The sequence below is a fragment of the Lonchura striata genome, chromosome 5, assembly GCF_050655825.1.
Source record: "Lonchura striata isolate lonStrDom1 chromosome 5, ASM5065582v1, whole genome shotgun sequence".
NCBI classification, from domain to species: domain Eukaryota; kingdom Metazoa; phylum Chordata; class Aves; order Passeriformes; family Estrildidae; genus Lonchura; species Lonchura striata.
This window is the reverse complement of record NC_140707.1, coordinates 71,277,203-71,518,884: the sequence shown is the minus strand read 5'-3', so window position 1 is coordinate 71,518,884 and position 241,682 is coordinate 71,277,203. Positions and strand designations below refer to the sequence as shown.

At 47.2% G+C, this 241,682-nt stretch overlaps 6 protein-coding genes and 1 long non-coding RNA gene across 14 annotated transcripts; 2 read left to right on the top strand and 5 right to left on the bottom strand.

Moving 5' to 3' along the window:
• Positions 1-1,877: 1,877 nt before the first annotated feature.
• ERO1A (endoplasmic reticulum oxidoreductase 1 alpha) lies at positions 1,878-22,403 on the bottom strand. Its single transcript, XM_021538445.4, has 16 exons — positions 22,287-22,403; positions 14,712-14,831; positions 13,400-13,483; positions 11,905-11,943; positions 10,524-10,600; positions 10,359-10,432; positions 9,569-9,689; positions 9,146-9,183; positions 8,299-8,310; positions 7,176-7,202; positions 6,922-7,014; positions 4,610-4,856; positions 3,622-3,691; positions 3,405-3,491; positions 2,997-3,130; positions 1,878-2,262 (listed from the first exon to the last, which is right to left on the bottom strand). The coding sequence occupies exons 1-16, from the start codon at positions 22,368-22,370 to the stop codon at positions 2,202-2,204; spliced, it is 1,368 nt and encodes a 455-aa protein (XP_021394120.3). The 5' UTR covers positions 22,371-22,403; the 3' UTR covers positions 1,878-2,201.
• Positions 22,404-24,175: 1,772 nt separating this feature from the next.
• Positions 24,176-26,659, bottom strand: LOC146767438 (uncharacterized). 2 transcript variants are annotated; one of them, XR_014955858.1, is made up of 3 exons: positions 26,483-26,578; positions 25,685-25,742; positions 24,176-24,285 (listed from the first exon to the last, which is right to left on the bottom strand). It is a non-coding gene; the product is annotated as an uncharacterized LOC146767438 (long non-coding RNA). The 2 variants fall into 2 exon arrangements; XR_014955857.1 differs by lacking the exon at positions 24,176-24,285 and adding an exon at positions 25,210-25,319 and having other exon boundaries at positions 26,483-26,659.
• Positions 26,641-37,019, top strand: PSMC6 (proteasome 26S subunit, ATPase 6). The gene is made up of 14 exons (XM_021538443.4): positions 26,641-26,742; positions 27,621-27,700; positions 27,919-27,958; positions 28,297-28,349; positions 30,199-30,266; positions 30,672-30,786; positions 31,317-31,404; positions 32,003-32,064; positions 32,145-32,268; positions 32,403-32,464; positions 33,442-33,562; positions 33,653-33,733; positions 35,917-35,988; positions 36,523-37,019. The coding sequence occupies exons 1-14, from the start codon at positions 26,658-26,660 to the stop codon at positions 36,639-36,641; spliced, it is 1,170 nt and encodes a 389-aa protein (XP_021394118.1). The 5' UTR covers positions 26,641-26,657; the 3' UTR covers positions 36,642-37,019.
• Positions 37,020-39,385: 2,366 nt separating this feature from the next.
• STYX (serine/threonine/tyrosine interacting protein) lies at positions 39,386-54,604 on the top strand. Its single transcript, XM_021538441.3, has 11 exons — positions 39,386-39,625; positions 49,073-49,105; positions 49,901-49,954; positions 50,759-50,856; positions 51,284-51,344; positions 52,052-52,088; positions 52,605-52,644; positions 52,729-52,779; positions 53,254-53,326; positions 53,801-53,894; positions 54,070-54,604. The coding sequence occupies exons 1-11, from the start codon at positions 39,569-39,571 to the stop codon at positions 54,141-54,143; spliced, it is 672 nt and encodes a 223-aa protein (XP_021394116.1). The 5' UTR covers positions 39,386-39,568; the 3' UTR covers positions 54,144-54,604.
• A 2,809-nt stretch (positions 54,605-57,413) lies between these two features.
• On the bottom strand, positions 57,414-64,771 carry GNPNAT1 (glucosamine-phosphate N-acetyltransferase 1). Of its 2 annotated transcripts, none has more exons than XM_085581030.1 (6): positions 64,545-64,771; positions 62,083-62,270; positions 61,311-61,373; positions 60,103-60,230; positions 59,432-59,493; positions 57,414-59,207 (listed from the first exon to the last, which is right to left on the bottom strand). In XM_085581030.1, exons 2-6 carry the CDS (start codon positions 62,252-62,254, stop codon positions 59,060-59,062), a joined length of 573 nt encoding a protein of 190 aa, XP_085437156.1. In that variant the 5' UTR covers positions 62,255-62,270; positions 64,545-64,771; the 3' UTR covers positions 57,414-59,059. The 2 variants fall into 2 exon arrangements, with proteins under 2 accessions (XP_085437156.1, XP_077640009.1); XM_077783883.2 differs by having other exon boundaries at positions 64,723-64,771.
• A 12,549-nt stretch (positions 64,772-77,320) lies between these two features.
• FERMT2 (FERM domain containing kindlin 2) lies at positions 77,321-127,439 on the bottom strand. 4 transcript variants are annotated; one of them, XM_021538434.4, is made up of 17 exons: positions 127,369-127,439; positions 126,034-126,202; positions 107,725-107,958; positions 95,716-95,850; positions 92,098-92,130; positions 91,422-91,647; positions 91,209-91,311; positions 90,687-90,794; positions 88,992-89,126; positions 87,354-87,403; positions 85,064-85,188; positions 83,615-83,721; positions 83,077-83,298; positions 80,745-80,765; positions 80,153-80,277; positions 79,333-79,474; positions 77,321-78,727 (listed from the first exon to the last, which is right to left on the bottom strand). In XM_021538434.4, exons 1-17 carry the CDS (start codon positions 127,429-127,431, stop codon positions 78,554-78,556), a joined length of 2,172 nt encoding a protein of 723 aa, XP_021394109.1. In that variant the 5' UTR covers positions 127,432-127,439; the 3' UTR covers positions 77,321-78,553. The 4 variants fall into 4 exon arrangements, with proteins under 4 accessions (XP_021394109.1, XP_021394111.1, XP_021394112.1 ...); XM_021538436.4 differs by lacking the exon at positions 80,745-80,765; XM_021538437.4 differs by lacking the exon at positions 92,098-92,130.
• An 18,950-nt stretch (positions 127,440-146,389) lies between these two features.
• On the bottom strand, positions 146,390-211,254 carry DDHD1 (DDHD domain containing 1). Of its 3 annotated transcripts, XM_085581029.1 has the most exons (13): positions 210,549-211,254; positions 197,648-197,821; positions 193,115-193,216; positions 185,469-185,597; positions 183,581-183,728; positions 171,463-171,569; positions 170,587-170,693; positions 159,904-160,166; positions 158,393-158,468; positions 154,334-154,483; positions 152,832-153,084; positions 150,239-150,418; positions 146,390-147,471 (listed from the first exon to the last, which is right to left on the bottom strand). In XM_085581029.1, the coding sequence occupies exons 1-13, from the start codon at positions 211,210-211,212 to the stop codon at positions 147,290-147,292; spliced, it is 2,535 nt and encodes an 844-aa protein (XP_085437155.1). In that variant the 5' UTR covers positions 211,213-211,254; the 3' UTR covers positions 146,390-147,289. The 3 variants fall into 3 exon arrangements, with proteins under 3 accessions (XP_085437155.1, XP_077640010.2, XP_077640011.2); XM_077783884.2 differs by lacking the exon at positions 193,115-193,216 and having other exon boundaries at positions 210,549-211,253; XM_077783885.2 differs by lacking the exons at positions 193,115-193,216; positions 197,648-197,821.
• Between the last annotated feature and the right edge of the window lie 30,428 nt (positions 211,255-241,682).

The window sequence follows — 241,682 nt, the reverse complement described above, 5'->3', positions numbered from 1 at the left end:
AGGGACCCCGGGGCAGCCTCAGTGCTGAGAGCTGTGAGAGCAGCCCCAGCCCCGGGGCATCCTCTGCCCACCAGCCTGGCCCCCCTCGCCCCCGGGGCTGTGCTGAGCTCGGTGTCACTTGTCCCTGTCCCTGTGCTCCCCCTGCTCACCTCTTGCTGGCCCAAACAAGCAGCGAGTCCTCCCTTTTTGGAGAAGGCAAAGATGGGAACTCTCAGCACAGCCCTTGCTGAGTCCCGGACCCAGAGCTCCACCCTGGCTGCTCCCCTGTCTCCTGGCAGGAACAGGCTGCTCCATCTCGATCCCTGCTTGGCTTATGGCAAAGCTGGTGAAGGGCCAGGCACTGTCACCCTTCCTTCTGCTCCCATAAGCCTCCAAAGACAGCAAGTGACACTCGTGGCCCCTGTTCTTGCTTAAATTCCAAAGCACTAGGAGCACTTTAAGTTTTACTTTGGAGGGAAAGGAGTGTAGTGCAAAAAAAAAAAAAAAAAAAAAGAAAGAAATTTAAAAAAATCTACAAAATCCAAGGGCTACATGCTCATTGTTCCTCTTGCACTGAAGCACACACCCACACTACGATCTTCCTGGATTTTTTGGGATGGCAGGTCAGGGCAGTGAGCCTCGTTGCTGATGGACCCCTGAGCGTCTGGCCAAGCGTTTGGGTTTTACTCCTTTGTCCGAACCGACCGCTCCTCCCGGGGCCGGTCCCGTGTTTTACTGAAGTAATTTATAGCTGAGAAGTTACAAGGACTTTTTTAATGCATAGTTGCCTTTCATTAAACTTTCTTTTGTTTTTGTTTTTTTTTTTTTGTGGGTGTTTTTTGGTTTGGGGTTTTTTTTTGGTATGGTTTAACAGTGTTCTGGCTTTGCAGGTGGGCAGCAGCTGCTGCCCCGGGAGCTGTGGCCAATGAATGTACCTATTTGTTCTTCACTAAACTGTAACCAAGCACTACTCTGTTGAAATAAATTTAAAAAAAAAAAAAAAAAAAAAGGACTTTCTATGCTGGGATGGCTGACCTAGCCAGCTCCAGGAGTGGCCCCCTGTGCCCTGCCAGGACCTGGCACATCCGATTGCTCTGCTGCCACAGGGCTGGGAGCTCTGGGATGGGCTCTGAGGGCTGAGCTGGGGGTGGCACAGGGGGCTTATCCTCTGGTGTTTCTCTGGTTGCAGCCCCGAGGCAACAGCTGGAGCTGAGCCAGGGGAGGTTTGGGTGGAAATCAGGGGAAGGTTCTTCCTCCAGAGGGTGCTGGGCACTGCCCAGGCTCCTGAGGCTGCCAGAGCTGCAGGAGTGTTTGGACAACACTCCCAGGGTGGGATTGCTGGGGGGTCTGTGCAGGGCCAGGAGCTGTGCTGGTCCCTTGTGGACCCCTCCCAGCTCAGAGAGGCTCTGCCATGACTCTGTGTCTCCATCTTGTGAGGTGCAATGTGCTCAAACCACGAGACACACTTGTGGCCAGGGGCTGGGACTGGCTCCCCCAGCCCCGGCAGCACCTCCAGACCTGGAGATTCCTTTATTCCTTTCCCAGCTTCATCCACATCCACACAGCCTTGAGCCAAAGAGCAGCAGCTCTGCTGGAGCACACGCTGCCTCTCCTGCTCTTCCCACATTTTAGGGTGGAAAGCAGAGGGGTTCCACACAGATCCAGGCTTGGATCTGCCCACACCCAAGCCTGTCCTTTGTCCCTGTTGGATGCTGCAGTCAGGGCTGGCTCCATCCCTGTGGGTGCAAGGAGCACCAGGAACTGCCTGTTCCCACAAGAAGAGGAATTCATTCACTTTGGGACAGCAGCAGCTCCTACAATCCCTTGAAGTTGTTTTTTTATCCAGCAAAAAGTTGGTGTAGCACACTGAGTGAGGTTGCAATGATGGAGCAGATAAGGAATTTCCCCCAAATTTATTCAATGGCACAGTTCTTGCCCTGCCTCCAGCTTCCAAAGGCAAGGCCATGGGTCTGATCCATCCAAATAGCACAGCAATAGTTCAAAGAGTTATTCCAAATGATCTTCCAATATATAAAATAAAATTTACATATAACCCCCACTTCTATACAAAAAAATAGCTTTTTTTCCCCTTGTACAAAATATCTCCTCAGCAGGTTACAGACAATCATGGGACAGGAGGCCCAGCAAGTGGTTTCCATGTTTTTAAGTCAGAGTGGTGGAATGATGGTGCTTGTCCTCAAATCTCTCTTTCTCCACTGAATTCATCTCATGTTTTGTAAGATATTCCTAAAGTTTTCCAGTTCTTTCACGCTGGTTGAAACCCTGTGTGCAAGGAAAGCAAAAGGGGAATGTTACAGCAACATTCATGTAGTGAATTATTTAACATCTGGGAGAAAGGGGCTGTATCCAGCAAAGCTTCAAGCAGCTCTTGGGAAGAGAAGATTTGGAATTCCAGCTAAATTAGGTTGAGTTTACAACCAGGCCCTTCACTATTCCCCTGCCTATTTTTAAAGCAAACACTGGGAACCACAGTGGAATAGGATGTTCAGGAACTCATCCTTGGAAAAACCTGTTTGCAGAAACTCCTGGTCTCCCAACATCACAAAGAGCTCATGTATAATCAGTGTCCTGAAATCCCCTCCTAAAGGCCTCCTTATCCTCCTTTTCTGACAAAAACTCCTCATCCAGAGAGGCTGGACTGATGGATTCCTGTTAAATGCCATCATGACCTGGGAATGAACTGGGGGAGAGGCCCAAGGACAGCAGCCCTCGCCTGGGACAATGTGCTCCAAGGGCAGACTCACACAGTCCCTTAAAAATGATGAAATTCTTTGTATCTTAGCATAAATGCTTCCTTGAATTCCTTACAGAAATGCAGAGTACAAAGAATATTTCAATTCATTCCAACTGTTGTACTCCATACCAACACCTGCTGTCAGACTGTGACCAGAGCAAGAGTCCCCACCAAAACTGCTGAGAACTGACTGAAATTAGAGCTCAGACTGGATGGAACACAGCACCTTATGCAGAAGTAGAGGGGAAAGTCTCAAACTCACCTTCCAAAGGCATTAAATAAGGCCACAATTTCTTGTCTGGTCAGCTGGAATCCATAGGAAGGGCCACTCTCAGGAATCTTCTCGATGAGGTTCTCTGAGAAGAGGATCTTCAGCGCTGTGCCCAAGCCCTGTGTCTGTGCAGGGATCAAAGAGGATCCTTGAACAGCAGCATTCCAACCTCCCTCCACCTGGGCAACATCCTCTGAACAGGGCAAGAGGATTTCACCCAAGGCAGGCTCTGCACCCCCTCCCCTCTCCTGGCTTATCCCAGTTTCCCAGGCTGAGCAGCTGCTTCCTGCTGCCTGCACAGGTGAGGAATCAGCAGCCCTGAGCTGTATCCAGGAGCTCTTTGGTATCCAAGGACAAGTCCCAGCCCCAGAGCTCCCAGATGTTGCTGACAAACCTCACCTGCAACTTCCCCCACAGCCGACACTTGAAGCAGCCAACACAGTCCATGATCTTGGAAATATTCTTAAAGTGCAGCCTAAATTCCTCCTGGGGGGAAAAACATTCATGTCAGTCATGGTTGTGCACTAATTAGGGCTCCTTACAGGAATTAATCCTGGAATTCAGTGGGACGGAGGTAGGAAAAGCCTCCTGCAGAGGGGCCTTTGGCAGAAATTACCTTCAGTTTAGCAGCTTCCTCTTTATTCCCTGCAAAGAAGGAGTTTTCATCAAAATGCAGCGGGAAGGACCTGCAAGGGAATGGTAAGAGTTTGATTTCTGCCCCCCTTGGTTGTATGGCTGCAGTCAGGAGTGGGCATAAACAGAGGTGGGGGCCACTGGACATCTCCAGAGGTGTTTTAATCTGACATCCAATCCCAAGGAATGGAATGAGATTATTTAAGGTCCCTTCCAACCCAAACCACCCTTCTATTTTCTCTTTAAATTTGTATTGATTGTACTCCAATTTGTATTTGATTGTATTTTCTCTTCCAATCTGAGCTGGCATCTCACTTTGGAGACATTTTCAGCAATTGCTTGATGGCTTTTAAGCAATTTCAGTGCTGACAGACAGAAGCACAGGAGGGTGACGAGATAAATCAAACATTGATCACTTTAGGAGACACCCATTTCTGTCTGGCTCCAGTATCTTCCATTCCTTTTACTCCAAACTCCATCCAACAGCCCAAACCTCTGTTACCAAGACATTTAGGATGTTTTTCTAGTTGCAAACACGAAGCCAGGCCTGGTATCCCACAGATGAGTCACACAGGTAGCCAATTTTAGGGCTGACACGTAGGCAGTTATTAAATTCAATTCTACTAAATCCAAAAGGCAGCAGAGACTATTAAACTGTGAGACTAATTAAACTGTGGGACTAATTACCTAAATTCTGCAATTTGCAAAAAGATATTATTAATGTGCTCCCAGAAAAACTACACTACTGGTTTCATGTCGCTGGTCATGGCAAGGGGGCTGGACAAGGTGACCTTTGAAAAGGTCTTTTCCATCCCAAACCAACCCAAACCCAAACATTCCATGTTTCTATGATCCTACTGCACAAATGCAGGAAGAACCCAGAACCTGCCTTTCTGGGAGCTTTACATGTCAGTTAAGCACACTCAGAGGTGGTGGCAGAGCCACTGTCCCCAGGCACTGAGTGCAATTACTTGGCCAGATGGAGAATTTCCAGCAGCAGGTGTTTCATCTCTGCATCCTGGCTCTGATTCCCGGTGTACAGCTGGAAAGCCGGGCGCTCAAAGAAGGGCAGCACTTTGGACAGGGCCCTCAGCTCAATCAGGTACAGAAAATAAAGGTTTTTGAGTCTTCTGGGCCCTTCCCCACTGGTGAGGACTTCATCAAACCTCTGCTGGAACTCCGTGACGTTGGGGCCCCATTTCTTCTCCGACCACGAATCTGAGACAGAAACAAATGCCAAAGGCATGAGGTGAGGGGTTTGGTTCTGGTTCACCTCCTCCCTCCAGGGTGTCGGAACTCAAAATGTCCCTCAGACATTTTTAGAGGTTTCAGGCCCAGGTCAGAAGCATTTGAGACCCTGTCAGGCAGCTGGAAACAGCTGGGATTTTGGGTTTGAACATGGAATGATTTACCAACCTTGCAGGAAGAACAAGAAGTCACAAAAGTTTAGATATTAGAGTAGAAGTAGTCACAAAGTAGAGGGAAGAATTTCTGAGTGCTGTACAGGGAGGTTTTTACTTTGTACATGGGGGTCAGAGGTTTTAAGATGGAGGGATCTGGGCCTGTCCTGTCCCTCCTCTTTCTCCTTCCTCACCTCCATGTTCTTGGTGATGTTGGCACTCACAGATTGGTTTAGAGTAGAAAATCACCATTTAATATAGGTAATAGGCATTGGGGAAAAACTGTGAACATGGAACACATAATGTGCCATATAAAAGATAGAAAAGCACCATTTAATATAGGTAATAGGCATTGGGGAAAACTGTAAACATGTAACACGTAATGTACCATATAAAAGATAGAAAAGCACCATTTAATATAGGTAATAGGCATTGGGGAAAACTGTAGCCATGTAACATGTAATGTCCCATATAAAAGAGAGCAGCAGCCCTGGGCGGGAGAGAAGAAGAAGAGGAAAAGAAGTCAGAGAGGATGTCAGGGTGTGTGTGTGCCTCTGCCTGAGCTCTGAGCAAACCACAGCAGCTCGAGGAGAAAATATTTTAGATAACTTGCAATAAACTGCCTTGAGACCAAACAACAGGAGGCTGCTGAGCCTTTCTTTGGAAGCTCAGGCTGGAGGAGAGACTTTTCCACCACACGGAGCCCCTGACCCAGGGTGAGCTCTGGCACCAGGGAAATGGTGAATTCCAGGCAGGCAGATCCCAGCTTTTCCAAGTCACTGACTCAAACCCACAGAATCATTGAGGTGGAAAAGACCTCTCCAAGATCAGCCTTTAACTGAGTCCAACCTCTGAGTGCCACATCCAGTCGTTCCTTGAACCTCCAGGGATGCTGATCCCAGCACTAACCTGGGAAGCCCCTTCCAATGCCTGACAACCCTTCCAGTGAAGAAATTTTGCCTGAAAAATGTTCAAGGGAGGCATGATTGTAACTCAATTCCAGCCCCAGCAAACACAAAACTCCTGCAGACTTTTTTCAGGTAATTTCTGAAACTTCCCGACAAGCAGGGACACCTTAGGAGAATTCCTGATGATATGGAAAAACAAGAATGGAGGAAACTGGCCTCTGTTTTCCATTTTCAAGCCCACAAAGAATATTCCTGTTGCTCATTTTACCTTATATCTAAGATTATTCTATAAAATACATAGTGGAAGATAATAAAAGTCATACCAAGCTGATGCTACAGCCCCAGCTCATCTCTTGCCTGTGATGTTTCCCACATTATCCCATCTCCCAACTCCAACCTGGCCTGACTCACATCCAGCTGAGGCCCAAGTGGGCTGCAGACACTTAAATGCAATTATTTAGTTAAATCTAGATGGCTTGCTCAAATTCCAACAGCAATCACCTTGGTTTTTCATCCCAGGGTTGAAATTGGGATTCCTCAGACAGGTATTTATGGATGAAAGCATGGATAGTGGAAATGGAAGTGGAAATGGGCATGGAAATGGATCAATGGCCTTGGGAAAGCCCAGCCAAGCATTTCCCAGTCCAGGTGAGGTTATTGCTGGACTGACCATCACAAAACCAGGCTGGGAAGGGACAGCCTCGACCCACAGCTTGAAACCCACTTCAGAATAACCTTGGAGGGAGAACAGAGGGAATTTTTGCTGGAAGTGCTGGTACAGCACCTGGCCCAGCCCCTGTCAGACCTGGAGGCATGTGGCACCTGCATCCCTGACCCTGTTACACCAGCTGGGTGCTGAAGAGCACAAACAGGCCTGAGTCCTGCTGGAACAGGCTCCAAGCAGCATTTAGCAGAGCCATGGAAGTGTCAGCTTTGGAGTGAGGCAGGAAAGCTGGGGCAGGAAGGAGGATTTACCTTGCAGGAGGTACCTGGCACTCAGGTGGATGTTGATGCTGGCGTGGAGGCCAGAGATGAGCCTGTAGAAAGCTCTTTTCTCCACACACACCCCTGCAAAGAAAAGGGCAGATTGAGACACTGAAAGCATCCACTGGATTTTCAATCCTCCTGGCTGTGGGGCAGGAATCTAATCCCACTGAGAGTGGCAACTAATCCCAGCATTTCCCATTTCCTGTCCATCCCAGGAGGAGCACGTTCAGAGCAAGGATTACCTTTGAGCCACTTGTAAAACGTGTGCCCTGGAAAGAAAGGAAAACACATCAGTGAGGGTACAGCCCAAGCCTGATGCACTGAATCCACCTCCAGGCTGCCCCAGAGGACCCTCTGCCCACTCCAGGTTGCAGAAATTGGGAAAGGAGCATTAAAAGAGCATGAAAAGAGTTCTCCTGCCCAGCCTTGTGACTGATGCTTCTCTAACACGGCATGGCAGCAGCTCAAAACAGCACGTGGGCTTTTCCCCAGGGGGCTGGGAAAAACAAGGATCAGGGATTGCTTTCCTCTCCTGGGCAGAGTGGGGAGAGGGATATTTTTATAAAACAAACAAACCAACCATCCAAAAAACCACAGGGTGCAACCGAGTGTGTAGAATGCCACAGGTCAGGGTTTCACTGTCCCTGCTCTGTGCATGGAAGTGATGTGGAAATCAGGATTTGGGGATGGTTTGGAGACAAGAAGATGCTGTGGGGAATGGAGAACTCCAGGCAACAGCCCTTCCCAGGGCTGAGGGAGTTGGGCACCCAGCTCCTGCAGCTCCTTATGAGTCTGTTCAGAGCTTTCTCAGTAATAGGCACTGAAAAAAATCCCAGGACAATTCCTGCTCCCAAAGGCTTCTCACACTTGAGTGACCACCTTCAGACTGGACTTGTGCTGTTAAAAAAATGCTGATGGACTTTTTAAGCCCTTCACATGAGGATGGGCTGGGACAGGGAGCTCACAGAGATCTCCTCTTCACTCTGCTGAGCAAGGACAGGACCCAGGGAAGGGCTGGAGCTGTGCCAGGGGAGGTTTAGGTTGGATATCAGGGAAAGATTCCTCCCCCAGAGGGTGCTGGGCACTGCCCAGGCTCCCCAGGGAATGGGCACAGCCCCAGGGCTGCCAGGAGTGTTTGGACACCACTTCCAGGGATCCCAGGGTGGGGTTGTTGGGGTGTCTGTCCAGGGACTCTGATCTTTGTGATCCCACTCAGGATTTCCTATGATGCCATGACTAATTCCTGGTTTGTCTGATGGATAATTTTGCTAACCAGGTGCATTGTCTAATGGCAGAGCCTGTGGCAGCAGGATAAGGACACCCCGCTTGTTTCTGTTATCAGTAAAAACAAACAGTGCCACTCACCTCCATCATCTCCTGGGGGGGAAAAAAAGCACAAGTGGTGGAGGGAGAGAGAGAAAAAGAGGATAAAAACATTACACACAACCAAAATTAAGCTCCAAAGCACAAGCACCACTCTGCTCATCTGCTCTGACACAAGAAGAATCCAATCCAGGGAGGTTTGGAAATGTTCTGAACACAGAAACCCCAAGTGCAGCACTGAGGACACCGGATGAGCAACAGTGCTGAGTAACCTGACCAGTGCAGGAGGGATCAATATTTGCAAAGGAAGTAACACCTGATATTTGCAGGGACATGGTACATCTCCTTCAGCAGGAGAAGAGCCACTCCTTCACACCAGGGTCACAGGAGGGGGATAAACACCTCCATAACTGAGGGGGAAATGAGGAGATGGTGGCAGAGGGTGCTGCAGGAGGTTGATGACGTTCTCATGATTCCAAACCCCTTCCCTGCTCTCCCTGACACTGCCTGGCCTGGGCTCTAGGGCAGAGCTGCTCCTCCTGGGTGGGTCCCACGGAGGATCCCAGCCAGGTTCTCATTTCCATCCACCACAGGAGCTTTGGAACTGCCAAGTTCAGACACCAGGGACCCAGGGAGAGCTCAGGGGTCAGCCCTGCTCCCAGTCCCTCCAAACCTCACCTTTTTCCCAGGACTTGAAGATCAGCTACTCTTTTTCCACAATGGATGCTAGAAAAAACCCACTTCTAGGTGCCACAAAATTCTACACTTGGTCAAGAGCTACAAGATTTTTCTGATCCAGCAGGAGAAGGAGCCCAGAGAACATTTACTGCTCCTGGAGCTGGGATCAGTTCACTACTAACCCACTTAGTGAGATAAATAAATGACTCACCTCTGCCAGATGCCAAAGGTCTTTTTACATTCTGAGGCCTAGGAGGGGAGAAAAAAATCATTTAAGTAAGAGATGTAAATAAGTTGCTGTCTCTTGTGTGCACAAACAGCAGAGCAGAAGTAGCTGCTTCTGCAGTCAAACAGCCTGGGGGGATCTAAAAACCACTTCCATGCTTTAGCTGTGCTCAGGAAGGGAAAGGATAGAGCAAAATGTGGCTTTTGGTGGTGCTTTCTTCTTTTTTTTAATAAAAAACAGGCAGGAAAGCTCAAGTGTCTTCTTCTGGGATAGCCACATGATTTGTCCCTGGTGTATCCCACCCTGCACAGGCACTGGAGCAAAGGCAGGAGGATGAGGATTCTTTTCTGCCCCTCTGCACAAATCAGCACTCTCAGGCTTGTGGAACTGGCCCCCCAAAGCACCTACTTGAAGCAGTTTTCTTCATAAATACTGTTCCAAATTTTCCAGGCATCCGGGCCCTTGTAGCCAGTGTAACGTTCTGGATTCAGGAGCAAATCCACGTACTCAGCATCAGGAGAATGGATGTCTGTGGAGCACAGTGCTGCCTCAGGGACAACGGTTCTCTCAGGGAAAATGACATTTTCCAAGGCTGATCCAGCCATCTCTGCCCCACCTTGCTAAACACAGCAAGGCCCAGAGCAGCAAGAAAGCTTTATCAGAAATATTTGTGTATTATTTTCAAAATACTGAGTGAGGTCAGGGGGGTGGCAAGGAGCGGAAATGTTGTTTTGATGAAATATTACACTTTGGCCTGGAATTGGGGCTGTCCAGCCTGGAGAAGAGGAGGTTTTGTGGAGCCCTCACAGCAACATTCCAGGATCTGAAGAGGCTACATGAAGTGGGAGAGGAGCTCTCACTTGGGAATTGTAGGGATAGGACACAGGGAATGGCTTCCCAGTGTCAGAGGGCAGGGTTAGATGGGATATTGGGAAGGAATTCCTGGCTGGGAGGGTGGGCAGGCCCTGGCACAGGGTGCCCAGAGCAGCTGTGGCTGCCCCTGGATCTCTGGAAGTGTCCAATGCCAGGCTCGACCGGGCTAGGAGCAACCTGGAATAGTGGGAGGTGTCCCTGCCATGGCAGGGGGTGGAATAAGATGGGCTTTAAGCTTCCAACCCAAACTATTCCATGATTGAAAGTTCTGCAGAAGTGCTTAAATCCCACTGCAAGGCTTGGCAGCCCTCCCAGGTGTCCATACCATCAGCCTCACAGAAGCTGTCCGAGGAGTCGTCGTGCTGTGCCCACTGCAGCACTGCCTGCCGTGTTTCCTTGCTGCAAAAAACGTGGGGGAAAACTCTCAGAGAGGGCTCTGATCCCAGCTTTCCTTCAAGGCAAGGAGGGATTATGGCAAAAAAAGGCAAACCTCAAAGAGTCATCAACAGCTCCGAGCCTCTTGGCTTCTTCACATTGCTCAGCCAGGTTATTGGCCTCTTCTGAGTACTGGGTTGGGAAGCAAAGGGGTGGGGAGGGATGAGGATTAAAAAGGAAATTTTTTGGTGTTTTAATTTAGCCTTCAATGCACTATTAACCCACTGTCCCAGATTGCAAGACGTGTTCCATTTGCCATCAGTATGGCAGCTGTTTTCTGTTAAGTGGGCAGTTTTCCTTATCTCTTCCACAACCAATTCTCCCTTTGGGGGGACATCTGCTGATAATGGGCTCCTGAATGTCACTGTGTGACTGATAAAAGTTACAGCATCCCATTGTGAGATGCTCCACCCAGAGGGAGGAGCTAAGCATTCCTAACTGAATATAATCTGGCTTTTTGGGACACCAGACCCAGCCTTTTCTGCTGGATTTCCAGGAGGACTGCAGCCATTCTAATTTGGACTGCTACCAACACCCTGACCAAAAAGGGTGTCAGGTTGTATTCTGACTCTGTCAGTGGTTTTGCTTTTGTATTATTGCATGTATTTTGTTTCCTTTTTCACTTTTCCTAATAAATTGTATTTCTGACTTGAGAGTCTCTCACTGGTTTTGTTTTCAAACCAGAACACACAGGTTAAGCCCCAGAAATGATCCAGCCCACCCTGTGTTTGCAACAGGATGTCTGCAGATACCCAAATATTTGTGCAAGGCTGACAAGCCTTGCAGGGACTCGGGGCAGCCTCTGGCACTGCCCTGGGAGCTTTGTGTGCCTGCTGGCACCTGCTCTTGGAGGGCTGGCAGGAGTACCTGGCTCCAGCACAGCCACCTCAGAGGCTCTGTGCTCTCCAAGCACTTGAAGAGAGGAAAAAATTCAAGCCTAAAGAACATCCTAACAATTATTGAGCCATGGTCAAAGACTGGGGGAAATTTTGGAGCCCTCATGACAAGAAAGGCTTTGAGGGGCTGGAGTGTGTCCAGGGAAGGGAACAGAGCTGGGAAGGGTTTGGAGCAACAGGAGGACACAGCTGGGGGGTGGGTCGGGCTCTGCCCCAGAGAACAGGGACAGGAGGAGAAGGAACAGCCTCAGGCTGGGCCAGGACAGGCTCAGGTTGAATATTAGGGAAAATTTCTCCATGGAAAGGGTAGCCAGGCATTAGAAGGAGCTGCTCAGGGTGATGGTGGAGTTCCCATTCCTGGAAGTGATCAAAACCCACGTGGATGTGGTACTTGAGGACACAGGTTAGTGACGAACATGGAGCTGGTGGGGTGACAGCTGGACTCGGTGGTCTTAGAGGTTTTTTCCAACCTTGTCACTTCTATGGCACAAAACTGGACCACAAAATAAACCTCATCCTTCTGTGCTCATCCACACCCACCTTGTAACTTCCAGCTCTGATTCCATCAGGGATTTCATCCTGAAAGACAAAACAAAGCATGTGCCACACGTGGGGCTGATGAGACCTCTCAGCCCCATTTTTGGGAAAGGTTTGGGGTGTCACCACAGCTGCCAGAGGTGAGAAGGTGACCACAACACTCAGCCCAGCCTGCAACACATCCAACTCCTCATTCCTCCCCAGAACAAGGGGAAGCAACATTCCTAGTGGTTTATTTTTGATTTTTTTGTTGCAAGATTCCTCCTCTCCAAAGGTCTGCAGCTTTCCACAGCTGCTACATCAGGTTCTGCTTTGCTTATCCAAGCAGGAATTTGGGGGGAAACCAAACAAACTCCAGAGGAGCTGGAGCTGCTTCTGGTCACTCCAGGTCTGGCATCACCTTCCTGGCAGGAGCCCAGCTGCCTCCTCAGATGTTGCATCTACCAGCCCCTGACACACGACATTCCAAATTTCCCTCTGACCATTCCATCGTGGAATATCAGCCCCACACAACCAGCCCCAAAATTCTCCTCAACTTCCATTTTCTCCAGGAGTAGGAAGGCAATAGAACTACTGCTACAGGAGAAAATACTGCGATGGCAAAAAGAAAAATTAAGCAGTAAGAGTTATTTTTATTGATTTCAGGATAAAATGGACCCAAATCAAAATAATTAAGAACAGCAGGGACAGTCAGTTATTAAAATAAGAACAACTTTCAGCTAAAACTTAGGTAATTGTAACATAACTCCATCACATTACGCATAATCACTACCAAAAATAGATTTTTTTTTTTAAGGAAGAAAAAGTATTTAAACAACATTTAGGGTTATTTTGAGGTGAAAAAAAAAAAATCATCATTCCATTTTAGAACCCAAGAGTGAGGGAGTAAGACAGTCTGTGCTGGCTGTCAACACCAAAACATGAAATGTCCCCAAAGGGGCCACCAGGTTGTGATTCCCTCACCTTCTCACCCCCTTCTTTTGAGCAGACATCTGCAGTCAGGGTGTTTTCTTACAGCTGGGGGAACAAAACCCTTTTGTCCAGGATACAGTGACAAGAGTGCCCTTGGAAATAGGATGCTGAAAGAGCCATATCTCCTATAAGAAGAGGGCTGCAAAGCTCTGAGTCAAATTCATCAGCCAAAACTAAATCACGGCACAGCTCATAGGCAACAGGGTCAAATTCTGTCAATTAACACAAAAACAATAATGGATTTGCCCTAAAAACTACTTACTAATGGAAAAAAAATAAACAAAGGACCAGGAGAAGGTTTTGACTGTTTGCAGAAGTCAGCTGTTAAAACCTCAGTCTTTAAACTTTCAGAATTCAGTATTTTGGCTTTTCTTATGGCCACCAGTGTTGCTGCACCTGTGAAAGATCCATCAGATTTGCTTTAACTAAAATAATAAGATTCAGTCACTTGTCAGCTGTTTCCTCTTAGTCTACCGAAGTTAAATAAAAACAAATATATGTAAAAAAAAAAGGATTTGGTACTTACAGAGGAGCAGGGCTGTACAGCACAGTCTCTCATTCCACAGTGGCTGTTGTCCTCCCAAAAGGGACAAGGTTTCTGTAGGTTTACCTGCAAATAACACATCACCCTGTTCAGTAGCACATCTCCCCCATGCAGCCAAGGCAAACTTCCACTCCCCAGTTTTCCAAGAGAAATCCATGTTCTGCACTTGTTTGTTCCCACACCAGCAGCTCCTTGGTGACCCAGACTGATAACATCACTCATAACCTTGTTATCAGCACAGGTTATCCTTTTAATCCTTGCTTGGATCTTTCTGCTGGTGCTTTCCCACCCAGACATTTCCATAATTCTAAATGTTCTGAGGGCCAGAGCTCCCTCTGCTCTGGAGCCAGGCTGGGAGAGTTGGGAATGTTCCCCTGGACAGGAGAAGCTCCAGGCAGAGCTCAGAGCCCCTGGCAGGGCCTGGAGGGGCTCCAGAAGAGCTGGAGAGGGACTGGGGACAAGGGATGGAGGGACAGGACACAGGGAATGGCTCCCAGTGCCAGAGGGCAGGGATGGATGGGAGATTGGGAATTGGGAATTCCTGGCTGGGCTGGAATTGCCAGAGCAGCTGTGGCTGCCCCTGGATCCTTGGAAGTGTCCAAGGCCAGGTTGGACAGGGCTTGGAGCAGCCTGGGATAGAGGAAGATGTCTCTGCCCATGGCAGGGTTGGGACTGTATGAAACCATTCTGGAATTCCAGGCTTCATTCAGACCAATCTCAGTATTTCTGTTACAAATCCCAACCCTGGAAGGGGAAAGGACATGAGCTTCTTTAACAAATTCCAGTTTTTCTCTTCTGTGAGTTGGTATCAAGTATCATTCTTCCAAAACAATTAAACATTTAACAAGATGTGGTGGGTTTGGAAGAGAGGGGCATAAAGGGAATCTGAATGAATGGGAGCAGAATCCACCTCATGGAATCCAATTCATGGAATGTCTGGCAGCAACAGCCATCAATGAACCTGGAACTAATGCAGGTTTTCCATTTGAAATCCTCTCATTATGGATCACTGTTCATCAGCATCTTTAAATCACAGCTCACCAAAGGAAGTCCTCTCATTAATATGTTGCTTAAGATGGAAAAATAGATAAGAAAATATCTTTGAAATCTTCTTGAAAGTACACTGCATCTTATTAAGATTCTCCTCATAACAGAAGGATCCAACTGACTGCACGTGTAAAGGATCAGGGTCAAAATGCAGGTGTGTGATTTTAAAAAGATCATCAATAAGTTCAGGAGATTAAAAAAACACAACAGCACAGAAATAAATACAATTCTTGTAAGAGAAAATGACCTTGTAGTATCTAAAATAGTCACTTTGCAGAAGTTCATTCAGTCTAGGAAAAAGTTTGTAGTTGTTGAAGGCATCGATGGTTTCTACATCACAGGTGCAGTCATCTAAATAACCAGTAACCTGGGGGAGAAGAAAACAATAAAATCACAATCAACAAAATCAAAAACAAGAAATCAAATATAAACAACTCAGCCAGGACTTTGGTAACATTGCAGAAAATAATTCATCATTTTCTTTCCTTTTCCCTAAGTTTAAGCAGAATGGATATGGCTGCAGTGAGGCATGAGCTGCCAGCTCAGGCTCCCTCCTGGATGAGCCTCAGGAAGCCATTCTGTGGGATAACAGGATAACAGGGAGCTGAGAGCTGCACTTTGCACATGGGACCAGTGAGGCAACCATTCCACAATGCCAGCCCCAGAGAAAGTCCTTGTGGTTAATCAGCATTGCTTTGATTTGATCAGAGGGATGGAGCAGCTCTGCTCTCAGGAAAGGCTGGAAAAGCTGGGATTGTCCAGCCTGGAGAAGAGAAAGCTCCCAGTGCCTGAAGGAGCTGACAGGAAAGATGGGGAGAGAGGATTGACAAGGGATAGAGGGACAGGACACAGGGAACAGCTTCCCACTGCCAGAGGACAGGGATGGATGGGAGATTGGGAAGGAATTCCTGGCTGGGAGGGTGGTGAGGCACAGGGTGCCCAGAGAACGTGGGCACCTGCTCCTGGATCTCTGGAAGTGCCCAAGGCCAGGTGGATGGGACTTGGACACCCTGGGACAGTGTCCAAGGTGTCTCTGCCCATGGCAGGGGGTGGAATGGGATGGGATTTAAGGTCCTTTCCAACCCAAACCATTCCATGATTCTGTGATTAACTGCAGCAGTCCCTCTGCTGGCCTCAGAGAGCCATTTGGCATGAAAACATCTGTTCTACATCTGATGGATCCTTCTTGCATCATCCAGAACAACTCGACAGGCTTTGTGCAAGCCCTGAAGAAAAAAAAAAAAAAAAACACCCAACAAAACCCAAAGAAAGAAGTAGTACAAATTCAGCTGTGGTTTCCTGACACATCCATTACTGGCAGATGACAAAGTTGCTCAACACAGAAGTAGTTTTGCTTCCCCCACACCCACAGTGAGTCCTTGGGGAAATCAGAGAATCCTGGAATCATTCAGGTCAGAAAAGATCACTGAGTTCAAACATTCCCCCAGCACTGACCATGTCCCCAGGTGCCACATCCACAGAGCTTTTAAATCCCTCCAGGAATGGGGACTCCAGCACTGTCCTGGGCAGCTGTGCCAGGGCTGGACAACCTTTTCCATGAAGGAATTTTCCCTAATATCCAATTTAAACTTCCTCTGCTACAACTTGAGGCCATTTCCACTTGTCCTGTCCCTGTTCCCTGGAGCAGATCCCAAATCCCCCTGGCTGTCCCCTCCTGGCAGGAGCTGTGAGAGCCACAAGGTCCCCCTGAGCCTCCTTTGCTCCAGGCTCAGCTCCTTCCAGCTCCTCAGGAACTCTCCAGCCCCTTCCCAGCTCCCTCAGGAACTCTCCAGCCCCTTCCCAGCTCCTCAGGAACTCTCCAGCCCCTTCCCAGCTCCCTCAGGAACTCTCCAGCCCCTTTCCAGCTCCTCAGGAACTCTCCAGCCCCTTCCCAGCTCCTCAGGAACTCTCCATTCCCTTCCCAGCTCCTCAGGAACTCTCCAGCCCCTTCCCAGCTCCCTCAGGAACTCTCCAGCCCCTTCTCAGCTCCCTCAGCTGCTCCTCACAATTCATCAAGAGCTACACAACAACTTAAATAAAATTATATTTACCACCATGGAAATGGAGCTGAGAGGAGGATGGCAGAAATGGAGCACAGAGTCACATGAAATGGGGAGGTGGGGGAAAAAATAGCCAGAATTCCCTACCTCACTGGAATAACTCTGTTTTGTTGAGGCAGCATGATTTGGAGGCTCACTCATATTTTAAATATTTACACTGAAACTGAGTGTGTCACCCTCACACAATTACTGAATTCTGTCCTGCATTTTGCACAGTAATGAAGATTAACAGTGATTTAAGATTTCCACTAACCTGAATCACCCTTGTAAAAACAAACTGTAGCAATTTGCTAATGCAGTTACCCAATTTAAAGCTGTTGCAAATTTACAGAGACATTAAAAAAAAAAAAAAAACAAAAAAAAACCAAAACCACATCAAAACAACAAAACACAGCAAGCCACCAACCAACCACATTTTTATTTCCTGAAATCTTGGCACCCTTAAAGGCAGGAAGTTTAAAGGTTGGGTCTAAAAGTGACCTAAAAAATGATCTGGGGACAATCTTCAGCTGCTCCCTCTCCATGCTTGACAAAGATGTCACTCCAAAGGATTGACATCCCTGCAAAACTGGGAATATTGGAGCCCCCACCAGCCCCACCACTGGAAGCACCTTTTGGGCCAGGTCTGGTTTTGTTATGTCTGGTGACCAGTTCAAGCCAGAACCAACCTCATCCTGAATATAATCCAGAAATGCAAAACTAACATCATTTTTTTCCTCGTGAAGCCAAAAGAGATGACAGTAGCTCATGTGGACTTAATTTTATTTGGTTTGCATACCCTGCAATTAAATCATTCCGTTTGCAATTAAATCATTCAGTTTGCAGGCTGAACACTGGATGAAACTATACACAAGACATGAAAGTTATACACTGAAAGATCTGAGCTTGGGGCTTCAGCTGCAATCTTGTAACCTAACTTTGTCTTCTTCTAGTAGTAGGAAAAGATGTCAGAAAACAGGACAACAGTGCAGGAGGAGCTGGAAATAAATATATTAAGGTGGATAATATCACTGTACTACTTCTTCCACCAGGAGCTGTTGTCTGTGCTTTACCCCACCAGGGAAGCACTGCAGATGATCCCAAAATCCTTAGGACTGGATGGGGGTTGTGCTTTGGAGCTCTCCAAATACCACTTTATTGGTGGGATCAGCCTCAGGGTCACCCTGAACACACCTGTGGGGGCAAGGGGCAAAGGGAAAGGTGCTGGGAAAACTCCACATCTGCTCAGTCTTTCTTCCTCCAAGGATTTCAGTCAGACTAGGCAGAAATGGGCAATTTCCCCAGCCTGTGTATGCCCAGCCTAGCAAAGCTCCCAGCCAAAGGAGCACAGAAGAGAAGCAGCACCAAGAACATCCAGAGCTGAGGCCCCTCAGAGCCCTGGTGAAAGCTCCAGTGATGCCCCCAGCAAACAGCTTGAAGCTGAACCACTTCAAGGCTCAGGGAAGTGGCAGTGTCAGATCATTTGGCAGGATTTGTCTTCATTTCAGAGGTTCCCTCTTGCTCCATGAGCCCCAGAACCCATTTTTCAGCCCTCACTTGGTTTGGGACTTCACCTCCTGCTGCCAAAGCAGCTGAGCTCTGATTCAAACGTGCCCTCCAGTGGGTGGTACCTCAAAACACTTCCATCCTACAAACAAAATATTTACCTACATCCTCAGCCTGTGCCAAGGAGAGCAGCTGTCTGAGACAAACCAGGGATGGATCCAGTCCCCAACACGTGCCATGAGCTCGCTGGCACCGTGAATCACCCAGCTGAGGGGCTTTGCTCCACCTGCCCTGGGTGTGAGAAGCTGGCAGGAGGCTGAGGGGCAGGGCTGGGCTGTCCCACTGGGAAGAGAGGCAAGGGAGCAGCAGGAGCGGCTCCGGGTGCTGAGTAACCTCCCAGGGTGAAATGCTGCAATCCCAAAATCCAACCTCCACCTCGTGTGCTGGGAACAGCAGGGACTCTGCAATCCCTGGGCTTGGCCTCTGCTTCAGCCTCCTTCCCCCTCCATGCCAGCCTCCTCTTCCCACCTCTTTCTGCTGTCCTGAGTGTCACAGTGGATTTTGGGATTTCTTCTCGCTGTGTCCCACACCACAGCCAGGCAGGAAAGAAGGAGAACTTTTTCCTGCATCTCTTCTCATGGCCACAACAAGGCACAGGGAAGGGAATGCTACGGAGGCTGAGGGGTTTGGTTTAGCCTGTACCAACTTCCCTGGCACTGCCTGCTCTCCTGGACAAGTCCCAGGCTGATGGTGAGCAGATGCCTTCCCTGTTCCCCCAGCAGAAGTTTACTGGCACAAAGGATTTGGACTTCCATGATCCTTGTGGGTCCCTTCCAACTCAGGATATTCTATGGTTCTATGAGATTATTTCCCTTTCATCCTTGCCAGTGCACTTGGAGCAAATTGCTGGCAGCCAGCTGAGGACAGTCATTCCTGCACCTGCCCTGGAAGCATTATCTGCCATCCCAGGTACTTTATCCCCATCTTCTGCCCAGAAAACAAGGACTAGGTTTTCCAGAACTCACACAGAAGCAAATCTCACATGGGACCCTCAGGATGGGGTCAAACCACAGGGCCTGAAGGGCTGTCACAGCATCCCAGAATGGTTTGGGTTGGAAGGGAGCCTAAAGACCATTTAGTTCCACCCCCTGCCATGGGCAGGGACACCTTCCACCATCCCAGGTTGCTCCAAGCCTCATCCAACCTGGCTTGGGACACTTCCAGGGATCCAGGGGCAGCCACAGCTTCTCTGGGCACCCTGTGCCAGGGCCTCAGCATCCTCACAGATAAGAATTCCTACCCAATATCCCACCTAACGCTGCCCTCTGGCAATGGGAGCCATTCCGTGTTCTGTCCCTCCAGCCCTTGTGAATCCTCTCTCTCCATCTTTCCTGTCATCTCCCTTCAGGTACAGGAAGGTCACAATTAGGCCACCCTGAAGTCTTCTTTTCTCCAGGCTGAACAATCCCAACTCTCCCAGCCTTTTCTCACAGGAGAGCTGCTCTGATCATCTTGGTGGCCTCCTCTGGTCTTGCTCCAACAGCTCCATGTCCCTCCTTTCTGCAAGGACACAGAATTCCAGGAGGGATCTCACCAGAGCAGAGCAGAGGGGCAGAATGTACCTCCAAAGATCTGCTTCTCTCCACCTGGAAGCTCCTCCTGAAGAGAGGAGAGTTCCTCTTTCTCAGAAAAATAGAAACTGTGCTAGGAATGAATTCCTGCCCCGGAGGCTGCCGAGCGAACACCAAGCCACAGGAACACAAGAACAGCCTGAAAACCTGCCCAGGTCCCAAGGAGGAAACTCTCCATGGCCAGCCTCACAACTAATGACAGCATCCTGCCCACAGAAACATTCCCAAAGGGAGCCAGCCCTCTGCCAGACCGGAAACTTTCACAAAATCCCCGTCTGCTAAACACCTGCAGCACATCCTTAATGCAGCTGCATCAGCCTGTAAACAGCAAATGAACAATAATTACCAGGAATATACAGAAGACATCCACGGCTGACTAAAGCTGTGATGCAAACAGGAATATCTCGAGGGGTGGATGAGCTGCCTGTAAAATTTGAGGGGATTTTGATATTGGAATGTTAATCAGAGGCTGGGAAGCAGAAAACAGTATTTGAAACATGAGTGTATGTAGCAACAGATGGATGTTTCTAATAAAAGTTTCAGGGCTGCTTGGTTTCTAAGGAAGGGAGGTAAAATAACAGTGACAAAAAGCAGGTGAGGCATTGCCCTGGGTGCAGGCAGACAGGAGAGCAACACCCATTCCAGAATCACAGCCTGCTGAAGTCAGCACTTGGAATATTGCTGGAGCAGCACTCCCAAAAGTGGCCCTTGTCACCTGTCCCAGCAGAGGCTGGCAGACAAGTCAGAGCTCTTCCAGTCACTCACTTCTTCATCTCATGAAACCAAGAGCTGTACCAGGCCTTCAAAGAGCTAAACAAAGGAGGGCAAACCAAATCATTTAAGGCTGGCCCTGTATTTTCCTTGGTGGCAAATAAAAACCACCAGGCCAGCTCTGCACAAGAAGATCAGCAGATTATTTTTAACCAAAAGATGAGGCAGCCCTCGGGTGTGATTTAAAAGGTTTGGTGGTTAGAGAGAGTGAGAAATGCTGCCCTACATGGCATCTTTTCCTAAAGGTAATAAAAAATCCTGCCCTAAATATTTGTAGGGAAAACCAGGCTGCTCCACAGAATGAAAGTGTGTTGCAACAACCCAGGAGTACACAGAGCACCAGGGCAGCTCCTGCAGCCCAAGGAAAAGAGCCTGCCAGTCACTGCCATGCCAGAATGCCAGTTCAGTTAGTGGCTACAGCTCCTTATCCCATTCCACACTCCTGACTCAACTTTCAAACCTCTTTGCTTACAGGAAGCTGCAAGGAAAAACCCTGCAGAGATCCAGAATCTAAATGCATGTTTTTCAATATTTTATCAGCAGAGCTTTTATTTACCATTTCCACAGGATGCTGAAAGTGTCAAGAGCCACCCCAGAAGACAAAGCCAAAGTCAAGAGTGTAATTCCATTTGTTTTCTTTCTCCACTCACAATTCCTGAGCCACATTTAAGGACTAGAAATTAAATACAGCAAGAGTAGCCTTTATAAAAGCTTCCTGTTTTTAAAGGCAACAAAATAAAGGACTAAAGACATTGTGACATCTTCACTCCTTGATCTTACAAATGTGTTTATCACAGGAATTATTCAGGTTGCAAGGGACCTCAAGAACTATCTTATGTCATCCCCTGCCATGGCAGGGACACCTTCCACTGTCCCAGGCTGCTCCAAGCCCTGTCCAACCTGGCATTGGACACTTCCAGGAAACCAGGGGCAGCCACTTGGCTTGTGCAAAGTGGTGTCAGAAGGAACTGCAGGGTGATCTCTTCCTTAAATCCAGATGCTTGGTCTACTGTACTCAGTTCTCTCATTTCTGTACCTCAACAGAAGCTGCACTGAGTGCACAGTGGCACACAACAAGAGGAATTAACCCTGGAAGAGTTTTAGGGAGCAGAGCAGCACAGCTCCCAACTGGGCATGGCAGGGCAGGGTGGCAGGAGCCCGATGCAGCCACGCTCTCTCCTGGACAGCAGAGCTGGGAGAACAGCAAGGCAGGAGAGGGGATGAAGCAGCTGCCAGGGATAGCAATGATACCCCTGAAACATCCCAGGACAGGCAGCTGGGTAGCTGGGGAAGAAATGCTCAAAAAGTTGGAGCACTCCCCTCTACTGATGGGAGCAGGGAGAGAGTACAGTTAAGATGGCATGGAAGAGAATCCCAGAATCCCAGAATGGTTTGGGTGAGAAAGGACTTCAAAGCTCATCCAGTCCCACCCCCTGCCATGGCAGGGACACCTTCCATCATCCCAAGTTGCTCCAAGCCCTGTCCAGCCTCACCTCGGACACTTCCAGGGATTCAGGGGCAGCCACAGCTGCTCTGGGCACCTGTGCCAGGGCCTCCCCATCCTCACATGAGGAATTCCTTCCCAATATCCCGTCCAGCCCTACCCTCTGGCAGTGGGAGCCATTCCCTGTGTCCTGTCCCTCCATCCTTATCTCCACTCCCTCTCCAGCTCTCCTGGAGCCCCTCCAGGCCTACAAGGGGCTCTGAGCTCTCCCTGGAGCCTTCTCCAGGTGAGCACCCCCAGCTCTCCCAGCTTTTCCACACAGGAGCATCTCCGAGCCCTCCTTCTCACCCTCCCCCAGCAGCTCCACGCCGAGCACCGCAGACCTGCCCGGGGAAACCACCCAAACCTCCCGCGCAACCCGAAGCTCCCACCTGGCAGAAGCAGCGGCGCTCGGCGCCGCGGGGCAGCGCGGCGGGCAGCGCCAGCAGCGCCAGTAGGACGATCCGCGCCTCCATGGCCCAGCTCGCGTTCTGCGCTCCGCCGGGGCCGCCCCGCCCGGAGCCGCGCCCCGCCGGGGCGGTGCGAGCGGAGCGGCCCCGGCGGCGACGCGCGGAGCCGCACGGAGCGGGGACAACGCGCGGCGGCTGAGTCACTGCTCAAACTTGAACAATTGTCGCACCTGTAATAAATAATACAGCTTGTCGGATTGAGCTTTGTAGTTTTTGGGGTTTTTTTGACTCACAGGCGTTTTAAGAACTCTCGTTCTGTTTTTGGTTCCGTTTGGAGGGTGAGATAACGCAGGTGTGACAGTTGGCGCTGCTGCAGTCAGAAGCTCGTTATTTCTTAGTTACGCTATGATATATACACGTTATGTTGTGTTATGTTACATTGTGTTATGTTACGTTGTGTTGGTATATTATGTTACGTTGTGTTGCGTTATATTGTTGTGTTACGTTATGTTACGTTATATTTCGTTATATCACTATATTATATTACATTACATTACATTATATTACATTACATTATATTACATTACATTATATTACATTACATTACATTACATGACGTTACATTATATTACATTATATTACATTACATTATATTACATTACATTATATTACATTACATTATATTATATTACATTATATTATATGTAGCAACAAGAATATAATATATATATTATATATGTACATATAATATGCATACATATCTATATATAATATATACAGGTATTAATATGTATATATTAATATGTAATATATAATGTAATGTAATAAATCATCCCAATATGTATATATTTGTATACATACTACATACGTATATATATTACATATATAATATTATATATGATAATATATAGATTATATAATATAGATAATATATAATATTATATGTCTATATGTATATATATGTAATATATAAGACATATATTACATTGCATTATATTGCATTATATTGCATTATATTGCATTATATTATATTATATTATATTATATTATATTATATTATATTATATTATATTATATTATATTATATTATATTATATTATATTATATTATTATAACATTCTTACATTATATTATGTTATAACTATATGTAATAATAACAATATATGTATACTATATTATTATATATGTATATATAATATGCATATACATGTATATATCACATATACATGTATTAATATGTAGATATTAATGTGTAATATATAATGTAATGTAATACATCATCCCAGTATGTATATATATGTATATATAAACGACATAGATATATATATTACATATAAAATATATATGCAATATGTATGTAATTTATAATATATAATATCATATGTATATGTAATATATAATAGATGTATATTATATTATATTATATTATATTATATTATATTATATTATATTATATTATATTATATTATATTATATTATATTATATTATATTATATTATATCATATTATTATATTATATTATATTATATTATATTATATTATATTATATTATATATTTCTTAATTACACTATATAATGTGCTATAAGTGTTTCTTGGCCTATCAATTTTTGCCACACCATATTGTAAATGTTTTAAAGCTAATAATTTAAAATTAATTTTTGTGGGTCTTATCAATGTATATTTCATAGTTCTATTTTTCTAAAGTACTTAATTTTTTTTGTAAGGCCGTCCTTTAAAAGGTATTCCTACTTCTGTCTCAGCTGTAGCTATCCTATTCCATATCATTTGTGAATCAATATTTCTTACCTTAAAATTTATATACAAACACATACTTTATGATCCTTCTCTCAGGTTTAAAAAATTTTCTACAAACCTATTTCTTCCCTGCTAAAAGTAGAATATTTCCAGCGCTGGGGTGCTCCTGGCCAAGAGCTGCCGAACACGGGTACATACACACAGTGTTACCTTCATCCAGTTACGCTGCCGAGACACATGCATATTCATGAGTTTCATGCATTATTCAAACATTCTTGCGAACTTTCTGATGTTTTGGGAACTCCTTTGTTTGACTGCTTCGCACTCTGGCTTATCTGCATGACATCCTGGGGTGTCAGGTCAATGTATTTTATTTCTTCTTGTGTCTCCATCCTGCTGTTTCACATCCTCCGATAAGGATTCGGTAGGTATTAAATTAAATTTAATTTAACATGGTATTCTCTAATTGCTCTGGTTTGTGTCACAGTTATCACCTCGACAGGTTGGTCAGTTGATGGCCTTACACTGTTTTTAGTTACACAAAAGCCTTCTCACATATAAAACAATACATTAATCACATTCTTTCCACAAGTGATACACAGATATTATATTTATTACACTACTAATTCTATGAGCAACACAGTGCATACTTAAGCTGATAGATTATATTAACAAGCAGCTAAAAAGAGTTATAATTGGTACTTTTTACCAATTAGAATAATTAATTAATTAAAATTAACAATAAACAAATTTAATAATAATAATTTACTTATAGTCTCCAACAATATGCAAAATCTAATACATAAATGCAAAAAACCAGTATTATCTGCTCATTTTTCGCAGTCACACAGTGGAGGGACACGGGGCTGGCAGTGCTCCCTGCCCCACTCTGAACCAGGGGGGCTCGGGGTGCAGCCCCCCAGCCCCAAGGGGCTGACAGATCAAGATCAGATCCAAATTTTTATTATTAAAAATAGTAAAACACATGCAAGGTCCCCAGTATGTCATGGGCTGTTTTGTCTCCCCCAGGAAGTTACAGCACTACCACCTATGAAGGGAGAGAGGAGCAGGTGCCAATATAAAAGTGACGTGCACCTTACAGAAGAAAAAACACTTCACCCCACTAAGGATGAAAAGCAATGCTAATAATTCAGACCAAAGCCAACTTTAATGAATATTCACACATATTAATTACCTGACAGTGACAGCCAAACATTAGGTACATTTGTATCACAGTTCATTTTTTGCCTTCACGAAGACTGGAGAGAGAAAATCAGAGAAAAAAGAAATTTACTTCATTCACCCTCTGAGGTGTGTTTCGGAACTATCCACTGTGGTTTTCTGCCAATAATCTGATCACCAATACTTTAATTCTTTGCTCCTCAAAATCATTAAGCAGATTTAAATTACAAAAGTTTATTATTTTGTGGAGGTTTTCAAGGCCAAGTTGGACAGGGCTTGGAGCAGCCTGGGATAGTGGAAGGTGTCCCTGCTTATGGCAAGCACATTTCTCTCCCTCTCAGGATTTTTTCATAGAGGTGCACAGAGCGAAATGAAAGAGAAAACAATTTCTATTTCTGCTCCTTGTTTTTCCCATGTGGAATGTGTTTGGAGAATTGTTTACCTGGAGTGTTTGATTGGATTCTGGTGAGGATTGTTTGGCAAATCCAACCCACCTGCGGCTGGGCTCAATAGAGAGAGGGTCACGAGTTGGGTTAGAGTTAGAGAAAGTAGTATGTAGTTTTAGTATTTTCCTTTTTATATAGTATACTAATGTATTATAGCATAGTTATAATAAAGAAATCATTCAGCCTTCTGAACTGAGTCAGACATCATCATTTCTTCACATTGGGTTCACCTGCATTTACAATACCTGCTGTGGCAGGGGTGGGATGAGATGGGATCTAAAATCCCTTAAAGCCCAAATCAGTCTGGGATTCCAGGACACCAAAATCCCAGGTTTCACCCAGACTAGCTTTGCTCTGAGGCAGAGCATGAGGAGAAGGTGTTTGATCCCTCCCTGGCTGCGGCAGCCACCAAAAGCTCTTCCATGCCACCAGCCTGCCCTGGCACGCGTTTTGGGATGAGGTGATGCAGGATTTGGGGATTTGCGGAGCAACAGGGAAGGGAACAAAACCCCTAAGTTTTTTTTTTTGGCTTCCCCACTGCTGGAGCGCAGGGATGGATGGGGGAGATTGGGAATGGGAGAATTAGGAATTCTCTGTGAGGGAGCTGAGGCCCTGGGCGGGGTGAGCCGCAGCTGCTCCGGGCACTGCCCCTGAAGTGCCCAAGGCCAGGCTGGGATGGGGCTCGGAGCAGGCACGGTGGGAGCCACGGCAGGGGGTGGCTTTAGGCGTTTTCTAGTCTCCCTTCCCACCCAACCATCCCATGACCCCTTGACCACCACGAGCTCTCCCCTCACCTCCTCGCCCCTCCGCTTCCACCCACGCTCCGAGCGCCGCGGCAGCCGCGGCCCCTCAGCGCAGCGGCCGCCGGGCGCCACAGGCGCGGTCCTCCGCGGCGGCAGGGGGCGCTGCGCGGCGGCCGGCCGGCATTCCGCGGCGCCTCCCGGCGTTCCCCGGGAGCGGCGGCTCGGCATGGCGGACCCCAGGGACAAGGCGCTGCAGGACTACCGCAAGAAGCTGCTGGAGCACAAGGAGATCGACGGCCGCCTCAAGGAGTGTGAGCGCGGGCACGGCGGGCCGTGAGGGGATGGGGTGGGGGGGTGTCTCTGAGCGGCCCGCGGAGCCCCGAGAGGGAGCGCGGCGCTGCCAGCGCTTCGTCATGGGCCTGGCCGGGCCTGGGCGCTGCCGGCGCTGCCGGTGGGTCCCGGTTCCCTTGGGAGGGCTCCGGAGGGTCACGGGATCACGGAGTCATTCAGGTGCGAAAAGGTATCTGGGATCGGCGAGACCAATTTGTGACTGTCACCGCCAGAGCATCCTGTCGTTCCTTGGACACTTCCAGGGATGGAGACTTTCTTGGCAGCCTTTCCCCAGGGACTGACCACCCTTTCCGTGAAGAAATTTTCCTTAATATCCAATCTAAACTTACGCTGGCACAATTTGTGGCTATTTTTCCTTGTCTATGCCTGTTCCCTGGAGCAGAGCCCCACCCCCCCGCCCCCGGCTGTCCCCTCCTAGGGCTCCCCCTGAGCCTCCTTTTCTCCAGGCTCAGCCCCTTCCCAGCTCCTCAGGAACTCTCCAGCCCCTTCCCAGCTCCTCAGGAACTCTCCAGCCCCTTCCCAGCTCCCTCAGGAACTCTCCATTCCCTTCCCAGCTCCCTCAGGAACTCTCCAGCCCCTTCCCAGCTCCTCAGGAACTCTCCAGCCCCTTCCCAGCTCCCTCAGGAACTCTCCAGCCCCTTTCCCAGCTCCCTCAGCCTCTCCTGGTGCTTCAGCCCTTTCCCCAGCTCCATTCCCTTTTCCACATCAGCTCAAGGGTCCTCGCTGGTCTCCCATGGGGTCTCACTCTACCTGCAGCTTTGCTGCTGGAAAAGGGTCTGGTGCAATGCTCTTGTGGGGTTGAAGGTTACCAAAATCCTGTGTTTCTTTCCTCTTCTAGTAAGGGAGCAGCTGAAAGAGCTCACCAAGCAGTATGAGAAGTCAGAAAATGATCTCAAGGCCTTGCAGAGCGTTGGGCAGGTACGTGAGGGGAGCAAGGTGTTGGCATCCTCCGCTGCCTCTTGCAGTAAACTTTCCATCCATTTTTGGCATCAAGGAAGAGGAAGTGGGAACAGTCCAGGTAAAACAAACAGGAGTTTCGACAGCAGGAACTGATGGGTTAGGGATGGGTTACAGGGTGTCTGAGCCCTGCAATGTTCATTTCCCTTGAGGCTGACACTGTATTTACTCTTTTACAGATCGTTGGTGAGGTTCTTAAACAGCTTACAGAGGAGAAGTGTGAGTACACTCAACTGTTATATTCTCTGAGATTCTGAAAATCATGGAACCATGGGATGGTTTGGATTGGAAGAGACCTTAAAGAGCATCTCATTCCAACCTTCCACTATCCCAGGCTGCTCCAAGCCCCTTCCCACCTGGCATGGAACACTTCCAGGCATGGGGCAGCCATAAAACAATAAGCTTTTGAAGTTTAAATCTTGTTTAAGTTATGGAGAATTAAAGAATTAGTGTTGGTGATGAGATTATTGGCAAAAAACATTCTGGTTAATTCAGAATCACAGCTCAGAGGGTGAATTGAGTAAATTTGGGTTGTTTCTTTAATTTTTTTTCTCCAGTCATTGTGAAGGCTACAAATGGACCAAGATACGTCGTTGGCTGTCGCCGTCAGGTAATTGATCTGTGTTAATATGCATTAAAAATTTGTTTTCCTGTGGAATATTACCATTGCTTTTCATCCACTGGGTCCTTAGTGGAGTGTTTTTTTTCTTCTTTAATGTGCACACCACTATTTTACACTGGTACCTGCTCCCCTGTCCCTTTGTAGTAGCAGTAGTGTAACTTCTGCTGGAGACAGAATAATCCACAGCATACCTAGGCCCTTTGCATGTGTTTTATAATTTTTCTTGAGTCAAAACTCTGTCCTTCTGCCTGATTTTGGACTCTGAAAATTAATTATGATGATAGTAGATTGTGTAATTTCACAGTTGCTGTGCTGCGACTGTTGCTGTCATGCTGCTGAGTTGTAGATTTAATGTTATTTTACTGTATATCATAATCATGGAATCATTTTGGTTGGGAAAGACCTTAAAGTCCATTCGATTTCACCTTTTGTCATGGCAGGGACACCTTCCATCATCCCAGATTGCTCCAAGCCCTGTCCAGCCTGGCCTTGGGCACTGCCAGGGATCCAGGGGCAGCCACAGCTCCTCTGGGCACCCTGTGCCAGGGCCTCCCCTCCCTCACAGGCAGGAATTCCTTCCCAAAATCCCATCTAAACCTACTCCTTGTCTGTTTAAAGCCATTATCTTTATCCATATATTTTTCTTTTTTTTTCTTTTTTTTTTTTTCTGGAGAGAAAGTGATGTTCATTGCAGAATTTTGGGACATAAGTAAAATTAATTCCACTGTGGGGGCATGTGAGGTAATCTTGATGTTCTGTGTTGAAACAGAGCTGAATCCTAAGGGATGGATTGTCCTTGGATGAACCAGCACTTTGGAGTTTATTCTTCACTAAAAACACTCTTTTGTCTTAAAAAAAATCCTTGATTTGCTACTAGAGGCTCAAAAAAAAAAAACCAGCCTGATTGTTTTCAAAATGTCAAAATATCAAAGACAAACAATTTCTTCTGGACTAGAAGGACGAGTTTTTGATCAAAGCCCTCCTGGCTGAGCTGCTGCTGCTCAGGAGGGAGGAGAGCAAGGCTACTTAAGTGGGAGCAAAATCACTTCCCTGTCTCAAGTGCATCAGCTAAGAAGGTCAAGTGGTTTCTCTTCGTTTTCTTCTCAGTGCAAAATAACTTGTCTTTTGGGCAGAGTTGAATCTGAGAGAATTCCAAGCTGTTATAAAGTTCTTTGGATAAGGAAGCTGGAAAGAGGCTGTAGTAGTGACTCTAGTAAGGGAGGGGGGACAGCTTGATCCTAAACCCTTCCAGATCCTAAACTCTTCCAAGGATCCACATGGCAAGGGACCTTATAATCCCCCAGCAGGGACAATGGGAAACTTCCAGTAGTCCTGGAAAAGGATTGTCAAAATCCTTTTTTAATTCCATCAAAATTTAGTAGGGTGTACTGGAATGTGTTTAAAAATCCCATAAAAATGGAATAAGCAGACAAAAACTGTTGAGGCAGGAGAGGAGGCATCCAAGGTGAAAGAGTAATAATTGAACAGCTGACTTCAAAGAGGGGAAGTAATGACAGAGGAAAATGTTGAACTTTTTTTGTGAGGGTTGTTTAGTTTTTCTGAAACAGCTGTTCCTGTGTGGAGCAGAGGGGAGGATTAGATCCTACTGATGCAGTCAGATTGACAGCAGTAAAATGAAAAATTAACGATGGACTAGAAAACAGTCTTTGTTTAAAAGAGGTGGAGGTAAGTTAATGCCTGCTTGGTGTGTCAATCTGTAGCCTTGTTTTTCTTGTGTGTGATGGAGCAAGGAGTGTAAACTCCAGTGAACATTTTGGCTAAAATTAGGGTTTGTGTTGGAGTGGGGTTCTAACAGAATTCCTTTTTTTGGGACTAGCTTGACAAGAGTAAGCTGAAGCCAGGGACGAGAGTTGCTCTGGACATGACCACTCTGACTATTATGAGGTAGGATTCTGCTCTTCTCACCATAAAAAGGGGGAAAAACATTACACGAAGACTTGAATAATCACTTCTGCAATATTTTGTAAACATTTTGTGCAAAGCGATGCTGAAGTAAGGACTTAGGTTATTTTGGGGGAAGACTTGTGTGTCTGTTTTATGTGATGTAAAACGTAATTGGTTTTTCTTTAGAAAAATAATTACAATATTTTCAGCCATGTTTTAAGCTGTGTTTTAAAACTTTAAAAAGTTTGCTATGTTTGGGTTTGGTTTTTTTCTGTTTTATCAGCATGTGATGTGGGAAGAGAAGAAATAATGTTCATATTGCTGTACAATTTTTGGGAATAAGTTTATGAATTTATAAATGTGTCTACACCATAAAAATATCTCCTCTTGACTCTTGTTTTCCAGATACTTGCCCAGGGAAGTGGATCCACTGGTTTATAACATGTCCCATGAAGACCCAGGAGATGTTTCCTACTCTGAGATCGGAGGCTTGTCGGAACAAATCCGAGAGTTACGGGAGGTACCCAGTGCCTCAAACCCCCCTCAGATCCTGATCCATGCTCTCAGTGAGGCTTATCAGGGCAAAACCACCTTTTGGATGTTTGTCCTGTTCAAGGATCCTCTCAGATCAATGCTTTTAATGTTTCATTCAAAGTGCTTGGACTGGGATTAAAATAAAGATGATCCTTTAGAGAAGAGGGTTTAAAGGATCCAGGACCCTTTAGGCTGTGGGAGTGCCTTGAAGGCAAGTGGGAGGGCCAGCAAAGCAGACTGGAATTTTGCTCCAAAACTGCCAGGATTGCTCTGGGGAATGGAATTAGGACAGTAGGGATGTGATTTGAGCAAAGACCATTGAGAGGAAGCAGCAATTGCAGAGCCAAAGCAAGGGAGTGGATTGATCCATGGGATCGTTCACATTTTCTTGCTGAACTGTTTCTCACACAAAAATCCTGCCAATAAATAATGCAGATAGGTGAAAAACAGGCTGGCATGTGCATCACTAACTGTTTTAAAACTCAGAGGCTCAGTTTGCTGTCTGCCCCTTCACAGGTCATTGAACTGCCACTTACAAACCCAGAATTATTCCAGCGTGTGGGAATTATCCCTCCAAAAGGCTGCCTGCTGTACGGCCCCCCTGGTGAGTCTCAGCAAAGGGCAACAAGTGTTTGGTTGTTGCTTTCAGACTGTGGCAAGAGCCTTCTTTGTTTTTCTTTCTTTCCCTTTTTATTTTTATTTTTCCTTTTTTATTTTTCATTTCTCTATTCTCTTTTTCCTCTCTTTTTTCTTTTTTCCTTTCCTCTCCCTTTCCTCTCCCTTTCCTCTCCCTTTCCTCTCCCTTTCCTCTCCCTTTCCTCTCCCTTTCCTCTCCCTTTCCTCTCCCTTTCCTCTCCCTTTCCTCTCCCTTTCCTCTCCCTTTCCTCTCCCTTTCCTCTCCCTTTCCTCTCCCTTTCCTCTCCCTTTCCTCTCCCTTTCCTCTCCCTTTCCTCTCCCTTTCCTCTCCCTTTCCTCTCCCTTTCCTCTCCCTTTCCTCTCCCTTTCCTCTCCATCTCATCTTTGGTTTTTCCTTTCCCTTTTTTCTTTTCCCTTCTTTTTTTTTTCCTTTTCCTTCCCTTTTTTCTTTTGCTTCTTTTTTTTCCTTTTCCTTTCCCTTTCCTTTTTTTTTTCTGTCCTTCTTAACTCACTGGCAGGCAGTGTTGAGTGAGTCATTAAACAGCTTCAATCTCTTGTCTATCCAGGCACAGGAAAAACCCTTTTGGCCAGAGCAGTTGCCAGCCAGCTGGATTGCAACTTCCTCAAGGTATGTAAAGGCACTGCCCCCACACACATGGGGTCTGTTTGCTCTCAGTCCCCTCATCCAGGCCCTCTGTCCTTCCCAAGGTGGTGTCCAGTTCCATTGTGGACAAATACATCGGCGAGAGTGCCCGGCTGATCCGAGAGATGTTCAATTATGCCCGAGATCATCAGCCCTGCATCATTTTCATGGATGAGATCGATGCTATTGGTAAGGCTTTGTGGCCTGGGGGGTGGCTGGGCTCTCCTTTTAAGGCTGGAGTCAGCTATAAAACCAATTTCCCCCCCGCCCCATTTAAAAGGCAAAAATCAAGTGGCAGAATTGATGGGTTTGGTGTGCTGCAGGTGGTCGCCGCTTTTCCGAAGGCACGTCAGCGGATAGAGAAATTCAGAGGACTCTGATGGAGGTGAGTGTCCAATTCCTGACTGTGGCTTGAACAGCCATGTTAAATAATTGTACAGGTGTGAATTGTTATTTGGGATCTGGCTTTGCACTACCTTTTCTGGGTTACTAATCTTAAACTAGAAGTGAACTAATTGCTGCTTTTACAAAAGGCACATTCTGCACATCCTGGTAACTCAGCCATGAGTTCAATGTGGAGACTAATGGAATCTTTTAAATTGCTGAAATGATTTGGGATATTTTCTTTTGCTTACTGCTGTTCCCTGCATCTTTGAAATTTTGCAGAGCCCCCCCTTTCTGTCTCTTTTAGTCCCAAAGACACCCAGTCTATAACATTTTTAGACTCTTGCAGTTGGATTTTCAAAGCTAGGAGGAGCACTTGTATTCCTTTGTTTCTGCATTCATTGCTTTGATAAACTGGGTTGTGTGAAGAGAATATTAAAACCACTGGTGACAATTAGGAATTCCGAAGCTAATGGGAACCTTCCTTGGCCTGTGTTTGCAAACACTTTGCCTGGTTCAAAAGAATGTATCTGCCTTCCATAGAGAATTAAATCACTGTGATCAGAGAGCAAGTGCTTTGAGTGTTCACAATGAAATGCCTTCCTGTGTGTGGATTAGTATTCCAGAGGCTGTTCTTCAAGTCTAATTGGAATGTCCTGGCCTTGGTGCACTACAATCCAAATGTGTCAGGCAGCCATTGGCTGCTTCAGTCCTTGCAGTATTTTCTTTGCATCATTGTTTCAGTCAAGTGTTTCACGTTTGAGCTCAGCTTTGCTCAATGTCCTTTTCTGTGGGCAAAGCATTTTCAGTGTCTCTTCAGCTCTTCACTGCTTGGGATTGAATATTCAGGGAGCTTGAGGCCTTGTAGGATTCTTTTTTACTTCAGAGCTTTTCATCCTGAAGAATACTTAGGCAGGAAAACAAATCAGAGTGGGAAGATTAGGGGTTGTTTCAAACCAAAGTTCTGTTCCCTGTTAGTTGTTGAATCAGATGGATGGATTTGACACTCTGCACAGAGTTAAAATGATCATGGCTACCAACAGACCTGACACCCTGGACCCTGCCCTGCTGCGGCCCGGAAGGCTGGACAGAAAAATCCGTGAGTTTCTGCTTCCCAGTGGCTGGAAGGAGGATGTAATCCATGGGAGTTGTGGGTTTCTGCTTTGATTGAAGCTGTAATTCTTTCTAGATATCGATCTACCAAATGAACAAGCCAGATTAGATATTTTGAAGATTCATGCAGGTCCTATCACTAAACATGGTGAGATAGGTAAGTAGAAGTTCCCTGGATGTCATTCCTGCTGCTGTTTGTAAGGATGGGAAGAGGGTGAGTTGTTACAGTGATTCTGACTGTGTTGCCACCTTTACACTGCCCACACAACTTCTCCTCTTGGAATTCTACTTGTTTTATTTTTAAATGCATCCTGATGGGACTGTTGTTAAGTCTTTGAAAAGGAAAACTGAACATAAACCCTTGGAGCCCAGCTGGAAACTGGAAAATCAACAAGGTTCTCATCAGGCAGTTTCCTGTTTCTGATGGAATGGCTTAGTGCAAGTAAAGAGTGTTTTCATTCACCCCTCAATTAAATAAATATTGCTAACGAAGAAGTCTGAAAGCAACAATCTTTAAAAATCAGGGAGAAACCTTGGAGTTTGGAGATGCCATAAGCACAATTGTTGTCTGGCAGTGGTGTGGATCATTCTCTCAGGAGTGTAAGGGGAGAATAATAGGATAAAATGGAGAGGGTTTATTTAAGGTCTGTGTTACTCTGAGCTTCCCAGAGTCCTGCTTTCACAGTGACTCCTCCCAGCTTTCCTGGAGGAAGCTGGGGCTGGGATTTGCCTTTAAAGCAGCGCTGGCTGCCTGGGAGTGCAGCAGTGCCCCCGGGCCCTGTGCCACCCCCACCCCCTCTGTGCTGACAGCAGCGATTCCTGCAGCCCCTGGAGCTGATCCCAGTCACCATCTGGCTGCATCAACAGCTGCAGCTCAGCTCAGGGACAGCAGGAGGGAGCTGGGGGAGGGCCAGGGCTGGGCACTGCTTTTCTTAGCAGCGCTGTTGGCTTAAACCTGCACGTGGCTGCAGGCTAAGGAGAGAAGGAGCTCCAAAAAACAAATCATGAGCCTGAGGTAAAGTTCTTGGAGAGAAACTTCTTACAAGGCATGGAGTGACAGCACAAGGGGGAATGGCTTCCCACTGCCAGAAGGCAGGGAGAGATGGCATGGTGGGAAGAAACTCTTCCCTGTGAGGACAATGAGGCCCTGACTCAGTTTTCCCAGAGAAGCTGTGGCTGCCTCTGGATCCTTGGAAGTGTTCCAGGCCGGGTTGGATGAGGCTTGGAGAAAGTGAGAGGTGCCCCTGGCCATCGCAGGGGTTGGAACGAGATGGTCTTGGAAGGTTTTTTCCAACCCAAACCATTGTGGGATTCTGGAATTCTGCTTCATCCTGTTCTCGTGTCTTTGACACTGCAGTGGAGCAGGGTGGGATCATTCCTTCTGCTGTTCAGCAAGGTGAGGTGTCAGGTCCTTGCTAAATTCCTGCATGTGATGTGGAAAGACTGTGATGTTCAGCTTTGATACCCCAAAAGGAAGGCCTGAACTTAGCAGCAGGGTGAGGCGGAAATTGGATTAAAATCCAAAGATAAGGATTTGTTCAGGATCAAGCATGAAATTCTCCTGCTTCAGTCCTGGTGTCTGCTGAAAATCCTAAACTCACGAACTTCACACTGTTCAACCTTGTTCATTCCTCTCACTTACGTTTTTTAACTTTGCAATTACGAAAATATTTTTTTTATATGACATTGTAGTACATGGAATTAAAATACAGCTGAATAACTACTCATCTTTAGGAGCTTTTGTATCCTTGAGATAAAAACATCCAATTCAAATGTTTTGAATTTTATACAGAAGGGAAACTGAAAAGTTTTCCAGGGAGTTGATAATTTCAATAAGCAGCCTTGCAAAAATCGGGACTTGCTGGAGGCTCAGCAGTGGTTTAGAAATTGATTTCCACTGAATTATAACCATTGCCACTCTTTTAGTAAAAATGTACGTGCATAAAACATCAGGCTTAGTATATTAAGACAGTAAGTGCCTTTAGTAGATGGAGTGGAAAGGGACTGAATTATGACCACTTTGAGATAAGTTTTCTGTGTTTTTACAGCATTTAAATGATAAGAACATTGCCTTGATAGAGCTTTTGCACTTCATGTTGATTCTTCTAAGCACAAATTGGTAACTTTGGGATTTAATTATATAACATGAGCTTTTGGCTGCCACACATTTCTGTTTTAATGGAAGGGCTGATACAGCTGCTGATTCCAGTTAATTTATCAGCCCAATGGGCAGCTCTGTTTGCACTGAAATCCAAGTTTGGTAGCTGGATCTGTGTTTTATTGGCATCCCTAAGGGGAAGGGTGATTTATTCCTAATGGGCCCTGGTATTTTGTGAACAGATTATGAAGCAATCGTGAAGCTTTCAGATGGCTTTAACGGAGCAGACTTGAGAAACGTCTGTACTGAAGCAGGTAATTCCTTAACTCTTCATTTGGATGTGCTAAATCTTGGCTAATGCTGAATCTTGGAGGTGTTCCTCTGTGGATTAAACCCAGGAGCTCAAAAACATTCTACTGGAACATTTCACTTGAGCTGATGTGAGCCAGTCGCTTGTTGGCTGATCATGATGTGTCCCACTGTCTCATTAGAACCAGATACATTCCAGAAACAGGGATTGTACCCATTTTTCTCCTTTTTGGAGAGAATTCAGTGCTCTTGGTACCCATGTACCTGCAGAGTTGATGCTATTTTATGCTTTTTTCATATGAAAAATTTGTGCACATTGTCTGCATGGGCAGGCTGAGTAACAGAATAAATGCACACTCCGAGTTTAAACAAGTTTTATTTTTTGTACTCCCTTGGTTCAGAAAGGTGAATTCCCTTCTCTTCCCAACATCCAAGACATGGGAAGGTCATGTAGATAATGTAACCTGGATCAGTTTTCATTTCAATTTGAGTGAAACTTCATGTTGTGTCTCTTCACACTGTTAAATCCTCCCTCCCAGGGATGTTTGCGATCCGTGCTGATCATGACTTCGTAGTTCAGGAAGATTTCATGAAAGCTGTCAGGAAAGTGGCTGATTCCAAGAAGCTGGAGTCCAAGCTTGACTACAAACCTGTGTAAATTAACCATAGAATTTGTGATTGATTGTACACATCTACCGGGTTAATGCATAAAAAAAAAAGGAGAGAAATAATGTACCTCTTGATTATCATTGTAAGGTGTTTGTGTAGCATGTAGCTAGTAATTTTGGGAATGCTAGTTGCAAGTTGGCTACAGGAGTGTGTTTTCTGTACAATTCTGAAATGCAATGTTCATTACAGCCCAGGCTCAGTAAAAATGTGTGGAGATGTGTTGTTCTCTTAGCAATTATGGTGGGAATTTATAAATGTGCCTGAAGGGATTCACAAACAGAAGAAAGTCAGTTCATTTCTTGACTTTTTGTATATCAGTAAATCTCCTTTCCCCAAACAGTTTATGAATAAAACCTGTTTAAATCTGTTTGTTCTGGTGGATTTTGTGTGTAGCTCTCACAGAGAGGTGAATTTTGTGTCTTCTGAGTTTGAGGAACAACTTTTCTCTGGTGTAACCATTGGAGTTCTCCTATACCAAAAAGAGGCAGCCTAACCCTCAGAGAGAGAAGGGACTGGTGGGGTCTGGATGATCTTTTCCATGAAGGAATTTTCCCTAATATCCAATCTAAACCTCCCCTGGTGCAATTTGGGATCATTTCTCCTTGTCCTGTCCCTGTTCCTGGAGCAGAGCCCGACCCCCCGGCTGTCCCCTCCTGGCAGGAGCTGTGAGAGCCACAAGGTCCCCTGAGCCTCCTTTGCTCCAGGCTCAGCCCCTTCCCAGCTCCCTCAGGAATTCTCCAGCCCCTTCCCAGCTCCCTCAGGAATTCTCCAGCCCCTTCCCAGCTCCCTCAGCCTCTCCTGGCCTTCCCAGCTCTGTTCCCTTCCCTGAACACGCTCCAGCCCCTCCGTGTCCTTTCCATGAGGGGCCCAGAGCTCTCCCCAGGTGCCTTTGGCCTCTTTGCCCACATGGGCACACTCATTTGCTGCTGAATTCTGGAAATAGGATTTACCTCAGCTGGCGTTTATTTACTGCAAGAAGTAAACAAGGTGGTGGTGGTGGTTTTAAGGGTGTCTGCTTTACTTTTATTGTTATTTTCCAAGCACCCAAAGGGTACACACAGACCCACTGCACTGTGCAGCTCACCTGAATGTTGGACTGGAGCAGCAATGCACTAAATTGCACTTCTGGCTACTTCTAATTATCCCGATTGAATTACTCTGGGCCTCCTCAGTGACAGACAAGTACATTAGATTAGCTCTTGACTTCCCAGGAAACACACAGCATCTCCCTGGCAATTTTAACAGCTGTAGTTTTATTTCCTTTCCCATCACAGATCAAACAGATGGTGTAAGATGTAGAACAGTTGAAACAGGACAGGCAACAATATTTCCCTGCTTATATGGCTGTTACAGACCTTTCTCCGTGTTGTGGCTGTGTCAGGAGTGTAAAGATGCAAATCTCAGGTTTAGTTTTTAACACCTTTTGAGTGCAGCTTGTACAGCCCATGTGCCTGGAACAATGAGAACATGAAATCAAAGTTCATTTCTGAGCAGAACATCAAGCCGAGCCTCTGACTGAGGAGATGGTTGCTGAAATGTGATTGTTGAAGGTTTCTCAAAGTTTTATTTAGTAAAGACAGCAGAAAGGCGCACTAGAAATAAAAATTGAGACTTAAATTCCAGGGCTAGTATTTCCAAAAGGACACTTCCAGTCTTATTTAAGCAACCAACCCGTTGACTTCGCCTGCTTTGACTAAGTTTCCCTCAGAAATTCCTGTGACACTAGTGCACAGTTTTGGTTCACCAAAAAGCAAAGGAATGAAAAAGTGCAGCTTTAAGTGAAATCTCATAGAATCATAAAATGGTGTGGGTTGGAAGGGAGCTTAAGGACCATCCCATTCCACTCCTTGCCATGGGCAAGGACAACTTCCACTATCCCAGGCTGCTCCAAGCCCTGTCCAACCTGGCCTTGGACACTTCCAGGGATCATGGGGCAGCCACAGCTGCTCTGGCAATTCCAGCCCAGCCAGGAATTCCCAATTTCCAGTCTCCCACCCATCCCTGCCCTCTGGCAGTGGGAGCCATTCCCTGTGTCCTGTCCCTCATCCCTTGTCCCCAGTCCCTCTCCAGCTCTCCTGGAGTTCTCAGAGTATGGGACATCAAAAAACAGAAAAACAGATTCTTGCCCCAAGACTGAGGTGTCTGACGACATCGTTTACACAAAGAGGAGCCGACTGGAGATCCCAGAGTCATTTAGACAGGAAAAGACCTCTGGGATCACCGAGTCCGACCTGTGACTGATCCCCAGCCCGGAGCACTGAGGCGTTCCTCGGACACCTCCAGGGATGGGGACTCCGAACCTCGCTGGGCCGTGCAGACACGACCCTCTTGGCGCTGCCAGCTAAAACGTGAAGCAGCAGCAGCAGCATCATTCCCTGGGGCCACGGAGCCAAGATGGAAGCGGGCGTGTGAGGGGAAGGAGCGCTCGGGAATGTCCGGCCACGGCCGCAGGGAGCGTTAATGGCCGCTCGTGAGGCGCCAACAGCCCTGGCCACCGCCAACAGCCCATAAGCGCCCGTTAGTGAAACTTTGGGGTGAATTACCCCGAATTTGGGGCCGGCGAGCGGGCTCATTAAACGAACCGCAGCAGCAGCTGCCACTGAGGGGAGGGCAGAGCGCTGAGGGCGGAGCGGGGCGGGAGCCGGGGGAGGAGGAGGAGGAGGAGGAGGAGGAGGAGGAAGAGGAGGGGGCGGAGGAAGAGGTGGGAAGAGGAGGAGGAGGAGGAGGAGGGAAGAAGAAGAGGCGGCAGCGGCAGCAGCAGCAGCATGGCGGCCGGGCGCGAGCGGCTGAGCGCGCCGCCGCCGCCTCCTCCTCCGCCGCCTCCATCTCCTGCCGCTCCCGAGCCGGAGCCCGCGGCCCCGCTGCCCAAATAGCCGCCCTGCCCCGGGTCCTGCCCCGCCCGGACAGCGCCCGGCCATGGAGCTCGCCAAGCCGGCCTTCCCCGCGCTGCCGCAGGCCAAAGAGGACTCTGAGGTGAGCGGGAGCTCCGCTCCCGGAGCGCACGCCCGGCCCGCGGCCCCCGCCGGGGCTTTCCCCTCACAGCCCTGCCCGCCCCGCGCCCCTTCCCGCGGCATTCCCGCGGGGATCCATCGCAGGCCGCGGCTCCGTGTCCCGCCCTGCGACCGCCGAGCGCATCTTCCCTTCCCCGGGCGCTGCCGGGCTCTGCTCCCTCCATCGCCCTCGCAGACCCCTTCGGCATCTCCCTCCGCGGTGCCCCCGGCCTGAAGCCTCCCCCTATCCCGGGCCGCTCCAAGCCCTGTCCAGCACGGCCTGGAGCGCTTCCAGGAACGGGGCAGCCACCGCTTCCCTGGGCAGCCTCGCCACCCTCACATTCAGGGAACTCATCCTCCTCGCTTCGTCTCCTTTGGCTTTTGCCCGCCCGCAGCGGCCCCCACTCTTTTGCACAGCCCCTTTCCTGGCTCGGCGTGGCACCGCCTGGCTGCTCGCCCTGCCTTGGTAAGGCCCGGCCGTGGCCCCTCCAGCTCCCCGCTCCTCCCGGAGCCGTCGGGAAGGTGTTCGGGTGCTTTCACTGTGTTTTCAGGGTGTTTTCACGCTGTGCAGAGCCAGGGTTTCTCTGCGGCCCGGGACAGGTGGCAGCGTGTGTCACAGAGCCGGTGTCTGATTTCTGAACTTGGCTGAACTCCCCGGCCGCTGACCCTGGGCGCTGGTGATTTGTTTTTTTGTGTGTCACAAACGTCCCCGAGTGTTCCTTCCCACCCCTCCGTCCCCTTTGGTGGCCTCAGATATTTAATGCGAAATGTCACAGCCTGCATGAGGGAAGCTGAGAGTGTCTGAGCTCTTTAGATTGTCTGTAGATTGTCATGTATTTCTAAACATCAGCTTTTATTTCTGTTTGAACAGCATTGCTCAATGCTGTTATGGCGGTAAATTACCTGAAATATGGGAGTGACTCTTTTTGTTCTGTTTTTGTTGTCAGGATTTAATACTCTTCATCACTTCAGAGCTCTGGAGGTGTTACAAGCTATTTAGTTGTTCTCACAAAGTTATAATCACTTTGTATCTCAACACAAATCATCTTCCATGCTGTGAGGTTTATAATTTGTTTGTTTTTAAATATCTTTTCTTTCTGGAGAAACCAATCCTTGTTATCCACAGTTTTGTTAACTAAATTAGCCTGGCTGGCTTTTCATCTAAAATGGCTAAAGAGGAATGTAGGGTTAAAATAAAAACGAAACCAGAGCTGATTGCCAGTCTAACAACTTTTAACTGATGAAAACTGAGATTGCAATACAGTGTCTTTTAGACTAGCTTTTACTTTTGTCTTTTTTAGTGGGCTGTCTGTAAATAATATAATTTGTAGTGTGTTAGAACTTCACATAGTGGGGATTTTCGAGAACTGGTTCTAAAAACTGTAAGAATTTATTTTCAATATGCTGCATTTCTGACTTGATATAAATACAAGATCATGTCAACAAATTCTGAGCTCCGAATGCAAGATAATAAATAGTTGGAATATGTGAGGGGAAACAAGAAATTGAAAGCCAGTGGTGAGTGTCAAAGTTCTTGTGGAAGTAACTTGTTAAAAGGAAGGTGTAGGAGACTTGAGGCAGTGCTTTGGAAAAGCAAACTGAGGAAACTAAAACCATTCTGCCCACAAAATGTAGATTTTCCTGGAAAGCAGAAGATGCTCTCTTGTGCATTGCAGCGAGGAGGCTCTTTAATGAGCACTAATCCCTAATATTTTGGGAAGTTGGTGATGGCTGGTTTAATGCTGGCTTGGCAGATTTGATTTCAAGATCCTGGGAAGGGGAGGAGGGAGAACTTGGGGAATCCCTGGCTGACATCCTGCTGCTCAAAAGTGCAGCTTTGTCACTTCTTTAACTCCATGCAAGTGCCACCCCCAGCTCCCTTCTCCGAGCTGACACTTGTAACCAAGTCACAGCTTTAATAATAATAATAATTAAAAATAAAGCCAAATCACTGGCTGGCTGCACAGCATCCATTCCTTCCTGGTACACAGAGAAGTGCTGAGGGGAGAGAGCAGCCTGGATTGACTGGGGCAGGCTGCAGGGATGTGCTCTGATAAATAGGTCACTTTTCCAGCCTGGATGTTGTTTACCCTGTCCCTAATCCATAGTGTGGTGTTTGGGATTGCTGGATTTTTAAATCTCTTGGCTGTTGATGTTTTTGGGAGCTTGGGAAATGCCAGAAAACCTGGAACTCATCATTCTGGCAAAGCTTTTCTGAGAATGTCTGTGAACTGAGTGTTCTTTTACAGTCTGGTGATGGTGAATATCTCAGTTTTATGAGTAATAGTGATTATATGTGATGTGGAAGCATTTCTAAGCTTAATTTTTTTTTTTTCCTAGAATCAGCGCATTTTCCAAGATCAGGTCTCAAACTTTCTTTAATTTGAAAAGTTCTGTGTTACATGTTTATACTGGGAGGAAAAAATATGGCTAAAAACCCATTAAAAAGTGTCAGGTTAATAACAATTAGTACATGTTGGCTTATTAGTACTGACACATCTTAGTACTTCTGGAAAGAAGGTCAGTAAGGACTGCAATAATTGAAGGAATGTAATAGAAATTATTTTCCCATTAAATTTTAAACAAAACAAAAAAGACTAGGATGAATATAATGAGAACACAGCAACAATTACCAGTTTATTTCTTTGTTAAAACATATTTGCTTGCAATCAGCCTGAGCAAACCAAGTATTCATGATGTACTTAGAATTTTTGTAGGACTCTCCATGGGTTTTGTAATTAAATAGCAGTCTATTGACTAAGCAGACATATTTGCCTTTTTATTATGCGTAAAAGCTGAGTTCTTTTTAGCACATGGAATTTTTGTAAAAAAGAAATTTACATTTTTGACAGCTATATTTAGTCTGAAATGCTAATGTATTTCTGACTGCTTTTTTTAACTGTGAAGTGATGCAGCCCATCTAAAGGTGGAACAAATCTATTAAACTTTTTTTACTCTCACTTTTGATAGGCAACACAAATAAACCCCTTAAAACACAGCTTTTCCCCTCCTCTGCAGACTCTTTAAAATATGTAGGAAGCTTGTATCATTAGAATTATTTTACCTGCCCACATAATAGAGCCCAAAAAATGGAGAACAAAAGCTGTGTTGTGCTGGGAGATGTAAATCAGGTGACAGATTTTGATCACAACTCTGTGGGATACTATCAGACTGCTTTGCATAAATGAGAAAAGTGCTCCGTGGCAGCTGACATGGAGCAGTCTCCCAGTCCTGATTAATCTGTGCCTCTCATCCAGGGGAGGCCTGGTGGGATCCACACAGGCACAGTGGAGCAGTTTGCAGAATTTGGGGAATTAAGGCATGTTTGGGTTGTTTTAGGTAAATGAGGATTGTCTCAGTATAGCCCAACTCATTAATTAAAAAAAGGAGGGCCATGAAAAAGGCCATTCCTGCAGCATTAGAAAAATTTTGATCACTTGGCTTTGTGCTTCCTGTAAGGAGAATCCTGAAGGATTTTCATCCACTGCTTTATTTCCAGTTTCATTGAAAAAAAATTATATGATGAAAGTTTTTATCAGTGCTGCTGGTATTTAATGAGGTGCCTTTAGGAGCAATGCTAGAAAATGGGACAAAAAGGAATTTTTTGTTTCCCCTTTCCATTTCTACTTTCCCTTTAGTTTTACCTTTTATCCTTTTCTGTGGCTTGTGTTTCTCTCTGCTAAAATAACTTTTCTTTCCCTGTTGTCCTTCATTCCTTCCTTCCTTCCTTCCTCCATGTGCTCTGTCATTCCCACCTGCTATTATTCTTCTTCTCCACCTTCCTGCTTTTGTATTCCTTTGAATTTTCAATAGCAAAAATGTCTCTGGTGGGGCCTTCCCATTGTCTGAGTGCTCTGGACAAACACACAGAATTCCCTGTAAATCTGCTTCCATCCCTGCATTGTTTCCTGAGTGTGGTGGCCATGGGATGGGACAGCTGTGCAAGGGTGGCAGTGTCACCTCACCCTTTCTCCTGCCCCTTTCTCCAGCCCTCAGCCACTTTTGGGATAGCAGCACTGTCCAAACATTCCTTGAGTTCTGCTCGTGGCAGTGCCACCCTCACACCTTCAGGGAATTAAAGGATTTGGTTTAATTTTGTGTATTTTACAGACTTGCACTGGGATTTCTACCTGGAGAAAAAAAAAAAAAAAAAAAATATATATATATATATATATATATATATATATATATATATATAATTGAGCCTGCAGTGGTCAGGTAGTTGCACTAAATGATTGTTGTAGGTGCCTTCCAACTGAAATAATCGTATTTGTATAATAACCCAAATATTATTAATAGAACTGTCCAAGAGCACGGAGCTTGACTGAAACTGAAGACACAACCTTTCACTTCATTCCTGTTTGTAGCTAATTCTGAGGCTCTTAAGTACCGTGTTTCACAGTGATAGATGTGACAGGTTTCAGTGATACTCAACTATTTTCCTTGACTATTCTTTTAGTACCTCATTTAATTTACCTCATGGCAAGTGCTCTGCTACTTCTTTATTATTTCAAGATTTCTTCTGCAGTTGTTCCATTTTGCAAGTACTGATTTAGATTTTTGTTCTTTGATGATAACATCCCTCTCCTCCACTTTGCTGGGCTAGGTAAAATAACGTGTAAAGTGCTTTCAAACCCAAGGTGTGATCTCATTTCACCGTGTGAATGACACTTCGAGCTGCCTGGGAATTAAAGCCTTTGTGTCGAGGTGGTTGTTGTGGGATCAGGAGCCAGCCCCAGTCCAAGCTGTGCAAGGGTGATGATGCTGCTGCTGGCAGTTGTTGCTGCCCTCTGATAGAACACAGGCTGTAATCTGAATTTCCTGAGCAGTTAAAAGCAGAGGCAGGAGCTGCAGCAGGTCAGAGCCCCTGGCTGTGCTGCTTTAACAGTTTCTGCTGCTCCAACTTCACAACTCGGGGGAGAACCTTGTAGCAGGTTTGGAGGAGAGGCTTGGAGTGTTACAGGGAAACAGCTTCAGGCAAGGGGATTCTCACAGACCTGGGTTTTTGAGGTGCACAATCCATCATGCAGGAGTCCTGCTGGGATGGATTGTGATGGGAAGAGAAATCTGTGTGGAGAGGGAAGTGATGCTATAAATCAACAACAAAAAAGATTTCTGGGAGTTGGAAAAAGTTGGACGCCTGGTCAGGGAGGTTTTACTGGGAGCTGTGCACCTTTTCCAAAGGCTTTGAGGTCTGGGAAGCAAGAGGAGTCATTGCAGGAGGTGGGTGATGCTGAGCAGGTGAAAAGCAGCAGTGAAAATCCAGAGGAGACCTCCTGAGGTCTAACTGCTGATGGGATTTCTCTTCCTGGTGGTTTTTGCAGCATCTCTGAGAGCTTCTCCCTGGGCCAGCCTGTGGTTCGCAGGCTCTACTAATTACAAGGCAGCAGGAGTTGAACCATCCTAACTGGGCTTGCTTTTCAGCCAGAGCTGAGCTTTGACAAAGACTGGGGCTGTAGCTTTTATGTGTGAAAATCAGATGGGTCTGCAGCCTTCAGCTGGAGGTGAGGGACCAGTTGAGCTGTGTCACAGGCACCCATTTCACTGCATCCCTTCTGGAGAGGCAAATGCAGGTTAGCTGTGGTGTTTAAAAACCACACTCTGCTTTGGTACAGAGTTTTGATGGCAGGGCTGGTAAACTCGTTTTAAAAATCATAATAGAATTTTTTTAGATTAAATCCTAGCCGAGGTCACTCTTATAAAAAAAACTTCACATCACTTTTTGCCATTAAACTGCTCTAAGGAAGAGCACGTGTAGCTGTGGCAAAATACGGACTAAATAACCCAAACTTTTGGCAGAGCTGCTCATGATGTAGTTTGGATATTGGATACCAAGAAGGTCTTTGTAGTGTGGACAAGTCTTATCTATTAATCCATAGCTTCCATTTATTTCAGCTGGAGATTGGCTGTGGATGGGGAAGGGAGGGCTTTGGAATGTGCTTTATTCCACCTTCTGTGTGTTTGAGGGGAGTGGCTCATCTTTAAAACTTTGGAGTTCTAAGGATTATTTTTTTTCCATCTCTTTTTTCCATCTCTGTGGTGTTTTGCAAGTATTGATGAGTGAGACTTCCAGTGAGTTGTCACTTGTTCTGGAGAACCTCCCAAATCCTTGGCAGCAAGGAATGCTGTTCTTCCCTCCACCTCTGGCATCACCCTTTGTTTTCTTAGCAAAATTCTTGCATTTGATCCGATCAAAAGAGAAGCTTTCAGTTGTTTTTTGTCTGCTTGGTGCTGCAGGCAGTATGGAAAACCTGGCTGATGAATGAATTCCTTAAAATGGAACCTGTGCTTGGCTTCAGTCTCCATTAATAGATTGAGTTTTTTACATAACTTTGCATAACATTTGAATAATCTGGCATTGTTGGTTTTGAAACCTTGAAGGGCTGTCAGCAATCGCCAAAAATCATTCTTTCAGTAGTTTGTGTATTTGTCTCAGATTGAAAGTTTTCCTTAAACACTGTCTTTCAGAGTTATTTTGCAGACTAAATCCCATTGGAAACTGTTTTTTTTTCTTCTTGGAGGGCATTGGAGACCAATGTCTGGGGACTGTAGTGATCTTTTTTTTTCGTTGTTCAGAACATCTGTGCTGTCTGTTGGGATTTGGTTCTGTTATAAATGAGAATTTATTCAGCCAGATTAAAAATAAAAATAATTTTATTAGCAGTCAAATTCTATCTCGCCAGCCACACAGAAAGAACAGAGCTGAGCCCGGGGTCGGCCCTGGGTGTGCAACAAGGAGTCAGCTCAGCAGAGGTTTTCCCCCATGCCCACACACCTCCAGCCTGGCACAAGTGAATTTTATAGGGAAAATTCCACCTGAGGTCAAGATTTCAGCAATCAGTCCTTTCTTCTATTCAGAGTCCATAGGTTAATAAGAATTTCTTTTTTTGGTGATGAGGAGAAATAATTCAGTGCCCAGAGTAGGTGAATTCTTGTTGGGAGTTTACGGGGAAGGCTGCATTCACATGGATCTGTCTGAGGATTTCCATGAGATCCATCTTGGGTCGTTTATGGGATGATCAGCACCGATGGTCAACACCTGGAGTTCCAATGATCAACACCTGGAGTTCTGATGGTCAACACCTGGAGTCCCCATGGTGAACACCTGGAGTCCCCATGGTGAACACCTGGAGTCCCCATGGTGAACACCTGGAGTCCCCATGGTCAGCACCTGGAGTTCTGATGGTCAACACCTGGAGTCCCCATGGTCAGCACCTGGAGTCCCCATGTTCTTTCCTTGTGGCTGGCGAGATAGAATTTGACCGCTAATAAAATTATTTTTTATTTTTAATCTGGCTGAATAAATTCTCATTTATAACAATCTGGAGTCCCCATGGTCAGCACCTGGATTCCAGCCATGGCCCATCTCCCGGCCGAGCCAATCCTTTTACTTGTGACTCAGTTTCCAATATACACCCAGTCTCGCCTGCAAAGGGGGGAACTAATACAACGGGCATGATTTAACAAGTATCCAATATTCCATATTTCACACAAGGAATGGAGTGAATTATATTTATTACACATAACAGTTCCCTTTGGACTTGCATTGCTCAACTCTTGCCTATTTATTTTGCACAGTTTACAGCTTTTGAGGCTAAAAATTTCCTGCCTCTGATACTTTTGAAAGGAATATTTGTAATGTGTTGTTAAGCCAAAATGGTGATATATTTGTGTTTTCATTGTACTCCAGATTAAGATTTCTAAATTCTACAAACAGAGTAAATAAACCTACTGAAGTGCTTGTATATTCCTGGAGCACAGCTTAGACTTTTCAGAGTTTATTGCTCTTAGGCTTGGTTTTGAACTTGGACAAACCTGGGTTTTTCTGGCCTTTTGAGGGGTGAATGATGCTTTTGTGTACAGAGCAAGCCAGCAGGGGTGTGCTGAGCCCTCTCAGGTCACCCTTCAAAGGATACAGTTCTTTGTATCCTTTACAAAGAACTTTGTATCCTTTATCTTTTATTCTGTAAATACCATCCTTTTGTCACAACATTTCTCCTTTCTACTTCCAGGAGTTTATTATTCCAGCTGGAACATGCAGAAGTAATTTAGCTACTTGTGTGTCTTCAGCAAAGCCCATTTCAGTGCATTTTATTTCCCTGTTTGTGCTGCCACTTTAGGTGCTATCCAAAGGATTGTCTGGAGTGGCTTAATGTTTATTTGCTTTCTTTTCCAGAATAACTTTACTGATACTAAAATCCTTCTTAATTCCACTTCGGAGAGCTGGAAAATCCTCCCTGTGCACTGTGGGGGTGTCTGAGGGAAGCACAGGATTTTCATTGTGTTGGTAAAAAGAGGTTTCATGTGAAATTAATACCACTGGGACAAGTGTAGGTGCTCAGGTGAACAGTGCTGCAATTTAAGGGATCCTCCCTGCTGTAATCCAGACCTCCCTTCCCAGCTGCAATATTTGGTGTTTAACTTCCCCATACTTCTGAGGCCATCAGAACATAGGGGAAGTTTTTTTCTTAGCTGCTGGTGTGTGTGTGAATCAAACAACAGAGTTATGTAAATAAATGTATGCAGTCTATTGGATATATTTGACTATTCCCTTTTTTTTTTTTTTTTTTTTTTTATAACCTCCAGATGGTAACTGGGATCTCATCTCCAACTCCTTCATGCGTGAGGGTCAAGGAATGAGTAAGAGCCTGTTAATAGAGGCCAGTGGGAGTTGTAGGGAAGGAAAGACAGGAATAGTCTCTGCCTGAGCATTTTCTGTTCGGTTTGGCAGAGCTGCAGAGTGGAGCAGGGGATGGAAATGGTGATCCTGGTGTTTGCTCTGGTCAGCTGGGAATGGCAGCTGAGCCCTCCCCGTGCTGGGGCTCTGGGGAAGGGGGTGTTGGGCTGTAAATGAGCAGCAGGATCACGGGCAGGAATGTTTTATTTACTGGGTGAGGAGCCTCACTAAGGGTGGAGACTCACTGATGCCTTGCTGTGGTCACGGAGAGCACAAATGTCTGGAATTGTTCGAGCTGAATCCTGAATATTCAGTCAGAATGGATTAGGTGAGGCAGTGTGGATTTTGAGGGTGTTGCCTGCTCTGCTTGTTATCTTCTGTTATTTCAGTGGCTGCAGGAATTCCTTTGCTTCTCTGACCAGTACAGAACGTTCTAAATCTTTTTTCCTTTCTCTTTTTTCCCTTCCTCCCTTCACAGGGAAGTTTCTCAGCAGAAAGCTGAGGTGTGGATGTACAGCTGATAAAGATCTCTTCCAGGATTTTTTGTAGAATACTTGAGGTTTTTTCACATTAACTTCCCAAATAGTGTTCCTTGCACTTGGGAGGTGCTGGCATCCCTGTGGAAAGGTAGCCTGAGCTTGTACAAAACTTGTGATTATTTTCTATAAAATGCATGTCCACATCTCTGCCTGGATGTTTTTCTCTATTGTATATATAATTTTTTTTTTTTTTTTTTTTTTATTTTTTTTTAAGGATTGGACCTATCCCATGAGGAGAGAGATGCAGGTAGGACACTTTTATTTACTGTTTGAGGCAAAACCCATGGAGCATTTAATGAGGAGAAAAAAGAGCTGGTATCAAAATCAGTCTTTACCTGTAAAGTGTCAGGCAGCACCATGGGAGACAGAACTAATTAGTTAATTAAGGTGAGGATTTGCCAGCTTGGAATACAGGTGTGTTTGCATCTCTGTTGTGCAGGTACTAAAACAGAAATCCCCCAAAAATTACATTTCTGTCTTTCTGAATGTTTTTAGATGATAACAAAAAATGTATCAGAGGTTTGCACTGTGTATTAGACTTAGAAGTGTTGTCGAGTGGGATGGACAATTAAAATTTTCCTACCATGGTGTCAGGCAAAATTTTGCACAAGATAAAATCTACACACCTGCATATCTTCATTGGTGGGGAGATAAATGGATTAAAACTGATGTTTTCCCACTGCTAGGCCAAAGCTCGAGGAATTTCCATGAGAGCAATTTGGAATTAATTACAAGACAGGATAATAAACCAAGTTAAGGGTTCCCTTCCCTTGATCTGGGGCAGGGTGAGATGCAGGAATCAACCTGGAGCTTAGTCCAAATCAAGGGCTTTGTTCCTGCTCCAAAACAAGATCTCCAGCACCAAGATCATGTTTCTTTTATCCTGCCAAACCAATTTTTTTTTCCTTGTCCTGCTATAAATGACATTGATTACACATTTCAGGAATATGTAAATTATTTGTGTCCATGTTCTGAGGTGAAATGTGTTATTTGAAATCATCTGGAGCTGGTATTAAGTGTCTGTTCTTCTCCTGCCTCCTAGGAAATCTTACCTGGGTTATTTTTAGGCCCATATTCTTCAGCTATGAAAAGCAAGGTATGATTTTCAGAATATTCTCTCTTTGCTGTGGTGATTTGATTTGTTACTGTGGAGATCTGCTCAAGTGTATCTATAGAGGTGTAAATTTGGTTGCAGTTCTGAACTGGAACATGAAAAATGCCAAAGTGGAAGGAATATGTGGTGCATTTGTAGGATGGTCTGAGCTATTTGTATTAAAATTGAGTCTTGAATAGATTTTTTTTTAAGATAATTTAAACTACATTTGAGACACTTCACCAATTCCTCTTTGCTGAAGTGTTGCAAGACCAGTCAAAGTGGGAACTCACACATAGACATTAAAACAAGGAAAATTAAATTACAATAAAGTCAAGCACTGCTCAGGCACAGCTTGGCTCTGCAAATATGCCTCATGATTTAAATGATCTTATTTTCATGGTCTGATTCCAGCAAAAATCCAATGCTGGCTGCAAATTCCTCCCTCATGTAGAGACTTGAAATTTCAGGCAAAGTGAAAGGTGGGGAGAGACAAACAAGTTCATTGAATGCCTTCCTATTTTGTCATTTTTTTCTTTTGGAAAAACAACATTTTTACACTGTAAATTTTAGAAAACCAGCTCAGATTTTCCTTGATATAGCCCTATTTGGTATCTAAGTACAGCTTTTCTTTTTATTACTATTTCTATATATCTAATATAGTATAATAATATAGTAATATATATAGGTAGTCTTTTTATTACATATTTTATATTATTATTAATAATTATTATTATTTCTGTATCTATTACTGTCTAATAGATTAATCTGTAATTTTTAAAATACCTTTTTTTTCTTTCTGCACAGCTACCTATACTTCAGAAACATGGAATAACCCATGTAATATGCATACGGCAAAACATTGAAGCAAATTTTATTAAACCAAACTTCCAGCAGTTATTTAGGTGAGAAATGATCAAGATTCCTTTGTGTGTGTGTGTGTTTTCTTTCCAAATATTTTCTTTCCAAATATTTCTTTTTAAATCTTTCAATATTGTCAGAATTATTTGAAAAATGTGCTGAGGTGCAGAAAGACTTTAAATCCAAAGCATGAATTTTATTCATCTTGAACATGTCTACAAATTAGAATTATCCATAGTTTGCAGCAAGTGTTTTCAGTTTTCAGTGATTTCTGAGAGGGGAAATCTGTCAGGGGGTGTTGGAGATTCCCCATTCCTTTCCTCACAAGGTTCTTGATAAATTTCTGGAATTTTGAGCAGAAATTCAAGGCAGGGGGTTGTGCTGGCTTCCTCCTGCAGTGGAGGGGTTGTAGCAGCTCCCAGGAGCAGCAACTCCATGGTGCTGTGTACTCACAGGAAATTTTCATTGCAGGTATTTAGTCTTGGATATTGCAGATAATCCAGTGGAGAATATAATCCGATTTTTCCCTATGGTGAGTAGATGGATTGGGAAGGGAAATCCCCAGGAGTTTTCGGAGCTAAGAAATAGCAGTTTCACATTTGGGATACTCAGCCTGAGGCACCTGGAAGTGCTGCCAGCTCCTGACTTTATAATTGACACTTTAATAAGTGTAATTAATTATTTTTTTGCAAGTATGGAAACAGGTGGAGTTGTAAGAGCTGCTTCTTGTTATAGTATAAAAAAATAATTTAAAAGAGTGGCCTCCAAACAGAGATTTGGTCATGGGGGAATTCTGAGGGGAAACATTTCTTTGAGCCAAAGAATATTTACATTTCTTGTTTCAAATTCAAAACAATAACTAAGTTTTACAGTGTCTTAAAACATGTTTGCTGCAGAGGAATTAAAAAGTAACTTGTAAATTAAACAATGTCCATTATTGGAACATACACCCTGGTTTGGAACTGTGGGTTTGTATCTTTATTTGAGTTCAGTTTGCAGCTGAACAAAAGGATTTTGTTCCCTCTTCCACCAAAAAACCCGAAAGTGCCTTCACTGGTCTTGCAGTGACAATTTTAGGAATAGCTTAAAGTACAAAAGAAATACAAATGTCCAGTTGAAGTGGGGTTTAAGTCTGCACTATTGTCACTGATACAAAAATTATACCAAATTTAGGTGTTAATACTACGTGCACTTAAAATAATCTGAAAGTTTGAGTCTTGTATTTTTTTTTCTTTTCAGACTAAAGAATTTATTGATGGAAGTTTAAAAAGTGGAGGTAAAACTATATTAACTTTCTCCTCATTTATTAAGGTGTTGTTAAAGCTTTAAAACTAACTTAGGGGTATGGATTAGAGGCTCTTAAATGAGGGGTTTTCTAAATTTTGGGGGGTTTATTATGCTTGATTTGAGCTCTGTTAGACACATTCAGAGCCAAGTGTTCTTTCCTTTTGCCTCTAACTGGAAAATCAACTTCTGGGGTTTGGGGTTTTTTTCACTTGGAACTCAGCTGAGTTCTGTGCATGAAGTTTTCTTGTCCCCACTTAAATGTATGGCCTGAAATCTGCATTGTGGCCGTTCTGTCACTCAGAATCCTCCCAGGAGCAGGAATCCCAGTTCTGTATCAAAGGACAGAGTGCAGTTAGAAATTCAGGGTGAAGGAAGACAACATCTGGTTTTTTGGGTGTGCCTTGCTGCTGCTTGGTTCTCCATAACAGGAGAAAATCACATTTCAAAGAATTTTATTCAGTTTATACAAATACGGTGAATTTTGGTTTTTTTTTCTTCTTCTCAGGAAAAGTTCTTGTCCATGGGAATGCAGGGATTTCTAGAAGGTAGGAAATGAACCATCCTGATATTAATATTTAAACAATGGAAAGGTATTTTACTAATTTTTATTTGTTTTGGTTTTTTTTCAGTGCTGCCTTAGTTATTGCATACATAATGGAAACATTTGGGGTGAAGTACAGGTAAGAACTATTCAGGTTTTAATTCAGGTGGTGTGAGTGGATGATGATTTTGGAGGGAACAGAAACTGTTGTGTTTTCACTCAGTCTCATGCCTTACCTAAGGCTTTACCAGGAGCTGATTATTCCATTTTCCTTCACTGCAGTTGTGTTTACACCCTTTTTTTATAAGAATCAGGCACCTGCTGCTCAGGGAATGAGGGCACCAGCCTCCATCCATGGATAAAACCTTGGGAGAGCCCCAGGGGCTGTTCTGAGCCCGTGTTGGACAGGAAAGTGAGCTGAGCGCTGGGGTGGGCAAACAGAATTGTGCAGCTGCTGCTTCCTGCTTTGGCCAAGCAATTTCAGTTGTAAAAACCAGTTCTGGGGAGAGTTTAGAGATTCTGTAGTGCTGAAAAACTGATAATCTGAAGGAAGACTCAAACCACAGAGACTTCTATATATTTTTCATTGAAGTGTTTTTTTCTCTTTTTTAAGGGATGCATTTACTTACGTCCAAGAAAGAAGATTCTGTATTAATCCTAATGCTGGATTTGTCCATCAACTTCAGGTGACTTTTAATTCTTGATCATAACTGAAAAGCCATTTAATGAATCATCTTCCTGCCAAACACCTATTTATACAAATATGCTTCAAGGAAATGTCAGGAGCTGGAGGAAAGCTTGGGAGGAAGATGAGTGGGCACTTTCAGTTCCTTAAAGTTAAGCTTTGGACAAAGCAAATCCAGGAAAATAAATAAAAATCCTGTTTTGTGCAGTGATTAAGAGGCTTTGAAATGTCTTGGTTGGTGCTGAAGGAACTGCAAAGGAACTGTTATTTGATCATTAAAGCCATTTCTTTAGTCATTCTGGAATTTTTCTTTCCCTGACTTCCTGATGGTTTTTGCATTCGTGTCAAAGCAACAAAGAATTCTCCTTCTCCCAAATCTGTGCCTGAATATGAGATGCTCCCTGAATTGGTCCTGCTCATCCTTAAAAAGCTTTATGCCAAAGTAATTCCAATCAACATTTTTGGACCTTTCCAGGAATATGAAGCCATCTATCTAGCAAAATTAACCATCCAGATGATGTCACCTCTGCAGCTGGAGAGATCCCTCTCAGTCCCACCTGGCAGCACAGGTGAGAAGCTTCTCCTGCTGGGTGGGGGTGTGAGGGGATTTTTAAGCAAACCTCTAGCAGCAGATCCCAAACTCTTGGGAAGGGTTTTTGGTGTGCAAGCTGAGTTTAAACCTCAGTGTGAAGTGTTTAAATGTCCTGGTTTGCCGTGGCTGAAGTTCCCTCTTGCCTCCTGCAGGAAGTTTGAAGAGGATGCACGAGGAGGATGAAGATCTTGGCACCATGCAGGTGGCAGCAGCACAGAATGGCTGATGGCTGAGGACAAGCACTGGTTGTAGTGAGAATTCCTGCCAAGAAAGGTGAAGAAAACTAGGGAGAAAAAAAAAACACACACAAAAAAAACAAAACAAGAATTAATGCAAAACAATGAACACACATAGCTTCTTTTCAAATTACATGTTGCTTTCAGATGTAAATCTGCCTCTGCAACACACTAAGCATCATTTTTAAGATGTTGGACTTCTTGAATGAATAGATGGCACTGATTGTTTTACTCCTTTTTTACACTTTACAGTTTATTCTAAACCAAGATTTTTGGACTTGCAAAGAGGTATTATTGCAATAATGCACTTTTCATACTTGAAATTTCTTTATTTGTATGATATAAAGTTATTACTTTAAACAAAATGCAAGCGGGGGGGGATTTGTTTATAAAGTTATTTGTGTAATTTATAACAAGAGACTTTAGTAAAGAAGAAGTTTGCTAAAATTCACCTTGTTCTCAGTATGTATTATGGCAGAAATGTGCTTTAGGAACATAAGCATATAGAGGTTAATTCAAGTTGAACTATCCAGAACATCCTCAAACTGATTTTCAAGGAGTAGTTGCTATTGCAAGGCAGTAGTGGCATCATTTGAAGTAAAAATTGGATTTGTCTTTGAAAACTGGGGCCCAGGGCACTGCCCATAATGGGATCAAGACTTAAAGGATTCACCTCAGCTCTGGTAAAACCTCAGACTCAGCTAAGAAAACACTTCTTGGTGCTTTGAGGTTTTCAGACTGGGGATTGTGCAGCTGTAACTCTCCTGCCTCAGCAGCACAGAGGTTGTGCAAGCACAGCCCTGGCTCTGCATCTGCTTTATTTCCCAATGTTTGTTGCCTAAAAGGCAGGGCTGGAATGATTTGGGAGCACTGTGGTGACTGAGTAAGGCTATTAGAAAAGTGTGTGTTTGGGAAGTCTGAGCTTGGTTCACAGTGAAAACTTGTGTTTTAACAGGGAAAAAATGGCCTCAGGATTTGGGGATCAGAGCATCCAGCAGCACATTCCTGTTCCTGCTGATACCCTCTGCCACCTACAGCAGGGATGGAGCAGCATAATTCCTTCAGGGAGAAAAAAAATCTGCAATAAATAATGTGATGCTTTAGTTAGGAACTTTTCAACCAGAAAAAAGTGATTTCTCTCCTGGAGAACTGCACTGTGTCAGTGTCCAGTGCTGGTTTGCAGTTGCAGAGGGTTTATTCCTGCTCTGAATTTAACCCTCCATAAAGGAATGCTCTGGGGCTCTTGGGAAATGCATTCCCAGCCTTTGGAGCACGAGGCTCCCACATGGCAGCAGTGGGGCTGTGCCTGGCCCTGCACAGCCCCAGACACTGCCAGGCAGCAGCTGCTGCTGGGGCTGGGCTGGGAAGCATCAAATCCCTCTCCAGTTCTGGTCCCTGGGGAAGGGGAGGGATGGAGCACAGATGGAAGGCACTGATTCATCTCCAGGCTCATCCATGTCTGTCTGTTCTCTCTGGGGTCCTGGGAACACTCCCCTCCTGCTGACAAGCTCCATGACTAAGGATTTTTCATCAATCCAGTTTTTTTTCCCGGCATTACCCCCTCCTGGTGCCTTTTACAGTCATTCTGGTCTGTCTGCCTGTCAGATCCTAGGGGATTCTGAGATTTAATTTTCCTCAGATCTATTACTAAGCCATCTATTTAAAGCTTCCCATGTCTGTCTGCTGTAGTTTCACTGCCAGGAGGGGTTTGTTTCAGTATTTGGTTTTGGGAGCTGAACTAAAGGCAGGAATTGGAAGCAAGGTCCCTCACTGTGGACTGGAAAGAGAAGTGGAGTGAATTGTTATTTATATTTCCAGGTTTAAACACAAATCTGCAACACCCAAGATCTTTGGGAATCCACAGTTCTTCATTGAGGTGCTGAAATTGCCTTTTCCAGCTTAGGGGAAGCAGAGTGAAGGAGCTGGAGATCTCTTCCTCAGGGTGGCAAAGGTCTCAGCCAAAAAATTAAATTGCAGGGAGGAGGTAACATTCAACCTCTGGAGAAGCTGGTAGTGCTGTTAGGGCTGGTTCTGACAAAAAAAAAGTGTTCCAGACAAGGCTGGACAAGGCTTGGAGCAAACTGGGATAGTGGAAGTGGCCCTGTCCATGGCAGGGGGTGGAATGAGATGAGCTTTGAGGTCCCTTCCAGCACAAACCAGTCTGGGATTCTCCACTATTAATCAACTATATGTCCAAATACTGTAATTTTTATATCTATATTATTTGTATGGTTATATATATTTATATAAATAAATATAAAGAGATTTATATAGCTATATATAATTATATGAATCTGAAACAGAGGTACCCAGATGCCTCTGTGGTGCAGGGAAAAGACATTTATGAAAGGTTTGGTGTTTGCCTGAAGGAGGTCATATTTTATACATAGTCTCTCTATATTTGTATGTATATATATAAAGAATGTATACATTATGAATGTCACATATAGGTTTTATATATACATAAAATAGATATCCATATATAGATTTTATATATTATACATACTTACGTCTGTTTTAGATCTATTTTTATGTATACATAATAAATACACAGGTGCCCTTACTCTTCCCCCTTCAGCCCTTTGCACTGTGGATAAATTTCAGGGCTGCTGCAGTTCCTGTTTCCCTCCCCCGGGGCCATGCAGAGCTGGCACTTGTGGCATTGTCCCTGTGACTGTGGTGGCCCAGTGGCACCTCCAGGTCCCCAGGCTGGGCACTGGCAGCTCTCCAGCTGCTGTTTGTCCAGAGGGGTGGGAATGGCACCTCTGGGATGAACAAAGAGCTCTTCAGGCGCCCCGAGGGGGCTGTGCCGGCAGGGCCATTGTGCTGCAGCCACAAACCCCAGCTTTCAACCCCATTCATCTGCCTGACAATGGTCTGAGCAGGGCCACAGCACCTGCTCCTCACTCTGATCTTCTCATTAACTCTTAAGGAGGGCCTGGGGCTCTTTAGACGGTGTAGATACTATAGAATTCAAACAATCCACTTTCAATCCTGGAAATTCTGAATTAGAACTGTGAAAGGCAAGAAAATCCACCTCAGTCGCTTGGGCCAGCAGAAAGCAGGAGCTGCTTTACAGAATGAGTCAGGGCTTGAACCATGCAGATGCTGTCAGAGGAGCACATATGCTTTCTCTTGGGACAGAAATCCACATGGAACTGCTAGAAGTGTTCTTTTCAGCCTAGGGAAGGGGAACAGGTAACTGCAGCAGGTGCTGCTGCTCAACAAGCACATCCTCACTCCATGAAAAACAGTCCAGATACAGGTGGCAATCATTTATTCAGCTTAAACAAAGATATTCTTTAAAAAAATAATCAATAAATAAAGCAGACATCACCAAGGAGACACTGGATGGAGTGGAGAACCCTCAGGAAGATCAAGCAGAGCCCCCAGCACTGTAGAGTCGCTCTCCAGAGCACAAAGCAGGACAGTGTGGAAGGCCTGGCTGCCCACAAACAACCCTGGCTGGGTACAATGCCCTATTCATGGCTGTGGGATTTGTCACTCCCCACACAAAACACCACTGTTGGCAGCAGGCCTTTGGACGTTCTTTGCTTTTCACCCCTGGCAGAAGTGCTAAAATCATTGATCCAATCTTGCAGCACCAGGGAAGCTCCACAGCAGCACCAGAAGCAGCAATTCCTTGGGTGAGGAAGGGGGGAAATTTCTCTCCCGGTTTGCTGTGCCACAGGTGGAAATCCCTCCTGGCCCTCTGGAGATCCAGTGGCTGGGCCAGGGGTGTTCAGTAAATCCCAGAATAGTTTGGGTTGGAAGGGACCTTAAACTCATCTCATTCCAACAGGAACACCTTCCACTATCCCAAGCTGCTCCAGCCTGGCCTTGGACACTTCCAGGGATTCAGGGACAGCCACAGCTTCTCTGGGCACCTGTGCCAGGGCCTGCCCACCTTCACAGCCAGGAATTCCATCCCAATAGCCCATCCATCCCTGCCCTCTGGCATTGGGAACCACTCTGTGTCCTGCCCATACAAAAGTTCCTCTCCCTCCTTTTTACGCCCTGGAAGTGGCTGTAAGGCTTTTCTGGGCTGAGCACCCCCAGCTCCCTCAGGTGAAGCTGAATCTAACATCCCACTCCCCTTCCCAGTGATTATTAACCAGAACCCCACTCCCTATGGGATACATTCCAGTTTCCCAGTTACCCTCTGCCCTGTTGGGACACCACGTTTGGGGTTTTTATGTCAGAAAAAAAAAAGTAATTATCCTGAAAACTAAGTTATCAGCTAAAGTGCAGGAGCCCTGCAGTGAGAAGCACACATCCATTTTCAGACTGGGAATTCAGCACAGCCTGCAAGGATTCTCCCCAACCTGCACCAACAGTAACAAACCCAGTCTTGGAAAACAGTGCCCAGAAAACTTCTGATGCATCACCAGCACTTCCATGAGGTGTCATGGAAAAAAACAGAACTAAGGCCTGTTCTGTGTCACTAATTCTGCATAAGAGAAGCCTCATCCCTTCCCCAGCTACATCATCCTTCCATCAGCACAGCCAGGACAGTCCCAGGGGCTGTCCTTTGGCTACTGAGAAAAGAAGCACAAACCTTTAGAAAAATACAATGCAAGAAAAAATTTGAGATAAAAATATATACCTTTGGTTAAAAACCATCCCTTTAACGAGTCCTTTGTAACTCAGCTAGAACAGAAAAGCTTCACCTCGACTCAACAGTAGTAAAAATTAGTTCCAAACTTATTTTCTAATCCAGAGGACTCTTTCTAAAACCTCAGTAATTTTTTTCCCAAGATTTACACATTTGATGGTCATTATTTATAGGGATTGTTGTATCTGCAGCAATAGACTATAGAAATTTTCCACGGAGAGAATGTTTGTAGCACAAGCTCCTCCACCAAAGTCTTTCCAAGAAAATAAAAGAACCCAGAACACCTAGAAGTTAATTAAAGAACCGTTGAAACATGTAGTTTTCATCAGATACCAAATAGCCAAACTTCTTGTAGAAATCCACATTTTTGGGCAGACACTCCAGTGTGATTTTGTAACAGTTCAGTCTCTTACTTAGCAAGGTGAGGGTGGACGTTAATCTGGAAAAGACAAAAAAAACAGCAGTTAAATGCTGGGTCAGTGAATATCTAATGAGTTACATTACCACAGCCACAACACTAAGGGCTGACAGCACTCTCTGTTTTCCTGCAGATCATTTTATGCCCAGCTGGTGATCCCTGCTGGCTGAATTCTCCCCAGGTGCTTGGCAGGAAGGTGTGAGGTGTAAAGGGCTTGCTGAATGGCAAAGGTGGGGAATACTCACAGTTTTCCAAGCTGCTTCCCTCTGCACTCCCCGCTGACCACCACATCTTCTATCCTGCCTCTCTGAAAATACAGGCAAGTGTTTGTTAGCCTTGGAATTGCCCTTCCAGCTCCCTGTGTTCACAGCCTGGCTGGGACTCCCAGCACAGAGATCTGCAGCCATCTGCTCTGTCAGAACCACGTCTGACTCCTTCCAGAGCTCACTGGCACAATGGGACAGATCTCCAAGTGCTCCTTTTCCTTAGCAAAAGCCAAAGCTTCCTTTTACTATCAGCTCAGCACTCAAGGATGTGATATATTTTTAAAATACACAAAATACTTGACCTTTTTAAAAGTATATTTTAAAAATATTTACATATTTAAGGCTGGAAAAGCCCTTCAAGACCATCGAGCCCAACTGCTCCCCAGCACTGCCAAGGCCACCACTGACCCGTGTCCCCAATTGCCACATCTACATGGCTTTTAAATCCCTGCAGGGATGGAGACTCCACCATTTCCCTGGGCAGCCTGTAAAGGGCTGGACCACCTTTTCCACAAGGAAATTTTTCCCAATACCCAACCTAAACCTCCCCAATACAACCCGAGGTTGTCACCACACAATAACACCATAAAACCAACACGCCCAGAGTCAGAGCCAGGATCTTTTCCTCCCTCCCCAGCTGCAGGATTTACCTTGGCACAGGAGTGAGTGAATTTATGTTCTATAACCAGCGTTGCCGTAGCAACGATCTGCCCCAGGTTGGTGTCTTCCACTACGGTGACATAGTAATCTCCAGACCTCTTCATGTGCTCAAAGGTTTCTGTGGAACAGGCAATTCAGGCTCACAGTAAACTGCAGTTAAATCTGATATCTGCAGCAGTCTCTAACTGCAAATCACTGTGGGATCATAGGGACGACACACCCAAGACTCCAGCAAATGAATGCCCCAGAGTCAGACTAACCCATGAAAAAGCAGGAATTACAGAAATTCCTTTTCCTTATTTTCCCAGAGAACCTTCCTTGCTGAGCAGATGGGTGCTACAATATCAAATCATGGAATGTTCTGGGCTGGAAGGATTTTAAAAGCTCATCTCATTCCACTCCCTTCCATGGGCAGGGACACCTACTATGCCAGGCTGCTCCAAGCCCTGTCCAACCTGGCCTGGAACACTGCCAGGGATCCAGGGGCAGCCACAGCTTCTCTGGGCACCTGTGCCAGGGCCTGCCCACCCTCACAGGGAAGAATTTCATGGAAAGGGTTGTTCAGCCCTGGCCCAGGATGCCTGGGGCTGTGGTGAAGTCCCCATCCCTGGAGGGATTAAAAAGCTGTGTGGATATGACACCTGTGGACATGGATTAGTGGTTTGGCTTAGATCCTGTGATTCCCTGAACTACCTCCCCACTGCCTGTCTGGCCTGGGAGTAGCATTTAAAGGGGATCTGAAGTAGGTTCAAAAAGAGCTGGAGAGGGATTTTGGTCAAGGGCCTGGAGGGACAGCACCAGGGGGATGGCTTCCCACTGCCAGAGGGCAAGGGTGGATGGGATATTGGGCAGAAATTCTTCCCTGAGAAGGTGATGAGGGGCTGGCGGGATGTCCAGGGAAGCTGTGGCTGCCCCATCCTGGAGAGCATTCCAGTCCAGGTTGGAGAAACGTGGAGCAACCCAAATAATCCATGCTACCAGCTATCTAAAGCTCAGTCTAAAAACCAGTTTCACAATTTAGGCAGCGATTTAAGCAGCCCTTGGGGATAGCTGCAGCTGGATGCAAGGCTGAGTGCCAAGGGGAGCTGAACTCATCCCTCCCTCTGGCATCAGGCCCTCAGGAGCCTCACACCTGAGCAGCTTTGCTTTGATTCCCTGCAAGCCCTGTGGAAAAGCCAAGGAATGATGAGGTACTCACTGATGAATTGCTCCGGGCTCACAACTCCTGCTTCTGTCAGCTGACCCAGAACCTTAAAAAAGCCTGGCAGGAAAGGAGGGGGAAAACAACTCTCAGTGAGGGACAGACACACAACCAGCTCCAAACAGCAAGAACAATCCAACACAGCTGTTTGGAGAGGGACCATCCCCATAGCCCCATCCCATCAGAATGGGATGAAACGATGCTGAAGGACTGGCTAAAGCTCAAGTGAGCCTGGAATAATGAGTCCAAAGCAACCTTTTTTTAGCCAAATTCCAGAACTGAAGGAGAATTAATGCACCAAGATGCTTATTCATGTTGTTTTGGTATCAAAGGGTACAGTATGAACAACTGTGCTCCCTCTTCAAAACCATGGAGAATGGGAACTTGTGGATTTGGAAGATCTTACTTGAATTTTAGGATTAAAACAGTAAACCAGATTTTCAGGGTCACCCAATACAGCACCAATCCATGATGCCAGAAGCTCAAATTTAGGGACATGGCCACAGCCCCAAGGCTACCAGAGCCCAAGGGATGATAGGACAAGGCACAGGTGGCATTGTTGGGGTGTTCTGTGCAAGTTCAGGGGTTGGACTGAATGATTCCTGTGGGTCTCTGGCAAGTCAGGATGTTCTAAAATTCCATCAGATTGTTTACTGATAAATATGAGAAAAACTGAGCAATCCCAATCTACTGAGAGCTCCTACAGAAACACAAGATACCAACTCAGCACGGCAGTGTCATTTCTGGCAATAATAAAGCAGGATTCTACCTCGATTTAAATCAGCTGTGCAAAGTGGTCTCAGGACCAGCCCATCCCCTGGATCCAGTGGAGAAATAGCAGGAGAAAAGGTCGTGGTGTTCTCACTCCAGTCGAGTTCCTGCAGGATGCTGGGGTCAAACATGGGCGTGTCATCGGGCATCACGGTGGCCACGGGCATCATGGCTGCAAACAGAGATCTGGAATGGAACGAACGGGTAAGGCATGGTTTAATCTCTAAATAAGTTGTTCCCCCTGTAGCATGCCATGGAATTTTCCTCAGGGATTTCCAGGAAGGTGAATACACTGCTGTTCACTTTATCTGCTCAGCCTTCACCTGCCAGGTTAACAGAGTGTGTCCAGCCGGGCACGGCACACGTCAGCCGGAGCCAACACACGGAGTTCGTGTGTTTATCCTGGAAAAACCCAGCATGATAAGGCTCCGAGGAGGGCATTCAACCTCTACAGCCCTCTGGCAAGGAAAGCATCACTCTCAAGAAACCTCCCAACAACCCGTCCAGCCATCATCTGCACTCCTGTTCCATTTCAAACCTGCCGTGGGAATAATGCTCTTTTTTCCGAGCAGCCCCACCCCACAGATATTTAATCTCTCGGGCACAAGGTGCCACATCCCAGAGCAGGTGATGGCACAGCCAGAGCCCAGCCTGCCTCTCCTGTTTGCTCTGGGTGTTTGCAGAGCCCAGCTGCCAAGCACAGCCCCACAGTGTCCGTGAAACAGGGCCAAGGTGACAGAGAGACACCTGTTAATGATTGAAGAGATGGGGTTGTTCTGGGTGACAAAGGGAGGTATTTTCCTTATTGCCTTCAAGGCTGGATGGGCTTGAAGCCACCTGGGATAGCAGGAGGTGTCCCACCCATGAGATGGGCTTTCTATAATAAAGAAAAATAATTCTTACTCTGTCCCCTGTAGAATACCTGGTCAGGGTTCTGGTATGAGCAGAGCTCATGAAAACTTCTAATTTCTTTATAAATCTTCAGATTGCCTTAGCTGCACCATGAACCATACAGTCACACACTAGTGGTCAGGTCAAATAAACAGGAGAAAGAAAAAAGTGTTTGGGATGACACTTTTTAAAATAAGACACCTCACAGCCCAGAGAAAGAACAGAATGTTTGCTGTGAAGCATCACAGTGTAATGAGCCTCAAAAGTGAAAGTGGCTCCAGAAACCCAACTGAAATTTCTTAACTAAAAAAAAAAAACAACACAGAATCTTTTTTATGCCACCTGCTGGTACACACTGGCCTTTGAATTCCAGCTCTCATCTTCATTTTGCACATAAAAGTAAAAATATTTGCTGTTACAGCAATTAAACAGCAACACAAACTCTCATCCCGTGTGAATTTTCAAAATGAAACAGCGGGAAAGATGAATTGCAAAGAGAAACATTCCCACAGATTTCTCTGTTCCTACAGCACATATAGTCCAATGTCAACCTTCCTCTGTCCCCCAGAATTCCCAAGTGTCCATATCAACATTCAAACAGCGTCTGTACAGAATAAAGCAGACCTCAAACTCCAGCTCAGGGTTACAGCACGCCAAGGGAAAAGCACAAAGAGAAAATAAAATTTTTGATGCTCTATGAGCAATTAGTGACCAACGAAGAGTCACTTTCCCAACTACTTCCGGCACAGCTGGAGCAGGATGGAGTTGTAAGCCATGCTCATTTTCTGGAGAGAGGAATATGACTTACAATAATGTCAATTAAAAATAAGAAAAAAGGATTAAGGCACAGGAAAGGAGAGCTCAGGCCTGTGGGTCACCCTGTTCCCCACATGTGTTGGGAGCAGGGACCCCTCAAGCTGAGCTGCCATCCTGGGGGACCCAGTTTTGGGGGACAGGGTGACAGAGCCCAGCCCTCCAGTTTTGGGGGACAGGGTGACAGAGCCCAGCCCTCCAGTTTTGGGGACGGGGTGACAGAGCCCAGCCCTCCAGTTTTGGGGACAGGGTGACAGAGCCCAGCCCCCCCAGTTTTGGGGGACAGGGTGACAGAGCCCAGCCCTCCAGTTTTGGGGGACAGGGTGACAGAGCCCAGCCCCCCAGTTTTGGGTTTGGGGACAGGGTGACAGAGCCCAGCCCCCCAGTTTTGGGGGACAGGGTGACAGAGCCCAGCCCCCCCAGTTTTGGGGACAGGGTGACAGAGCCCAGCTGTGTCCCTGGAGCATCCCCACGGCTTTCCTCAGCTGAAGCAGCCCCGTGGGACAGACCAGCCTCCCGAGGGGCTCCCCGCACCTCACACATCCCCAGCCCTTTGTGGGGGGGGTCTCCACACCTCACACAGAACCTCGGGGGGTCCCACACGCCCTCACCCCACACACGGCCTCTGCCCTACAGCTCCCTCGGGGGCAGGACCCTTCCCCAAACCAACCTCTCAGAGGGGACCCCTCAACTCACATATCCCCGTCTGAGGGCACCCCCTCACCTCACACACACACACACACAACACACAGAGACCTTCGGGACGGTCATATCAACCCCGCACACACGCGCAGCCCCTCGGTGGTGTCCCCACAGCGCCCCTGAGCTGCGGCAGCTCCCCGGGGATGGGACCCGACCCTCTCAGAGGGGACCCCGACCCTCTCGGAGGGGACCCCGCTCCCTCAGCCACTCAGGGCCGCCCGCCCGCACTCACCCGCGCGCGCCGGCCCCGCCGCACGCGCCCCGCACGGACGTGGCAGCGCGGGCGGGGCCGCGCGCGCGCGCGCACCACCTCCCGCGCAGCAGCCAATCGCAGCCCACCGCAGCTCGACCGCGGCCAATCGCCGCCGATCTCCGCCCTCTGGCCACGCCCCCCCCACACCCTCTCACCCTCAGCCCCCTCGCGACCTTTCCGCTCCCTCGCGCGGATTGGGCGGGAGCGCTGCGGACACGCCCCCTCCCCTCAGGGAGGCCACGCCCCTCCCGCCTCCCCTCAGCGCCGCGCCAAGATGGCGGCGGTGCCGTGTGGGCGGGATCGGCGCTCTTCCCGCCGCCTGAAGACCCTCACAGATGACGCCTTTTCACCCTCACAGGAGTCCCACTGGACTCTGTGTGTGGAACGGTGAAGCAGAGTGAAAATTTAACAGAAATCCATTTAGATTTAAGTGAAATGTACCGCTTTGAACTTGCTAACATAAGGAAAATATGTTTAGTCTAGTAACTGCAGCGCTAGCAAAGTTGTCCCAGCTAAAGAAAAAATAAGAAAAACTCCTCAGGCCTCAAAACAAACAGAGCAGAGTGACCCAAGAATTCTTTCTATACTTTCTGGAAAAAACTGAGTACAAGTGTAACTAGCTGTAACGTAAAATCAACAAAATGAATATGCATAAACCTATTGTCAAATTCTATGCATCTAGAAATTAATCAGAGTAATAAAAAAAGATCAGACATTCTCAAAAGTGCACATGTCCATTAAAAAGCAATTAGTCCCCACATACGTCCACAGCGCTGTAAATAACATACCGTTATTATTATTATATAAACATACTGTTCCCTACAAATCTTTATTAGAATTGTGAGGTTTTGATTTTCCTCCACATTTCAAGGGTGAGGGCAGCGACGCACAACACATACACTCATCCCTTGCACCCCCTCAGGGATGCCCAGGATGAGCTGTTTGATGGGTTTGGAATCTTAGAATCGTGGAATTCCAGACTGGCTTGGGTGGGAAAGGACCTTTAAAGATGATTTTGTTCCAGCTCCACACCTTCCATTATCCCAGGTTGCTCCAAGCCCAGCCTGGCTTTGGACACTTCAGTGATCCAGGGGCAGCCACAGCTTCTCTGGGCACCCTGTGCTTCATCACCCTCACAGGGAAAAATTCCTCCCTAATTTCCCATATAAACCCCCCCTCTTCCAATTTAAAGCCATTATCCTGTCCCTCCAGGCTCTCACTTTGATAATTTTTATCTCTGGGATTTTTTTCTTTTTGGAGGCTCCATTGCTCTGTTTGGACAAAACCTGTGCTGGGACGAGCCTTGTTCGGCCTCCAAGGCTGACAGACTTCACGAGTAAGGGTTTCAATTCCTTTTCAATCCAAAAAAACCCAACTTTGGGATTATCTCAAGAGACAGTTTTACGGATAGCTGAGGTCAGGGCATGCACGTAGCCTGCACGCAATAATTGCACTAAACACTTCTGAGACATGATTCTCATTTTCCATGTGTCTCCTCTGTTATTTTACCATCAGAATGAATCATTCTGTGACCATGGAAACAATCAACATTCCTTATTTTTTGACTTCTTCAGGCCCAGAATGACCAGATGACACACACCGACCTTCCTCGGTCCAGGCACACCCAAAATCTGGGGGCGAAGCTCCCAGATTGCAGCCAGATGAACCACTGCAATATTTAACCTTTTATTGTGAGGGAAAGGCACAAACTGGTGTGAATTTCCCCTCCTATCCCTTATTGTTTGTTTTGAGGAGTTCAGAGGAGTGGGAATGTCCCATCCATGCTAAAGATGAATATTTTATTCTGCTGCTTTGCCTGGTCGAACACTGGGAGTGTGGAGACATTTCCATGGTGTGAAAAGTGACACACAGAGGTTTAGCTTAACTCCCACCACAGTGCCTTTTCCTGGATGGAAAGATTGCATGGATTTGAGGTAGATTTTACACTTTGTGTGAGCGAGAGTGGAGAGTCGATGCTTTCTAAAACCAAAACCATGCCATAACAAGGCCATGACCACATGGGGTCAGCCCAGCTTTCTCCACTGAGGCTCAGAGCAGAGGTCCTGGATCTGCAGTGATTTTTGGGCAATTCTGCTCCAGGTGCATCCTCCCAGTTTCCAGCAATGCTGTGGAGGGACATCCTGAGCCAGAAGGTGCCTCTGGCCTGTGGGATTTAGCAGCTGAGCAGTGTTCTCTGTGTGTGTATCTCAGCCTCCGACCTCCAGCGCTCCTGTGTGGCAGTGGAATGTTTAAAAATGAGGAAAAAATCCTTTATTTTGGTCAAAACTCTTGCTCTGCCCCAGCAAGGCTGAGTTTGTCAGTCCTGGAGACCAGTGCTGTCCTGTTCTCCACTACAGGTGCTGACAAATCTTTTTGCACGTGGATTTTGTAGCAGCAAGAGTCTAAACCAGAGCAGGGGAATGATCTGCATGGGAAAACCTTCCTTGTCATTCCAGACCCTTGTAAATAGTCTTTCTCCATGCTTTTTGTAGGCTCCCTTCAGGCACTGGAGGCTGCAATAAAGTCACCCTGAAGTCTCTTCCAGGCTGAACAATCCCAGTTCTCCCAGACTTTCCTTGCAGGAGAGCTGCTCCATCCCTCTGATCATCTTGGACTCATTCCAACAGCTCAATTACATTGATTGGTGTTCCCAGGATGGGAAAAACTGCATCAGGGATCAGCCACTTTTGCTGAGTCCACACATGAAATGGGCTTTGCTCCCTCTTTGCTGAACAGGGACAGGGCCCAGGGAAAGGCTGGAGCTGTGCCAGGGGAGGTTTAGGTTGGATATTAGGGAAGAATTCTTTATGCAGAAGGGCTGGCACTAACCAGCCTCCCCAGGGAATGGGCACAGCCCCGAGGCTGTCAGAGCTCCAGGAGTGTTTGGACAATGCTTCCAGGCACAGGGTGGGATTGTTGGGGTGTCTGTGCAGGGCCAGGAGTTGGACTCTGATCCACAGAATTCACAGAATTCACAGAACTCAGAATTCACAGAATCACGAGGCTGGAGGAGACCTTCCAGATCATCGAGTCCAACCCAGCCCCAACACCTCAACTCAACCCTGGCACCCAGTGAAACGTCCAGGCTTTGTTAAACACACCCAGGGATGGTGACTCCACCACCTCCCCGGGCAGAACATTCCAGAACTTTATCACTCCTTCCGTAAAAAACTTTTTCCTAATATCCAACCTAAATTTCCCTTGGTACAGCTTGAGGCTGTGTCCTTTGCTTTTGTCAGTGCTGCCAGGAGAAAGAGCCCAACCCCACCTGGCCACAGCCACCTTTCAGGGAGTTGATCCCTGAGGTCCCTTCCAGCTCAGGATATTCTGTAATTCTTTCCAAGGCCAACAAGGGTCCAAAGCTCCCTGGTATCTCCAAGGCCAGGATTTGGCTGCCAAAGACCAAGGAGAAAGTTGAAATAACACGTTTCCACCATTTCCTCATTTCCACATCTCCTCTCTGCCAGTTCCACTGTGTGGCATTTCCTGTTGCAGTGGGGAAAAAAAGCCCCAAAATTCCAGCAAAAATCTCATTTGGCTACTCTGGATTTGTCAGCAGGGAAATTGCAAATCCATGACTTCAGGACAGTCAGAAAGATGGGAAGGGAGCCATGCACTTGTTTGATGTCAGTGTCAGAGCCTGAACACACCCTGCTTTATGAGGAGGGAAAACGTGCTCTCCTTTTCCTTCGGCTACATGACACAAGGCAGGAAGAACAGAGGAATCCTTGCCACAATAAAAGTGTTTACATTCTGTTTTGGGAACATGCTCAGGGCTTGGAATACCCAGGGATCAGCCTCTTTAGTTCTTTTAACCTCTCACAGACAGCGCTGTGTGCAGCCACAAACAAATCCTGAGGGGTGGAAATGTCTGAAGAGCTGCACAAACCAGCTCCAGGCACCTGGATTTTGTAGAGGATCCAGTTTATCTCCTGGGGAGAAAGATGCTGCTGTGTATCCCCAAGTGTTTCCTGCAGTCACATAATGAGATACTAAATATCTGCTCCAGCTTAATAAAGTCAAGAGGAAACCTGGCAAAGCTCTGCTGCCATCCAGATGGCCTCCTGGGCCTGGGAAATGGCATTTCCTTGGGCTTTGGGATAGTGTTAGTGTACTTATGGCAAGAGAAGTGCGTCTGGACCGTGTCTGCCTCGCTGGAAATAATTATCCCATCTTTAACCAAGCAGCCAAATGTAATTTAACTGCCCAGAAAATCTTCAGAGCCACAGGGGTGCTGCAGCCCCAGCCTGCCATCCATGGGGGCTGGCAGTGTTTGGTGTCTTCAGGTTTTCCCAGCTTTTCTGCCCATGACCCAAACCCACTTCTTTTTCATGGAGAAAATCCCTACCTAAAACTGACAACATCTCCCCTTATTAATGCTCCAATATCCTGGCTCAGAGTCCAAGTCAAGGCTTTAAAAATACAACAAAAAAAAAAGCTCCAACAAGAAACTTAATTATGGGTCTCACCCTCCTTTGGATGTGGCTGTTTTATGGGAAGTAAAATAGTATCAGCTCATCCCAAAAAATGGAGTTGGGGTTGGATCCAGCACAAATTTGGCCTCGAGGTGAGAAATGGGAGACGAAGCCCAAACGGTGCTCCTGATCCCAAGGTGCTGCAGGTCCAGGGGTGTGCACATTGCAGGTGACTCTGGAGATTTGGGGCAAAAGTATATTTTCTCATCAGGCACTCGGGATGACAGATCTTCCTGTACAAAATGAGCACACTGGGGGTTCCATAGGCTGGATTAGTGAGTAAAGAGCAGCTTTTGCCTTTTCCCTTTCCACCAAGGTGGCACCAAGATGGCATTTGCCCTGTGACTGTGTCTGCAGACACACTGTCACCTGATGTCCCATCAGTGGGACATTTAAGGAGTGCTGTGTTCCCCAAAGCTCCTTTAAATTCAGGATTGAAGCTTCTCCAAAGGAAATACAGCCCTTGCCTTCCTCTTCCATGGGTATTGGGGATATATTTAAGAGATATATTTAAGTGTCCCAAGTGAAGGACTTGAAGAATATTCTGTGAGACCAGTGAGGGGCAGCTGTTCCTGGGGGTGGAAAGGGACAGGTGGCTTTGGGATCTGAGCCAGCCATGGGCTCACTGGGAATTGATGCTTTCAGACACACCCAAGGGACAGAGAATTTAAACTGAACGAGGGGAGGTTTAAATTAGAGATTAGGAAGAAATTTATCCCTGGGAGGGTGGGGAGGCTCTGGCACAGGGTGCCCAGAGCAGCTGTGGCTGCCTCTGGATCCCTGGAAGTGTCCCAGGCCAGGTTGGACAGGGCTTGGAGCAGCCTGGGACAGTGGGAGGTGTCCCTGCCATGGCAGGGGTGGCACTGGATGGGCTTGGGAGTCCTTCCAATGCAAACCATTCCGTGAAGCCACAATTCTGTGATCATGCCACTGTTGTCCCAGTGGCCTTCCCTGTGGCCAGGCAGCGATCCCTCCTCTGTGCCAGGATCGGGAACGTGCTCCGTCCTGCTGTGCTCACAAGTGGCCTTTCTCTCCCAGTCCCTTTTCCCTCTAGGTGGAGTTATTACACATCAGATTTCAGCCTCTTCCGTGTCTGGAGCTGCTCCTGCAGCCGTGCAGCCAGTGAGAGATCCCTGCCTCTGCCTGGGTGTTTCCCTGGAATTTAGTGGCCTGAATTTAATGAAGCCCAGCGTACCTCGGAGAGCTTACAGGTGTTGCATGCTTGGGATGGGAAGGGTGAGCTCTGCTTTGGGGTGTGTGGACCAGGAGAGGATGGGGTTTCCTCAAAATGAAGGGAAAATTATTAATCAGGGATGCTCTATGCAGCATCTTGCCTTAATTCTGCTTTATGAGCTTTTCCCCCTTTCTCTTACCTTGTGGCACAGTTGTAGGGGAGGAAGGAGAGGCAGGAAATCCTACAGGGCTGGTTTGGAACTCTGCCTAATGAATGTCATCATTTGGATTGACTTGGTCACAGAGGGCTTGAAGGACAACTGGAGACTTGAAGGTTCCAGGTGCTCTCATTTCCAGGCCCTGTGGACATCTGGGACAATGTGGGGGAGCAGCTGGGGCCAGGCTCTTCCCTGTGCCAGGGGCACATCCACCCTTGCTGTGGCATCCTGGCTCTTCATCTCCACATTCCCCCACCAGCAACATTCCCTGCTCTCACTCCAGTTCTCTTCCAGATCTGTCACTTCTGTGCTTTGCAAGATTTACATCCCTCTCTCTCCTTACCATAATTTCCCTGTCTCAGACACATTCCCACCCTCTCCTCCAGTTTATGGGAAGAGGAAAAACATTCAGGAGATAAAGCAGCTGCCCACAGGACCCTGCAGCTCTTCCCGAGTTCCAGGGAGCCCCAAGCTGTAAGGCTGCATCCTTGAAAGGGTCTGGCACAGGGTTTTCAGCTGGGAGATGATGTGAATCAGATGTGGTCCCTCCAGAGGGCCACCCAGAGTGGGACACAGCATGGATGGGGGCTGGAGGTGGCCTCGGAGTAGCCCTGTCCCTCTGGAAGGTTGGACAGGATTCTCTCCAGGTTTGCCATTCCCAAGAATTCTCCTCACCCTCACTACCTCATCAGGGGAAAAGCAAAACTCACAAAACTCTTTCCTCAGTGTCACAGCAGCTCTTTGCCCTCCTGCCTAAATCTGCTGAGAGCCATTATGGATACCAGGAACCTGCTTTTTCCCATGTGAGGTCTGGCCATCCCTGCCCCTGGGTGGGCAGGAATTACATGGGCTCATTCCACTGGGACCAGCATCCCATCTGCCACTGGTGGGAGGAGAGCTCAAATGCTCTGAAACAAAAGAAGATGTGGAAAAGAGGGTAAGTTTAGATGGGATATTGGGAAGAAATTCCTGCCTGTGAGGGTGGTGAGGCCCTGGCACAGGTTTCCCAGAGAAACTGTGGCTCCCCCATCCCTGGAAGTTTTTGTTGCCAGGTCAGATGGAGCTCTGAGCAAGCTGGGATAGTGGAAGGTGGCCCTGCCCATGGAATAAGATGGGATTTAAGGCCACTTTGAACTCAAACCATTCTGGGGTTCTGTGATGAAGATTAAGGAATTGCAGACGGGGAACAGCAGAGCCACTGTCATCCCATTCCCTGAGCCCAATGTGGAGGACAGTGCAGTGCCTTTCCTTGGACAGCCTGGGATCAGGGAGCTTCTCTTTCTCTGGGCACCCTGCAGTTCCCCTGTGGCCCCTAATGCTTGTTCCTGAGCTGTTCCAGGGCTTCTCTTTGGGACATGTCCCCAGACAAAGGACTAATGGGAGTAAATCCCAGCTGGGATCACTGGTGTGAGTCAAATTTCTAACCCAGATCCTCTCCCATTTCTCACCCCCTTCTCCAGGCAGGAAATCAAAGCCCAGCTCACTCATTAGGGACAGACCAGCTGTTGACCAAAAGCCAAAAATAAAACCCAGAGCAAATGCTTTATTTGCTCAAACTGCTGCATTCTCAGGGGAGGAGGAGTGGGAGTTTTCCAAGCAGAGGCTTCCCACCAGCTGGGAATCTGCAGCTTCACCAAGAGCTGACAGCACAGGGGAGCTCTGTTACCAGCTCTTTGTCCTAGCTGGGGATCAAAGGGAAACTTTTCTGAATGATTTCAGTATCTGACAGGTTCCTGCCTATTTGAGCCACTGTGAAATATGGGATTGGCCTTTCTGAGCCACTTGGGAATTTGGGAAATATTTTGCTGCTCCTGTGTCAAGCTAAAAAAAGAAAAACTGAAATGCAGCTCCACAACCTCTTCCTCTGATCAGATCAAATGCTGATCACACTGATGTGAGCTCCCTGGCAGCTTTTCTGGGACGAATTTGGCATGCTGGGATTTCAAGTCTTTCTTAAACTGGAGTTTCCCATCCTCTCCCCCCACAGCCCATCAGCAGGGGAGGATCCAGGTTTGCATCCCGAGGGATTGCAGACCTTCGGCCTGGGAAAAGTCCCCGTTTGCATGCTGGAGTTATGAAAACCAGACGGGAGAGCTTAAGGGAAACCAAAGGAGCAGTTTCTGGGGGGAGACTGAAGCCTGAAATATGTGGAACAGCTGGAGGGATGCAGGGGATTTCAAAGGGAAGGCTGGGATGCCGATGGAAACGGGAGCAGGGTAAGCACCGCACTGGTGCTTACGGGAAGAGCTGGGAGCAGGGGGGGCACTTTATTTGTTTCAGATCTATAACATCCAGCAGATATTTACGGATCTTTTATCTGTTTAGTGCCTCAGGGCTGCAAATCAAAGCACGCGGGGCTCTTGTGAGACTGAAAGCAAACAAATAAAACCCCCACTGGTCTCCAGAAAGGTTTGGAGTGCCGTCACTGATCCGCCCGGATTTAATTAGACCCATTAAAGCACTCCTGATGCTGTCACTCCGGAGAGCTTTGGATCCTCACCATCCCTTCCTGCATCGGAGATGAGCGATAATACACCTGGGAAATGAGGCCAGACAGAGCCAGGCACATCCACATCCGTGTGTGGTTCCAGCTCTGCGCTGGATCCTGGCTCTGGCGACACCAGGTCTGGCTTTCCTGCATCCCTGATCAATTCCAGGAAAATCCCTGCTGGTCCTGAGCACCCCCAGAGGGTCCCTCTGTGGGGCGGGTGCTGCTGATCCCAGCCCTGGGATGCTCAACCCCACGAGGGGCTTGGAGAGGTGGGACAAAGCAGGGCAAGGTCGGGTAAAGCTCTCGCATTCCCCCTTGGTGTGAGCGCCGGGAATTTGGGAGATGTCCTTGCTCCCAGCCAGGGCAGTGCTGCTTGGCCACCCAGGAGCCCCTTCCCGGCCTGACGGCTGGAAAATCTCCAGTGTGCAGTGACTCATCCGCCTTGGGTTTACTACAGAATAATTGAAGGAGCTTTTTTTCAGCCCCTGCCCACCACAGGAAAGCCCCTGGGGCGGCCATCCCAGGGCGGGAGGAACGGGAGGGCTTTTGGAAACCCGCGTGTCCGGGGTGGAGGGAATAACCCAGCTCCTTTTGGAGAGCTTGGGAACGCAGTCATGGAATGGTTTGGGCTGGAAATTACCTTAAACAGCATCTCCTTCCAACCCCTTGCTGGGACACCTTCCATTATCCAGGTTATTCCAAGCCCCATCCATGTAACTTTGAAAATTTCCAAGGATGGACAGTGATTGTCCTCCCCACAAACCAGCAACTTCCCCGAATGTTCCTTTTCCATCAATTCCTGTCAGCAGGATGTCTCCATACCCACCTCTCACCCCCTCCCTGCTGCAGGGGACAGCCCTGCTGGGGAGATATTTCTTTTATTGCTGTTTTTAAAAAATATCTGTGCGTCTGCAAACCTCTCCCGCATCCAAAACTCCGCCGATCCCGCTCCAAACGCGCTCCGGGACTCGCCCATCTGCAAGGTATTAAATTACTTGGGGCTTAAAACGCTGTAGGAATCCCAGCCGACCCCCCAGGCCATGCCTGGCTCACACAGGCATCCCAGTCCCCTGCTGCATTCGGAGAGGTGCAGGTTCAGCCTGGCAGCCGGTTTGCATCAGAACCTTGCCAAAAAGTGATTTATTTTTTCCTTTTCCCCTCCTCAAGGTCCTGGAGCGGGGTCAGCAAGGGAGGAGCATCATCCCCCTGGCCCTGCTGCTGTTGGAGAGCTGGAGTTGTCCCATTTTCAGGCATCTCTGCCACTTTTTTTGTTAAATGGAGATTGGGGCATCCCTGTTGGCTTTGAATCTCCCTCCCCATCATGTGCTTACCACTGGAAGTTGGAAATAATTCCTCTTTCCCGAGCACAGCCACGGGTTTGTGGATGCCAGACAGTCACAGCTTTTCCTCCCTGAGGCTGAGTCATCCCGGGGGATGGGGACACCCACGGGCTGGCTTCTCCTGGGTTTTGGTTTGGGTTTTAATTTGGATTACTCCTGTGATTACTCAAAAGAAACAACCACAGCCACATTTCCCTATGTCAGCAAAAGAAATCTCCGTGTCTTCTTCCAGTGCTGGAGCTGCAGGAACTGGGACTGGCTGTGCCTTGTCTTGCCAAGACCCTCCTCATCCTCTGCTGCTGGGTTTGATGCCCAGACACCCCAAACCCACCTGGCCTGTGATTCCCACATCACTGGAAACCCTCTAAACCCTCTGTGCCCACCACATCCTGGTTTTCCTTTGGCTCAGGATCATGGAGCAAACAACCACAAACCTCCTTGTCCTCTCTGCTGCCTGTCCCTGAGTAGGATCATCCTTCCCGTGGGCTCCAGCTCTCATCATTTCCCTCCTTCATCTCTTTTCCAGTGTGCTCCTCACGCTTCCTCCTCACCCCTGTCCATCCTCAGCATTTGGCCACTCCCATCAGTGCCGTGTTTTATCTGGTGTTTCTCGAGATTTTAGGAGAACCACGGCATTTTTTACCCTGCTCCAACATCTCATTACCACTTGTATCTTTTCATCCAAGGAGAAGGGAAGTTTTCATCTAGGAAAGATCCTGGAAAACCCAGCAGAAAACTCTTGGAAAACTCCTTTGGATCACCTCGAACCCCCTGTGACCCCTGTGAAGCTCCAGCACTGTTTCCCACCCGGCTTCTCCAGCTCCCACCCTTGGGGGCCATGTGGGGAAGGGCTGTGGTTTGCCACGAGCACATTCTTCTCTCTCTCAGAATTTTTTCGTAGAGGAACACGGAGGAAAGAAAGAGAAAACAATTTCTATTTCTGCACCTTGTTTTTCCCATGTGGAATGTGTTTGGAGAATTGTTTTCCTGGGGTGATTGCTTGGTTGGATTCTGGTGAGGATTGTTTGAGCCTGATGGTCAATTTGATCCACCTGGGTCTGGGCTCTGGCGAGAGGGTCACGAGTTGTTAGATAAAGTAGTTAGAAAAAGTAGGTTTGTAGTTTCAGTATCTCCTTTAAATTGTATATTAATGTATTATGGCATAGTTATAATAAAGAAATCATCCAGCCTTCTGAACTGGAGTCAGACACCATTTGTTCCCTCTAAATTCACCTGCATTTACAATAGTGGTTGACAGCAGCCTCTGCCTTCCCATGGCCCTTCCCCAGCTCCTCTTTCTGCTCAGCGTTTCCTGCCTCATCACCTCCCCCAGCTCCATCCAGGCCGAGCCCTGCAGCAGTGCCTGGGGACAGACAGACGGACAGGCACTCGATCTTTTCAGCTCCCCATCCTGCCCAACCTCAGGCTGGGCAATAGGAGGTGAATGTTTTCCAGGGAGCCATGCCCATCACACACCCAGCTTTGGAGCTGTTCCAGCGTTGCTGCTGAGTATTGTCAATGCAGGTGAACCCGGTGGGAAGAAATACTGATGTCTGACTCCAGAAGGCTGAATGATTTATTATAACTATGCTAAAATACATTAACATACTATTTAAATGAGATACTAAAACTACAAACCTACTTTTCTAACTACCATATCTGACTCTCTCCAGAGCCCATCCCCAGGTGGGTTGGATTGGCCATCAGGCTCAAACAATCCTCACCAGAATCCAACCAAGCAATCACCTCAGGTAAACAATTCTCCAAGCACATTCCACATGGGAAAAACAAGGAGCAGAAATAGAAATAGTTTTCTTTCTTTACTCCGTGTTCCTCTATGAAAAAATTCTGAGGGAGAGAAGAATGTGCCTGCCACAGGTGAGCTCCTGGCGCTGCCTGCCGGGAGCGTGCTCGCCGCCCTCCGCTCGCGTGCCTCAGAGCTGCCCAGACTTGCTGCATCCCAAAGAAGGAGCCTGGGGGTGTGGGGCAGGACTGGGAGCATCCCTGGCATGTCCTGGGTGCTGCTGTTGGAGTGGGAGGAATTGCCCAGCCCCACCAGGCCACCCCTTCCTTATCCTGGAGTTTATGGAGCAAGGGTGCAGCCAGTCCTGGGGCACGTGGTGTGAAAGGAGCAGTGTGGACATGGGGAAACGGATTCATGCCAGGGGAGGCTTAGATTGGCTACAGGGGAAATACTGGGGGATATGAGGGGAAATTCCTTGGTGGAATGGATGGTCAGGCACTGGAACAGGCTGCCCAGGGTAGCAGTGGAGCCACTGGAAGGATGTAAAAGCTTTGTGGATGTGGCAGTTTGGGACATGGTGTAGTAGTGAGTTCAGCTTAGATCCTGCGATTCCCTGAATCCCTGGGCTGCTTCCCACTGCCTGGCCAGGGAGTGGGATCTACAGGGGACCTAATGGGGACTCCAGGAGAGCTGGAGAGGGACTTGGACAAGGGCCTGGAGTAACAGGACACAGGGAATGGCTTCCCACTGCCAGAGGGCAGGGATGGATGCGAGATTGGGAAGGAATTCCTGGCTGGGAGGGTGGGGAGGGGCTGGTACAGGTGCCCAGAGAAGCTGTGGCTGCCCCTGGATCCCTGGAGTGTCCAAGGCCAGGTTGGACAGGGATTGGAGCACCTTGGGATAGTGGGAGGTGTCCCTGCCCTTGGCAGGAGCTGAAACAAGCTGAGCTTTAAGGTCTTTTCCAACCCAAAACCATTTGAGAATTTTCGAACTTTTTGTTGCATTTTAGTGGCATTTGTTTCAGCAAACTTGGGATAAGGCAGCAGGAGGGAGCCCAAGGCTGGCATGGGATGGCTCCATCCTATGGAGTTGTTTATGGCTTTTCCATAGCACAAGTAGACCCCAAAAACCAGGAGTGGCAGCTGAATGTTAAATAGAAGATTTGACTTTTATTTAAAATAAAATGTATTTGAACATAGTCTTGACACCACGGACTATGGGAACGCAACACTGGATATTCCTTGGCATTAGGTGGGCACAGGATCCTTCCTCGTTAGCATTAATATGGGAATGGCTTAATGAACCTGGCAGTCCTGGCCCCAGGGATCAGCTGCTGAGGGTGTTGTGGCACAGCTCTGGAATCCCCTTTAACTTAGATGAAAATTTACTGGACTAAAATTGTGGTTTTTGTGGGATTTTTATTCCTTGGTTTGTCCCCGTACCCCTTCCAGACATCCTACAGTTACTGCTGATCTATGCAATATCCTAGCTGGCTTGTGAGACTAGTTACAAAAACTGTACAACTTTATAAAATTTGTGGTTTTTTACATTAGTTACACAAAAACCTTTACTTCATAAACCTTTTACTTCATATCGTAATGAAAAAATTTGCATATCAGAGGCAGAACAGTGACTATGCTGGTGAATACTAAAAGTGTCATAATACAATACGGTGTACAAATAAAACTAAAAAAAAAGACAATATAAATGATTATCAAAAGGCAAGTTAAACAAATAAAACCAAGCTATAACAGACTAACAGAAGACCATCTTCGAGGCCACACAAAACTATCCTCAAAGTCATGTCAGGCACCTTCAGAGTCCTGGTGTAGTGTGAGAGGAGAGATGGACGACTTAAAACAGGTCAAATGTACAGAATAAAAACACAAAAAAAAAAGTAATAAAACACTCATGCATTAAACATGATAAATAGACTTCATATAGGTTAGCCCTGGATGGCTTTACAAGAAGATGGCTTAGAGTTCTCTTCAAAAATTGGCTTTTTTAAGTCAGTTAAATCTTTCTCCTGATCTGTCCATCGGAGTCTGGATCTTTGGGTCACTGTCACCCTGCCCAGACACGGTCTGGTTATAGCAAATTAACAGAAGTGCTCATTAGTGCACACAGATTAACTGGTCTGGTAATGCAAAAAAAAAAAAAAAACAAAAACAAAAACAAAACCAAAACCAAACAAAATAATAATAATAATAAAAAAAAAAACAAAAACAAAAACAAAAATCCAATTGTTAAAAAAAAAAAAGATACATTTCAAGCTTACTTTATTAAGCAGCATTATCTCAAAGGACAGCTTTGGAAAGTTAAACATGAATATGGCCGTGGGGGTTCCTGCAGGGCGAGGCTGGCGGGGCTCACACCCAGCCACTGGTCAGTTTGTAGAACATCTCCTCGTCCAGGCTCTCGTTCTGGTCCTTGGCCCGTGTGGACAGGAAGATGTAGCCCCCGATGAACTCGTGCACCACCTTGCAATCCACCTCAGTGCAGATGAACGACACGCGCACCTCGTCCGCGAACTCCACCGTCACCTGCAGGGGCACACCCAGCTCAGAGCCGCCCTGGCCGTCCCCAGGGAACGGCTTCTTCCCTTCTCCCTGCTTCTTCTGGGTGCTCTGATCGTTGTCTAACGCCTAAGCAAAATTTTGTGGTGCCAATGTAGGTGTAGATGGAGCTCCTCTGCTCTGCAGTCGAGCTGGGAATGTTTCCCTGGAGAGGAGAAGCTCCAGGGAGAGCTCAGAGCCCCTGGCAGAGCCTGAAGTGGCTCCAGGAGAGCTGGAGAGGGGTTGGGGACAAGGATGGAGGGACAGGACCCAGGGAATGGCTCCCACTGCCAGAGGGCAGAGTTAGATGGGATATTTGGAACTGGGAATTCCTGTCTGTGAGGATGGTGAGGCCCTGGCACAGGTGCCCAGAGAAGCTGTGGCTGCCCCTGGACCCCTGGAAGTGTCCAAGACCAGGCTGGACAGGGCTTGGAGCACCTGGGATAGTGGGAGGCCCATGGCCGGGGGTTGGATCAAGATGGTCTTTAAGGTCCCTCCCAACCCAAACCATTTGGGATTCCAGGACTCCAGGAGTGGTTCCTGTCTCACTGACAGGAGCAGGGGAGAACACGGGGTGTCAGACACCATCTCACCATTTTGATCTCCCAGTTGACATTCCACTGTTTCATGTTGCTGAAGCGCCAGGTCTTGACGGCGTCGCCCGTGCTGGCGTCCATGCGGATCAGGCGGTTGTAGGCGATGCCGATCAGCTCATCCTTCTTCCCACCCTGGAACCTGGCAGAGGGATTGAGAAGAACAAGCCTGTGAGACACACAAACCCAGCAGCTGAGTTTACTTGTAAAATTGTTTTTATACATCAGAGCAGCTTGTGGTTTTAATTTCAGCTGCAGCGTGACTTCCGCAGCCAAGGATGCGCACAAGGAATGTCCTTGCCCATGGCAGGGGGTTGGAATGAGGTGATCTTTGGGGTCCCTTCCAACCCAACTCAAGGCAACCCAACTCAACCCAACCCAATCCAAGGCAACTCAACTCAACCCAATCCAATCCAACCCAATGCAACCCAACCCAACCCAATCCAAGGCAACCCAACTCAACCCAATCCAATCCAACCCAATCCAAGGCAACCCAATCCAACCCAACCCAATCCAAGGCAACCCAAGCCAACCAAATCCAAGGCAACCCAATCCAACCCAACCCAATGCAACCCAACACAACCCAAGCCAACCCAATCCAAGGCAACCCAATCCAAGGCAACCCAATCCAACCCAACCCAATGCAACCCAACACAACCCAACCAAACCCAATCCAAGGCAACCCAAACCAATCCAATCCAACCCAACCCAATCCAAGGCAACCCAACCCAACCCCTTCCACGATGATTCCAGGGTATTTAACCCACTCCCTGCATCCACGAAGGAAACTCCTCCAGCCCAGCCCCGCAGCGCCACCCACCTTGCGTTGAAGTGCGTGATGCCGAACTCCGGCAGCGACTGCCAGGCTTGGATAAAGCGCATCTTGGCCTCGATGAGGCTCATCTGGGCCACGTTCTGGTGAGCCTCCAGGATGCGCGCCGTGATCTGCGGGCGGCGAGACACAGCGGGGTCAGGGGACAGGGACCTCGGTGCCACCTCCGCTGCCACGCGCACGGGAGCGGCTTGGGAGCCGCCGCGGATCTGAGCGCGGATAATCAATAATTCCTCCCCTGAGGCTTTATTTCAGCTCCGACTGCTCGGAGCCCACGTGGAGCTTCCCATCTCCAGATACAGGAAAACAAATACAGATGAGAGCTGTCTGGAGGCAAAGAGCCACGCATGCTCTCGGGAGCTTTAAGGACGTGAGCGAACAACAAGGCAGTTTTGTGGTGTAGAGTTTCCAGTTTCAGCCCATCAATCACTGGGGACCATTATAAAAACCTACCAGGGCCCAAGTGTCACGGGGAGTGTGCAGGTTTTGTTAGTGTTTTCACCGCTGCTGTCTAAACCATAGGGGTTCTAGATTAAGTTTATTTTAAGTTTATCTTAATTTTATTGTTGCTGTCACTTACCAAGTCTCTTACATAGCCTGGCTGAAGATGGCAAGGCGAAATGAAAAAATAAAAAAAAAAGAAAAGGAGGCAGAAAGAAAAAAAAGCAATCAGAAATATGGCAACAAAGCAAAGAAAAAGTGTAAATTAACTGCAAACCAAAGTTCAAGCAAAAAAAAAAAAAAACCAAAACAAACCACATGCACAATTCCTTAGGTGGAAAAGCAGCCAAAGGGAATGTGAGCAGGGACAAACGAGCAGAAATTTGCCGCTCATGCTGGCCCTGCTGGAGCACTGGAGTGATCCCAGCTGGGTCCTGGCATTGTGGAGAGATGGTTTTGGTCCTGAGATGGTTTGAGATGGATTTCAGGAAAAGGCTCTTCCCCAGAGGGTGCTGGCACTGCCCAGGCTCCCCAGGGAATGGGCACGGCCTGAGGCTGCCAGAGCTCCATTAGCCTTTGGACAGCACTGCTAGGGATGCCCAGGGTGGGATTCTTGGGGGGTCTGTGCAGGGCCAGGAGCTGGACTCTGATCTCTGTGGGTCCCTTCCCACTCAGGATATTCTGTGATTCCGTGGTCCTGCTGGGGGGTGAAGGGGAGGGTGAATCTGCCAGGCCAGGGGTGGGTTCATGGCTTCATTTTACTCCCCACGTCTCTGCACAATCTCAAGGCCACTCTCTGGCTGGGGAAGCTTGAGAGGAAGCTCAGGAGCTCACTCTGAGCTTGGCAGATCCTTCTGTTTGGGATATGTGGAGAAATGATTGGGATGCTGCCTGGGATAACGAGCAGATGAAGGGAACATCAGCTGTGCTTCTTAGAGATGTGTCTGCCCTTGCTGGCTCTCACACCAAACTCTGGCAGGGCACCTGGGAGCTCTGAAAATCTTTATTTTGAGTCAGTTTTTGTTTATTTGCATTTAGGATTTGGTGCTTCCAATCCCAACCTACCAGCCCTACTCTTCTGCATGTGGAGACAAACATCACCCCAGTGGGCTTGGGGCTGGTGAGGACCCAGAGCCTCCATAAATCCACAGTCAATTCCCATTCCAGCAGCTCCTGTGGGCTGCACAGCCTCCTCCTCCCCCTCCTACCCTGTGCCTCGGAAGGACCCTTGTGGTCAAATTCCTGACATTCCTGCAGCCTCCATCCCTCATTCCTCTCAGCAAACATCCTCTGCTGCTCCAAGCTGTGCCTCTGGCCACCAAGGAAAATCCTAAATCCACTGCTTAGCTGATGCCTATGAGGGCCCTGGTGTCCACACCATGGCCACATCCTGCCTGGGATCATCCCCATCGTGCCCATCCCCACGATTCCATAGATTTTACTTTTATAACCAGGATACCTGCACAGTAAGCAGGTTTTCCAAGCTAATATTTTTCCAGGTGCCTCTGTTTTACTGGAAACCTAGAAAGTATTTTTTATATATAAATATATATATCTATATATATATGTTAAAATAGTATATTTATGCAGCCTCTCCTCCATCCAAGGGGATATAAAGGCTCATTCAGGAGAATAATAAGGGCTATATAAAATATAACTCCACTGCCAGGAAATCATCGTGCTGTGCCAATAAAAAGTTATATTTTTCCGGCTTCTCTGACTTGCAGCCTTCTTCTGGGCTTGAAGAAATCATATCCAGCCCCAGCCAGCAGCCTGAAGGATTTAAGTCACCAAAAGGCCACGGAGCAATGCTTTCCTTATTTTTGCTGCTGTTCTGACATATAATTCTCTTTGAGAGAATCCTGCATTTATTCCCAGTGTGGAACAGTTTAGCCCTGTCAGGCAGGGATCGGATGGAGAGTGGATGGAGTTCAAGCACGAATCACAGCAACTCAAAACCAAAGCAATGTTCCAAGGACTGGCATTTGGAAGCAGTGGAAAAGCAGAGAGAGAAATATGCAAACCGTGTTACAGCCAAGTGTGGATAAAGCACTGCAAGCAACTGCAACTCCGCTGATCCCGGGGATTTCTCCATGGATTCTGTGCAGGGGAAGGGGTTTTAACCCCAGCACCGGGCAGAGATGGGGCAGCTGGAGCCAAACCATTATCAGCAGGGGCCAAACCATTCCCAGAACGTGTTTAAAATGAACACCAACCAATTTCAAATGCATTTCCAATTGAAGGTTCCCCGCCGTGTCCGTGCACTGCACACAGCACGTGGCAGAATCCCGGTGCTGGGTGCCATCCCCAGGTGCTGGATCCAAACCAAACCCTTCAGCCCCACTTCATTTTAGTAACCACGTGCATCCCAGTGAGTGAGGACATCCAAAACATCCAAACCACGCCGTGTTAAACACCAGCCACCGCCAGGACGCGCGTCCAGCCCAACCAACGCCGACACCAGCGCCTACCTGCTTGTTCTTGTACTTCTTCAGGTAGCGAGGGGACACCAGGCACTCGGGGTTGATGTCGGTGTTGATCTGCTCCGGGATCAGCTGCGGGTCTGGGTTCAAATGCTGCATTTTCAGGAAGGACAGGATGTTCTGCACTTCCATGCCGTAGGAGCTGTCGGCCATGGTCTTGCCCTTGGAGGCCAGGCGGCAGGCGGCCATCCAGCTGGCGTACTGCGTCTCCTGTCCCCCAAAACAGGGACATGTGTCTGTCACAGACCCCTCAAAAAACACCCCATGGAGACCTCATTCCCCTCCCAGCCTCAGGAGACTCCAGCATGCACAAAGACAGGCAGAAATCCGACCAAGGTGTGGCCAAAAACCACACAGCAAAGCTAAGGCTGATTTTCTACTCCAAACTCACAGGTGACTTGGAGCACATTTGGAATGCTGAGATCAGACAGGTGAGAGCATTTTCTATTTGTTTTTGAAAGAACAGCCCCTGAGCAGGATGGTGGGAAAAGGCTGAAGAGGTGTCCAGTCCAAGAGATGAACTTACGTTGTCGCAGCGCAGCCAAATCTCGTTCATCCCCTCTGCCACCGGAATCAGGAGTTTGATGTTGAACTTCTGACCAGAGATGTTCACATCAGGGGTAACTTCACATCCTGCAATGAGGGAGATGGTGTTTAGCAGGGGTGTGAGGAACTATGATTTAAAAACTGGCAAAGAAAGTGAAAATAAGAAAAGAAATAGCAAAGCTCCCTGACTCAAGGGTCGCTGGTGGCATCTCAGTGCTGCCAAAGGTTTGTCCCACACCTCTGATGGGATGGACACTCCACACAGCACAGAAAAAACCTGTCCCTTTTTCCAAGTGTCAGGAAAATGGGAGGGAAAATCAAGACCTGATCTGAAAGCAATGAAGCAACAGCAAACCCACAGAACTCCTGGATCCTGCCTGGAATCAGAAACGGATCCAGTGGCTGGCAAACACCCCAAAATCTTCATGGAAGGATAGGAAAAGGTGACTGGACGGGTGTTGAGTCTCACCCTGAAACCTTTCTGTGTTACTGATGAATGATGGGATGCCATGAAGTGTTTCAGGCCAGGCTGGGTGGGGCCTGGACCATCCTGCTTTAGTGGAAGGTGTCCCTGTGGGAGCGAGGTGGAACTGGCTGAGCTTTAAAGTCCCTTCCAACCCAAACCATTGAGAGGCTCCATGATTTGGCTGCTGCAGCTGCAGCGAGGTGTGAGCATCTTGCTCTTGGTGCCTGGAGAGAATTCCAAGTGGTTGTGTAAACACAGGGGTGATGAACCCACCCAGCCACGGCAGCGCGGGCGCCGCGCCAACGCCGCCTCCCAGATTTCTGCAAAGTGCCCTCACAGCAGATTTGTCAAAAGCTCCCAGAAAGGTCCTGGGGGCCAGGCCTCGCTCCTACAGCACCCTGAGGTCTCCTGGCATTCCCCCTGCTCCTGCATCCACAGGGAGAACACACGAGCTCCCTGCAGCAGGAATGTTTCACTTGACATAAGGACAGGCAGCCACCGTAGGAATTTCAGCTCTCGAGTGCGGCTGCTCCCAACCAGAGAGGGGAGAGGAGATAAAATAAAGGCAGCAGAGGAAGAAAATGGTCTGCTCTTTCCAGTTTCTGCCGTGGGAGTCAGTGCAATCCTTTGGAGAACTGACAAAAAGGAGAAGGGCAGGTGGAAAGATGGAACAAGGTTTGGAAAATCCCCTCCAACCCAATCCCACAGAAGCTCTCCAAGCTTGGTTCTCCAAGCTCTCTTCCCAAGCTTTTTGGGATGCTCTCCTATGGAATTACACATAACACACTTAGAACTCCAAGTCTGTGCCATGATACCAAACCCAGCCACCTCATTCCTTTACACACCTTTACCCAACCCCAGGATGGAATTCTGAGGCGATAAAGCAGTGGGAAAACAAAATGCAGGAGGAGCAGCCTGGAATAAAAAGCAGCTTCTCTTACCCCAACCCCGTGCTTCTCTTACCTCTCAGGTTCATCTGGTGAGCAGGAGTCCCGTTGGATTCCTCTTTGCTTTTGTAGCAGGAGATGGAGGTATCTTTGAAGGTGCACCAGTAGGGCTTGTAGCCTTTCAACGTCAGCTTCTTGGGCCTGCAGGACACGTGAGGGGACATCTCACTTGGTCTGAGCTCCTCAAACAAGCTGCTCCCCAGGAAACCTCAGGATTTCCTCAGAATTTCAGCCCTGGCAAGCTGCTGTCAGCAGCCTGGGTTATTCCCACCCCTGTATGGGGGCTCAGCCATTCCTTCACTGCTGGCTCAAGGAGCTGAGCTCCAATTCCAAGTTTGGAGTCTTCAATCCCAGGGAGATAATTTGGGGCAAGGTGGGGGGAGCTGGAGGACTGTGCTACAAAAACAGAGGAGTCCATGAACCACTGCAGAATCTGCCTGTCCAGCCACCACATGAAACTGGAACCACTCTGCTCAGGCTCAGAGGGGAAGCAGCACTTCCAAGGATGTGTCAGTCACGCACACGCCTGAGTGCACTCCTTGTTTTCTTTTTAAACACTCCACAGCACAAAAGGCTCCCTTTTTTCCACAGAAAGCATGGATTTTGCTCCATTCTGCAGGAGAACGGGTGGCCCTGCAAAGTGAAGCACCCTGAACTCATCCCAACACAAGCCCAGAGCCTTTACAGAGCCCCAAGTATCAGAATATTTTAACCTTCCCTGATTTCTAAACCTTATTCTAAGGCTGGATCTGCAGCCTCTCATGCATTTCTTGTGTTTTCATCTCAGAAACAGCTGCTGAGAGTATTTTAGGTGGGATATTAAGAATAAATCTTTCCCTGTAAGGGTGGGGAGGTTCTGGCACAGGGTGCCCAAAGAAGCTGTGGCTGCCCCTGGATCCCTGGAAATGTCCAAAGCCAGGCTGGATGGGGCTTAGAGCAACCTGGGATAGTGGAAGGTTGTTCCAGGGGGGTTGGAACAGGATGGTCTTTAAAGTCCATCCCAACCCAAACCACTCTGGAATTCTGTTATTTTAGCTGGCAAGGGCAGCAACCTGGCTGGCAGGGGAGAGAGAACCATTCCAAATCTCCACAGCCACCCCAGGCACATGCTGGGACACATTTACAGGAGTTAAATCTATGGAATACGAGGGACAAGCACTGATCCCCCAGTTCTCCTCCCCAGCTGAAGTGTGACAAGAGGCACATCCAAAGCTGGGACAGCTCCAAACATTGCACCATTCACACTGGATTTCTGGCACTGAAATTCCACCTGAGCACCATTTTTAGCAGCAAATGGAATTCTGTGTTCAATCTGACAGCCTCAAACCCCAGCCCCAGGGTTTAGGGCTTGTACTGAGTGAGAAACCAGCAGCTTCTGGCTGCTCCAATTTGCAGGCAATTAGCTGCCAGAGTGGTGCCTAATTTGATTGGCAAATCAGCAGATCAAGGGGAAGAACAAGTTTTTTGTTTGTTTGTTTGTTCAAAGGAGGGGAAAAACACCCACTGAGGGGATGGGCACAGCCTTGAAACTTCATCCTAATTAAGCCAGACCACAAGCCCAGACAGAGGCAGAGACCTCATTAATTCACCTCTGGAGAGGGAGAAGGGGTTTTCAGAGCAGAGAGTGCCAGGTTCTGACTCCAGAACCAAACAATTCATAAAATAAAAGCTTGCTCCAGAGCTACTTCACTGTCTGCAGCTTTTTTCCTCCCCCCACTATCCTGCAGCTCTGCTGTGAAATCCCATCAGCGTCTCCAGCTTCCAGAACTTTCACTGCAGCAGGCAATAAATTGCAAAAGATGGTGGTGGCTGCCAAAAATGTTCTTCCAAGTCCAGACGCTGCCGTTCCCAGTTTCCATGAACCACCAACCAAGTCAAAGCAAGCTAAAAAAAATCCCCCCTAAATCCTGAGCAAGCTGGGAGAGGGACAGAGTCAACTTAACCTGCTCCTTTTGGCATGGAGAGACCGGGATCTTGGCTGGATAGAATTCCTCCAGCCTCCTGCACGCCAGGAGAAGTCTTTGAGGGAGGTTTTTAGGTTTCACTCCTCATTTAAGGATGGTTTGTTCTCTCCTGGGCATGAAATGTGTTAAAAAAACATCCAAGCACACACTGCTGGCTGTGGGATGCACCAGAGCAGGAAAACACCTTGAATTCTGTATTTAAGAACCAATCAACTTAAGTATTGAGTATTTTGAATATCATAAGGCCGGGAGATAAAAAAAAAAAGGAAATGAAGAGGCAGGACCATTAATTATTCACAGCCATTACCAGTTCCACAAGCAGCTCTTCCCCTCAGCACTTACTTGAAGACTTTAATGTAGTCAGCAAGCTCTGGGATGGAAGTGATGTCACCCTGGAAATCAAAGATTATCCCAATCACTCGGAGCAGCGGGATCAGGAGGGAAGGGACGGACGTGGCACAGGGGAGGGAACCAGGAGCACATCAGGGCTTGGGGGTGGTGAAGCTGCTCCTGAGGAAGCCCCAGCCACTTCCCAGGAGAAGCCAGCAGTGCAAAATGCAGGGCCCAGCTCTGCTGTTTGGAAAGCAGAGGACAGGGCTCGATCTTCCTTTGAGGAATTCCTGCTGCTGCCAGAGCCAATTCCCAGCCGCGGGGTCACCGCCGGTCACGGCAGCAGCGTTTGCACAGGGAATTTTCTCCTCCCTCCAGTTATTCCTGATGCTCCAAACAAAAGGGAAGAGGCACCTCTGCAGAGAATTAACTGGCATTTCTAAGCCTAGAAAGATTTTTTTTTCCCCTCCCCCAAAATTTTTTAAATATTGAGTTTAAATTCTCTTTTTTTTTTTTGCATCAGGGTGGCACTTGCAATTCCCAGGAGCTGGAAGTATAAAAAATTTCCAGGGATAGGGAAAGGGAGGATTGCTCCAGGAGCTTCCAGTAGCAGGACAGTTTACTTTCAGTCTGCAATGAGAAACTGTTTACAGATACCACAGGGAAAAAAATGCAGAATCTAAACAAACAATCCAGTAATTGCCCATTATCTGTATTCAATTACTCGAATGCATCTGGAAATGGCTCCTGCTACAAAGCCCTACGGAAAGGGATGGGGTTTTTTTTGGATGAATCTTTGTCCTCTTCACTCCAGTCTGGCAGGGACAGTTCCTCAGTGATGTGTTTCAAATCTGGTTTTGCAAAAGGAATTAGAAAATATGTCTTGGTGATAAAAATTTGTTGTTATTTCTGGTTCATACTGCAAAGCTCTGCTGTTGTTAATGCCAGTAAAGCATCTAAGGATGGATGTAGCTTCAAAAAGATCTATCATAAACACTTAAAAAATTATATGAAGTGTAAAAGTGGAAAATTTCAGATTTTAGGGTTGGAAAGAGATGATTTAAATGTGTAAAATGCCTGGAAAAGCTGTGCTGGACCAAGGCTGACAGGACTGAATCCTTTTAATGCACTTTAATTTTCAGGCTATGTATTTTTAAAGGTGGAAAACCAGTGTTAAAACAATATATCAAGAAAAAAAACCCCATATGCTCTGAAATACAGACCTAGGCTAAAATCCAGTCTAATAAAAATAGAGTTTCATAAGCCTAAATTAGTTCTGAAAATCCAGCAGCTGCTTTAGGTGCTGTAAAATGTGAATTAGAAACAGTGGAAGAGGAACCTCAACGTGGAAAACTCAGTTATTTGGGAAAGTCAGTAGTGAGGATAAAAAAAAAATAAATTAATTTCCATTTAGTTTTCCATTATTTCATCAGGAGGGTGGCTTGGTGCAGGGGGGGGATCAGTAAGATCCTGGCTCCTCCAAACTTTTCCAGATGCTGCCCAGGGTTCCCTCTTTCCAGAACTATCCCTTGGTATCTGAAACCCCTGTATTTTAAAGAAAATATTACTGGGCAATTTGTCATCAGAATTGGAAGAAAAATAGGAAATAAATGAGGTTGGATGCCTGGAAGAACTCCCTGCAGCCCTTACCAGGATTGTTGAGGTCTTGCCACCTTCCAAGGTGATTTCCAGGTCCGAGAGCGCGGCGTCCACCTCGTCCACGTCCTTGTCACTGTGGTTCAGGTGGTTTTCCGAGGACATGATGGACAGCTTGTTGATGTGGTACTGCAAGGCAAGGCCAGGGTCACACCTGGGTGCTCCTGTGACCCCAGGATCCCACGGGATCTTGGTGACACAGCCACCGTGCTTGGGAAACCAGGAGGAGAGGCAGCAAATACTGGGAGGGTTTGTGGCTCAGGAGTGACCATCCTGGATGTTTCCAGGCCAAGGAGTCTCCAAGCATCCATCCCTGAGGATCTCTGGACAGGGCAGAGCTGCTCTTTCCACCGGGCTGAGGTTGGAAGGGACCTCTGGAGGTCACCTGGTCCCACTCCCTGCTCCAGCAGGGCCACCTGGAGCTGTTGTCCAGGACCACATCCAGCTGGCTTTGGAGTAACTCCAGGGAGGGACACTCCACAGCCTCTCTGGCACTCAGAGGAGTGCTCAGTCACCCTCCTGGTATGAAGATGCTTCCTGATGTGCAGAGGGACCCTCCCGTGTTCCAGGCTGTGTCCATGGCCTCTGCTCCTGCCATTGGGCACCTCTAGCCACCCCTTTCCTGCCTCCCACCAGGTGTTTATGGATGTTTGTAAGATCCCCCATCCCTGAAGTGTCCAAGGCCAGGTTGGACAGGGCAGGAACAACCTGGGAGGGTGGAAGTGTCCCTGCCCAACCTTTAAAGCCCATTCCAATCCAAACCATTGTAGGATTCTATGCCTTTGCATCTGTTTTCACCCCAGAAAACCAAAAACATCCATAAAATCTCACAGGAAGAACCGTGCCCAACCCACTCTGGAGCACTTGGATGTAAACTGAGCCATCATATTTCTTCTTTCTTCTCTTTTTTTTCCTGGGAGGGGCCCTTGGAGCAGGCAGCCCTGCTCCTGAGGGGGATATTTCTGCATCCTACAGTTCCAAGGTGTGCCGGACCACACGGAACAAATGCCTGCCATCCCTCTCATGGAAGTCAATAGCAGGTGGAGCATTTTTGCCAAATCACACTGAGTATTTCCTAAACCAGATAAATAAATAATTCTGGGAAAGCCACAGATTATCCCCAGCTGATTTGGGGGCAGAGAGCCAGAAAGGCACAGTTCACTAACCCCTTGTTCGTATGGGATGGGTTAAGAAGGACAAAACTAGAAGTTAAGATAGATATAAACATGTTTGGTAAAAGCAGGTCAAGTTTTTTTTCATGAGGGATAATCAGTGGCAAGTATTTTAAATTATCTCATAGACTCAAGTGAGCATCTGGAGATGGAAAATGACCCAAATTCTACCAGCAAGAGAAGGCCAAGCTCCCACCAGAGACAAGGTGAGGCTTACAACATGATTTTAAACTGAAGAAGGGATGGTTTAGATGAGATGTTGGGAAGGAATTCTTGGCTGTGAGGGTGGTGAGACCCTGGCACAGGCTGCCTGGAGAAGCTGTGGCTGCCCCATCATTGGAAGCATCCAAGACCAGGCTGGAGCACCCTGGGATACTGGAAGGGGGTTGGAACTGGATGGGCTTTGTGGTCCCTTGCAACCCAAACCATTTTGGGATTCCGTAATTTCATTTATCAGATTAATGAGCAGAGAAATCAAGTCTAACCCAAGCCAGGGGCGTCTGGGGCTGTCTCTCACCTGCAGTGCTGCAAACATCATCATCTCCTCCTCCGTGCACTCGATCTCCTCCAGCAGGATTGCCCACTTGGACTGCTCGTACAGCTGGTTGATCCTGATGGCGTCGTACTGCGGCACAGAAACGGGGAATGCTTGGAAAACCGGGAGCCCAGCTCAACACAAAGCAACCCTCCACTGGAAGCTGTCTCTGCCCACGGCAGGGGGTTGGAACGAGATGGTCTTTAAGGCCCATTGCAACCCAAACTGTTCGGGGATTCTCTGATCTCTCACCTCAACACTTTGATTTGAGACTGAAAATCCTCTGCCACTGACAAGAGGTGGCTTTAAGAACCCGTGAAGCACCTCTAGCAACACCCAAAAACCTGGAGCACAAATCCTGGGTTTGATGCCTGCACAACCAATTTTCAAACTTCCACAGTCTTTGGGAGATTTACCAACACAACGGCACGTTAAGAGATCCAGGCACCCTTCGCTCCAAAGGATGGAAATTTCAAAATGGGAGTGGAACAAGGAGCTCTGTACCTTTGGATTCAGGTCAAAAAAGCTGTAGTACTTGAACCGGAGTAGCAAAGCCTCGTTTTCCTTCACCTCCTGCTCCATCAGGGATCGGGACGAGTCCAGCCACCTGCGGATTGCCAACACGGGGTAACACACACGGAACGTTGCGGCGGAAACTCCCGAGAACACAATTAAAAATCAGCCAAAAACCCCCAAATCCTCAGCTCCTGAACTCACCCTTGGTTGATTTTGGCCTTATCGAGCAGCGTCTGGGGCTTGTACATTTTGGCTAAGGACTCCGGGGAGGTGACGGGCTGGCTCACGGCCAGGATTCCCGGGTTGCCCTCGGACAGGGCGCTGTCGCCGAACCAGGCGGACGTGGGGGACAGGGGGCTGCCGTCGTGGGCGTCGTAGGTCGGCGTCATCGTTTTGCTATAGAGTCCTGGGCTTGAATAGATATTTCCTACCAGCGAGGGGAATAAAAGCCGGGAATTAGCCTCGGGCCAAGCCCCGCCTGCTCCCGGCCACGCCGGCTCCGCGCAAACCCGGAGCCAGCGGCTGGAAAACCTTCCAACCTTCCCTTCTCATCTTTTCGCAGTGGGAAAACGCTGCGCTGCTTGTTCTCCCGTGAAAAGCTGTCCCTGTCCTCTCTCTCGGCTCTTCTCCAAGAGCAGAACTGATGGAAAACTCATTCCAGCCCAAATGATGGGAAAAGACTCACAGTGGGAAGCTCCTGCCCCCTGAGTTTCATCTGAGTGGCATCTGGGACATGAGTGGCCCCCGACTTACCGGTATTACCTGTTGCTTAAAGATTTTGGAAGTCAAAAGTTTTAGAGGAGCAGGAAAATAAACTAAAGGTGCAGCCAAAGAGACCAGAGGCAGAGGGCAAAAGTCCTATTGAGGTGGAGCTCACCTTTGACGGGGCCGATGTAAAGAATATCGGTGCCTATAGAGAGGGAAAGAAAGGAGGGAAGTGAGAAGGCGAGAGAAAGTCACCCGGAGAGCAGGAGGAGGACAGAAGCCAAAAATGGGCATTTTTGGAAGAGGGCAGAACAGCACAGGTGAGGTTGCACCACCCTAATGGAGCGTTTGCAGCAGCGCTGGTGGCAGCAAAGCAACTGAAGTGACTTCCCGTTATTTTATTCCCGTTACGAGGACAGCTGGGCATGGAAATGTGGCATTCCCGGATGGAAAAGCTTGCTGAGGTGGCCACACAAATTCAGGATTAATGTGCTGAGTGGTGCAATGTGGTGCCAGACTGATCCCAAAGCAAATGTTACTCCCACAGGCCTTTTGAAGCTTCACAGCTCGTACCGATTCAAAGCAGACATAAAAACACCCAGACATTTAAAAATAATTCAGAGAAAAAAAAACCAAACCCAGCTCAGTATCTCATAAAAAACTAGCTGAGAGCTTAACAGAGAGGTTGTGTGTGGTGGTGTGGCTGCCCCATCCCTGGAAGTGTTCCAGGAGAGATTGGATGGGGCTTGGACAGCCTGGTCTCTGGAAGATGTCCCTGCCCAAGGCATGGGGTGCAAATGAGAAGTGCTTTAAATCCCTTTTAAGTTCCTTCCATCCCAAGCCATCCAATGAAACAGCCCCTCTTCACCTCACAGGGACACTGAATTTTTACATAAAATCCAGATTTTCAGAATAAGGGAGGATCAACCACCATCTCCTAATGCCAGGAATTCCCCTGTGTGCACACATCGGGTAAAGAGCTCACCCAGCATCACCTGGGCACAAATCTTCCCACCAGAACCAGAAGGTCCAACACCACACTGGATTTTTGGGAAAGGGCTGTGTCCTTCCTAACTCATGAGCCTGCAATCCAAGGCACCTAAGCTCTCCCTCCCAGAGCTCTGCTGAGGGTGTTGAAGGTGGTGACAGAGTTGAGATGCCACAAACAAAACTCTTGTGCCACCTCCTGCTGCTGTCCCAAGCCACCACCTCGAGCCACGCTCCAGCTCCTTGCTCCAAAGCATCCCCATACCCTCATGGCCAAGGAATGACAGAAAACTGAGCTAGACTGGAAAAGTCCAAGACCAAACCAATGGAAAAACCTTTTTAAACCCTCAATTTTCATGATGGTGAGAATCAGCAGCACCAATGTCAGTGACAGCCAACATCATGGCCAGGAAACTCCAAATAATTACAAACCTGATTCTAAGCTGCCTGGCAAGGTGGAAAATGTAAGTGAAAACCACCAAACAAGGATGCTTTTAATGCTCCTGCTCGTTTTGCTGGCATCCCAGTCTGCACAAATCATTTGAAGACCTGAAAGCACCATGGGAACCTGCCACCAAGACAGATCCAGCAAACCAGGCATGAGCAAAAATGCAGCAGGGATGGTCAAGGGATGGAAAAATACACCTTCATTTGCAAGGGAAAGGCCAGGATGATTTCCAGGTTTTTAGAGCAGATACTTGGACTTTGGGAGCTGGGAATCCATGATCCTTAGGGTCCCTTCCAACTTGAGCTATCCTGTGATTCTGTGATCACAAAAACAGCAGGAAGGTGCTCTCCTCATGGATTGTTACAGCACTGGAGCAGAGAACTCCAACAACTGCAACAAAAACCAGCCACAAACCCCATGACCATCCATAAAGCATATTCCAAAACATCTCTTCCCTCCTCCCCATCCACCCTTGCTGCAGCTTCAGCCTTCCCATGGCTCGAACACACATGGCTGAACATCAACTGGAATAACAAAAGAAAATCCCACTTTTTACCCCAAATTTAGCGTTATTTTTTTCCCATGAATATCCCCCACATTCCTTGGCTGAGTGTCTGCTCCATCAGAGCAAAGCTTCCCCTGCACTGTTCTCCTCATCTCTCTCTCCAAACACCTGAAACAGCTCAAAAGAAGCTTCCCTTAAAAAATTTGCCCCAGGCAGGCAGTGTCATGGAAAGTTCCAGCAGAAATAACTTCAAATTTGGCAAATTTATATAAACAAGTGACTACAGGTCTTCTAATGGAAAGTGTTGGGCAACACATCCTGTGGGTGTATTGACAACTCTGCCCACTGGGATTTAAATGGTTTCACTGCCAGGTTTGGGGTACTCAGTGACAAAACACTCCCAAGACATTGAATTCAGCACCTCCTGAATTATTAATTAGTTTTCCAGAAGCTTTCAGCACACAAACTGATGTTGGAACAACATTAGAAATAATTTATTCAGATGAAACCCACGACTTTTATCGGATGGCACCTGATCAGGCAGGAATTCAACCTGCTGTGAGTGATTTCATTCACAAGGAGAGCAAAACCAGCCAAATGACTCACTGGAAGAGCCATAAATAATTAAAATAAACCCCAGCTTTTGCATATATTTCCCCCAGAGAAGGCCAAGTCTTTCCTATTAATCTGACAGAGATGCTCTCTGTGAACACTGGCTGTTGGAAAGGCTTAGAATGGACTTTGAAGATGAAAATGCCAAATGGAAATGAAAATTGACTGGAGCCTTGCCCAAATTCTCTGAGCCAGGAGTGGAAGAGGACGAGCCCAGAAGTATTTTTAATTTTAAGAGGGGAGAAAGAGTGGGATCAGAGCAGAAGGAGGATTATTTTTCCTTGTTCCAGACGCATGGTGCACATCACCCCATGCAGCCAAAACCTTCCTTTCTGCAAGCCCTGTGCCACCACTGGCATTAACCACACTCCCTGACCTTCCCTGCAGCTGATTTAACATCAATTAATACAACTTTACAACTCCAAGGTAGTTTTTTGTAATTAAAGCTGCCCTGCTGCCCTTGGATTGCTGGATTTAAACCCGAGAACTTTGGCAGCCAGACACGTCTCCGGCTCACCACCGTGGCTTTCTCCACAAATCCATTTGGGATAAAGTGCTCCCACTTGGCCAAAATCATGGTTTAAACTCCTGCCATTTGCCTTCAGACACCAGACTTCCAGCAGCCATGGAAAAAAACTGAAAAACCCCTCTGCTTGCAAACACCTGCATCAATTTGCTGCCTGTGGCAGTCCAGCAGGGATGTTACTCCACCAGAAATTCCCTTCCCAATCCCGCTCTGGATCTGGAATCCAGGCTGGCCAACCAGCCCCCAGCAATCAGAGGATTTATTTAGCATCACAATCCACAGCTACACCATTCATGTAAGGCAACACTAAAGCAATTAATACAACGCTGCCCTTGCTGGGCTGTAAATACAGAGTAGAAGGGTGGCACAGCCTAAACCACGCCAGGAATGTGACACGAGGAACAATTTTCCATATAACTCCTTTCTCAACAGGGCAAGAAAATCTCTCAGCAACACCATCTGAGTGCTCCAGTGGCCACACTCGGCCTCTGGTTTGTTCTGTGAAGCCTGGGGGTGGTTGCTGTGCTCCCAAAAATGCGTGACAGCTCCAGCTCCAGACATGCATCCGTGCGACCGAGTGCTGCAGCCCGCCAGGACTTGTGCCGTGGATTTGGGGTCTGGTTCTTGCACAGACCCCCAGAAATTCCACCAGCCCCACATTTGCTGTGCCACTTTTCCCCCTGCTCCCATTTTTTTTTTTTGCCCAGCTCACCCGACCCCGGCGTGATCAGCGGCCCCTCCAGCTCGAAGGTGTCATCTTCACACTGATCGTCCAACTTCTTCTTTTTTTTCTTTGATGGATCTCTGGGTTTCCTCAGAAGGGAGAGTTCTTCTGGGTGCCTGATGTCTGGAGGGGAAAATGGAGCACTTTTATCATGGCAGGACGGGAAAAAGGAGAAAAAAAGGGGGGAAAAAGGAGAAAAAATGGGGGGAAAAAGGGGGGAGAAGGGAGGAAAAGTGGGGGGAAATGGGGGGAAAAAAAGGGAAAAAGGGTGAAAAAATGGGGAAAAAATGGGGAAAATGTGGGAAAAAGCTGGGGGGAAAATGAGGGAAAAAATGGGGGGAAATTGAAAAATGGGGGGAAAATGGGGGAAAAATAGGGGGAAAAATTAATATCCTTCTGTTAGGAACAACAGCCAGCAATGCCCAGTTATCTCCCTTGGATGAACTTCCTGTTCTGTAATGGTTAAAAATCAAGTTGAGGATAATTTCACTGTAAGCCTGCTGGAAACAAGTGGTGTCCTTGGCTGGAAAAGTAACATAACATTTGGATAAAATGTGGAATTTCCCAGGCACAGCCACTCAAATGTAGATGTGAGTGCTGGTAGAGCCTGTGACAGAGCCTAGTAACACCTTCATACATTGAATATAAATAATAAAAATAAGAACCCCCACATGAATAATATAAAATTATAAATAATATATAATAATAATACACAATAATGTAAAAATAATATAAATAAAATTATAGAAATAGAAATCACATGTAAATCACACGCCTTAGCCATGCAGGTAACAGGCCAGACCCTCTCACTTCCATAGGTGCAATCCAAGAGTTAAGCCATTTATTTACACATCAGACTGGAGAGTTTAAAGTCTATAATTTACCCATTTTTTAAAGAGATTTTGGGCAAAATGTTTCCTTTTCACAGCAAACCCTCTCCCATTTTCCTGCCTGGGACCAACATGAACAATGTAAAATGAGGAGCATCTCATTGTGTTTGTGATTTGAGCCACGGGAATATGGGGAACAAGGAAAAAGGGGATTTTCATTTCCCACCAAGGCAGTACTTTGGGTCTGCTGCACTCAATTCCAAGTGGGAAGGAATTTCCTGGGAAAGCAGAGCCCGCTGTCCTTTGTACCACCGAAACCCTGGAGGGGCTGGAGCAGGACCAGGAGTCCCTGTGCTTGGTCAGTGTGTGGGAGCTGACCTGGAAAAGGATTCACCTGGGCATGGAGGCACCCAACTGCAGTGGTGAAAGCCTTGGAGAGCTCTGAAATACAGCTTGGACTGGGAAGAGAAGGGATGGGAGAGCTGGGCGTGCTCTCCTGGAGAGGAGAAGCTCCAGGGAGAGCTCAGAGCCCCTGGCAGGGCCTGGAGGGACTCCAGGAGGGGACAAGGGATGGAGGGACAGGACCCAGGGAATGGCTCTCACTACCAGAGGGCAGGGATGGGTGGGAGATTGGGAATTGGGATGGGATGGAATTCCCAGAGCAGCTGTGGCTGTCCCTGGATCCCTGGAGGTGCCCAAGGCCAGGTTGGATAGGGCATGGAGCAATCTGGGATGGTGGAAGGTGTCCCTGCCATGGCAGGGGTGGAATGGGATGGGATTTAAGGTCCTTTCCAATCCAAACCATCCTGGGATTCTCTGATGATTCTGTGGAGGTTCTGGACATGCCTGAGCCTGGAAGGAGTTCTGGAGTCTCCTCTGCAGCTGGCTGTCCATGCTGAAGCTCCTGTGTTGTTTCTTGCTCTGGTTTTTGTGCCTATCACCCCAAGATGCTCAGCAGAGCTTTCCCTTTGGAATGCCCTAAGGAAAGCAGCAGGAGAGATCAGGAGCCAGGAGCTGGCTGCAGCCAGGCTGTGCTTCCCACCCAAGGACACAGCCAGCCATTCTCCCAGCCAGGAGAAGTCCCAGGGCTGGGATCTCACCACGTGCTGGCAGCAGTGGGAGCTCCCTGAGCACTCCCAGGATTATAATTTATTGTAAATGCAGGTGACCTTGGTGGGAAGAAATGCTGATGTCTGACTCCAGCTCAGAAGGCTGAATGATTTCTTTATTATAACTATGCCATAATACATCAATATACTATTTAAAGGAGATACTAAAACTACAAATTTGCTTTCTCTAACTACCATATCTGACTCTCTCCAGAGCCCAGCCCCAGGTGGGTTGGATTGGCCACCAGGCTCAAACAATCCTCACCAGAATCCAACCAAGCAATCACCCCAGGGAAACAATTCTCCAAGCACATTCCACATGGGAAAAACAAGGAGCAGAAATAGAAATTGTTTTCTCTTTCTTCCCTCTGTGTTCTTCTATGAAAACATCCTGAGAGAGAGAAGAATGTGCCTGCCACAGTAATTAGCAGTGGAATTTGGTCCCCAGCAGGTGACACAGCCCCACACTGCCCACCCACACTTCCTGCAAACCTGCTGGAAATCCCACACTGGGATCATGCCCCGTCCGGGTGATTCTCAGGGGTGGATCCCACTAGCCCTGGCATTCCTGAATCCAGAGGCTGCACACTTCTGGATTTAACTGTCTTTTATATTGTAGGTGTCCCATCCCATTTTCTAGCTTTAAGTTTTATCTTTATTTATATTCTTGTAGTTACTTACATACAATATTTATATATTTATATATGCGTAGATATATTGATATATATGTATTTTTAGAAAGCATAATTAATTTTAAGCTTTATTTTTATTTCTATATATTTATTTCAATCATATAATTGAATCCCAGAATGGTTTGGGTTGGATAGAACCTTAAAGTCCACATTGTTCCACCCCCTGCCATAGGCAGGGACACCTTCCACTATCCCAGGTTGCTCCAAGTCTTGTCCAATCTGGCCTTGAACTCTTCCAGGCTAAAAGTATATAGATTTAGGTATCTATATGGATTTTAAATCTCTAAAAAATAGATTGAAAATATATTGATTTTTATCTATTTATATTTTAGATACAAACTTTTTGAACTTACAGTTTTATTCCTGTATGTAGAGATATTTATTCCTATATTATTTACCTATTTTATTCCTTTTGATATATAACCTTTCTCCAATTTCAGCTTTAACGTAATGATTTATTCCCAATCCACACACATCATCCCACTAAACCCCATCCCTGCCCCCACCCTTCCATTTTCCCTGCCCAACCTTTTGACCATTTCTAGCAATAAGCACCCGGAGCTGAGCGCAGCCCGCTCCACGCATTCCCATTTATCCCAGCCAGCTGACCTCAGGGAGCAGGAATCTGCTGGGACAACCAGCCCCCAGGCAGGGGACAAGAGGCAGCACAGCCTAAATCGAGGAGTTCCCCTGGTATTTTGGAGCAAGGTTGAGGCTCTGAGGTTTATTTATGGTGCATTAGCAACTCTCAGCTGGGAGCACTCAGGGAGGCTCCGGGCCAGGCTCGGATTCTGGAAGCAATCCTGGAATCATCCCAGGGCTTGACCATCTGATAGCAAAGAGACTTTTTATAGCCCCTCAGTTGTTCCTGATGCTCCTGGCTGGATAGGAAGGATGCAGGGCAAGTTTGGGCAGCTGCTTGGAGCAGCACATGGCTGCAAGGGATGGAGCAGGCAGCACATCCTCGGGATGCCAGCAGGGATCCCATGGATGAGTGGCAAATTCCTCCCAACTGCATCCATCCACTGACTCCAGCACTTTACAAACCCACCAAGGCAGCTGAGGGAATGGCTTCTAACTGAAGACTTAAATGGGATTTTGGGAAGGAATTCCTGGCTGTGAGGGTGGAGATGCCCTGGCACAGGGTGCCCAGAGCAGCTGTGGCTGCCCCTGGATCCCTGGAAGCGCCCAAGGCCAGGTTGGAGCATGGTGGAAGGTGCCCCTGCCATGGCAGGGGTGGGACTGGCTGAGATTTAACATCCTTGCCAACCTACACCCTTCTGGGATTGAGACAGAAAGGCCTGAGCTGGAATGAAGAGGCTTGGAGCTCAAAAATATCATCTGAGAGGTGGCTTTGATCTCCAAATTTTCCCAACTCTTGAATGAAGCCATTTTGCTGCCTGCAGCATCTTCTCTTGCATTTGTCTGCAAGATCCTGCCTGTGCCTGAACACAAGTCCTTGGCCTTTTTTTCCAGCATAATCCCTCATTTCTCATCCAGCCCAGCTGTGCCCATTTATCTCCCATTTAAGACAAACTCCAGAACTGGGATTAAACCCTCTTCCTTCCCAAAGCACCATTTGCACCCTGCAAACTGACTTAAAAAAAAAAAAAAATCTTCCTTACACAGTGTAAAATTCCCATTTTATGCTCTTTTGCACTAAACCCTCCAAGTAAGTCTTGCAGCTGCTGCACCTTTATCCACCCAGGTGTGTTGTGCTGGGGATCCCAGAAGGATTTAGGTTGGAAAGGACCTTAAAGCTCATCTCATTCCAAGCCTGCCACACCTTCCACTGTCCCAGGCTGCTCCAAGCCCTGTCCAGCCTGGCCTTGGGCACTTCCAGGGATCCAGGGGCTCCTATTCCCACAAAAAATCAGATTTATGGTTTTCTTACATCACCCACATATAGAACGTGACATCATTGACTGGGAGGGTTAAAAATGGACCAACTTCCCCCAAAACTGAAATTATTGGAAATCGCCCTACTTTCACTCTTCAGTTTTCATAAATACAGATAATAATCTGAGACACAAAGAAATTTTTGATGTAAAAGAAAATTAGTGTTGCAAAGAAGCTTCCAGCATCCAATTTCCTTCCCCGTTTCTGGCTCCCCTAAAGGCCAGAGGGCTGCTTCACCTCCTTAATTCCTGAACGTAAAAACTCCATCAATTTACTTGCAGCACAGACAGCACTGAGGGGAAATCCTCTCTTTAGTGCTGATCCAGCCACCCTCCTTCAGGAAATGTGGTTTAAAGTGGGATATCTCTGGGAAGTGGGATTTCTCTGCACTCCATCACTGCTCCCTCCAACCAGTGACTCATAAAAATTACAGCCTTTGTGCATCACTCGGATGAGTCGTAGAAAAATGAAACCTCCAACCTCATTTTTCTTCCATTTCAGACTTAAAACCAAAAATAAAGGCGATTTTTTTTCTAGGAATGAGTAAATTCTGTGGTTGGTTTTCACAGTGTAAGTTTACAGAATGAAGCATCCGACTTATCTGCGGCATAAATTCTCTCGAGATAAAGTTCTGCAAAACAGACCAGAAGGGGAAAAAAAAACCAAAAAAAACAAAAAGAAACTAAAAAAGGAACTTACATAAGATGAGGAGTGTCTGGAGATAAGGCTGTGGCTGTTGGACACGGGGCAGTATCTGATGGAGCAGGTCCTCTCCCCCCAGCACATGGTTTGTACTGGGTTTGTACATTCAGTACATTTTATCATGGGTTCTTCAGATGCCCAGGAACTTAAATATTTATCTGGGCAAAAGCCAAGCTCTCCACTCACTGCCTGGGGCCCTGCAGCTCTCTCAGGACATCCCACAAAGCCTCTGGAGATGCCCAAGGAGTGCTATGGGTGTGGAATCAGCTGGAGCTGCCCCTGGCAGAGGTTTTGCTGGAGCCTTCCCAAACTGTGGGTGGAAAATCCAAGTGCCTGTTGACTTATGGATATGCCAAGGGAGCAATGATGTGCAAAACCACCCAAAAATGGGGTCACTGGGGTTTGGAGGGGTGTGAGTGTTTGTGCCAGGGGTTCCCAGAGCTGATCAGCCCAGAGAGACCCAGGAGGAGGAGGAAAAGGAGGAGGAGGAGGATGCAGGCAGCGGTGATGGAGCCAAGCATTACTGCAAGGCCAACAAAAAGAGCCATTGGAGAGGCAGAGTCAACAAACACTTGAATGTTTGGATGTTTTTTTCCATAAGTGGGACGAAATCCCCAGGCTCCTGTTATCTGGGTGCTTCCTGGAGCACAGGCAGCACTGCAAGCCTTGCCCCTGAAGTGGCTGAACTGCATCTCGAGTCCAATTAAACTCCATTAATTTAATCCCACAAACAAGAGAAAAACAATCCACTTACACCATTCCCTCTGCACTGGCCCATAAAGAGCAATGCAACTAATTCCAAGGAAGGCTTGGCCAGCGTGTCCTAATGTCTTCAGGATGGAATTCTATTTAAAGAGTCTCTGTCAACAGCAGAGTAAGGAAGAAAAAATTCACTGACTCACACGGTGACATAAAACCTGATGCTCCTCCACACGCAGAACACCACTGGGGTGGGGACGGGGGGGGGAAATGGAAAGGATTATTTTTTTTTTCTCCCATCTCAGACACTCTGTAATTAAATCTGGTTATTTCCCTGACCCCAGTTCCTGGGGCTGGTCTGACAGCTGAGCTCGGGCAGGCAATAAAAGGGGAAAGCGCCGCAGCTGGCAGCCAGCACTTGGGCCCTGCAGTTGAAAAGCTGAGGACGTTGCAGTTTGGCCAGCTCTCGAAATGGGAAGATTTCCTTCCACACCCATTCCCTGGACATATTTAGAAATTGCTGTGCCACTGCCAAAGCTCTCTGCTCGTGGCAGGGAAAGGCAGCAGATCCATCCTCGGGGTTTCACCGCCTCCATCATCCCCGAGCATCCTCCTGATCATCCACAGCCTCCATCCCCATATCCCAGAGGCACTCAGGTTGGAAAAAGACATCCAGGATCATCGAGTCCAACCTGTGAATCATCCCCACCTTGTCACCCAGCCCATGTCCAGTCCTTCCCTGGACACCTCCAGGGATGGGGAATCCACCACATCCCTGGGCAGACCCTTCCAAGGCCTGACCACCCTTTCCATGAAGAAATTCCTCCTGAATGCTGGTGCTGCTCCCCAAATTCCCCCTGAGATGCTCACGTGCATCTACCAGGACTCCATGATTTTAGGGAAAACGCTCCTTTATTTACCAGCAGGGTGTGAAGGAAGAAAAGAAAGTTTTGGAGGCTGGCAATGGCCAGGGATGGTGGGATTCTTGTCCTCTGCAGGGCCAGGAGTTGGACTTGATGATCCTTGTGGGTCCCTTCCAATCAGGATATTCTGTGATTCCACAAACTCCAGGCAGCTTTGCCTCCTGGAAAGCAATTGGGCCAGGGATGCAGCTCCACGTGCCTGTCACAGAGCCCTGGGAACGCTGCACATTGTCCACCAAAGGGTTTCAGCTTTGCAGAAAAACCCAAAAACAACAACAACAAAAAAAAAAAAAAACCCCAAAAAACAACAAACAGTGGCTTTTTATAGAAGTCTTTTTGGCAACGGAGGGCGTGGAAATATTGCAAATACTTCAGGAGTCAGAGGACGTTCTGTCCTGGAGCGGGGAGTGTTTGGAAAAGGCAAAAAAAAAAACCTGTAAGGTCACATTTGGCACGGGGATGGTGTCACCTTCCCTGGGCTGGCATCCTGCCACTCCCAAATGCCACTGCCACCAAGTGCCACTGCCAGCTCGGCTCAGGTTGCATTTGGTGGCTGGAGGCTGAGGCAGGGAAGGTTGGCTGGCACCCTCCCACCACTCGCCGAGCCTTGGGAACCTCCTTATTTTTGGGACAACGGGAAGCAGCTCATCACCCTCATGGGGCCCTCTGCACCCCCAGCTCCACGAGCTCCTCAGGATGAGACCACCCTCACCCTGTGCTAGAAGGGGAGCTGGAGACCAGAGCAAGATGGAATGTGGCCATGGAAATGCCCCAGCTGGGCACAGGATGCTCCCCAGACTGTTTTCCAAAACAGGTGACTAATTCACACAGATTATGAGGCAGGAGCTGGCTGTGAGGCTCCACCAGACTCTGGGGAAATAAAAGAGCCTGAAGGGAATTTCTCTGTCTTACACAGCCTCAGGGTGGGCAGGGAGGGATTGGTCATGAATTTTGGAGTGTTTCCTCCCAGAGCTTCCTCCTCCCAGCTCTGGCACTGAGTTGTTCTCTCTGTGCTCCCATGAACATCAACCAGAATTTTCCCTGCTCCTCTCAGGCTGGAGGGCAGCAGAGGTCCCAGATCTTCACAGCCAGGAGAAGAGGAGAGGGACTGGAGCTTTTCTGCTGTCACAGCATCTCCCCTCACCCTGCAGCTCCAACATAAGTCGTGTCCCCAGGAGAAGGAGCATTGCTGGGGCAGGAAACGCCGAGGCCTGGGAAAAATCTCTCACTGTTTCATCTTGCTGTTTGCTTTTCCTGTCCCACGTGCCCACAGAGCAGCAGCAGAGCCTGCCTGGAGTCCCTTGGAGCTCCTGGGATACATGGAAAAAAATACAGGCAAAATGCTGGAAGGAAGCAGCTGTAAGACATCCACTGGGCTGGAATCAAGTGAAGCCATCCCAGAATCCCAGAAGACCTTAAAGATCATCCAGTTCCCTGCCATGGCAGGGACACCTTCCACTATCCCAGGAAGCTCCAAGCCCTGTCCAACCTGGCCTTGGACATTTCCAGGGGCAGCCACAGCTTCTCTGGGCATCCTGTGCCTAACTGCCCTCACAGTAGAGAATTCCTTCCTGTTCACAAAAGGAAAGAGGATTTTTCCATTTGTTATGTTGGATGAGCATCTCCTACCTCCCCAAATCCCACTTTCAATGAGGATATTCCCACTTACACCAATAAAATGCTGAGTGCAGCTGACACCTTAGGTTCAGATTTTATATTTTCCCATTCTGTGCTGCTTTAGTGTGTGGGTCTGGGCTTCATATGAGGGGATGCTGAGCTCTGTGCACAGAGCAGGGACACAAAACAATTCCTGCTCCAGCTGGGCACCAAGGACAAATGATCCAAACCTCAGCCCAGGAGCACAAACAGCGTGGGCTGGAGAGAGAAAAACCAGCAGGGTGGGACTGATGGGCTGGAGCTGGAATGGGACAATGAACTCCAAGGTGCCAATGGAGCAGAACTGATCCCAGGGAGAGCCCCAGGAGCGCTCGTGCATTTTGGGACCATTTTGGGTCATTTGGGTGCAGCCCTGGCTGGGCTCTGGTGCTGCCCAAGGTGGATCCATGGAGGAGATCCTTGAATAAATCCCTGCTTTATTCTTTAATCCCATCCAGCTTCTGCTCTAGGGCAGCCTTCTTAAGGCATCACAGCCCATTAAATTTGCAGTTGGATACTTGATGGGCACTTTTCTGGGTGGAATTATCTCCCAGTGGGATGATGAGAGCATTCCATCCCAACCCCCGTGTCCCACTGCCAGCCAGGCAGGAAGCACAAATCCCTGCTGCTTAGGGTAAAAAAAGGGAAGTTTTACTTTCTCTTTCTCTGGTCTTCAATTGCAGATCAAAGCTGGCCCTTCAAGCTGGAGCTGCCTGCCAGCAGCTGCTCCTGGGCAGGATTCCAGGATTCCAGGCCACCCTTTGGACGAGGACTGCCCATCCATGCACTGCCCACTCCTCTCCTCGTGCCTGCCAGGGTCAATCCCTGCCTTTAACCCTCCTGAGTGGCTGCTCTGGGAATCAAGGGGCTGCAGCACTGGGAATGAGATTGGGTTTTTTTCCAGCTTCACACGACCTCCAGGAAAGTGAGGGATGTGTGAGTGGCTCCAGCATCTTCCCACAGGCACCTCCTGGGAGCCCCGGGGAGCTGCCCTTTGGAAGAACTTCTCTCTGCACAAGAGAACAAAGACTTCTGTTCAAAATAATCAACCACACTCTGCAAGGGTCACACCTCTGGGTAACCATTCAAAGGGAACAGAAGCAAAGGACAGATCTAAATAATTCATCCAGGGCTGTTCCTGCTTGTGCAGCGAGGATTTTATAAATGCAACCAGCCAGAGTCCTGAGAACATCAGGAATTACCTCAATTACTGAGGTGTGTAATTAAATGATCCAGGAGCAGCGACAGCAAACAGGTACAGCCGAAGTATGAGCAACTCCCAGGCACAGCTCTGTCCAAAGTTCCCTGGAGCTCAGAAATCAAGGGATTTCAGAAACAAGGACAATGCTGGGATCACATTCCCTTCCACCTTGAAATATCTGCTCAGTTTTCCTTGGAGAGGCAATTAGCTTGATTAAGATGGAACATGAGAGCTCTGAGCAGGGATGCTGAGGAGGGCAGGGAAAGGCAATGGAGAAAAAAGGAGCAGGAAAACACAAATGGGGAGGGAAAAAGGAGAATCACAGAATCACAAAATCACAGAATAGTTGGGGTTGGAAGGGACCTTAAAGATCCAACACTTTCTACTATTCCAGGGTGCTCCAAGGTCTGTCCAGCCTGGCCTTGGACACTTCCAGGGATGGGACAGCCACAGCTTCTCTGGGCAACGATTTTAATCTTAATATGTAATAAATAAATAAATAAATAAAAAGGTTTTTTACATTAATGTATAATATACACTTTTATATTATATATATATTAAGTATATAAATGTTAAAACACATTAGATATGACATCTATAAATAGTGGCATTTCAACATCTATAGGTGCATTTAAACAATTATATAAAATGTATTTGTACATCATTTGTGTTTATACCTCTGTGGTTCTGGGAAGAGCATCCCAGCCCCTCCAAGTCCAGCACTTTTGCATCCCCACATCCCAATCCCTCTTGCCTCAAGCTGATGCCAAGCTCATGTATCATCTTCCCAGTAGCTCTGCTGAACATCTGGCTCCCAGTAAACACAACTGGAAGGGCTAAACAACTTAATCACTGCAGTTTGTGTCTGTCCTCAAACAGCTCAGACTGCTGAGAGGCACTCAAAGGAAAGTGAAATTTCCAGTAAAAGCCCTGCTTCCCCAAAATTCTCCTTTTTAGTACTTCAAATGCTGCAGAAGGGAAGGTCAGCACCACCTTTGATGGATGTGTCCCTGCTGCCTGCTCACAGCTCCAACCTCTGCTATCCCACTGGCTTTCCCCCCCTCCCAACCCCTTAAATATCAGGATTATTCTGCTGGTTTGGTCATAAATACACCAAAAGCTCTGCAGTTGGAAGAAAAGGCTGCTTCAGGCCCGTGTAAGATGCTGACAGCATCAGTGACAGATCTCCTGTCCCGTGATGAACATATCAGAACTTCCTGAGTTGAGTCACTGCTGGAGAGATTCATCAGCCTCCCTGTCTAGCACGACATCCCAAATGCCAGTGGGACACGGGGGTGAGGGGAGCAAAATCCACTCTGAAATAACACTGCCTAAGCCTTTTCTATTTTAAGGAGAAATTGCCCAATATTTACGTTTTTAAAAAACCCCGACAAAACAGGAAAGCATCGGCAAAGATCTGTAACCAGCTAAAAATACCAACCAAATCATGGACACTGCACATAGGGATGAGCTCCTCCTGCCTCCCCAAACAACTGGGTCAGCCAAGTTTAACCTCAGCTCCTTCTGAGAGCAGGAATAGATTTGCTACAGCTGAGGATGGGTTGCAGGCTCTTTTGGGAGGGGAGAATTCCGAATTCCTGGAGTTCCTCGAGGTGGAGTTGCCATCTCCTCGTTGGAGTTTTTTTTGGTGGGCAGGAAGAAACATTTGAGTTTTGGGATGAGGAATTTGTGATGATGGGTTAAAAAATTATACCTGGTAGGGAATGATTCCTCCTTTCTCAAGGGCTGCTCCTCCACCAGGAAACGAGGGTGAAGAGGAGACAGCAAGACCTTCCCTCCACCAGACAGTTTTACAGAGCAGCATCACCACTTAATCTCTAATAACATTTCTCACTAGAAGACAACCCACAGGGCTGGCAGATTTCCCATTTCAGGGTTTGCTTTTCATCCAGCACATAAATTTGTAGGGGGGAAAAAAGAAAATCCCAACCAGTCTGAATATCAAGCAGGGCTGGTACCGCCTCGCCTGTGACAAACCTGAGAACAGCCCTGCTGTGGAAGAGAATTCAGCACAAAAAAATGCTGAATTCTCCAATTTTCGTCTCAATTGGTCCTGTTATTGAAGTATTTACACACAAAAGAGTAGATCTGGAAGGGAAAAAGAAAGGACATCGGGGGTGTTTGACATCCAAGCCACTCCTGGGTGTTCAAAGCCAGAAGACACCAAGGATTTATCACATTTACAGGACAAGCAGGTGCAGCAGAGGACAGGCAGGAGCCAAGCCGAGCGGGAAGCTCTGCAGGGGGAGGTTTTTCAGCACTTACTGAAGGTTTTGCAGATGTCAGAAACAGCCTTGAAGACCCTGTCGGAGAAGTTGACTTTGACCTTGACGTACTTCATGTTGGGCAGCTGCAGGCGCAGCAGCTTGTGCTGAGGGGTGAACTGGAGCTTGGCATCCGCCTGGATCCCGTATTTATCCAACGTCCAGTGAGTTTTCAGGAGCCAAGTTTTCTTCTTTTCCCACCACAGCGCGTGATCCGACCAGTCCTTCTTGACATCTACAACAAAAAACCCATTTTCACCCCCAGTTAAAAGCGGCACCAACAAGGAGCCTTGGGAGAACAAGAGAAGTTTTAAAATGTGCTCAGCTGAAAAGGAACTGTGGATCCAAAAAAACTCCAACAGCCCTTTCTGGATACAAGTAATTGCTTGTATTCAACACTGTTTTGATGGGATGTAAAAGCAGGGAAGGATCCAAGGGAATAAAGATGAGCTCGATGTATCCCGTGATCACCAGCCCAGCAGTGATCCTGCCTGGAACACGAAGCCAAGGGATCACGAGTAACCCAACACCTCCCCCAGCAAGGATTTGGCACAGTTTTTGGGGTTAACTATCAATTCTTGGGGTTAACTATCAATTCTTGGGGTTTTTCCCACCATCCAGGACACCCGTGCTATCCAAAGGTGAGCCCAACCACCTCGGCACACGTGGAAAACAGAACCAGGAGGAGGTTTGCAAGGAGAATTCAACAGGACCTTCAGTTTCCACAAAAAAAAACCCCTGAAAATTCCCAACTGAAATGAAAAGTTGCCTCCCAAATGACCAAGAAAACTCAACAGCCACATCTCCTTCCAGCAGGGATGTAACCATGGGGTTTTTGGAGGCCACCTTCAGGTTGGGAAGCATTTGGGGAACCAAAGTGTGGTGATAACTCCAAAAGACAAACTCTGTGCAATATTTTCCCTAACACCCGGAATATTTTTCACTAACACCTGGCCCTGCCATTCCTGCAGAGCATTTTCCACTCTGACAACCAGTAACAGTGCCATGTCCTTCCACCACACAGGGAAAAGAGAATGGAATGATATACAATATAGTAATTTATTTAGTAATAGAATAATTAAGTTTTCAGCTCCAGATCCCTCTGTGATCCTGGATTTCCACCATGAAACACATGTTTAACCCCAATTAAAACCAGCAGCTGACATTTATTCCAACAGGTCCTGTCTCCATCCTTCAGCACCACAGGGCACCAGCCAGAAAGGCAGGAGCAATTCCAGAGGATTGGAGAATTTCCAGGATTAGGTGAAGTCCCAGCAGACACAATGCCAAAGGGACTGCAGGGCACAATCCAGCACCAACATCACTCTGGGATTCTTGATGAGGTGGACTGGATGACCTCGTGGTTCCTCCCAGCTCAGGATATTCCCTGATCCTGTGATAGTGAAGATTATCCCCACAAGCCACATCTGAATTAAGCTGAGATGAGAGCAACGTGACAAATGAACTTTTGTCTGTCCCTATCTCAAATCAGGATCTGGAGCTCGGGGTTACTGAGAAAACCCAGCAGGAGCTGGATTTTCCCTTTGAACTCCTGGTTTAATGGCACAATCAGCTCTGCAGAAAGTGGAAACATTCAGCTGGACTTTTCAACAGCTTTGTACAATCAAATTAAACAAAACCAAATATAGAAAAGCATGCAAACTTGCACAAGCCTTGTCTACCCGGAAAAAAATCCAAGAAATCATTACAATGGACTCTGGTAATGAAGTCCAACTTCTGCCCTACTGAAAGCTGAACGAGTTGGCACCAAAAATCAGGGGGAGGAAAAAAACCAAAGGCATTTGGAATCAGTAACATTTATGCCTAACAGAAGGGGATTTGGGTTTACACTGCTGATTAACCATTCAGGCCACAGCACAAAAACAGCTCTCTGGGCCTGAGAGTAATTAACACTTTCAATTAACAGTGAGCTGTTGGTTCTAGCAGGAAGGGGAAGGTCTGTGCCTGTCCCACGGGGTAGTTATATATAAAAGAGGCTAGCAAATGTTTAGCAGCTGCTTTGTGGAGTTGAGTTTTACACTCTGACAAGAGCCTTGGATGCTTTGCAAGGCATCCAGGACTGCTGGGAGCAATCCCTGGAGGTCAGGGAATGCCAGCAGCCTGGTTAAATCTGATCAAAGGTTCACAAACCTTCACCAGAGTCCCAATTCACCAGTCACTGATTTGTTGGGGTTAGAGCTTCACGGCAAGGCTGAATATTCAGTTCTGGCTCTTCCCACCCACTAGCATCAGTCACTGGCCACTTCATATTTATCCACCTTCATATTCATCAACTTATTCATGTTTATCAGCTATTATCAATTTATCAGCTGGCCATTCATTCATCAGAGCTCAGGTAAATCTCCAAGTACTGCAAATTCACCTTCGAGATCCCAGACCTGGGATTTAGAAGTTTACTACAGGTTGCAGATCTCACAGATGTTTGTGGATCCAGCAGCTCCTCTGAGCTGCTGAATGTGATGGACCTGGAGGAGTCCAGAGGGAGGTCACCAAGATGATCAGAGGGATGGAGCACCTCTGCTGTGAGGAAAAGCTGGGAGAGCTGGCATTGCTCAGCCTGGAGAAAAGCAGCTTTGAGTTGATCTAACTCTGGCCTTCCAGTGCCTGATGAAGATACAAGGAAGATGGAGACTAAATTTACAGGGGATGGAGTTACAGGACACAAGGAATGGCCAGAGGGCAGGGATGGATGGGATATTGGGAAGGAATTCTTCCCTGGGAGGGTGGAGAGGCCCTGGCACAGGTTTCCAGAGCAGCTGAGGCTGCCCCTGGATTCCTGGAAGTGTCCAAGGCCAGGCTGGACAGGGCTTGGAGCAGCCTGGGATAGTGGAAGGTGTCCCTGCTCTTGAGGGTGGAATTGGATGGGCTTTGAGCTCCCTTCCAAGCCAAACCCTTCCAGGATTCCATGAAACGAGCTGCACACGTGGAAGGGTGACAAGAAATCCCTGCCACCCTTCCAGACAAGGAACCCCCCAGGTGAAGGCAGCAGGGATGTGGAAGCTGGAGCTGTCAGCATCAGCTGGAGCATGGGCTGGGCTCAGGGAGCTCCAGGAGCCCAATGCCAGCAGCAACACCCTCGGGAAAGGGAAGCACAGCTCTTCCTTCCCGGCCTCCAAAATAAACCCTGCTCCCCCCACCTTTCCCTGCAGCCTGAACCCAAACCTCTGGAGCCTGGGAGGGCTGGCAAACCCAGCTGTGATTTTTTATTATTTTTTTTTTTTCCCCCCCAGGCAGAACCCGGTGTTGCATTTGCCTCCCAGAACTGTGCCGAGAGGCAGCGACGAGGGACATTCAGGATGTTTTGCACAGCAAAACCCACGGAGCTGCTCCCCTTGGAAAGCCTTTCAGACACTCCTGGGAATGTGAGAGGCATCTTAAATCACACAAACGGCTGCAGAGAGCTCTGTGAGGACAGAACAGCGAGAGGAGGAGTGAAGGGCTGCTCTGTAAAGTGTTTTCAACCTGAAACATCCTCAGCTTTCAATCCACGCCGGCGCCTGGCTGCAGTCGCATCCCGCCAGCTCGTCCAGCGTGAATTACAACTGCAGATTTGAATCCCCACAGCCACCACTAAATTCCCTAAAATCTAGAATCCAAGCAGCAATAAGTCTGAATTGAGATGCACACAGGGTGTGCTTTCACTCTGGGCTCGCTGTCGCCCACAAACACAATCAGAATTCCAGCAGCAAGGCCAAATCTGGGTGAAGGGCAAAGAAACTCAAGGCAGCCCTTCCTGGCAGCCCGTTTATCCCATTTATCCCATGTGGGAAATGGATTTGCAGAACATTTTTGAAGTTTGGTAGAAAGCTCACATGGTATGTAAACTTTGAGATAAGAAATGTTGATTTAGAAATGTTATGGAATAGGGTAGACAGGGTTGAGAAATGGGACTAGAAATAAGTTTTAAAGGGTGGTTTTGTAAGTAAGATTAGGTAGTTTGGAGAAATAGAATTATGAAAGATGTATAGTAGTAGGAGTTATGAGGGGTGGTTTTAGATGATTGGCTTTAAGGCATCTACAGCATGGTGAGGCAAAGGTTGATAGGCCAAGAAAGGCTTATAGTGTATTATAATTAGGAAATAGTTGTCTTCTGGTTATAATGGTGTGAATTATAACATCTGTACTGTCTCACCCTTCTAATGAGACTGAAAACGGAATAAAAGTTTTAAAGCACATCTCAGTTGCCCCATCTCTGGGTCAGAAAAGGGGATAACCCAACAATCCCATTGATCCCAGGACCTGGCTGCTCCCAAACATTCTCCCTGTGCCAGTCCATGATTTTTTAGTCCCTTTCCTGCTGCAGCAGGGACTGAAGCTCCTTCCTGCAGAAGCTCTGCTGTCACTTGGCAGCTCCTCCAGGCCAGCTCAGGACTCCCAGGCAGTAGGATAGAAGTCTCCAGCACTGTGTAAACACTGTATTTTCCTTGTTATTTTGGGATATCCCCTGCTGCAGATGGACTCTCCTTCCATGCACTGCTCAGGACAACAGAGCTCTGATACGACCGAATAAATCTCTTTTTTCCCCCCCTTCCCAGTGCATGGTTAAATCCCACTGGATGGGTATTTGGAAGGCAGAGGTGGCTCCCACCTCTGGGAGAGGCTTTCCTGGGAATCACCAGATTCCCTTTCACACCCATATCCAGGTTTAAATCCATAGGGCAGCCAAGACCCTGCAAATGCCTCCATCACCTTAACACTGGGGGTTATTAATAGAAAAAATTAAAAAGCTCCTGCATAAAGTTGAGAAGGAATTCTGCAAGCCTGCTCGGGTTGGAGCACGGATTTTTGGTGGAATTTTGGAAACAGAGGATTTGCAGCTGGTGATGTTTTCCCTGGAATTCTCTCCACCTTCAGAGAGGCAGCAGCAGCAGCCAGGACAGAGGTTGCAGCTCATTCCTTAATTAAAAATGATGGCTTTTAGAGAAATGGATTCAAGTCTTCAGCATTCCCACAGGAACAATCCTAGAGGACCATCCCCCTCTGGAGCAAAAGATGCCAGAGCCAAAAACCCACTGGGGGCTTTTCCACAGGAGCAGAATGAGCCCCACAGCTCTCCCTGGCTCCTTCCCAGGGGTGGGTTTAATCAGATTATCCCTGCTCTGGTCTAAGCACACTTGGGAAGCTGAGGTGGCAAAATGCTTTTCCATTATCTCTAATTTATCGATATAATTTAAAAAACCAAATATATATGCTTAAACATATATTTATATACATATAATATATAATATATAATATATATTATGCATATAAACATACATATAAACATTTACCCTATATATATGCATATATAAAATAGAGACAAAACTGAATTATATGCATATATAATCATAGATAACACACAAAATAAATGCATATAAAAATATATGCACTATATACATATATAAACGCCACACACACATATATATCTGTATATAAATACACACACACACACACACACACACACATATATATATATATATAATAAGTATCCAAGACACAGTGCAGGTACTGAAACCAACTCACAAGCCAAGTATTTCCTCTTGCAAAAAGTCATTTTTGTATTTGATAATCTACACAAAACCAACCCCCAAGTTTTCCACCTTTTCACTGAGTTTGGTGCAGATGGGCTCAAACTCCTCAAGGGTTTTTATAAGAAAATTAAAATAAAAGTGGTCACTTTCTTTTTTCGTTGATGTTTTGGATTTTAAAATTAATACACACTTCACAGTGAATTGAAAAAAATACAGATGTGGACAAAAAGCACTGAGTGCAGGCAGCTGATTAAAGCACTTTTAAACACAAATTCCTGCTGATAACACCTTAATCCAGCCCTCACAGCTCCAAGGGGCTCTCCAAGCCCTGGGCTGGGTGTTGGCTGCATCCACACCCCTCTTGGGAAGCTGGAGGAGGAGAAAAAGTCCTTGAAAGGAAAAAAGACTTCCAGCAATAAATAGCTGGGAATGCCCTGGGTGAGCTCAGGGATGGGGGATACCCTCTCCTGCTCCCTCAGGATGCAAGCCATGCTCACTGGGCATGGAAAACAAGGTGGAAGCATTAAAAAAAACTTGGGAAGGAGAGAAATTTAAGGCTGAAAGAGGAAAAAAAAAAAAAAAGAGAAAAAAAACCAACCACAAAATTAATTGCACAGAATCTCGTGTGGTTGCTCTGGTGGGTTTTTCTTTTCTGTGTGTCCTGGAGAGGGGAAGGCACAGCCTCAGAGCACAGACAAAATCAGGGAGAGGGCAAATATTCCTAAATCTTCCAGAAATATTAAAAATAAAAAAGGGCAATTTGGTGCGTGGAGCAGGACAGCAGTGATGGGAAAGGATAAAGAGGAGGAAAAGGGGAAGAAGGGGAACAGGGAAAAAAAAGAAAAAAGGAAAGAAAAGGGAAAAGGGAAAAGGGAAAAGGGAAAAGGGAAAAGGGAAAAGGGAAATGGGAAAAGGGAAAAGGAGAAAGAGAATCCTGAGTTGGCTGGGATAAAGAAGGATCATCAAGCCCAACTCTTGGCCCTGGACAGCCCAATAGCCAAGAGAGTTACTTAAAGTCCAAAGATGCTGAAGATTTTTCTTAAAAATATTTATGAATATTTATTCATATTGGTTATTTATTTTTTTAATATATATATGAAGCGTAACACTCATGTATCTGTGTAGCTGAACCCACTGCTCCCTCCCTCCAACCTCCTCACTGCTCCCACTGACCTCTGGAAACCAAGATTCCTTTAAACATGCCAGAGCCACTCCTTCCAGGATAATTATGGAGCAAAAAAAAATGTAAAAAACAGAGCTATTTGCATTTATCACGGTGTTTGCTGGGTGACACAGTCACTGTCCTGGGGCAAAAGCTGTAATTTTAGGAAAACACGAGTCTTTCTGGAGTGCATTGGAGTAGAGTCCCCTCCAACCCCCAACAGGGATTTAATTGCAGAGCAAAGTTCAAAATGGAACAAAAATCCCTCCAGCTTCTGGTCACAACACTTGCAAAATTATACTTTGAAATGGGGAGATAAACAGCCCATAAAATTATCATCAGATTGATGTAATAAAGCTGCAGCCAGGACTAGCTGATGCTCCCAGAGCTAAGGGGACTTGAGAGGGGTTTTAATCACATCTCCCACATGTATTTGACACATGCAATGGGAAACAGGCTACAGCAGCCACTCTGCAGGGAGTGGAAGGGATTTTATCCATGGATAACACAGAATGGTACCTGAAATTCTCCTGGATCTGCCACCATGGGCAACTCCCACCACTGTTTTCATGGAATCCCAGAATGTTTGGCTGGGAAGGGGCATTGAAGCTCATCCAGTCCCACATGGGCAGGGCCACCTCCCACTGTCCCAGGCTGCTCCAAGCCCTGTCCAACCTGGCCTTGGGCACTGCCAGGGATCTAGGGACAGCCACAGCTGCTCTGGGCACCCTGTGCCAGGGCCTCCCCACCCTCACAAAGAATTCCTTAATTTGTTCCCAATCTCCCATCCATCCCTGCCCTCTGGCAGTGGGAGCCATTCCCTTTGTGCTGTCACTCCATCCTTTGTCCTCAGTCCCTCTCCAGCTCTCCTGGAGCCCCTTCAGGCCCTGCCAGGGGCTCTGAGCTCTCCCTGGAGCTTCTCCTCTCCAGGTGAGCACCCCCAGCTCTCCCAGCCTGGCTCCAGCCCTTGGAGCATCTCCTCTGGATTTGCTCCAGCAGCTCCATGTCCTTCCTATGAGGATCTCAAATCTGGATGCAGCAAAGTCCCAAGCACAAGCAAGACACCTGCAGCCTCCTCCTGCCTTGTGTTTACAACAGGAACGAGCTGGGACTAAAAATCTCCTCTTTTCAAAACTATTCCCTCCTGTCCATTCACTGTCCACCCCTGCAAAAGTTTCATATTACTTCATTTTCAGGAAAACAAATATTTAGGAGAAGATCCACACCCACCCACGGAGGTGCCCAAAAAAGGGTGGACCTGTGCTGGAATTTCAGTCTGAGAAGAATTATTTCTTGCATGAAAAAATAGTTTTGACTTAATAAAGTAAAAACCAAGCACCAAACCAAACAGGGACAAAAGGAGCCTTGTTCCCAACTCTGGGATTCCAGGAGCAGGACCCAGCTCAGGAGATCTCCCTTTCATCCCGGTGTGCTCACGGCAAATCCTGACGTCAAAGCCCCCGAGTCGTGGCACACAGTGATTCCAGAGCAAGGAAAAAAGGAGGAGGGAGGGAGGAAAAAACAGCCCAGTGGAGGAGACTGAGCACATTGGGATGCAATGCTGCATGTGGATGTTCCATGTGTCTGTCCTCGCTCAGGGAAATTACAGAGTGTCTGCTGCTAAAGGGCAAAGGCGCTGCTGGAAAATGAAGTGGGATTCCTTTGTTGGCTTTTATTGGGATTCTGAGGGAGCTTTGCAATGGAAAGTCCGTGTCTTGACAAGGCAGGGGTGGGAACTGGAGTCCTGAAGAGCTGATACATCAACCCCAAGTGTCCCAAAACGCTGCTCCTGGCAGGGCAGGGCTCAAGATGCTCAGCCCGTGGGATGCAGGGAGAAGAGCAAATCCTAAGGAGCCTGAAAGCCACTGTTTTTCTAAAGTAAACTGGAGGAAGGAAGCTCTTTGCAGTGTTAATAGGATTGCTCAATTAGCTTACTTGAAAGTTTATTAACTTGGATTGTATCTCCTTCCACTCCCAATGGACACCTCCCATTATCCCTGGTTGCTTCAAGGCCCATCCAGCCTGGCCTTGAACACTTCCACGGATGTGGCATCATCTTTTCCTGCAAAATTTTCCCTGTAATTTTTAGCTTTTTGGATATTTGGTAGCTTTATGTTCCATTTAAATACTTGCACAGCCATACCCAATCCTGTCTAAACCCCCAAGCAGGGAGAGAAATTTTCCAGTGATGCTGAACCCAGCTGGAATATTGGGAAACTCTCCAGAGATCACCTCAGCTCCCCAACATCCCCAGCACTGATGGGCTCAAGAAGGTTTTTGACAGTGCTGGGCAGAATTCCTTTCAATCCTTGCACCAGCAACCCATAGAAATGTGGATTACTCATTTTTCTATGGCACAGAGCAAAGGAAAGCAAAGGTGGATTAGGTTTTTTTAATTGGATTTTTTTTTTTAAGGATCTTCACAACCTGATTTTGCCAACTGCCCTCCAGAGGAGGCTTTCACTGGCTGCTCCTGCCTCCATGGAATCATGGGATGGGATGGGATGGGATGGGATGGGATGGGATGGGATGGGATGGGATGGGATGGGAAGGGAAGGGAAGGGAAGGGAAGGGAAGGGAAGGGAAGGGAAGGGAAGGGAAGGGAAGGGAAGGGAAGGGAAGGGAAGGGAAGGGAAGGGAAGGGAAGGGAAGGGAAGGGAAGGGAAGGGAAGGGAAGGGAAGGGAAGGGAAGGGAAGGGAAGGAAAGGAAAGAAAGGCACTTCTCCAGCCTGGAGCTGTCCTGAGGAGCAGCCCAGCCTCCCTCACCCTCCAGCTGGGGATCATGCTGCTTCCCCTCTCCAAAAAGGACAAGTGTCCCAGGGTGACAGCAGCCTGCAGCCCTGACTCATCCCCAAGGAATGTGCAAGCCAGAGGAGCTGGTGCTGCCAAAAAGACATCACACCCAGCAAGGGAGCCAGAGGATGTGTACTAGGAGGGATAATGCATCAGGCAGGGAAAGGAGAATGATGGGCAACCTGAATTCCCAACCTTGAATTCCCAACCTCCCACCAGGCAATTCCCCAAGTGCTTTAGTGATGGTTAATCCCTGGTTAAAGCTTAGATCCCAGGTAAGTGACCTCTGGAGCCCTGAGGATACCTCAGGGAGCCTCACCCCACTCCATAACTGTAAGTGTTGGTCCTTCTCTTACAGATCCTTGTGGGATCATGGTTGGAAGAACAGGGCACTGGCACAGGGTGCCCAGAGAAGCTGTGGCTGCTCCTGGATCCCTGGAAGTGCCCAAGACCAGGCTGGATGGAGCTTGGAGCAGCCTGGGATGGTGGAAGGTGTCCCTGCTATGGCAGGGGTGGAATGAGATGGTCCCTTCCAACCCAAACCATTCCAGGATTCCAAGATTTCTTTTTGGTTCTGCCTGTTCCCCAAAGCTCATTAATGAACACAAAACACTTTCAAATGACTTTAACACTCCCAGCCTTGAGCCTGGATCTGCCTCACCCATCACAAGCCCTGGGGCAGGACATGAGGGATGGGGACAATTCCTGCTGCAGAAGCTCTGGAGCTGGACAAAGCTCTGTGGAGCATCAGCCAGGATGGGGAGCTGAGCAAGACAGGGACAGAGCTTCTAGCAGGCAATTCCATAAAATTTGACTTTCTAACTGAACTGGAGTTTCAGCAATTAACCCTTCCCATAGTACCTGTGCCTGCAGGGAGCAGGGAAAAAGAAAGAAAACAACCACCAGCCAAGCAGCTGCAAAGGGCTGGGGAGAGATTTAAAATCCATTGGCAAGATGGATTTTTTGGGTGCTGTCAGGATGTTGTGCAAGCTAAAAATCAGCTGAGGTTGTAAAGGGGAAGGTTTCTGCAGCTGCTGGTGGGGCTGGTGTTTTATGTGCAACCCCTCCCAGATCTGCTCTCAACCTGTTGGCTAAATTCAGCCACATTTGATCAAAAAGTGGAGGTGTCCCAAGATCCCAGATGGATCTGGAAGAGTGGGATCAATGCCATGCACACAGCTCCCAGCTGAGGTTCACATCTGGATGGCCACAGAGTGGGAGCTGCATCCTTGCTGGAAAATGAGTGAATGGGAGAAAAACCAAGATCAGTTCTTCAGAAATAAAAAATTAAATAAATAAAAAAGCTTTCCTCTGGTTTTCTGAGCACTTCTCATGGTCTGTCCTAACAGTTCTACCTGGTAGAAGCTTCAGCCTGGATGAGAGGAATGTGTCAAAAGCAAACCTGGGCAAGAAAATTAAACTACAGCAACTCTGCTAAAATTCCATCCAACAGGAATTTGGGGGTCTCAGCATTTTTCCAAATTACACGCCATAAACCTCTGAAAGCCACTGGAACATTCAGAACTGAATCCTGCCAGCTGAATTTTGCTCAGTTTTGTTTCTTTGCCCCTTTCTAAGCAACCAGTTAATTCACATTTCACAATAAGCAAGAAGAAATGCAGCTTCCCCAAGATGTTTTCACACCACGAGACTTTTCCCCCTCAAGCACACCCAGGGCTGGATGCTGGGCTGAAGTCAGTGAGCTCCACAAGGGCTGTAAATCTCTTTCCTTCCCCTCATCTGTCAGAAAAACCACCACTAAAAAAACTCCCCCAACACCCAAACCAAGTGCTGGTGTTGCTGGTGATGTTGAAACAACTGAAGTTTGCAGTGCAAATAATCCCTCATCTTTCCCAACTCAGTAAACATTCCCCACATCCACAATTTCAAGCAGTTATGCACAATCCTTTTTTTTTTTTTTTTTTTTCATTCACATCATAGACCAAGGGTTAAAATCCAGGTGCTTGGTTTGCTGAATCATGGAATCACAGAGTGGCTGGGGTTGGAAGGGTCCTTAAAAATCATTTAATTCCACCCCAATAGACACCTTCCAGTGGACCAGGGTGCTCCAAGTTCAACATGGCCTTGAACATTTGCAGGAATTCTATCCTGAGTACAATTTCTTTGAGTTTTTGTATGGTTTAGACAGACTCAAGAGATGCCTGGGTGAAACACAAGCCCTGATGGAAAGGAAGATGGAAGAAAAAGGGAAAAAAAAAATAAAAGGATTAAAAAAAGGGGAAGTGTGTGAATGTGATGATTTCTATGATTTTGCAGCTCCCCACACCAGCTTCCCCACGTGCTTTATGTCAAATCGAAACCTGAGGGAGCTGGAAGAGGAAACGACTGATTTGGGCTGGGTGGGAGCAGCAACCCCAACAATTTCCTGTCTGTGGTGTGACAAACCCAGGCTCTGGGATCTGCAGGAGCACCAACACCACCTCCCACCCCACGCTCCTTCCCCTCCCACTGGGACCTGCGAGCTCGGCCGGGCTCTTTCCAGCCAAATCAGATGGCTCACACTGACAGAATTAAAATAATAAATAAATAAAAATAAAATCCTAATTGTTTTTGCCCCTAAAGAATCATCACCACTATGAGTACAGATATTAACTGCTGTGACATTAGCTCAGAGCTGCCTCTACATGGCTTTTACCTCCCCCCACCCTGAATTCCTCTGGTCATTGGCAGCTCAGCTGAATATTCCACTCAGGCTCACAAAGAGGACTTTATTTGAGCCACCATCAGGCTGAGCCCATGCAGGAGCTTCCTGGAGTCCAAAGCTGGATGTAAAGGAATGAGCCAGCCCCTCACAGATCAGTGTGCATGGCTGGGGGGGGGGGGTGTGGCACCGGCATGTTGTCATTTAATGTCACCAAAAATGTGCTGTTTGGAGGGTGAGGATCAGCACAGGCCACATGTGAAGGGATCCATCAAGTGGCAGTATGGAAATTGGAATGGGAACAGCTCTGCTGCTCACCTTGAGGATGCTGCTGAAGTGGAAGCATCCAGAGGGGTACCAAATCCAACCCAGAAAATCCCAAAATCCTGCCTGGATCTGGAGCAGGACAACTTTGGTGCTCAGATCCCCTCTGTGCTCACCATCCCACTGCCAGCTGGGCAGGTTTTGCTGTTTAAAAGCTTGGGAATAAATTTTCCAGGGAAATCTGGAGTGGGGTCAATGCTTGCCCCAAACACCAACCCCATTTGGGACACTTGGGACAAGCTCCCAGCACCGACCCCGGAGGGGACACAAAGAGATCCCCGAGGATTGAATCTGGAGTCCTCTCATGGCCACCATGCACTTGGAAAGCAACACTGAGGAGTGACCACTGATTTTGAAGGGAAAAATCCTTCTCATCTCAGGAGGCAACTGAGGGAAGGATGTGGATGTCCCAGGTGAAGGTGCCCAGACTGGAGACCCACCCCAAGCTCATGCCTGGCCCTGAGCAGTGATGCTCAGACACTAAATTCTGGGAAGTGTGGCTACAATCAGAGAATTCCCAGAATGGTTTGGGTTGGAATGGGACTTAAAATCCATCTCATTCCATCCCCTGCCATGGCAGGGACACCTTCCACCATCCCAGGCTCCTCCAAGACCTGTCCAACCTGGCCTGGGACACTTCCAGGGATCCAGGGGCAGCCACAGCTGCTCTGGGAAACCTCTGCCAGCCCCACACAGAAAAGAATTTCTTCCCAATCACTCATCCCTCCCTGCCCTCTGGCAGTGGGAGCCATTCCCTGGGTCCTGTCCCTCCATCCCTTGTCCCCAGTCCCTCTTGAACTCTCCAAGGGGCTCTGAGCGCTCCCTGGAGCTTCTCCTCTCCAGGTGAGCATCCCCAGCTCTCCCAGCCTGGCTCCAGCCCTTGGAGCATCTCCTCTGGATTTGCTCCAGCAGTTCCAGGTCCTTCCTATGATGTTCCCAGATCTGGATGCAGCATTCCAGCAAAGTCCAAAGCAGAAGGAACAAGCCACCTACAAGACAAACCCTGCAGTCTCCTCCTGCCTCGTGTTTACATCGGGGATGGGTGGGACAAGGACTCTGCATTTCTCTCCCATAGCCTGAAGCTGTTTCGAAGAGTTCATTCCAGTTGCAAGGCAAAAAATTTCCCCAGCCAGTCTCACAAGGGCCTGGAGTGTTTATAAGCACTGCAAAACCTCAAACACAAACCTGGGCAAATCAATGACACTGCTGCACTTTGCTGGTGTTTTATTCATAAACCTTTCAGGGGGTCCATTAAGGAGAGGAGACTTCACAGGCAGAATAACACTAATATTTAGAACTGATCTTGCAAGGAGTGGAGCTGAAATCCTTGGAAGATAACACAGCAAAGTCTATTTGATGGTGAAAAGTGCTCCTGGGGTGAATCCCAGACACATTTGCAGGCTGAAACCACTTTTAAAAAGGGCTTGAAGTGCTACAACCAAAACTACATAGGACAACTCCTGTGCCAGTCCTCAGGTGACATCCCACCCTCTCCCAGGTGACACAAAGGAGATAGTGGAGGAGCTGCCAAAGGGAACAATGGAGGTTAAATCAGTTGCACAAACCCTTACCCCAGCTTCAATTCACAAAAAAACCCCCCCAAGGCTTCAGGAGATGTCATCACTGCCTGCCATTATCAGCCTGTCTGAGGGCAGAAGGTTTTCTCTAACATTTATCCGTGTCAGCTCTCCTGCCCATCCCAGGTCACCAAAATAGGGATGCCACCACCTCATCCTTAACCCCTTTTGGTCCAGAAGGAAATCTATAATTCCAAATCTTGCTGGGTTTTTTTATTTTTTTCAGGTACAAGCCCAAAAAGGTGCTCAGTGCTCCCAGCAAACCCCGGGAGCTGGACTCGCCTGCCACCCATATCCTGCCTGTGAAAGAATCCCAGAGAGAAATCCACATTTCCATCACAAAACTTCTATCCACGGACTTTCTGAATCTGCTCAGTGCACATTTAGGTCATCTGTCTTAGGCTGTGCCTCTGCCAGACACCATTTGTCCCCCCTGCCCTGTTTCTGTCAGCTATTCCTTTATTCCCACGACCAGACAGAGCATCCCCCATATATCCCACAGAATTCCATCAACTCCACAGAGCTCCTCCCAAGCGTGTTTCAAAAAAAGCAGGATTTTTTTAATTCCATGTGTTTAAAACAGCCTCAAGTTGACAACAACAATAACCTGCGTTCACTTCCTTCCTTCCTCTGCTCCCAGTGATTTTAAACCTCGCTGTATTTTTTTTTTTTTTGTTTGTAAGTCAATAGTGGCAAAATTCCTAAAAAACCCTGAGAGGGCACCAGGAGTTTCCAGTACAGACCCCAGCCCTCACAGAGCAACTAAATGCTTCTGCTCTTAAAACCTCAGCAGTTTTTTTGCTTATTTTTCAGGGATGACTTTGCCAAGAACTTGGCACGGCTGAATTAATGGAGTGGCTTAATCCAGCGGGTGATGAATAACAGGGGAGCCAACAGGTCATTGCAATTCACTTGAGTTACCAGAATCCCTATCTGCTGCTTGGGCTTCCTCCAATCCCTGCCTGCATCAGCCAGATTTTAATTGCCTGTTCCCAAAGAGCCCAACTGCAGCTCTGTGCAGGCAGGGACTGAGTCCATGGGATTTAAGTTAAGGAGGAAAAACTTTGCTGGGTTCCTGCTTCATCCCAGCAGGGTATTTACTGCACTCTTCCTCCTACAAGCATCAATAAATGCTGATGTAAATCAAGATTTTTTTTTCCCTTTTCCAAGCTCTCCTTGCTGCTGGGAGGAGGGAAGGCATTTTTCTCCCCTGTCCACTGATGGTGGAAAGCTCCTACCAGCACCTTACAACCACAGCGTGGCTGATCTGCTGCAGATTCTCACTGATGTCCTAAACTCCAGGACAGAAATCTCCTTTCCAAAGCCTGCAGGATTCGTCCCCAAAGGACGGAGCAGGCAAACCCCAGCCTAAGGCACTGACTCACCTTCCTTCCTCCCCCCACAGTGTGCAAGTACAACAGCTCACAGGGGATCCCACTGGGAAACACAGAACTGCAAGGAAACTTTATTTTTAGGAAATTTCCTTAAAGCTCACAGCAGAAAATCTGCTTGGCAGGAGAAGAACAATTTTTTTTAACACTGAAAGTTGTTGAAGTAAGGAATTAAACAGAGGAAAGACAGGCAGGAAACGGTTAAAAACGCAGGGAAAGCGTTTCGATGTGGAAAAATTGCAAAATGAATTGATGCAGAGGCTGGATGAAGGGAGGCATTGAGGAGCAGGGGAGGATGAGGAACGAGCCCCGTCCCACCCGACCCCGCTCAGCTGGTAGCAGCTCAAAGAAGAGCCATAAAAATAATGAGAGAGCTGGAAGAGCTGACACGCAGGAAGATTAAAAAGAACTAAATACGTATAGCTTGGCTGGCCGACGAAAGCCAAGGGGAAAGGGAAGGCAGCAGCTGGAGATATCCATGGATGTGACCAAGGATAGGGAGGCACTGGGGCTGAGCCCCCCGGGGAGCTCCATCCCCTCTCCCCAGCGCTGCGGCCGCCGCATTCCTTCCCTCTCATACAATCCCTAATTTAACAAGTGGAGAGGATCCGGGCAAACATTTCGGGGGGGATGGATTACGTCAGGAGCTAATTTAGGTCCTCGCCGAGCTCCGGCCCCGTGCACATGCCTGGCTTTCCACACACGCTTCGGCCCTGGATCTGCTCCGGCATCTCCCGGCGCTCAGCACCGAGGGGAGCATCCCTCCTTCACTCACGGGTGGATTTTTTTTATCACCTCTAGATATGCTTTTTCCCCCATCCAACTGCAGCAAAAACTTTCTGCACTTCCAGCGTTAAAGTTAAAAAAAAAAAAAAAAAGAAAAAAAACAACAGAATAAAATAAAATTTTTGGAGAGTTCAGGCTACCTCCAGCACGAGACCCTTTGATGCGAGCGCTCGCTTCCTTTGGAAACGCAGCGTATTTATATCCATCTCTTCCTTCCTGCGACTCCAAGATAATTAACAAATCAAAACTAAGCACGGGGGAAGAGATGGGCTCTCGAAAGCCACAGGCGGGCTCGGCAGCGGAGCGGGACCTGCAGCTGACAGCTCCGCTACTCCCACAGCCGCAGGCACGCGCGGGACCTCGCAATTAATATTTTATTTGAGCAATTACAGCCATCAGCCCGGGCTGCACCGCTGAGCAAACACAGCCCAGCCATAAAGAGCCGACAAAAAGACAAAGGGGGAGCAGGTTCGGAGGGGCCGGGGCTCCCCGCTTTCGGCGGGGACCGAGCATCCACCGCGCTCCCACGCGTCCCGGACACGCGGGCTCTTTGTCCAGGTGTGCTCCCAAAGCCACCACCCCGCCGTGTCCCCGCGGTCCCCCGGCCCGCATCACCCCGCTGATCGCCCCACGGGCCCTCCGGAGAGCTTTGCTCGCACGGAACTTCAGGATGGAGCTTGGGTGTAAACTCTGGAGCGCCCACAAACCCCCACCCCCAAGGAGAAAAGGGAGCTGTTTCCTCACTCCGTGTGAAATCCCGGAGCGCAGCAGCCGGTGGATGGGGCTGAGGCCCCGGGGTGGTGAAGTCTGGCTGGTGGAGGAGATGAGAAGGGGAGCCTGGAAAGGTATGGGGGGCTAGGGCAGGGTGTGGGGACCTGGGGTGCTCAGAGTTTACTCCAGCACCCTCTCCCAGTGGCAGAGTACTGGGAGAGGGGTGCTGGAGTAAAACACAGTGCTGGGGCAGGGTGCTGGGACCTTGGGCAGGGTGCTGGGAGCCTCTCTGGAGCACAGTACTGGGATAGGGTGCTGGCAGCTAAATCGCAATACTGGAGCAGGTTGCTGGGTGACAGCACTGGGTGGTCAGGCACTGCACTGGGGCAGGATGCTGGGAGGTAAAGCCCAGTACTGGGAGAAGGTGCTGGGAGATGGAGCAGGGTGCTGGGAGATAAAACTATAACCCTGGTGGAGCAGGGTGCTGGAGCACTGTACTGGAGCAGGGTGCTGGGAGCTGAAGCAGTTACTGGAGCAGTGTGCTGGGGGCTAAACTGGGGCGCTGGAGCAGAGTGATGGGAGCTGGGCACTGCACTGGGCAAGGAGCTGGGAGCTAGAACGCAATCCTGGGGGTTAAACTGGGGCACTCCGGCACTGCACTGGGCAGGGAGCTGGGAGTTAAAGCACTGGAGCAGGGTGCTGGGAGCTGGGCACTGCACTGGGAGCTGGGCACTGCACTGGGCAGGGTGCTGGGAGCTGGAACACAATCCTGGAGCAGAGTGCTGGGAGCTGGACACTGCAGGGGGTTATGAGTTAAAGCACAGCACTGGGCAGGGAGCTGTGAGTTAAAGCACAGCACTGGAGCAGAGTGCTGGGAGCTGGGCACTGCACTGGGCAGGGTGCTGAGAACTGGAACACAATCCTGGGGTTTAAACTGGGGCACTCCAGCACTGCATTGGGCAGGGAGCTGGGAGGCAAAGCACAGCACGGGAGCAGGGAGCTGGGAGTTGAAGCACAACACTGGGCAGGGTACTGGGAGCTGGGCACTGCACTGGGAGCTGGGCACTACACTGGGCAGGGTGCTGAGAACTGGAACACAATCCTGGGGTTTAAACTGGGGCACTCCAGCACTGCATTGGGCAGGGAGCTGGGAGGCAAAGCACAGCACCGGAGCAGGGAGCTGGGAGTTGAAGCATTGGAGCAGGGAGCTGGGAGTTGAAGCACTGGGCAGGGAGCTGGGAGTTGAAGCACTGGAGCAGGGAGCTGGGAGTTGAAGCACTGGGCAGGGAGCTGGGAGTTGAAGCCCAGCACCGGAGCAGGGCGCTGAGCGCTGGGAGGATGCCGGGCCGCTCGGGAGGTCCGGGGGCACTCACCGAGCTTCTCGACGAGGCGCAGCATGACGCCGCCGATGTGGATCTCCCCGGTGACCCGCAGGGTGACATCGCGGCCCAGGTCGGTGACATGGACGCTCAGCTCCCACGTCCCGTCGGCGTAGCAGCCGTCCGGCATGCGGATCCCGTCCAGCGCCATCGCCCCGGCCTCCTGCGCGGCCGGCCGCGCCCGGCACGGAGCGGGATCAGCGGGATCGGCGGTGGGGCCCGCTCCGCGCCCCGGGGCACGGCTGAGGGCGCCGGGGCGGGACCGCGGCCGCTGCGCTGCCCCGCCGCGCTGAGGGGCCGCCGCGGGAGGAGCGGCGCGGAGAGGCGGGCAGAGGGGAGGGAGGGAGGAGGAGGAGGAGGAGGGGGATAATAATTAAAGGAAAAACGCGCCTGTGGCTGCCGAGCCCCTTGGCCTTTTATGGAAACGAATGATGGAGCAAGTGGGGGCCGCTCCAACATCCGGGAATCGCCGGGGGGCGGCCCGGCCGGGATGGGTCCGGCCCGGCCGGGGATCGGCCCGGTTCGGCTCGGCCCGGCTCGGCTGTGCCGTCCTGGCTGGGTCCGGCTCAGCCCGGCTCGGCTCAGCCCAGCCTGGCTGGGTCCGGCTCAGCCCGGCTCGGCTCAGCCCGGCTGTGCCGTCCTGGCTGGGTCCGGCTCAGCCCGGCTCGGCTCAGCCCAGCCTGGCTGGGTCCGGCTCAGCCCGGCTCGGCTCAGCCCGGCTCAGCCCAGCTCGGCTCATCCCGGCTGTGCCGTCCTGGCTGGGTCCGGCTCAACCCAGCTCGGCTCAGCCCGGCTCAGTTCTGCCTGGCTCAGCCCGGCTCGGCTCATCCCAGCTCAGTTCTGCCTGGCTCAGCCCGGCTCGGCTCATCCCGGCTGGGCTCTGCCCATCCCGCTCGCCCGACTTTATCCCAGCTCGGCTCATCCCGGCTCAGCTCTGCCTGGCTCAGCCCAGCTCGGTTTATCCCGGCTTGGCTCTGCCCACCCCGCTCACCCCAGTTTATCCCAGCTTGGTTTATCCTGGCTTGGCTCTGCCCAACCTGGCCCACCTCATCCCAGCTCATCTTATCCCAGTTTATCTCATCCCAGCCTGGCTCTGCCCGGCTTTGCTCAGCCCTGCCCACCTCGGCTCGTGGCTGCTGGTCCCAGGGCATCCAGAGGGGGAAATTCGGGAGCCAGCCCGGAGAGCATCCATTAGGGCTGGTGGAACCTTGGCATCCCAAACACGCGTGGGTTCCGTGGCAGCCGTGCCCACTCTCCGCCCTTTGGGGTGTTTTTTAGCACTTCCCCCAAATTAATAGGAAAAATCCTTCCCGTTTGGCAAAACCCTACCTTGGCATAGTAGCCCGTGTCCCCGTTGAGGCTGGGAGATGGGCTGGTTCCCTCCATCCTCATAATCTGTGTGAATACGGGAAATGGGAACTGTCTTTAAATAAAAGGGTCTGAACCGGCACAAATGGAGGAAAAAAAAATATTATCCGCTTCCTGTAGCTCCTCCACCCAGTGATACACACATCCCGCCAAGCAACCGCGCTTCCTGAAAATCCAACACGCGGAAGGGGCTGTGGTTTGAGGACCAGCGCTGTGGATGTATCCTGCCCCGTGCCAGGTGATGGGAAGTCACATCCCAGCAAAGCTCTGCCCGCCCTGGCAATCTCAGGGATGGCTCTGCCAGCCAGCCCAGCTCTGTCTCTACACAATTCCCACATTCCTGGTGAATGGCAGTGGAGCTTTAGGACCATGGAATCATGGCATGGTTTGGGTTGGAAAGGGCCTTAAAAACCATCCGGTTCCAGCCCCCTGCCATGGGCAGGGACACCTTCCACTAGACCACGTTGCTTTGGCACCACACAGGCAACAGAACTTCTTAACAGGATGGTAAAATTTTTCTAATTTTCACTTTGCCGTTATAATGCAGATATTTATAAAGGCTGTTCCTCTGCTTTGATACCTAATATACCTTTAATACCTTTAATAGTAATAAAACCTTTCCTGAGGTCACTCTGGGCAGGCTTAGCCAGGTTTTACCCAAGGGGTTTTGCTAACGTGGCTGATGCTGCCAGAGGGAAATTGGGTGATGCTGCTGCAGGTGACCTCCCCCCTCAAACCCTCCTGGGGTCTCAATCCCTGCTCAGAGGAGCCCCCCATTCCATCCCCCCAAATGTGGAAGCCGGAGCAGTGATTTCGAGGGTGACTGGAGCGCAGGCGAAAGCCGGTCTGTAACAACAAAGCTTTCCAGATGGTATCTCCGTGTTCCTCCAGCCTCAAACAATAGGGCAATAAATAGAAAGGGTTACTCTCGGCCCGGCGTGTTGGACGAGGTTCCCAGCTGATGCAATTGGATACGGCCCCGCCGAGCTGGTAACCTTTTAGTACAGCTGGCTGCACGCTGAGGAAAAGCTGCCGGCTCCTTCTGCTCCTAAACCCACTGGCAGAGTTGCCCTTTCCCTGAGGAAGCCCCTCTCCATCCCGGGGGCTCCTTTCCCAAGCGGAGGCAGAGGCTCCCCGAGCCGCAGTGCTCTCCGGAGAGGCGAAGCAAGGTCAAAAATGCACCGGCGCAGTTCTTGCGTCAGAGCCAGCCAAGCATCCCCAGGGCTCTTCCCACTGTTTGCAACAAGTCCTCGCTCCCTGCGAGCAGCAATGCCAAATAAGGTGCCGAAATGCATGGCTGCTTTCATTGGGATTGGGATGATACCTACCAGACCTGCCCGCGCTGCAGCTCCCAACCCATCTGCTCCTTCTTCGTGGAAACCGGGTTACTTTTCCACTGAAATGGCTCCGTGGGCATCCTTGGGAAAACAGCGGTGGAGCCGAGTGACAATTTCCCCGTCCTCAGTTTTGTTTTGTCACTTTTTTTTAGCCCGTGACCTCTGTTTTGGTTTTTAAAGCGTTCTGGGCAGTTGTTGAAGGCAGCTGGCGTTCCTGCCTGGCTGCTCCGGGCGAGCCGGTCAGACTGGCTCTTGCCAGGGTGACCAGCCATGGATCTCTGCTGCTCAGTGCCTTTGCTGGAGCTGGGAAAGCAACAGGACTGAGTGCCCTGCCTGCCTCCATGCACAGAGACAGAGAAATTCCCCAAACCTCTGTGTAAGAAATGCTCCCTTAAATGCTCCGAGCACAACATGCTCTGACCTGGTGGTGAGCAGGCTCCTGTCACCTCTCTGCTTCACCTGGGTCTCGATATTCCCTGTCTGCAGCTTCTTTATTAAAAAGGATGAAGTTTCAGGGGAAAAAAATACCTAACCAAAAAGGAGAAATGCAGACGCTTGTTATTCCCTCCACTTTTTGTGTCTCCAACACTTCCCAGCCTATATTCTCCCTTCCAAACCACTGTCACTGGTACCACTGCAAACCATGGGGTTTGCAAGCTCTTTACGTCACAAAATCATGGAATCACTGAATAGTTTGGGTTGGAAAAGACTTTAAAGACCATCTCATTCCAATCCCCCACTTCTTCATCCTCTTCCGCCTCCAAGCGTCTTTTGGACGCAGCCAAGGCTCCCTTTTCACAAATGACCATTTCCCAGCAGGGACAAGGTCACACTCCTGGCAAAGGAAACATGCTGGGTAACTCTGCTTCCTTGTTTATTCCTGGCCACATTCGTTCTTCCCTGATTTTGTCATTTCAGAAATATCCAGGTGACGTAGCTCTTGTGTTTTTCTGGACGCAAAGGCAGAGCAATGATGCTGTTGTGGCTACGTGTCCTAGAAATGTGCCACCACCTGGGTGGTGCATGGAGTCAATCCAGCATTCCCATCATGAAAGGATGAAGGATATTTGTGAGGAGGATCTCGAAGAGGCACAGGAGATGGGGAGGTTTAGTCTTTCTAGGTTGTGATTGTGATTTGCTCGCTCCAAGCCCTGTCCAACCTGACCTGGGACACTTCCAGGGATCCAGGGGATCCAGCTTCTCTGGACACCCTGTGCCAGGGCCTCCCCACCCTCCCAGACAAGAATTTATTCCAAATATCCCATCCAACCCTGTTCTCTGGCAGTGGGAAGCCATTCCCTGTGTCCTGTCCCTCCATCCCTGGTCCATGTCCCTTTTCTGATGGCAAAAGCCTCATGGGATGAAGGCAGGCACCAAGATTCAACACTGTCACAACCATCCAGCCTGGCCCTTCATGCCCAAAGGTTATAAAATCATAGAATAGAATCCTGAAATAGTTTGGGTCGGAAGGGACCTTAAAAATAATCTCTGTCACCCCCTGCCATGGACCAGGTCACTCCAAGCCCTGTCCAGCCTGGCCTGGAACACTTCCAGAGCATCCACAGCTTCTCCTAGCAGCATCTGGAATAAATCCTAGGCTGCAAGAGATAGCTACGCTGATCAGCCTCCTCCTTGGCAAGTGAAGCTGAGGTTTTGAGGCCCTACAGCTACAAATTCCCCTCTCATTTTCCTGCCTCTAGTTCCTGAAATCAGCCACAGTGCACTGGAGCCTGCCAGGCTTGTGCTGCAGGATAAACTTCCCTGCAGGGCTCTTCTCTGTCCCCTCTTCACCTTCTTTCCAGGCATTTGTGTCAATTAAGCTCTCGAAGCCTCAGGCTGGGGGGTTTTCTCCTCTGCAGTCAGCTCTTCATAACAAAGCACTCTGCTGGTTCTCTGGCTGGGCCTGTGGCAGCCACTGGTTTCCTGCTGACATTAATTCACGTGCTGTCATTTATCTTTTAGCCTTTTTCTGTGTCCTTCTGATGTTTCCAGCTGCCAGGAGTGACCTCCACCGAGTGTGACTCTTGCTTTGGTCCACTCTGGAAGCAACGTGCCCCAAATCATTTTCTGGTCTGTTGTCCCCAGTGTCAGGAAGTGTCCTTGAATTTTGTGTCCTTCTGAAAGGGCTGGCAGGTTCTAGAGCATCCTAAAACATCACTTTGAGCCAATGTTAGCTGAGCACTTGAATCCATGTGATGGAGAATTTGGATAAATCCCAGGTAAATTCTCCTAAAAGCTGATTCATCTCCTGGGCTGCAAAATCTGCCTGCACCTTCCAGCCTGGTGCCTGAGTGTCTCCCAAGAGCCATGCCCAGGAATCCCTCCCTCTGCTGATCTTCCTCTGCATCACCTGTGCCTGACTGATGGTTTTGGAACCACTCATCATCCTCAGCTTGTGACTTCCCATGGTAAATGCTGCACAGGGATGCAGGAATTTGTCCCTCTCAGGTACTGCTGTCCACGTGCATCTTGCAGACATCTCCAGAACCCTCAGCAATGTTGGACCATCGCCTCCATCCAGCCCAAAGGCTCAAACATCTCCCACAACCCCTCTTCTCCCACAATATGCAACACATTAAACCACTTTCTATTGTCCATCAGATTTTTTGAGCCTTTGCCACTCCCGTTCTGGCTTTTCTCCACCTCCAGAAGGCCTCCTATTCTTCTGCCTTTACAAATACCAAGTCCAGGCTGGAAGGCTGGATTTCTCCCATGGAGCTAGGGCTCAAAGAAAATCCAAATGTCAGGCAACACTCAATCACCACCCCTGGGGCTGGTGACTCTGGGGTGTCAGAAGTAACACCCTGAACCATTTATCCACTGTTAGTCAGCAAGAAGAAACACCAAAAATCCCAAATAACTCATCTGATGGATCTGACATTTCTCTGGCCAGAGAGTGGGGGGAAAAAAAAAATAAAAAAATCTCCAAATTCCACCATCAATTATTCACAGCTGCTCTTCAGGCCCTTTTTTGGGGAAGCCACTTGATGGGAAGTGGAGCTGTTGGGAACTCACCCTGTGCTGGCACCCTGCAGGTCTCCCAGGTGGTGAAGGAGGGGAGGAAAACTGCCCCCAGTGTGGTTGCAGAGGGGCAGCCCCACGCCCGGCACCAGCGAGGGCTGCAGCATCAGCCCAGCCCTGGCACATCCCGTTATCTCCCCTGCCCCAGCTCTTCCCTCCCCAACGGCTCGGGAAATTGGCTCCCAGCCCATCAGTTTTCCCTCTCTGAGGGGGAGGTGAAGCTGGTCTGACAGGCTTTTTTAAGGAACAGAGGCCTGGGGCATCCCTCAGACGCGCTGGACAACTCCCACTCTATGGATGCGCTCTGGTGTTGCTCTGGAGCTTGGCAAAAATCCCCAAATTGTGGAATGGACAAGGAAATGCAGCCCTGGGGATGGGGCTGGCCAGTGGTGCTCAAGGGGTGTGAGGATGGGGATGGATTTTCCTACTCTGGAACCCCCAGAAACCCCAGCCTGGGCCACCCATCCCCTCTGGATGGCTCTGGGATGCTCCATGCTGGCTTCACCACCAACCCACTTGGTTCCAGAGTCTTATCCCCACCCCACAGCCCCCCAAAATGCTCTGAGGTGGGTTTATTCTTCATCCCCATGACCAGGGGTATGACAGCAGCAGCTCAGGGCGGGGAATGGGAACACCCAGATGGGGAGAGCATTGGGACACACTTGTGGATCAGTTATCCCCCAAAATCCCCCACCTCCCTTTCATCCTGAGAGGGACCCATGTGGCCTTGAGCTCCCTAAGGATGGGGTTCACTGTCCCAAGCCCAGCCAGAAGGAAGGAGAGGCTGGCAGCAGAAACACCACCTCGTTCCCCTTGCCTGATCCCAAAAACATCCAAAACCTCGGCAATAAGGGACCTGAAGCAAGGTGCAGGGAGCTCTCCAAGGCTGCAAAGCCTACCCCGAGTATAGCAGCTGCCCCATAAATCACATCTGTCCTATAAATCACACCCTTGGGATAAATCCCACCCCTGCTGCGGGAGGAGAGGAGAGGAGAGGAGAGGAGAGGAGAGGAGAGGAGAGGAGAGGAGAGGAGAGGAGAGGAGAGGAGAGGAGAGGAGAGGAGAGGAGAGGAGAGGAGAGGAGAGGAGAGGAGAGGAGAGGAGAGGAGAGGAGAGGAGAGGAGAGGAGAGGAGAGGAGAGGAGAGGAGAGGAGAGGAGAGGAGAGGAGAGGAGAGGAGAGGAGAGGAGAGGAGAGGAGAGGAGAGGAGAGGAGAGGAGAGGAGAGGAGAGGAGAGGAGAGGAGAGGAGAGGAGAGATGGAGGAGAGGAGAGGAGAGGAGAGGAGAGGAGAGGAGAGGAGAGGAGAGGAGAGGAGAGGAGAGGAGAGGAGAGGAGAGGAGAGGAGAGGAGAGGAGAGGAGAGGAGAGGAGAGGAGAGGAGAGGAGAGGAGAGGAGAGGAGAGGAGAGGAGAGGAGAGGAGAGGAGAGGAGAGGAGAGGAGAGGAGAGGAGAGGAGAGGAGAGATGGAGGAGGAGGAGGAGGAGGGCACCAAGGCTGGAGCCTCTGGGCTTTGGCTGCCTTTGCTCATGCGCTGCCAGAGACCAAAAAGCACCCAAGGAGAGTTTTTATCGATTCCAATGTCAGAGCTCTGTGAGAGCTGGCTGATAACAGGTCCCTGAGCAAAGCACCGACACCACAGAGCTCTTTGGGGTGTTTGGGGGTCCTGCCCTGATGGAGGACACTTTCACCCTGGGTGAGGCACCAAATTTGCTCCAGACCCCAAGTCACAGGTCTGGGGGAGTGACTCAGCATCATCCCCTACAAATCTCTTCACTGGGGTGTTCATGGGGCTCTCCAGCCCCCCAAAATCTTTGTCGTCTTGTTTTTAACCAAAACCAATGATCTATGCCCACAGCAGGGGGCTTGGACTGAGATGATCTTCAAGGTTCCATCCCAGCCCAAACCATTCTGGGATTTTGGGATTCTCTATCTTGGCTCTTCTTGCTGTGATGGGGGTGTGTGTGAGCACAGGTCACCCAAATTCCCTGATCATATCCAGCAATGAATGGCTGCATCCAAGGGAATCACAATGATTTTTCTCCCCATTTTCCAGATGGAGAAGTCCAGGCTGGACACACAGCAGTGACTTACAACCCCTGAGGATGCAGATCCAGGGGTGGAAAAGCAGCACTGGTTAAAAAAAAAAGTGCAGCATTGGTTAAAAAATAACCCCAAATTGCTTCCTTTTGAAGGGAAATGAACACTGGGAAGCTGCAGGGGGGGTTGGACACCGAGCTCAGATTTCCTGGACACATCCACATCTCTCCACCATGGATCGCTGCAGCTTTTGGAGAGTTGTTCTGAGCTGAAAAAAAAGGATTTGGGGAACATAATCAGAAGGGGTTGATTTGCCCCTCAGACACCTGAGATGCCCCGAGAAGCTGCAGCACGTTCAGGAACCTGTTGTTCTGGGGGAAGAGGGAGGTGGATGATGCCCAGACAGCTGCATGGCTTTGTGCTTTTCCAGCTCCAGCCTTCAGCGGAAAGAGAGGGATGGTAATGCAGTTAGTGCTGGAAAAATAGAGACAGAGCAGGGCAAAGTGGCTTAATCAGGTCGATGTTATTGAATCAGCCGGGTGGGATGAACTTCATCGGGGAGCAGAGCGCTCTGAAGAGATCAGCAGCTCCCCTAGGAAAGGGAGGTGAGCTCTCAGCTGGCTGGGGATGGGCAGTCGTGTTGGGAATCCCCCAAATCTCATGGAATGGGGGTGATTTGTGAGCTCCTGGAAGACACATGGTGTCTGCAGCCAAGGGTCCTGTGGTGCTCCTGGTGCAGCCCCACGTTCCCTGCAAAAGAAGGGCCAGGTGGGCTCATGGAGAGCCCCACTGAGCACCCCCAGTTCCTCAGCAGATCCTGGTGGGGCAGGAGGGTGACCAATGAGGAAAGGTTTGAAGAATTCAAGCTGTTTACCCTAGAGAAAGAAAGAATGATGATAACATCTTCAGGTAGATAAAAGAGGGTTTGTCTAGGGAGGGAGGGATGGAAGAGGGAGGAAATGCCTTGTTCTGCTTTGCCACAAAGGATGGGCTAAAAGCAATGGACAGATCACCTGGAGAAAGACTCAGACTGGCTCTTTGGGGAGGCTGTTCAGATGTGAGGGAATGAAGGAATCATCCCACCATCAGAGGGCTTTAAAAGCCAGAAAAAGGAGTCCTGGGTGGTCGCTGTGCCCACTCTGTGCCAGCAGGGCTCTCCTGCCTTCTCTGGCCAGAAAAGCCTTTTGACAGCTCGTTGCTTGAACTGGAAGATGCTGGAGCTGCAGCAGCTTCATTCCAGCTTCATGTGGCAGCCCTGTTCATGGCAGCAGGGTTGGAACCAGGTGATCTTTAAGGTCTCTTCTGAACCATTCTGGGATCCTGTGATTCTCTGCAAAGCTGGGTTGAAGTTAATTCCAGGCACAGCCTTGCTCCAGTCCCACTTGCAGGTAAATCTCAGCATGGACACTCAGCAGGAAGAGTCCAACCAGTCACTAGGAGAAGAAACTGCAGGAACCAGCTGGGGCTTGGAAAAGGGGGAAAAAAAAAACCCTCCAGCCAGGAAAGCAAATAAGCTGCTGGATGGAGAGCTGCCTGTCAGGTTGTTTAACCATGGCAGAGAATCAGAGCGCTGGAGGAGCTGGATGTGTGTGCAGGAGGATAGGAGATGGAGGTGGATGCCAGGATTTTCTGGCAGGGCTGGGTTGGAAATATCCTTCAGCTCCTCAGCAAGGCGGAGATTCCGACTGCGAGCCGCGGCCCCGCGGCCGTGGGAGGCTGGGAGGAGAAGCCAAGGCCCATGGCAGCAGGAGAGGAAACATCCTGGAGACAAGGAGAAAATCAGGTCAGTGCTCTGAAGTGGCTTAACAGGAAGCTTTTGGGATGGGGAATGGCACAGAGGGGGGGAATTGGTTCAGGTAAGAAGAGGTCACCGAGGGACCGGGGATCCCACCAAGGGATTGGGGCAGCTCTGCTCCAAACCACGGTGAGGTTTCACTAGGGGAGGTTTAGTTTAGATACTGAGGAGAAATTCTCAGCTGGGAGGGTGGGCAGGGCCTGGCACAGGTGCCCAGAGCAGCTGTGGCTGCCCCTGGATCCCTGGCAGTGCCCAAGGCCAGGCTGGACGGGGCTTGGAGCAGCCTGGGACAGTGGGAGGTGTCCCTGCCGTGGCAGGGATGGAATGAGATGGGAATTAAAGTTCTTTCCCACCCAATCCATTCTGCAATTCTCTGGTGGCAGAGATGGAACTGTAGCATCCTGGAATGGTTTGGGTTGGATGGGAGCTCAAAGCCCATCTTATTCCACACCTGTCATGGGTGACACCTTTTACCATCCCAGGTTGCTCCAAGCCATGACCACCATGGTATGGAACACTTCCAGGGATCCAGGGGCAGCCACAGCTTCTCTGGATACCCTGTGCCACCCTCACAGGGAAGAATTCCTTCCCAATATCCCATCCATCCCATCACCCCTTGTCCCATCAGAATGGAGGTGGTTATTCCCCATGATGGATGTCCTGCCTTCAGCTGGGATCTGCACGTGAGAGCCCTGGGGAACCAGGAACTGCAGGAACAGGTGGGAAGTTCAGTGTCACCTTCTCAGGGATGGACAGGGACACTGGGCAGATTTGGCATCCCAACCCAGGCCCCTGCTGCTCTCCCACTTTGGGATGTCAAGTGATGAACAGTCAGGGATTTATCACCTTGCTTGGCTCCCAAAGCTCCCTGCACCAAGCATTGGCTGCTTTAGGGAAACCCCATCCCCATCCAACACCCAAAATCCTGACACATCCAGATTTTTTTTTTCCTTAAAGGGAAAATCCATGAGGTTGTGCTGCCAGGGTATTTTTTCCAAGCCTCTGTCCTTCCTTGCAGGGCTGTGGAGTGGCCAGGCTTTGCTTCCAGCTCTCCAGTGTGTTTGGGACACTGGAGATGTTGCCAGCTGAACAAGGATGGGTTCTTCCAACATTTGCTCCTTGCAAGGAATCACCTCTGCCTCCTCCTCCTCCACCTCCCAAGCAATGAGCCAGGGCAAGAAAACACAGCGACAGCAGCACTGGAAAGAATAAGGAAAAAAACCCACAGTAAAAACCCCCAAAGTTCCATCAAATCACAAAGGAATTTAGGCATTGAATCTTGCAGGATTCACTCGTGGATCTCCAAGGAGAGGTTCCCATGTGGAGAGTGGACATTAATGACCAGTCCTTCCTGGAAAGGTGGCACCTGCTGTCAGCAGAACGAGCCCCTCCTTAGGAGAACCCAAATCCTGGCAGCAGCACTGACATCTCAGGTGGCTTCGGCAGGTGACACCACAGCTGCCACCTTCCATACCCACCCTGCTTGTGGTCGTGGCAGGTGACATCCCAGGTGGCACAGGGAAGAGCAGACTCCATGTTCTGGGGAGGTGCAGGGAGAATGAGAATCCCAATTTCTTTTCCCTGGCAGAGGTGCCAGGATGAGGCAGGGCCACCCTGCTGTGTCCTCATGTGTCTTCTGCCACCAAGCCACCACCCAGGGATGTGCTGCTGGAGCGTCACTCAGCTGGAACAACTTTCTCTGGAACATTCCCAGTGTGGAGTAGCCTGGAATCAACTTTCCAGGCAAGGCTGTAGGAAATGAGAAGTGTTACAAGAGAGAGGCTGGTGTGTTCCTGCCATCCTGCATCCCACAAGATCAAACAGATGGGGGTGTCCTGTGAGGAAAAGCAATTTCAAGAGGAAAAAAAAGGCAAAAAAAAAAAAAAAAAAAAAAAAAAAAAAAAAGGCAGGAGATGTTCTTTGCAGGATAGCTGCTCCAGAGATCATTGGTGACATTTCCAGCAGGGCAAGGAACACTGCAGGGTCAGATCCCAGCTAATACAGAAGATCTGGGCTCCTTTCCAGGCACTCTGGCTTCAGGCCAGTCACTTAACTCTCAGCATCTCAATTCCTGCAGCTGGAAGAAAAGCAGGGTTTTCTTCCCAGCCTCTGGCATCTCCTGGGCTGTGAGGATTTTGGGATGCACATCCACGAGCGTGGTGTTCAGACAGTCACTGCCATGCTCACAGGGGCAGGAAGTGCCACTGGAATGATGTGTAATCTGCTGGTTTTTTGGGAGATGTTTCCTTCCCTGGGCCACGTGCTGGGAGCTGCCCACTGGGATGCTGGGAGCACTGGGATGGCTCCTCACTCACCTTTTCCAAGGGAATTTGGCATCAGTGGGGAAGGTCTGGAGGTCAGCACGAGGTGGTGTTAAGGAATTTCAGGAGGGACAAGTCTGGCTGTCCCTCCAAGATCCTTCACAGGCAGCATCTCCTGAAAGCAAACAGATAAAAAGCCAAGTTCACCTCATCACAGAATCACAGAATATCCTGAGCTGGAAGGGACTCACAAGGATCATCCAGTCCAACTCCTGGCTCTGCACAGCATCCAGAAGAGAGATCTCATCAAAATTCCCTCAGGCACAGCAATCCTCACACTCCAAGTGGGACTTCCAGGCTTCTGGAAAACCATTTCTGTGGCAGCAGAGCTCCCAAAGGCTGCAAGCACCCAAGGTCCAGGTAAGCATCCTGCTGCTCCTTCTCTCCAGGACACTTCTCCCGGGAGCTGGGATGTTTTAGAACTCACAGAGGCGATTCCCAAAGCTGCCTGCAAACTAGAAAAACTTATGTCAGGAAGAAGTCACAATGCATCCTAAGCAGAAACATATTTGGGGAGTGAGTCAGTGGAGGGGGAAGCAAAAAAGAAAGTTGCACCCTTTAACTTGATGAAAAAAGCATATGGCAACAGCCAGTATTGTGAACAACATTCCCTGCTCCAGCAACTGAGCCAGGGAAAAAAGTCATGACTCAATCATTGCATTTCATCCAAATCTAAGGAAAAATCTTGTTGAGGACGGGGTATTTGCAGGGGGAGCCAGCCAGAGCCGAGTTAGCCGGTTAATTAACTAAATTGTTTGGAGGGGGGAAATTTTGCAGCAGGTTTTAGGCTTTAAAAGGCCTGATTTAAACACAGCTTTGGCTGTGGAGTAACAAGTGAGCGCCGCAGATGCAAGTGATGAACAAAATAAATCCATCCCTGCTCAGATTGCACACACAGCTCCTCCTGAGAGCACAGCATAAACCCAGCAGATCCAGACCCAGGAACAGCTTGCAGCCAGAGCTCCTGCTTCCCCCACCAGGCTGGGAACATGTCCCCATAAATCCTGAGCCCAAGGAGGCCAGGAATGCCATCAGGATTATGAAGGAGAACTAGAAACTGGCAAAACATTTGCTGTAAAATCCGTGTGACTCTGCTTTCCTTTGGGGACGCATTGCAGGGCTCGGGGCTGACAGGGGCTGCAGATTTCCCAGGCGTTCCCAAGCTGAGGCCACTCAGAATTGAAATTCACTGCAGGAAGAAGCACTGAAACCTCAATTATTATTTTTTTTTTCCTTCCCCCGTGGCTGCAGATGTCAAAGCTGTAACTCTCAGGGAGCCCCAGGACTTGGGAAGGGAAGTGAATAATCCCTAGAAAGCAGCCTGGGGATGCTGGGTGGGAGCTGCCACATCAGCCTCTCCTGACCTCAGCCATCCATCAGTGCCTGGGTTTAGTTGGCTCTGGGACAGGAATCAGCTGCTCCTTAGAGACTGCCCACTGAAAATGGGCTAGAGCTGGTGCAGCAGAGCTGGAACAGGCTCAGAATCATGGAATTGTTAAGGAAAACTCCTCTAAGACCAAGTGCAACCATTCCCCCAGCACTGACCCATGTCCCCAAGTGCCACATCCACATGGCTTTGAAATCCCTCCAGGGATGGTGACCCCACCACTGCCCTGGGCAGCTGTGCCAGGGCTGGACAATCCTTTCCATTAAGAATTTTTCCCTAATATCCAATCTAAACCTCCCCTGGTGCAACCTGAGGCTGTTCCCTCTCGTCCTGTCCCTTATTCCCTGGGAGCAGAGCCCAGCAGTTCCCTGGACACAGATTGTGCTGTGAGCTCTGGGAGATCCCATCTGAGCACACAGGACATGAGCTGCCTTGCAGAGCTCCAAGTGTGGCCACCAGAGGAGTTAAATCCCACCAGGAGAAGCCTTGGGATAGCCATGGTCTGGGTGAGTGGGTAGAATAACAGAAGGTGTGCTCGGGGTGAGTAGAATTACAGAAGAATAACTGGTGGGATAAAGTGTTGGGAAGGATGGATAAATATAATTATCCATAAATAACACAGCCAGGATGAGAACAGTCCTCCCTGCTAGCTGGACAACGCCCCTGCCTACGGATGGGTCCAGGGGTCGAGTGAACTGTTCCATCTCACCCCAAAATGTACAGTTCACCCACACCTGTGACCCTCCCCTAAAACATCAAGTGCTGTGACCCCATTGGCCCCAGCCTTGTTCCAGCCCACCTTGAAGCCCCTGATAAGGGGCTCTGAGGGGCCGGACAGCCTCTTGGAACTTCTCCTCCTCTCTTGGAACTTCTCCTCCTCTTGGATCTTCCCCCTCACAGGGGATCCTGGAGCATCCCCTTGTCTCTCCCCTCCTCCATCCTCTCAAGCCTGGCCACGTGCTGGGTCTGGAGCTCCAAGCAGGACCTTTCTCCATCCCCAATAAACCTGATACCCCAAGAGCAGCCTCCAGAGATCTCTGTCTCCATTCACCCAAACCATCCTGGAGCACAGTGCTCCCTACAATAAAGGTTGATGGTTTTGAACAAAAAGAGAGTGGTTTAGATGGGATATTGAGAAGAGATTCGTGGGCAGGCCCTGGCACAGGGTGCCCAGAGCAGCTGTGGCTGCCCCTGGATCCCTGGAAGCGCCCAAGGCCAGGTTGGACAAGGCTTGGAGCAACCTGGGAGAGTGAAAAGTGCCCTTGCCATGGCAGGGGTGGTACAAGATGGGCTTTGATCTCCTTTCCAAGCCCAAGCACTTGGGGATTCCGTGGGCAGGAGGGTGCTGTGGGCAGAACCGAGCTCCCATCCTGTCCCTCCCTGGGCGCCGGCTGGGAGATCGAGCTCCGACATGTGCTGCACACGTGCTGCCCGATGCACAGCAGGCTGCTCCCCAGCCCTGCCAAACTTCTCCTTGATTTCATCAGCTCCTCTCCTGCCTGGGCTGTCTCCCCCTCCTCCCCTCCCCGGGCAGATGTTGGTGTCTCCAAGGCGGAGGTGGATCCGTGACAGCACAGCTGGGAGGAACATTTCTGCCCTCTTCCCTTTCCTGCAGCCACCACAAAGCAGCCTCACCTCCCTCCCTAGCTCCTGCCGGTTTTTAAAACCTCAGTTTTATACAAAAATAAACCCCCCACACTCGGTTGCATGCGAGGAGGGGCAGCCTGGAAGGAATAAAGGAGAATTCTCAAGGAGTTTGCCAAGAGACAGAACCAGCCCATCTGAACAGGCTTTGCAAACACAAAATATTCAGCTGCTGTCTCAGTGTGAGCCCTCCCTGCAGAGCAGTGAGGGTTACACACCAGGGCCACGTCCCAGCTCCTTCAGGATTGCTTTTCCAACAGGATCTCACCTTGTCCAAAGCACAGAGCCCAGAAGCTGTGAAACTATTTGGGAAAATACTGGTGGAATGTGGTGATGGGATTGCTGGAACAAACGGCTGTAAAGAAGCAACTGGAAGATGGAATCATAGAATTGCAGGAAGGTTTGGGTTGGAAGGGATCCTAAAAACCATCCAGTCCCACTCCAGCCCTGGCAGGGACACCTTCCACCATCCCAGGTTGCTCCAAGCCCTGTCCAGCCTGGCCTGGGACACTTCCAGGGATGCAGGGGCAGCCACAGCTGCTCTGGGCACCCTGTGCCAGCCCCTCCCCACCCTCACAGCCAAGAATTCCTTCTGAATATCCAATCTAAATCTCTCCTCTTTTTGTTCAAAACCCTTCCCCTCTGTCCTAGAAAGTGGAGTTTGTTTTGGAAGTGGTCTGTCCCTCTTTGCAAATTACTCTAACTTAAATTTCCATACTGAAAGTGCTTCTAGCAAAGCTGAAAGTACATCAAAGTTATTTTTATACTTCAGTACTGGTCACTTAAAAGTCATTATGAATGTGAGAATTTCGGGCAAATCCAGAAATTTATCCAAATCCAAACTTATAATAATCCAGTCATAAACATCCTGGAAAATCATCAGAGCAGGCCATTGGCATTGTAAGACTCGCAGTATGGATGTTCCTCATTTGGACTTTCAGCTGAGCACAGCAGGAGCGGGATGGAAAGGTGGGAAGATAAAACATCTGTGCATGTTTTGCCTCTTCTCATCTTTCAGAGGTTTCTTTTTTTTTTTGCCATTTTGCATTTCCAACAGGAAACCCCTGTCCCGGGAGCAGGGGGGGCTGTTCCTGCCCAGCTGGACTCACAGTGACAGAGGGCAGGGATTGGGGCAGCCCTGCTCCAAACCACAAGAGAAGGTTTGGTTTAGATACTGGGGGGAAATTCTCAGCTGTGAGGGTGGGCAGGCCCTGGCACAGGTTTCCAGAGCAGCTCTGGCTGTCCCTGGATCCCTGGGAGTGTCCAAGGCCAGGCTGGACAGGGCTTGGAGCAGCCTGGGACAGTGGAAGGTGTCCCTGCCATGGCAGAGCTGGAATGAGATGAGCTTTAAGGTTCTTTCCAACCCAATCCATCCTGGGATTCTCTGGTGGCAGCACAACCTCATTTTTAGCTTTGGGAAGGTGAGAGAGACCCCAAATCCAAGCTCAGCAGAGCTGCTCTCCTTTCCCTCTTCCCATGGCTTTGGTTTCCAACCAGTCTGGGCTTTGCAGGCAGAGGAACAGGAACAGAAAACCAGAATGGAGCAGTGAAATGGTGAGACAGAGCTGCCCTTTGAGGGCACAGTCTGGGATCAGTCTGAGATGAGATCCTGACTTTCTGGAGATACTGGAAGAGCCATAAAATGAGCAAGAACAACAAACTGGATGTGGGGTCCTTGGAGCTCGAATGAGCTGGAGAAATTTGGACTTCCCCTCTCCCATCTCAGCCCCACTGGGGGTTGGAGTCAGATCATCTTTAAGGTCCCTTCCCAAACCATTCTGGGATTCTCTGTCCATGCCCACAATCAGTGAGGCCCCAGGGAATGGGCAGTGTAGCTGCAAGAACTGGCATTTTATTTAGGAAACAAAGAGAGGAGTTAATCTGTGGCAGATGCTCGCAGAATCATCAAATGAAACCCCTCTCTTTTTGGATAAATCATGGAGGATTTCAAAACCACCAGAGATGTGGGACAGCTCGTTTTTGCAGGGAGCTTCTCACTTCCCAAAGGGGAAGGAGTGGCCAAGGTTTGCTGGAGAGCTGCAGAGGGAGAGAGGGGAAAAGGCTGATGCTGAAATTTGCTTCCCAGTGGCACCAGAGAGCATTGACCCCCAGGGTGACCTGAAACTTTTCCAGGTATTTCTCTCCCTGGTTTGGGAATTCTCTTGGAAGAGGAGAAGTGCTGACACGCTCTGAGCTGTGCTGGCAGTTTTGGAGCTTCTGCAAAGGCACGCAGGGAAACACAAAACTTTGGATTTCTATAGCAAAGTGGGGGTCAAATGAGGCCCCAGGGATGCAGGAGAAACACGAGGAGCAAGGAATCAGCCTTGGGAGAGCCCAGCCCAGCCCCAGTGCTGGCTTGAAGTGCCAAAATTCATTGACAAGGACAGAAAGAGCTTTGTCAGTGCTGGGGTTGAGCTGACAGCAGCAGCCAGAGCGGCACAAATGAGAGAGAACTTTGCAAAGCCATCCTGGGAGCTGAACACATCCAGATGGGATCTGCTGGTGCTGAGCTTTCAGCAGAACACTGGGGGATCACAACAGCAGGACATTTCTCTTGGGGTTCCAAGATTTCCCCTAAAAATCTTGAGGATGCTCAGACAAGCATGAAACCAATGGTGATTCCAGCAGGAATGAAATCCCAGCACTTGAGAATGTGTTGGAGTGCACTGGGGAAGAGATAAAAGCACAAAAACCACCTGTGGAAGAGGGAGGGAAAAGCCAAACCAAGAGAAATGGTGGGGATTTTTTTTTGGAGGAAAATTACTATTAAATACAGCTTGAACTGGGCCTTGGTGTGTAAAAGCTTTCTGGTGGTGACTGAAGATGTTTGGCAGAGCCTGGGGAGGTGACCCTGTACAGGTCAATCACCTGCAGTCCCAATTCAGCAGAAAATAAAGATGTGTGGAAGCAGAAATCTCATCTCCAAGCTAATAACAGAAAAAGGGGGAATAAGGGATCCCAAATTAACTCGCCTGGCAGAGGGCACACAAATATACATTAACTAATTCAGTGCAAACAGTTGACACAGTGATTCATGAACTCAGCTTGAAAAAAAAAAAAATCAATTCCCAATGATTCAAGTACAGCAGAGTCAGCTCAAGAGCCAAGCATGTGGGAAAGGAGCACCAGGACAGCAGGAAACCAGGAAAACCAGGTGGCAACCAGGCAAAATATGGGAATGTGAAATATGTTTCAGCTCATCCTGATAATACTAATTAGGAAAGGAGATAAAATAATTGAAGTTGGCCAGCCAGACTGTCCATGGTGAAATAAAGCAAAGAGTGTCTGACTCCAGAAACTCTGGCATTGAAGCAGGGAGGGAGTGAATACAAATGGAGAGGAAGTTGCAGCAGAACCAGGACAGAATAATTAGGAGCAAAGGGACAGAATTAAGAAAAAGAATAAAATTCATGCTCATTATCTGCAAAAATGACCTTGTAGCAAAACCATTGTAAGCAACAAAGCTGGACAAAGACATCAAGGCCAAGTTTGGCAAACAGGTCGGTATCAGGCAGAAGACTGACAGCAGTGAGGGACATTGCCCTTATCTTGGTTTCTCAAGAAAAACCACCAGTCAACACAGCTTGGAAAGCTCAACATCGTCCTTGCAGAAGAAAACAAGTCAGTAACTGGGAGCCAGGACATTCCAGCTCCATATTATGACACAGAGCATCTGAGCAGAAAGTTTGAAGCAGCAGACGTGACCCTACTTGAATTCTGCGCTGCACCACGCACCAGAAATGGGGCAACCCTTCCACCACCTTCAGCAGCTGCTTTGCAAAGAGGATTTCACCTCTGCAGCAGGATGAGGGGTACTTTTTGAGGATTAAAAAGATGAAAGGCTGTTTGAACATCTCTGCATACAATTTAGAATGAATCTCCATTGATTCTTTCAAGGTGTGTTTCACATTCGGAATTTAGCTGGGGAGATTAGCTGGTGGTCCAGGAAGTTGCTAATTAGGACAGAATCACAAATAAACACACCCATCAATTCATGAAAAACACAAAGGGATGATCAGGTATTGGCTCTCATTATCCCTTCCCCTCCCAGCAATATGATTTACTCCTCAGCTCTGCCTTCTCCCCGATTTTCCAAGGGGCACGCACCTAAAAGTCGGATTCTCCTCCCTTATATGGAGAGCAGTCAGCAAGTACCAGCACGTTCTGAGGCCAGGGGAACAGCTATTCCATAAATCTGAAACATGTCCTGGACTACAGCAGGGTTTCCACAGACCACAAGAATGGCAGGAATTAACCCCTTTTGTTTACAGCCCTTAAAAAAGGATCCAGGGTGGATCCAGTGGTGGAAAGGGAGAAGGCAGCAGCACCACAACCCAGCTCAAAGCCCTGAAACACCAACCATGCACATTTGGAAACGTTTTGCACGTTCTAAATATAAAAGGAGATTCTCCTTTTTGTGTCGAAGTTGTCCTCATTAGGAGGAACTGATTAAACAACTTATCTGGAGAGCCCAGTCCTGTAAACACAAGGCTGTTTGCTGGAGCAGAGGCTTCCTCCTCTCAGGGGGTTATTTTATTTTCCTTTCCTGGGATTGCTCATCCACCAGGGTAAACAGGTCAGGCAGGAGAACTCCAATTCTCTGAGGCCAGATGGAGTTTTTCACAGATCCACACCGAAGCAAGCTCCTTTCCTCCATCTGAATGTTGGATATTGGTTCACTGCAGTGCTGTTTGTGTCGTTTTCCCATTCCCCTCCACTCCTCCCTTCCCTTTTTTCTTTGTTTTTCCCCCTTCAGAATTATTCCCAAATCCCTGGATTCCCAGAGAATCCAAGCTCCCAATTCTTTCACAGAAGGAGCAGCCCAAATAAATATAATTTGGGAGAAGAGCCACCTCTCCCCCCCAGGCAGGGAACTCGGGGGTTTCCACACTCCAGCCACTGCTCAGGGCTGATGTTGCCACATCTGTTTACACTGAGAACACAACGATTCACCTACACCACAGCCCGAGTTTTTTTGCTATTTTAATTCAAGTTTAGGCTCTGCAGCTCCCACATGTGCCATCCAGATCATAAATCCCTCAGGCAGAGGCAGCTCTGAGGGCAAATATCCAACTTTTCTGCTCCAGAGCCTTCCACGTTGCTCTAAAATCTCAGCAATGACCCTCTGGTGTTTTATCTGGAGATTATTCCCTTTCATCCCAACACTTCCCTCCTGATTTCTGAATTAGTTTCAGATACAAACCTAATCTAAATGTTGGTATTCTCAGGCCTCACCAAGTTTATTTTATGGTGCCGTCTCTCCCCCTGCACATAAATATACACATCCATATGTTTTTATACAAACACACACATGTATGGATTTAATTATGGTAAACAAAGGACAGCTGGATGCTCTGCAAACCAACCTCGTGTGCCTGAGAAAACCCTGGAACCTGAAAAAGCAAAGGCACTTACCTCTGAGAAGAACGTGACTGATGTCATTTGTGTGAAACCACAAATATTTATTTTTAATGAAAAAATACTTAAAGTGTGCCACAGTGTCCATATATTCATTTGAATAGTAGTACAAAGATATGCATTTCTGAGAAAAAGTCTTAACACTGTAGAAAATAAATGTGGTTCTTAAATTATGTCAAAAGAAATCAGTAAAAAAGTAATGTTTTATACACTGGAATAAAATGAAACGATTAGAGAGAATAATAAATTATAATTACAGTATTTCAAATATTTGCCTCATGCTTTTTTAATTTTTTTTTTCCTGTTCAGCATTAATTTCTAAATGTGTCATGTAGGATAGGCCCTCAGAAGCCAGCAGTCAGAATGGGCTTCCAATGTGGGGATAACTGGATGTGGAGCTGAATAAAGTCCTGGAAAAATGACACCACTGCTTGTTATTCACAGGTACATAAAACATCAGCACATGGCAGGTTTAGGTTTGTACTGAACATGTTTTTTTTTTTTTTTTTTTGTTAATGGAAATAAATTTAAGTTTGGTTTGTTGTTATTTTTTTTGTTTTTTTTTCTTTAATCCACTAATTTAAAAAATATTTTCATGAATTAAACAGCAATTATGGTCATTAACAAGGATGTCACCCAAGCACAACTGCTCACGGGATGCTACAATGCTGTCTTGGCTCTTTGTACAGTCCATGTTGACAGGAATTTGGAATCCTTTCAGGTCTAATTCAGCACTGCAAAATGTTGAAAACTATAAAGTGCTTTGAAATACAAATAACCTCTCCTCTTTAGAAATAGGAAAACCCCCCCCAAACATGCACTTGAACCTGAAACCTGCGTGCCACAGGTCCTGCAGCTCTGCAGTCAAACATCCGCTTTGTGCCACTGGGTTTTGAGGTTTCCTTTTGTCCCCAGTCAAAAATTCAAATGGTGTCTAAACTGGATTTGTCAGCCTCTTCTTGGTCTTGCTTGTACATGAAGGTGAGGAGGAAAAGGGCAATATCCAGAGATGACCAGTAAGCAGTGTGGGATGTGACTGCAGACCAGTATCTGCTCTCCACGAGACCTTCCCTGAGCTCAAAGTCGATCCTGTGCTCCAGTTCCACTGGAAAATGAAGGAGAAAAGCAAGGAGAGGGATGTCAGAGCTGCAAGAACACCAAAGTGTTTCGGGTGCTGGTTCTGTCGTTGGACAAACAGCACAATCTCTCCGTGTTTACCTTTCACAGGGCACTCAACTAAATCAGGATTTCATAATACAGAAATACATTTTAATGCACCTCGTGCGTTTAGCACAAACTTAAGAGCGGTGCTGAGTTCAGATTTAAAAAAAAAAAAAAAAAGCAAAAAGAAAAGAAACTAATTCTGCTCTTATCTTAGAGGTCTTTTCCAACCGGAATGATTCTGTGATTCTCAACTTGGGAAAAGATAGTTTTTTTCAAGCAGCTGTTTTCCTTATAGTAACTCTATAAATATATTTATTTATACTTGTTATGATAACTACAGAGAAATAGCCATAAAATGCTGAGGCCCCACTAGGAAACTTCTGGAAATAAATGGATTTTTTGCATTTTTAGTGTCTATACAAGGAGACTACACCCAATACTACAAGCCCTTCCTGCAAAGTCATCCCTCCACAGCTCTGCCCTTTTAATATCCTAATTATTCCAAGTACATTTCAGCAGTTTTATTTCAATGGCTGCTTTGATTAATGCCACATCCAAAGCAATTACCACTGCATTTTAACTGGGCCAATGTTAACCTATTGCTAAGGCACTCCAGCGGTCAGAAATTCTCCACGAGGAGCAATAAAATAAAAAAAAAGCCAAAAAACCTAAAAGCCTGCTGAGCTACAAAAGCCAAAGCCCCAGACTGAGGCAAAAATGCAGCCGTTTATCAAAGGCAGTTGGAAGGAATTTTAATTCTTGGCTGGAGGAGCAGAGGAAGGGAGCATCGCACGAGCACCAGCAGACACGGCCAGAGCTCCCTGCCTCCCCAGGAGCATCAAGCCCCACTCTGCAGCAAGGACAGGCAGCCAGAGCCTTGGGACACCAGCAGACAAGCAGAGTCATTTCCAAGAAGAAGAGTTTATCCAAAAAAACCCCAGTGGCTGTGCAGGAAGGGCACTCGGAGAGGCCGTTCCGGGAGCTTGGGCGGGAGCCAAACCCCAGCACAGCCTCTGCCAGCAGAGCCTTTGGTGGGGATTGCATCATTCAGCTCCCAGCCCCTGCTCCACGCTCTCCTTCTATGGAGCAGGGATGGGTTTCCAGCAGGGAGGGATGTGGGATCCATGCAGGAAGTTCTCAGTGTGCCAATCCACCCCCCCCTCCCAAAATGGATCCCCTCGGCAGCTCCGTGATGTTCCCTGTCCTGCTTCTCCACTTCCCTCACGTCCAACCCAAAGTTTCCTGCCCCCAAACACTGACTCAGACAGGTTATCTGTTGCAATTAGTATGAACAGACAGCAATCCATCATTGTGACTCTCTCAGTTGCAAAAAAAAAAAAAAAAAAAATCACAAAAAAACCCCCTGTGTCCTGCAGCAGTGCCAAGGGGGAACTCAGAAATAAATCCAAGGATGAATTTCCTGAGAGGAAGTACCTATGCTTTTCAAAAAAAAAAAAACAAACCCAGCTGTTAAAATTGCACTTTCTTTTCTGAGCAGTTCAGATCAGGACAAGGGCAGCTGCTGTTTCCAGTCATACGTGTCCTAAAAACCAGATTGCTTCAGTATGGGAAATATATGGGGAAATTGGGAGCTTAGGTGGAAAAAAAGGGTTTAAACTGTCAGGGCAGGGTTAGGTTGGATACTGAGGAGAAATTCCTGGCTGTGAGGGTGGGGATGCCCTTGCACAGGATGCCCAGAGCAGCTGTGGCTGCCCCTGGATCCCTGGGAGTGTCCAAGGCCAGGTTGGACAGGGCTTGGAGCAGCCTGGGACAGTGGGAGGTGTCCCTGCCATGGCAGGGGTGGGATGGGATGAGCTTTAAGGTCCCTTCCAACCCAACCCAGGAACACAGATTCACAGATTCACAGAATCCCAGAATGGTTTGGGTTGGAAGGAACCTTAAAAATCATCTCATTCCACCCCTGCCATGGCCAGGGACACCTTCCAGTATCCCAGGTTTCTCCAATTCCTGTCCAAGCTGGCCTTGGACACTCCCAGGGATCACTTTATGGCAAACCCTCAACAGCAAACCCTGTCATGTGCAGTTATGGCATTTCCAGCCCCCCACCCTACTCCCTCCCTGGATCCACAGGGTGGGAAATGTGCTATTGATGATTCTGAGATTGTAAAAGTCTCTGTCTTTCAGCCCCCTGCCAAAGCAGAAGCCATAATTGGTCTGTGCTGGTTTCCAGGTTGTTTATTCTGTTTATCTCTCACATGTTCTGCTGCCCTGCCCAGCTCTGTCCTGCAGGGCAGCGTGTGGGGCTCTGCCCTCAGTGGGATGTGACAAACATTAAATACCAGAAACTCCCTGGGCTGCATTTACAAGAACGTGCCAATATCTGTCACCTACGTTGGACAGTGTGTCCCCAGCCTGAACCAACAGAAAAATGCCAACACCACAGTGAGACATGGAGGGCATGAAGAAGGAGAAAAAGGACAAGGCACACCCAATTTCCTCCAGCTTGTCCCCTTTGGACCCCTAATCTAGAATCCTAAAATTTTACTTTTGCACCCGTGCCACACTTAATTATTACTTATATCAAACACTCAGAGCTGGTAATTCATCCTGTAAGATTGAAAACTCTTTTCCATGGACAGGGATCACAGCCAGTGTCTCTGGGGGCTCTGTCCAGGGGGGTTCCTGACTCCTGCCAGGGTCCCAGGGCAGCCAGAGGGAAGCCCTGGATTCCCACAGGCATCACTCACCTGTGGGTTCGAGGAATCCCGAGCTGCTGTGTGGCAGAGGTGGGGTCCCAACAGTCGTGGCTTTCTTCTCATCCCCCTCAGGTCCATCTTTTCCTGTCTCCATGGTCTGGGGGGTGGCACTGGACCGGCCAAACCTGGAGAAGAGCATCCCACCGAGGCCCTTCCCGATGCTCGCAGCTCCTGCACCCAGCACAGAGGGGAAAAAACAACCCAAGATGCATCCATCAAACTGCAAATTAAAGTCCCTGCAAATTAAAGTCCCTGCAGCACTGCAGTTAATTAGAGCTGAGGGATGGGAAACACTCCTGGTGCTTTCCTAGGGTGGGAACATCTGACTGGAGTGGGCTCTGTTTATCCCCAAACTCATCTCGTGTAGAAGCAAAAGCTGTAATTTGGAAGCTTTATTTAGAGGGAAAAAAAAGATGCATGAAATACATCTGCAGAGAGAAATCTGGTACTTTGAAGGATGTGTTGTGATTCCTCTTTCATAAATTTTAAGAGTGAGACAAAAATGCTTTCTAACAATGTTGGTGCCTAAAATCCCAATAGCACATTTAAGACATTTCTCTTATTATTTCTCTTATTACTATATTATTATTATTATTTCTTATATTCTTATTATTTCTCTTATTATTCTCTTAGGTCCATTGCCCTAACAGACCTTTAAAAATGTTACATCATCCTTTAGAAGGGCTATTTTGGTTGCTCAGGAAGAGGGATATAAAAGTTAAGAGTAGTTTTGTCCTGTTTCATCCTGACTCTGCTGCCACCTCATGGACATTAAAGTTACTATACAAACCCCCCCCAAAAAAAGCCACTCTGCTCTGAAATACCACATATTTCTACTTGAGGAAAAACTGCTTTTAGATTCTTATTTGATTGGGAAGACTCCTGGCACTAGGCTTCTCCCAAATCCCACGCAAAGAGCTAAAGAAAAGCCTTGAGTCAACAAAAACTGCAAGTGCATGATCAAGTATAAGCTCCAGTGAAGGGAATTTAAGCTCACTTAAACCAGGGCTTATTTTGACTCAGAAAGTCAGAAAGGAACAGACTTTATATTAAACCAGCCTGAATTTCCTGTTGTAGAATCATGAGTTAAAGGTAACTGTAATGAGTTACATGGTGTGATTTTTCTGCTCTTTGCCAATACCAGAAAATGGAATCAGAAGACAAGCTTTAATTTAGTTTTTTTTTTTCCCCATGAAACAGAGTGGAAACTGTTAAATCACTGGAATGTTACTTCAATAAGGCAGACAAAAATAAGGCAGCAATAGCATGAACTGCATCATCTCCCCCAAGCTTGGAGTCCAGTGCAAGTAAACTGTTTTTTATTCCAAAGTCAATGTCAGCTGGGATTAAACCAAGCCAGACACCCACAGAACTCACTGAAACCATCCTCTGCCAGCAGGGATTTTGGGAGTTGAAGATCTCCAGAGGTCATTTCCAACCTCAGCCACTCTCTGATTCTGTGCAAGGGACAGGAAGAGAATCATGGAATGGTTTGGGTTGGGAGGGAGCTTAAAGCTCACCCAGTTTCAATTCCCTGCCATGGCAGGGACACCTTCCACTATTATCCCAGGCTGCTCCAAGCTCTGTCCAACCTGGCCTTGGGCACTTCCAGGGATGCAGGGGCAGCCACAGCTGCTCTGGAAAGGAGAAGCCTCCCCACCCTCACAGAGAATTCCTTCCCAAAATCCCACCCATCCCTGCCCTCTGGCACTGGGAGCCATTCCCTGTGTCCTGTCCCTCCATCCCTTGTCCCCAGTCCCTCTCCAGCTCTCCTGGAGCCCCTCGAGGCACTGGAAGGAGCTTCAAGGTCTCCCTGGATCCTTCTCTTCTCCAGGTGAGCAACACCAGCTCCCGTCCCATTTCCAGAGCCGAGTTTCCTTAGGACTGCACCCCAACCCCAGGGCGCAGCAAAGCTCCCTGAGATCTCCCATCCCCACCCAGGGACAGAGGTGACATTCCCTACTGGACCTGTGGATGCTGAGAATTTCAGACTTTCTGTGCTGACAGACTCTGACCCCCAGCAGAACTCTGCATTGACCTGAGGCCGTGGAGAAGCTTCCAGAATGGAATGGCAGAGCTGGGATTGTGGGGGTGGATTTGAATAGAATTGTGTGATATCACAGGGTGGAAAACTCAGAGTTTAAGGGTTTAGAATATAGTAATAGATACAAAGCAAGGTGGAGTTTTTAGGGTGAAGGCTGGTCCTTCTTCTTCTCCATGGGTTTGGGTGGTTTTGTGTAATTGGATAAAAAAGCCCACATTGCAGGCAGGGGTGGTTGGTTATTGGGTTAAAAGTGAAAACAATTGAGGTGTCATTTCTTAATTGCATATTTTAGCCTTATAAGACATATATATATAGAAAGACAGTTATCCATTCTGCAGCTTGTTAGCAGGCTGCTGCAGAACTCACCACCTGCAACACAACCAGAACTAACAAACACAAACCTGAACGCCAAATATCGTCCCGAGCGCCTTCAACCCCGACCCAAACAGAGGCAGAAAAAGAACTGGGTGGTAGTTTTTGAGAACTGGCAAAACTACCCGAAATGTCCCCTCCCAGCCCAGGGGACAGAGGGGACATTACCCAAGATGCTGGCTTTGCCAATGTTGGTGATGGACTCGCCGTAGTGGCGCCGCACCATGACCGGGGACGTGGTGGGGCTGGGCGCCGCCGAGGCGCTCTCGGGCTCCGGGGCTGAGGTAGCTTCTTTGCTGGGGTGGAGGAAATTTGGCTTCATGTGCTCGTAAGGGAGGGGGTTGGCCGTGTTGTACCAGTGGATCTGCACGGGTGAGATGTTGCTGTAGTGTTTCAGGATTAGGGGTTCTAATCTGTAAGCCTGAAAAAGAGAAATCGGAGCAAAGATCAATCCTTGGAGTTCAGACTGAGGGGAAAAAAAAAAAAATTCTTTATTTCTTCCCATCCAGAGCTCCCTCCATCCTCAAATCTAGAATACCTCTCCTAAGCAAAGCCTATAAGGTGACAGAGTGGTGGGGTTATGGTGTGATTTACTTTTAGTTTCACAGCCTGGAAGATTTATCAGCTGCACAGTGAGCTCACTTTTGCACATCTCTGCAACACCTGTACTCCACATTGTTACCAACACACAAGATGGTTTCACTGAGAGAACAGACTTCATGTGAAGTTCAGCTGATTCTAACACAATAAACAGGAATTGGCTATGTAAATGTTTTTTTTTTTGATGGCTCTTTGTTGATCCCTGTGCAAACCACGAGTTGTGTTTATTTTAAAAATATTTTCCTGTTGATTATTTATGTATCTTTGTCCACTTAGATGTAGAAAAGCATCTTGCATTTCTTTATTTTAAAACTAAGTGAAGTTATTATTTGCAGAGTAGAAGCTATTGTCCCAGAAAATCCAGGAAAATTCTGGAGTAGGTGGAGCTGAACGTGACCACGTTTGGATTGAAGTCTGAATATACTTAAACTCAGCTACTTTAAATAGGAAAGTATCCCCAAATGCTGTTGTACATAAAATTCCAAATCCAATGTGCATCAGAGAAGTTACCAAGGGGATGCAGATCAAAGGTCCAGTAACTGATTTGGCAACAGCCAACATTGGCTGCTGTGGAATAAAGAAAAGGCAAAGCTACACCAGTAATCCCAAATACTATCAACAAACTTTTACTTGTAGGATCCTTTGGAAAAAAAAAACAATCAGTCTTTGCTTTTCTATATTATCTTGTAAACTGCTTGTGAAGCCTTCTTTAACAGCAGAAATATCTTTGGACAGATGATGTTTTATTGGAAGTTAAAAACAAAATCCTTGTCTGAAAAAGGATTATTTCTTTGGGAAAAAAAAAAAACAATCAGAATAATCCCAAATCTTATGCTTATTATTATGAAAAGAGAAACAAAATACATGTTATTTACAGCAATTATTTGTAGGAAATGTAATTCTACAGTTCCAAACCCCAAGCCATTGTATAATAACCATTAACAAATAACCCTCTGCTGGAACACACTGCTGTTGCCTCACACACTTTGAAGATCCCACATTACCCCAGAGCTTAAAAGCAGGCAAGGTGAAATAAAAAAAAAAGCCAGAGAGGGCAATGAAAGACTCACCACTGGATCTGTGGGGTGGAAAATGTTCAGCAGGCGGTTACAAATGGTTCTGGGCAGGATGTGGTCCTGGCTGCCGCTGCTCCCGGGACGGATCCCACGCAAGGCCAGGAACACTGCCAGGGGGGATCCCATGCAGAAGAAATTCTCAACCTGGGGACAGATTTCACCCACGTTAATAAGGATGGAGAAGTTTCCTAACACGGCTGGATTTGATTTCTCTCTCCATTTTTTTGTTTCAAAAAGGACTCAAAGTCTTGGTTGGTCCAAACGTTGATAAATGAAGGTTAAACTGCCCTTGGCTGCTTGTTGAGAGTGCTAATACCAGAAATCAAGTTGGATATTTGAACTCAAAGTGCTCCACCAGCACTGGAAAGGATGGAGCAAGAAGAGTTTGAAATGAAGCAGATTTCTCCTGGAGCTTCCCAGACCTCCTCATTCTTATCCTAATCAAATTCTCCATGATTTTCTTGCTACACACAGCTGGTGTTGAGTGAACAGAATGGTGCTTGTCCCCAGTGCCACCAGTCCCAGGAGCAGGCACAGCCCACTGGGACACTCTGATGTCACCCAAAGCTGCTGTGACCTCGCTCTCAAGTCCTGCCTGCAACACCAACTGAGCAAATCTGAGCTGCCACATCTGAGAAGTCTCTGAACCTGCATTTTGGGGTCACTACAACCACCCTAAGGTCAGGATTCAACTCTGACCCCCCACTAGCAACCCTCAGGCATCGCCTCCTGAAGCCATCAAATGGAAAACTCAGTGGTAAAAGACATCTCCCTAAGTCAAAATTACCTTTCAACCTTTATTTTCTTACTTGAAAAATTAATTTTACCATCGTCAGATGCTCAGCCAGCAAGAGAAATTGCTGAATTCTTGCTGGGGGATCCTTGGAATGCCATGTGCCCTCCCTGTATGTCAGCACATGGAATGAGGGCATAGGAATAATGGTCCCTTTCATCTCTTGGATTCCAGTGCTGCACAAAACATTCCTCCTCCTCTGTCTTGGCACTGGTACCATCCCCCTTCCTTCCAAAAGAAGTCCTAACTTGATGGAAAAAGTAAAAATTAGACCTTCAGCATGGTTATTCCATGTGCCATGCAGCACAGCACTGCTCTGTCATTAAAGTTGTCACTTGGTGCAAAGCTCTTTTCCTTTCCTCAGCCCAAGTTTTACACAGATCTTGTGTTTTGGCAGCTTGGACAAAAAGCTTTTTCATCTTCAAAGGCAACAGGAAGAGACATTCCCAGTGCAATCCTTTAAATTTATTAAGTAACCTCTAACCCTGTCCATCTGATATTCCTGTGTCAAGGATCTGAAAGGCACAATTATGTTTTTTCTGGAAAAAACCTCAAAAGGTAATTGATTTCAGTGGTTACATGGTGTGTGGCTTTTGTCCCACTGTTGTCCCATCATTTCTACTGATAAACAGTGCTGGAGTCCCCATCCCTGTAGGGATTTAATGTGGATGTGGCCCTTGGGGACATGGTTTAGTGCTGGACAGGTATTTTCCAACCTGAATTCTATAATTCTTAACCCCAAATCATTTAAACTGCAGCCATTAGACTGTCAGTGCTGTTACAAGGTGGATGAAGATCAGGCTGCTGTATTACAAAACCTAGTGGGAAGAGAAGATCAAAATATTTCTACAAAATATTATTAATTCTGGTGCTTCTCCTGCAATCAGGAGTGGGGCATTTTCCTGTAAATGTTCAACAACACAGGAGATGTGTTTATGCAATGACCTTTGAGAGAACTCCTCTCCTGGTTATGATTCATAAACACGAGACTTAATGAATTTATTTGTATTTTAAGCAGAAGCTGAGCCAAGCACTCATCCATTCAAGTTAGCTCTGCAGTATTTATAATTAAGTGAAAAACAAAAAGCTGAATGAGTCACCAGAAGTGAGGCAGCAGAGCCTCACATGGGACACGAGGTACAGGCTGGACCTTCCTCCAGAGGAGCTTCTGCAGCCTTGGCTGAGTGAGAAGTGCTGAGGAACCCTGAAGTCTTCTGGGCCAGGACATTGCAAAGCCAGATTTAAATGGATTTCCATGTCAGCCCTAAGGAGCAACTGAGGCACGTGCTGCTCTCCTCTTCCCTACCATGGCTGAAATTCATCCTACAATAAAGAATTTCCTGTTTTTATACAGCAGAGGCATGAAGGGGTTGGTGTCACACCATTCCCCTCACCCTTTAACTCCAATTCCTCTTACAAGGCTGGTGGGGAGAAGGCTGTGATTCTAAATCTTAAATTTACAACGGGGTGTTGGCTCTGCTTTTAACTCCCACTGCTCCTGTTGGTCCAGCAGGTAATTCCATTATCCCACCTGAGAAGAAGCAGAGGAAGAGAGACAAAAGATCTCTCCCCTTCAAGTTCCCACTCTGGTGGCTTGTCCAATATTTCATTAGAGTACAACACACACCATATCTTCATGTTTTGTGGGGGTTTTCCTCCCTGTGAAGTCAATAATTTAATTTTCTCTAATATTAAGCATGCACCAAGCAAGCTGCTGTATTTCTTCTTGCATTTGTCTTGCCAAAAACAACTTAGTGCTTGCTCAACATCAAGCTCAACTCTGCTTCATGTGGCACCAGTGACTCTGTCCCATCCTGGGAACCCTAATTTTTTTTCAGTCCCCAGAAGAGGTGGCATGAAGAGCCAAGGGATGGGTGGTTGGTTTCTGAACAAGGCTGCTCTCTTTCAACAAACCAGTCGCCCTCAGTGAGCTGGACTGGTCTGCTGATGAGCAATCCCATTGCAGCCACTCTGCTGAAATCCTCCCTTGCCATCATTTCCATGGAAAGCTTCTCCCTCTGGAGCTCTGCCTCAAGCCATGGGAGTCACCAGGGTGAGGCTCCACAGAAACAAAACATCTCCCTGCCAGGAAGGGCAAGAAAAAGGATGAACTGCAGTGGAAATGGTGCCTCAAGATTACAGATGCAGCTCATCAATTTAGCTAGATAAAGTCATCTTTATTTAAAGTTTCTTCCCCCTTTCTTTCCCCCTCTCCATCTAAAAAGCAACTGCCCAAAAACCCCTCAGTTTAAAACCAACTGAGTGAAGAATTATCTTTCCCAGAGCTGGGGGAAGACCAGCCTGACTCCAGCTTCCTTGATGGGAGAGATAATAGCCTGACACATGCTTTCAAGCAGTGATGAAAAGGAAAAGCCTGTGACAACATGAATTATGGCTGGTTTCCTCTTTTTTTATGGCTCAACATTGACCTTGGCTTCTAGAAGCCCTCCTGAACTCATAAGGAAAGAAAAATGGCAAGTTAAGAAACAATAATCCATTTTATTCTCATCTATCATGTCACATTTTTACAGTTTAATACTTCAGGATGGAATTGAGCAACTAGAAAGTGTTGCACATCCCACCCAGGAGCTGGAAAATGCCTTTTCCCCAAGATAAGGGATTCTAGCAATTTGCACAGCTGATTAGCAAGCAATCTGCTTCGTGAGATTGAAAGTGTGCTAACTGTCAGAGGAGAATAATTTGGAGGGAAAATCCACTCCTGGAGGAAATTCAATCAGATTTGCTCAGAAATGTGACATGTAAGAAGGAGTCCCCAAGGAAGATGGATTATTCAGTGAAGTAGAAGTGAAACTGTTTAAAATATATGATTGATGTAATCAGCCAAATGGTTTTTACCTTCCCACAGAATTGTGTGTGCGTGTATAAAATAACTAGGTTTAGGTATTAAAGATATTTACAATCTAGACATTTACATATATATTTACATATAATTTCATATAAACATATATAAAAGAATCCCAGAATAGTTTGGGTTGGAAGGGACCTTTTAAACCTCCCACTAGACCAGGTTGCTCAAAATATATTACAAATATAGAATTGCAATAAATAACAATAATCTATGAATATAACAACATTTTTACATATATGTACACACACTTCATCCAACATCCAAATTATTCTGCCAAAATCACCTCTAGAGACATGGGAAAAAAAATAAAAGTAAGCAGAATGAGACACACTGCAGGTGCATTTTTACAGCAAGCAGAAAAATTCAGCAGACACCTCTTAAACATACATACCTTAAATTTTAAGACAGGTGGTTTTGATATGGTGGATGCCTTTAACTCATGTAACCTCTCTTCTATCTCCCTCAACCTAGAAAATAGAGATCTTTCTGAGATCCAATAAAAAATGCAGCTTTAACCTCTCTGATCCAAACAGGCATTCCTGTGGGGTCCAACAGTTTTGTCTGCTGGGAAGAGAGAGTGATGGTGTCAGTATTTCCTGGAGCAGCTCCATTGATTAAGAATCAGTGTCTGTTTAAGAATCAAATCCTGTTTCTCTGGCCACAGAAGGAATCAATCACCACATGACAATTCCCCTGTTCACCACCCCAAGCATCTGCCCACCCTCCTTCCTCAGGAGCAGCTGACTCACCTCCCATTTCCATGGTGCTTTTGCAGCCAAATCACCTGCTTTATTTGGTTTTAAACCCCCCAAACAACAACAAAGCCATAGGAAATGGTCTGGGCATTATGGAGTTCTGTATGGAGGTGGAATTTCTGGAGGATGGTGTCCCACCCTTTCAGCTCCCATGAAAAAAGGTTGTTCACCTGCTTTTCTAGTTGGCCTGAATTAAAAGGCAGCTACAATGCAAAGCACACATATGGATGGCAAAAGTGCTCCCAGTCCCAGTGAATTCCAGAGGTTACAGGGTGTCAGCAGTCCATTTTCCATCATTTCACACTGAACTGCTCACTGAAGGGAGAGCCACTCATTCTGTGCAGAAGTGCCAGTGTCAAATGAAACTTGGGATTTCTCTGGAAGCACTTCAGAGGATGCCTAAGGAGCTGGAGCACGAGTGTGAAAGTGGCCATTTCTCCCTGATTATATGTTTGTGACATGCCTGAAGGGTCATCTTATCACTGCAACACTTCATTAGGTTTCTAAACTTCCCTTTTCTCAGCAATCCTGCACTGAGGCCAGCCCTGCAGCTGCCAGAGACATCCTGCACCCATCCCTAGTGAGACACATCCTGACTCTCACCACAGCAGGGCTGCTGCTCTATTTATGCTTCCCAAGTACCACCAATGCTCAGACTGGTTTCAGGAAGGAACCAAAAGCCTGTGATGCTCTATTAATGCTTCCCAAGCACCACCAATGCTCAGACTGGTTTCAGGAAGGAACCAAAAGCTTGTGATTCATGATTTGTCATGTGCCGCTTGAATGACTGATGTTGCTAATTTGAGATTCTCTAATGGGTGTCTCACAGCACCACGGAATCCCCAACCCTGGAAGTGCCCAAGGCCAGACTGGATGAGACTTGGGAGCACCCTGGGATAGTGGAAGGTGTCCCAGCCCACAGTAGGGGGTTGGAACTGGGTGATCTTGAAAGTCCCTTCCCACCCAAACCGCTCCACGAGCCTGTGTGGATTCAGAGCTCCCAGTGCTGTGTTTAGCATTTATCACCCAGCCCCAGCAGAAGAACACCAGGCACCAAAGATAACAGCCCTGGTGGGTTGTGGAAACACCCAGAGGGTGTTCTCCAGGGGGGTGTTATCTCCTCTGATCCCTGGGAGTGGGGCATTACCGTTGTTTGGTCAGGTAGAGCTCCTCCAGCAAACGCCGCTCCTCGTAGCTCATCCAACCCTCCTCCAGCTCCTCCTCCTCCTTCTGCAGCAGCTGCTCGTAGAGCCTGACTGGATTCCAGCCAGTCATGATGTCGTAGGTGATGACACAGCCCAGGGAGTGGGACACGATGGAGACCTTCCCTCCCTTCTCCTCGAACTCGGGGTTCCGGGAGCAGAAGAGGGAGTAGAGCCTGTTCAGCTCCTGCTGCAGCCCCTTCACCAGCTGTGACAAGAGGGTGAGCACAGAGGGTTTAGCAGCCACGTCTTGTTGCTCCAGGGGATGTTCAGGAATGTTCCCCTCCCACACTGACCCTCTCCTGTTAAATCAGGCTGGGAAGATGAGCTCAACCCCATGGCCAGCAGCAGCTGTCTGGCTGATGGCCACTGGCTCCAGAGGCTCATCCCTCCCTCCAGAGCCACCAGCAGCCACCACACAGGACATGAGGAGACCCAAAAACTGCTGCACTGCATGGCCCAAGGCATCACATAGAAATAAACACTTCAACACATGAAACACTTCAACACTTCAAACACTTCAAGCTGTGCTTGAAGTAGTGAATAGAAGCCTCTGAGGTGAGCAACACCTGGTTTTCACGGGCACACCAGTGATTGCTGGCACAGTGGTATTTCCCTTTTTGCTGGATTCTATTCCATTTCCTGCTGCACTGAGCAGAAGAGCATTCCTCCTGTACCAAGAGGTTCAGCTCCATTTTTAATTTGAGGATGATGGAAGGAGCCTGAGCCAAACATGACCTGGAATCAACTTGATGCCTCCTAGAGCAGGGGCTGGATGGAGCTAAAGAATAAATTAGGGATTTATTCAAAGGATCTCCTCCATGGATCCACCTTGGGCAGCACCAGAGCCCAGCCAGGGCTGCACCCAAATGAACCAAAATGGTCCCAAAATGCACGAGCGCTCCCGGGGCTCTCCCTGGGATCAGTTCTGCTCCATTGGCACCTTGGAGTTCATTGTCCCATTCCAGCTCCAGCCCATCAGTCCCACCCTGCTTGTTTTTCTCTCTCCAGCCCACGCTGTTTGTGCTCCTGGGCTGAGGTTTGGATCATTTGTCCTTGGTGCCCAGCTGGAGCAGGAATTGTTTTGTGTCCCTGCTCTGTGCACAGAGCTCAGCATCCCATAATATAGAGCTCAGACCCACACACTAAAGCAGCTCAGAATGGGAAAATATAAAAGCTCAACCTGAGGCATCACATCTCTGCCATAACCTTGGCATCCCCCTACTAAACAGCTCATAGCCCCTTCTCCCTTTATCCCTGGGAGCAACAGGGGACTGGGAAGAGAGAAATCCACTATATTGGATGTGCTCAGACACTGCAGTGAGAGCCTGGATGGGTTCTGGGAAAATATCCTCAAATTGCTTTTGGGCCTCAGTAAAACAGGCTTGAACTCATGAAGCTTTTCATTCTCCTCCCCACTGCCTGAAAGGAGAGGCAGCTTCTTGTCCTCCTTCTCTTCCTACACCTGCACCTGCTGGAAATTATTCCCAAGGAATCAGAATGAAACAATGCTGCTAAAAATTGAAAAGCCTCATCTCAGGTAAGAGGATGATACGGGAGTAAAAACAGGCAAAAAAAGAGACAAACAGAGCCAGAATTTGAACATTTGATATAAACAATGCTTAAAAAACCAGTTTTCTGGTTATAGGTTTCCAGGAGGGATTTTTGGGGGAAAGCAGGAGTGCAACATGGTTCTTAAACATCACAGACTAATCCTGTAGTACTACAGCAATAACTAAACAAATAAATAAATAAACATTGGTCCTATGTTCATGGAGTCTCTGAGAAGCTTATCTGCTCCAAACCCTACACTGTAGGACAAGAAGGTACAGCTTCCCATAAAGTATTTTAAGAGAGAAATACTGGAAACCATGGAATTTGGTCAACAAAAAAAAACCAAAACAAACAAACAAAAAAAAACCCACAAAGAAACGCAACAAAAATCCCCAAATAAACAAAACCAAAACAAACAAACCAAAAACCCCCAGCATTGCCTGTGAAACTCAGCATGGAAACTCAGCAATGCTTCCAGGCTGTGGCAGGGAGGAGGACAAACAAGAGAGTGCAAATCATTCCCTTGCTAGCAAGAGGAAATTAAAGCTATGGAACATATAATTTCAGCATGATTTTTCAAGAGCCTGAGTCATTACTGAATATAAATATGAATGGCACCAGAAGTGCCAGTGTTTGATACACATTTTACTGGGTGAGAATCCACACAACAAACCCTCTGCCTGTAGCACTGTGAGATGATTAACAGAGCCCTGCAGCAGCTTGCAGAAAGGAGTATCACAACACCCATTTTCAAGTATTTTTGACTGTCATGCTGCCTCTTCTTTCATTTGGGTCTGCACAGACTGTGGGCACAAAATTCCACACATGAACTGGCAGAGGTTTCAGCAAGAGCTGGAAATGTCAATCAGGAGGAGCTGTGGCTGGCTGCTATTCTCTCCACTTAAGAAGGTTTTGGTTAAAACCCAGAACAAAATAGCAAGAATCAGATGAAATCAAAGTGTTTGGGGATTCCTGCCAGGAATTGGTAGATAATCTTCTGGCATCATGGAATTTCCATTATAAAGATGTGATCTTGCAATCTGAGGGCATAAAACAGAATATTTCTTGGAAAATCCTGGTTGGACACTGAGTCCAGCCCTGTTTTTAATCCTCCTCCTCCTTAAAAACTTCAGTACAAACATGAGCATAACTAAGAAATGGATTTCCAAAGAGGTGCACATTTGCAATTTTGCAGACCAGAATCCAAGCAATGAATTCAACCAAATCATCTGATAGGGATCATTCCTAAACTCCAAATCCCTCAGGTGATTGAGGAGTGGAAGGTCTCCTGTGGGAAAGGCTCCAGATTTCCAGGCACTGGGAATGGTCTGCCAAAACCAGGAGCCCTCCACCTGCACTGAGCACTTATGTGTGTTGGTGTCCTGCCAACAGTCCTGTGCCAGTCCTGAGATTGGAAACTGAACCTTTGTGGTGCAGAGTAAGAGAAGAAAAAGGAGAAAAATAAAAGGAATTGGAAAAAAAAAAAAGAATATTCATTTAAAGTCTCATCTTAAAACCTGCTTGGTTTAGCAGTATATGAAACTAAAGTAATATTTATTAGGGGATGCTGTTTAAGGTCCCTTCCAATCTAAGCCATTCTATGATTTAATCCTGATTTGTTTTCTTAGTCTTAAAAAGCATAAAGTATTCCAACTTGTGAAGAAAGTTTGAACAGGGTTTTATTCCAGTAAATGCAACATGAACTGCTTTCAAATCTTTTGTAGTTACAGCTTGATATGTCCTAAAGATGAATGTAAAACTACTTCTAAAACCACTGAGTGGCTTTACATTGCCTAAAATCAGTGAATTTTTTCATTGGATTTAAACATGAAAAATATGACTGCCTATCAAATTTTCTCTCCTAAACGGCATCACTATGATGAATTTTTTAAGAGCTGATCTTTTTATGCACAGCTTGACTTTCTACTCACTCTGAAGGGTCTTAATTAAAAGTTCACTGTTAAATAAATTAAAAAAAACCACCAAAAAACCCCCAAAAACCTCCCTCCTCATCCTCTCAAACCCAGGACATCCAAGTGGCTTCTCCATGTCTGCAGCTCATGGTTGGTTTAGGGTGCCTCATCCTGAGCTTGCTGACAGCTTCTCCTGCTCCCCCTGCAGCTCCAGCCAAGGAATTCCTGCTGAAATCAGCCCTTTTCCCACTGCCTTCCCTGCTGCTCCTGCCAGCCCCAAACCTCAGCACCTGCTGCTCCATGGGAAGCACCTGAAAACAAATTCTGGTTCTGCCTGAAGACAGGAGAGCAGGAATCACCCAAAACCTCCCAGGAATGGTGGGAACAGGGGGATGCAGCATGAGCAGATTCCTCTCTCTCTTTGCAGCTCTTCACCTCCATCCTCCCTCCCAATTCTCAGCTCATTTTGGGGACAGTTGGGAGCTGTTTCTCCATCCCAGCTCTCCACAGGGTTTTCCTTAAAAAAAGCCTGGAAATTCTTTGAGTTTCCTAAGCTAGGGATTGTGGGTTCAGCCCCATCTGGGTCAGCAGAAAGGGATGCCTTGAGAAGGTTGAGCTAGAGCAGAGACTGGACAGAGTTAAAGAATAAATCAGGGATTTATTAAAGGATCTCCTCCATGGATCCACCTTGGGCAGCTCCAGAGCCCAGCCAGGGCTGCACCCAAATGACCCAAAATGGTCCCAAAATGCACAAGCGCTCCCGGGGCTCTCCCTGGGATCAGTTCTGCTCCATTGGCACCTTGGAGTTCATTGTCCCATTCCAGCTCCAGCCCATCAGTCCCACCCTGCTGGTTTTTCTCTCTCCAGCCCACGCTGTTTGTGCTCCTGGGCTGAGGTTTGGATCATTTGTCCTTGGTGCCCAGCTGGAGCAGGAATTGTTTTGTGTCCCTGCTCTGTGCACAGAGCTCAGCATCCCATAATATAGAGCTCAGACCCACACACTAAAGCAGCTCAGGATGTGAAAAATATAAAAGCTAAACCTGAGGGATCAGCCCAACCCATTTCCCCACCTCCTGAGGCTTCTCCCACAGACTAAACAAGCTCAAATACCTCCCAAAAGAATCACTAAGGCAGCAGTGGATTGAGTTGATGTTTTTCCTTGTCAGCTGCTCTGCTCCATCACCCCCAGCTCCTCCAGAGGGAGCAGGGAAATGCAGCACCTTTACCTGTCTGCTTCTGAGCAGACCAAACACTAACAAAGGGAACAATTCCTATTTCTTCCAGAAAAGCTGCATCAAATCCCATCCTCCCAGCTGGCCCTCATTTAGCATCAGCCTGAGGACACTCAAATATTTCAAAGAAAGGGCCTGGAGTGAAAGGACAAGGGGGAGCTTAATCTTCTCACAGGGAATGGCTTCCCACTGATAGAGGGGACTATTGATGGGATTTTGGGAAGGAATTCCTGGCTGGGAGGGAGGTGAGGCCCTTGCACAGTGTGCCCAAAGCTGCTGTGGCTGCCCCTGGATCCCTGGCAGTGCCCAAGGCCAGGCTCGACTGGGCTTGGAGCAACCTGGGATGGTGGAAGGTGCCCCTACCCATGGCAGGGGTTTGGAGTGAGATGGGCTTTAAGATTCCTTCAAACCCAAACCATTCTGAGATTATCTCTCTCTATCAGCTGAAGTTTTGCCAAGAAATCCTCCTTGCAGGAAACTCAAGCCTGCAGGATCACGTTGCTCAGAAGGCAGCAGCTCATATTCTGATTAACTGAGGTTAGAAGCTCTCTGCCCTTCAGAAACCAAATTAAAGGCAGAGTTAGGAATGCACATCCATGGGGAGCTGGCCTGAGGGCCATGCAATTCCAGGGGGGAGCCAAAAACCAGAGTGCTGACCAAGGAGGAGGCTGGAGTTGCTGAGGCCAAAATGCCCTTTGCTATTCCAGTTACGTGCCTGCCTGGCACATGGCTTCCAAGAAATCAAAAAATAACATCCTACCCCATCCATTCAGGAATCCTGAACTGGCACAGGCCTGGCTTTTGTAAAATGGGGAGTCTGAGTCAGGTGACACGTCCCTGTCACCTCAGGCTGAAGAGCACTGATAAAAAGGGCAGCAGGATCATGTCTTTTATCACCTCCTGGGTGTGGGGCAAGCCTGAACTGCTGGATCATGATGGGAACATGAAATTGTGGAAGGAGTGAGACATCCAGAGCTGCTGCCCTTTTGTGCAGAGCATTAACAGCATCCTGTGCCAGGCTGGAAAAATCCAAACCTCTGAATTCCAGCAGCAGCATCCCAAAAAGCTGCTCAACCTCTGAATTCCAGCAGCAGCATCCCAAAAAGCTGCTCAACCTCTGAATTCCATCAGCAGCACCCCAAAAAGCTGCTCAACCTCTGAATTCCAGCAGCAGCATCCCAAAAAGCTGCTCAACCTCCTCTGAGGAAAAGCAACCTTGAAGACAGCAGCATAAATAAGCATGGATAGTATATTCCTGGCAAAGCAAAAGGAAATTGGGATGTGTGTGTGGACAAACTCCCCCTGGACCCACACCAAGAAGATGCAGAACTCCATCCCCTGGTCCATTTTAGGGGCAGACTGTTGGGGTTAAAGGGGCTTTCCACTGCATACCCAAATTAGCAGTGTAGAAAATGGCATTTTCCTCTCAATATCCAATAAATTAGTGTTTTTTTTTTTTTTCTTTGGTTTTTGTTTTTTTTTTTTTTTTTCAGGAAAACAAGGAGCAGAAAATCCCTGCTGGCACCTGAGCACAGCAGTAACACAGAGCTTAAGCACTGCTCCTTTCTCTGTGCTGATCCTCGCTCACTCAACAATATTCCCACATGAACAGTTTGAAAAGAAAAAAAAACAAAAAACAAGAGACAGGTACCTATGGAAAGGGAGTGCAGGACACCAAACCTGTGCACTCCCTCCTGCCTGAAGAGCAGGATTGTTTCTGCAGGTTTTGTGGGGCAGGAAGGTGAAGGAGATCTGAGGAATGGCGAGTTCTGCAAGCAGCTCTTCCCAAATGCCAGGAGAACTTCAGGAGAAAGTGCAAACTGGTTTGAAATCCATCCAGCAGCAACAGGAAGAGGGGGAAGAGGGTCCTGGAAAGCCAAGGGAGGAGCTGCAGCTCAAGGGTGGATTGGGAAGGATTGGGAAAGCAAAGCTGAGGAGTTTTTGCTCCCCGTGGCCCAGGAGAAGGTGCCAGCAGAGCTGCTGAGGCTGCTGACCCCCAAGGAGACAAGAGTTGTCACATTCCCTGATGGAATCACTGATGGATGCCAGGGGAGTGTCACAACAACAGATGAGAGGCCAGGCTGAGCTGTGGCTGTGGGAACAGATGGGAAGGGCTCTGTCTCAGGGATGACACACAAAAAGGATCTGTGGATCCTTTCTCTCTCCCAGGACCCCTCTTGCTGTTGAAAAGCTGAGTCTGACCCATTTCTAACAAGTCACTGTGCTCAAGATGAAGTTTAAGTTCAGGCACAGCTACTAAGCAATGACTTTATAAAGCTGAGAATACATTCAAGGGCAATCAAATTAATTAAATCAGCCATTAATTAAAACAGCCAAGCAGCTCCTTCACTATTACCTTCAACAGGATATACAAAACCAGCCCTGAAATAGTCTCAGCTTAAAATTTCCTGCTTCCCATCTTCTTTTCAAACACACCTGAACCAGCTGCCTTTTTTTTTTTTTTCTGAAAGGAGTGCACAAGAGGATGGTATTTCCATTGCAAAACAATCCAAGAGGGATGAAAGCTCTGGTAAAAGTTAATACTTGTCCCAAATTTCTAGAGGTTAGTCCTTAATTCTCCTTTTAAATATATATATAAGGGCAAACCATGAAGATTCCCAGGTCAGGACTCTGAGCAAGCTGTTCTAGTGGAAGGTGTCCCTGCCCATGGCAGGGATTGGAATGAGATTATCCTTAATTTCCCTTCCAACATAAACTATTCCATGATTCTAAGGTGGACAGTGAAGTTTCTCCACTTTCATAGTGCAATATTTGCACTAAATCCTTAGAAACCTTGGGATGATGGATGAAAATTACATTTATCCTGCACTAAAGGCATTTTCTGCCAAGACACGTATCAATAATTTACAGAATTACAATTAGCCTGCAAGAAAGTACAGGGAAGATCAGTAAAAAAAAAAGGCATTTAACAGTAGAATGAAGGTGACAACTCTGCATTTACTATGCAACAATTAGTCTTTCTAATCTCTGCTGCAACCATTTATTATTAAAGAAATATGAAGCTACAGTGACACAGATGTGAAAGGAAGTCCCCCAGTGAGGACACTAAAACCCAAGATTATGTTACCACAGAGGGACCAGCGAGGTCAGGTGAAAGGACTGTTCATTTAGGAATAGGCCTGTGTGCATCAGAATCTCAATTTATTGCTTTTTCTTACATCTGGGTAATGCTTGCAGAGGGGTTTGGTACAGAGGAGGACACAGCAGAGTTCTCTCCCACACCAACAGCCCAGCTGAACCTGACTGGGATGTTCACAGGGCTGTGCTCAATTATTCACTAATGCCTGCCTGGTATCACATCACATGCCAGCAGTCAGAGGCACCTTTTGGATGTTTTCCTGCCATACTGGAGAAGCACCAATAGCTGAAATCAGAGAGGGGCTCACCCAGCAGGCTCGGGAAGGGCTCAGATGAGCAGGGCAGGGCCCCTGGGACAGCTCTGTGACACCAGCAGGACCAGGCTGCTTCCCCTGGCAGGAGAGAGGGGCTGCCGCTTGCAAACCCCTTCATCAGCTGCCTAAAGAGTGCTCAGGAGCTTTAAAGAAGAGGTTGTGACATTTCTACGTGGGGGAAAACCCTTGAAAGGGGAAAGAAAATTCCCACCCAAGCATTGTGCCCCAAATGCCAGCGGGGTCCTGGGCTGTCCCCCTGGCACTGAGGGGAGCAGGGACAGGATTCTGTCCCTGCCTTGGGCACAGGAGTGACCTGGAATGCTCTGCCAGCTCTGGGCTCCCAGCAGCAGGAGAAGCTGCTGGAGAGAGTCCAGAGGAGCTGCTCCAAGGGCTGGAGCCAGGCTGGGACAGCTGGGAATGTTCCCCTGGAGAGGAGAAGCTCCAGGGAGAGCTCAGAGCCCCTTGCAGGGCCTGGAGGGGCTCCAGGAGAGCTGGAGAGGGACTGGGGACAAGGGATGGAGGGACAGGACCCAGGGAATGGCTCCCAGTGCCAGAGGGCAGGGATGGATGGGAGATTAGGAATTCCTGGCTGGGCTGGAATTCCCAGAGCAGCTGTGGTTGCCCCTGGATCCCTGGCAGTGTCCAAGGCCAGGTTGGACAGGGCTTGGAGCAACCTGGGATGGTGGAAGGTGTCCCTGCCCATGGCAGGGGTGGAATGGGATGGGCTTTACATCCCTTCCAACCCAAACCAGGCTGGGATCCTGTGGCTGCTCAGAGCCATCAGCTGAATGGCAGCTTCCCTCTTCTCCAGCAGCTCACCACATTCCTCAGTTTATTTCCCAGGGAGAGGCACAGGAGTTCCTTTTGAGCTCCTTTACTGAGTTCCTTTTGAGTTCCTTTGAGGATTTGTGGGTGGAAAGCACTGGAAGTAGCCAGGGTACACAAAGAATTGTGCTGGGGTGATGAAGCAGCGAGCAGGGACATGAGTTCTGAGCAATGTGTGAATCCTCAAAGACAAGGCACATTTCTGAGCTGGAAGGAGCAGAGGGGCACAAGAAAAACACACTGAAGATGGGAAAACCATCCAGAGGAATGCTCCATCTGACACTGCTGTGTTCAACTCTGCAAAGTTAGGTCACAGAAAATAAAATGGGACAAGGAAGAGTAACCTGAGTGTAGTGTTGCAAACATTTCAAGGAAATTAATTTGATTTGATGAAAAAACCCAACGGAGTATTTTGTAATCAGATCTGAGCACGCTCCTTTTGTGTCAGTTCTCACACCCAGGGGATGGTGATAAACCTGTAAAACTGCAATTCCACTGAGCAATGAATTAAATTTTCATGCACTGCTGGCCAGTACACCTGAACTTTACTCACTAATCCATTTCCCATAAGATGTCTACAGAGTTGCCAAGCCTCTAATGCAGTTTAAAAATATCTGTTTTCAAGCTGCCAGAGAAATTTCCACAAAAATTTGTGTTGGCTTCAGGCACACAACAGACAGGGAAAGCTGAGAGACAGTGGAGAGCCCTGATCAATGAATTCTGCATTACTGAGCAGGAAGGGAGGTACAGATTTCAGTTTGAAAATTGTGTTGCGAGTCTAAAGGACTTAAGCACACCTAATTTGACATTAAATACCCAGGTAAGACTTAAAAGTCTCACCTTGCCCCAGTCTAACCATGCTCAGGGTAGCAAGGCTGCAAAAAGATGAACACTACTCCACATCTTAAAAAAGCTACAGACACACAGAAAAAAGCTACAATTCCTGCAGAAATTAATCCTAAAACAGCCCCACAATGGTTTTCCAGTAAGTGTGATACACAAGGGATGCTGCTGGGGTGAAGCACTGTCCATGCTTTATGGGCTATTTCACTTATTCAGGTTATTATCATTTATTCAAGGCTTATCATTATTTACAAGCCACTGTAATTTATGCTCAGATTCCTGGCTTTTCTCCTATGATTAATGGGGTCACTCAGCAGCTACACAGATGGGTCAAGGTAGGATGGGAGCATCCAGGATATGAACAGTGCCCTAATGAACTGAGTAACTGAGGATCAGTTTGGTTTCCCTGCAAGACAAATGCACACAAATGCATTCAGACTGGCCTGGGCACATTTGCTGCCATCCCATCTGTGCTCAGAAACAGCAGAAATGAAGTGACAAATACCCATGGATTTTGTTCCTCAGGTCCATGGACTCCCATTGCTCTAGATATGCAGAAATTCAGGAGAACATTAAAACACCATTTCTCAGCTGTTGATACAGAAGCATTTTAGACATTTCTGCTCTGAATAAATGACATGGGTTGTACTTTTTGCTGTCTTTCCTCTCCTCTCACTCTTAAAACTCTGAATCCTGTGGGTGACCACGACACACCTACAAAGTGCTAACACCCTTCACGCAGGTTTTCCTTAGAAGGGAACTTTCCTGACGTTCCCAAATGCAGATTTTTTTCAGCCTCGATGCCCTGCTCTAGTGAATTTACATGAAACCACATTTCCCACACTCACCTCATCCCTGTAGAGAGGGCTGGTGTAGTACATGATGTCCATGGCACTGCTGTTGAGCATATCCCGCAAGCCCCGCACCTTGTCCGGAGTTATGGAGTCCACAGTGTCTGGGAAAAATAAAAAAAGGGATTTAAATTACATCCAGGAGTGTGGCAAGCACATTTCTCTCCCTCTCAGGATTTTTCATGGAGGTGCACAGAGAGAAATGAAAGAGAAAACAATTTCTATTTCTGCTCCTTGTTTTTCCCATGTGGAATGTGCTTGGAAAATTGTTTCCCTGGGGTGATGGCTTGGTTGGATTCTGGTGAGGATTGTTTGAGCCTGGTGGCCAATCCAACCCAATCCAATCCAACCCAATCCAATCCAATCCAATCCAATCCAATCCAATCCAATCCAATCCAACCCAACCCAACCCAACCCAATCCAACCCGCCAGGGGCTGGACTCTCAGAGTTGTGTTAAGTTGTGTTAGAGTTAGAGAAAGTAGTATGTAGTTTTAATATCCTCCTTTTATATAGTATATTAATGTATTTTAGCATAGTTATAATAAAGAAATCATTCAGCCTTCTGAATTGAGTCAGACACCATAATTTCTTCCCATTGGGTTCACCTGCATTTACAATAAGTAGAATGATGAAATAGAATCATGGAATGGTTTGGCTTGGAAGGGACTTAAATCCCATCCAGTGCCACCCCTGCCATGGTAGGGACACCTCCCACTGTCCCAGGCTGCTCCAAGCCCCAATTTCCAACCTGGCCTTGGGCACTGCCAGGGATGGAAATGTTCAGAGTTGTGCAAAAATCAAAACCACAGAAAAAGCACAATCAGAGCACACAGATGAGATTTCTGGGGAAAACTCAGAACAGAGTCCTGTACCTCCATCGAGGGTCAGCTTTGATCTCCACTCCACTGGAAGGAATTCCACGTGTGTTGCAAGGTTGGAAAAATACTTTTCTTCCACTTTTCTTGCTGTATCTCGCATCCTACAACAAAGAAATGAGTGTTCTCCTGTGCAGACTACTCTTGGCACAATACATTGCCTGAATTACTGCTTTTCCACCCTTACTACAACATGTAATTCCCTCAATTTCAAGGTTTTATTATGAAATGCTTAAACTCCCATACAATAAAAAAAATTCTCTGCATTGCATGCTCAAAAGGGTCTGAATGTATCAGTCTGGGCTTAACACAATCCACCTAAGTTCTATTCAAAGGTATCTGTTAATTCTGGGGAGTTTGGGGCTGACTGTGAAAGGGAAGGATTAGAAAATGAGAATAGAATTAGAAAATCAGAAAATAGAAAAATTAAGAATTTCACCTCTGCTTTGAAATCTAGAATCCACTGAAATCAACCACTTGATCAGTATAGAAGGAAGACAATTCAGTGCTTTTAAACACAAAGAAAATTCTTAAAAATATGGCTTGAAAGAGTAGAATTTGAATTTAATTTTACATACTGAATTGGAAGGCTTGAGAGCTCCAAGGGTGAGAAACAGGATCACTTGTGAGTGTTTCAACTTGCAGGAGCAGATGGAGAGGCTTTTAAAAGACTTTTCATTTTTACAGCATATCTGAACATGAACATTGCTGAACCTCTCTCAAGGGATGAGAAAAACTTAAAATACCTCAACCCCAAAATATCTCTCTGTTGTTTGGGGGAAAATGGGAATAATGGTAAGTTATGTTATTTTAAAAATATTATTTTATTTGTGCTGAGTGGGAAACCCATCATTGAAAAAGGAAAAGCAGCAAGAAATCAGACAAAATATTAAATATCCAGGCATTCTATAAATAATGAGAACCTTTACTTTTGAACAGCTCATCTTTAAAACAATACCCCAAAGTTAATATAACCTATAGACACAACTGTAAAAAAAGCTTGTGAAAAATAGGAGAGATTTCCCAATAACAGATTTCCCCAAGCAGATGCAATTTGTAAAAATTAAGAACCACAAATGAACTACCTTCTTGTAGAGAAATCCCCATGACATTAACAACAGGGACTTCTCTCCCTAAGTAAACTAAAGAAAGATTATTTTAGAGGTAGTAAACTGACTAAAATTTTAAGTTTTATTTCTTTACATCATCAGTAAAAAAGAAAAGGTTGTAGGAGAAGGAGAAGTATCCTAAAGGTTTTGTTCTAATTCTTATTAATCTTTCTTTTAATTACTATTAATAAATATTTCTTTATACCCTTTTAAAGTTTTAAACCTACTTTACTTGTCTCCTAGCCCTACCTCACAACAGGAAGTAAATGAGTGCATTCTAGTAAGTACACTAATAATTAACCACCACTAAACCCACCACACTCATTAACCAAAAAATCTCAAATTAACAAACCAAAGCCACTACAGTCATTCAGCATCCAAAGCAAGGAACTGTTTTCTTTTCCTTTCTTTCCTTTACCTGAACCCTACAACAGTATTCCTATTTTTGAAGATGAGCACAACAAACCAAATCCAAGTTCCCAGCTCCAAGCATCAAGTTTTTTATTTCTTTCAATGTATTTTTCCTCCTATTTTCCAAGCAACCCCCTTTTAATTAATTCTACAACCAAAGGCACATCTTCCACCTGTCCAAATGGTTTTTAGTGAATTTAATCCCTGAGCTGAGGCACTTTCCTGGGTGCATTAATGCTCCCCTGCTCTTCAGGAGAAGTGAGCCAGTTGAGGATAAATCACTCCCAACACCTGGGACAGGAATTGCTTCAGCTGCTCCATGTGCTGGGCATTCCTGACCTATCCAAAAATCCTACATGGATAACTCTGCCAAAAACCCTGCTTTGACAAAGTAGGAAAGGGTATGAAAGTCAATGGTTTGGAAAAAAATCAAATAATTTCCTACACTTACCTCTTCTCCTTTCCTCTTTTTTTTTTTTTTTAAATTTTTTTGTTTGTGTTGTTTTTTTTTTTCCCAGATGTTCATTATGCTACTAAAAAAAGCAGATTAATCATGTACCACATTTTTGAGAGAGGCAGTGAAAACACTCTTCCATCACTGACACTTATTTTCTGATGAAAGAAAATAGAAAAGGAGGAATGTGGAGGAAAAAAGGGGAAGGGAAATGAAATGGGGAAAGGGGGAAAGAAAAGTTGGGGAAATGGGGAAAAAAAAGGAGAAAGGAATAAAAGGGGGGAGGAAAAAAGAGTAAAGGGAAAAAATGAGAAAGGAAAAAAGGGGAAATAGGAGAAAAAAGGGGAAGAGAAAAAAATGGGGAAGAAAAAAGGAGGAAGGAAAACAGGGAAAGGGGAAAAATAAGGGAAAGGAAAAAAGGGGGAAAGAGAAAAAAAGGGGGAAGAAAAGGGGGAAAGGAAAAAAGGGGGAAAGGAAAAAAGGGGGAAAGGAAAAAAGGGGGAAGGGAAAAAAAGCAGGGAAAGTAATAAAGGGGGAAAAGAAAAAGAAGGAGAAGGAAAAAAGGGGGAAAGGGAGAGAAAAAGAGGGAAAAGGAGCAAAAAAGGGGGAAAAGGAGAAAAAAAGGGGGGAAAGGAAGTAGCATCCTTTACATCCTTTTTTCCAAAGCAGGCCTGTGCAAACAGCCAGCAAATGCAACTGCTCAGCATCTCTATTTTTAAAGCCTGGTGTGATTGCACTCCTAATCTCCTGGATTCTTGCCCAAAAAGATAGCAAAGGTTTAAATAGAGCAAAATATCCTGCCCATGATAAGGGAAAAACAAAATTTCAGCAGGAGGATCTACTTAAATCAGGGTTGATTTAAGGCCTGACCTCCCTGCCACCCCCACACACAACAGGACATGTGAGAGTCCAAGTCCAGCATGGAAATTCTGGATTATAAAGGAGATAAAATTCCAGTGAATATATGAACATTCCTGGAGTCCCTGAGTGAGCAAAATAAAGGATATTTTTTAAAAAATCCCCACAGCTCCTTGGTATGGCCAAGTCAGCTTCACTTTCTCTGCATGAAGGAGGTGGTTCTGGCTGGAATAAAGTTAATTTCCTTCCTGGGAGCTGGTATAGCGTGATTTGGATTTAGGATGAGGATAATGTTGATATTTTGATTGTTTTGGCTGTGCTCACCCTAAATCAGGGACTTTCCAGTGTCTCATGCTCTGCCAACAAGGAGCTGCAGAAGAAGCTGGAGGAGAATATGGCCAGACTTATTTCTGGATTTTCTTCAGTACTATTATTATTATTATCATCTGGATTAATTCCCCCATTATTATTATTTTAATTATTGAACAGTTCTCATCTCAACCTATGTGTTTTTTACCTTTTCCCAGTTCTCCTCCCCAGGCTGGGGTTAAAGCTTGACACCAGCAAAGAGGAATTCAGAAACAGTGAAATTAAGGAGGAAATTAGCCAAGCAGCAAATTAAAGCTGCTCAGCTTAAAAGCAGTAAAAGCATAGAAATATTGTCTGAACAAAGCACAGAATTTCAACACAGCAGCAACTACTTGAAGTGAAGGAAATGGTAAATAACATGGTCCTATTAGAGCAGGAAAAACCATCCACATTATTTATTATTATCAGAAGGTGGAAATATTGTGGAGGAACAGTTATTAGACATCCCTAAATCTTTAAATATAACAATTACAGAGCTTTTTGCTGTTTGAAAGGGTCCAGTTCTTACTAATGCTGTTCACAAACTGACACAGAGAGCTTTTTAAAATAAAAGTCAAAGTAAGAAACAGGAGTTTGGAGAAAATAATGTGACCTTGCAATTCTGCCAAACCTTTTGGGAAAAGCTTCAGCTCTCCTCTGCTAAAAACTCTGCTGGCTTTGTGTCTTCATCCAGAACTTTGGAAATGTCAAGGCTGGCTGGACTCAGATGTGGAATCACCTCAGTGAAGTGGAGCTTGTCCAGCTGTGGTCCAGCACAATGGTCCCAAATTTGTAAAATCCCAGAAGGGTCTGATTTGGAAGGGACTTTAAAAATCATCCAGTGCCACCCCCTGCCAGGGCAGGGACACCTTCCACCATCCCAGGTTGCTCCAAGCCCTGTCCAACCTGGCCTGGGACACTGCCAGGGATCCACGGGCAGCCACAGCTTCTCTGGGAATTCCAGCCCAGCCAGGAATTCCCAATTCCCAATCTCCCACCCATCCCTGCCCTCTGGCAGTGGGAGCCATTCCCTGTGTCCTGTCCCTCCATCCTTGTCCTCAGTCCCTCTCCAGCTCTCCTGGAGCCCCTTCAGGCCTTGCAAGGGGCTCTTGTTGGAACTCAAAATGTCCCTCAGACATTTTTAGAGGTTCCAGGTCTTGGTCAGAAGCATTTGAGACCCTGGCAGGCAGCTGCAAACAGCTGTGATTTTGGGTTTGAGCCATGGAATGAGTTACCAACTTTGAAGGTAGAACAAGCAGTCACAAAGGGTTAGACAGGATAGCAAAAGTAGTTACAAAACAGAGGGGAAATTTTTTAGTATTGTACAGGGGGGTTTTTACTTTGTACATGGGGGTCAGAAGTTCTAAGATGGAGGAAAGTGGGCTGATCCTGTTCTCCCTCCTTCTTCTTCCTTGCCTCCATGTTCTTGGTGATGTTGGCACTCACGGATTGGTTTAGAGTAGAAAACCACTTTGTAATATAGGTAGTAGGGATTTTCAGCTCTCCCTAAAACCTTTTCTCCTGCTGGAATGATCCTGCCCAAACAGAACCACTCAGGTCCATGAGAAAACCAAATTCCAGCTCTGCAGGTTTCTTCCTTGGGCCCCACAAAGCTCATCCTGGTACAAGTGCACAAAAGCTCTGTTTCAAAGCCATTTTTGTCACCTGCCACCTCACGGGTGTCACAGGCTGTCACAGCTGCACTTAACCCCCTCTCATTGTCTCCCAGCATCCATCTCCTGCTCCCAGGAATCACTGAAATTCCCAGTGCACCACATCCCCCACTGGCTCTGATCAGCATTCTGACAGAAATTCTGAAGAAAATTTGGTTTAATTTCCAGGCAGTGCAGCCACAGGCACGTGCAAACCCCCAGCACACACACCTGCTCATCTGTTCTGCTATAAAGATGAGGTTATTAATTCTTTTTCTTCTTCTATCTCTTCAAAATAAATTTCATTTAAAAATTTTTATTAGGTGGCAAATCCCTCTGCTCACTTGTTAAATTAGCACCAACTGAAATCATAAATCCTCATCTAAACGGGCAGAGAATTCACCTGATAGAAATGTATGTTGAAATACTGACCCCAGAGCAATAATTACTATGCATTGAAACACAAGGAAACAATTCTAATTTATGGTTTTTCTCAGAAAAAAACCCCACTCATGCACAGATGCAATGCACACCTTAGAAAGAATTCTGACATATTGCTATTTTCCGTGCAAGAAGTAATGGCCTGAAAATAGCTACTTTGAGATTCACCATGAATAAAATGTGCCTGGCTGCCTTTCCCTGATTAAAAGAATAAATAACAAACACAGATTTTCACAGATATATAGCCTTGCTTAAATTGAGTGTATTCCAGAGGTAAGTTAACATATCTAGAATTATTACTATTTTTTTTTTTAATCTCATTCTACTAGTTCTGTGTAGGATTTACAAACACTCCATTAAAAACAGGGAGCTGCAAACTAAGTTAGCTTCAGCTGCTTCCCAAATTTTGCAGAATGATGCTGATGCTAGCAGAGCAAAATGCTGGAAGCTTGAACAAACTATTAATTTTATTTTCAAGTTATCTTTGCAGACTTTCATCAGTCAGATGATCCACGAGAGAGAAATAGGGAATGGTGTTCAAGCCTTAAATGTGCCAACTTCTTACTCTGAACTCCTGATTTCATAAAATCCCAGAATCCCAGAATGGTTTGGGTTGGAAGGGACCTTAAAGCTCATCCAGCTCCATCCCCTGCCATGGGCAGAGAACCTTCCACCACCCCAGGGTGCTCCAAACCCCATCCAAGCTGGCCTTGGACATTCCAGGGATGGGGCAGCCACCTGGGCAATCTCTTCCTCAGTTCCAGGGCCTCACCATCCTCAGAGTGAGGAATTTCTTCCTAATATTTCATCTAAATCTCCCCTTTGTGTCAGTTTAAAGTCATAACCCTTTATCCCATCACCCTGATTGTAAAAAACAGAGCTATGGGATGCTCCCAGGAAAAACCACCTCAACTCTGGCTATTCCCTGCAAAGCCATGTGGATCCATTCCTGGATTTTGGTCACAGAACTGGGGAATGATGCTCTAAACTATTCCCCAGTTGGAAGCTGGAGTTCCCTCAAAGGGAGGGCAGCACTCACTGCCTCTTTGAGGAAATAACACCACTTTATTCAGGAGGAAATTTAGGGCTGCCTTGGGCTAGGCTGAGGTGAGCTGTGAGAATGGAGATGTGCTGAGAGGTGAGGAAATGGGAGGGGGGCTCTTCCCCAGAGCTGAGCTGCAGAAATGCCAACTCCAGCCTCGCCACGGGCACCTTTCAAAAGCAGCTTCCAGACTCAAGTCCTGCTCTGCCACTGCTGTTCTCTGCTGCTCTCAGGAAACTGCTGTGAAAAATTGAAAAATTGCTGCCCCACGACACACACAGAACTCATCCTGCTCCAGAGGAGAGCTGGAAACTCCAGGACGCAAACAAAGGGAGCACCACTGGGATCCACACTTCATCCTTTGGAAGAATACCAGGATTTTGCAGGATCAGAGGCACTGAAGCTGCTTTGTTGGTTGCTCACAGGATCCTGGGACAACCCTGGCAGATCCAGGTGCTCCAGACTCTCCTCCAGCACTGCTTTCCAAAGGGCAGGAAGGCTTTGCCCAGCAGGGAGGTGCTGGCACAGCGCCCTGCAGGCACTCCTGTAATCAATTTTGTGTGTAATAAATATACACAAAACAAGCTCCTCCAAGCTCCTCTCCCAGCTCCATCTGCCAGATGGAATCCCACTTTTTCAGAGCAACTGGAGGGATGCAGCTTCCAGCTGTGATGGTGTGGGCAGGGAAAAGGCAGAAACAAGGGATAGGGGGAGGCTGGGAATGGGAACAGCCCTGGGGATGCACCCAAATCCTGAACAGGCTGCTCAGCTCCTGCCCAACACCCAGCCATGTGTTAGGTAATAAATATACACAAAACAAGCTCCTCCAAAAGCATTTCATGCCCTAACTGTCACCTTTTACCTCTTGGCCTGAACTTCTCTTGAAAGACAGGCTCAAGTTGAAACCTGTAAGCCAATATTTACCAGCTGGGTGCTTAATTTGGAATTAAAACCTGCACCAAAGGATGAAAAACAAGCATTTAACACGTATTTAATGCAATGCAAGCATTTAAATGGAACATAAAGCTGCCAAATACCTGAAGAGCTAAAATTATAGAAAACATTTTATAGGAAAATCTTCATCTGAGATTCCAGCAGCACACATGAACGCAGTGAAAAGCTTCTGAGAGGCTCTGCCCGGGCTTGCATATCAATGGAAATGTACCAAAATAGCTATTCCGAAGTAATTATCCTAATGATAATCCACAATTAAAATGCTTTTTAATGGGACTTGCAATAAAAATGTAATTGGTGATTAGGCCAAGATGCTGGTGCTTGTGCAGACATCAATTCCTGGGCCGTGAACAGCAGCACAGACAAAAGTGATTTTGGAATCCAAAGAGGAGACTCAGACAGAGGCAGAGCCCAGAAGTGACACCACACTGCAGCTGCTCTGGAAAAGCACAGGAGACATTTCACTCATTCCCCCAAGCTCAGGAGATGATGAAATTTAGTTCAGCCTAAAGGTTTGAAGCCTGCCTAAGGCAGGTGAAAGGTCTGACCTCCACCTGGGTCAGGTAAAACAAAAAAAAAAAAAAAACAGGAGCTTTGAAAAGGAGGTTGGGAAAGTGGATAAGAACATTTCTGGATGTGCAGAGGAGGCACCAAGATGATCAGAGGGATGGAGAAGCTCTCCTGTGAGGAAAGGCTGGGAGAGCTGGGATTGTTCAGCCTGGAGGAGAGAAGGACCTGGGGTGACATAAATGTGGGAAGGGGAACTGGAGAGGGACAGGGAATGGCTCCCACTGCCAGAGGGCAGGGATGGGTGGGATATTGGGAATAAATTAAGGAATTTTTCCCTGTGAGGGTGGGCAGACCCTGGTACAGGGTGCCCAGAGCAGCTGTGGCTGCCCCTGGATCCCTGGAAGTGCCCCAGGCCAGGTTGGACAGGGCTTGGAGCAGCCTGGGATGGTGGAAGTTGTCCCTGGCAAAGGAATGAGATGAGTTTTAAGCTCCCTTCCAACCCAAATCATTCCATGATTCTAAATTATACTCAGATGTTGGAGTTCTGGATGCTGAGAATTTCAGACTTTCTGTGCTGACGGAGTCTGACCCCCAGGAGAACTCTGCATTGACCTGAGGCCGTGGAGAAGGCTTCCAAAATTAATTGATAGCACCAAAATGATGAGTGTGTAGTTTGAGTAGAAGTGTGTAATATGCCAAGGTGAAAAACTGAAGAGTTTAGAGTTTTAGAATATAATAATAGACATAAAACCAGACAGAAGTTTTAAGACAGAAGCTAGTCCTTCTTTACCTTCTTCCTCATGGGTTTGGGTGGTAGAACCAACACTCAACATGTGTAACAACATCTCTCCCTCCCATTCACCCACAAATTCAACAAAACCACAGATCAACTTCCACCAAAAAAAAACCCCCAAACATTCCAAATAACAATACATGAGTGCATACAACAAAAAGACACCCCAAAGAGATTTATTTTAAAGCTAACACTCTGCCTTATCACAAACCAAGGAATTCCAGGATTCTGCACCTGATGGCAAATAAAACCCCCTCCAGTTAAGGACATTCTGCCACAATACCTTGGTTTGTATTAGGCAGAAATACAGATTATAAAGCCTTCTCCCTTAAAGAACCATCCCTGTGGTACCAACACAGCTCCGAGCTCCTGCTGGGGCAGCTGAATCTCTGCTCCAGCCTGGAGCAGGGAGTGTCTCATCCCAGAAAAGCTCCCAGGGAATATCAGTGCTGACAGGAGCAGCTTGTTGCACCAGCTGCCGTGCTACATTTAGATAATAAATGTGTTTAACTACACAGAGAAACAAAATTTATGTCACATCCAAGCATCCCTAAGATGCACCTTTTTCATTTACCTACTCACAGGACACCCTGCAACCACAGCATCCAGCCACGCTAATGAGGAGCTGCAGTCCTTAATGAAATTAGCATGGATAATTTGGAATTTCCCTGTTTTCAGCTCTGTAACCAGCAGGATCTGCCTCATGAAGCATCAGCACCAGCTTCTTCTCAAGTTGCTAACCTTTTAAACCTCATTTTTTTATGAAGTTTAACAAATCTTTCTAACTTGTCAAATGAGCTCTGGTGGGGTCCAGCTACAGGTTTCCTACCAAAAAATGTGCATTTAAAAGGAAAAAAAAAAAACACCACTGACATCTTCTCTCCTTTGTTTCGACTTAAAAGTGTGAATGGTCAAAAAATACTTTTCCTTATTAATTTTCTTTTTCAAAAGGCACCACTGTGACCCTAATGGAGAAGCATGTAAAATAACACCCCAAAAACCAAACAGAACACAAATATCATGGCTGAAGGTGCTAAGAGAAAGTGCCAGTATGGCCTGGGAGAGCTTGGCAGACATTCCTTCTGAAATCTCTCCCTGCAACATATGGGATGTTCCTCACTGATAAGTTTTAAGTTGTTATTTGAAAAAAAAAAAAAAAAAAAAAGGAAAAGAAAAAAGATACTTCAATTTAAAATGATGCTTTAATTTGCAAATTTTGTGCAGAATGCACAATTTATGCCAATAATTAGCATTTTAAAAGGCTATGCAATGCTGTCTGGTATTTCTTGAGGATATGAGTGAGATTTACTGAAGCAGATAAAGTCTTGTGTCCCTTTTTGAGAAAGTATTTCATATGCTGTGCAGCCAATTAGAGCAGGACTCATGGAATGAACATCTCTGCACTGTGACCTGAGCTGAAGTTAATCCACCCATATAACCCCTGCATCTATGGAAAATGGAGGAGGGAGAAAGATAAAGCAGAAAAATATAATTATTCCAAGGCTGAAGTTTTATTTCTAGTCACTGTTAAAACAGCAGCTTATACTGAGGCTATCTGCATTCCCAGTGTAACTCCATCCCACAAAACCTGAAGTTTTTACATTTATTTTGGTGACTAACTTTGAGCCAAGGGCTGTGGATCCTTTTTCTCTCTGCTTTGGATTGCTGGCTCTTAAACAAGGTGAATAACAGAGCAGTGAAGCGGCAGGAAAGGGGGTGGGGAGCTGCAGGTTGGTGCTTTGAGGTGACAAATGACACACAAGTGACATCAAAATGTTTACCCAGAGGAGGCTGGAGTGGCACAAAGAGCTGTGGGGACACAAGAGGTTGACAACACGGATGGCACAGAGCACAGAGTGACCAAGGGAGGGTGGCAAAGCTCCCACCACCAAATCCCAGCACTCCCAGCTCTTCTCACAGGAGCCACTGGGTCTGTCAGTGCTCCTGTCAGTGCTGGGGGAACCTGGAGCTATTTGGGACACACTGATTGAACCATCCACATCTGGCATTAACAACTTTTTTGCCTTCTCTTCCAGCTAGTGAGGGATTCCTCAGTTCCACCTCGCCCTCCACACAGCTGCCATCAGGACTTGGTAATTTTTCTAAGATTCAAAACCATCTTTTCAGACAGATTGCTTTGGGTTGGAAAAGACTGAAGAGATCATGAACTTCCAACTCCTGGCATGAGCAAGGATTCTACCCACTAAACCAGGCTCCAACCTGGCCTTGAACACTCCCAGGAATGGAGCAGCCCTGGGAAACATCATTCCTAAGAGCCATTTGCAAAGCCAAAGGCATTCAGTGAAGGGACTTCACAGCCTTTTTGGTCACATTTTGCTTTTCAGCCAGGCTCTGTGCACAGAACTCCACGAGCAGCCTCACAGCTTCGTTCATGGAGGGCTCCTGTCCTGTTAGGAACGACAACATTCCTGCATCTCCCCATTCCCCCTCTTTTCCAGGATGCAATTTGCTTGCCCACTGTCCCAACAACCAGCTCTGAGAGATTCCACTCCGAAATTAACTTTCCCATTCCACTTAATCAAAAATACTCAGCTCAGTTCCTTCCCAGTCATTACACATTGAATTCACCCAGGTGCCACTGAGAAAACATTCCCCAAATGAGAAATCTCTCCCTGCTCAGCAAAGCCACTGTGACAGATGAGCAATACCTTGATTAACTCTCACAATTAACAGGAAAAATCAGGTATATAGGTTAAAAAAAAGTTGTTTTTACCCCCTGAGTTGTTATCAAGGGACAGCTGGGGTGGGATTTTGGAGGCTCAGCTTTTGACTATGGTGACATCAGGATTTGAGGAAGTGATCTCCACCACTGGACAGCAAGGAAGGGGTCGATGGAGAGAACTTTGGGAGGGGTTAAAGGGTTAAAAGGCAAAATCTCCATTGTGTGGGCAAGCACATGGGGAAAAATCCTTTGCTTTGGCACCATAACATTTTCTCTATTCAGTCTTCTGCTGTATTTTTAATAAGGTTTAATGAACCTTTCTAAATTTATGAAAAGTGAGTGTCTATTTCTCACACCACTGACCACAGGAGCCAGAATTTCACACAGAATCCTCCAGGCTGGAAAAGACCTCCAAGGTCAACGAGTCCAATTGCCACCTTGTCCCCAGCCCAGAGCACTGAGTGTCACATCCAGGAATTCCTTCCACACCTCCAGGGATGGGCACTCCAAACCTCCCTGGGCATGCCCTTCCAATGGATAACAACCCTTTCCATGGAGAAATTCTTCCTGATGTTTCCAAGCTGAACCTCCCTTGGTGCAACTTGAGGCCTCGTCCTCTTCACCATCTCCCCAAAAGCCACAAGTGCTGGTGATAAAATCAGAATAAATCTTTGCTCTTCTGGCTCACAGCTGCTCTCCCTAAGTTCATACATCCCAATTAACACAAAAAAAAGTGCACCCACAACAGAAAATGACTCAGGGGAAGAGGAGGAGAGGGAAAACAGGGGAAGATCCAACCCCAACCAAAGGCTCTGCTGTCATTTCCATTCAGGCTGCTTCAAACATTCCAAAGCACTCACATGGCTGTGTTTTTGATGATCCTTCCTTGGTCCATTTTCTGCCCAATGCCATGCACAACAAACACAATGTGACTAGTCTGGGGTGGCTTGTCCTCTAATGTGGCTTCTTCCACATAACCTCTGTGCAGCCTTGTCCCACTGCTTGAAGCTGCAGGAAGAACATTACCCCACATCAGTGACATTCTGCCAAAGTGCAGTGCCCTCCTCTGCTGACAGAAGCTTGGCTTTTCTCAGGCCAACACGTTGAAAATCACATTATGTAATACAGAACCAGAAAATCAAAGGATTGGCATCTATTTTTAAATATAGGCATTTTTAAACCCTGAAATATTTGAGCAGTCAGGTGATAGCAATAGCAATTTCCACTGCAAAGGGAATTAATTTCAGGTATGTTTTGAAGAACAACTCTTCAGAAAATAGTTGTGTAACTGTATACCCACTCTGACAGCACAAAACCCTTCTCCTGGGTGTCTCAATCAATGAAATTCCTTCTGTCTCCACATTACTCCCACAGCATGGAAGGATCATGGAAATGGCCACATAAGTGATTAAATGTTGTCACTTTATCCACCCCAATTAAAGGAGCTGGTTGAAAACCTTAAAAATGTATCATTTTGATAGGGAAAACTTGCTTTATTTCGAGCTGATCCAACCTGGAATTCCCCCCTTTGTTCTTCAGCTCAGTGACCAAACCCAAAATCAATTCTCCATGGTAAATGTGGGCATTTTCTCCCTGCTGTGCTGACAAACCCATGGGCACAATGAGCCTCCATCCCCCTCTAGTGACACTCAGGGGACCACACCAGGCACCAGTGCTGGCCTCAAAAACTGGAAATAACAGCTTATTTTGGTTTTAAAGAGGAGGAAAACACCCCAAACCCACTAAGGGCATTTTTTACCCAAGACAGGTTTTGTTTACCAAGTGAGTTTCTCTTTGATATTTCTCCCCCACAAATCGTTTGGGACAGATCTCATTATTTATTACACATTATCCCAGTGGTCTGGATAAATTACTTCATTTCTTCTGGAACTGAAGCACTGAATGATATTATTTTCTAAAAGCAGCATTAATTAAGTGCTCACCCAGTCCTGGGGGGTAAGAGGGCATTAATTACAGGGCAGAGAGATGCAGAATAAAGTCAGACCTGTGACCTGACCTTGTCTCTTCAAGGAACAAACCAGACCTGGAAGTTCTTGTTCTGGTGTCCTGCACAGGACAAGTTCCCATTTTCCAGGCTGGAAATAATCTGCTTTTTCCTTGAGAGACACCACTCTCTCTTCCAACCATCACAGCTCTGCTGCCTTTCTGACTGGGAGTGCTGAGTTTAAACGAGCCTGAATTTCTGCTGGAAATAATTTCTGTTTAAATGCCCTTTCCTGTCACTTCATATTTCTGTTCCAGGAACAGAAAATAAGGCTGGATGGAAGTGGGGAGAGGGAAGGTATGGTCATGTATTTAAGGAATGCATCACAGTATCTATGTACCCAGCAGTAAAATTAAGGTTGCAAGAGGAACTGTAATCCTTGTATTATTACAGGAATAATTCTAATTTTACAGTAGCTTTTGGAGTCCGCCACTGTAATATTTTCATGTATTTGTTATGTAGTGCTAACTGCTGCATCCAAACCCATCAAAATATGGAATAAAATTAAAATACAGTAAATCAAATATGTAATGTAAATAAAATAAAATAAAATTTAAAAATATTCACATCTAGTTACAATTATTTACACAAGCTAAGGACTCTGAATACTCATATAAAGTAAAAAATGCAATGGCTAAAGTGGGCTACTCACATTAAAACTTGAAATATCCTTTTGGAGTTAAAGCAACAAACTTCAAATGCTGGCATTTACAATATTCTTTACAAAGTCTGGGAAAGATTACCTTTGGAAAACCCCAACTTTTGTGTAACAGTCCTTGCAATTTTGGATGTTGTGGCATCACTGTACAGATACACTTCATCCACACTGTGCCAGTCCACGTGGTTACGGCTCAGCTTTAGACTGTGAATAGCTGCAGCAAAAAGGAATAAATAAATTGAATTTAGGTGGGGAAGGGGGGAAAAAGAAAACAAAGACAGAGAGAGAGAAGGGTGATTTACACACAGGTTAAAATCTAGAGCTCCATTATACCTAAATTTGTGTTATTTCTTACCTCGAGGAAATTTTTCCAGCTGGGTTTAACCCTGAGCAGGACAAGCAGCAGTTTCAAGACCACCTGGGAGGACACCACATCATTCCCTTCCCTCTCTCATTTTGGGGTGGGAAGTACCCTAAATATTCCCTTAAAGGGGGCAGGGTAATGGATCCTGAAATACTAGAGGTGGGTGTGATGAGCAGGTGGCTGCCCCAGGTATTTCCATCATTTAAAAATGGAATTTCAGCCCTCTCTGCCATGAGAGCTGCTCTGCTCTAACACAGAGGCTCCGTTGCATTTCTTCCCTTTCAGAAATATCCCAGAGCTGGAAATGCAGCTCAATGAGCCTCTGAATGGGCAATTTCTGGCACAGAACAGAATTTAGCTCTTTCAAAAGCCACTAAGAGCTCTGGTGGTTGGTTGGTTTTTTTTTTTCTGTGTGCTGATTGTGTTTTTCCAGATTTGGACCCGATTGAGCTCCTGGCCAGACCTCATGACACACAGGCTGACTGTCAGGATTCAACAACAGGCACGTTGTGATGCAAATCAGAATCATCTCAGCCTTGGAGCTTGCAGGAGCCAAGCAGAGCCACAGCTGAGTTACAATAATTTGGATTTCACCAAAATTCACTGCTCAGGTCTCCTCGAACGTTGGGTACAGAGCTGACAACAGCAATAGCCCTGTGACCAAAGAAATGGTGATTTAATTGTCACTGCTCATGCTGGGAAGTCCAAAGTCATGGAAAACACCCAGAGGGGCTGTTTGGGGTTGTTTTTTTCCATAGCAAGCAGAGCTCTAACCTGTCTCCTCCTTGAATCACCCACATGAATTTTTTGCACTCTCCTAAAAACGTTCTGAGAAAGCCTGAGCCATCACAATTTCCAGTTTTAACTCTGCTACAGCACAAACCAGCCGTGCTCAGCCAGATGTTGTGACCTTTCTCCTGCAGTGTTTTTTGTTTCTCTGCCAAAGCAGACAGACTTGACACAGACTGATGAAAAACTGAAGGAAATCTGTAAGGAACACGGGGATTAAGAGAGGATTAGCCCCTGTGTTGTGGTAAACAACTGATTCACCAAAATAACTGGAATTGCATCGTGGTTTTACACTGGCAGAGCAGGAAGAGGAAAGAAATAAGCCTGACTTTGAAGAGAAGAGATGGTCTGTCCAGGAGGTCTTCAAGAATTGTTCCAATCTGCAAAATCCCTCTGAGAATATGATCCTGGGGAAGCTGGCAGAGGAGGGATGGAAGTTTGATACCTTTGGAGGGTGTTGTGTTCAACATCCAAAAAAAAAAAAAAAAAGAAGAAGGGGAAGAAATGTGGTTGAGTCTCTTATTACCACAGGAAAAACAGCAGTTTGTGGTGGAGTGATCCTCAAATTCCTTCTGGAATCAAGCCCAGCCTCTCTATTGGAAGGAACATAAAGGAACAAGTAGCTTTTCCCTACCCTGCATCCATTATTCCCACTTGGGAAGAACAAATTCCTCCTTTTTGTGCTGTTCACCCAGGTGCCACTGAGAAAACATTCCCCAAATGAGGAATCTCTCCCTGCTCAGCAAAGCCACTGTGACAGATGAGCAATGCCACGACTGACTCTCACAATTAACAGACAAAAATCAGGTATATAGGTTAAGAAAAGTTGGTTTTACCCCCTGAGTTGTTATCAAGGGACAGCTGGGGTGGGATTTTGGAGGCTCAGCTTTTGACTATGGTGACATCAGGATTTGAGGAAGTGATCTCCACCTCTGGACAGCAAAGAAGGGGTTGATGGAGAGAACGTGGACATGGAAGGAACATCAACACCAACTACAAGATGTGGAAGCACCAAAATACTTCCAGAGAAGTTCAGCAGGGCCAAGTGCAAGGTCCTGCACCTGGGGCAGGGCAATCCCAAGCAGAAATTCAGGCTGGAGGGAGAAGGGATTGAGAGCAGCCCCAAGGAGGAGGATTTGGGGGTGCACCCAAAGAAATGTCACCAGCAGAGAGTTGGGGCTGCTCAGTCTGGAGAAGAAAAGGCTCCAAGGAGAGCTCAGAGCTGTTGGAACCCTCATTACTGGGAATTTCAGACTTTCTGTGCTGACAGACTCTGACCCCCAGGAGAACTCTGCATTGACCTGAGGCTGTGGAGAAGCTTCCAGAATGGAATGGCAGAGCTGGGATTTTGGGGGTGGATTTGAATAGAAGTGTGTGATGTCACAGGGTGGAAAATTCAGAGTTTAAGGGTTTAGAACATAGTAATAGATACAAAGCAAGATGGAGGTTTTAGGGCGGAGGCTGATCCTTCTTCCCCTTCTTCTCCATGGGTTTGGGTGGTTTTGTGTAATTGGATAAAAAATCCACATTGCAGGCACTGGTGGTTGGTTATTGGGTTAAAAGTGAAAATAATTGAGGTGTCATTTCTTAATTGGACAGTTTACCCTTAAAAGGCCTTTCAGAGAGAGAGATGGGGCTCCATTTTTAGTTTGTTGAAGTGCTGCAGAACTCAGGGTTTGTAAGACTGTCACAGAGATAAGAACTAACAAACATCTGAGTCCCAACAAGGAATTCCATCTCACACATTTAATCCCAACCCTGGAGAAAAAAAGAAGATAAACCTCAACAGGGCCTCGAGGGGCTTCAGGAGAGGAACTGGGGGCAAGGGATGGAGGGACAGGACCCAGGAAATGGCTTTTAACTGGAAAGGAGTAGGTTCAGGTTGGATTGGGAAGGAATTCTTCCCTTGGAGGGTGGCAGGCCCTGGCACAGAGTGCCCAGAGCAGCTGTGGCTGCCCCTGGATCCCTGGGATCCCCAAGGCCAAGTTGGATGGGGCTTGGAGCAACCTGGGATGGTGGAAGGTGGAACTGGATGAGCTTTGAGGCCCCTTCCAAACCAAACCATTCTGGGATTCCAGGCAATATTCAGCACTATTTCTCTGCATATTTAGCAGCACTTTCAAAAACAACCTTAAAAATTTGGTCTGCAATTAAAAAAAACACCACCTGAAAGTGGCAGTGACCCTGTCCCTTGCCTGCAGGGTGCCTCCTCTGAGCTTTGCTGTTCATGTACACGTCACATTCAAGCTCAAATAAATTTCTTACAGCACCTGGACTATGAGCTCTTCCTTTCTACACAGAAACAGAACAAAACAAAACAAAAAAAATTCATGTGTTGGTCCTTGCTTCCCAATTTTCCTTTAGCCACAAAATATCAGGACTTTTTTAGGTAAGTGGCAGGATCCAGAAGAGGCTTTCCAGAAAATTTAAATTTTGCCAGTGAGCTAATACATTTTGCAATTTTATTTTACATATTTACATTTCATTTCTATTCTCTCACTAAGTTTTGCTTACCAACACATTCCCTGCTTTGCTTTGGAGCATTTTTTGCCTCTTTTTTAACCAAAAAATATCTTTGGTAATATTTTTGTCTTTACTTTTTAATTTCTATAAACTCTGTGATGTCTGTTCATCCTCAAAGCCTGAATGTGATGCCCACAAACATTTTTGCCTCAGGCTGGATGGGGCTTGGAGCAACCTGGACTAGCGGGAGGTGTCCCTGCCCATGGCAGGAGGCTGGAATGAGATGAGCTTTAAGCTCCCTTCCAACCTAAATATTTCTGGGATTTGACTCTGTGATTATTTGACAGTGAAGAGATTGTTAAAACCCTTGAGAGTTCAACCAAAAGCAGCTTCTGCTGCTGACAGCCCCAGCGGTGTTCATAGTGAGACAGGGGAACATAAAAATGTGTCATTGGGGAGGATTTGACAGCAGTCTGAAAAGAAACATCCTAAAAAAAAATTTAAAAAAAAATAAAATTCGAACTGTGCTTTGCAGGCATCACAGACTGGGTTTGAAATGGAGCTTGAGGGAGGGCAAGTGATGTTTCCTGAGGGTGAGGAGAGGATTGACACTGCCTGTGCAGAAGAACTGTCCTGTGAAGCTCCAGAGGGGCTCAGAGTGGCAGCTCAGGGTGTCCCAGGTGCCAGGGAGCCACCAGGGCGTGTCACAGGCAGGCACAGAATTGAGATGAGGCAGCAGGACAGGGGAAATCTCCTCTTGTTCATTCCTCTGCTTGCTGCATCCTCCAGGGACACAAATTCCACACCTGAGGGGTCTCTGCAGGGCACCAGGCTGCCCAGGACATCTCTGCCACAAATCCTCAGAAATCTCTCTCTCTGATGGAATCTGTGGGGTTTAGATGATTCTGAGATTGTACAAAGTTTTTGTCTTTGAGCCTTGGAGCTAAAGAAGAAGTTGAAAATCTTCTGTGTTGGATTTTAAGGTTGTTTATTCTGTTTATCTCTCACATGTTCTGCTGCCCTGCCCAGCTCTGTCCTGCAGGGCAGCGTGTGGGGCTCTGCCCTCAGTGGGATGTTACAAACACTAAATACTAGAAATTATGTGTGCTATATTTACAATAACGTGCCAATATCTACCACCTACATTGAACAATGTGTCTTTAGTTTAAACCAATAGAAAAATGCTAATACTACAGTAAAACATGGAAGACATGAAGAAGGAAAAGGGCAGGACACACCCAATTTCCTCTATTTTGTCTCTTTTGAACCCCTTATCTAGAATCCTAAAATTTTACTTTTGCACCCGTGCCACACTTAATTATTACTGATATCAAACCCTCAGAGCTGGTAATTGATCCTGTAAGATTGAAAACTCTTTTCCATGGCCAGAGATCACAGCCAGTGTCTCTGGGGGCTCTGTCCAGGGGGGTTCCTGACCCCTGCCAGGGTCCCAGACCTGCCAGGGCAGCCAGAGGGAAGCTCTGGATTCCCAAACCTCTGGACTTGACTTCTTGTGGATTTATTCCCACAGACCTCCATCTGTAGGAGCATCTTCCCCAGATGCAGAAAAGCCCTGCAGAAAAGCCCAGCACACTTTTCTGGAGGAGAGAAGGCTCTGGGGAGAGCTTGCAGCAGCCTCCAAGAATGTGGAGGGGATTTTAAAAGGGGGGGGAGCAATTTTTACACAGGGAGATAGAGAGAGGATAAAAGGAAGGGTTTTAAACTAAAGGAAGAGAAATTTAGATTAGATTTAAGGAAGAAATTCCTTGCTCAGAGTGGTGATGCCCTGAGGGTGCCCAGAGCAGCTGTGGCTGCCCCTGGATCCCTGGAAGTGCCCAAGGCCAGGCTGGACATTGGGATTTGGAGCAGCCTGGGATAGTGGAAGGTGTGGAATGAGATGGGATTTAAGATCCCATCCAACCCAAGCCCTTCTGGGTTTTAAAATCCCATCCAGCCCAAGCCCTTCTGGGATTTTAGTTAGGGATTAAAGGCCAAGTGCTTGGAGATGAGGCCAAATTTTGGGTTCTTTTGTAGCCAGAACTTAAAACTGGAACATTCAAGGAATACCAACCAAGACAATGTGAGTACATGGAAAGCTCAGCTCTGCTGGAAGATGGGATCAAGAAAGGATTTCCTTCAACTGAATAAATCAATGGTTACTATCACACAAACCTCCAGTTTCACCAAGACAGATGAACACAGAGGGGAAAAAAAAATCCCCCTAAAAAGTTGAAATCTGAAAAATGAATCACAAAACACAGAACAGATATTCCTAAAGCCTTGCAGGTCCTGATCTCAATGAGGTTTTTGACTCAAGGAGTCAAAGAAATGGAGAATAAGTGAGGAGCAGAAGCCCTGCACTGTGTTTGGCTCATGGCAGGGATGTGCCCATGGAAAAATCCTCCCAGCCCGAGGAGCTGAGACCTCCTGGGGCCAACTGCTCACAATTAAACACCTTTTTTAGCTAAATACCTGCTTCTCTACTTGATGCTTTCATCCACCTGCCAAGAGCAAAGCACAGGGTGGATCTTTTCTCCCCAGAGTTTGATGGTGCTCAAGTCAAAATCAATCCAGGGAAAAGCATCTTTGAAGTGCTCAGGGCTGCCACTGCCTCCAAGGACAAAGGAACTCTCATTCCAGCCAGGATAAAAAACCAGAGGAGGGACACAAACTGTCTCAAAACCTCTCCTGCCTTTTTTTTTTCCCCATCTAAGATTTTTAAATGAATCTGTCTTGCAAGCAGCAGGTGCCACACAAAAGCCTGACACATGGTACAGGGAGCTGAGAGCATAATTTGGCTGGTTTTTTCCCTTCTGAAATGAATCTCAGGCTCTGGTACATAAACCTGTAGATTTAAAAACCTTTTCTTATTTATTATTTTTTTAAAGGGCCATTAAAAAGGCCATTGCTCTTAATTAAAAATGTCTCACATTGCTGTCATTTTTACACTGCACTTCTCTACTTCTCAATTCATCACTGTCACTATTTGTCACACAACCACCTAATTTCAATTTTTTTTTTTTTAATTTGAGCACATTCATTACCACAACTAAGCATGATTTGAGGGGGAAAAAAAACGCACAGCATAATTTCAAAATTTCAGTTTACAGAAGAAAAGGCAGAAGTCCTTTCTTATTGCTCGAGTTACACTGATTCACCTTTAACAGACTCAGGTTCTTGTGTGAGAAAAGGCAGGGAAAAATTTACAACAAAACATTTTGATTTCAGGCATTTTCCATTTGGACCTGATCACATAAAAAATAATTAAAGGAAGTGAAAAGGCAAACATCATGCACGTCAAAAATAAATTCTCAAGAGTTCACAACATCCCCAGGAGCTACAAGAATACAAGATATGACAACTCCAAACCTACTACATGCATTTACATTTTAAATTAAAGGTTTTAGAAGTCAGTGAAAGTTTAATCACTCCTGGCTTTAATGGTGGCAGAGAGAGCCCAGTGACAAGAACTTTGGAGCTTTCTGCAATCATTCATGGCTCCTGTAAGATCTCCCCCCACTTTCTGAAATAAATTTGCCCAGCATCAGCTGCTGCAAAGGTCAGGGCTGTTTTCTGCAACTCAGCAGCCTTTAGCTGTATTCCACACAACTTCCCCTTTTACAGCCCATGGCCAGGGACTCATTTCACCCCAAAGCTGCAGCAAAAAATGAATTATAACATAAAATTAAAGATTATTATTCAAAAGAAGGCAGCAAATAAAACTTTATCTGGGAAGAACCCTCTGTTCCTTCTCTGACAGAATTAATCTCATACCAGGCCTGCTGCAATCCTATTTTATTTTTTTTTTTTTTGAAGAGTGCAAGAAACAAATGTTCAGAGTTTTCATCAGCCACAAACAATTCTAATAGGAATTACTGCATGACACAACGAGCACCTACTTCTCTCTAGGACTCACAACACTTCTACTTTTCCTCTAAGCTTTAGGAAGCTTTTTCCTTCCCCTTGGAAGGAAATGGCATGGATACAGCTCAAAAAACTGAAGCATGTAAATCTAACATTTAACTGAGACAAGCAAACTGGAATTTAAAGCTTCCTAAGCCAGGAGCACTACAAAAAAAAAATTAAAAAAAAAAAGAAATCTCCAATTACTGTACCTTGGGAGTGCTTTCGCTTAAGACATGCAGCATCTGATTTCTCCTTATATCCTCTCCATTTGAACAAAGAAGGGAGGGAGAAGGGAGGGAGGTAGTAGAGAACTAAAAGTAAAAACACTGAGCTTCAAAGTAAAATTTTTAAAAGGGGTGTCATTATCTTTTCTCATTAGTATCACCATTTATAGGAAAAAAAAAAGAAAGAAGTCACATTTTCTAGAAAGAGCTAAAAATGTATGTATATTAAAAAAAACCCGAAAGATTTTGTAGCAGAAGTGTCAGGTCCAAAACTCAATTTTTTCACTGACCCTTCCTAAATTTACACTAAAAACCTCAATTTTAAGCACAGCTGTTTTTTTTTTTTCCCCAAATAGTATAAGAGGATGGTTAAAAGTTAGATTAGACAAAATCTTCTGCTTTTGCCTTGTTCTGCCAGGCCCCAGGACTCAGCACTCCCTGCTCCAGCAAAGTGAGTGACATTCCACACTTGTGTCACCTGCCACAGTTATCCCAACAGCTCTCAGTAGAAGTGCAAATTAAATGTATTTAGTGCTGCACATCACTTCTCTGGGAGGGGGAGGAAAATCGGGCTCAGAGCTACAGCACTTGGGATTTCACAGAATAATTTAATCTACAATATTGTACTGTTTTTTTTTTTACTTCCCTCAGGAAGAATCAGCACGGGAAACTCAAGGAAAATAAAAGAAAAATTGCTTTTCATGGTGAGGGTGGTAAAATACTGATCAGGCTGCTGGTGGAGTCTGTTGTTGGAGATACTGAAAATCCCACAGGAAACATCCTGAGCAACCTGCTCTCATCAGAGCAGGGAGGTTGGATTTGAGCATCCCCAGAGATCCCTCCCGACCTGGACAAGTCTCCAATTCTATGAACAGAGGTTTCCCATCTAAAGGTTAACTTAGCTGTGCCAAAAATCTATATGAATTTTTTATACAGTGAGAAAATTCTATCTGAAAGCTAAGACAAAAAAAAAAACCCCCCAGCTCTTCCAAATGCAATTTTTAGAGGTTTTGTGGCCTTGACCACACGCTGAAATTCTGTAAGAAAAAAAACCCAATGAGTTCTGCTGTCTCAAAATCAATGCATCGAAATACTAATTCCAACTGACAGGGTTTTTGATTTCTGTATGTCTATCATGGAATCACAGACTTGATCCCAGGGTATTTTTTGGCAGAGGGACTGCTGGGGTTCATCTGCTCCGATCCTCTTCACAGATCAGGATCAACTCCAAAGTCAGATCCAATTTCAGGTTTGAATCAGGTTGCTTGGCTGATTTCCAGCTGAATTTTGAGCATCTCTCTGTGCAAATACAGAGAACTGTATCTGTTCCTATGGTGCCTTTCTATCACATAAATAAAGCTTTCAGCTCCACCCCATCATCACTAAATGAATACACCTGAAACAGGGCGTGGAGCAATGGATGATAGGAACTTAACAGGTTTTATTTTATCTCACAGCAGCCTGGATATGCCAGAAATCTCTGGAAAATGCTGCTCCTTTGGTGGGCTACTTCAGATAGGTGCTGAACTCATTGTCTGCCTAACTATGAAGAAAAAGCAGTTTCTAAATCTCCTGCCATTCTGTAAATTTTTAGTTTATTCACTGCTACAAAGGTGTCCCTCTCCAGGCCCTGGAAGAAGCTCTGAGCTCTCCCTGGAGCTTCTCCTGTCCAGGGGAGCATCCCCAGCTCTCCCAGCCTGGCTCCAGAGCTGGACACAGAATTCCAGAGGATTTTTGGCAGAGCAGAGGGAGACAACCCCCTCCCTCCTGCTGGCCAAGCTCCTTTTCCTCAAAAACAGCCCAATTTCTGCATCCTGCCGTTAAAATAACAATTTTTCTGATGCACTGAAGGGGATCAGGCACCAAGAGGAGTCACTGGCATCAGGCATCATAAACCAAGCTCATTTTGCAAGGCACAAATTCAACGCTTTGTGAGGATGAAAATCAAAATGCAAACTACAGTTTGCTCGGCAAAGGAGTGATCTCCAGGCTGCCCCATGGAAAACAGAGCTTGGGGAATCATTCCCTGCCATCTGTGCTTTCTGTTCCCTTCTGCTTTTAAAGCTCCTTGTGCTCCCCAAAAAAAAACCACTACAAACTTTTATTTGTAAAGAATAACATAACCAAATGCCAGCATGGGCATTATGTTATTTTTAGGCTGCAGGTTGGAGACCCTCCTCCTGAATAATTCTGCACTTTCAGAGGAAGGTTTGCTTGGATTAAGAGTTTAATAATGGGCCATTTATCCCTCCTATCACCAACAAAAGCCCTGCATGAAGCCTGGTTATTTCCTTGTTAACATGCTGCAATCCAGGATTAATCAATTAACCAGAATTAATAAATTTAACAAAAATAATAGAATTAATAAATTTAATCACTGGAGTAATTCTTGGTACAAGGGGGCTGCTACAGCACCTTGTATTAATTTTGCTGAGGAATCAGAGGACATGGCCAGTTTTTCATCCCTCTCAATGTTTTATCATGGCACTGGGAAGAATCACTCTGCTTCCCACTGGGTATTTACAGATTTAGCTCAACTTTCACTGATCATAAGTAACAGGTACCTGTAAACCTTGATGGCACCAAAAACTCCTTCACACAGGATGCAATTACAACAAAATGGAGCATTTAAGAAATTTATAAACTGAATTCAGCCAATTTTGTTTACTTCACCAGCAATAATGCAAGTTGCAGAGCTCCTCCCAGTGCCACTGCAGATGGCATTTGTGGATGCCAGAGGATCCAAGAGGATTGAGAGACAAATCAGAATGGCAAAACCACTTTTCACACACTGTCAGTTGTAATTGTCCTGCAACTCTCCTATTATTACCAAAAGACCCTGCTGAAACCTACTGGTGACTTGACATATATAACATTGAAGTGATGCCATACATAACTTGGGTTTGTTTTTTTTTTTGTGTGTGTGTGTGTGGGGGGGGGGGGGTTGGTTTTTTTTGTCTTGGTTTTTGTTTGTTTTGTTGTGGTTTTGTTTTTGCCTTTTTTCTTTTCTGACTTAGGTTTTAGAAAAGGCACTGGTCCCTGAATTTGGAGTTTCTTTTTCTGATCTTTTATATTTTCATAAATATCAGTGGTTGTATCTTTGTCATCACTCTCCCCAGTGATCCAACATCAAACCTGAAAATTTCTGTTCCACAGTTCAAACTTTCTCTGAAAAAATCCCAACCCTGATCTCTCTTATTTACTCTATCAGGAGAATCCAAGTACCACTGCAGCCTTCCTTCAAAAAATTAAACTACCAAAGGCTGGGAGCACTCAGGAACCACAAAGATTTGCTTTTCATGTAAAAAACCCATAAATCCCTGCCACTAACAACCCTGAGCTCTGTGTCTCTGGGACAATAAATCAGAAATAGAGGTGGAAGTGTCTTCCACAAGGATGTTTGCACAGGCACAGTGCTGTGGCTCAGGGCTCACACCACTCCATGCAGCTTTTGGACAGAGCTGCTGAAGCAGAAGATTGTTCTGCAGGAGAAAAAATATTTTAAAGTAGCACAAATAAGGGAAAAAAAATATTCATAAAGTCCTCACAAGTTTTAAAGGGGCATTAGAAACTCTGAAAAAACGCCCTAAATAAACAAATGACACTTTGGTTTTCCTTACAGTGATTGCAGAATTACCCTGAGTCTTGCTGTGCTTCCAATTTATGAACAAGGTTTTTTCACTGGTGTGGCTGAGCAGCTCACACACAACTCACGGCCAAAACACAGCCATTCCTACACTGTGTAACTGCTTTGCCCAAAAAAAAATAAGCTCCACTTCAAAAATAAAGTAATAAATTTCTTTGTAAGGAACAACACAACTAAATCCTTACTGAAATATCTTAAGGGCCCTTGTGGTTTGTAGATTGTTCACAAGCAAGAGACAGCCAGAAGTGTGAAGGGCAAAAATACTGAATTTTTGCTGTGCAATACCTGCTCTGAGCAACCAATTAAACTGTGTGCATTAAATAATAGATCAGTAATTTCAGTAATTTAAAAAATGTTCCATGCAGCAGACCAAGATTCTCAGCAACACCACCTGAGCATCCTCAGCCTGCTCATTAAAATGTAAGGGCTTCCCCAACAGAATGCGTGCCCAAGATTTACTGCAGCTGAAAACTAATAAATCCAGCCTGAATAAAACCAGAAAATGGAATGTGATTTGTAAAAATCATCCTACTCCCTTTAGGGCAGAATTTGGGATGCTGGCCAGAGAGCTATCAGCCAGCTTGCCTTTGGACACTGACTCCTCTTGTCCCATCAAGAGATTTTAGTTTGAAAAGAGATTTCAAGCACATTTAAAAGACACTAAACACAATGGGAACAAGAAGTTTCTGTCATTTTTACAGCATCCCCCAAAGGTGCTGCAGCAGGAAACCCTGCACTGGAAAATGGGAGAACAAACTGATGTCCCCCAATTTACAGAATGAAAAACCAAAGCAGATCACATTCTTACTTAGGAAAAGCAGACCCCAAGTGTCTAAAAAGGAAATATATTATAGTGATCTAAACAATCTTACCCTCCTTCCCATCAACAGGTTTGGATATTTCCATATCAAAGCTCTCCTGCAGCTGCTGGCCTTTGAAGCAGTTGAGATGCTCCTGCTCTATTAAATTACTTTCCTCCTCTTCCAGAGGTTGCCAAGTCCCATCAATAAACCACTGTCCACGCATTACAGGGATCTTTTCCGTCTCTAAAAAAATAAAGATACAAAAAGAAGAGGGTTTTTAAACGCAACAAATCACCAACTGAGAGCAGGAAACGTAGTGGAACCTGCAAACCTGAGCTACTGAGATTTCCCAGCTGTGTGTGAGGATGTGAGGGGTGGACAGAAAAACAGAATTCCAGAATGGGTTGGGTTGGAGGAGACCTTAAAATGCATCCAGTGCCACCCCTGCCATGGCAGGGACACCTCCCACTGTCCCAGTTTACTCCAAGCCCTGTCCAACCTGGCCTTGGACACTTCCAGGCATTTCCAACACCACAAATTACACATCAATTAGCATAAATGGTGGTATTTAAACATGGAAGTTGTTTTATTTTTTTAATTAAAATCAGTGGTTTACTGAAGGCTGGTTTTGGTTATTGCTGTTCTCATTTCAGTTTCAGTTCTCCAAATGAGGAAAGTGGAGGCTCAGCATTTGCTGTGCATGTGACAAAAGAGAAATCTCTTAAAAAAATATAACTTGGTGCTTATTTATATCAAACTGTGCTTAATTGTTGCCCACACTAACTACAGGGAGCACAAATTCCTCTCTTTTACCCAGGACAGTGACATTCATTGTAACTCAGCTTTGAATTTCTGCTCCTACATCTGGAAAATCAAGGAGAAATTCAGTGTGTGCCTGTGCCCCACAAGCCTCAAAGGTCCCAAATCCAGGTTTTTATGGGATTGGCACAGATTTGGGTCTGCTGAGAGCATGGAGAGGTGGGACCAGTGACCTCCAGTGCATATATATATATATATATATATATATATATATATATATATATATATATTTAAAAATTTATTTTAAAAAATATATACACACATATATATAAACACATATATTTATACATACATATATATACATTTATACACATATATATACATTTATACATACACATATATATATATTTATATATGTATGTATGTATAGACTGACTCAGCCAAAACCAAATATCCTGTGTGTGTTATACTGACCACAAAGACTTAGCTCCACAAAGCAAATAAGAACTCAACCACAAAAAAAGGCTGAAAAAAAAAAAAGAGATGAGGGAAAAAAAAAAATATAGGCTTCACTGCTACAAGATCTGCTCTGACCTGGAACAGGGTAGGAAAAAAACTGGTAAGGACAAATTGGAAAAGAAACAATCGATGCAGTAAATGTGCAGTAAATGAAATTCAGGTGGAGATGAAACATGAAACAATAGAATTAACAGATTGCAGAGTCCCTGAGCACAGGAGGGATCTCTCTGATGTGCCAGCAGAGCTGGGTGAGCTGACCCAGCCCTGGGCACTGATTTTTGGTCTGGTCCCAACGTTCTGTGAGCACAAGCTCAGCTCCCAAAAACTGGTTCTGCACTGCCCTCCACTACTCCAGCCACACCACGAGGGCTGCCTGTGCCCAAAAACCATTTCCACACCAGCTGCTGGCAGCTGAGAACTGCAAAAAACTCCATAATTTACCCAGAACCTCCAAACTCCTCTGAAATTTTTCACCCCTCAGACCACTGAATGCACAAAGGCAGGAAAACAAAAGGAAAACCACCTCGAAATAATCTCCCCGTGGGCCAAGTAACACTCCAAAGGTGCCAAAATGAATTTGGAAAGCTTTGCTGTACCAGATTTACAGGAAAGCATCGTTTCCACAGCCTTTGCAGGGGCACCCCTGTGGCAGGAGGAGGGCAGAGCTGGGGGATGGCACCTTGGCACACCTGGCAAGGAAAGGAAAACTCAACTCCTAAAAAGCTGTTCCAGGTAGGAGCCAATCCTGGTCTGCTGAATTCCTGCTGCTGGGGGGGGTTCATGGTCCATCAGTGTGAAAAAAGAGGTTGGGGTGGTCTAAGAGAGTAGTTTGTGCTGTGGAAATTAATTGTTGAAAATATCAGAAAAAACCAAAGTTCTGAGTGGCTGTAAAATGCACAAGTCAGCAGCGCCTGTGAGTCGCACAGAAAATTCAATATTTCATGAAAATTCAATATTTAATGAAAATTTAGATTAACTTTGGAGTCTCCAGCCCATCAATGGAGGGTGAAAGATGAATATTCAGCTTTCATTAACTGAAAGTTAACCACACCAGCCTCTTTCCTAAACCTTTGCTGTATTCCCAGACATTTTACACCTGTCAGAAATCCACATTTTTCAGTACACACAGATCCAGCCAGGCTGTCCTCCCAAACAAAGCTCTGTCTGTAGGAAGAAATGAAATGTGAGGGGAAATAAAAGCACCCATTGTGGCTGCAGCACTGACAGGGCTGGGTCAGATGTTAATCCTCACTGGGAAAATCTGTGAGCAATTCCTGAATTCTTGACTAAGCAGTCTGATGAGGCTCCATTCACTGAATCCACAGGCAGAGATATGGTTTTTAAAAAAAAAATAATCATATGAATACTATTTTGCACTCCAAATTAAGTGAACATAAGACACCCCTTTTCCCGTTTTAAAGGGCTTCAAGTTTTTCACATGAGAATTTCCACCTACAGATATCTAAAATTCTAATTGTCAAGTATTAAAATAAATATTTGCAGGCTCTTTTTGCCTGAAACTTTCCCAGAGTGGTTCTTTGCAAAAGCAGCCCATAGCACTCAATAGCAGCTCTCAAACATAACTCGAGCCCTTCCCAGAAAGGCTCAGCCAGGAAAAACTGTTTGAAATGAGGAAAATTTTCACATAAAATCACTACAGAAGAGTTGAGTTTGGGAATAAATTAATAAATCTGGCTTTGGAAAGGGTGTTCATATGCAAATATAAATTATTTTCCGATCCAGAGACAATTATGGAGGTTTGAAAAACAGAGTGAGGAAGTTCTGTTTTCCAGCTCTGTGGAATTTTTGGGGAGGACCAAGAAATTGCCTTTTTTTTTTTTTCTTTTTTCTATTCTCTCCTTTAAACAGTTGTACACCCTCAGAGCAGCCAAACCAGCCTGAACCACAAACTGCTTTTATTTCCCATCACAAGCTGGGAGACCTTGAAGCTCCTCCAGTGCCTCGAGGGGCTCCAGGAGAGCTGGAGAGGGACTGGGGACAAGGGATGGAGGGACAGGACCCAGGGAATGGCTTTAACCTAAAAGAGAAGAGATTAGGAGGGAATATTAGGGAGAAATTAGGATGGTGAGCCCCTGGCACAGGTGCCCAGAGCAGCTGTGGCTGCCCCTGGATCTCTGGAAATGCCCAAGACCAGGCTGGACAGGGTTTGGAGCCATCTGGAATGGTGGAAGGTGTCTCTGCCCATGGCAGGGGTGGAACTGGATGGGATTTAAGGTCCTTTCCAACCCAAACCATCCCATGGCTCTCTGACAACCTCCAATTCTTTGACAACTTGTTGAGAGATCGAACTAGAAACACGTTTCAAACTAGAGCCTTGCAAGAAGAGCAGATATTTGAGAGAATTAGAGCTGTGAAAGATGCATTGTAGTAGGACCACGTGGGATAGAAATACAGGTGATTGGTGTTAGAAGTAGTAACAACACTGTGTAGCAGAAGCTAATAGGCTGCAAAACATTTATAAAGTATTGTAACCAAGAAATAAATTACCTTTTGATAAAGCAGCATTAAGCTTCACATCTCTTGTGTCTCGCTATTCATCAAGACTGACAATGGAATAAATTATTTTAAAACACCTCTCAGTTACCCCATCCCTGTAAAAGCTGAGAAAACCACCAACAACCAAATTTCTACAGGCCACCAGCTCCAAAAGCAAGTGAGATTTCAGTCAAGGAAGACAGGGAAGTGCATGAGTGGTAATTCCATGGAATACTCTGGATGGGTTGGGGAAATAATTTCACACAAGAGATTTTTCAGTCAAATCTGTGACTGTGGGAAAGAGGTTCCCAACCACAGTTCCTCTGTTTAATCCTGCACGGGAGCTGCCACTGGAAAACTCCCAGGTTTAGTCCAGAAGACTTAATGCAAACTTATGACAGTAAAGAGCATTAAAAAGTGATGAACCAGAACTGCCATTTCAGTACCTAATTTCAGCAATTTTTTTTAGCACTCACTTATCCATCTTCAACAAATTCATTCATGTCTTGCATACTCAGATATTTCAGAAAGCTTTAACTACATTCTTTCAGTTACTTTTGTTTTATGGAAGAGTTAAAGGCACTGGAATGACATAATGTTGTAATTTAATTTATTTTTTGTGAATACAGAATTCCAAACCTGTAACATGAAGTGTTATTTATCCTTACCCCTACAATCTCAATCCCTAGGAAAGGATTTGCCTTGATTTCTTTACTGCTTTAAGTCTTGCACCACATAATCTGCAGCTGGCAGTGCTTCAAACTGAAAGATATCAACATATTTGACTGGTTATACTCTTCCATGGTTTATTTATAAAAGAATTTCTAAATAAATCTGAATGGTGGAGATTAAAAGTAGATGAAAACCACTTAATTTTAATTAGTCACACATATTTTACCACTTTTAGAGGAAATCAGTTTAAGAGATTTACTCTGCAACAAAGGATTTATTTATTTTTGCACAAATGGGTCTTTTTTTTCTCCCTGAAAATCCGAAGAATAAAAGAATACAAGTGGTGTAATTAATGGTGTGATAAGAACATGAGTGATTTGCATTATGATAATCCCCAAAATCCTCTGAGTAACGAGAATTATGTTAAAATAAAAACTGTAGGCAATATATAAACTACTGCATGTGTGTGTAGTGTATGTGTATAACCCAGCTACTCCTCCTTCATGCAGATCTTTACAACTCTGTGATCACATCTAATAGAAATTGGAATAAAAAACTGGTTAACCCATCACAACAAAGTCTTAACTGCACAGAATTTGCCTTAATTTCCTTTCTAAAACACCAATTCCATCATTCATTTCCTGCCACCACACCACAGGACAGGGCACAGCCTTAAATTGCAATTTTTGCACAGCTCAGAGGAGCTTTTTTCACCTGCCTTGATTCAGGAGCAGGAAACTGTGAAAAAACTGAGATAACACAGAGATAAGAACTCACTGCTGGCCAAGTCCTGGCACTCTGCAGCCACCAGTCCCAAGACACTGATGATGATTTACCCACAAATGAGATCTAAAAGGTTCATAGAATATTCAGAGGCTCAGAAATTGAAATTAAAGCTGGTGCTTCGCTCAAATTGACCATTCTCAGCTCTCCAAGCCCAAAGCCAAGAAGTTAAGCAAGAAACACAAGCTTATAAAACACTACCAGGTCGAGATGTTTTTCAGTGCAGTAATTTCAGATTCATGCTTTTTGGTGTTGTAACATTTCCTTAAATTTGATTCCTTCTTGCTACAGTGGCAAACAATTTGCAGCATGTGAGAATAACATCTGCACAAGCTGAAGGCAATTTTGAGGCTGCAAATGTGACATCTAAACCTGAAAGTTAGTTAAACAATGAAGTGCTCAAACATTTACCAAGGACCTGGCCTGAAACACTTCCAGGGATGGGGCAACCACACCCCTCTGGACAACCTATGGCAGTGCCTATCTATATAAATACAAATAAATAAATGTATAAAAATACATTCCAGAATAACATCAAGGGTGCTGTTAGAGAATTTTTAAAAAATTGTTATCCATTCCTATTTTATCAAGAGTAAAATGATGTTCTGGGTATATTTCTCTCAGGAACTTTAGGGATAGGACAAGGAGATATGAGTTCAAACTGAAAGAACTGGAATTTTAGTTTAGATATGTGGAAGAAATTCTTGTCTGTGAGGATGGTGATGTTGTACTAAAACAGCCCCAAACTAAAATTGCATTATTTCATGTTTGCTACCTAACATAACACACACTTTTTTCTTAAAAAAAAAAAAGAAAAAGCTTAACTTTGCACACCTTTCTAGCTCTCCTTCAGTTTATTTCGGAACACAGCAGGTGACTGACTCTTAAATCAATGGAACCACTTGTTTGATCCCAGCCTGGTGACCTCCCTTTGTTTAAGGTGTGACCTGTCCTGCTCCTCCAAAAGGGAAATTCCTGCAGAGGAGCTCAAGGGTGAAGCCTCAGAAAGCTTCAGAGGGACACAGAGCCTGTGACTGAGCTGCAGAGAGATTTCACTCACAGAGCAGTAAAAATCATCATTTTGCTGGTTCATCCAGTAACTCCCAGTTGCTTCATTGAAGCAATTTATAAATTCCAGGTGCAAGTTATATTTGAGTTTTCAATCCCACTGGCACAGGTGGGATTTTCCTTCCAGAGCAGCTCAACCTGTGAGCCTCAGTGTTTGCTCCACTGCTGAATCCCAGAGGCAGAAATAGATGTTTTTTTCCTCTGCTGCAAACATCAGAATTGCCTCTGATTTAGTAAGACTGCCTGAAGTATTCCAGCAACAGCCTGAAAGTGTTTTTCCCTGAACTGTTTTTAATCCATTGACACTATGAATGGAGCAATCAGGAATGAAAGGCTGCTCGTGGGGCTGGTTCCAGTCAAACACAGAAGGGATCCCCACAAAAAGTGATGAATGTGCTCCAAGTCACCAATGCTGTAAATCATCCTAAAACACAGAATCACAAAATGGTTTGGGTTGGGAGGGAAATTCAAGATCATTTTGTTCCACCCCTGCCATGGCAGGGACACCTTCCACCATCCCAGGTGGCTCCAAGCCCTGTCCAACCTGGCCTGGGACATTTCCAGGGATCCAGGGGCAGCCACAGCTTCTCTGGGAATTCCAGCCCAGCCAAGAATTCCCAATTCCCAATCTCCCATCCATCCCTGCCCTCTGGCAGTGGGAGCCATTCCCTGTGTCCTGTCCCTCCATCCCTTGTCCCCAGTTCCTCTCCAGCTCTCCAAGGGGCTCTGAGCTCTCCCTGGAGCTTCTCCTCTCCAGGTGAGCATTCCCAGCTCTCCCAGCCTGGCTCCAGAACATAAGTTTTAATCCTTAAATCAGGAAGAATTTGCCTGATTTAAGGTAACAGTTTAATTTCCATATCCACAATTGCTCTTTCCACCGTCCTGATCCTGATGGCCCAAGCCAAAATCCTAAAAGCTCACTTTACAGGCCGTGTCAAGCAGGAAAAACTTATCAAAAAAAACAAAAAACCCTTGGACTGTCAAAATGGGCCGCACTTTTAAACTTAGAATTGTATTTTTATTGAATTCTTATCCATTAAAGCATTTCACTAAACTTCAATCCTAGTGCTCTGAAGCACTTCCACCACTGGCATTTGCTGCTGGAACCACTCAGTTTGTCCTTTAGCAGCTCTTTTCCCCCTCAGGGAGACCTGTATTTTTTAAAAACCACAAAAGAACAATTCCTGTGCCACATGACCAACACGTGAGCACCTCCCAAAAGTGAGTGTGTGCCCAGCCCATCCCCAAAAAGCCCCAAAATCCCACTCGGAGTGCTCTCCTGGAAACCCTGCTGTGCTCCCCAGCTCCACCAGCACAGACCAACAGGTTCCTGCAGTATCTTCCAAAATAAAGAACAAGATTGTCTCAGTGCACACCTCAGACCTGCCACTAATGAACAAGGTGGCAGCAAAGGTTATTGTGCCCATGGATGGCTTCAACTCCTCCCTTCCCCACCACAGGGATTCTTTTTCTGTGCTCTCCTCTCCAATTCACTTCCTTCTTCCATCTTCTCCAGGCAAGCTCCAGACTTCCCTACCCCTTCATCCCCATGTTTAAATTTTCTTTTTTTTTTTTTTTCTAACCCTGTAGGGTTTTCCCCTAAAACCAGTATGATTTCCACAGAAACCCAGAATGGTTTTGTTTGGGAGGGACCTTGAAGAACCCCCCCTGCCATGGCAGGGACACCTTCCACCATCCCAGGCTGCTCCAAGCCCATCCAGCCTGGCCTTGGGCACTTCCAGGGATCCAGGGGCAGCCCCAGCTTCTCTTGACAACACTTTTAGTTTCTTTTACTGTGAATTTCCCTGCCTGGGATCCCACTTGAACCTCATGCTCCCTAATCCTGCTATTTAAAACATTTATTATCCGTGCAGTTCCTCCTCTCCAGCCACTCACACAGATCACGTCACACCAGTGACCTTTTTTTTTTCTCTGGCCAACACCCACACCATTCCCTCACCCTCACTGTTTGCAACCTTACAGATCCTCTGAGACAACTGCTCCTGCTTCTTATTTTCATTTCTTGCTCTTTTGCAGATTTTCTTTTTTTTTTTTCCATCTAGGCCTTCTGCTCACTAAGTGGCACAGCTCTTACACATCCCTGTGCTCCTCCAAGAGCTGTGGACAAGGTGTTGGTGGTGCTTTCAGTGTTGTTTTTCCTAAAAGAGCATCACACACACAAAAATTCACCTGTCGCCCATCCTTAATTCAACTCTGTCACCTCCAAATTAAATCCCACCCTATTTCTTTGATCTCAACACTGTGTTCAAGCCTGAATGAAGTCAGAGCAGAACTCCTCATCCTTCTTATCCCACAAACATTTCCTGCTGCCACAGCTGCAGCAGAAAACACCCCTCTGACCCACAACTCGTAATCCAAATATTCCCTACATCTCTGCCTTCATCCTTGTGGACAAATCCAGCAGGAAAAGTGCTGGACCACATCAAAGGCCAAGCACAACTCTCCAAGCCATGCCCATCCTCAGCTACTCTGCTGTAGCTGAACCATCTGCTGGAGAATTATTTTGGTCCCATTTAAAGGGGAAAGACAACAGATTAATTTTGATTAAATATGCTTAAATAAAACATAAAAGCTGAGCTCAGAGAAGAAACTTACCCTCAGAGACATATCCCAAGTGCTGCCACCTCAACCCTGGCCTACTGAAAGCATCCCAAAATTCCCAAGCTCTCACTACTGAGAGGCCACCAAAAAAAGCCCTGACCACACACAGAAACAAATGTGATTTAATACACGGAACAGTGCAAATCTGAAAGTTATTTCACCTAGGTGTGTTGGTCACAGAGTCCCAGAGTGGTCTGGAAAGAACCTTCAAGCCCATTCCAGGCTTTTTGGTCAGGAAGGAATTGGCCAAAAACTGAGCTACAAGATGTTTTTGAAAGGAAGATACAGTGAAAACAGCACAAGGAAAGAACCCAGAAAGACTTTGAGTAGTGAAAGCAACATTTCATGTTTACAAAGTAAACTGTCAGTGTTTTATTTGGAAAAGAATTACACACCTGAAGATAAAAAAAAAGCCATAAAATAGTATTCAGGACTTCAGCCTTCAATCCAAAGGTCCTTTATATAAAGGAAATTATCAACCAACTTCAAAGGCTGCCCAGCACACCAAAACCAATATTCTAAATGTGCTGTAAAATGACTAAAAACACTGCTAAAAGCAGACTAAACCAAATGAAAGTCACAAACAATGATAAACTCTTGATTTCATTCCCTTAATTTTCATCTTGATCAAGAAGGCAGCTAACATGTTTTTTTAAAGCAGCCCAATTTCAGCCTGAGGAGAAAGATCTTAAGACCAAGTGGTCCACTCCGTATTCACAGGTATTTTCAGCTTAAAGACAGTAAAATATCTTTTATATCGATACATCTTCACTCAGGGATTTGTTCTAGTGAACAAATTTGTTTTTAAATAAAAAACCAGGCTTTTTACTTAACAGACTTCAGCAGCTGCTAGGCAGAAAAATAATATACATTACAAAACCAACCAACCAAAAAAAAAAAAAACCCAGCCTTACCAAACCTTTGTCTGGAAGTTGAATAATTTAAATTTAATTTAAATTAATACAGGCATCTTTACAAAGTACCCATGAAAAAAAAAAAGCCTGGAAAAAGCAAGTACCTGACAGATTTAAACAGAAGACCCTTGTATAAAATATCACACTTGTCATCTCCACAGAAAGCAAGAAACAGCCCTGCTCCAAATTACTGACTTATCTGAAAGCCCACATTAATAATTTTCATCCTCTTGAACCATCTTTGCTGGTTCTACAGGACTAATTAAATAAATCCCAGAGGTCACAAGGTAAAGATGAAATTCTCAGTAATTAATCTGCTCAAATTGTAACTCAGGCTGATATTCCTGATGTTACCGATGAATCCTGCAGTCAGCTTAAAATAAAACAAAAATAAAATATTCCTGCACATGCCAAGCTATAACCAACATTCCCCTGGCATTGTGATGCCCCAGGAATTGCCAGCTGAGGAACCAACTGCTCAGCGTGGTGGCTGTGTGAGAGCAGCCTCCCCTGGAGCCCAGCACACGCAGGAAAAAGGGCAAAATAACAAAGAGAAAAGCTTCTGACCTTTGCTCTGAGCTGAACCATGAATCAGCAAAACCAGCCAGTAGTTTCTGTACTCTTCAGCAGGCACCTCAGCACATTTTAAGGCAGTTGTACTCATCATACCTCATGCCTGTGTGGTCAGAGAGGAGGATTCTCCTGCCTCGCTCACAGCTGGCTTGACACGTCCATGTCAGGGCAGCAGCCACCCTTCGGATCCAGAATTACTGGACATGCTGCCAAATATATGGAATAATATGGGAATTATGGCTCCACCAAGGCCTTTAAAGGCACAGATAAGACTGAATCCTGGGATCTGGCCTTGCTGTTTGCTCGGATCTGGACGCAGCAGTCAGGAAGAATGGGAGAAAGGCACTCGTAGGGAACAGAGGGAAGGAAATGTGCAGTGAGGAAGTTAAACCAGAAGGCACCAGAAGCCCCTTGAAAGACCAAAAGTTGATCTCAGCCTTGCAAAGGACTGGGCCTGCTAATAAGAAAAGACTTGAGCACTCCCCTTAATCAGCTTTCTGAGGGCTAGAAATCATCCCTGTCATTAGTCTGCTCAGGCCCAGGAGTTTATTCCTCCCCTGCCTCTGGTGCTAACCTCTGGGAATCTCTCCTTCCCAGCACCAGAAATCGTCTCTGCACAGCCTGTGCTGCCCTCTGAAACATCTGCTCCTCGAGCTTAATGAGCCTGAATCAGCTTCCAAAATGGACAAGGCACGGTGTCAAGAAATTAAACCTTTAAGCTGCTGACGAGTGCAGCCTCCTGCTCCCATTACCAGGAGCAATCCTGCCTCACCTGACAGCTCTGCTCGCTCCTTCCCCTCTCTCCCCAGGCACAGTCACAGGGATGGCAGCAGTTTCCTCCTCCCCTGGGTGTCCTGCACCTTCTCTTCCCAAGAACCGTGTGGCAGCTGCACCCAGTGCCAACAGCAAGGGGCTTCAGCGTGGTGACAGGGAGAAGCAGCTCCAGTTTCTGCTCCAGAAGCTGTGCCCAGGCTCCTCTAGCTCAGAACTTGTGTGGGCTGAGACTTCTGCTCCCTCCCGGGGCTCAGTGTCTGTCTGCTGGGGTGATGGTTTGAAAGACAAATTGTCACACAAGTGAACTGTGCCACACAGTATTGTCATTTATGGACCTCCCTCCTGTAAAGAGGCTGACAAATAAAGAGGGAAAAGAACAGAAAGCCCTGGTTTGCATCTCTGAAACAGCTCTGCTGTTCCCCTGAGTCTCAAGATGAGAGAAACCTGCCTGCCCCTCTGCCAAGTCCATGCCAGGACATGCTCAGCTCCTCTGCAGCTCACTCTACTCCACGGCATCTCCCTTGTCCTTGAGGGAATGCAGTTGGAAAGTGAGTCCTCAGGAACAGCAGGTGAGCACAGCTTGTCACCATCAAGAAAATGGGGGTTCACTTGTCCAGCACGACCCCTGAGCCCTTCCCAGCAGGGAAAAAGTGCAGGGAGATGGGGACTTTGGCCCTCTTTCACCTCTGCTCCACAAGGTCTCCTGTCCCCCAGCAAAGGACACACAAATCCAAGGGGAAGGGTGGCACAGGGGGTGTATTCCCACCTCATTTTGGACTTGAGGGGGTGAAACAAATTTCCTTCTATTGGAAGGGTAGGAATTAAGGGCTATGCATGTATGAGATGCCTGTTGCAATTCCTCCAAGAGAAAGGAGGAGAAATGCCACTTCATGCCTACTCCCAGTGGGCAGGTGATGAGAAATGAAATAGAAAGCACAACATCATCATTTCCCCAGTGGAGAGGACACGGGTCACAAAGGGGAAGCCAGGGACAACCCTTGCTTCCATCATTCCTCACTGAAGATGAGGATCAAAGACATGTCTGTGGGGAGGAGGGAGTGAACAACTGATGTTTCTACTCTGCTCCTTCTGAAGGAAAGGTGTGCAGGAAGGGAATTGGGAGAGTGCAGAAGGCAAACACCCACCCTCACTCACCCTCAGCTTAGGAAAAGCAGAGCATAAGAAGGTTCTCTGCCAGCTTCCCTCCCGCTTTCTTCCACACACGCCAAGAAACGAGCAGATGCCCAGACCTCTCTTTTCCAAGTTTCTGGTGCCAGGTGTGCATGCCCCTGATCGTGTCCTTCATATTTGTGTGCACGGGAAGGTGAGAAGGGAAAAGATGCTCAATTCCTGTGCTGCTGGAGTTGGCTGATGTGCTCAGTACACCCTGAGACGGGAGTACCACTCATCCTCCCTATGGGAAGGGGGATTGCCCAGAGTCCCTTCTCCCAGCGATGCCCAAGTCTTTTCCCCTACAAGTGTCCCTGGCAGGGTGCGATGCCCAGCGCCGCATCCCCGAGCCTTGGAAGGGGAATGCCCACTCCCTCCTCGCCCAGGTGCGTGCTGGAGATGGGCACCGCGGGTCCTCTCTCCCTGGATAATTTGTCCTATACATGAGCACACCGGCAGCGAGCTCGGCCGGGGCACCAAAGCCACCGGGTGTCCCAGCGGTGTCCCCGCGGCGGGGTCACCCAGCGCAGGCTCCGCGCGCACGGGGGATGCCCAGCATCCCTCGTGGGGACCACGGGGCACCGCGGCCACCCTCCCCGCGCCGGCACGGCGGCACTCACGGTTCCAATAGACGGGGTAGCTCTCGGCGCTGGCCACATCCACCTCGTAGAGCCCGCTCCGCACGCACACCGGCTCCACGGCCGCCGGCTCCCCCGCGCCGCCGCCGCCGCCGCCCAGGGCGCGGAAGGCCAGCTCGATGCGCAGCGAGTCGTAGCCGATGAAGGGCTTCCAGGTCTTGCGGTCCTCGCGGTAGAACCAGCGCACCTCCTCGGCGCCCAGCTCCCGCACCACCTCATAGCGGGGCCGGCCGCCGCCCGGCCGCCGCCTCTCGGGCAGCGCGGTGGCCGCCAGCGAGAAGCCGCTGCCGCCGCTGTCGCTGCTGCCCTCGCCGCCCGTGCCCGTCGAGTACCGCAGCGACGCGCCGGACTCGGCCGAGTCCAAGTCTCCGGCGGCGGCCTCGTCGCTGAGGCTGCGCTGCCGCGGCGGCGCCGCCGGCTCGGGGTCGCCCTCGGAGGAGGAGGTGGAGAGCGCGGCGCGGAGCGGCTGCGGCCGGCGGGGCGGGCGGGCGCGGGCAGCCGCCTCCTCCTCCTCTTCCTCCGGCTCCGCCGCTTCCTCCTCCTCGCCGCGGCTCGGCCGCTCGTAGCCGCCGCCGCTGCCGTAGGCGCCGGCTTGGCCGGGCAGGTGCCGAGCGCCCTGCGGCGAGCCGGGCTCGGGGTAATCCATGCCGCAGCGCGCCCTGCCCGGCGGGGCCGCCCGGCCTCGCCCCGCCCGCCCCCGCGCCCGCCCCGCTCCGCCCCGGCCCGGCCGCGCCGCCGCAGCCGCCGCCGGCTCCGAGCGGGCGGGGCGGCGCCGCTCGTCACGCGCGGCGCGACGCGGGCGGGGGCGGAGCGGGGCGGGCGCGGAACGGCGCGGGGACACGGACAGCGGGGACAGGACAGAGGGGACAGGACACCGGGGACAGGACAGCGGGGACACGGACAGCGGGGACAGGACAGAGGGGACAGGACACCGGGGACAGCGGGGACAGGACAGAGGGGACAGGGACAGCGGGGACAGCGGGGACAGGACAGAGGGGACAGGACACCGGGGACACGGACAGCGGGGACAGGACAGCGGGGACAGGGACAGCGGGGACAGGGACAGCAGGGACAGGACAGAGGGGACAGGACACCGGGGACAGGGACAGCGGGGACAGGACACCGGGGACAGGACAGCGGGGACACGGACAGCGAGGACATCAGGGACAGGGACAGCGGGAACAGCGGGGACGGGACAACGGGGACAGCGGGGACAGGACAGAGGGGACAGGACACCGGGGACAGGGACAGCGGGGACAGGACAGAGGGGACAGGACAGCGGGGACAGCGGGGACAGGGACAGCGGGAACAGCGGGGACAGGGACATCAGGGACAGGGACAGCGGGAACAGGACAGTGGGGACAGGACAGAGGGGACAGCGGGGACAGGACAACGGGGACACGGGCAGTGGGGACACGGACAGCAGGGGACAGCGGGAGTGTGGGACGGAGCGGGAGACACTGAGAGTGTGGGATGGAGCGTGGGACACTGAGTGTATGACACGGACAGCAGGGACACGGACAGCCGGGGACAGCGAGAGTGGCACAGAGCAAGGACACTGAGAGCATGGGATGGAGTGTGGGATGGAGCATGTGACACGGACAGCGGGTGACACTGAGTGTGGGACACTGAGAGTGTGTGACACTGAGTGTGTGACACGGACAGCGGGTGACACCAAGAGTGGCACAGAGTGGGGGACACTGAGAGCGTGGGATGGAGTGTGGGACACGGACAGCGGGTGACACTGAGAGTGTGGGACACTGAGTGTGTGACACGGACAGCGGGTGACACCGAGAGTGTGGGACACTGAGAATGTGGGATGGAGTGTGTGACACTGAGCGTGTGACATGGACAATGGGTGACACTGATAGTGTGGGACAATGTGAGTGGCGCTGAGAGCATATGACACTGAGTGTGTGACATGGACAGCAGGTGACACAGAGAGTGTGGGACGCTGTGTGTGACACTGACAGCAGGTGACAGCGAGAGTGGCACAGAGCGGGGGACACTGAGAGCACGGGATGGAGCGTGGGACACTGAGCGTGTGACATGGACAGCGGGTGACAGAGTGTGGGACATTGTGACACTGAGAGTGTGTGACAGAGTGACACTGAGTGTGTGACATAGACACATGGCAGGGACACCAAGAGTGACAATGATTGTGGGACACTGAGCGCATGTGGCACAGAGTGTGTGACAAGGACAGCAGATGACGCTGAGAGTGTGGGACAATGTGAGTGATACTGAGAGTGTGTGACATAGCGTGTGACACTGTGATGTGCTTAGAGAGCGTAAAACTGTGTGACACCTTCAGACAGCCTGTGTTCCTGTCCCTGTGTGTGTGACAGCCCCAGGTGTGTGTGTGACACCCTGTGACACAGCCTGTGTCCCTGTCACTGTGTGTGTGTGACAGCCCCAGGTGTGTGTGTGACACCCTGTGACACAGCCTGTGTCCCTGTCTCTGTGTGTGTGACACCCTGTGACACAGCCTGTGTCCCTGTGGGTGTGTGACAGCCCCAGGTGTGTGTGTGACACCCTGTGACACAGCCTGTGTCCCTGTCTCTGTGTGTGTGACACCCTGTGACACAGCCTGTGTCCCTGTGGGTGTGTGACAGCCCCAGGTGTGTGTGTGACACCCTGTGACACAGCCTGTGTCCCTGTGTGTGTGTGACAGCCCCAGGTGTGTGTGTGACACCCTGTGACACAGCCTGTGTCCCTGTCCCTGTGTGACACCTGTGGCCTGGCACACCCCCTGTGCCCCAGAGGGTGCCCTACAACACAGCCACACTCTCCGTGCTCCCAACACAACCCTCGGTGACGTGACCAACCCAGGCTGTCCCCGTGAGGGTGACAGATGCTCTGAGAGCACTTTGTGTGCCCGTGTGTGTGTGGGAACACATCCTACAGCTCCGTGGGGGACTGAGGAGCGGGGTGAGACACCCCCAAACTCACCCTGCTGCCTGGTGGGGTTCCTGACACCCCTGAAACTTATCCTGCTGCATTGTGGGGTTCCTGACACCCCCAAAACTCATCCTGCTGTGTGGTGGGGTTCCTGACACCCCCAAAACTCACCCTGCTGCCCTGTGGGGTTCTTGATACCCCCAAAACATCCTGCTGCCTTATGGGGTTCCTGATATCTCCAAAACTCATCCTGTTGCCTTATGGGGTTCCTGACACCCCCAAAACTCATCCTGCTGCCTTATGGGGTTCCTGATACCCCTGAAACTCCTCCTGCTGCCTGGTGGGGTTCCTGTCACCCCAGCCCCCATCCTGCTGTCACCCTGCACAGGAGCACAGGCTCAACAGCCTGCAGTCACCCTGGTGTGAGAGAAACCCCACTCCTCCAAATTCTCCTTACGCCCCCCAAAAGTGAAAAAGGTGGGGTTCACCTGCGCTTGTCTGTGTCTGTGAGAGAGAGAAAGTTGCTCCCACCCCCAATCCACACCCGGTAATCAGCAGGAGGAGGTGTTGAAATGCTTATCTGTGTGCTAAAACACCTGGCAGCCCCAAAAGAGGAGGGAAGGTTCCCAGGATTTACGCCTGCGTGGGACAACTCCCCCTGCCAACACACACCCACAGCTGGCGAGGGGCAGCCATGTGTCACCTCAGGGTGCCAGGCCCCCCCAGCAGCCTTTCCCATGGGCTGAGGGCTGGTGTGGGAAGGGGAGACTCCCAAAAACACATCCTGGCTTAGTGGGGTGGGGTCACCTGTTTCTGAGACACCCCCCACTTTTTGCAACATGCCCAGGAGGGAGGAGGGCAGAGTGATACTGCTGTCCTGGGGACACCTGGGTGGGCAGGGAGCTGATAGCTGCTGCTCTGTCACCCCTGTGTGTGCCATGTCCCCTCTGTGTGTGCAGTGTCACCCTCTGTGTGTGCAGTGTCTCCCTCTGCGTGTGCCGTGTCCCCTGTGTGTGTGCAGTGTCCCCTGTGTGTGCCGTGTCACCCCTGTGTGTGCCGTGTCACCCCTGTGTGTGCAGTGTCACCCCTGTGTGTGCCATGTCACCTCTATGTGTGCAGTGTCTGTGTGTGTGCCATGTCCCCTGTGTGTGCAGTGTCACCTCTGTGTGTGCAGTGTCCCCTCTGTGTGTGCAGTGTCACCCCTGTGTGTGCCATGTCCCCTGTGTGTGCCGTGTCACCCCTGTATGTGCAGTGTCACCCCTGTATGTGCAGTGTCCCCTGTGTGTGCCGTGTCACCCCTGTGTGTGCCGTGTCACCCCTGTGTGTGCCGTGTCCCCACACACCTCACAGCCAGGCCAGGTTGCTGCTCTGTGCCCATGGAACCTTGTGCCCTCACCCCACAAAGTCTGTGTGTGGGATTCTCCTGAATTTTCAGCAAAACCCCTCTCACAGCCCCACTGTCACTTGTGGGGGAAAACCCCCCACGGTACCGAGCGTGTGTTCCCCAAATCCCCCTTCTCCCACCCATCCTGCTCGTCTCCATCCTCCAGCCTGCAGCGACACGGGGACTTGTGTGCATTGCATGGTGCTGGATGTCCAAAAATATTCTTCTGCTCCACCTCCTACGTTCTCCTTCTGCTGGGGAATCCTGTTAATGGAGTGTGTTAAAACCCAGCGAGAGGCCACCTTGAGTTCAGGCTGGCAAGGGGAGGTGAAGCTTTTAAAAATGTTCACTGCTGGCGTGCTGTTTCCCTGAGTCATTAAAATCCTGCTGAAACACTGCACACGGATCCTTGGCTGCATCAGCAGCGCTTTCCAACCCTAAAAGCTCCGAGAACATTGTGAGGAATTCAACTGAAGGAGCTCTGAGCCTGCCTCTTCTACCTTTCCAAATGGAGAAAGAGGGAAAAGAGAGGAGACAAAGAAAGAACAAGCAAGAAGACAGGGGAGGAGGCTGTGCCAGGGTGTTTGGCCCCATTGTTTTAGCAACGAGGACATGATCTGTTTGTTTAACTTATCTTTTGCATTTCTAATGAGCTGCATGAGGTAACCTCACCCTGAAGCCTTGTCCCAGATTTTTCTCCACAGTGGGGAAAAAGAAAGGAATGTTTCATTAGGTTGTAGATTGATTTTTAGATGCAGACACACTTTTTATCCCCATTTCCATCCATGCCAGTGTGATTTCAACATCTTTACTCCTCTGACAAGTGTTTCACCCTTCATGTCATCCTACTCAAATTCTCCTTCCTTTTTCTCCTTGTCTGAGACCAAGGGAAGATTTTCCAAATGAACAAGGGACACTCCAAATGTTCTTTACTTGTCTTATACATTCTTTCAGATCATGGAATAGTTTGGGTTGGGAGGGAAATTCAAGATAATTTTCTTCTACCTCCTGTCATGGGCAGGGACACCTTCCACTATCCCAGGTGGCTCCAAACCCTTTCCAACCTGGCCTTGGACACTTCCAGGGATCCAGGGGCAGCCACAGCTGCTCTGGGCACCCTGTGCCAGGGCTTCACCACCCTCACAGCCAGGAATTCCCAATTCCCAATCTCCCACCCATCCCTGCCCTCTGGCAGTGGGAGCCATTCCCTGTGTCCTGTCCCTCATCCCTTGTCCCCAGTCCCTCTCCAGCTCTCCTGGAGCCCCTTCAGGCCCTGCAAGGGGCTCTGAGCTCTGCCTGGAGCCTTCTCCAGGATCCAGAACCTTAGACTTAACTGAGCACCAGGTATTCTTCATCATCATCATCATCATCATCATCATCATCATCATCATCATCATGATCATCCAGCTGAACCACAGCATGGAGAGTTGTGATGTTCCTGCTCTTCCTTGGAGACCTATGGGGACACAAGGCTTCAAAACCAGTTTCTCAAAGGCAAAATTGAGGGAACTCCAGAGCCTGGAGGCCCTCCTGAAGGATTTCTGATGGATTTCACTTTGATTTTGGGAGGTCTTGGCTGGGTTGGAATCCCAGACTTCCTTCATTTGAGCTCAAAAAAGAACTATTTCCCCATTTTTACTTCTGGCAGCTCTGAGCTCACAGATGTGGAGGAGCTTGAAACTTTCTGGCATGACATGGAACTTGGGTTTCATCAGCACAGAGTTACATGAAACAAGAAATAAGACCAGAAGTATAAATTTTATTTACCATCAGAAGAGGAAATTTTCCTTTGAGCGGAATAAATGTGGAAGTCTTAAAGCCAAGTTGCCTTCATTTTGAAAAGTCATTTGTTGAGCAGTGTGAATTTCCATAGAGGTCCCTTCCAACTCAGGATATTCTACCCTGTGATAAAGAGTGGTGGATCCTGGAATAATTGAGACCTTCACAGAAGACTTCCATAGTTTTATATATATATATATATATATATATATATATATATATATATATAAAATCTCTGTGTTTTCTCTCTGCAGAGTTAATACCATTGGGAATTTCCTGGGAAAGAGGTGAGGAGGTCCATGAGAAGCTCCTAAGGATCTTCCTTTGTCCAAGAGGAAAAGTGGGGAGAATGTGTGTAACTGAAAGAGTGATGCATTGCAAAATATCTCTGAATATCCTCTGATTTTTTAATGTTACTTTTAAAGAAAAGTTTGTACAAGAAATGGACTCCTCCCTGGAGGGATTTAAAATCCATGTGGATGTGGCACTTGGGGACAGGGGTGATGTCCTTGGCAGTGTTGGGGGAATTATTGGACTCTATGATCCAGAGGATTGGCTTTTCCAAACTTAATGATTCCATGACTCATTTTACCACATTCTTCTAATTTTCCTCATAATTTTCAGCACTTAGTTTACAAATAAACTGCTCTGATCAGTTCAGTTTTAAATAGTGAAACTATATACAGCTTGGAAACTCTCTCATGATGTGAACATCTTTTATTTTCCTGCAGTTCCTACATAAAGTACAATGAATGGAACAAGTGAAAGTGCTTGCAAGAGTCCATTAGAAACAGCCTTTATTCATTGATGAATCCTTTATTTCCAAGCCACTTTAAGATCTTTCCATTAGCTATTTTTAAACCATTTGTTATGCATTCACATTGATTTTGTCTATTTTTTTTTTACCCTCAAATCATAGACTGAGTCAACACCACTCCTGATAACAACTGTGCTTGTGATTTTATTAAAGAACAAGATGAAGTTTGTTCTGTGACAGGAACCATTTGCCATGACAACTGCTGATTGCTGTCCCAGTACATCCCCACGCTCCAGCTCCTTCTCAGCTGGTACAAACCACTCCATCACACCAGGAGCGATGCTGGACGAGCCAGCCTGAAACTTTGTGCACTCGCCTGAGTCACGCTCTTCAAATATTGACTAAGTGCTGTTTTTCTTCTTGGAAATGCTCTCCTGGGCTGTTCATGAACTCTCACATTCCCACCTGGTGTGAGAACAGCCATCTGAAGAGCCAGCTCTGCAAATGATGACACACATGTCCTCTAGGCTCGCCGGCTTCAAAATGTTAGTTGTGCTTTTGATGTTTTTTTTAAAGTTGCTTGGGTAGGAAGCATTTCATCATCATTATATAACATGGAAATGGCATTCAACTTTGTCCCAAATACAGGCAGAAAATATTTATCAAACACTTCTGTTTTTTTTTTTTGTTGGTTTTTTTTTTTTTTTCTGTTTTGTTTTGTTTCACACAGCTATCCAAATATATTTGGATACACAGGCAGTATGGTAACTGGACTCTGCTAAAATAGTGTTCATCAAATTAAGCAGAGTTCCAAAAAATCTTTGTGTACAATGTGTTAATTTCTGCACAGGGAATATTAACTCAGTGACTGGTTTAGAAAAGATCTTGGTCAACTGGTTTAAAAATCCCCTTTGTGAGTGTTTTGAGTGTTTCCTCTGCTGCCAGACATATGAGGCTTGTCTGTCTGTTTACATTTTTTTTTTTTCCACCAGCACTCTTGGCACTGTTCTTATACCAAGGTTAAAGTGCCTTTTGCTGGATCTGAAATGTTCTTCCAGAGCCACAGATCCACATTCCCTTACTCCTGCTCCAAGCAGCAGCAGAATATCCCCCTTGCTCCAAAAGACAAGAATTAGGAGGCATGGGGAGGGTCATTCCTGGGACATCAAATCCTGTCTCTCTCAATGCAACTTTGTTAAATTGTGCAGGTTTTTTCTTCCTTCTTTTCCCCCCTCCATTGTTCCAGGGCAAACAAAGGAAGAAAGCAACGATCCCTGACAGAAATAATCACCCTTTCAGGCTTTGATCTGGCAAAATCCTGGTGTTCAGAGTTCACCTTTGTGCAGGTGAGGCTCATGGAAAGCCAGGCACAGGGAGGTTCCTGGCAAAGGAAAAGCTGAGCTGGGGATGTGCTGCTGCTGTGGGCTCAGCCACCACTCCAGGCTCCTCCTCACCTCATCCTGCATCTCCAGAGTTGTGGATTTTGTCGTTGGAGTAAGGTAACCTGGCCAACGTGACACAGTTGGTGGGATTAAGGAAAAGTTTCTGACCGTGAGCCTGGAAAATAATATTGTCAGAGAGATGTGGGATATGAATTATTGCTCCTTCTTTTTCTAACAAAATGACCTTGTATTGTCCTCCTGGAAAGAAGGGGACAAAGATGTGAAAGGTATGAAACTTCAAATGTGGAGCTGCACTCCATCTTCTAGCCAAGACTCCTTGAGCATTTTTCTGAGGATTGCTGCCGAAAAGTTGGTTGCAAGGTAGGCTCACAGGGGTTAAAATACTTCTCCCATAAATGGGATTGCAATCCAGATTTGGGGTCACAGAATCCCAGACTGGTTCAGGTTGGAAGGGACCACTGGAAATCAGCTGGCCTGAGCCCCCTGCTCAAACAGGGCCCCCCAAAGCCTCTTAGTCAGGATTGTGTCCAGGTGGCTCTTGGATATCTCCAGTGAGGGAAACTCCAAAGCCTTTCTGGGCAGTGTTCAGTGCTGGGTCACTGCACAATAAAATTCTTCCTCATATTCAGATGGAATTTTATGTGTTCCATTCTCTAGCCATTGCCTCTTGTCCTGTTGTTCAGCACCACTGAGAGGAACCTGGTCCATCTCTGGTCCCCTTCTTCAGGTACTTAAAGCCCTTCAAACCCTTCAAACCCAGTTTTTTTCTCCACTTCTCATAGAGCACTGAGGTGTCCCATGGTTGTTACCACTGATTCATTTTCCTTGCTAGAGATGGTGAATAGGTGGATGAAAAGAATGAAGAAAATATGGTTCTGGTGTTTGCAATGAGTTGAAACACGATGCAGAAATTCCTCAAAGCTTCACTTTCTTCAGGTCTTTCATTTAGCCAAAGCCCTTAAAATATAATCTGAGAGTAAATTTATTTCTTTGCATTTTGTTTTTCTTTCTGCTACTTTTATTTCCAGAGGAGATACTGAGAGTTTGGGCACAAAGGGGGCCCAAATTAAGTTTTGTAGGCCCAAGAACAATAAATGAAGGTGACACAGATACTTTTTAGGGACAAAGGGAGAGGTGTTGTGTAACGTTCCAGTCAGTGTTGCCTGTGGACTTGAAGGAATTAAGGCTGGAGTCAAAGTCTCTGTATTTTCACAGTGTCAACCACTAAGCCAGGAGACAAAGCACCCCAGAACTTTGGGAAAATGGGAAGCTGGCTCCTTTCTGTAGGTGCTGAAGTCAAGAGCAAGAGGTCTCTGTGTCTCCCACACACGTTGCTTGTCGGGCATCTGAAAGGAACAACACACAAAGCAAGCACTGGAAGCACCACAAGGGAAAATAAAACCCCTTTTATTCTGCACAAAACCCTCTGTCTGATGAGTGCCTGAGAAGCCAAGAACAAGACATGGTTACAAGTTGAGAAAAGCTCCTGCACACAGAGATTAAAAAAGGAACAAACGAAAATCCCTCCCTCATTCCCTTGGAACAGGGCTGGAATACACAGGGACAGGGTGAGGAGGGTTTTGTGGGGGTGTGGGGCTGTGCCAGAGTTCACAGCTGAGGATCCTGAGAGCGGGGTCAGATGAGGAAAAATGACATTTTAATGCCCTCAGGGCCAGAGTCACAAGGCCTGGGAGGTTACACACGAATGGTTTGTCTCATAGTAACACCCCAAAGTGGTGCTGGAGCTGCAGGACCCTGGGAACACTTGGCACTAAAAGTGACTTTGAGGTCACTGTCAGCACGATCACGTGTGAAATCCTGGCTTTGCTGGCCCTGGTGTGAGACTTTCCACTGATTTCAGCAGGGTTAAAAATTCACCTGCTCTCTGGCGTTCATCCTTTCCCTTCCCAAACGTTTATTATTGCCAATCCCAATGCACTGGATGTATTTCTGGCTCAAAGCTGCCATGACTGTCATGCACAGTGAATCATAAGAGATGTTAAGTGCATTATCCAGCCCTGGTGGCACACTCTGTTCCAGGAAAGCATGGCAGCAATGCTCATCATCCCATCCTCCATGGGAGCACTGAGGGAAATGTTCCCCAGCGAGAGACCAGCACTGGAAATTCTCACATACAGCCAGGTACCACTGAAATACCGACTGAAATAGCCCCTGCTTGAGAAGACCTTTAAGCCTCCACGAATCTGCAGGGATGTGTGGGAACTCAAAATGTCCCTCAGACATTTTTGGAGGTTCCAGGCCCTGGTCAGAAGCATTTGAGACCCTGGCAGGCAGCTGCAAACAGCTGGGATTTTGGATTTGAGCCATGGAATGAGTTACCAACCTTGCAGGAAGAACAAGAAGTCACAAAAGTTTAGATATTAGAGTAGAAGTAGTCACAAAGTAGAGGGAAGAAGTTTTGAGTACTATACAGGGGGGTTTTGGTTTTGTACATGGGGGTCAGAGGTTTTAAGATGGAGGGATCTGGGCCTGTCCTGTCCTCCCTCTTTCTTCTTCCTTGCCTCCATGCTCTTGGTGATGTTGGCACTCACAGATTGGTTTAGAATAGAAAATCACCATTTAATATAGGTAATAGGCATTGGGGAAAAACTGTAACCATGTCACACGTAATGTCCCATATAAAAGAGAGCAGCAGCCCTGGGCGGGGAGAGAAGAAGCAGTCGGGGTCAGAGAGGATGTCAGGGTGTGTGTGTGCCTCTGCCTGAGCTGTGAGCAAACCACAGCAGCCCCAGAAGAAAATCTTTTAGATAACTTGCACTAAACTGCCTTGAGACCAGACAACAAGAGGCTGCAGAGTTTTCTTTGGAAGCACAGGTTGGAGAAGAGACTTTTCCACCACACGGAGCCACCTTGACCTAGGGTGAGCTCCGGCAGAGATGAAGAGGTTGCAGACTCTGTGAGGTGTCACCTGGCAGCAGCTGAATTGTCAGAATCCATGGTATTGATGATTCCGAGATTTTAAAAGTCTCTGTCTGTCAGCCCCCTGCCAAAGCAGAAGCCATAATTGGTCTGTGCTGGTTTCCAGGTTGTTTATTCTGTTGATCTCTCACATGTTCTGCTGCCCTGCCCAGCTCTGTCCTGCAGGGCAGCGTGTGGGGCTCTGCCCTCAGTGGGATGTGACAAACATTAAATACCAGAAACTCCCTGGGCTGGATTTACAAGAACGTGCCAATATCTGTCACCTACGTTGGACAGTGTGTCCCCAGCCTGAACCAACAGAAAAATGCCAACACCACAGTGAGACATGGAGGGCATGAAGAAGGAGAAAAAGGACAAGGCACACCCAATTTCCTCCAGCTTGTCCCCTTTGGACCCCTCATCTAGAATACTAAAATTTTACTATTGCACCTGTGCCACACTTAATTATTACTGATATCAAACACTCAGAGCTTTCAGGCATAAATCTTTCACTTGTTACATGGAAACACTTCCAACAAAAGCCTCCAAGTCCTACAGGACACTCCAGTTTTGCTCTTTGGGGAATATTCCAGCTGCTTCATTCTGTCCCCTGTGCCAATTTAATTCTCTTCCACTCTTAAGAGGCCCTTCTTTTATGTCATAGCTGGAAGGTGGTTGGAGCTGTAGTTTTGAGAGGGACTAAAGACCAGCTGTTCCTTCAGCCAGGCCACTGGGGCAGGCAGGAGATGTCCTTTCTATTTATAGTGGAAGCTCTATTTTAGCAAGTACTGAAGAGCCTGGCAAGGAAAGTCAAGAGAGGTGAGCTGTTCCAGTTAAACTTATTTAACTTTCACATTTTCCAAGATGTGAAAGGCAATCTGTGCTCATATGGTACAGAGGGTTCAAAAAGGGGAAAAACCCCATAAAAAACATAAAGAAAAAAGAAAAAAAAAAGAAAAAAAAAAAAAAGAGAGAACGAACAAACATCTGATGTGGAAAATCCTCCTGTGTAGAAAATATGACTCTGGTAGGAAGCCTGATTGTGGTGGAGAACTTCCAAGGACTTGGATTGTGGAAAAGGCCACTTGAGGACATTTCCTCCCTGTGTCTTTGCAGAGCCAGACAATCATCTCACCATGAAAAAAACTTTTTGCTTCCCATCAACTTATACTCTCTTCCATCTGTGTACAGTGCCAGAATTTCTCATTTATATCATTAACAGTGACATACAAGAGTACTTCCAACACCTCCAGTCCAAGTGCCAGGGATGGGGACATTGTGGTCACTCCAAGGACTGAGTTCCTCCTGTTTCTGTTTCATGATCTGTCCCTGGGCTGGCAGAAATGCAGTAACCCAAACCTTTCAGAGTATTTCCCCTTCTTTAGTGGGTTAAACCATCCCCCAAAGTGATTTATTAAAAAAATTTGGATATTGATCTAGTACCAATATCCAACTGTGATGGACAAAACTCTCTAACAGTTTAAAGTTAGAAAGTGTGTGTTTGTTGTGTGTGGGATCGCTCCCAAATCCACACCGCAGCTTCCAGGTGATTACAGAGTCTTTTTATCCATACAGGTATTGAATACCCAAAATACAAATACATATTCATCATTTTGGTACATCCCATTCCTCGCTTCCTATGCTAATAATTTCAAAATCTATTCAGCATGAAGTTTGTTCCTTGAAATGGGTTGGTGTCCCTTTCATGGGGAGGGGTCCCAAAATGAAGAAGTCAATGAAGTCTTCCTCGTTCTGACCTTTCTACCTTTGCAATGCCAATATGACAAATGAACTCTTGGCAGAACTCCCATTGCTTGTCTTCAATTGGTTTCAGAACACAGGAGGCCCACAATTGTCTCATGTTCCTAAAGGTGATTTGTCAGTTTATATTCTACATTATAAACCCAGCTAACTAAACATTGTGCTGACAAGCAATCAATTATTAGTTAACTACTAACTCCTAACTTCATCAAGGCCTACTCATTTATTTTGATTAACTCTAGTAAGGCTCATTTCTAACTAAAACCTTAGCTCCTCGAAAATCTCTAAACTCCTTAAAATTTACGTTTCAAAAGCATCCTAAAGGCTTCCAAGGAAAGGCTGGTTGTTTATTTGAGTCCCAGGTCACGCAGCCCTCTCCCTCCAGGGCAATGCATGAGTGAGAAGCTTTCAGTCATGAAACCAGGTTTGTACAGCAGGGTGGATCTGCACACCAGTGCTGTCTTTAATGCTCATTTCTCTGCTCCCCAAAGAGTTGCTTGCTCAGGGGAAAAAAAGGCACCTGCCCTCCGAGATTGGCTCAGAACAGTGTGGAATTTCGGGTGGGTGAGGCAGGAGCACGTGTGTGGTGTCACTCTCACTGCAGCTGATCTCACACCCTGATCCTGGGGTTTGTTTGTGCCACGGGACTTTCAGCCCTGGCTTGTCACCTGGGATTTGTGTTTCGGGAGGGAGGTTCTGGTGACACAGTGCCACGTCCAGAGCTGCTGTCAGCACCCAGCAGCCTGAGGAGCAGCACTTCACAGGTTTAGTCAAGTGAACATCCTTATCCAGGTGTAGTGGTTTTGGTCTGTTAATTAGATTTTATTCATTTTTTCCATTTTCCAGCTAATGCACTAATTAGCGTGGTGGCTTTAGTGTTGGTTCATAATTAGTGTACTCACTTCTTGTTGTGAGATAGGAGAAAAGTAAAATAGGTTTAAAATTGTAAAGGGGTATGTCGTGGTTTGGCACAGGAAAACAAATCTTCTCAGCAGGAAGAGGTCAATCCAGTCAGGGGTCAGGTTTGGATAGAATGAAAATTTTATTAACTGTAACTAAAAGAAAGTAATAAGAATTAAAATAAACTCTTTCGAATACTCTTTTTCTCTATATAACATTTTTTTTTTTTTACTGACAATGTAAAGAAACAAAACTTAAAATTTCTAGTCAGTTTATTATTTTTAAAATAGTTTTTTTAAAGTTTACGTAGGGAGAGAAGTTTTTTTTGTTAATGTTATGGAGAATTTTCTATAAGAAAAAAGTAAAAATGGACATCAGGTGTCCTGTGCCTCACTCTCTTTTCCCACTGATTTTAAGTCAGCAGCTCTGGATGGGAAGAGAACAAAACCAAAATTACAATGGTGTATTCCCAACCCTCCTGGCCTGGATGGGCAGCCAGGGTTAGAGGTTGTGGCCTGGGGAGGAAAAGCAGCGTCAGACAAGGTGGATATGGGGCAGGTGGAGAAAACCCCGAGCAGAGTTTGCCCATCAATTTCTGTTCAAGAACATGGGGAGAAGATTTGACCTTTCACCGCCCCGTGCCTGAGCCAGAGCCCAGCAAGAGTCACCCAGCAAAGGTTCTGCCCTTCCTGCTGCCTCTCCTGTGACCTGAGCGTGGCTCAAAGGGAGAGGCACAACTTCTCCTGCTCCAGGAGAGCCCTTCCCCTGCTCACAGGGGGGCTGAGCTCACCTCGGGGGTCCCCAGCACAGGGAGGACACGGAGACCTTGCAGTGAGTCCACCAAGGAGGACCAAAGGGATGGAGCACCTCTCCCCCAGGGAAAGGCTGGGAGAACTGGGATGGTGCAGCCTTGGAGAAGAGAAGGCTCCAGGGAGATTTTAGAGCCTCTTCCAGAGCCTAAAGAGGCTCCAGGAGAGCTGGAGAGGGACTGGGGACAAGGGATGGAGGGACAGCACACAGGGAATGGCTCCCACTGCCAGAGGGCAGGGATGGGTGGGAGATTGGGAAGGAATTCCTGGCTCTGAGGGTGATGAGACCCTGGCTCAGGGTGCCCAGAGCAGCTGGGGCTGCCCCTGGATCCCTGGCAGTGCCCAAGGCCAGGCTGGGCTTGGAGCAGCCTGGGATGGTGGGAGGTGCCCCTGCCCATGGCAGGGGTTTGGAGTGAGATGGGCTTTAAGATTCCTTCAAACCCAAACCATTCTGAGATTATCTCTCTCTATCAGCTGAAGTTTTGCCAAGAAATCCTCCTTGCAGGAAACTCAAGCCTGCAGGATCACGTTGCTCAGAAGGCAGCAGCTCATATTCTGATTAACTGTGAGAGCTGGGGATGCTCACCTGGAGAAGACAAGGCTCCAGGTAGAGCTCAGAGCCCCTTGGAGAGCTGGAGAGGGGCTGGGGACAAGGATGGAGGGACAGGGCCCAGGGAATGGCTCCCACTGCCAGAGGGCAGGGATGGGTGGGAGACTGGGAATTGGGAATTCCTGGCTGGGCTGGAATTCCCAGAGAAGCTGTGCCTGCCCCTGAATCTCTGGAAGTGTCCAAGGCCAGGCTGGACAAGGCTTGGAGCAGCCTGGGATGGTGGAAGTTGTCCCTGCTCATGGTGGGTGTTGGAACAAGATGGGTTTTAAGGTCTCTTCTCAGCCCCACCATTCTCAAATTCTAGGATTGCTATTAGTCTTGTGAATTTTAAAAAATTCTCCATTAATTCCATATGCTTCCTTTCTCTCCTGTCTCAAGGCCCAAGCAAAGCCAGCCAAGAACCCACATTTTGCAACTGCTGTAACTCTAGTAGCTGTTTTGGATGCTGGCAAAGAAATACCCCAGGAAAGAGGCCAGAGCCAGCAAAAATGTGTCAGGTTTCAGGGCTGCTGATAAGATGGGGAAAGGATCTGTTTCCCAGGCAGCCAAATCATAAATGACAGCTGAAATCAAGCAGTGATTTCTATTTTTATTCATCTTTACTCTTTACTTTACCTTGCTTTCACCAAATCTTTTTTTGTAGAACGAAAGGAAGAGCCTATTGCAAAGGGTTCTGGGTTTTTTTTCCATGGATCCTCTGTCAGCTACACAAGGAAACCACAAACACATTATTGGTCACTTCATGGCAAACACAGGTGCAAAAGGCCTTTGGCAATTAATATTTCCTCATTTTCTTGGTCTGCTCAAGCTCATTTATCTCATCCAAACTAAACACTAGAGAGAACATCCCTCTGCCTTGTGATTTTCCCCAAGGGCCATGCTGCCTCCCTTTCCCTCACATCCAACTTTTCCTCTCTGTGTGGCCTGTGGATGCTTCAGCTCATGCTGGAACTCAAAATATCTCTTAGACATTTTTGGAGGTTCCAGGCCTTGGTCAGAAGCATTTGAGACCCTGGCAGGCAGCTGCAAACAGCTGTGATTTTGGGTTTGAGCCATGGGATGAGTTACCAACTTTGGAGGTGGAACAAGCAATCACAAAGGGTTAGATAGGATAGTAGAAGTAGTTACAAAACAGAGGGGAAATTTTTTAGTATTGTACAGGGGGGTTTTAGCACATGTACAGGGGGGTTTTTACTTTGTACATGGGGGTCAGAAGTTCTAAGATGGAGGAAAGTGGGCTGATCCTGTTCTTCCTCCTTCTTCTTCCTTGCCTCCATGTTCTTGGTGATGTTGGCACTCACAGGTTGGTTTAGAGTAGAAAAGCACCATTTAATATAGGTAGTAGGTATTGGGGGAAAACTGTAACCATGTCACACGTAATGTACCATATAAAAGACAGCAGCAGCCCTGGCGGGGAGAGAAGAAGCAGTCGGGGTCAGAGAGGATGTCAGGGTGTGTGTGTGCCTCTGCCTGAGCTCTGAGCAAACCACAGCAGTCTGAGAAGAAAATCTTTTCAATAACTTGCAATAAACTGCCTTGAGACCAAACAACAAGAGGCTGCAGAGTTTTTCTTTGGAAGCTTGGGTTGGAGGAGAGACTTTTCCACCACATGAGATCCCAGACCAAGCCCGGGGTTCCCACAGGCTCATGGATGCAGTGGGGAACAAAAACCATCTCTGTGTCTCCTCATCATCAATAAAATGCTTCCCCCCCAGCTCTTCTGCTCCTGGTTTTGGGGGTGGCCTCATCTTCTGAGAAGAAGCTCATCCCCTCTGGGCTCATTCCATCAGCTCATTTTGAAAACATTTTGCTGACAGCAGACAGGAGAAGCTCCTTGTCACCACCTGAGCCTGTTCTGAATCAGCTGGTGGAGCTCAAGTGGAAAGATGCTTTGGCTTGAGGTGGATCCATCCTCAGCTTCTCTGAGGATTTGATTCAGTCAAGGGAGCAGGAGCCCCTCCAGGAGCTCTGTGGGCTCTTGCTTTATTTTATTTTACTCAGCTGTTGGTACCTAAGGCACCCTGAAGAGAGAATCACAGAATTCAATAATTACAGAATCATAAAACCACAGAATCACAGAATGGTTTGGGCTGGAAGGGATCTTCAAAACCATCTCATTCCACCCCCTGCCATGGGCAGGGACATGTTCCACTATCCCAGGCTGCTCTAAGCCTGGTCCAACCTGGCCTGGAACACTTCCAGGGATGGGAAGATGCCATGGGGGTGTCTTTTCTTTTGCCTTCATCCAAGCTTGCTGTGGGTTTCCCTCCACACCCATTGCAAAAGTCAAAGATGGCCCTTTGCAACCATTCCCCATCCAGTGCCCTGGAGGCACGAAACTGGTGGAGGAAGGATTGCCCCACAAGGACCCAGCCCTCTCTCCTGCTGGAAGAAGGACTGGGAGGATTTCCCCACAAGGAGCCAGCCCTCCTCTGCCCCCACTCCTGGAGGAAGGAGGGCTCCTCTAAGAGCTGGCAGGAGGGACTGGGCTGGTCCTCAGAGTCAGAAGGGACAGGGAAGTGCAAAGAGCAAACACAGCCACCCTAAATCCCAACTTTTGATGCTGCAGAGCAGCACAGATCACCCAACCCATCTCCATACAGCCCCCTCCTCCTTAACCCCACAGCAACCCACCACAACTACAAAGATGTCTCAAGGCAGTACATTTTGGAAATTCAGCTTCCTTCTGGCTCGATTTCAGCCTGGATTAACTCTTCTTTGAGATCTGAAATAGTTTTTGTGGCAAATTTGATTTGTACAGGTGATGTTTATTTATTTCGTATCATTCTTTCTCCCTTTTTTGGCAACAACATAGATGGTGATCCAGATATGCCTGCTCAAATTATAACATTTCTAGAGTGTTCAGAAGGTTTTAATAACTCTTAATAAATATGATTATGTATGATTTAAAGGCCTTAACCAAGACAGAGAATTGCTGGCATGGTGTGGTGCCAAACAAAAAAGTGCAACCATGTTTGCTGCCCAAAATGTGCAAACTCCAAGGAGAAACTGAAAAAAATCAAGAAAAAGGAAGTGTTTAAACATATTGCCGGAGAGTAAAGCAAAACACTGAACCATCAAATGGTCTGTGGGAGGGCACATGGGGCTCTGACAGAGTCTGGATGTAAATCCAGGTCAGAAGGTATCCCCAAGCCAAAAAACAGCTGCTCCCTCCCTCACATCTGTCTCCAGGGCCCCTCTTAGAGAAGGATCAGGGAAAAATCACTGGGGTGAAAACAGCACTGCAAGAAAGGGCTGAGGGAAGGGGCTGGTGTCTCCTGCAGCCCTGCTCCTGCCCTGCCCTCTCCCCTCTTGGCAGGAGGAGAGCTGTTGGGAAGGATGGATAAATGTAATTATTCATAAATCCCGACAGAGAGCATGAATGCTGGGGAGGCAGGAGATGCAGGCACAGCCCTTGCAGCCAGCTCAGGCTGGAGTTTGGTTGGTTTTGGTTGGAATTGTGTCCCTGCCCCATGAAAAGCAAGCTCAGACCTGTACCAGCACAGCTGAGCTGGCTGCACTTCCATTGTAGATAAACAGTGATTGATAAAAAGCTGACAGCTGTTTAAATGACTGCCATAGGAGTCTGTTTTATTTTTGTTTTATTTATTTTTTTTTTTTTTTTTTTGTGTTGGAGTTTGCTAGTTTTTCTGCAGCAAGACCATCCCAAGCATTTGGAACCCATCTGCAGCCACTGCACATCCAACATTGTCCTAAAGGATGTGATGGAGGGATCAGAGATTCAAACTTCCTATCCCCTGTGGCTCCTTACAAGAGTCATTAAAAGCAGACTTTTCAAACTTATCCTCTGATGATGAGACACTGCTTTTTTTCCCACCCAATCTCCACATCTTCCCTTTGGCTGCAAGAACTGCCCATGGAAAGGCAGTCCTGCATCACTGTTGGTAAAAATGATGATTTTTTTTTTCATCCCATGAAGCTTCAATGAAATAGGAAATATTACAGCCTTTAGAAATCCATATAGAAATTGTAGTAGTAGGGTTAATTAGAAAAAAATGGTCACTTTTTATGTGCCTCACATACAAATCTGTGCTTTTTAGGTGTGCCTTTTGTCTCTGCAGGAGTCTGACTCTTGGAATGAAAGAAAATAAATATACAAGCAATTAGAACCCCTTTTTTTTTGGTGGAGGTTTTTTCCTAAAATAATCCATCCTAAAGACATCGTGCACAGCATAAAATACATTGAAAACGTAAAATAAAAGACATTGAAAATAAAAGACATTGAAAATGTAACTACATTGAAAATGTAAATTCATTGAAAATGTAAATTCATTGAAAATGTAAATACATTGAAAATGTAAATTCATTTAAAATGTAAATACATTGAAAATGTAAATTCATTGAAAATGTAAACATATTGAAAATGTAAATACATTGAAAATGTAAATACATTGTAGTCCTGAGGAATTGGAACTGCACCTGAATCCTTGCTCTGCAAAGAGCATGTAGACATATTCCAGTGCAAAAACTGGAATTTCTTGAAGGTCAATGACCACAGATAGAAATTATTTTATTAGGCAATGCTTCTCGGCCTGAGGCTGCTCTAATCAAAGGTGTGAGGAGTCGGCTTTGGTGGCGCAGAGCCCGTTCATCCGAGTGTCAGAGATGCTGAAACATTCCTACATGCAGCACGAGCCAAGCCCTGCAGGCTGCCAAGAGCTGCCTCCCAAATTCATGGGAATGGGAGCGTCTGGCACCTGGCAAGATGGAGCTTGCTGTAAAATCCTCTTTGGAAAGGAAGGGAGCTGAATACCAGGGGCTGGTGGAGTAAACTGGCTCTAGCCTTGGCCAGCATGAAGCAGCACTGGGATCGTGGTGTAGGGAAATCAAAAAGCAGCATGGGGAGAGTGCAGCCCTGTGAGAATCCAGGGCTTCCCTCTGGCTGCCCTGGCTGCCCTGGGACCCTGGCAAGGGTCAGGAACCCCCCTGGACAGAGCCCCCAGAGACACTGGCTGTGATCTCTGTCCATGGAAAAGAGTTTTCAATCTTACAGCATGAATTACCAGCTCTGAGTGTTTGATATCAGTAATAATTAAGTGTGGCACGGGTGCAAAAGTCAAATTTTAGGATTCTAGATGAGGGGTTCAAAGGGGACAAGGTGGAGGAAATTGGGTGTGCCTTGTCCTTTTTCTCCTTCTTCATGCCCTCCATGTGTCACTGTGGTGTTGGCATTTTTCTGTTGGTTCAGGCTGGGGACACACTGTCCAACGTAGGTGACAGATATTGGCACGTTCTTGTAAATGCAGCCCAGGGAGTTTCTGGTATTTAATGTTTGTCACATCCCACTGAGGGCAGAGCCCCACACGCTGCCCTGCAGGACAGAGCTGGGCAGGGCAGCAGAACATGTGAGAGATAAACAGAATAAACAACCTGGAAACCAGCACAGACCAATGATGGCTTCTGCTTTGGCAGGGGGCTGACAGACAGAGACTTTTACAATCTCGGGATCATCAACACCACAGATTCCAACACAACCCGAGCTTCAACTGGCTGGAATTTCATTCATACATCACATGGCTCGCCCTTCCATGGTTTTACAATAAACCCTTGGGTCGTGCCTCAGGAAAGTCCATTTTGCCCAGAGAAAGGAGGAGAATCCCCACCACTGGCACTGAAAAGCATCAGTGGCTTTGCACGACCCTGCTGGGACATGGGCAGAGGCTCCCAGTGCCCGTGCCCAGCCTTGGCATTGACCTGGAGAGCGCTGCAAGAGAGCTGAGCTTGGTTAAATCTTCCCACCAAGTCCAGCCAAAATGGAAAGAGGCAGATCTTCCCTCTGCCACCTGCTTGAGCTCCAAAGTCAAGATGCACGAAGCCAAATGATGCTGATGGGATGTGCACCCACATATTCCCACTGTGCTGGCACTGCTGAAGCACCTCCAGGCCTGGGGCCAGCTCTGGGTCCCTCGTGATGAGACATGGAGGGGCTGGAGTGTGTCTGGAGAAGGGAAAAGAGCTGGGAAGGGGCTGGAGCATTCCTGAGGGAGCTGGGAAGGGGCTGGAGAGTTCCTGAGGGAGCTGGGAAGGGGCTGAGCCTGGAGCAAAGGAGGCTCAGGGGGACCTTGTGGCTCTCACAGCTCCTGCCAGGAGGGGACAGCCGGGGGGAACTTCAGGCTCTGCTCCCAAGGGACAGGACAAGAGGAAATGACCCCAGATTGCACCAGGGGAGGTTTAGGTTGGGTATTAGGGAAAATTCCTTCATGGAAAGGGTGGTCAGGCACTGGAAGGGGATGTGCAGGGCAGGGGTGGAATCCCCATCCTTGGAGAGATTTAAAAGCTATGTGGATGTGGCACTTGGGGACATGAGTCAGTGGTGGCCTTGGCAGTACTGGGGGAAGTCCATGATGTTAGAGGATTTTTCCAACCCTAATGAGTCCATGATTCTGTCTTCCAAGAGGTTCCTCACAGCTCACCAGCCCCTCAGCTCTGCAGGAGGGTAGCTCAGAAATTGTTGGAGCTGTTGCAGTGGCTGGAAATCACCAGGAAAGGATGAGGTCTCATGGCCAAGACCAATGGCAGAACAAAAAAACCGATGGGCAGAAATGCCCTGCGAAATCTTCTTGCTGATATTTTGTATTTTGAAGCTCATCCCTGCAGGTATTTTCCTGAAGCCAAATTCACTGGTGTTGTCATGAGGGTTTTTTCAGCCATTCCTGCAGCAAACCTTGCTTACCTGGCACCTGACCTCCTTTCTTGCTGGTGATTCTTATCTCTGAGTTGAGCAAAGCACATGAAATATGATTTCATCTGCTGGGGAAGCAAGTAAGAAGGATAAGAAGAGATAAGAAGGAACTGGTTGGCCAGTGTGAGATGCAAAGGAGATTGCAGCAGGAACTTTGCATCATTCCTGCACAAACAAGGTGGCTGATGAAGCCTGTGAGAAGCAATGATCAGGGCTCACCCCAGAATATCTGGTGCACCTGGATGTGAGTTTTGATGGGACCAAGTCTCTGGCTTTTATTTTTGTGTGTGTGTGTTTTGATCATACACAAAATACCAAAGTAAAATTTTAAAAAACCAACAAACAACAACAAAAAAACCAAACAAAAACCCAAAAACCCGTTTTCTGTCCTATTCCAGCCCCCATGACTGGACAATGAAATTTCCTAGAATCACAGAATGTCCTGACTTGGAAGAGACACTCAAGGATCATCAAGTCCAACTCGTGGCCCTGCACAGGGCACCCAAGTGCCACACCACATGCCTGAGAGTGTTGTCCAAATGCTCCTGGAGCCCTGGCAGCCCTGGGGCCACGGCCACTTCCCTGGGGAGCCTGTTCAGTGCCCAGCCACCCTCTGTGTGAAGAAATTTGACCTAATTCTGAAGACACCTAACCCAGTCCAGCTCTCTGGGGCATTAAAAGTCAGTTTAAATGGGCTCTTCTCTCCTTGCACGTTTACTTCCCTGTTTAAACCAGTAGGTCCCATTAATTTTATTGTTTTCAGATCCCAGTTTTACAGGGAAAAATGGATTTTATGGTTATTATATGCTATGAAGGTTTGACCCAAAATCGACTCTAAACAAGAACACTGTACAAAAAGAAAGTGGCCTTTTCTGATCTGAGGGCCTTGCACAACAAGCCACGAACATTTTGTAACAGCAGCTGGTCCAGGGGTCCTGCCAGGACATGATCCTGGCTTGGCTTCTGAGAAGGAATTCTTGGCTCTGAGGGTGCTGAGGCCCTGGCACAGAGTGCCCAGAGAAGCTGTGGCTGCCCCTGGATCTCTGGAAATGTTCCAGGACAGGTTGGATGGGGCTTGGATCAACCTGGAGTAGTGGAAGGTGTCCCTGCCCATGGCAGGGGATGGAATGGGATGGATTTTGAAGGCTCCTTGCAGTCCAAGCCATTCTGTGAGTGCATGGCAAGGGAGCAGAGAACCACGCGGTGTTTAGTCACGCTAGGTAATTTCTGGAGCAGAGCAGCTTTTGGAACGTGCCTTGCTTTGTGCCCAGAGCAGCTGTAGGTCCTGCTGACACTCTGAGTCACACCGAACAAGGCTGGGGAAAAAAAAAATCTTCATCCTGCTGCAATCCCAGCCAAGCTCCCATCATCTTCCCCAGAGCCAAGATGTTACCCTGGGACTCTCCATACTGCAAGATGTTCCATGCAGATGAACCTCTGATGTTCTTCAAAGCTCCTCTGGTGTTCCTGGGGCTGCAGATGGCTTTGGGATCTGCTGCTGGAGCAAGTGCTCAGAGGAAGGAACCAACAAACAGCGAGTCCAGCTCAGAGGGGCTGCTGTGGCTGCCCACTGGCTTTGCAGATCCTAAATCCCTCCAGAGCCCCCCTGCCTGAGGGTGGGCAAGAGAGGATCCATCAGAAAGCAGCAGCAAAATTCAAACCTTAGAGTGTTGCTGAACACTGTTTGAAATTCCCTGGAGATTTCAAGGATGAGGAGGGATGTTAAACATCCTAAAGTCCCCCCTTTCCAACCATCATTATTATTCACGCAATGGAAAATAAAGTATCCTCTTCTAATGTGTGGTGAAAAGGTCAAACCCACTGTAATATGGGAATATAATACTTCCAACCAGGGCTTTCCTGGGGAAAACATTTCCCAGAAATTTTTGATGTTACCAATCTTGGAAAAGTACTGCTTGAGCCATGAATGGTGGCAATCAGAGGGAAAAAATTAGGCAGAGGTCTTGTATGACCACGAGATGGCAGCTGAAGCCTGGGAAGTCCTTTGCAGACACAGTAGCTCCTATGGAAAACCAAATAATTTGCCAGCCCAGTCCACATTTGGGAATATGCACCTGCACCGTGTTGGCTTTGGACATTTTGCATATGTGCTCTGAGCTCTGGAATATCTGATTACCCCTTTCATTTCCCTGCTCCTCTGAGCCTTCCTCCGTTAGTCAGTATCAAATAAATGGTTTGAAGCAAAGTAATCCCTGCTGATACGAAAACAGCAGCACATCTGGTCTAACACCGCTGCTGGGCTCCAGGCTGCTCTGACACCAAATTCAACAGAGACCCAGAGCCTGATGCTCTGCCCTCCTCATGCCACCACCACTCCTGCCTGCAATCTCTTCTGGAGGTGGACTTTACATGGCTGATTATGTGTGGCCACATTTCAGCAGAAATTTAAGCAGGCCCTTGGATGCCCTTCATCCCTGCAGAGCAATTTGTTTGGGCTCGGGCTCTGCAAAGCTCTGGTGGAGATGCCCCACCAAGATTTGAGGGAGGATTCACAAGCAGAACAACACCTGGATGAAAGCAGAGTGATGTCTGAGGTTGCTCAGCCTTGCTAAAGTCCTCACAGAGACCAGAGAAATGTGAACTGGGAAGTGGTGCTTTAGGGCAGAAATCAATTAGCCTCTAAGAAGCAAGGAATGAGCACTTACACAGGTGGATTTTAAGGCTGTGGAAGAAGCACGTGGAGTGGTCAAGGTAATAATCTGGAAATCCTGCTGTGAAGCCATTTGGTTTGGAGTCAGCCTTCGTGAGAAGTGTCACTGCACTTGGCTGCCTTCCCCAGAAGTGACAGCTTGGTACACTCCATCCCCACCTTCCCCAGCTGTTCTGCATATGCCAATGCTGCACAGGAATTCAGCCCTTTGCATAATGGAAAACATGCTAAAATTTCCACATTTCTGCCTGTGGGAGATCTTCACGTGGTGTTCAGCCATCACTGGTCATCTTTACTCCCTTCCAGCTCCATAATTCTCTGCTGAGCTGTTGCTCTCCCAGCTGGGGAGTTGCTAATCATGACAAAAGCTGAACAATTTCTCAGCTGAGCCAGGTAACAGCACCTGCCACTTCAGAACCCCCTTAAAGAACAAAGGAAAATGGCATTCAGTTTGTAATTCCTGTTTGTAATTCCTGTTATTGTGCTGCTTGGCACATTGGAGCTAGAGGAAGATGGAATGATTTACCCACATCCCAAGCTAGGACAGACCCAACCCCTAAAGCCTGGTACCCCTCAAGATGACCACGTTACCCATGGTATCTCCTGCTGGAAGAAAACATCTCTGCTCCTCTCCCCCCTTGCTTTCCCATGCCACGAGGAGATATTTCCTAGGAACTCTCATGTTTCTCACGACAGCAGGAGGGATTTCTTGGCAATTGGGAGGCAGTAGGAAGGAGCTGCAGGGGGAATGCTGAGCAGAACAAGGAGGAAATTGTTATGGGCCCTGGAAATAAGTGAAGAAACATCACAATGATTTCTGCACTTCTCAAACAGTTTGGTTTGTGGGATGGGGGCTGCCACTGCTGTGGGTGAATTTCAGTGTGCTTTCCTCTTTCCAAAGGGTGAAAGCTGATTTTATAGGACAGGGGAACACAGCCAGATCAGAGCTGTTCAAGTCTCTTTTCCCTGAGCCATTGTGAGTCATTTACAAAGGTTTAGACCAAGTTGAAGCAAAGATGAATTTCAGAGCCTGTGGGTTTATATTTTGCAGCTGCTTTTCTGAGGCCTGATCCAAGGAGCAGCTATGTTACCAGGCACCTTCCCTCTGACATCAGAGGGCATTAGGATGGGATTTATGTATTTGGGAGAGGTTTTCTAATAATTTATTTTAGCACTGGAGAGAGCTGCAGTGATTCAAGTCAGGTTGAGGGTTCAAGATTAGCACTCAAGAAGAATGCCAAGACCTGTGGATTTGCATGTAGTTTGGATATGGGGCACTGACCTTGGGAATGGTGCAGTCCTCAGGAGAAAGGGACAATTCCCACCCCATTTTCTCCTCCTCTTCAAAGCTTCTGTATCCCAGTGACATCCCCTTGCTGTCCCTGGGGCTCTCAGGAGACAGATAACAGAATCATGGGATGGTTTGAGTTGGAAGGGACTTAAGGACCATCTCATGCCAACCCTCTGCCATAGGCAGGGACACTTCCCATTATCCCAGGTTGCTCCAGCCTGGCATTGAACATTTCCAGGGATAGATAACCACAGCTTCTCTGGGCACCCTGTGGCAGGGCCTCCCCACCCTCACAGGGAAGAATTTCTTCCTCATCAGGTCTCACACTGATGGATTCATACTGTTCCTGTCCTGCTGCTTTCAGAGCATTGTCCATAACCATCAGCTGCCCATGGATGCAGACAAACCTCAGCTTCTGGAGATGGTTCACCTGTGCAATGGAATACACTGGGTCTGTGTGACTTGATGTGAGAGTGCTTTTGCAGCCAGGAGCTGGGATACCACTTGATGTCCCACGCAAGAGAAGGAGAGAATTAAAAACCAGGAAAGTGACCTTATAGATCACATCAGAGATCGGAAATTGCAGAATGTGAAAGCCAGGAAAACTTTGAAAATTTGGAAGTAAGAAATCATAGAATCATTTAAGTTTTAAAAGCCTTCTAAGATCGTTGAGTCCCACGGTTCCCCCAGCACTGCCAAGGCCACCACTAATCCATGTCCCCAAGTGCCACATCTACAAGAAACTGAAAAGATGCATTGAGGAAAGTTAACCAAAGCCTTGGTCATTGCAGAGGGCAGTGTCCCCCTGCAGCAGAGCTGCTTGCAGGCTCCAGTGATGGCACTGGGAATGCCTGGCTTGCTGTGGGATGGGACACAGGAAAGGGAATGAGCCTTTGCTGTGCTCAAACATCCACATCAAGTGACACTTTGGGGTTTCCCTTAGCAGCTCCTAAGCTGCCCTCCCCTGCTCAGTACGAGGCAGGCCTGTTCCATCACAGCCCGGAGCTGAGAGCTCACAGGAGCACAGGGAGCTCCCAGCACAGCACAACTGCTCCAGTTCTGCTCCCCCAGAGGCAGTGAGAGGATCAGTGGGAAGAGCTGTGACATGCCCCCCCTCACACAGCCCCCTGAATATCAGGCTAGCCCAGAGGTCCGAGGCTGTGAGGGGAGGAATATCAGGAGATGGCAAAGATTTCCAAAAGAGGCTCTTACCCCAAAATACATTGGTGCAGCTCTCTTTATTCTGTGGTGTCCATGTGGAGAGCAGGGCCAAAGAGGACGAACAGGAAATGTCAGGGGTCTATATAGACTTTGGACAGGGTGGGCTTCCCTGGCTCACCCCCAAACCCATTGGGGCAGGAAGGAGGGGTCCAGGGTTATCTGATCAGAGTCACAGGGTCCCGGGGAAGGGGAAATAGAGTGCCCATGAGCTCACTGTAACAGAGCTGTGGGCTGTAATACCCCAATTATACCTCTGCTAGACAAGATCCAGGTGAGACTGATGGAGTGCCTCATGGAAGTGGGGTCAGAACTAGGTGATCTTTAACATCTCTTCCAACTCAACCCACTCTGATTTTTTTTTTTGTTTTCCTGTCTGAGTAGTGTGGACAAAATCTTGGAAGAATGGACAAAACCTTGGAATCTCCTGGCTTAAGACCAGGAGCATGCAAAGAGTAGCTCCATCATGCAACCTGCTCTCCTGAAGCTGTTGAGGCAGCTGAGATCTTTTTAGACACAAGCATCATGTCTTGTTGGGATGTTCTGCAGACAGATGTTCTGCAGCCTGGCTCAGGAAGCACTTGCACAACTTGCCAGCCCATCCCTTGGCCCAGCTCATAGAACTTGAGCTGCCATGGATCCTCTCTCTGACCAGGGAAAGGCTCACAGCAGTGCCCCAGTTGTGTGGAGTACTCAGAATCATAAAAACAACTGAAAATGGGACACACCAGAGGGTTTGTTTCCACAGTCAACCCCAGCCATAAATATGAGGGCTGTGATTTTTAAATCCCATCCTCCAGATTTCTTTCTGGCAGATGTCTGGGTCCTTTTCTCATTGCACTCTTTCAGTTTTGCCGTGCCTGGTCACAAATTCCTGTGCACAGCATGGGATGAGTTTGTAGACCCAGGGTCTGCAGTGAGCAGGGTTCTGTCAACCAAAGCAAGAAGCTGCTGAAAGCAAGAGGAGTGAAAGGCCAGGCTGGATGGGGCTTGGAGCAACCTGGGCTAGTGGAAAATGTCCCTTACACTTGGAACAAGATGAATTTTAAGGCCCCTTCCAATATTCAAATCTTTCTGTGAAACAGTCTTCTCACCCTTGTGAAACTGGGCCAGTGGATTTCTTCTCTGAAGATGTGCCCATTGATGCCACTTATCTCTTTCAATGAGCAATAAATAGAAAGATAAACCAGTGTTTTGTCTGCAGTGCCCACAGGCAGAATGAAATCCTCAGTGTGGAAATGTCACCATTGTGACAGTCCTGATAGTAAAGGGGTTTTAAAATCATGGGGATTTAGGGTTAAAAGGAAAAATAAGCTTAGCAGGCCCTGGAAAAATAAACACCCTAAGCACATGAAGAACTTGTACTTGCTAGAACTGCACCTGTTAGATGTGATGATTGTTTATATATTAAATATAATTACTGTTTAATCATAAGAATAATCATGAGAGACTGTGGTCAGGGACCTAAGAAAGATCACGAGAAACTCATGTCAATGTATACAATAGAACAATATAAGTTTAATAATTGATATGTAAGTTATATAATGATAGAATATAAAATACGTTCAGCTCGAAAGCTGTGTCAGAGTCAGATTTGGGTTTGTACCCCAACTCCCAGAGCTCTCAATAAAAGCACCTGCATGGAATCATATCCTGTGATTATTTGTGTTCCTGAATGCTGACAGTCCTTTGACCTCCGGAGGACAGTGCACTCCTGCCATCTCATGGACATTTCATGAACAGGGAGGAATTCCTCAAAAGGAAGAGGGGCTTATGATGAATTTTTCTTCAAATCTATTTCAATTTAGCTAAGTATTAAATAGATTAATTTTTTTTTTGCCTTTTTGCAGGCTTTTGATTATGCAGTTTTCATAATGAACTCAGTGTGGTTGTTTCCGATTTGGCCCCGTAGCATCTGGCAGGGAGCCTCTGTCTGAATGTGAGACTTGCTGCATCCAGATTTGATTCCTTTTCCTTGGCACGGCTTTACCTCCTGCTGATGGAAGCTTTAAAGAAAAAAAAAAAATACCATGACATCTGAAACACTGCCAAAAAACATCAACATGCTTTCTGGCTGCCATCTATTGTGCAATACAAACCTCTTAAGATTTAATATTTCTAAAACTGTGGTGCACCTGTTTGCAAGAGAAACTACCTTGTCACATGATGACATGTTTTGCCAAATAACTTTTTTTAAAAAAATTATTTATTAGCTTTAGAGTGTGAGCTCCCTCCCTTCCCTCCCTCTTTTTCCTTCTCCGCCCCAAAAATCCTTCTTCCAAAAGCTGCTATCTGTAATTATATGATGCATTTCCCACCCTCTGGGTTTGACTTATTCTTTTCTTCTACCTACAGTGAGAGCTGCAATGAGTGGGTGCATTTGTCTGGAAGACACTGGTGCCTGCTGTACCCACTTTATAGCAGATAAAGCCCAGTTTGGCCCAGCTGGGAGCTCACCAGTGCCTGCAAGGTCACCTTGGTCCAACCAGCTCTTCACTACCCATCACCAGACTGAAGAGGGCTCTGCTGTCTGGCCAAACCCCTCTATCTGCCACAAAAGAAAGTTTCTTCTTCAGCCTGAGTTTATTTCAGCTGTTTTTCAAGGTAGATTTCAGCTGCACAGCTGCTTGGCTGGGATGGGAACCTGAGACAGAGCTGGATGTCGCAGGTGGGCTCGGGTGGGCCAGGAGAGCTTGGCGTGAGGAACTCTTTTGAAAAACAAGTGGCATCACTTCATTTTGCTCCCACCTGGTAGATCAAAGTATTGCTCAGTGATAACGTCTGGAAAGTCGCCTTCCAGGTGTCACAGAGATAAGGTGCTGTGCTCAGGTTACACTTGCTTGGTCTTGCTGTCACTGGAGCGAGCACAGTGTGCTCCCTTCAGGGATTGCTCTTGAAAAACCTTCTCCTGCTTTTCAGAAGAGTGGCAGCATGGTCCCACTTCCACCTCCCTTTGCCCAATTGTTTTTCTGCTTTTCAGGGAGCAGAAAGGCTGGGTGCAAACTGGTTTAATTTCAGATCAGAACTAATTCAGCACTGTAGGTGAGCTTGAGTTCAAGAAGAACTTGCACAGTCTAGATTCTGGAAGAGCACAAGTTAGACAAAGACCAGGAAAGATGGTTTTCTTCTTCTCTGTGGTCTTTTTCTTGATAATTTGCTTAAAGTTTGCTGCCTTCTGCCTAATTTCTGGCCTATCCCTAAACATTTACAACCTATCTAGTTATTATTTAGCAAAATTCCTCTCGCCTCTCTTTCGTGCTTCCTCCTGCTTGAGTTCTTGTGTCCTCTGCTTCAGCTCTCCTGGCCTCTGCTCTCTGCCTCACTGCTTCTGTTGTGTAGATGCTCCACAGCCCTGTGTCTTGGTTTGAAAAGACAGGAGTCTGTGAAGGAAGGCAAAAGCCTCCTGTGAAGTGGAAAAGGTAAACCCCCCTCCTTCCAAATTACCAATTTCAAAATGAAAAGGCTCTCAGGTAAAGATATGGGAATGGGAATAACAGTTCTTTACTAGGAGGAAAACTAAATAAAAATAATAAAGTCAGAAACCTGACACCCTGGGGAGTCAGGGTGTTGGGAATAGTCCAGTGAAATGGTGGCTGCTCCTCCTGGAGTGGCAGATGAAATGCTGCTGGAGCGGGGATCTGGAGAAGAGTGGAGTTTTCTCTGAAGGTCTGGTGATGGAGGAGCTGGGCCTAGTCTTCCTCTGGGAATCCAGCAAAGAAAGCTGCTCCTCTGGGAATCCAGCGAAGGGCTGCTCTGGTGTCCCAAAAAGTGCTGATTTTATGCAGGTAAGAGTGCTTGGCTCCTCCCTCTGGGTGGAGCATCTCACCATGGGATGATGGAACTTTACCAGTCATGCAGTGAGTCATTTAATGGTCCATTAACAGAAGATATCTCCCCAGAGGGAATTGTTCTTGGAAGAGATAAGAAAACTGCCCAACCTCCAACAGATGGCAAATGGAATACATGCTTATCTTACAAGCCAGGACACCCTGAGAGCAGGAGCAGCACTT

Bases quoted from the DNA above. Each gene is read 5' to 3' on its own strand.
- STYX (XM_021538441.3), top strand. From the start codon at position 39,569: ATGGAGCTCGCCAAGCCGGCCTTCCCCGCGCTGCCGCAGGCCAAAGAG. The intron at 49,106-49,900 runs GTAGGACACTTT...CCTGCCTCCTAG, and splicing joins CCATGAGGAGAGAGATGCAG to GAAATCTTACCTGGGTTATT. The intron at 53,327-53,800 runs GTGACTTTTAAT...GGACCTTTCCAG, and splicing joins GATTTGTCCATCAACTTCAG to GAATATGAAGCCATCTATCT.
- DDHD1 (XM_085581029.1), bottom strand. From the start codon at position 211,212: ATGGATTACCCCGAGCCCGGCTCGCCGCAGGGCGCTCGGCACCTGCCC. The intron at 197,822-210,548 runs GTGAGTGCCGCC...TTATTTTTTTAG, and splicing joins CTACCCCGTCTATTGGAACC to AGACGGAAAAGATCCCTGTA. The intron at 171,570-183,580 runs GTGAGTGCTTTG...TCTTTGTTGTAG, and splicing joins ATCATCAAAAACACAGCCAT to GATGCGAGATACAGCAAGAA.
- FERMT2 (XM_021538434.4), bottom strand. From the start codon at position 127,431: ATGAGGATGGAGGGAACCAGCCCATCTCCCAGCCTCAACGGGGACACG. The intron at 87,404-88,991 runs GTAAGGGCTGCA...TTTGATTTCCAG, and splicing joins GCAAGACCTCAACAATCCTG to GGTGACATCACTTCCATCCC. The intron at 78,728-79,332 runs GTGAGATGGTGT...GTGCCCCTGCAG, and splicing joins TCAACTGGGAGATCAAAATG to GTGACGGTGGAGTTCGCGGA.
- PSMC6 (XM_021538443.4), top strand. From the start codon at position 26,658: ATGGCGGACCCCAGGGACAAGGCGCTGCAGGACTACCGCAAGAAGCTG. The intron at 27,701-27,918 runs GTACGTGAGGGG...ACTCTTTTACAG, and splicing joins CCTTGCAGAGCGTTGGGCAG to ATCGTTGGTGAGGTTCTTAA. The intron at 32,065-32,144 runs GTATGTAAAGGC...GTCCTTCCCAAG, and splicing joins TGGATTGCAACTTCCTCAAG to GTGGTGTCCAGTTCCATTGT.
- ERO1A (XM_021538445.4), bottom strand. From the start codon at position 22,370: ATGGAGGCGCGGATCGTCCTACTGGCGCTGCTGGCGCTGCCCGCCGCG. The intron at 10,433-10,523 runs GTTTGCCTTTTT...CGTTTTTTGCAG, and splicing joins GCTGTTGATGACTCTTTGAG to CAAGGAAACACGGCAGGCAG. The intron at 3,492-3,621 runs GTAATTTCTGCC...TTTTCCCCCCAG, and splicing joins AGGAAGCTGCTAAACTGAAG to GAGGAATTTAGGCTGCACTT.
- GNPNAT1 (XM_085581030.1), bottom strand. From the start codon at position 62,254: ATGATGCCCGTGGCCACCGTGATGCCCGATGACACGCCCATGTTTGAC. The intron at 61,374-62,082 runs GTAGAATCCTGC...CTTTCCTGCCAG, and splicing joins CACAGCTGATTTAAATCGAG to GCTTTTTTAAGGTTCTGGGT. The intron at 59,208-59,431 runs GTGAGTATTCCC...TGTCTTTTCCAG, and splicing joins GGGAAGCAGCTTGGAAAACT to ATTAACGTCCACCCTCACCT.